The sequence below is a fragment of the Bos indicus x Bos taurus genome, chromosome 3, assembly GCF_003369695.1.
Source record: "Bos indicus x Bos taurus breed Angus x Brahman F1 hybrid chromosome 3, Bos_hybrid_MaternalHap_v2.0, whole genome shotgun sequence".
NCBI classification, from domain to species: domain Eukaryota; kingdom Metazoa; phylum Chordata; class Mammalia; order Artiodactyla; family Bovidae; genus Bos; species Bos indicus x Bos taurus.
This window is the reverse complement of record NC_040078.1, coordinates 51,658,878-51,947,235: the sequence shown is the minus strand read 5'-3', so window position 1 is coordinate 51,947,235 and position 288,358 is coordinate 51,658,878. Positions and strand designations below refer to the sequence as shown.

Below are 288,358 nucleotides of genomic sequence, written 5' to 3'. Positions count from 1 at the left end.
GCTGCAGCACCACACTGGGCCAAAGCTCAACTTTGGTAGTGTGTTTACATTTATAAGGAAACTCACTGAGAAACAACAAGGAGAGAATGGTGAGGCAGAAGGAAACTGAGGCAGTGATCTGCAAATGTCTAACTTGGGACTGGGACTCAGAGGCAAGTTTCCAAAACCAGGGTGTGTTCTTTCTAAAGTGACTTTTTAGGAGAAAGTGTGAGTGTGGGTGTGCGGGGGGGTGACAAGGGGATCTCATTAGGGCACAATGCTGAGACTTCAGACTGTGAAATCCTTCCTGGTTGTGCCAAAACCCACGAGTGAGACTGGTAACTCAGCTGTATTTCTGTCACACAGAGAAGTTAAGTATATGTGTCCGTCCTCCCCACACCTGATTCACAGGGTGGTGAGAGGACAAATTAGGGCATCACCAAAGGCTTATGATAATAGAAGTTTTCCTTAACCTTTTAAAGAGAGTTAATCAAAAATATACAATTAGAGAAGAGCAAAGTTCTTCTTATTTAGAAGTGTTCTGATTTAGGCTTTCCTCAGAAAGGTCTTCTGATTTAGGCTTTCCTTGGAAAAAGCCAACTCATTGGAAAAGACCCAATGTTGGGAAAGATTGCAGGCAGGAGGAGGAGGGGACAACAGAGGACGAGATGGTTGGATGGCATCATCAACTCAATGGATAAAAATTTGAGCAAGCTCTGGGAGACAGGGAAGGACAGGGAAGCCTGGCATGCTATAGTCCACAGGATTGCAAAGAAAAAACATTATCCAATGTTTCCTCTATCTTTTCAAGAAGCATATCTTTTACACAGCTGAAAGAAGTTTCTAAAACAGCCATCAAATCATTCTGCTTCTTTGCCTTTAGTTCATTCCTGGCTACCTACAGATCACAGGTCAGGTTACTGGGCTCTGCAGCCAGGATCCTCCATCACCTTGCGCTGCCCATTTACATCTCTGGAGTCAGCTCCCATCCCCTCGTCTATGCATTCCCTCTCCAGGGGCTCTTGAAGGCTGTACCCAAAGGGGTCAATCAAGCCCCCCTGTGGTGGTCACAGTGGAGATGCTTCGGAAGACCAAGGTGATAAAAGGCCTCATGAGACCAGCCACCCAAGGTCAGCTGCATAGAAACCTGGAAGACTGTGTTCCTTGGCCACCCTGCGCCATACTGATCTACAGCAGACATTTGCCTCTGATCTCTCCTCACTCTTGTTCTTGACCCCAGTTGGCTGGAAGCATGCTGATTGTGCTTGTTGTCTGTCGGGTTTGCTGAGTGCTTGAGTGCCAGCGGTACCAAAGGGGATGGATTTGTCTGAACAGAGCCTGAAATGCACAGAAACAGATAGTGAGCCACTGCTATGTGGCAGAGACCAGGACACCAGCAGATTGCCAAAAGCAGAGATACACAGAGGTTCTAACCCAGCATCCATCAGGCCCTCTCCAGCCCTCCCCAGGGTCTTGCAGCTGCCACATTGTCTGCTGTTTGCTTTCTTCCTTCCACCAGTTGAGTCTTGCTAGTTCTGCCCTAGAACTAGCAGGTGGTCTCTGGACAGCCCAGCTGCCTAGTTGCCCACAATCCTTTATTGCTTCACAATTCTACCTTGGTTGGGCTGAGGGCACCTTACTAGGTTGACCAGACAGTAGTCACATCTCCCTCACCCTTAGATCAGGTAGGCAAGTAAATCAAGGAATGAAATGATTGTAGCCACCTTATTCTGGGCAGACATTGCACCATCCCTTTACCTATGTCACTTCTTTTAATCTGTCCCCTCATCCTCTGATGAAGGTGTTATCGTCCCTTTTTTTCAGATGTGGAAGCTGAAACTCAGGCTCAGTACTTCACTTGAGGCTATATTGCCTGCAATGCAGGAGACCTGAGTTCGACCCCTGGGTAGGGAAGACCCCTTGGAGAAGGAAATGGATGGCAACCCATTCCAGTATTGTTGCCTGGAGAATATCATGGACAGAGGAAACTGGCAGGCTACAGTCCATGGGGTTGCAAAGAACCCGACACAACTGAGCGACTAACATTTTCTTTTTCTTCACTCATCCGCTGATGAAGATGTTATTGTTCCTATTTTCCAGATGTGGAAGCAGAAACTCAGGCTCACTACTTTGCTTGAGGTTATTGCTAGAAGGTAATGAAGTTGAGATTTCAGCCCAGGTAGAATTTCAAAGACTGCTTTCTTCCATTATGATGCTAATTATACCATGTTTACTACAGGTTTGATACTCAGCACTTTGTTGTAACAACTCATTTATACCTCACAACATCTCTAGGAGGAATGGACTATTATCTCCATCTTACAGAGGGAAAAACTAAGGCTCCGAGAGGTTAAGTAACTTGCCTAATGTCACACACCCAGTAGGTGGCAGAGATAGGATTCAGCCTGGCTCCAGAGTCTGCACCCCCTCACCCCAGTTAGCCACAGTCTCTCTGAGCTCCAGCCTCCTAGGTTGTCAGCACAACCAACTCTCCTTGAGAGCCTGTATTGGGCCAGCATGGCATTACGGCACTGGGAGAGGAATGTAAAGGGATATGTGTCCTTGAACCCAAGGAGCTTGCTAGGTCCAACTGAGGTCAAGAGAGCATGAGGCTTTCACAAAGATAAACTGAGGGTTGTGTCTACCCTGCACCTCAAGGTTTACTTCTGAAAACTATAACAGAGCCCCTTTTGGGAAATCTTTACAATGCACAGGCCTCGATGCTGTCAGGGGAGGCTGAGAAAGAGCAAAAGCCTGCCTTTGGCTTTATCTCCTTAGATAGAGGAGAAATCCACAGTTATGTGAGATCTAAGCAGAGCCAGGCTTTTGATACTCTCCAGTTCTGCCTGCTGAGAAAGGCAGCGGCCAGAGCTGAAGATGAGCATGCAAGTCTGACCAAGTGCAACTCAGCAGCAAATGAGAAAGCCAGGTGCCTGCCGCCTGTGCCCTCATCTTCTGAGGGTAGCTAGAAGGCTTGGTCTAGACATCTGCTCAGTGTTTTTGGTCTCTCTGGGCAGAGTTGGGACTGGGGTAGGGGCTGGGAGTCACTGGGACAGGGACTGGTTTCAGTATCGCTTCTCCCTGGGCTCTGTCAGCCATTCCTTGGCTCAGAGTGCATGGTCAGTTAAGGATGCAAACTTTGGAGCCAGCCAGAGTAGGAATCAAGCTGTGAGACCTGGGGCAATTTCCTGAATCCCCTATGCCCATGGTTACTTTATTCATAAAATGGGGCTAATAGTAGTCCCTCCTCATAAGGTTCTTGTGAGGGTTAAATACAATAATCTTACAAAATACAGGCTCTGGCACATGGCCAGGGGGCCGTAAATGTTAGCTATTAATAATAAAATTCTAAATCCCAAGTCAACTGTTAACTCCTTTCTGAATCCTCCTGCCCTTCTCTACATCCTCTACCCCAATTAGTCTCTCCCCTCCCTGGGCTTGTGCAGTACTTCATATATGTCTCTGCTATGACGCTTATCATACTGAATGCAGCGATATCTGTCTGGCTCCTCACCTAGACCATGAGCTTTCATCTGAGGGCTGAGCTTTACCTATGTGCTCACATAGAGGAGAAGTCCTGTCAGTGCTGGCTGGAGAAACTGATTAAACTGACTCCTATCCTGTTCTGCCTTACTGACCCAGCAGGCCTCTTCCCTACACTTAGGCCCCCCAGGCCATGACTGGAGGTCTGAATGGATGTGTCTGCTGGTCCAGGGAATGGTTTCCTCTGAAAACTCTCTTTGCTACCTCATGGGCCTTCATCCAGCAGGGGAACCCAGGTAAGGAAACAGAAAAGAACTGGAGCCCTGAGCCAGGTTTCTAGACCAGGTCAGCAGGAGAGGTGTAGATGGTTATCTCCTTAGCCTTCTGACTGCTCAGCCTCCCTGAGTCCTCAGTATTGCAACTTTTCTAAGTTAGCCCCTCCGTTCTTTTTCTCCCCCCAATGTTTTTTCAGTGTTTAACATGCACACAAACCACCTGGAGATCCTGCTGGGATGAGGCCAAGGTTCTGCATTTCTAATAAGCTCCCAGGAGATGCAGGTGCTGCTGGCCCTTATTCAACACTTGAGTAACAAGACGCTGCTCTGCTGCCAGGATAATCTTCCTAATGCATACCTCTGATCATGTCCCTTGAATGGATTTGAACAGATCTCTCACCCAGAGAAAGAACACATGGAAAGATGCTCAACAGCACTCGTCATTAGGGAAATGCAGGTTAAAACCACAGTGAGATTACACTACACACCTATTACAACGGCTAAAAATAAAAATTACAATACCAAGTGCTGGTGAGAATGCAGAATAACTAGAACTTCCATACTGCTGGGGAGAAGGCAGAATCTTACAGCTGCTTTGGAAAATAGTTTGGCAGCTTTTTTTTTATTAAATAAAGTTAAACATACACTTATAAACATTTATTTGAACTAGCAGTCTTACTCCCATATGCTTAGAAATTTGCCCAAGTGAATGGAAAACTTATGTTAATACAAAAAACCTGTATGTAAATGTTGTTAGTGGGTTTCTTCCTAACTGCCTGAAACTGGAAATAGCCCAAATGTCCTTTAAGTGATGAAAGAAGGAACAAACCGCGAGGTAGTCCAACAGCGGAATACTACTGAGCAAAAGAAAGAACAAACTGTGGACTCAAAAACATGGGACATTTTGGAAAAGGCAAAACTGTAGAGACAGACAAGAGACCAGTGGTTATGAGGGGCTGGCGTAGGGGAAGGATTGACTGCAAAGAGACATAAGGAATTTTGTGGATGATGGAATGCTCTACAGCTTGTTTGTGGCTGTGTTTATATCACGACACACATTTCCAAAACTCAGAATGCTAAATAGATGAAATTTACTGCATGTCAATTGTACTTCAAAAAAAAAAAAAAAATGATGACAGCAAAAAAAAAAAAAAGTTTAATAGCTCCCATTTGTCCAAGGAATTAAAATCCAAATACCAGCCCCCCTACCATTTTTAATCGTTTCTACTATTCATTTTATTTAAATGCCAGCTACACTTTGCTGTCATGGAAATATACCTTGGGTTTTCCTCTTTTCTCAGTCTGTCTCCTCTCCTGGAATATACTCTTCTTTTACAAAATAGGTATGTAATAAACACTGAGTGAATGAATGAATGAATTTTCCCAGTAATATTCCTTGATTTGCCAATGATCCAAAATGGTGCCAAGGAAAGATAAACCTACAACTCTGCCCTTCTACAGATAAACTCTACAACTTCTGTCATCTGTAAGGATTTTGTTCTACTCTGGTGGATTCTTTGAGAAAGTCAAAGTGTTTGTTGCTAAATCCTATCCGGTTCTTTGCAACCTTAAGGACTGTAGCCCGCCAGGCTCCTCTATCCGTGGGATTTTCCAAGGAAGAATACTGGAGTGAGTTGCCATGCCCTCCTCCAGGGGATCTTCCCAACCCAGGGATGGAACCCAGGTCTCCTGCAGTGCAGGCAGATTCTGTACTGTCTGAGCCACCAGGGAAGCCCCGGTTGATTCTTTGGATATAGGCAAATCAACTTAAAAAGCCCCAAGTGCGCTCAAGAGGCCTTGGCAGCGAGCAGTTTGCAGCCTTGGCAAGGCCCCACCCCAAAACAGACATGCATTCCACCCACTCAGGACACCGCTAGCCTCCCCGCTCCCGACATAGGTGAGGAGATGAGAAGCGGGGCCAGTACCGCTGACAAGACGAGCTGCGGTGGTGTTACCCACCGGCTGGCGGTGATTGATTGCCCTGTCCTCACTCGCTGTGCAGCAGAAGGTTCCTCGCGTCCCCACATCCGCTGCCTTCCTCTGGGGGAGGCGCCCTCCCTGGCGAGTTCGGCTTCCCAGCGCCTTCTCTCCTAGGACCTCTCACCAGTTCATCAGTCTCACGGCTCCTTCTCCACAGTCCTGGAGCATTGACAGACAGAGGAAAATGCGTGGGATGGATTCTCGGAGCTGACTCCATGGTTGTTAACACTGAGATGATCAGTTTGGGGTCCTAACCAAGACCCCACCTCTTTGACCAAGTCCCTACAGTGAAGATAAGCCTTGAAGGAGCTACATAAACAACTGTGTATCCTAGGCCCGGGGGCGGGGCTGGTGGGGGGTGGGGGGGCGGATTTTATATTCCTCCTGGTGAGCTAGGAGGAGCCAAGCTTCTTACAGTCTGTACTGCAGGTCTGGAACTTTAATGAAAATCCGGCTGAGTGTAGCCAGCACCTTCATCCAAGCCCTCTAGACTTTAGTATTCTTGAGAAAAAGAAAGAAAAGTCAAGAATCAAAGGGCGAGGCTGTTTGGCCCATTCAGGCTCCCTCTGACAACACAGCTTTGCTGCATCTTTCCTTCATCCATGGTCCAGTCATCTCTTTCTCATGGAGGGAGGCGGGGAGGAGTCTTTAGGCTCCCCTGGGGTTCAGTGATGGTGACAAGGAAAAGAAATTTAAACCTGTAACATGTAAACTTCTTGCCAGGGCCATTACATAAATTGTGGGGCCCAATGTAAAATAAAAATATGGAGTACCTTGTTAAAAAAGCAGGAAAAGAAGTACCTCTAAAGGTATTAAATATAAAAAATTTCATTTCATCCATTGTCTCTGTTTGCATTGGTGTTTTTAAAATATATTTTATATAATGTTGTTCTTAGTACAGAAAAATTAACATTTTAAGTTATTATCACAAACTTTACCATTCCTCCCTATATTGTATGATACCTGTTTTGAGTGCAAATATAAGAACACTTAATTCATATGTAGAATCGCTGAAATTATAGTTTTAGTTCATAGTTCATATGTCCCTATATATTTCATTCTTATCAGAACAATGAAAATACTGAACAAAACTAATGCAATTGTTTTGATTTCACATCTTACTATGCACATGTTCTACCAACACTCTCTACCTTCAGCTTTCTGATGAGTAAGAAGAACTGAAAAGAAAAGGAGCTATGGTTTAGCCCCTCTTTCTTTTTCTTTCTACATCTTCCTCTTGCTCTTCTTTCTGGTAAGGTGACCGTCCCCAACCAACTGCCCTCCTGGGTTCTTAGCATGGCTCTCCTGTAAGAACGCTGATGTCTGCACAGAGGGTACAGGCCTTCCATTTGCCCCAGAGCCTCAGCAATAAGTCAGGTCTGAAAATGAAATGTCCCCCTTCCTAACTCTGTCTCAGATTTTGTCATTAAAATAGTTAGCATGATTGAGCATTTAGTATACCAGACACAAACACATATAACCATACACAGTCAGGACTGCTTATGGCTCTGTCCAGCTCAGAGTCCTTGGTGATAGAAGTCTTTCTTGCCTTAGTCTGCAGCCCATCTCTCCGGAAAGCTCAAACATGAGTTCATCAGGCTGGACATTTTAAAAATTATCAAATACAAATTATTATATAACCAGTGTAGAAAAAAAATAAGTAAGAAAGATAACATAAATCCTGTATTTAAGAGTTTAATATTTTTCAATATATACATATATTTATATAAAGCATTGCTTTTTATTGGGTTCATAAGAGAGGGGTTCAAAATTTACTTCATATAGAATTTTAGTCTGTTTTTCTTACTTAGCAAAATACCATAAGTATCTCTCTATGTTATCAGTCTGATTAGCCTGCCAGGCTCCTCTGTCCATGAAATTCTCCAGGCAAGAATACTGGAGTGAGTTGCCATTCCCTGCTCTAGGGGATCTTCCTGACCCAGGGATTAAACCCGGGTCTCCTCCATTGCAGGCAGACTCTTTACAATCTGAACCACCAGAGAAATCCCTTAGTGGCTACAGATTGTCTCATTGTATGGGTGTACCATAGTTTACCTTATCATTTTGGAACCAAGGGGTGGCATTTTGTGGGGCTCTGAAGAGCTCCCAATCCTCCTTTATGTCTCAGAGCAAAAAGAATTCAGTGAGAGGTGAAGTGATAGATAAGAAACTGATTTATTAGAAAAGGATGTTTATGAGGTTTACAAGTGGGCAGGTGAGAGGATGCCATGCTCCAAGAACTTACTGGGCTCCAGTTTTATAATCAAAGGACAAGTGGGGAAGAAGGGAGATCTTCTTCGCCTTTCTTGAGTAGACGTCATGTTTCCATCATCAGTTCCTCCTCTAGGTTGGGCAGGGGAGTTTTCTTGTCCCTACAAGATCAAGCTAGGTCCACAAATTACTGTTTTTTATGTGTGCAGAGAGCATATCCTAACTTACTGAGCTCACTGGGCAGGATGTTGGGTCTCATGCCACCGTTGTTTTATTGTCTGGGGGCATGTCCCATGCTTCTATAGGATGGCTTTGGTGCTAAGCAGGCCTGCTTGGTTTTGTGGTTAAACAAATGGGAAATAGATGGGGAAACAGTGGAAACAGTGTCAGACTTTATTTTTGGGGGCTCCAAAATCACTGCAGATGGTGATTGCAGCCATGAAATTAAAAGACGCTTACTCTTTGGAAGGAAAGTTATGACCAACCTAGATAGCATGTTCAAAAGCAGAGACATTACTTTGCCAACAAAGGCCCGTCTAGTCAAGGCTATGGTTTTTCCAGTGGTCATGTATGGATGTGAGAGTTGGACTGTGAAGAAAGCTAAGCGCCAAAGAATTGATGCTTTTGAACTGTGGTGTTGGAGAAGACTCTTGAGAGTCCCTTGGACTGCAAGGAGATCCAACCAGTCTATCCTAAAGGAGATCAACCCTGGGTGTTCATTGGAAGGACTGGTGCTGAAGCTGAAACTCCAATTCTTTGGCCACCTCATGCGAAGAGTTGACTCATTGGAAAAGACTCTGATGCTGGAAGGGGTTGGGGGCAGGAGGAGAAGGGGACAACAGAGGATAAGATGGCTGGATGGCATCACCAACTCTATGGACACGAGTTTGGGTGTATTCTGGGAGTTGGTGATGTACAGGGAGGCCTAGTGTGCTGCGATTCATGGGGTCACAAAGAGTCGGACACAACTGAGGGACTGAACTGAACTGAACTGAACTGAAGCCTTCTTTCTTGAGTAATCATTAAGTTACAGGGGGTCTTCCATATTTTTCTTTTTACAATCCCCTAGTAGGATTAACTATTTAATCACCTACTCTGTCCCTTTACTCTGTCCCTATCATTTTCCCTAGAGATTGATATTTCCATTAACTCATGATCTAATAATATAATAAAAATACAGCAGTAAACTTATACTGTGAGTCAAAGATAGGCAAATATGTATGAAAGATGAGAAGCTACTTAAAAGTCATGTGCTTGTTTGCCAAATTTGTGCCCTGCAGTACCCACCTCAGAACCTGCAGAATTTATGGGTAACTATCTATCATTTTATATGTAAATATATAAATAATGAGGGCTTCCCTGGTGGCTCAGCAATAAAGAATCCTCCTGCAATGCAGGAGACTCAGGAGATGTGGGTTCGATCCCTGGGTTGGGAAGATGCCCTGGAGGAGGGCGTGGCAACCCACTCCAGTATTCTTTCCTGGAGAATCCCTTGGACAGAGGAGCCTGGTAGGCTACAGTCCATGTGGTCACAAAGAGTTGGACATGACTGAAGTGACTTAGCATGCCTGCATATAAATAATGATAGTTTTGGAGAGCATGGTACTGCTGGGGTCCGGCTGGCAGTCAGCCTTTGTTCCTCCACTTAAGAAGTTCCTACAGGGAATGTCTGTGAACATCAGCATGTGCTCTGAACAGATGGTCCACACTCTTGTTCTCATTTACACTCAGCCTGATCTCAGCTGAATCTAAAAGCACATCTTCTGAGATCCCCATGGCTGAGGCTTGGAGTAGAATTTTGACTCAGGGCTTCAGAAGATACCCTGGTGCTAAATCACCCCTTAAGAAAGGCAGTTTCTCATTCAGGGGCTGTGTCACATGTGGTTAAGGTTCCAGAGCTCACCTGTATCAGAGCACAAGGGACGGAGATCAGGAAAGGCCCCTGGACTGAGGATCAGCCAAGTGCACACACCTACAGTATGTGACCAAGACCCGTGTCCACCATCTCCCACTGGCACACCTCTGGGCTGTGTAAACATCCCTTTTACCCCAGATTCCACATGCTACCCTTCTCTCTTCTTTGGTTAATAAGTCAAAACTTGGCTGAGAGTAGAGGGTGGTCAAGGATACCATGACTCCTCCACAAAGGAGTCTTCACGAATGTGGTAACTCACTAATTTCTGGTTGGAAACAGGGTAGCAGAATGCCAGTTCCTATTGCAAGACCCAGGATGAAAGTGAAAGCTTGTTTCCAGCTCACAGGTGACAGAGTCCTTCTTGTGAAACACCCTTTCTTTGGTGGAGGGGTGGAATGGGGCAGGGGTGAGTTAGCCCTGAGGTATCTTCTGACACCCTGAGTCACTCGACTCCGGGAATTACGGGTGTGGACCTGACTGGGAACTCGCTGGCTCCTTTTCAGTGTTCCTTGGACCCACCCTAAGCATCTGAGGGACCTGGCAGAGGCCCATGTCATCTGGGCCAGGCCCCAGTTGTAGGCGCTTGGTAGACAAGCTTTTGACCTAGTGGATTGCTCTGTTTCTGAGCCCATATGGGAATCCCACAGGCTCAAGAAACTCCAGCACCACCTTGGACTGGCCTCACTTTCTGGGCCCACCAAGCAGCCAAAAGATAAGGATGAATGAAGGAGTTCATGAACAAGGAAATCGTTGCCTCCCTTCCTCTGCAAAAGCAGAACTTGGCAGTATCCCTCTGCCAGGGCAAGTGATGGCCTGCGGGACTTAGGGGGAAGGTACGGATGTGAGAGTTGGACCATAAAGAAGTCTGTGCATCAAGGAATTGATGCTTTCAAATTGTGGTGCTTGAGAAGACTCTTGCGAGTCCCTTGGACAGCAAGAAGGTCAAACCAGTCAATCCTAAAGGAAATCAACCCTGAATATTCATTGAAAGGACTGATACTGAAGCTAAAACTCCAATGCTTTGGCCATCTGATGCCAAGAACTGACTCATTGGAAAAGACCCTGATGCTGGGATAGATTGAAGGCAAAAGGAGAAGAGGGCAGCAGAGGATGAGATGGTTAGATGGCATCACCGACTCAAAAGATGTGAATTTGAGCAAACTCCGGAAGATAGCAAAGGAGCCTGGCAGGCTGCAGTTCACGGGGTCACAAAGAGCTAGACATGACCTAGCGACTGAACAGCAGCAACAAGATGTCCAGGAAGTCCTGAGGACATCCACAGCAGGGAGACAATGGCTTGCAGTCAGCATCCTGAACCCCCAGGAGACCCCTAGGCTCAGCCCATAGCAGCCACACCAGTGTTCCTCAGTTTCCCTACCTCAGCAATGGGAAGAAGAGCCACAACTCCCACACATTGTTTATAAGACAATAAAGATCTAAAACATTTTCACTGAAAAACTGTCACATGTAACCCACAACTTGAGTCCTCTCTTCTGACTTGGGAGCTGGTGAGTAGCCTTTCCCAGTGTAATTGTGGTTGGTGTGATCTATGTGATCAGCAAAATCATATAAAATTAAGTTGAAATCCAATTTTTGTGCAGGAGCTCAGAAAGAAATTAAGATGGAAAGTGTAGGCAGTATGTCTATGAGAGGAAAGGAGAGAACTGAAGTCTTGAATGAGTCACTGGCCTTGGGCTATTGCAGTAAGAAGGGCAAATATCTTAGATATAACATCAAAGGGGTTCTTAGAAAAAGCTTGCCTCTGCTGGTAAGTCTTTCATTACTTTATTGACTCACTCATAGGTATATTTTATATGCAGATCCTGCTACTCTTGCTTGAGTGATGGGAGAAGAGAAACAGAAAGCAGGGTTTTGGAGTACTTGGCCAAGGCCTCGAAGGCCTTTTTTAAGAGATGCAGTGTGGCTGGGAGATGAGACAGTGCACGGAGGTGACAACTGCCTGGATTCAAATCTGTTGTTTACTAGCTCCGTGACACTGGGCAAGTTACTTAATCTCTCTGAACTTCAGTTTTCTCATTGATAAGACAAAAATAATGGTAATAATTCTTTCACTAGGCTATTGTGGGGAATAAGTGATCTAATGCTTGAAAAGTACTTAGAACAGACCCTGAGACACAGTAGTTCTCAGAAACAATTATTACTTCCTAGAAAGGGAGTATAAGGATGGGTGGTGTTGGCATCCAAAATTAGCAGATTATTCCATGCATTACAAAGTCATATTTAACATTTGCTTTTTCCTAATAAATGTAATGACATTACTTGCTCCACTTCTAACTTTTGTCATTTTTAGGCCTCATCATTTCCATTGTTACCTGCAAACACGGATCCTGGCTTTGAACTCTCTGGCCTTAAGATCTTTGCCAGCAAACAAAATCCTCCTGAAAAAAAAGATAAAAAGGCAAGACTCTAAAATTCTGACCCCATAGCAACCTCCTCTCAGGCTCTGAATTTAAATGGAGTAGGGAAGGCGGTTTTGCATGCCTGTCATGTTTGCTGAAGGTATTTGGTGGGAAGCGGCTGCATGTGTTGTGGGATTCCAGAGCCTCAGAGGTCCCTGTGCTCTGACTCCCAGGGAATCTGCAAGTAAGCGGGAGTGGTCCCCTACCTCGTGGTCGTGGCACATCCCAAGCCACCTCCCCGCTCAGGACTCACAGTCTCTTCAAAGCACTGTGTTACTGCCAGATTGTTGGATTGTCTGTTTTTGGATCTTGAGAGACAAAGCAGATGGACTTGGTCCAGAGTCCCCTCACTTCTCCTCAGTGTGCTGTTGTTAGTGACCACATATGTGGGGCCACCATTCCCTGAGGGCTGCCTGGAGGGGCTCGTAGACACAGCAGAAACACAGTAGAAAGGAAACAAAGGAAGGATCTGGATTCCTAAGGTCTTGGCTCCAGGGACTCTGGTTTCCTTATGGAAAGTTAAGGTAGGGATGCTCAAATACCGTGAGCCATCAGTCTGGTGCAGATAAGCCTGGGGCCCACCTCAGACAGAGCTACAGCATGGACTCTAATCCTTTCACACAATTCGGAGCCACCTGCTGCTCTGTGCCTTCAGGACCAACCTTCCAAGGTGGGCACCCACTGCTTACAATGTGCCATCCCTCTGGGGGTAGCTTTTTGTTGTTGTTCAGTTGCTAAGTCATGTCTTCCTCTTTGCGACCCCATGGACGGCAGCATGCCAGGCTCCTCTGTCCTCCACTGTCTCCTGGAGTTTGCTCAACTTCATGTCCATTAAGTCGGTAATGCTATCTAACCATCTTATCCTCTGCTTCCCCCTTCTCCTCCTGACTTCAATCTTTCCCAGTTACGGGTGTCTCTTTCCCCTATATCACAGCACAGACAATGGCCACTGAAGGAAAACGTGCCAATTAAGTCCACAGTGATTTCAACTCTTACTCTCATATGTTGGCTTGTCTGCCTTGGAGGATTTGACTAAGTTGAGTGGAAAGAATAACAAATATTTTTAGAGTACTTGATTCAGTTTACATGGAAAATTGCTGTTTTTTTGTAGGTCAAAAGGAGCCCAATATCAGCAACTTAATATTGTTCAACTTTATGCAAATCTTACTGATTGAATCAACCTATTAATCATCAATTAATCCAACCAGCTGGATAGTTAGCCAGGGAAACAAAACTAACTCGTGAAGCAATTATATTAATAGGACTGAGGTATGTAGTGAGGGCATTGTACAAAGCAAACTTTACATGTGTTATTGAGGTCACTAAACTCTCAAGTGGCAGAGCCAGGTGGGTGACCAAGTCCTTCTAAATGCCTCTGTTCCTCCAGTTGGTAGCCCAGTTGGCTTCTGGTGGAGCCTGGAGAATGGGTGGGACTTGGATGGGCAGAGGGGAAGGGAAGGAGATCCTGGATAGGGCAGCATGGCACACACACACTGAGTCCAGCTCCACTCAGCACACCTGGGACAGTGAGAGAAAACAAGCCGATGGAGCAGAGGAAGCATCTAGGCAGTGTGAGTTGGAGAGAGAAAGTGGGGTCAAATTTTGGAGAGTCTTAAAAAATAGGCGGGAAAATTTGCATTTTTAAAATCATCAGTCCTAGTGTAATCCTAATGCTGGAAGGAACCGAAAGAGATCATCTATCCTCCCACAGATTTTAGACAAGAAAGATGATCCTTGTTTTTTTATTGGAGGATAATTGCTTTACAATGTTGTGTTAGTTTCTGTTGTACAACAAAGTGAATCAGCTGTATACATGCATATATCCCCAGTCTCTGGACCTCCCTCCCATCCACCCCCATCCACCCCTCTAGATCATCCCAGAGCATCAAGCTGAGCTTCCTGTGCTTTATAGCAGGTTCCCACCAGCTATCTATTTTACACATGGTAGTGTATATATGTCAATTCTAATCTTCCTGGGCAGGAATAGAAATGCAGATGTAAGAGAATGGACATGTGCATGGGGGATGGGGAGAAGGAGAAAGGGGGACAAATTGGGAGATGCTATAATACTTTCTTAATTTTATAAAACAAATAACTGAAGCTCAGAGATTTGGTTAGAGATGGAGGTGAGCTAGAATCACGATTGCTTTCCTCCTTGTCTGTTACTTGTTATACCTCATCACATTGAACTTGCCCTTCAGATTAAGAAATAACTGTTTTGCCTAACAAGCTGTCTTATTTATAGTCTGTTTCTATTTAAAACTCTTCCACATTTCTAAAGTGGCAGCAAGGAATCATAGGTTCTTAAGGAGAATTTCTTGGCAGTGATATAATAAAAGTGTTTTAGAAAGATTAGCCTATTTAGCATTCTAAATAGATCAGAAAAGAGGGAGAGACTGGAGTTAGGAAAAAGGACAAATCAGTGACACTTCAGAGGTGCACTAGATATGGGGTCTGGAGAAAAGGCAAGAATTACAGGTGATGCCAGAAGAGTGGTGATCCATGGACAGAACTAAGGAGGACCAGAATGAAGCCAGCTCTGGATGGGGAAAGATGTTAAGTTTAGGGAAGGGAGGCTGAAGTTTAGGAGGAAGTTGGAGATATAAGACTAGACTTCTAGGTGTGATTGATACTGGAAACAAAGATTTAGAAGTCAATAATGCTGAGATAAAGATGGAAACCCTGAAAATGAATGAGTTCATCAAAGAGAAAACAAAAGTCTTTTGGTAGACATGGCAATATTCCTCCCCAGTCCATTTCTCCTTCATAGCATAGAGCTGTTGCTGGGGAAGGGGCTTCCCAGCCATGAACTATATTTTTCAACTCCCCTTGCATCTAGAACTGGCCATATGATTAGTTCTTTCCTACAGAGAATGAGCAGAAGTCACTTCCAGGCCAAAGTCTTAAAACAGATATGCATTCTCCATTCTCTTTTTCCCCTTTGGCTGGTGGGATGCAGGTAACATTGAGGGCGATGGTAAGGTCATCAAAGGGAAGGATCCTGGGTCCCTGGGTAGGGGAAATCCACCTGCCAATATGAAAAGCCATCGTGGACTAAAATGTGAATAAGAGATAGGCTTCTTTTGTGATTGGGCCATTATAGTTTTGGGAACTATTTTGTTACTGAAAGTTGGCCAACAACACGGGCTCTTAGGGAATGTCAGGGCAAAGGGGATAGAGAAGTAGAATATTCAGCTAAGAAAAAAAGACAGGTGATTAGAGAAATAGAAGGCAGACTCCTAAAGCACAGTGTTAGAGAAACCAAGGGAGGAGAAACCTTGGGCAGAAAAGAAGTGTAGGGGTGTTAAATGTCAAATGACAGGAGAGGAGGACTGATAAGGAGGACAAAAAACATCAGACCTAGCATTAAGAAGACTGTCCACAACCTTCCAGAAACAAATTACAGACACAGGCAGGCATTTCAGAGAAGACCCAAGATCGCGTGGCCAGTATTCTCTTTCTTTCCACTTGTTTTGCTGTTGGGCTTCTCTCTCCTGGCTCTGAAGGAGCATGAACTTCAGAACATCCCCAAAGGACTACGCAGCACAGTCCAAAGCCAATGGAAAAGTGACGTGAGCCCTGCCATTATGTAATGCAGTAGAAGAGCCCCTCGACTGGGCTGCTTTACAGGAACCAACTCCTGGGACGCATCTGGGACTGCAAGCCCAACAGGACAAACGGGAGGAATTTTTGTTTGTAAGAGGAAAGGAAAGAAAGAATTCCAGCCTTGACCCAGACTGACTGCAGTGTCCCGCCTGGGAAGCAGCAGGTGGGGGTCCTCCTGCGTGTGTTGCAACGGGGCGGGGGTGGGGGGCGCGCAGCACCTGCAGGTCAGAGAAAGGGGCCAGTGGGGGCAGGGGCCAGTGCTGAGCAGGAGTGAAGACAGGCCAGCCTCCAGCCGGCTTTCTGTATTTGGGGAGTCTTCAGGAAAACAGGCCAAACTGTGCGGTCTGCTTTCGCCTGCCTTATTTAGTTATATTAGTTTAAATGAAATACAAAAACAAAAAAAAACAAATCCTCAGGAACATTTAAAGAGGTTTTCTGCTCACCATGAGGTCAGCCTGAGCTTTGGAATCAGACCAGGGTTCCGGTCTTGACTCGCTCCACATGATGCCAAGGAGTGCCCAAGGGTGGGACGTGGGGGCTCTGTTCTCATTTCCACCTGCCCCCCACAAGCCACCCCAGAGACAAAATGAAAATAGTGACGCACGTATCCACCCTGCAAAAGGTGACTAAATGCATCATTAGAAAATGCCAAAGAGGCAAATGCAGCTTTAGGGTCAATCTCCACGTGTTCATTCAACATGGTTGTTACCCCTGAGCCCCTCTTATGTCAAAACTCTGAGGCCTCCATTGACTCCATGAATGAATGTCTTCTTGTTCTTGGTGAGTTGTCTAGACTGCTTGGTCTCCAGTCCTTGGTCCAGGAGGCGACCTCCCAGGGCGCTGGTGAGGACTGCGTGAGATGACAGAGGAACCACCTGTTTGCTTCCACTCCCCACTTTTCCTGACAGAAGCTTGGTCCCAGGCTGCTTTCTAAAGTAGCCTCTGCTACTGTGTGTGCTGGGAGCTGCAGAGCACAGGAGAAAGCGGACCTTGCCTCTCCTGGGTGCTTGACTTGCCTGGATGGAGACCAATATTTGGAGCAGCTGAGTTCTCACAGTTCAACGTTTTCCTTGTGGGAGAAGCACAGTCACTCAACCAACCAAAAAACCAGAAACCTCAAGGGCAAAACTCCAAAACCAAGATCATTAAAATATGGATCACCGGTTTACCCAACTACCCAATATCCCACCCGATATCAGAGTTTCTCCCACAGCCTCCTCTACTGGGTGATCAGCCAGGATCTTGGCTGTGAAATCAGCTGTGAAGCCGCCAGGTGTCTCACGGCTTAACTTAGGCGGTGTCCACTTCACTGCCAATCAACCTTATGCTGAGCCAAATCCACTGTTTTGTAGCTTCTTCCAGCTGACCCTTGTTCTGCATTTTTGGAGCAAACCACAATAAATATAATCCCTTGTCCACATTACCACTGTTGAAATATCTTATTGCAGTTATCAGGTCTTCGCCATTCCCCATCGATATCACCTCTTTTTCAAAGTCAACTGAGTGACTAAGCACAGACACTCCCTCAACATGATACATAGACTTTTAGCATCCTATTCATTTACTTTTGAACTTGCTCTTATTCATCAAGGTGTAATGGGGAAGAACCTTTTGTATTCTATTACAAGTTAATCACTAAAGAGATGTTGCCTATAAGCTTACATTATACATAATGGCCCATCTCTGAGAACCCTGCCTGCCAGGTAACAAGCATTAAGCTAAAATACCTTTGTTTAGCTCACAGGAAACATCCTGACCAGGCCGGCCTATGAATGACTCTAGAGGCTGACCAGAACCAGGAAATGTTTGACTTTGCTCCCTCCCCTTTTAGTATGAAAGAAGCCTGAATTCTAACTGAAGCAAGACGCTTCTTGGGGTGTGAGTCTACCATCTTCTTGGTTTGCTTGCTTTCCAAATAAAGTCACTATTCCTTGCCCCAAACTCATCTCTCGGTTTATTGACTGTCATGCGGCAAGCAGTATGTGATTGGATTCAGTAACAAAAGAACCTTTTGAGATTTTATCAACATTAGGGGCCATAAGTGAACCCAATGCCCCCAGCTCATATAAGGCAGAGTGTAATAAGAGTACTGCCAACATTGATCTGCATATTAATGTAGCCTTTTTTTTTTTTAGCAGCAAGCACATTGTTGGCTCATATCCAGTTTGGGTCAACTAAAACTTTTGGCTTTTACTTCTGATGTTAAACAGTTCCAGACTAACTGCCCTGGTAGAAACTTGCCTCAGTTTCTTCTAAAGTACTTGTGAAGCCACAGAAAGATAAAAATCACATTTACCACCAAAGGCTAAGACCAACAGAAAACCAGTTACCAAAGTCTAGAAGGAATTTGCACTTAATTTTAAATGATCAGGGGAAATAACTGGCTATCAGTCTGACCTTTTTGCTTAAGAAACAGAGGGGCTCTGACCATTTAAAAGAAGCCAGGATGAGGTTTTGTTCCTCTTGGCTGCTCCATCTCCCTAATTAGAGACCTGGAGTCCACATCACAAGAAACCTGGCAGCTATTCCTTTACCACATGGATGTGACATTTTGAACTGATATAAACATTTTTTGCCTCCTCCATCTTTCAACATTCATTCAGAGACTATTTCTAAGTATATGAGACTGGGGGTGTTGGACTCATTGAGTTCTCAAAGGAATAATCCTGAGAAATAAAATGCTGTGCCTGGTGATACATACAAGTGTCCCAGTAGCAACACACAATGAGGAAGGTATCAAAGACCCAGACTTAAAGGTAGAAACTCGGCTCAGCAGAACCTGACTATAGGAATGCTAATTAAATTATCAGAACTGAGCAGACACCCGATTCTCATCAACTCACAGGTCTGGAAGATTCCATCATTACACCAGTGTCCAATCAGTAGAACCAAATAAAGCCTACACATCATGTCTGTGGGTGAATCTGAAACTAACTCTTTCTCTTTTCATTCAAAAATGAGTAATCAGAAAAAGAAAAAAACTGTCATTGGAAACATGAAGAACCGTTACACAGAAGATCAGATGAAGAATATTCCTCCTAAAATGGCCTCCTGCAGGGGAACCAGAAAACATTTTTCAGAAAACTGTATAATATCCTCCAAAAGATTCAAGAAGACATGGCTTCTAGGAAAGAGGGGCAGATAGTCACAAAGAGACAAAAGATGGGATGCAAAGACAGGAGTGAGGTGAATAGCAATGAGAGCTAGGATGGGTAAACAAGAAAATTAACAGTACCAAAAATATACTGTTTCATGTTAAAATATATAGATATAGATATATATATATATAGTATATACACTGGAATGAGTAAAGAGCAGCACTAGCCCTGTGGAAAAGTAAGTTAGTATTCTGGAAATCACACCTGAGATATTCTTCTATAATATAAAGAAAAATGAGGAAATAAAATGATGCACGAGAAGATGGTAGACTCAGAGGGCAGGAAACATGATTCAACCTAAAAAGTATGATAAGAACAAGAACAAGAGGAACTGAGACAAATCAAAGACATAATTGAAAATTGCTTTCTTGTTATGAGAAATATTTGAGTATGCAGACTGACAAGATGCATGATGTTCTTCTAGGTAAAATTTTAAAAATTGATCTAGATACATCCTGAGCACATTTGTGAATTAAGAGAATAAAGACAAGAATCTTCCAGGCACTCAGGTTAAAAAAATAATAATTTACTTACAAAGGTGCAGAAATTAGTCTAATCTCTGACTTCTTTGCAATGCTAACTGCCTGAAAACAGTGCAGCTCTATGAACAAACTTTTGACGGAAAAGGATTATGATCTATGAAATTTGTATCTAACCATGTTATTGATTACTGTTGCCTATATTAGTCAAAGACATGGTCAGATAGTCAAGGATTCAGAAAATAGATCAGCCGGTGATCTTTTCTTAGGCATTATTTGAAGACAGATACTGACCAACTGATGAAATAATCCAAATTAACAACACATGTACAAAGGAGTAGGGCTTCCCTTTCACAGTTTGGAACCACACTTTGGGAATTCAGAAGATTGCATGTGTTGTCTGGGACATTGTGTAGTTCTGAGACGACTTGGCCTTTGTGAGAGATATTGTTGGCTGCTACCCAACATCTTCCTTCCTTCTCCCTTTCCAGCATCACCCTGATTTTGTTTGTATCCATCCCTTTACATAACCAGTATCTTCAAAGAAAGCTAGCCTCTCCCAGACACAGGGTATAAACTGTGATTGGGCTACTTCGAGTCTGTGATTGATTTAAATATGGACATACAACATACTCCTGGTCAATAAGACATAGTGGAAGTCTGTAGGTAGAAACTTCTAGAAACCTTTCCATACTTTTAAAAGAGACACGTCATAGAAGACAGGCTCATCTTCCTTGGTCATTGCCATGTCTGGATGTGCCATGTCTGGAAATTGCTGCAATCACATAGCACTGAGAGGAACTGGCCGGAGGACCAGGCCAAAATATGGAAAATGGCAAAGTTGGAAGAGGGAAAGAACCTAGGTCTTTGCTGACATCATGGATTAGCTGAGTTAACCACACCTGGGCCTGCAATGTAATACTAGATGTATTTATTATTTAATACAAATAAGCCAGATTTTTTGGTCACTTCAAGTGAAAAACATCCCAAGTGACACAACCCTGAAGTGTTAGCTCAGCGATTCCTCTACTGCTCCCACTCTTCTCTCAATACCAAGAAGCATATTTCTTGAGCCGTATCCTTTAACCTATGGTTCCTATGGAATTTCTTACTTTATTTGATGATCACTTATAACAATAACTGGTGCTGTTCTTGTCCAGATTTTTCTAACAATGGCTAAGTTTATTACATAATGAAGACCCTGTGCCAAGAAAATTACTAAACAAAAGGTCTTTTCTCTCCCTCTTCACAAAAGCAGCATTGCATAGAATGACATAATGAACTTCTTCATTGCTAAAGAACTTGAGAAATGATTTTAATGCATCTTTAAGCCTCATGTTAAATGACCTAACTCATTGGAACTTTTTTAATGAAGAAAAGAAATAAATCATCCAAGGACAGACATTATATATCATCTCATGTCTCTTCTTAAATTATGTGATTTGTGAATATTCCTGTATTAAATGACACTTAAAATCAACATATATTATCTCAACTTAGTAAATGCATAGAAACAAAGAAAATAAATTCTTTAGGATGACCCTTTCTGCATGTTGGGGCATAGTTGATAGTTATTTTCTCCTTTAAACTTACAGGTACTTGTTTTCACTTTTGTCATATCTCTTCCTTCCTTTGTGAGTACATGATCTTCCTTCACCAAAGAAGTACATGGAAGCCCCTCACTTTCCTGGAGCAAATGGGGCATTCTCCCTCCTCTCAGCTCCAAAGAACAATTATGTATTCTTTCCCAATTCAGATTTCCCTGGATTAGGTTTCCGTCTTCAAGCTCAAGCAAGATCTCCTACCTCGAGGCTGTGGAATTGGCCTCTCTCCCTTGGTGCCCTTGATGCACCCACAACACTGAGGATTGTCCTACCATGAACAGTAAGTCCTACATTTCACCTCTGCTCTAACTTCCTCCAATAACTGGTTTCTTGCCATTCCCATTTTGCATTATTTTTCTGGCTCCTTTCCTGGTTTGCAACCTGACTAGAAATGCTGGGTCAGGAAGATCCCCTGGAGGAGGGCATGACAACCCACTCCAGGATTCTTGCCTGCAGAATCCCATGAACGGAGGAGCTTGGTGGGATACAGTCCATGGGGTCACAAAGAGTCGGACATGACTAAAGTGACTTAGCAGCAGAAACTCTTTATTGTTTGTGGTAAAAATTGAAGAGCAAAGAAACGGAGGTGTTCTCCAAGCCTTTCATCTTTATCCAAATGGGATATTATCTTGCATTGGTAGCACTCAGAGTTCTGGACAGTTCTGACAAAACATGGTCCACTGGAGAAGGGAATGGCAAACCACTTCAGTATTCCTGCCTTCACAACCCCATGAACAATATGAAAAGACAAAAATAAATGACAGTGAAAGATGAACTCTCCAGGTTGGTAGGTGCCCAATATGCTACTGGAGAAGAGAGGAGAAATAACTCCAGAAAGAATGAAGAGACAGAGCCAAAGGGAAAATAATGCCCACTTGTGGATGTGACTGGTAATAGAAATAAAGTCAGATGCTGTAGAGAACAATATTGTGTAGGAACCCGGAATGTTAGGTCCATGAATAAGATAATTCCAAGGTAAATTGGAAGTGGTTAAAAAGGAGATAGCAAGAGTGAACATCGACATTTTAGGAATCAGCCAACTAAAATGGACCGGAATGGGAAAATTTAATTCAGATGGCCATTATATACCTACTAGTGTAGGCAAGAATCCCTTAGAAGAAATGGAGTAGCCCTTATAGTCAAGAAAAGAGTCCCAAATGCAGTACTTGGATGCAATCTCAAAAACAACAGAATGATCTCTGTTTGTTTCCAAGGCAAACCATTCAATATCACAGTAATCCAAATCTATGCCCTGACCAGTAATGCTGAATAAGCTCAAGTTGAATGGTTCTATGAAGACCTAAAGACCTTCTAGAACTAACACCCCCAAAAGATGTCCTTTTCATTATAGGGGACTGGAATGCAAAAGTAGGAAGTCAAGAGATACCTGGAGTAACAGGCAAGTTTGGTCTTAGAGTACAAGATGAAGCAGGGCAAAGGTTAACAGAGTTATACCAAGAGAATGCACTGGTCATAGCAAACACCCTCTTTCAACAACACATGAAACAACTCTACACAAGGACATTACCAGATGGTTGATACCGATACCAGACTGATTATGTTCTTTGCAGCCAAAGATAGAGAAGCTCTACAGAGTGGGCAAAAACAAGACTGAGAGCTGACGTGGCTCAGATAATGAACTCCTTATTGCCAAATTCAGACTTAAATTAAAGAAAGTAGGGAAAACCGCTAGACCATTCAGATATGACCTAAATCAAATCCCTTACGATTATATAGTGGAAGTGACAAATGGATTCAAGGGATTAGATTTGATAGGCACAGTACCTGAAGAACTATGGACAGAGGTTCATGATATTGTACAGGAGGCGTGATCAGAAAAAGATCAAGAAAAAGAAATGCAAAAAGGCAAAATGGTTGTCTGACGAGGCCTTACAAATAGCTTTGAAAAGAAGAGAAGCTAAAGGCAAAGGAGAAAAGGAGAGATATACCCATCTGAATGCAGAGTTCCAAAGAATACCAAGGAGAGATAAGAAAGGCTTCCTCGGTGATCAGTGCAAAGAAATAGAGGAAAACAATAGAATGCGAACGACTAGAGATCTCTTCAAGAAAATTAGAGGTACCAAGGGAACATTTCATGGAAAAATGGGCACATTAAAGGACAGAAACAGTATGGACCTAACAGAACCAGAAGATCTTAAGAAGAGGTGGCAAGAATACACAGAAGAACTATACAAAAAAGATCTTAATGACCCAAATAACCACGATGGTGTGGTCACTCACCTATAGCCAGACATCCTGATATGTGAAGTCAAGTGGGCCTTAGGAAGCATCACTACAAACAAAGTTAGTGGAGGTGATGGAATTCCAGTTGAGCAATTTCAAATCCTAAAAGATGATGCTGTGAAAGTGTTGCACTCAACATGCCAGCAAATTTGGAAAACTCAGTAGTGGTCACAGGAATGGAAAATGTCAGTTTTCATTCCAACCCAAAAGAAAGGCAATGCCAAAGAATGCTCAAACTACCGCATAATTGCACTCATCTCACACGTTAGCCAAGTAATGCTCAAAATTCTCCAAGCCAGGCTTCAATAGTACCTGAACCAAGAACTTCCAGATGTTCAAGCTGGATTTAGAAAAGCCAGAGGAACCAGAGATCAAACTGCCAACATCCAGGGGATCATAGAAAAAGCAAGAAAGTTCCAGAAAAACATCTACTTCTCCTTTGTTGAATACTGCAAAGCCTTTGACTGTGTGGATCACAAAAATCTGTGGAAAATTCTTCAAGAGATGAGACTATCAGATCACCTTACCTGCCTCCTGAGAAATCTGTATGCAGGTCAAGAAGTAACAGTTAGAACCAGACATGGAACAATAGACTGGTTCCAAATTGGGAAAGGAGTAAGTCAAGGCTGTAAAATGTTACCCTGATTATTTAATTTATAGACAGACTACATTATGAGAAATGCCAGGCTGGATGAAGCACAAGCTGGAATCAAGATTGCTGGGAGAAATATCAATAACTTCTGATGTGCAGGTGACACCACCCTTATGGCAGAAAGTGAAGAAAAACTAAAGAGCCTCTTGATGAAAGTGAAAGAGGAGAGTGACAAAGTAAGCTTAAAACTCAACATTCAGAAAACGAGGATCATGGCATCTGGTCCCATCACTTCATGGCAAATAGATGGGGAAACAATGGAAACAGTGAGAGACTTTCTTTTCTTGGGCTCCAAAATCACTGCAAATGGTGACTGCAGCCATGAAATTAAGAGACATTTGCTCCTTGGAAGAAGAGCTATGACAATCCTAACCAGCATATTAAAAAGCAGAGATATTACTTGCCAAAAAATGTCCATCTAATCAAAGCTACGATTTTTCCAGTAGTCATGTATGGATGTGAGAGTTGGACCATAAAGAAAGTTTAGCACCAAAGAATTGATGCTTTTGAACTGTGGTGTTGGGAAAGACTCTTAAGAGTCCCTTGTACTGCAAGGAGATCAAACCAGTCAATCCTAAAGGTAAGCAGTACTGAAGATTCATTGGAAGGACTAATGCTGAATTTGAAGCTCCAATACTTTGGCCACCTGATGTGAAGAACTGACTCACTGGAAAAGACCCTGATGCTGGGAAAGATTGAAAGTGGGAGGAGAAGGGAACGACAGAGGATGATATGATTCGATGGCATCACCAACTCGATGGACGTAAGTTTGAGCAAGCTTCAGAAATTGGTGATGGACTGGGAAGCCTGGCATGGTGCAGTCCCTGGGGTTGCAAAGAGTCAGACACAACTGAGTGACTGAACTAAACTGAGCACTCAGAATGTAAAACACTTCAGGCAAGAACATCTGTCCAGCACACAACCTGGAGGTCAACTTGACTCTTCAGTGACTTCTTTGATCAACATGGTCCCTAGGAAACCACCACAGTGAATTATCTGTTAGCTTTCTCTATTTACTGTCTAGACCTCTTAAGATCTCTTAAGAAAATGCATTTAATTCTCTCCTGGTGCACTTGTACCTCGGGGGGAGATAGAATTGGCTTTGATTGGCTGATATTTAGTTCCTACAAGGGTCTCTCCTAACCCTCCATGAGATGCTGAACACAATTTGATCCCAAGATTGGCAGGGCCACTCCACTGGGGCAGATTCTGACTATAACAGGTATAAACAATCATTTGTTTTGAGGATGCCTATTTTGATGTGAAGGAACAGAAGTTTGACTCAAGCCAGTTCAAAAAAAAGGGGAATCAACTTTTAAAGATAAACATGAAGCAAAAAGGAATCAGTAATGGCACAGGGATTCAAGGGCAGAAGCTATTGTATAGCTGGGCCCATGGGCAAAGGAACCAGGAACTGAAAATCTACAAGGAAAAGAGGCCACTCTCCTTGGGCAAGGCATCTGCCTCTTTCTGAATGACTATTCCATTCTCCTACCTAAGCTGGTCAGCTTCTTCTTCTTACCCGTACTTTCAAATCACTCATAACTTTGAAATACCTTTAGTTTATCATGGCCACCTAGGACCCTACCTAACGGCAACTCTTGATATAACTATTTGGCTTTTGTCTTCACTATTCATTAGCTTAGTTTTATAATAGCTATAATATAAATGGATAATAATAGAAAGAGAATAATGAAACCCCCAAAGCCCATCATCCAGTTTGCAGTTGTCACCATTTTGCTAAGTATCTTATTAAAACTCTTTACCTTGAATTATATTTTCAGTCTCTTTTTAATAAAAAGCATTTATTGGTTAAATTAAATGTAAGGCAACAGAAACTCAGTCAAGCCATATACAAAATAGTGAATATAGTTTGTGTTTTTAAAATGTCTTCTTTAATCTTCCCTTTCCCCGGTTTGCCCAGTTCAATGACCCAACTTGCTTAGAAAAATAACAAGCCCTTTCCAAAAGAAACAACATTTAAATCAAAGAAAATCCTTACAACAACAGTGTTTTAAACGTGATTGTTTTAAGGCTCTGATATTTCCGACAGGCTGAGTTTTTGGAACATTGAATTGGGGTGCTTCATCACTCAGGGGGCTAATCCTTCAGGGGATTTGGATAGCTGCTGGGAGAGGTTATTTTGCCTTTGAACTATGATACCTCTTCAACAAAAAGGAGGTTTCCATTATTATTATTTACATTGGAACTCTAGTGACAGACAGCTACTATTAATCATTTACTTATTCTACAACTCTTCACTGGATGCTGGTATGGCCCAAAGAATTATGGTTGAGACACAACTATGAAATGAGACAACCAGAACTCCTGCTGTTTTGGGGTAAACATTTGATTTTTAGTATTATGGCAGAGCTCAGAGTGGTATCTGATTTAGGATCTGATTTTACCATATTTAAAAGAAGTAGACAATTTTCATTTGTAAAATTGTATGAAAAATAGGGGATACCTCAACTGGTTATAGTTTGAATGCACTAGAATATCCCATAGTCAATAAAAGTCCTTAAACCTATATTATCATTCTCCTAAATATTCTAGCTCATTTCCAAATAACGGCTTATTAAACCTATAGCTAAACATTCAATGATTAGCATATCTGCATGTAGCAGATGCTACATGATTTGTGTGAATTGGGAAGTCATGATTTTCCCTTTCTTCTTCTTAACTGCCTTTCTGAAAACAACTCAAAAGAGCAATGAAGAGTTAGTGAATTCTGCCCTTCGTGATTTCATCAGGTTAGTGAACAATGGTGGTTAAATATTATGACAGTTTTAATCTTATTTTCAAATTGTTTCTGCCCATAAAATATTCCCGTACATTATCAGATAACTCTTAGCTGCTCTATAAGCAGAGACATGACTTTTTTGGTAATGCCACGAGACTCCAGTGGTAGCAATTCCAACACACAGAGATGTTCCTTCTAATTTTCCCAGTCGATAAGACAATTCCTAAGCACCTGACTATTGGTTTTTTAGTTTACATTATTCTTTTTGAAATCTTACAAAGACAGTTGTTTTCTTGAATAAAAATATCTCAAGTTTCCATAGTTATACACTATCTTTCATTGAAATGCAATTATAGCTACAATCAGGAATGAAAGAGGGGACATCTTAGACAAACAAGAGGATTATAAGGGAATACTATGAACAACTGTATGTCAACAAAAGTAGACAACTTAGATGAAATGTACAAATTCCTACAAAGACACAGACTATAAAAAATGACTCAAGAATAAATACAAAATCTGAATAGACTTATACCAAGTAAAGAGATAAAATTGGTAATTTTAAAACTTCTCTTAAAGAAATGCTCAGGCTTCAAAAAAGAGGAGAAAGGAATCAAAGCTTACCACTATGAAAAAATTCATCAGATCACAAAGGAAGACAGCAAGCAAGAAAGAAAAGAACAAGGAAAACTATAAAACAGCCAAAAAACAATTTTTAAAATGACAATTGTAAATCCTTACCTATCAATAATACTTTAAATGGATTAAACTCTCCAGTCAAAAGATATAGAGTAGCCGAATGGATGAAAAAAAAAAGATTGAATAATATGTTGCCCACAAAAGACTCACTTTAGCTTTAAGGACATACATAAACTGAAAGTGTAGCACTGATAAAAGATATTCCATGCAAATGGTAACTGAAAGAGAGCAGGGGTGGCTATACCTACATCAGACAAATAGATTATAAGTCAGAAACTGTCATGAGTCAAATAAAGTCACTGTGTAAAGATACAGGGGTCAATTTATCAAGAGGATATAATAATTGTAAATGTATACATACACTCAACATCAGAATACTTAAATACATAAAGCAAATATTAATGGAACTGAAGGCAGAAATAGATAGCAACACAGTAATAGTTGAGGACTTCAATACCCTATGTTCAACCATGGATAGAACATCCAGACAGAAAATCAACAAGGAAATGTTGTACATGAACTATACTTTAGACCAAATGGACCTAAAAGACATAATAGAACATTTCATCAAACAAATTCTTTTTAAGCACACATGAAATATTCTTCAGAATAAATCATATGTTAGGCCACCAAACAAGTCTTAGCCAATTTAAGAATATTGAAATCATCCTAAGTATCTTTTCTGACCACAATGGAATGAAATTAGAAATCAACTATAGGAGGAAATAGAAAAGTCATAACCATGTGGAAATTAAACAATATACTCCTGAACAACCAGTGGTCAAAGACGAAACCAAGAGAGAAATTTTTTAAATACCTTGAGACAAATGAGAATGGAAACACAACATACTAAAATTTATGGAATGCAGCACAGTTCTAAGTGGGAAGTTTATAGCAATCAGTGCCTACATTAAGAGGGGGGAAAGATCTCAAAGAAGTAGCCTAACTTCACACCTCAAGGAATTAGAAAAAGAACAAACTAACCTAAAGTTAGTGTATGGAAGGAAATAATAAAGACCAGAAAAGAAATAAATGAAATAGGAAAAAACAGTAGAAAAGATCAATGAAACTGAGAGTTTTTTCGTTTTTTGGCTTTGCCGGGCCTTTGTTTCTAGGCGGGCTTTTCTCTAGTGGCAGCAAGTGGGGGCTACCGTCTAGTTGTGGTGCGGGCTTCTCGTTGCAGTGGCTTCTCTAGTTGTAGAACACAGACTCTAGGATGCGTGGGGTTTCTGTCATTGTGGCACATGGACTCAGCAGTTGGGGATCCCTGGCTCTAGAACATAGACAGGCTCAGCAGTTGTGGCATACAGGTTCAGTTGCTCTTCGGCATGGGGGATCTTCCCAGACCAGGGATCAAACTCATTTCTGCATTGGCAGGCAGATTCTTTACCACTGAGCTACTGGGGAAGCCCAAGAGTTGGTTTTTTAAAAAAACTAAAATAGATAAACTTTTAGCCACATTAAGAAAAAAAAAAAGAAGGCTCAAATGAATAAAATTATAAATGAAAGAAAAAAGAAAGTGAAGTTGCTCAGTCATCCCCGACTCTTTGGGACCCCTTGGACTGTAGTCTACCAGGGTCCTCTGTCCATGGGAGTTTCCAGGCAAGACTACTGGAGTGGGTTGCCATTTCCTTCTCCAGGGGATCTTCCCAACCCAGGGATTGAACCCAGGTCTCCTGCATTGTGGGCAGACGCTTTACCCTGAGCCACCAGGGAAGCCCAAATAAATGAAAGAGGAGATATTATAACCAATACCACAGAAATACAAAGTTCATAAGAGACTACAATGAACATTTACACATCAACAAATCGAACAACTGAAAAGAAATGGATGAGTTCCTAGAAACTTATAACCTATCACTGAGGTTATGAAGAAACTGAATAATGAAGAAAGAAAAAATCTGAACAAGTCAATAATGAGTAAGAAGATTGAATCAGTAAAAACAAACAAACAAAAGAAACCTCCCAGCAAATAAAAGCCCAGGACCTGATGGCTTCACTGGTGATTTCTGCCTAACTGTTGACAAAGAATTGATACCAATGTTTCTCAAACATTTTCAAAAAACTGAAGAGGAAAAAACACTTCCAAACTAGTTTTTAGTTGGAATGTATCCAAGTAAAAACCTTCTGCACAGCAAAGGAAACATAAAACAGTGTGAAGCAACAACCTACAGAATGGGAGAAAATATTTGGGAATCATACATCTGATAAGGGGTTAATATCCAAAATATATAAGGAACTCAAAAACCTCAGAGCAAGGAAACAACCCAGTTTTAAAATAAAGAACCAAAATAGATATTTTTCCAAAGCAAACATACAAATGGCCAAAGGTATATGAACAAATGCTCAATATCATTATTCATCAGGCAAATGCAAATCAAAACCACCATGAGAGATCATCTCACACCTGTTAGGGATAGCTGTTATCAAGCAGACAACAAATAGCAAGTATTGGAGAGGATGTTCCACACCCTCACCAGTTCTGGTAAGAATATAAATTTGTATGACCATTATGGAAAACAGTATGTAGGTTTCTTTAAAAAAAAAAAGAAGAAGAAGAAGAAGAACTAGCTGTGATCCAGCAATCCCACTTTAAGTGTATAGCCAAAGAAAATGAAACCAGGGTCTTAAAGAGCTATCTGCACTCCCATGTTCATTGCACCACTATTCGCAAAGGAAAGGCTTGGCAGCAACCCAAGTATCCACTGACAAATAAATGGAAAAACAAGATGTTATATATGTATATTTTTATACATAAGTAAAATTTAACTCAGAGAAAGGAGGAAATGCTGCCATTTGCTACAATATAGATGAACCTGGAGGACATTATGCTAAGTGAAATAAGTAAGACAGATAAAGACAAATGCTGTATGATCTAACTTACATGTGGAATCTTAAAAAAAAAAAAAAGTGTGGAACTTACAGAAGCAGAGGGTACAAAAGGACTGGAAGGGTGGGGTTGGGAATTGGGAGATGCTAGTCAAGGATACAAAGTTGCAATCAGGTAGGATGAATTGAATTAAGTCTAGAGCCCTACTGTACAGGCATAGGACTATACTAATAATATCGTTATCAACCTGTAAATAGGCTGAGAGTAGATTTCAGGTGCACACATCACATCTACAAAAAAACAGCGGCTGTAAGGAGATGCTACGTTAATTCCTTGTCTGTAGTAATCATTTCACTAGGAATACAAGATATCAAATCACCATGGTATATACCTTAAATGTATACATTTTTTATTTTAAAATACATTAATATAAATTGGATAAAAAAGAAAGCCAGTTCAGCAAAACTTAGTGATGGAGCTGTAGGGTAAAGGATGACATGATCAGAGGGTAAGGTGTTTTGAAAGTGAAAGTGAAAGTCACTCAGTCATTCGCGACTCTTTGCAACCCCCTGAATTCTCCAGGCCGGAATACTGGAGTGGGTAACCTTTCCCTTCTCCAGGGGCTCTTCCCAACCCAGGGATGGAACCCAGGTCTCTCACATGGCAGGCAGGTTCTTTAAGGTGTTGTAGGGGAGTCCAAAGGAAGAGTAGCGCGTGTAGAGGCGTGTGGGGTCTTACAGATTGTTGCAAGGATTATGGCTTTGCTTCTGAGCCGGAAGGGGAGCTATGAGTGAGCTGATTAATTAAATTATCTGATTTACATTTTAACAGACAGCAGGCAGACAGCAGCAAGAAGACCAGTTGGGAGGCTTTGCAGTGACCCAGGCTCAAGAGAGTAAAGTGGCTTAGAGTGGCCATGGAGGAGGTGGTGAGGAATGATTAGCATCTACATATGTTGTAAGTAGGAACTGACAGAATTTGCTAGCAGATCCCGTGGGACATAGACAGAAAGAAGGAAGTCAATAAAGGAGAAATTAAAATGTGTTTGTATGTGTAAAATGTTTACTTACCATGTGTGTGTGTTAGCCACTCAGTCGGGTCTGACTCTTTGTGACTCCATGGACTTCAGCCTGCCAGGCTCCTCTGTCCACAGAATTCTCTAGGCAAGAATACTGGAGTGGGTTGCCATTCCCTTCTCTAGGGGATCTTCCCAACCCAGGGATCAAATCCCAGTCGCCTGCATTGCAGGCAGATTCTTTACTATCTGAGCCATGGAGCCTGGTTAATAGAAATTAATGACTCAGTTTCAGCTATTATTATTATTACTACTTCCTGTTATGAGAGTTATGGAAAGTAAAGTATGGATCCTGTAAATAGTATCGAGAATACGGTATTTATAAAACTATTAAACTTTGAGAGATTCGTCCCAGCAGTAATTGTGTCTCTCCCCAAGCCTGGGTGATGGACAGGTGAGAAAGCTTCAAACCTCAGAGATTAATTAAATGACTTATCCAGGTCCTTGCTAAGGCTAATAGACAAGATCTACAAGTAGCCACACTCTTTGTTTCCCAGTACTTAGAATCTTACTTTTTTTTTTGGTTACACTGTACAGCTTGTGGGATCTTAGCTCCCCAACCAGTGACTGAACCCAGGCCTTCCGCTGTGAAAGTGCCGAGTGCTAACCACCTGGACCACCAGGGAATTCCCCTTAGTTACTTTCTTGAGTACTCTTTTTGTAACATTTATTGTACGTGTATTTTTACTTAAAAACAAATGCATATTCAATGCAGAGAATTTAGAAACATAACAAAATTTAAACTACCCATAAATAATATCACTAATAATTTTCTGAGACATATACATATTTTTAGATTAAAACTGGGGTAATACTACACCTACTGTCTTGAAGCCTGCCTATTCTTTTAACAATACATTGTTTCTTTGACAGTACTCTTCTTATCACTTTCAACAGTACATAATGAATAATGAATATATTACAATCATGTATTCCCTATTGTTCGATATTTAGGCCATTTCTAGTTTTTTTAGGCCTAGTTTTTTTATATTATAGACAACCCTGTGATGAACATAACTAACTATTTCCTTGCATGTGTGCTATGTCACTTCAGTTGTGTCCAAGTCTTTGCAACCCCAGGGACTGTAGCCCGCCAGGCTCCTCTTTCCATGGGATTCTCCAGGCAAGAATACTGGAATGGATTGCCATGCCTTCCTCCAGGGGATCTTACAAACCCAGGGTTTGAACCCAACTATTTTTTTGCATAGCTCTAATTTCACAGAAGAGCTTCCTGGAAGTGGAGCTGCTGAGTACAAGTGCATTCTTAAAGCTTTTGTTACATGGTGCTACCAACTTAATATTGATGACACAGATTTTTACAACTGAAGACCCCTTGGGTCTCCAGGCCTCCTCCTTGAGGAACATGGTAGAACAGAATTTAAAACTTGAAAGAATTTCAAGTCCAGTCTTTATTTCCTATTCAAAGCTGTGAAATGACTGTACCTCTTTATTTTCCCATGCCCCTGTTTCCCAAATGGAGCTACAGCACTTTCTTCAAAGCAGTGGAAAAGCCCCTTGAAAAGATTATGACTTCCCCAAGCACATATTACCTAAACCAAAGAATCCTTAGAGACCAGGCTCTGTCCTTAGAATCATCCTTCATCTGAAGAAGAGGGAAAAAATCTCCTTTGTCTTCCAAACCATTTTCTCCTGTTTCATTTTTAAGCACAGCTGGAATCTACTGTATTGAGAACTGGATATAAAGAACCAAAGACCTCAAAATCTAATTGTGGGAAAGAGCAACTTTCATCCATTGTCTGCTGTGAGTAGGTGTTTGAGTCAGGAGGTCATGGGGGCAGGCAGAGGGCTCTGTCCTCTCAGCCACAAGAACTGGGCCTGGTGTTGAATAAAGCATATGTTGAACTTAGAGATGGTAGGCTGGGCTGATCCAGCTGACCCAGGGAGAATGCCCTTACTGTCACCCCAGGCAGGGGAAGATGGTGTTGGGTTGCCTCTGAGAGGGTGCTACGAGACAGGAGTGGTCAGAGCAAAGGGAGAAAGCTGGGGCAGTGGTGCTCCTGGTAAATGGGGACAGCCCTTCTTCAGATCTCACCCTCCACCCCTCACCTTGGGCCTTAGGCGTGCATGAGTTGGTATCATTGGTCATCCAACTTTTCTGTATCTGGCTAATGGGAGCCGTCCCCACAGAGAAAGCTGAATTTCCTCATCGTGGTTGAACTGCGGCCATTTACTTGAATGAAGCAGCACTTGAGTCTAGCACTAGACTTTTCCTTATCCAGGTCACAAGGCCTCCAAGGACTTGCTGGATAGCAGTGATTTCCCAATACACGGAGTCACCCCAGAGCTTCTAGACCACGAATTTCACAAAACCCTGGGCAGACTATCTGAGACCTGGGAAGAAGGCTACCTGACCAAAACTCAGAACTCTCCAGGAAATCTTAGGGCCCTTGGTCAATAAATTTTGATTTCCCTGAAAAATCTCCAAGCTCCCCCAAGGCACATGACTTTCACAGCACCCCTCAAAGGACCCACAGTTGCTTTTTTCTGCGGAGGCCACAGAGGCACCCTCTTGCATGAGGTCACTTAACCCGGGGGGTGCAGCAGGATGGCTCCTCTGACACACAGCATTTCCTCCCTCCCGGGTTCTCACGGGCCACATTCCGGGACAGTGCTCCTCTAAGCGCACCAGTGGCCTTGCATGTGACTCAAGGTCCCGTGGAAACCACAGTGACTACGGAGCCCAAGGAGCTGCAGGCACATGTGTCATGATGATCTCAGAGATCCACCCCTCAGGCGGCTGGCTGGATATCACAAAAATTAATTAAGTACATTAAATTGACTGTTGGGGTGTTAACCCAGAGCAGGCACTGACATCCATCCCTCAGGCTTCACGGGACAGTGAGCACTGATCTGAGTCATTGTACAATGGGTCCCAGTGGAATCCAAGTGCAAACAGGGAGGCGCGGGTCTGGCCCATCCCCTCTGAGTCAGAGCAGGCCTCCCACCAGGGGTCCCCCAGACCTCCCTTGGTGTGGGGCTCACTGCCCACAGCGGCTCACCCTCTTGCAGGAGAGGACAGAGGGACAGCTGCTGAGGAGCCCAGGGTTGAAAGGAAGGGACAATGTGCTGTCCTTGGGCAGTCTTAACCCTGCACCTCTGTTTCTAAGCAGCACTTTCTTCCTTCTTCTCCTTGCCTCCTCCTTTCTTTTCCTTTGCTTTGCTTTCTCTTTTCCCACATCCAACTCAGGAAGTAGGAATTGGCAACACTCAATGACCTTATAGCTAGATGAGGATAGAAAAGTCTGGAAAGATAGGAACATCCTAAGTATTATTTGGAAAGTATCTGCTATTATATACATATACATTATCACATATACAGATACAACACATCGGAAAAATCATACCTCTGTTTAACTTGTTGACACTTTCTTTGTGGGTTGGTTTATTTTATCTTTTGAAATACAGGGAGTCTGTGGGAACAAATGCCATCATCTTTTCTTCTTTTCTGAGCTTAGAGATGCTGAAGTCCTGCGGGCGAGGTAAGTTTTAAGAAGCTGACTGGGGTTAGTATGCAGAGGGTATGGCAGGGGAGATAAGTTTTGAGACCTAAAGCCACTTCCAATACAACAATAATATTTGAGATCACTGGTGGATATGAGTGGTCTCAGCTACTTTGGAGGCAGCAGTAGAGTGTAGGGTTAAAAGCACCAACCTTGTGGTCACACAGTTTGAGTTAAAAACTCAGCTCTGACATTTACACCCTAAGTGATCTCAGTGAGTTATTCAGCCTCTCTGAGGAGTGGTTTTGTCATTCATAAAACAGGTGGTCCTGGGGACTGAACAAGCTAACTGAGCAAACCACTTGATACATAACTTAAGAATGCAGTAAATGAGAGTTTTTATTTTGCAACATAAATTTTTAAAGCAAACCTGCTGTTTGTACCATTAAGACTTGCAACATAGTAAATTGTTTCCTCTAAAATGTTTTCTTGTAAGTAAACTATTGAGCTTAGAAAAAAAAAAAATTCTTTGTTTTTAATATAAAAAGACCCTCTTAGGAATACTGTTAAACAAGCCAAATAATCTCTTAGATTAAGAATGTAAACCTCAATACAGGTATAATTTATTAATTTTTTCAGTTGATGGATGATACTATTATCATCATGGAAGACAATTAATACATTAATCTCACCTATAATTTTAAAAAGAAAAAAAGATCTAGAAAGGATGGAAACACTTTCCTTATCCAGACTCTGCTCATTACCATCTTCAGTTGACTTAGATCCAAAGGAGGACCTGAAGGATGAGAACTGAAAGGCAGCTGACCCAAAGCGACAGAGGGTGGGAAGCTGGGGGAAGGGCTTCCATCTTGAAAAAGATCAAAACAAGAGCTTCCACGGAAGTAAAGATTCACACAGGAAAGGCCTGGAAAACCCGTAGCTAAGTGAAGGGCTCCCACCATGGTCCTGATCCCCCGATGGTTACTGATAACTCCCATTGTGTCCAGGCCTGGTGCTTCCGGGCAGGAAATCCCAGCCTGCACACCAGGATAAGGCCAGCCTGGGAGCAGGTCCTCTGGGGGCATCTCACTGCCACTTCCCACTCTCCTGACAGGGTCATGTTCAGGCTCCCTTTCCCAGGACCTCAGAAGTTGGAGAGGTCAGAGGCTATTGCAGGCTGGCGTGGAATTCAGCCTCTTCCCGGACCAGGGAGTGGGAGTGGGGTGCTGGCTGAGGCGAGGGGTATGTGGAGGGTGAAGGATGAGGAGTGAGACAGAAGACACGAATTTGAAGGTTCACAATATAAGGTGGCTTATATTTGGGGAACATAGGGAGGTCAAGTGGAGAAGGAAATGGCAACCCACTCCAGTGTTCTTGCCTGGAGAATCCCAGGGATGGGGGAGCCTGGTGGGCTGCCGTCTATGGGGTCGCACAGAGTTGGACACGACTGAAGCAACTTAGCAGCAGCAGGGAGGTCAAGAATCATGGTAGAAGGTGATTTGAGGGTTGAGATGGGAAGATTTATCTCTCCCTTGTATTTTAATTTTCCCCCGGTTTCAACTATTAATATATTTTGGCTAATTCAGCTAATAAGTGAGGGCATAATAAATCTGAATTTTTGCAAAATCTACTTATTTTCATGGTGATCATGAGCCCTGGGAGGTTCAGTTGGACCTCTTCCTGGGGTCCTCTTTGGTATATCCTAGTCATACATTTGAACTAGAATCAAATACATCAGCTTTAAAATTCCTGACCTAGGTGTACCTCTGCCTGTGCATTTTAAAAAATATTTATTATTTATTTGGCTGAACCGGGTCTTAATTGCAGCACGTTGGATCTTCAGTCTTTTGTTGTGGCATGTGGGAACTAGTTCCCTGACCAGCGATCCAACCTGGGCCCCTGCATTTGTCGCGCAGAGTCATAACTACTGGACCACCAGCAAAGTCCTCTGCTTGTGCATTTTTGAAGGTGGGATAAGAGAATTTGGGAGAATTTTTAATGATAAACTAATAATGAACTCATACTGACTGTTCCAAATACTCTAGCTATATTCGTTCATTCAATCCTCATAACAATTCTCTGAGGTAGGAAGTAATACCTTCTCCATTTTACACATATAGAAACTGAATCACGGAGAAGTTAACTAATTTCACCAAAGTCACACAGTTTATAAACGGTATAGCTGGGATTTGAACACTGCAGTCTGGCTCCACTGACCAAGTTCTTACCAGCTACGCTGTGTTGTCTTTCATTAAATTGTAACTTCATATCTTAAATACGAAACAAGAATCAAAATCTGATTACAACTGCTTTTTAAAGAAAAACATGCTGTTGCTTTTTTCTGAATATAAAATTCATAGTTATTGTAGAAAATTTGAAAAAATATTTAAACATCACAAAGAAGAAAATTAAAACCATCTATACTCTCGTCACACAGAAATTACTACTACCAATACTTGATTTTATTTTCTTTCAGTATTGAGCTAATGGTCTACATAGTATTTTGTAACCTGGTTTTTCCCTTGAACAATGTATCAAGAATGCATTTTATGTCATGTGGTATTCTACAACTTGATTTTTAACAGCTGTTAAGTATTTCATCATTGCATTCCATGGTTTATTTAACCAACCCTCTGCCATTGAACATTCAGTCATTACGTTTTTCTACTTTAATTGTGATAATCATAATAACCACTATTTTTAAATATGTATTTTCATTCTGCTGAAACAAAAAGGGCTTCTGACTGTGACAACTGTCCAAGTTCTAAATTTGAACAGAAACCTCTGAGAAGTTTGAAAGGTCACCTGAATGCAGTTTTCAGTTCTCCCTGGCTCGAGAGAACACTGATCCTGACCCAGGCCAAGGCAGCATGGAGTAATCATACATTCAGCTGGTTAATATTTGAGGGGCACCTCCTATTTGCCATGCACTACTTCAGGAGCAGGGGATACAACCTTTAGGGCAATCATGGAGCTTTAAAGAGAAAGACTAAGAGCCCAGGGTGCTGGAATCAGACTGCCTGCTCTGGCCCCAAGAAGTCTAGTTGTGTTACTTCGGGCAAGTAACTTTACTACTGTGAACTTCCGCTTATTCATCTGTGAAGTAAAGATAGCAGTACCTACCTCATGGATTGTTACTAACATTAAATGGGATAATACTTGCGAAGGTTTCCTGCAGACTGATACCTACTAAGTGCTCTAGCCATTATTATTAGTTCTCACCCTGCCCTCCTGCTTTTACCATTGAAGATTTGTCCACCTGAAGCTCCAATCCCATCTCTCAGTAATTCTAAACCTCTCTATTATCTACTGAAGAGAATTCATCTACTCTCCCAACAGCAGTCTAACTGAGGCAGCTGTCTAACCTATTATCACTTGAGTGGTCCACACTGTCAGGGAAAAAGGAAACACGAAGTTCACAGATAAAAATAGAGTTCAGCAGTTGGCCTTCCAAACTGCAGTAGACACTTGATTAGTCTTGAAACTTAGAGTCAACAAAACACAATTGCTTCAAGTTTACTCTGGACAAAGAGATTTCCTCATCCAGAGAAAATCCTGCCCAGTGCCTCCTGTTCTTTAGAGTTCAGTTTACATTTTGAAACGCTAAACCTTCCAGTCGCTCTTCTACAAATTACATCTGCTCTGGCCCACACAGCAACCATATCACTAAGGCTAAGCGAGGGCAGCAGGAGGAGCACCGAATGCTTCATTCCAACCAGGGTATATTTTCAGTCTCTTTTGTGGTCCCAAGCTTCATGAGTGGGCTTCCCTGGTGGTTCAGCTGGTAAAGAATCCGGCTGCAATGCAGGAGACTCCAGGAGTGCAAAGCAAAAAGGCACGGAGGCCAGATGGTTGCTCTATCCTTTGCATTCCCTCCCCCGCAAGAAAATCAACATTTCATTCTCATTCTTTGACAGAGTTACAAGATTAATTCCCCCCCCCGCCCCCCGTAACTTGTATTACTTAAATGGAAAAATACAGTCCAATGCTAGCTGGAGTGGAAATTTGCAAGGTGAGGAGAGGGGATTGCTCTCATGCATAAAATCACAAGAGGCCTCAAGTTAGCTTACAAATCTTCTCAGCTATTTATCCCCAGTCTTTTAAAAATGCTGCAAACCATGGGAAAATAAAGATGGCTCTCTGTAAACCCTGAAAAACGGTGACTGGGCAGAAAAAGTGATTTTGAGGGGAACCAAATTCAGGAGTTATTGAAGGGGCTGCATAATCTAACAGGTAGAGAATCAAATGGGGTTTTTTTTCCTTCATCCATTACTAACAGGGTTCTCAAGCTGGCTTCACACTTCACTCCTCCATCCTTTATTTTCCTTTGTTGTAAAACGAGAGTAAGCTACTAGGTAATTTCTAAAGTCTTGTATAAAGTTCTGTGAGCTATATTTTTAAACATATTTTTACACATTTATTAGAATTGGGAAGCCTGATAAATGTATTTATTAATACCATGGATGGGCAAAGAGCATGAACAGACAATTCATAAAGAAAAAAACAAAATAATTAATGAATATTTCCAAAGAAGGTTAAAGTTACTAATAATCAGAATTTCTACTTATCTGAATAATAACTCTTAAAAGAAAACATTTATACTAAAGAGATTTTTTAAAGTCTGTTGGAGAGTTGAGATAAACTTGCTTGCTTGATAGATCATGGAGATAAGAGTAAGTTCTAAATCGGGTGGGCGGGGTTATAAAGGGGGTGTATGGGGTGGGAGGGTGTGGGGGAGGGGTGGGGCAGGAGGGCTGGGGGGGCGGGGTGGGGGATGGGAGGGTTGGTGCGGACTGCTCTCTCACATCCTGGCCCTCCCTCTGTTCACTGTGGGACTCTGCTGGTTTTGTTTGCCTGGAGTATAGGCCCCTTCTGCTGTCAGCACTTCTTGGGCAACCACTCATCCTTGACTCTCAGGCCATTTGTTTGGGGGATGCTGGCCAATCCCTGGTCACTCTAGTGGAACAATCCTGGGACTTTTGTCAGATTTATCAGGAAAGTGAGGTTTCCTTCTGCTGCCATTAATAGCTATAATAAAATAGCAGAAAGTAGAAGAGTGGTTACCAGGAACTGGGGATGGGAGAAGGAAGACTTGTGTCATGGAGATCTGCTGCACAGCAATGTAAATATGCCTAACACTACTAAACTGTACACTTAAAAATGCTTAAGATGGAAGCCTCATGGGTTTTGTAGCCACAATTAAATCTTTTTTAATAAGAAAGAGAGAAAAAGAGAGAAGAGGGAGGAGGAAAGAAAAACACAGCCAGGAGGTCCTATGCGCATGAAAAGGGCCTAACTAAAAATGAATTCAAAACAGAGAGCAGAGCTGAGAAATCAAGCCCTGATAACTTCCTATGAGTTCCTGGATCCAGTCACCCCTGAAGCAGGTCCTATCATGGACTTTTTATGTCATTATTTTTTTTTTATTGAAGTATAGTTGATTTACATGTATCACTATTATTTTGAAGTGATACATAGACAAGGTTTCAAGAGTCAAAACATATAAGGTTTACAAACAATAACCACAAAATTCCCACTAACTCCTCCCCATCTCCTTTATCTTCCTTTTAAGTGTTTTCTGCTATTTTGTATGGTATTTATGTCTGTATTTCTAACCAACAGGGTTATACAGCTACTTTTTAGGTCAATACTTTTATATATTATCCATTGACTTTCTATACAGAGAATGAGAATGTAGCACTATTGCTTCTCATTATCCCTCACCCTACATCACACTTCCAAAACAGATCAGATCAGATCAGTCAGATCAGTCGTTCAGTCATGTCCGACTCTTTGCAACCCCATAAATTGCAGCACGCCAGGCCTCCCTGTCCATCACCAACTCCCGGAGTTCACTCAGACTCATGTCCATCGAGTCAGTGATGCCATCCAGCCATCTCATCCTCTGTCGTCCCCTTCTCCTCCTGCCCCCAATCCCTCCCAGCATCAGAGTCTTTTCCAATGAGTCAACTCTCCACATGAGGTGGCCAAAGTACTGGGGTTTCAGCTTTAGCATCATTCCTTCCAAAGAAATCCCAGGGCTGATCTCCTTCACAACGGACTGGTTGGATCTCCTTGCAGTCCAAGGGACTCTCAAGAGTCTTCTCCAACACCACAGTTCAAAAGCATCAATTCTTCGGCACTCAGCCTTCTTCACAGTCCAACTCTCACATCCATACATGACCAAAGGAAAAACCATAGCCTTGACTAGACGGACCTTTGTTGGCAAAGTAATGTCTCTGCTTTTCAATATGCTATCTAGGTTGGTCATAACTTTCCTTCCAAGGAGTAAGCGTCTTTTAATTTCATGGCTGCAGTCACCATCTGCAGTGATTTTGGAGCCCCCAAAAATAAAGTCTGACACTGTTTCCACTGTTTCCCCATCTATTTCCCATGAAGTGATGGGACCAGATGCCATGATCTTCATTTTCTGAATGTTGAGCTTTAAGCCAACTTCTTCATTCTCTACTTTCACTTTCATCAAGAGGCTTTTGAGTTCCTCTTCACTTTCTGCCATAAGGGTGGTATATCACCTGCACATCAGAAGTTATTGATATTTCTCCCAGCAATCTTGATTCCAGCTTGTGTTTCTTCCAGTCTAGCGTTTCTCATGATGTACTCTGCATATAAGTTAAATAAACAGGGTGACAATATACAGCCTTGACGAACTCCTTTTCCTATTTGGAACCAGTCTGTTGTTCCATGTCCAGTTCTAACTGTTGCTTCCTGACCTGCATACAAATTTCTCAAGAGGCAGATCAGGTGGTCTGGTATTCCCATCTCTTTCAGAATTTTCCAGTTTCTTGTGAGCCACATAGTCAAAGGCTTTGGCATAGTCAATAAAGCAGAAATAGATGTTTTTCTGGAACTCTCTTGCTTTTTCCATGATCCAGTGGATGTTGGCAATTTGATCTCTGGTGAGATCTGACAGAATGTGGTCCACTAGAGAAGGGAATGGCAAACCACTTCAGTATTCTTGCCTTGAGAACCCCATGAACAGTATGAAAAGGCAAAATGATAGGATACTGAAAGAGAAACTCCCCAGGTCAGTAGGTGCCCAATATGCTACTGGAGATCAGTGAAGAAATAACTCCAGAAAGAATGAAGGGATGGAGCCAAAGCAAAAACAATACCCAGCTGTGGATGTGACTGGTGATAGAAGCAAGGTCCAATGCTGTAAAGAGCCATATTGTACAGGAACCTGGAATGTCAGGTCCATGAATCAAGGCAAATTGGAAGTGGTCAAACAAGAGATGGCAAGAGTGAATGTCGACATGCTAGGAATCAGCGAACTGAAATGGACTGGAATGGGTGAATTTAACTCAGATGACCATTATATCTACTACTGCGGGCAGGAATCCCTCAGAAGGAATGGAGTGGCCATCATGGTCAACAAAAGAGTCCGAAATGCAGTACTTGGATGCAATCTCAAAAACGACAGAATGATTTCTGTTCATTTCCAAGGCAAACCATTCAATATCACAGTAATCCAAGTCTATGCCCTAACCAATAACGCTGAAGAAGCTGAAGTTGAACGGTTCTATGAAGACCTCCAAGACCTTTTAGAACTAACACCCCCAAAAGATGTCCTTTTCATTATAGGGGACTGGAATGCAAAAGTAGGAAGTCAAGAAACACCTGGAGTAACAGGCAAATTTGGCCTTGGAATACAGAATGAAGCAGGGCAAAGACTAAAAGAGTTTTGCCAAGAAAGTGCACTGGTCATAACAAACACCCTCTTCCAACAACACGAGAGAAGACTCTGTACATGGACATCACCAGATGGTCAACACCGAAATCAGATTGATTATATTCTTTGCAGCCAAAGATGGAGAAGCTCTATACAGTCAGCAAAAACAAGACCAGGAGCTGACTGTGGCTCAGACCATGAACTCCTTATTGCCAAATTCAGACTTAAATTGAAGAAAGTAGGGAAAACCACTGGACCATTCAGGTATGACCTAAGTCAAATCCCTTATGATTATACAGTGGAAGTGAGAAATAGATTTGAGGGCCTAGATCTGATAGAGTGCCTGATGAACTATGGAATGAGGTTCATGACATTGTACAGGAGACAGGGATCAAGACCATTCCCATGGAAAAGCAAAGTAAAAAAGCAAAATGGCTGTCTGGGGAGGCCTTACAAATAGCTGTGAAAAGAAGAGAAGCGAAAAGCAAAGGAGAAAAGGAAAGATATAAACATCTGAATGCAGAGTTCCAAAGAATAGCAAGAAGAGATAAGAAAGCCTTCTTCAGCGATCCATGCAAAGAAATAGAGGAAAACAACAGAATGGAAAAGTCTAGGGATCTCTTCAAGAAAATCAGAGATACCAAAGGAACATTTCATGCAAAGATGGGCTCAGTAAAGGACAGAAATGGTATGGACCTAACAGAAGCAGAAGATATTAAGACGAGATGGCAAGAATACACAGAAGAACTGTACAAAAAAGATCTTCATGACCCAGATAATCACGATGGTGTGATCACTGACCTAGAGCCAGACATCCTGGAATGTGAAGTCAAGTGGGCCTCGGAAAGCATCACTACCAACAAAGCTAGTGGAGGTGATGAAATTCTAGTTGAGCTATTCCAAATCCTGAAAGATGATGCTGTGAAAGTGCTGCAGTCACTATGCCAGCAAATTTGGAAAACTCAGCAGTGGCCACAGAACTGGAAAAGGTCAGTTTTCATTCCAATCCCAAAGAAAGGCAATGCAAAAGAATGCTCAAACTACCGCACAATTGCACTCATCTCACACGCTAGTAAAGTAATACTCAAAATTCTCCAAAACAGATACGTTACAATTTTTGGTTAAATCACTACTTAATGATTACCTTTCTTTCCTTCACTGTTTTTTCTATAGGGAATAATTTCCTTCCTTTTATCATCTGCCATTTTTCACTATCATAATTTCTTCTTACACTGACAAGAACATTGTAAAAAACCCTGAACTCAACTTTTGTTTTCAGTTAAGCATCTGATACGAGAGAAGGCAATAGCACCCACTCCAGTACTCTTGCCTGGAAAATCCCATGGATGGAGGAGCCTGGTAGGCTGCAGTCCATGGGGTCGCTAAGAGTCAGACATGAGTGAGCGACTTCACTTTGACTTTTCACTTTCATGCACTGGAGAAGGAAATGGCAACCCACTCCAGTGTTCTTGCCTGGAGAATCCCAGGGATGGGGGAGCCTGGTGGGCTGCCGTCTGTGGGGTCGCACAGAGTCTGACACGACTGAAGTGACTTAGCAGCAGCAGCAGCAGCAAGCATCTGACACAGTTTCAGTTCTGTTTTTTCCTAAAGACATTCCCTCCAGGAGCCTTCCATCACCTGCTCTAATCTGGACCAGTAACTTCCAGGCCTGCTGTGATAATTCCCTGACTTCCAACACTTCTTGTGGCAAACATTACAATGTATTCACCCAAACAAATCCTTCTCCCTGAGCACAAAGCTAGGCTGTGTCCCTTTTAGCTGATGAAATGTGATGCTCGCCACTTACAGACTTGATCCATAAAACCCTCTAAGAGATCCTCTTTCTCTTCCCCAGGGTGACATCGGAAGCTCCATAGCAAGGATGGCACAGACTTTGTCAGCTGAGCTCTAAATAACTTTGTGAAGTTGGAATCTCACTGCATTCTGCCTTCTTTTTATCACTTGTTGGAGTCATGATTGACAAATAATTTTCTTATGCTGTAGTTGTTCCCTTGTATAGCATCAGTTCTTATTTTGATAATGTAACATCATCTGATTTACTTTGAAGACTCTGAAGGGATTTTGTTGTTTTGCTTTTAGTTTTCCTTTGCTTCCTGCATTGTCTCTCTTTCTTCTGAGTTCTCTTTGCCATCAGTTTTGTAACTGTTTTTATGTTGAGTTTTCCCCTGAATATAATCATTGACTCTTTTACCATATTTGAAACTGAAGCATTAAAAACTGATTAAAAGCTATGTGACCATGGGTGAAGTTTATTGCTTGGTAATCTTCATTAGGGTGATAAGGTGACTGACTGGTTTTTTTATTCAAGAACCCCCAAATCTCAGTATGGTACATCTTTTCTTGTGGGCTGGCCAATCTCCCAAGAGATGAATTTCCTGTCTAGACTCCTGCCTTGTCTCTATGAAGCTGATTGTTCAAGTTCCATAAGTTAAGTGGGGGAAGGGGTTGGAGGTCTCACCAATTAGAATGTGCAATTCCCTGTTTTTCAGAGACTGTCTCACACTCTTCCATTTTCAGGTCCCTCCCTTGTCTCGAGGTCTGCAACCACTCTGGTAAAAGCCCTTCCCACATTAAATCTTCAGCCCTCTGCCTGGTTGCGGAAAGAAAGGGTTCTCCTCTTACACCCTTTCAGAGGATATCTCTGTTTTCAGCCCCATGCCTCCTCCTTGCCCTCAGAGGCTCCCGCATTGCTAGTTGCTGATCCTTTCCAGGGCTCTACGGCCTGAATGGGTTTGCTTCCTCTTTGAATCTCTTGGTAATAAGTGTTGGGATGCTCCCCGCTTCTTTCTTTTTTTAATAAATAAATGTTTTTATTTATTTGGTGTTCTGGGTCTTTGTTGCTTTATTCAGTGTGCTTGGGTGGTGAATGGGGGGCTGCTCTCTAGTTTCCGTGTACAGGCTTCTAGTTTCACAGGTTTCTCTTATTGCAGAGTATGGGCTCTAAGAGCTTTGGGACTTCAGTCGTTACAGCACCCGGGCTCTAGAGCACAAGCTAACAGTTTTTGTGGCTCACGGGCTTAGTTGTCCCAAGGCAAGTGGGATCTTCCTGGACCAGGGATGGAACCCATGTCTCCTGCCTTGGCAGGCAGATTCTTTGCCACTAAGCCACCAGGGAAGCCCAGATATTCTCTTTTTGATGGAGCCTCATTTCCCAGTAGCTGGAAGTATTTTCTCTTGAAGGCTCACAGCTGAGTTCCTTCCCAAGAATTGGCCCTGGATGAAGGAAACTGCCTCTCCCAAGATTATCTCCCTTCCAGGGGCAACCACATCCAGTGACTGGCCCATGGAGGCACACAAGGGCCTGAACCTCTTGCTTCAATTTGGGAGCCCTCTGAAGAGCTTCCTGTGAGATCAGACTGGCATGACTGTATCCCAGTTCCGTTTCTCTCTGCCCAGCCCTGCATCTTTCACCCCCCAGGAGGTGTGGTTCCCAAGAGCTTTGCCCAATAAACCTCCTGCATCAGATCTCTGTCTCAGGGTCTATTTCACAAGGAGCTCAGTGTAAGGCCCTTCATAGCTCTCTAGCTCTTTTTTATCTGATTTCCATTTTCCAAATATTTATTGGCTTTTCTTATCTGCTGTTGTCTCTTCTCTCTGGCTTTATGAATTTATACCTATTTTTGTCTCCTCTCATTTCAGTGGTATTTTTGCAAGGTATCTGAAATTAATACATGTGTGTTTAACCAGAAATGTGAAAACATACACATACTATCACAGAACATATATATAATGAATCCCCCAATTTCATATAGGTCAAGTGAAAATTATTAAAATTCATATCATTGTTTGAGCACCATTTGAAATAGAATATAAAGAAATAGGAAAGCAGCAACTAAGACCCTGAGCAGCCAAATAAATTAACTAATTATAAAAATAAGAAAACAAATTAAATATGACAGATCCTGATCATCAGTGGAAAAACTGAGAGGAACCCCCACCCTCTCCTGGCACACGCCTCCCAGAAAATCCACACCGAACTCTGAGCCAGCTCTCTTTTCTCTCTCTAGGCATTTGTATCAGCTGCTTTCTTGCCAGGAATGTCATCCCCTTCATTTCACTTGGCCAAATCCTCCTTGTTTCCCAGAACCCAGCACAGAACACCATCAACCCCCCACACTCAGATCAGGTCAGGTACCTCACACTTACCTTTATAATGGCACTTAATACACCAGGATTATATTTGTCAGTGACTTTGACCTCTTGAGCACAGAAACTATTTTTCATCTTTTTAGACCTAGTATCTCTCACATTACCTAACAGATAGTTGATACCCAATAGTGTGTGTGGAATAAACGAGTAAATAAATGCCTTGATAGATGGATGATTCAAATAGGCTCTCCTGAGGGTCAGCTACGGATGAGGGGGGACTTCAGGCTTGGGGAGAAAAGAACTGTTCAGTGAGGAATGGGTTTCCCCTGCTCAGACCTCACCCAAACCTTAAGTGAGACAGATCCTAGAGATACTGGAGCAAAGGAAACATTCCAGCCAAGTGCTATTGATCTGAGTTGACGGAAAATGGAAGAAAACATACCAGACTGGCTATTTTGTAGTATTAATCCAGAAAAGACAGAAAGGGGGTGGCAGTACACAGAAATCATTATTACCAGCCTGAAGTTGCAAAAATCTACAAAAGTGAACCTCCCTAAGTGCCTGTAATATCAACAAAAGCACTATTACTAACACATATTTTAGCGATTTTTTAAAAAAGATCTGTATATGTTTTAACTAATTTCATCTCCACAACAGTCTTATGAATTGGGTGCTTATTTATATTTTATTGATGATAAAACTGAAACAGAAAATTTGCCCAAAGCCATTCAGCTAGGAAGTGACAGTGCCAAGCTTTGAATCCTGGCAGGCTCTTAACCAAAAGACAATACCTCCCTTTCCTCCCATTTCCCCATCTCACCAATTCACCTCTTCCCCCAAACTGCTAAAAAGGAAATTCATCCTTTTGGACGGAACAGCAATATTTCTGCTTTGGCAGCATTCCCAACTGTGTTCAGTCTCATAGCCCAGGTGTAAAAAAATTTTAACAAACGTTAAGTAATAAAAGGGAGCTGGGAGGGAAAAAGACCCAGTGGGATGGTGCTTTTATCCCCATCCCTTGAGAAAGGAAATCTGAGAAACAATCAGTGTGGAAGAAAAAGGAGAATAAAAGAATCCTTGGAAGGCAGGGCCAACTGGCTGTGTCTCAGTGCAGAGTTGTCCCATCCGGGCCTTGCCGCAGGGACCTGGGGTCTGCTTTCAGATGATGGACTTTGGTTTATGGACCCAGGAAGAAGGGGCCCACATGCGGCAGGGATCAAGTCATAGCCAGTGACTCACCCCACACAGGGGCCCAGAGATCCAGGAACACATCACAAGATGCTGAGACACGTCTCAAACACTTGCCAGCTGAGTCCATCTGGAACATGAGTTCTGAGCATGAAAGAGCAGGAGCAGGGAGCTGAGGGGAGGCGGCCTGAATATGCTGGTCAGTGAGAGCTGACTCAGAGATGACTTCCAAGGCCAGCCGGGACGATCTTGCCACGTCTCAGGACAAGTCCCAAAGCGCTGAGAGTGCTCATGAGAGTCGTGAGGCTGGACTTCGAGAGGAGTTTCCCAAGCAGGGAAAGAAAAAACAGCTCCAGGGTTGCCCAGCTTCTGCCCATGCCCTCCTCTAGGTCTTTTACTCACGTCAGGGATGTCTGTTTTCCCAGAACAGCCCAGCCCTACATGTGGGAGGCAGAAGGAAAGGACTGCCGTCACAAGCCCCTGGGGCAGTCTCCTTACTGCTCCCTTGAATCCTTCCAAAGAATTCAGAAAGGAGGCCATGAAATCATTCCCACTTGACTAAGCAGAATTTCACACTTGTAATTATTGACTTTGTGGAATTATTTATTCCATGTCTGTCTTTGCCCCTGAGCAGCAAATTTCACCAGAGTCCACTTAGTCTTGTTCACTAGTACCTAGAAGAGTGCCTCCTACACAGTTGGTGCTCAATACATGTTTAATGATTGACAATATATTAATAGGGCTTCCCTGGTGGCTCAGATAGTAAAGAATCTGCCTGCAATGTAGGAGACCTGGGTTTGATCCCTGGGTTGGGAAGATCCCCTGGAGAAGGAAATGGCTACCCACTGTAATATTAATAATAATGACGATGATGAATGTAAATAAGTACATGGATTTATTCCAGTCCTTGAGGATTAGTATGAGCAAAACCCTCCCCACACCTCTATTCAGGGACCAGCTTTCAGAAGCTTCAGATGCTCTTGGGCCCCTCCTGTGCTGACTAGGGCCTTATTTCGCATTTGCATAGCTGGTGGTTAAAGCTCCCCAGAGTTAGAGCCCGGGTCACTTGGCTTCGGCTCCAGGTACAGCTCAGGTATCGGGGTTGGGCTGTGGCTGGACTGGGAAAGCTGGATCTCTGGGAATCGGTTGGGGTCTGAACGATGAAGAATTTGAGAAGTAGAAGAATCAGCTTTTGAAAGGAAATGTCAGTAACTTCTGGGGAAAAACAAGGAGAAGGGTGAGTTCCTTGGCTACGAGGAAGTATACTGGCTCCGAGTCAAACTGGCTCCCTTCCAGGTTTTTATTTCTGGTGTTTGGTGGTTAAATAAAAAAAGCTTATAAACTTAACTCCAGTTAGAAAAAAAATACAACTATTTCAAATATTGATCCCGGATAATCCCTTCAATCTTGGCGGGGGGAGACCACCCAGTGTGAAGTGGGGGGCAGTTGGGAGGCTGGAGAGGAGGAGGGGTGGGAAGCAGGGAGTCTGGGGCCAACCTAGGCTGGCGACTGCTGAATTGGAATTGCACATTTCTTACTGAACTGGGGTTTGTTGGTCACCTCCCCACCCTCCCACTGGAGTTTAAGGACTAAGGGAACAAAAAGTCAATTTGCAGACATGTAGCCTCCAGCAGTGATCCTCAACCTTTCCAGTGGGCTCACATCCTAATACTGACATGTGACATTTGGTGACTCTTTCTCTCTTGGCAGAAGTAATGTAAAAATATTTACTTTTGAAGTGGAATGAATTTAAAATACTTTTAATGGATCAATAAAAATATGATAAATCCCAAATATATTGGCAAGGGAGATGAACTGGCAGTTCATGAAAGGAAAACAAACACCCAATAAACACCTGAAAAGATGTTTACCACCGGCCCCAATATTGTCAAAGAAATGCAATTAAAACAGTGAAGGACCATGTTGTGTCCTTCAGATTGGAAAGGATTGAAAGCAATACTGTCATTCATAAATGTTAACTATTGGAAAGCCAGAGAGACAACTGGAAGATGCAGAACTGAATCACCAGTCCAGTGACTGGTCACAACTTTCTCATTAAAAAGTATAAATATACAGGCATACCCACAGGAGATAGTGTGGGTTCAATTCCAGACCACTGCAATGAAGTGAATATCACAATAAAGTGAGTCATAGGAATTTTTCAGTTTCCCAGTGCGTATAAAGTTATGTTTACATTCAGTGTACGACAGCATTATGTCTAAAAAAGTGATGTATACATTTTAATTAAAAAAAACTTTATTGCTCAAACCGCTAACCATCATCTGAGCCTTCAGTGAGTCATAATATTTTTGCTGGTGGAGGTCTTGCCTTGATGTTGATGGCTGCTAACTGATCGGAGTGGTGGTTACTGAAGGTTGGGGTGGCTCTGGCAATTTCTTAAAACAAGACAACAATGATTGCCACACAGATTGACTCTTCCTTTCACGAATGGTTTCTCTGTAGCACGCAATCCTATTGATGGGATTTTCCCCACAGTAAAACTCTTTTTCAAAGTTGGAGTCAGTCCTCTCAAACCCCGCCACTGCTTTCTCAACTCAGAGTATGTAATATTCTAAATCTTTGGTTCTCATTTCAACAGTCTTTATAGCATCTTCACCAGGAGTAGATTCCATTTCAAAAAACCACTTTCTTTGCTCCTCCATAAGAAATACTCCTCATCTGTTAAAGTTTTACCATGAGATTGCAGCAATTCATTTCCATCTTCAGGCTCCAGTTTTAATTCTAATTCTCTTGCTCTTTCCACCACACCTGCAGTCACTTCCTCCACTGAAGCCGAAGCCCTCCAAGTCATCCATGAGGGTTGAAATCAACTTCTTTCAAATCCTTATGAATGTTGATATTTTGACCTCTTTCTGTGAATCACTAATTCTTAATAGCATCTAGAATGGTGAATCCTTTCCAGAAGGCTTTCAATTTCCTTGGCCCAGCCCCATCACAGGAATCACTCTCTATGGCAGCTATAGCTTTATGAAACATATTTCTTAAATAAGACTAGAACGTCAAAATTATTCCATGATTCATGGGCTGCAGAATGGACATTGTGTTGGCAGGCAGGAAAACAACCTTAATCTCATTGTACATCTCCATCAGAGCTCTTGGGTGACCAGGTGTGTTGTCAAAGAGCAGTAATATTTTGAAAGGAATCTTTTCTTTCAAATCAACAGTGGGATTTGAATATTCAGTAAATCATGTTGTAAACAGATGTGCTTTCTTTCAGGCTTTTTTATTTCCTTTAGAGAGAGCACAGGCAGAATAGATTAGCTTAATTCAAAGGCCCTATGGTAAATGAGCCTTAGCTTCAACTTCAATTCACCAGCTACTTTACCCCTAGCAAAAGAGTTGGGCTGAACTTTGAAGCCAGGCATTGACTTCTTCTCTCTAGTTATCAATGACCTGGATGGCATCTTCTTCTAATAAAGGCTGTTTCATTTACATTGAAAATCTAGGAATTCTCTGGCAGTCCAGTGGTTAGGACTCTGTCCTCTCACTCCCAAGGGCCCAGGGTTCAATCCCTGGTCAAGGAACTAAGATCCCACAAGCCACACAGTTTAGCCAAAAAAAAAAGGAAAATCTGTTGTTAAACATAGCCATGTTCATTAACTATCTTAGCTAAAGATAACCTGCAGCAGCTCTATATCAACACTTGCTGCTTCGCTTTGCAATTTCATGTTACAGAAATGGCTTCTTAAATCACATGAACCAACTTCTGTTAGCTTCACACTTTTCTTCGGCAGATTCCTCGCCTCTCTGTCTTCATGGGATTGAAGAGAGTGAGGCCCTGGCTCTAGATTAGGTTTTGACTTAAGGAAATGTTGTGACTGGTTAATCTTCTAACCAGACCACTAAAACTTTTCCCCATTATCAGCAAAAACACTGTTTCACTTAATTATCATTTGAGTGTTCACTGGAGTAGCACTTTTAATTTCCTCCAAGAACCTTTTCTTCACATTCACAACTTGACTGACTGACTGGCACAAGAGGTCTAACTTTCAGCCTGTCTCAGCTTTTGACGTGCCTTCCTCACTAAGCTTAATCATTTCTAGCTTTTGGTTTAAAGTGAGTGACGTGCAACTTTTACTTTCACTAGAACACTTAGAGGCCATTGTAGGGGCATTAATTAGCCTAGTTTCAACATTGTTGTATCTCAAGGAATAGGGAGGCACAAGAGGGGAGAAAAATGGGGGGAAGGGCCGGATGGTGGAACACTTAGAACACAAACATTCAGTCATGTCTGACTCTTTACGACCCTATAGACTATAGCCCACCAGGTTCCTCTATCCGTGGAATTCTCCAGGCAAGAATTCTGGAGTGGGTTGCCACGCTGTCCTCCAAGGAATCTTCCCAACCCAGGAATTGAACCCTGGGCCCACATCTCTTATGTCTCCTGCATTAGCAGATGAGTTCTTGACCACTAGTGCCGCATGGGAAGCCCTAGAACACACACCACATTCATCAATTAAGTTCTCCATCTTAAAGGGACATGATTTGTTGCACTTAAAAACAATTATAATAGTAACAGCACAGATCTGTTACATAATAAAACAAATATTATATAATATTTGTTATATTTATTATATAATAAAACAAATATTATATAATATTTGTTATATTTATTATATAATAAAACAAATATTATCAAAATGAAAAAGCAAGGAATGTTTCAAGAGTTACCAAAATGTGACATAGACACAAAGTGAACACATGCTGTTGGAAAAGTAACACTGATAGTGCAATAAAATGATTTGCCCATCCTTTCAGTCCTTACATACTTCACACTTGCTGTTGTCTTTAGAAAATAACCATTCCTTCTCCTACCACCAGGGATGGCCACATCTCCTTCAGGCTTGAGCTGAGAGGCCTATTTTAACCACTCTAATTCAAGGCACTCATTGCTCTTTAGCCCATCAGCATGTGCATTTCCTTTATAGCATTTAACAAAACCACATCTTATAATTACAAATGTATTTGTTCATTTGTGATACCAGTAGAGAGTTAGAACATAAGGGCAGCACAGGAAGATGCCTACCTTGTACACCAGCATAAAGCAGTACTTGACGCAGAGGATAGCATAGCCAGGAGGCAACGCACATTTGTAGGATGAATAAGCACTCCTCCAGGTGCTGGAGACATAAGAGAAAATGAGATAAAAATCCCAGAGCCCTGGAGCTGACATTATAGGGATTGTTTGGTTGGTTGATTGATGTATGGATTGATGAATGAATGAGTAAGCTTGGGTAAGTCTTTCATGATAATGTTCTATAGGAATTACCTTACCTGATTTTTGCCTCTTTCAGGGACCAGACCTTGGCTTGTGGTGGGGTCCAATGATCTTTGTCCATTTTAAATCGTACCCTAGTCAGTACCCACAAGCTCCACCCCAAGCACTGCTGCATTCAAGAAAGTAATGAAGAAATTATTGAAAAGGACTTTCATTTGTTCCTCATGTCTTGACCTTCAAGGGAGTCCAATTCATAAACCCTGCAGGACTTTTCATACTCTCTTTTCTCTCCCCCAACTCTATCCAGCTCCACAAGAATCTAGATCAATCTAGACATTTCTTTACCACCTTCCTCACTTTCCTTCTTTCCCAAGCCCACCCCTACCACATTCTCATGTTCTCCCCCAACCCAGCTATTGTTAGAATCTAATCTCTTTCAAAATCTTTTCCTTCCTTCAGTCCCCTGGTCTTCAGAACTTCTGAGTACAACAGTCTCTACCAAAGTCTGAGTCATTCTCTTGGGAAGATGGGGGCAGGGATAGGAAAGCAATAATCTGGAAATTAACTGAAAGCTCTCTGGTGGCCTGGGGAGGGAGCAAGGGGAGAGAGGAGGAATCTCTCTATCCATCATCATAGAATCCCTACATGCCCAGCCTCTTTGGTCTGTCCCTTCATGACTTGCTACTTCTGAACCCTGGCGGCACCCTGAGCACTCTGCTTCTCCTGGGTAGTTGGTCCTGCCACAGCCTGTTCCACAGAGCTTCAGCACTCAGCTGTGTTTAAAGCCCTCCACTCTGAAGCTCTTGACACTAGATGATACTCCCAACCAGCATTCCTTCTTGCAGCCTAGTTCCTCCCTCTCCTTTCTTGCAGCTCTCTCCTTCCCCACATTAGTCCTATGATAGACCCTGGCTTTCTCATCTCCTCAGTCCTCAGTCTCCAAATGTTGGAATGCTCTGGGGCTCAGTTTCTCTAACCCCTTCTTTATCTACACTTCCTCTCCAGGTGATGTCATCCAATCCCGAATGGATGGTCTGTACATCCATAAACTGATAACTCCCAAGTTTCTATCTATTGCTTTGACCTCTCCTGAACTCCATACTCATATATCCAACTGCCTATTCACGTCTCTATATGAATGTCTAACAGACGTCTCCATTGATTTCTCCATGTTAAAAACAAGACAACAGACCCAAACTGGGGTTACTTATGCTAAGCCACACATCACCAAACTGAGACTTAATTGCAATTTCAGCTCTCCCAGAAGTGGAATTTTAAAACCAGTCAATCAAGAATCCCCTGATCAACACTAGTTAGGTAATCTGCCTGCTAGACCCCTGCCATCCCCTAAAGGAAACTAACCCTGTGATAACTAATTTGCTGTCTTGCCTAGAAAAACTTGTTCCTGCTCCCTTCTGCTTGTAAAAGTCTCTCCTTTTATACAGCTTCTCAGAGTTATTCTATTAATATCAGCTGGATCGGATGCTTTTTGACTCATGAATCATTGAATAAGCCAACATGATCCTTAAAATTTACCCAGCTAAATTTGTTTTTTTAACACCCACAAAGCTGTTTTTCTTACAGTTTTCTTCAGCTCAGTAAATGTACCCTTATTCTTCTGTTGCTCGGCCCCAAAACCTTAGAGTCAGCCCTTACTCCTCTCCTTTTTTCACACCCCACGTTCAGCCTGTCAACAAATCTTGTCCAGAATCCAGCTACTTCTCACCACTTCTGCCCCTCTCTCCCTTGTCAGGCCACAGCTTCTGTAGCACACACCCAGCATCTTTCTCCTTCATGCATTATCACCTTGGTAAACACAGAGTCCTCCACGCCCCCTTGAAGAACAGAGCCGTTGGCTTTTCCCATTTCATATGAAGCAGCCCCTCCTGCATGCTTTGCAGTCTTCTTCCACCATCTGCCACAGCAGTGTGACATTTAACCTCCGCCTAAGGTGGAACGTTGCTTTCTCTGAGCAGCGTGTTAGCACTGCTTCCCAGGGTCCTTGCCAGGGTGCTCCATCCTGTATCATGGGAGAAGGCTATCAATAAACTCTCTGTGGCAAAAGACTTGCAGTGACCTCCACGATCCTGATTTCTGGTGCTCACACACTTGTGTAATCCCTCCCCTGGGTGTGATCTGCATGCTGAGATACGTGTGATTACTTTACACAGTATTGTGACATCTGTCTTGCTAGGAGTCTCTCTCCCTTGGTGACTTTGAAGAAGCAAGCTGCCATGTCATGAGCTGTCCCCAGGAAGGAGCCACAGCAAAGAACTGAGGCAGACATCCAGGAGCAACTGGAGCCCTCAGTCAGTCAGAAAGGACCTGAATCCTGCTGACAACCATGTGGATCCTTTCCCAGTCAAGTTTTCGGATAAAATCCCACTCCTGGCTGACACCTTGACTGCAGCCTTGCAGAGGACCCGGTTAAGCTGTGCTAGAACTCCTGAGCTACAGAAACTGTAAGAAAAAGAAATGTATATTGTTTTAATCCACTAAGCCCATGGGAGTATTATCATGCAACAATAGATAAGTAATATACTTTCTTTTATCCAACATTCTGTTCTGCCCAGCCCCCTGCTTCTCACCCCCCTGATCTAGGAGGTTCAGAATTCAGCCCCATCCACACTTTCTCAGTTTTTATCAGCACAGACTGGCCAAGTCCTGAAGCTCCTTTCTTCTCTTAGCAGGCCCAGCACTTCCCCAGGTGGGATTTATTACAACTTGACCCTGATTTTAACAATTGAGTGCTACGTATTGCCAGAGGCTATGAGTAGTTCATCTGCGACTAGTGATGGGGGCTATATATTGCCAAAGGCTATGAGTACTTAATCTACCACCATTGCTGGAGCTTCATAGCCAACCTGCCAATGAATGAGTCCGTTCAAAATCCCACTTTAGAGCCTGCTTCCTAAGACTACTTTCTATTCCAACTCTCATAGCCCAGGTACGCTGAGAAACAGATGACAAGACGCTGAGATTTGCAGGCAGGAGGTTAATTAAGGAGCACTCTCAGGCCAAAGAGCTGGGAGGAGTGCGGGAGGCAGGACTGAACGAGGGAGTTGAACTGCCATGTACAGTAAGCCCCCTACATACGAGTGAGTTCCATTCTGAGAGTGTGTTCATCAGTCTGACAAAGTTAGCCTAGGTACTCAACTCACCATGGCTTTCCTGGTGGCTCAGATGGTAAAGCATCTGCCTGCAATTTGGGAGACACAGGTTCAACCCCTGGGTTAGGAAGATCCCCTGGAGAAGGAAGTGGCAACCCACTCCAGTATTCTTGCCTGGAAAATTCCACGGATGGAGGAGCCTGGTAGGCTACAGTCTATGGGGTAGCAAAGAGTTGGACACAACTGAGTAACTTCACTTTCTATCACTCAACTAACACAACTGGCTATACAGTACTGTGCTGTAAATAGGTAGTTGTTGTTTAGAAGCTAAGTCGTGACTGACTCTTTTTGCAGCCCCACGGACTGTAGCCTGCCAAATCCCTCTATCCATGGGATTTCTCACGCAAGAATACTGGAGTGGGTTGCCATTTCCTTTTCCAGGGGATCTTTCCCACCCAGGGATCGAACACACACCTCCTGCATTGGCAGATGGATTCTTGACCACTGAGCCACCAGGGAGTAGTACACTGTAATAGGTTTATAATACTTTTCACACAAATAATACATAAACAAACAACACAAGAAATACAGAAATCATTTTAAATTTTACAGTACAGTGCCTTGAAAGGTGCAGTACAGTACCATAGCTGGCATACGGGGACTGGCATTGAGTGAGCAGCAAGAAGAGTTACTGCCTGGAGGATAGAGAGGATGTGGAAGATGGCAGAGTTGAACGATCGTCAGCAATAGGAGACGGAGGGCAAACTGCAATTTTACTTATGCCTTTACATTGATGGCACAGGTTCTGTTTCCTTGCTGGATTCAATTCTAGCTACCCTCTAGGGAAAAAAAAAAAGATCCAGTGATATCTGGGTAGCAGCTCTTTTTCTCTCGTCATTGGTGACAGTAGCGCTCTGAGCAGCTGCTGCAATTTTCATGTACTGTTCTACATTCAGGTCTGGCCTCAAAGACTAACAGTGCCTCCTGAAATAAAGAAAAGCCCCTTGCCGTTTCCTGCATCGTGAACCTCTTCAGTTCTTTAGTTACTTCTTCCTCTTTTTGCTGTACTCTCTCAATTATTTTCACTTTTGTTTCCATGGTTATCACTTGGCGCTTCTTAGCAGTACCAGCTATAGCACTTTTACTTTGTGGACATTCTGGGCTTGAAATAAAGGTACTGCACTACTGTATACAGTAAAGTACACAAAAGCGCAAAAGTAGAGGATGCAATGCATGTGACAATGTACACCAGACACATGAGCTAACTTACGTGAGTGGACATGCAAACACGTTTGCATCTTTGAAAGCTCGCAGCTTGAAGGTTCACATGTAGGGGACTGCTGTAGCTATAACAAATCTTTCAGCTGTTCCTATAGAGAAGCACACCCAGATGGCCCTTCAGAGCTGTACTGTCTGGAGGCCAGGGCCCAGGACATTATACTGTACCTCTTCCAATCTTTGCAGACTGCTCCCAGGAATGGGGCATGACCTTGGCAGGGCGTGAGGGAAATTCCCTAGAGGCAGTCAGTTAAGGGCACAGTCACGGGCAGGCAAAGTGGCTGGGAGATGGGTGCCTGGGTGGAGACGCATTCCTGTACCCCTACATTCTCCCTAGTGGTCCTCCTTAGCCTATTTCTCTCCTGCCTCACACTTCTTCAGCCATCCCACACAGATACCAGCCTCTCATATCTTCAGGACAATTCTGTTGTCAGCTCTGTGAAATCAGGCTTTGAGTGTCCCTATGAGCTAGCAAGACAACCAGCTCTCATGGCCACAGACTGATACTCACCATCTCAGAGCAGATTGAGAAATGATTCCATCTGGATCCATGATGTTAAGGGATGAAACCATGGGAGAAGTAGCCGTTGGGAAAAGAGAAAATTTCTCTCTCAGTGGGCTGCACAGCCAGACCAAACTTTAACTCATTTAACCATCACAGCTGAGAGTTATCTCTTCTCTACAGAAGAAGAGCCTGGGGATCAGAGACAATCAGTAACATGAGTGTTAGTTTCTCTGGAGTTACTGCTCCATCTTGGTCTACTTGCTGCATCCCCCTTTTGTTGTTGCTGTTCATTCGCTAAGTTGTCCCCAACTCTTCGTGACCCCATGGACTGCAGCATGCCAAGCTCCTCTGTCCTCCGCTATCTCCTGGAGTTTGCTCAAATTCATGTCCACTGAGTCAGTGATGCTATCTAATCCTCTCATCCTCTGCTGCCCTCTTCCCCTTTTGCCTTCAATCTTTTCCAGCATCAAGGTCTTTTCCAGTGAGTTGGCTTTTCATGTCACATGGCCAAAGTATTAGAGTTTTGCTTCAGCAACAGTCCTTCCAGTGAATACTCAGAGTTGATTTCCTTGAGGATTGACTGGTTTAATCTCCTTGCAGTCCAAGGGACTCTCAAGAGTCTTATCCAGCACAATTCAAAAGCATCAATTCTTTAATGCTCAGCCTTCTTTATGGTCCAACTCTCACATGCATACATGACTACTGGGAAAACCATAGCTTTGACTATCTGGACCTTTGTTGGTAAAGTAATGTCTTTATGTCTTTTAATAGGCTGTGTAGGTTTGTCACAGTTTTCCTTCTAAGGAGCAAATGTCTTTTAATTTCATGGCTGCACTCCCTGTAACATCCTCTTTATCCTGACCCTAAATACTGGACTAACTCACTTACTAGGGAGCCTTGTCCCATTCTATGGCTTTCCATACCATCTTTATGCTGATGGTTCTAAATTTGCATCTCCAGTTCAAAATGCTTCCCAGAACACCAACCCTGGATATATATTTGCCTTCTCAGCATCTCTGCTTGGATATGTAGAAATGAACCTGATATTCAAAATAGAATTCTTGACCTTCTCTTCCACCTCTCACTACCCCTATTCCATCCATTCCTAACGAGAAATGGCCCTGCCATTCTTCCAATTGCTCAGATGTCAGCTTTGATTTTGCATTTTCTCTCTTACCCACATCCAATCCATTAACACACATTGTCAGATTCTCCTTTGAAATGTCTGCAGAGTCTGACCCTTTCTTCCAGCTTTGCTGCTCTCATCCTGGTCTAAACCACTGCCAGCTCTCATCAGTACTACTGCAAGAGCGACGTCACTGGCCTTCTCACCTGTTTCTTCTCTACAGCCAGAGTGATCCTTTAAAAATGTGAGATCCTCTCCTTCTGCAGTTCACTCTCCAATGCATCCTGTCTCATCCAGAATAGAATCCAAAGCCCTTGCCCTGGCCTATAAGACACCCAATCTAGTGCTCTCCAACCTCAGTCCTCATCTCTTACCTTCCTCTCCTTACATCTCACCGTTTTTCAACTTCACTCTCAACATTGCGTCCTCCTTGCTCATCCTCCACACCTGTGTGATGCTGCTCCCACCTCAGGCCTTTGCAGTCCTTGTTTCCTCATAGATGTTTCATAGGCTCCCCTCCTTCTTTCTCTTGGTCTCTGCTCAAGTGTATCTTTCTGGGTGCCCCCTCCCATATCAAAAAGGCATTTCTTACCAGCCTCACCTGTTCCCTAACATCTTACCTTGCTCTCTCTCTCAGTACATCATTTGTTTATTTGATAGCTTCCCCTTAGAACATAAGTTCTCTGAAAGCAGGTATGCTGTCCACTTCTGTGTCGCCAGCACATAGAACAGTACCCAACATACAATATGTACTAGCTGCGTGAATAAATGAATAGGTGAGTGAACTGCCATCGACAAGACTTGACCTGGCAAGATTCTTTCCAGGTTCTTGGAAAAATGATCTGTGAAAATCCAAGCCACAGAAACTGGTATATCAGCTCCACTTTTGTGCAGTCTAGGGATTTCCCATCCTGCATTTGTTATTGTCTAATCATCTCATTCAAAACACAGTTCTAAAACCTCATGGCTTCTACCCAAACCAACAAGGTTTGTGACACGGTACAACAAAATCCCTTCTTTCTTAACCATTTCCCAAACATACATCCATATCCACACCCACACTGAGCCTTAGCAAACAAATTCCTCACAGAACACGTTAAGCCAACCAAATATATAAAAATCTATATTTACAGAAAGATTAGGAGGAGTTCACACATTTCACAAAAGGATCTTTTGCTTTGGAAAAAGACTCACCACAGGAATTCTTTAAATAACTAGTTCAAGGAATGATTTTAAAATAGGACTTGACTTTAAGCACTCCAATAAGACAGAGAAGAACACAGTTATCAAATGCTCATTTATGTTCCAGTCACTGGGCCTGTACCGTTGGTCATTATTTTACTTAATCCTGATACCCTGTGACTTAGTGACTTACACCAGGTATATATCCAGTTATTATATCAGTTTGTATCTTTTGAATTTCTTTGAACTTTATAAGCCATCATATTTTTCAAAAAAAAATATTTTAAAAGATATAGCACATTGGGGTCATTTTGTTTGGTGATGGAGACATTTTACATATCTTGAATACACTAAAGGAGGCAACTTCCATTTCTAGCCATTGTCATACCATACTAGTCTCCCACTGTAAACAACTCTTAAACTGGCAAAAATGTATAAAATAATTGTTCTCAGGTACAAAACAGGGCTGTGATCCTCAAGAGAAGGAAAACAAATGAGATAAATCCCTCAGTTGCCCTACCTTTCTGCCTGAAGGTTCTTTACCCAGTGAGGTACAGGGAGGGGCACTCGGAGCACAGTCCTCTTGGTGAGCTGACAAGACAGTGACCAGCATTCAGGGCTTCTGAAGTGAAGAGCATTCACGGGGCAAAGCACTGGACAGGAAGGAACCCTGCAGACAAAGAACTCTAGACACGTGCTTAGGGGGCTTCATGAATCTCTGGCTGATTATTAAGCTATTTTTTTGTGTGGGGCAAGACTCCACAAGGCTGGGCAAAGAACAACTATTAGAGCAAGAGCAACCACTGGGGTGCTATGAACTAAATAACTACTGAAACTCAAATGGGACTATGAGACGTTAAAGTTGTGACCAGCCAGGTGGAGCAATCTCACAAATCACTCCAGACAGTCAGTCGGTAGAGACCCAGGAAGGTCACATCTTAGGAGAAGATTGAGTCTAACCTTGAGTAAAGGCTACTCTAGACCCATCCTAACAAGGATAAAAATCATCTCTTGAAAAGACCACGTTGATCTACAAATAAATTAACGGCCTGTTAGAACAAAATTCAACCCTCTATCAAAGAAGACAACAAAATCCAGAATTCAACAACATAACATTCATAATGTACAACATCTGATCAAAGATTGTCAGTATGTGAAGAAGCAGGAAAATGTGAACCATAATAAGGAGAACTATCAATTAATAGAAACTAACATTCCCAATGTTTTCCTTGCAACATGGTACAATATTCACTTTTATGAATGAGAACTTTGGTTCAATAAGAAGGCAAATGGTGGTCTGTTTATTTTGCTTAAAAGTTAAAAAGGGTATTGTACTTTTTAGAATTTATGCCCATTCCAAGTGGGAAAAAAAAAAAAAAAAACAGGGAAAGAGTTTGCACTGAGGTAAACTTCATCTCTTGGAAAGTCACTCTTGAATTATATGAATAATTTATAACTTCATAGAATTATCATATTGTAAGATGCCACAAAATACCCCTTTCCTTACTTGAAAGGTGAGAAAACCAAAGCCCAGTGACTTGCTATGATGTAGCAGCTGGGTAATCACTGAGCCAGATTAGTTTCCCAGGCCTACATTTTTTCCATGCTGCCTCTAGAGCCATCTTGTTAATTTTTAAATCTCACAGTGTTTCTTGTAGTTCTGCTATTCTAGACACTGGACATACAGCCATGAACACACTAGATAAGGCTCCTTTCTCATGGAGCTCACATTCTAGTGTGAAAGGCATGCAACAAGCAAGAAAACTAAGAATTTCAGATTGGGAGACGTACTCAAAAGAAAATAAAAGCAGAAAAACACAATAGAGAGTTGTTGGGGTAAGAGAGGTGCCTAATTTGGTTTGTGTGGTCAGAAAAGTCTTCTCTAAGGAGGTCATGTGCCCTGAGGTCTGAGTGATGACAAAGAGCTGGTTGTGTAAAAATCTAGAAGGAAATAATTCCAGACAGAAGGAATAGCAAGTGCAAAGGCCCTGTGGTGAGATTGAGCTTGACATTATCAAGATAACAGGGAGTAGGAAGGAAACTAGCAATAAAGACTCAGAGATTATAGATGTGCATCCTGGACCTACTGCTGATTTACTGTATCACTTAGTTAAGTGTAGGTGACCATTAAGACCCTTTCAGCCTCGGACATATTTTAATTCTTTGACTTATTGAACATGGACAATGTGCCAGTAACAAGTAGATACCATGCAGAAATTTAAGAAGTAATGTCCTAGGTATAGTGTAATTAGAAGATAATGGACACTGAAACCAACTGGCCTCATTTGGACTAGCATATATAATTCACAGGTTCTTGGAGGCTTCTTTGGGGCTTATTAGAGTCTCAGCTTAATAAATAAACATAATAAAAGGGAACATAATGCTGACTAGCTCAGAGTGACCAGAAGGATGAATTGACATGTATAATAAAACCAAGTCCAGTGTTCGGCACATATTGCTATCAATCTTCTTTCTAGGGAATAAGACAGGTGACGCACATTGTAAAAACATGTGAAGATGCCTGGAGAGAGGATGAAAGGATTCATTATTCACACAATCTGTCTGAAACATGCCTGCTATGTTTTAAGCTCTAGGGATAGTGTGATGAGCAAGACAGACCTATTTCTCTTGGAGCTTCCATTCTGGATTGGGAGACACTGATGATAAACCAAAGCAAATAAGAAAAAATACTCATGACAAGTAAGAGCTATGTAAAGAAGTCAACCTAAATGGTGCGATGGGGCAGAACTGGTTGTCTATCATAGACTATGGTCCAGGAAAGCCTTGCCAATCAATATTTCAGCAGAGCTCCGAGTAATAAGGAGGAGACAGCTGTGCAGTGACCTGGAAAACAGCATGCCAGGCAGAGGGACAGCAAATTTAAAGGCCTTCAGGCAAGAAAGAGATCACAGAATATTGAGGTTGGAGCGTAACAGGTGGGAAAGAGATTTACATTAGCTGAGGTCAGAGATGAGGTCAGATTCCTAGGGCTTTAAATGCCAAGATAATCACAGACAAAGGATTAATCTCCCTGATGTATAAAGAATTCTTAAAAGTTGAGAAAGTAAAGGAAAACAACCCAATAGAAAAACAAGCAAAAAACAGAACAGACAGTTCACAGAAAGAAAACAATAAATAATCCATATATATATATATATATAGCACAATTTCATTCATCATAAGAAAAATGCAAATCAAATTAATATCAAGATACCATTTTTAATCCACCAGATTAGAAAAAAATACCAGAAGTGTAAAATGGTACAATATCAATAGAATACAACTTGGTAATATTTGTTAGAAATATAAGTGCATTTATTCTTTGGCCTGGTATTCCTACTTCTGGGACTTTATCCTTGAGATCTGCCTGTACACAAACTAAAAAACCTACATATGAGCCTACACAATGCAGTTTGCTTGAACAATAAGAGAGAGAAACAAATCAATTGTGCACTGAAAGGGGCAGGTTAACTAGATCATGATACATTCCCTTAGTAGAACCCTACTGTTGTTTAGTCACTAAGTTGTATCCAACTCTTTTGCAACCCCATGGACTGTAGCTCGCCAGGCTCCTCTGTCCATGGGATTCTCCAGGCAAGAATACTGGAGGGTTGCCCTTCCCTGTTCCAGGGGATCTTCCTGACCCAGGGACTGAATCCTCATCTCCTGTGCCTTCTGCATTGGCAGGAAGATTCTTTACTGCTGAGCCGCCACTGGGGAAGCCCTTTAGAAACTTATAGAGCCATTTTTTAAAAAAAGAAAAAAGGAATGAGAAACTGCCTTACATTCTGATATGGAAACAAAATACATTAGATGAGAAAAGCAAAATTCAGAGCACACATAGTCTGCTACCATTGTGTAATAAAGAAGAAAATAAGAAGCAATTCTTACTCATTAGCATTTACTTTAAGAAACAAGACAAATTTGTAAAAGTGGTTACCTGTGAGGAGAATAGAATGGATAGAAACAGGAGTAGAAGCAAGACTTGCTAACAAATACTTTCTTTCTTATATCATTTGGATTTTCAAATAATGTAAACTATATTTTTATTCAAAATTGTAAAAATAAAAAGTTAAAGACAAAGATGAATAAGTAATAAAACCTATTGATTGAGCTAAGAAAAAATAAAGGAATTTGGAACTTTTTCTAAATGCAGTAGGAAAAATTTGGAATTTTTCTAAGTGTGATTGGAAGTCGTAGAGCTTTAAACAGGCTTGACAAGACCTAGCATATTTTGAAGAGAGTTGCTCCAGCAGCCAAGTAAGGAACAAACTTTTGTGTGTGAGACAAGAAGAATAGATGTGATAGTTTATGTCAGAGACCAGGATGACTTAGACTAGGATGAGGTGGTGCGGATGGGGAGAAACAGAATGTGTTTTGAAAGTAAAGTCAACAGGACCTGCTGCTGATGGGGGTGGGAGAAAATAAGAGTTTTATGTCTTGACCAATAGGTAACGAGATGGTGCTACTAGAGCTCCAAAAGAGATAAGGTAACCCACAGATGGGGCGGCTCCTAATGTTCCAGAGAGAAGTAACAGCAGAACTGTGAAGGATGTTAGGATCAGAGGAGATGGTGAGGAGGCAACGCAAATGAATAGGAGGAAATCAAGCAGGCCAGGGCACAGGACCGGGGGTGGGGTTAGATCGCTCTCCTAACTGTTCCTCTGGTTTTCTCCATTGTGGCTCAGCTCAGACCCTCAGGTGTGAAAGGACTTGAACCCAAATCCTCCATTTTCATTACATGCTTCTTTCAACCGCTTTCTACACTTCCTGTGACTGTTTCCTTGCAGTAACTGAGGAGTTTCTATCACACACATTGGCATTCTGAGAAATATACTAAAAGAGGAAAATCAGCCAGTCAAAATGGGGACTGTCTGCCTGGGTTAAAAATTTGTTGGTTTCCCCTTTGCTGGCTTAATAACTGAATTACCTTCTCTTGGAATGTAATTGTAAACTGTAGTGAAATGGTGAAGTATGGTGCATTTCTCTAGAGTTCCGCTTAGACACTCCAACAGATGCTTCTACTTTTAAGGTTAATCGATAGGTTAAGAAACTTTTTGTTTTCACCTCTCCACTCCATTTAAGGAAAGGATTTGATCTAGACTTTTCAATGGAGAGATTCGTCTGCAGATTCTGTACTTATCTTGAAAGCCTAGTGGCCTCAGAAATTTGTGTTTCTAAAGGAGAAGATACCTGAAGCTCTGGTTTCTAATTTTGGGGGCCGATTGTTAATATCTGGGTTGGGTTTTAACATCAACAATCCGGTTTTCTCTCTTTCTACTCTTCATCTCCACCAAACAGAATCCATGTGTTTTTCCCCTTTTAAAATTCAGTGTTATTTCAACATTCTCATGAAGTGCACTGTGTTCTTTGCAGGAACTATGTCATACGCAGTTTATGAACTGGGACAAGTAACAGACCAGCAAAAACTGCTCCACCCAAGTTACTTATGAAGACTTTCAGCTCTGGATCTTGGGTTGGTCAAATGGAAGGAACTCCGTTGGTTTTTCAAACTGAGAAATTCTTGTTCTCCTTGCTCATCCTTCTTATACAGATGGTGTGCTGCGGTCTATGAAAGGATCATCAGTTCTGAGGCGTTTGAGCTGAAGAAAAGTATTGAGAACATGTTAACTGTTTTTTAAAAAATAGGAAAATGGTTAAGATGTAAGCCTGTGTGGGTGTGTGTCTGCATGTATGTGCATGCTCACGACCCTCGTTTCTCTTTAAGTCAAGGTAGAGTTAACTTCAGTCATGTAGTTCTACTTTGAAAGTTTTTCTTTTCCTTTTTTATGAAATCTTAGAGGCAATAAACAGAAAAGGTCATTAAAAATCAATTCAAGCTGTGACCTTCTGCAGAAGGAGAGATGATGTCATATGACCTTTATTTTAAGAGTGAAATAAAATCTACATAAAGTGCAGTACTCAGATCCTCTGACAGAGCTGAGATTGAAATTTAGACATGAAGGCAAAAAATATGCAAAAACTCAAACTGTAGATTATCAATGACATCTGTAAATCTTAAAACAGCCACTTGCCCATTTTCAAACATATTGTGTTAGGGAAGAGCAATACTATAGGTTTGGCTTGCTTTGAAATAATAGTGTCTAATTTTCCTTGAAATTAGCATCTGGTAAGGAAAGATATAAGCATCTGAATGCAGAGTTCCAAAGAATAGCAAGAAGAGATAAGAAAGCCTTCTTCAGCAATCAATGCAAAGAAATAGAGGAAAACAACAGAATGGGAAAGACTAGAGATCTCTTCAAGAAAATTAGAGATACCAAGGGAACATTTCATGCAAATATGGGCTCGATAAAGGACAGAAATGGTATGGACCTAACAGAAGCAGAAGATATTAAGAAGAGGTGGCAAGAATACACAGAAGAACTGTACAAAAAAGATCTTCACGACCCAGATAATCACGATGGTGTGATCACTGATCTGGAGCCAGACATCCTGGAATGTGAAGTCAAGTGGGCCTTAGAAAGCATCACTACAAACAAAGCTGGTAGAGGTGATAGAATTCCAGTGGAGCTATTTCAAATCCTGAACGATGATGCTATGAAAGTGCTGCAGTCAATATGCCAGCAAATTTGGAAAACTCAGCAGTGGCCACAGAACTGGAAAAGGTCAGTTTTCATTCCAATCCCAAAGAAAGGCAATGCCAAAGAATGCTCAAACTACACACAATTGCACTCATCTCACACACTAGTAAAGTAATGCTCAAAATTCTCCAAGCCAGGCTTCAGCAATATGTGAGCCATGAACTTCCTGATGTTCAAGCTGGTTTTAGAAAAGGCAGAGGAACCAGAGATCAAATTGCCAACATCCACTGGATCATGGAAAAAGCAAGAGAGTCCCAGAAAAACATCTATTTGTGCTTTATTGACTATGCCAAAGCCTTTGACTGTGTGGATCACAATAAACTGTGGAAAATTCTGAAAGAGATGGGAATACCAGACCATCAGATCTGCCTTTTGAGAAGCCTATATGCAGGACAGAAAGCAACAGTTAGAACTGGACATGGAACAACAGACTGGTTCCAAATAGGAAAAGGAGTATGTCAAGGCTGTATATTGTCACCCTGCTTATTTAACTTACATGCAGAGTACATCATGAGAAACGCTGGACTGGAAGAAACACAAGCTGGAATCAAGATTGCCAGGAGAAATGTCAATAACCTCAGATATGCAGATGACACCACCCTTATGGCAGAAAGTGAAGAGGAACTAAAAAGCCTCTTGATGAAAGTGAAAGTGGAGAGTAAGAAAGTTGGCTTAAAGCTCAACATTCAGAAAACAAAGATTATGGCATCCGGTCCCATCACTTCATGAGAAATAGATGGGGAAACAGTGTCAGACTTTATTTTTCTGGGCTCCAAAATCACTACAGATGGTAACTGCAGCCATGAAATTAAAAGACGATTACTCCTTGGAAGGAAAGTTATGACCAACCTAGATAGCATATTGAAAAGCAGAGACATTACTTTGCCAACAAAGGTTCGTCTAGTCAAGGCTATGGTTTTTCCTGTGGTCATGTATGGATGTGAGAATTGGACTGTGAAGAAGGCTGAGTGCCGAAGAATTGATGCTTTTGAACTGTGGTGTTGGAGAAGACTCTTGAGAGTCCCTTGGACTGCAAGGAGATCCAACCAGTCCATTCTGAAGGAGATCAGCCCTGGGATTTCTTTGGAAGGAATGATGCTAAAGCTGAAACCCCAGTACTTTGGCCACCTCATGTGGAGAGTTGACTCATTGGAAAAGACTCTGATGCTGGGAGGGATTGGGGGCAGGAGGAGAAGGGGACGACAGAGGATGAGATGGCTGGATGGCATCACTGACTCGATGGATGTGACTCTGAGTGAACTCCGGGAGTTGGTGATGGACAGGAAGGCCTGGCGTGCTGCAATTTATGGGGTCGCAAAGAGTTGGACACGACTGAGTGACTGAACTGAACTGAACTGAATATTTCTTCACTTTACAAACTTGTTATAACATTCAAAAATGGCTGGAAGAAACCATTTTATCAATATTTTATAAATGATGTTTGATTAGCTAATGTTAATTTTTCTATAAACATTTATGTGTAAGGAGGAAGAGGAGGAGTAGCAGCAAATCATCATGCAAATCATTGATTTCTCTCTTAGCTTGGGCTGCTACAACTACCATAGAATAAATGGCTTAAACAGCACACATTTATTTCTCACAGTTCTGGGAGGCTGGAAGTCCAAGAACAGGTACTAGAAGATCTGGTGTTTGGTGAGAGCCTACTTCCTGGTTGGTAGATGGCTGTCTTCACATGGTATCCTCACAGGACTGAGAGAAAAGGCAAGTTCTCTCTTGTCTCTTCTTCTATGAGCACTAATTCCATCATGAGGGCTCCACCCTCATGACCTAATTATGTCCTAAAGGCCCCCTTTCCAAATAGTATCACCCTAGGAATTAGGGCTTCAACATATGGATTGTGGGAGGACTCAAACATTCAGGCCATAGCATTTCACTCAGCCCCCAGCCACCCCAATCACGTCTTTCTCGCATGCCAGATACATTCTACCATTCCAACAGTCCTCAAAGTCTTAACTCATTCCCACATCACCCTTAAAGTCCAAAGTCTTATCTAATTATTATCTGATCGTCAGTGAGGTAGGTACACTTCATCCTGAAGTAACTTCCTCTTCAACTGTGAACCTGTGAAGCCAAACAAGTTAAGTGCTTCCAAAATGCAACAGTGGGACAGGGATAGGAGAGACCTTCTGAAGGGCAGCAGAACATGCCACCCCAAGACACGTCTGTTGAAGTTCAGGAGTCATACTACTCCAAGTTATGCAATTTTGGTATACTGACTGTTTTGATCTATAAGCACTTTGAAAAATAGCAAAAAAAGTTTAAAATAGAGAAAAAGTTTACTCTGCTCTCCCTCTTATCTGCCTGAAAACAGACTCTCTGAAAAGGAACTCAGTTGTTGTAAATCTTCTCCCTGGGAGTTTTATCAACCAGGGGAGATGACTCATCACAGGGAAGGAGAATAGAGGTCAACATCAATCTCAACCGTTATCATCACAGACTCTCATATATTCTTCTAAGGGCCCGTTTATCTTTCTTAAAAATTATTTAATTATTTTGCTTCTCTAAAAATTATTTAATTATTTTGCTTCCCCTCCTTTCCCTAAGATGGTATCTAACCCTGAATTCAGGCCGCCTCCTTGCATTACTCATTTTTCCCTGGGAGTCTCCCATGTACATATGAGGCATACATGTTAATAAACTTCTGTTTGTTTTTCTTTTGTTAATATGTCTTTTATTAGAGGTCTCAGCTAAGAACTTAGAAGGGTAGAGGGAAAACCTTTTCCCTCCCCCACAATTCTCATTCCAAAAAGGAAAAATAAGAAAACAGAAAGCATGACAGGACCCAAGCAAGTCCAAAGCCTAAAAAAAAACCAAACTCCATGTGATCTTAAGGATCCAAAACAATCCCTTTTGGCTTGATGTTCTGCCCTCCAGACCCAGCGAGGTGGCAACCTCACTCCCACAAAAGCTTGCTGCTGCTGCTGCTGCTGCTGCTGCTGCTGCTAAGTCGCTTCAGTCATGTACGACTCTGTGCGACCCCATAGTCAGCCTCCTACCAGGGTCCTCTGTCCCTGGGATTCTCCAGGCAAGAACACTGGAGTGGGTTGCCATTTCCTTCTCCAATGCATGAAAGTGAAAAGTGAAAGCGAAGTCACTCAGTCGTGTCCGACTCTTAGCGACCTCATGGACTGCAACCACCAGGCTCCTCCCTCCATGGGATTTTCCAAGGCAAGAGTACTGGAGTGGGGTGCCATTGCCTTCTCCGCACAGAAAGCTTAGGGTAGACCTAACATTAATTACATTTTTCTTTTTCAGATAAATTTTTCTCTAGATTTTTTAAATAACAGGGGAATAAAATCAGATTTGGTTACATACAATGAAAATGGGACAACCTATATCTCATACTTTGGGTCTTGACTTTGTAACCATTTTGGGGTCGTGGAATCCTTTAAGAATCAAATGGGACTTCTCTAGTGGTCCAGTGGCTAAGACTCCACACTCCCAGTGGTGAAGGCCGGGGTTCAATCCCTGGTCAGGGAACTAGATCTCACATGCTGCAACTAAAGATCCCATGTGCCACAACTAAGACTCCATGCAGCCAAATAAATAAATATTTTAAAAATCCAAAGAATCAAATGACAACTGCAACTAGTTGTCATATGTTAATGAATTAGATCTCTTTCTGAATGCTCTGCCTGTTTGAGAAATCTATTTAACTATCCCTATGCTAATGTCATACTATTTTTATTATAAAATTTCATGCTAAATTCTAATATCTGCTAAGGGAAAATCATAGCCATCATTCTTTTTCAAAAATCTTAATTTAGTGGGGAATGGATGAACTTTTAAATAAATGCTCTGGTAAAATTGAGTAATCCTCTGGAAGAGAACAAAATAGACCCCCTACCCTCATACCATCAAAAAATAATAAAGATCTAAATTTGAAAAGCAAATTAATAAAAGTAATAGAGTTTGTGTATGTCTAGAGTTAGAGAAACCCTAAGAGAGGAAGCCCAGAACCCAAGAGGAAAAGGTAGACATATTCAATTACACAAAAATTAAACAGTTTATCTTGGTGATATCCATTATAAACAGAATGAAAGAAAAGATCATCATGGATTAGAAAAAAAATATTGGTCATACACAACATACAACATATAATGTCCCTAATATGGAAATTATTAAGAAACAAATAACTGAGTAGAAAAGTGGCAAAGGAAATGAAAATATACAGAAGAATCTGGAAAAGGTCAATAATTTATAACAACTTAAAACTCACTGGTTACCATGATAATACAAATTCAAATAAAGAGATACAATTTATCAACCATCAGACTGGCAAAATTTAAAACATTGTAACCTAATGCTGGTAACAATAATAGTAGATGATATTAAGTGATTAGTATATGCTAAACACTTTATGTGGATTATCTTATTTAATATTCATGATAATGCTAAGAAGTAGATTTATTTAAATTAAGGATATAGCTCAGCTAGCAAATGGCAGAGTCTAGATTCAAACTTGTGCAGTCTGGGAGGCCAAGCTCTGTTTCAGAATGCCCCATGCTGATAGGGAGATCTATAGCAATGTGATTTGTTACAAACTTTAGAAAAAGAAATGTGGTAATAGACACTAATAGTTTAAAAACTTTTTCTCTTTGACGTGCCATCCCCAAAATAACCATTATGATCCTGGCATTATCCATGATCAATTGACTACTTGGTATAACCTACATAAAAACACCTGGGCTTAGCAGTATTAAAAAAATTTTTTTTTAATTCTGTTTTGTTGTGAGTAGATTTTAATCCCCTGATTTTCTTAATGGTTGAAGATGCAGTTTCAATTTTCTGTTGCTGCTTGAAGTAGTTTTAGAAAATTGTATTTTTCCAGGAAATCATCTGTGCCATTTACTAAGTTTTTGTTTCCCAGATTCCCATCTTTCCTCTCTACCTTCCTGGGTACTAGGACTCTGCAAATCACCCCTAATTTCACCTTCTGACAATCCCCAGTCCCAGGGATGCAACTATTTCTACATTTACTAACTCTGTGTTATCTGAGTGTCTTCTCTTCACCTTTCAGCCATCCAACACCCGCTTAACCAATTCCTGTTATTGACATCTCTCTATTGAAATACCCAGTGTGGTTTCTGCTCACCCACAGGACCCTAACTGATATATTACCCAAGTTACCTAAGTTTTCAAATTTATTAGAAGAAAATTATGGTGAACCCTTATTTATTACAGTCTCTGTAGTTTCTGCTGATTTGTCCTTTTCCACTCCTAATTCATGCTTTTATTTTTACTTAATTTTGTCTATTTCTGGTAGTCTTTTAAAATAATTCATTTTTTGACATTTTTCCTAATTGCAATATTGAATACTCTTTCACTTTCAACCTTTCATTACTCACCAATAAATTTCTCATAAAATACTACTTCAGTTGCATGTATGAATTTAGTAATTTAATTCTTCAACTCTATATATTTTCTGATTTCTAGGTACTCCTTTGAAGCAGGAATACATTTTTTCAATTTCCAAATATATTTAATATTTAAAAATTACTCTTTGCTTATTGATTTCCAAATTATTTGCATTATGGAAAAAGGACTTGACCAGTATGACTAAGTACTTTGATATTTGCCGAGAATTCCATTATGGCCTATTAGTGGTCAATTTTTATAAATATTCCATATGTACAAAGTTCTCAAATTTGGGGTCACATATTCTATGTATGCCCAGTATGTCAAGCTTAATTGAACTGTTCAAATCTTCTATATCCAAATCTTTTTTACTTATCTGCTTCTGAGAATGATATGGGCTTCTCTGGTGGCTCAGCGGTAAAGAATCTGCCTGCAATGCAGGAGATGCAGGAGACTCACGTTTGATCCCCAGGTTGGGAAGATCCCCTGGAGAAGGGCATGACAACCCACTCCAGTATTCTTGCCTGGAGAATCCCATGGACAGAGGAGCCTGGCGGGCTAAAGGACTGCCAAGAGTTAGACATGATTGAAGTTACTGAGCATGCACAATTGAGAATGATATAGTAAAGTTGTCTACTGTGATGATGAATTTGTCAGTTTCTCTTTGCAGTTCTGTCACTTTTTTTCCTTTAAAGTGCTAGAATGCCAGCACACACATATACAAGGATATTAACTGCAGCAGAGTATCTCAGCAAAACTCTGAAAACAATATTTCTAAAATGTTGATCACACTGAATTGGCTGAATTCATTGTATGAAATATTCTATAACCATTAAAAAGCATGAATTTGTTCTATATCTACTAACTAGAAGGAGGTTCACATTAAATGAAAAAGGAAAGTTTCAGTGTATGTATATACACAGTGTAAACGAAAAAATGTCCTCTATTTGTGAACACGTAAGGCAATGGCACCCCACTCCAGTACTCTTGCCTGGAAAATCCCATGGACAGAGGAGCCTGGTGGGCTACAGTCCATGGAATCGCTAAGAGTCGGACATGACTGAGCGACTTCACTTTCACTTTTCACTTTCATGCATTGGAGAAGGAAATGGCAACCCACTCCAGTGTTCTTGCCTGGAGAATCCCAGGGACGGGGGAGCCTGGTGGGCTGCCGTCTATGGGGTCGCACAGAGTCGGACACGACTGAAGTGACTTAGCATAGCATAGCATCAATGTTTGAGCTAAAATAAAGGCTGTCAACATCAGTTCTTCCCGGGAAGTGACTAGAGGGGGTGGGAAAGAGCATTAACAAATAACTTTGTTCTATTTCATTTCCTCTAATGGCCACCTTTTACTTTGGCAATTTAAGGAAAGTTTAGTGCAAAAGTGATAACCATCACTCATCTCATGAAGCCTGATAGGAAGACATGCCATGTGGAAAAAGCAAGTTACAAATGTTATAATGAGATCTTATTTATTGTAGTAACATTTACATGTTGATACAAATATAAGGAAATGTCTGGGAACACATTCACTAAATCAGTACTGTCTCTAAATTTGAGGATCATGGTACTTTTTCTCTGTTACATATGTCTATTGTTTGTGTTTATTTATACATACTATATCTTATAGACAGAGTGCCTTATGAACTATGGACAGAGGTTCGTGACATTGTACAGGAGACAGGGATCAAGACCATCCCCATGGAAAACAAACGCAAAAAAGCAAAATGGCTGTCTGAGGAGGCCTTACAAATAGCTGTGAAAAGAAGAGAAGCGAAAAGCAAAGGAGAAAAGGAAAGATATAAGCATCTGAATGCAGAATTCCAAAGAATAGCAAGGAGAGATAAGAAAGCCTTCCTCAGCGATCAATGCAAAGAAATAAAGGGAAACAACAGAATGGGAAAGACTAGAGATCTCTTCAAGAAAATTAGAGATACCAAGGGAACATTTCATGCAAAGATGGGCTGATAAAGGACAGAAATGGTATGGACCTAACAGAAGCAGAAGATATTAAGAAGAGGTGGCAAGAATACACAGGAGAACTGTGTATCAATGCAGAAAAGAGCTTCACAACCCAGATAATCACAATGGTGTGATCACTGACCAAGAGCCAGACATCCTGGAATGTGAAGTCAAGTGGGCCTTAGAAAGCATCACTAAGAACAACGATAATAAGGAGGTGATAGAATTCCAGTTGAGCTATTTCAAATCCTGAAAGATGATGCTGTGAAAGTGTTGCACTCAATATGCCAGCAAATTTGGAAAACTCAGCAGTGGCCACAGGATTGGAAAAGGTCAGTTTTCATTCCAATTCCAAAGAAAGGCAATGCAAAAGAATGCTCAAACTACCGCACAATTGCACTCATCTCACAAGCTAGTAAAGTAATGCTCAATATTCTCCAAGCCAGGCTTTAGCAATACATGAACCATGAACTTCCAGATGTTCAAGCTGGTTTTAGAAAAGGCAGAGGAACCAGAGATCAAATTGCCAACATCCGCTGGATCGTCGAAAAAGCAAGAGAGTTCCAGAAAAAACATCTATTTCTGCTTTATTGACTATGCCAAAGCCTTTGACTGTGTGGATTATAATAAACTGTGGAAAATTCTGAAAGAGATGGGCATACCAGACCACATGACCTGCCTCTTGAGAAACCTATATGCAGGTCAGGAAGCAACAGTTAGAACTGGACACGGAACAACAGACTGGTTCCAAATAGGAAAAGGAGTACGTCAAGGCTGTATATTGTCACCCTGCTTATTTAACTTATACGCAGAGTACATCATGAGAAACGCTGGGCTGGAAGAAACACAAGCTGGAATCAAGATTGCCGGGAGAAATATCAATATGCAGATATGCCGAAAGTGAAGAGGAACTAAAAAGCCTCCTGATGAAAGTGAAAGAGGAGAGTGAAAAATTTGGCTTAAAGCTCAACATTCAGAAAACAAAGATTATGGCATCCGTTCCCATCACTTCATGGGAAATAGATGGGGAAACAGTGGAAACAGTGTCAGACTTTATTGTTTTGGGCTCCAAAATCACTGCAGATGGTGACTGCAGCCATGAAATTAAAAGATGCTCACTCCTTGGAAGGAAAGTTATGACCAACCTAGATAGCATATTCAAAAGCAGAGATATTACTTTGCCAACAAAGGTTCATCTAGTCAAGGCTATGGTTTTTCCAGTGGTCATGTATGGATGTGAGAGTTAGACTGTGAAGAAAGCTGAGCACCGAAGAATTGATGCTCTTGGACTGTGGTGTTGGAGAAGACTCTTGAGAGTCCCTTGGACTACAAGGAGATCCAACCAGACCATCCTAAAGGAGATCACTCCTGGGTGTTTATTGGAAAGACTGATGCTAAAGCTGAAACTCCAATATTTTGGCCACCTCATGCGAAGAGTTGACTCACTGGAAAAGACCCTGATGCTGGGAGGGATTGGGGGCAGGAGGAGAAGGGGACGACAGAGGATGAGATGGCTGGATGGCATCACCAACTCGATGGACATGAGTTTGGGTGAACTCTAGGAGTTGGTGATGGACAGGGAGGCCTGGCGTGTTGCGATTCATGGGATCGCAGAGTCAGACACGACTGAGGGACTGAACTGAGTGCAAAAAAAAAAAAAAAAATTTCAGTGGGCTATGGACACTTTCAACAAAGAAACTCAAAACCAGAAAAACACTCCAGACACATCAATGCAAAGCTTTACACGTAATTTCAGGTGATTAATAGACACTCTGAAGCTCATTTATGGATCACCTAGTTTTCTGCTCTAGCAAATACAGAGTTTAACAGCAGAAAAATTGGTAAGCTATCAATTTCTCCCTTTATCCCCTGAGGGCTGGCTCCAGGGCACACTCTGGGTACTGGACATTGGCTGGACTCTCTTCAATGGGGACTCCAACCTCGCTGGAGTGAGATGTGGCTTAAGCCCATCTCATGGCTCCTGCTGTGTGGACAACCTACCTGTGTGAGATGCGAGGCCTGGCCCTCTGTTCTTGATACCTTTTTGGGTCTGTTTCTAACCATGCATGCATGCTACGTTGCTTCAGCCGTGTCTGATTCTTTGAGACTCCATGGACTATAGCCTGCCGGTCTCCTCTGTCCGTGGAATTCTCCAGGCAAGAATACTGGAATGGGTTGGCATTCCCTCTCTCAGCGGATTTTCCCTACCCAGGGATTGAACCCATGTCTCCTGTGGCTCCTGCATTGCTGGTGGATTCTTTACTGCTGAGTCAGCCAGGAAGCCCATTTCTAACCATCCAGATCACTAATTCTTAAAAGGAGAGAAGGCAGGGATATGGGAGTGCAGTTTGTAAACATATATTCAGTGTTATCATTTCATCTCTGATAGTAAAAGAAAGCTATTCTTTTCATAATATAAATGCATCTGGTTGGGGATATGCCACATTGGACTTGAGTTTTAGAGAGCTGAGAGAAGTAGGTGGGAAAGTAAGCAGATTATTCTCTTTCAACTATGCTAAGGAGGTTGAAATTTGTTCCGAAGGCAAATAGAGGAATTACTTAAAGGCTCCAGGCTGGAAAGTGACATGACTTGAGACAGCTCAAGACTCCTTTGGCTGCGTGGTGGAGAGAGAGGGTTAGAGGGGAGCAGGCCAGGGAGTGGGCTTGTGCAGTGATTCAGTTTAAGAGATAATGGGTCTTGGATGCTGGGTAACAGCAGAAGGAGCAAAAATAAGTCAGTGGTTTGGAGAAAGAGACATTCCAAAGGTAGAATAAGCTTGGATTTATTAATTTGGGGGTGTGGTAGCCAAAAAGAGTCTAGAGAGATTCCTAGGTTTCTGGCATGGGCAGCTGGTAGATGGTGATGGCATATTGATAGAGGATGCTGGAAGCAGCACTGGGGAATTTGGAGGGGATGGAAATACTAGATCCGAAATACATATTATTTCTCTTTCCATGCCTCCAGGAGATTGACAGAAAGCCGTTGGACGGATGCCAGGGCTGACACCCACGTCCAGGTCTCCTGCCACGTTTTCCTGAAAAGAGTGGAAGCTCCACCATGCCCCACTTCAGTCTGTCACCCCTCCCCTCTGCTATGTGAGCCTTAGCCCTTCCCCTCCCTCCTCCTCAACAACTTGCCACCCCGTGGACTGTAGCCTCCAGCCTCTTCTGTCCATGGGATTTCCCAGGCAAGAGTACTGGAGTGGGTAGACATTTCTTCCTTCAGGGGATCTTCCTGATCCAGGGATCAAACCCACATCTCTTGCATCTCCTGCATTGGCAAGTGGGTTCTTTACCACTGAGCCACCTGGGAAGCCCCAACACAGTTGTAGCAGATGATAAATTTAGGAGAAAGGCCATGAACAAGGGTTATATCAGCCCGAAGGGAGGATTTAATGATAACCAAGCAAGACACATATTAATAATTGATATATATCTTTTTATTATGCACAGATAAAGGATTTAAAACTGTGGTTATCAAAACTATACATCTAAGCATGTTCACAAAATTGTTGACACGTTGAACAGAGAAAAAGAGTACAACAGGGGTGCTCAAACTGGCCACAGGGATTTTCAGGGTACTCTTTTTACCCTCATAGATGAAAAACAGCAACAAAATCAGGCTCATTCAGGAAAAACCAGAAGAGAGAAGTATTGTATTTGGAAACTGATAATAGTCCTTTTTAGAAAAACATCTGTTGGTTTCATGAACAACCCCCAGCTAGAACAAACAGGAAAAAATCACACGCACGAGTCACCCAACAAAATGTGCTCTGTTAACACAATCAGCAGTACAACCATCACTCAAACCATGAGGTAGTTACAGTACAAAAGACCGGCACGCAGGTGCGCACCCCCACACACACTCACAACCACGCCCGCTACAGAACACACACAGGAAACGGGTTTACAATCTCATTACAGACAAGGAAAAGATCTTTTGTTTTGTTTAGAAAATGCTATAGAAACAGCTTTGACAGAAGGAATCCGACTTTTCAAATACAGAGTACTGGCTGGTACACACCACATGGTAAAAGCTGTAGGGTATTACACAGACAATCTGCCTTGGAATTTAGAGCATTTCAACAACAGCTTTAGCATAAAACAAACAAAACAAAATGGCCTCTAAGAATGAAGGGTGTAACCTGCAGCAGTAACAAAAGAGTTTTCAGATAGAGAAATGTAACTGGAATATAAAAACAGTTTTAAAGAAACCTACAGGATGTGTTATAAAGTAGAGCTTATACTTTGTATTCATTAAAACTGTGAAGTATGAAGCAATTGGAAATGCTATAACAGGAAGCTAGGGAGAAAACACAGTATTTTTTAAATGTTCACTTTTTAGAAACATTTCAGAAATACTTAATGACATTCACTCTCCAATAACACAGGATCAGGTTTCATCAACATGAATTTCTTGATCTGAATAATACTTCTGGATAGTAAGACCCAAACACATAAAGGTTGACTTCTTCTCTTTTAAAATCTCTTGGCTTACATCCATAAATTTGTAAATTAATTTTAAATTATTTATAAAATCATTGGCAATGCAGCATCTCTCTCAAAAATATACATTTGAATATATTACAAAAGGTTTTAAACCCTGTCCATCTAAGAATTGAATCTTTTAATACCTCTTAATAGTTAATTTTCTTTTTAACAGGATGGATAGGGATTTTTAAAAAGCAAAGAACTGATCAAAAGAATTCACAGTAACTGAAATTAAACATTTCATATGGAGTAACTTAAATTTATCTAAAACACTTAAATATATCTTTATACACCGATTTTTGTAGTAAAATATAGCTATAAGTGACTTAAAGACTCTAGTCTTCTTTGAAGACATCTTTAAACTTTTTTATACATAGAATATGCTAAAACAATACATTCTGCTGAAGGTTAGGCAAAGCGCATTATTTTCAAACACAGGTAGCGTAATCTAAGTCCTCCATGCTGATACCTTTATGTTAAAAATATAGTTAACTGAAGGCAAATTTTTTTTTTTCTAATCTATCTTTATTTGTAGAAATCTGCAAAATTATCAATGTAGATAGCCTGGAAATCTTAGCCCTCAATCTGTTTTGGTTAAAATCATCTTGATTGAGTGTTTATAACTATCAAATCAATCGGAACAGGACTCTATGGTGGGGCAACAGTGACTGTCAATCTCCACCTCTTTGCCTTGTAGACACTGCCCTCCAGTCTCGGGCAACACCAACATTTCCTACTTAAGGCTCCATTCACAGAGAACCAGGCACAGCTTCCTTATTTTTAGAGCATTTAGATTTGCTTGTGAGTATTTTAGATGTAGAATCTAGCCTGTTCTATTTGTAGAGTTCTGAGTTGTTTGGGAGAATTCTGGTAAAAGAATAATACTTACTGGCAATCAAGTTATCTTCAGTAGTAAGTGATTTGGCATGGACGCTTTCCTCTGGCATTGTTTTTGTGTGTGTGTTTGTTTTTTTTAACATAGAGGTATCAGTTGAGCTTATTTTAGCTGCAAAGTGGCATATTATTGATACTCGATTTTAATAAAATTTACCTCAAATTCTTTTTGAGTTTGGTGATATATTTAAGGCAAGAAAACGAAAGCATCCAACTGAGTGCCTTTTTCCATATCTCATCACTTTCTTGGCAGAATTGGTGACACTGTTCAGATAACCAACAGAAAACCAAAAGAATCTGCCATACATTTGCAACTTATAAGAGCCTGGTGCTTACAAAAGAGTCTTTTCAAAAGGCTGACATGTTTTGCATGGAAACACTAATTCTCCCAAAAATGTTTAAGAATAAACAACTCTGAAGGTGTAGGACATTGTCCAAATGGGAATGAATTTTCTCTTCTTCAACTGAAAGAACCAAAGTGCCAAATGACATATAATATACATGTACTGGTGTATATATCACTGTGCAAATGCCTCCTGAGCTTTACAAGAGAATTTTGCCCCTGTTTATACATTAATTTAGTAAAGCACAGTGTCATAAATGAGCAGGAATCTGCAGTCCCAGATTTGGGCCATTTTCAATTTCTATATGCTTATAAAGAAATACGAACTTTGCATTAAGACATTTTTGCAGTTGGTGTGTGAGCCTGGGGGGAAGGAGGAAGCTGATAAGGAACTCAGCACTGGTTTTGGCCCAGGGCACAAGAAGGAATGTTGCCTTGATGTGTGTCAGGATGCAGTCCACGAGGGGAGCACCCATCAAGCTGACACAGCGGTCCCACAAGTGTGGCAGCAAGGTGAGAAGTGTGCATCCTGAAGGTGCAAATTAGACATGGAGGAACACACTTAGAAAGTCCTGAAGCATTTCTTTTGTTTTACATCTTGGTTCGGTTAGAAAATAATCTTTGGCCACATCTCCTCACTGGCTCTGCTATCTGGTTATTCCTTTTACCAACTCCTTGTATCTGGGTAAAAGGCAGGGCTTCAAATTATGGATGTTCTTACCTGGACAAAGCAGCATTTTAAAAACTGGCATGTGTTTCACATTGAAAACCCCTAAGCCTGTGAGGGGCTGGTGGAGAAGGCCACCACCTTAGCTTTTCTCACATGAATCTAGTGTGTTACAGAAGTCCAGGGGGCCCGAGTATGTCAGCCCTGGGTGGGGGTGAACACGACAGGTGACGGTTACACTGAAATTCACTCTCTTTACAAGGGAACCGCAGTTGAGCCTTCTGGGCCTGGAATCTGGACACAGGTGTGGCCCCAGGCCTGCCCTGATGGCGGGCGGGGCAGGCTAGGCTGTGCTGCTGCTGGAGCAGGGTGTGCTCTGCGTGCTGCCAATGCTGTGGGCTGCGCTGCTGTTCTCTGAAGCTGGCGGGGACGTGGGCACTTGCTGCCTTCCTGCTGTCTCTCCTGCAGTCAGTACAGAAAAGGATAGACGCATGTTACATGTATGCATTTCTGAAAAGACCATTTCATCTGGGGCTCTTTTCAACCATGGGCAGAGCAGCTAGATCAGAAGGCCTCCCATCATGATGCTGTTTCTGCTTGTTGCCATTTTGTTTTGTTTTTAAAGCCCCTTGCACAGGGAAAAAAGAATGTTTTCAAGGTGATTGACAGACAGTTAATAGGGGCAAAGACCCCCTAATAGTTGAGGATGAATGCCCAGGATTTCAGCGCCCACAACCTTTGAAGAAACTACCGTCACCTGTACTGTGTGATCCAACTGACCAGCACCTGTATTCAGAGAACATCTCCTCTCATAAAAGTATCAGAGGGTTTGGAGAACGAGACCTTTAAACTGTAATGAGATCACCTTGGCAATCTGGAGGCCTTTTTCTGAATACACCTGGTCAAAATAGGGGTGGTGATGCCGAGGTTTCGCCCTAGCTGTAGCAGAGAGTGCTGTGTGACGAGCACAGGACCCACACCTGAGAAATGGAGGTGGGAAGACCTGGTGCTCCGAAAAACCTTTTGAAGAAGGGGTTTAGCTGTTGCACAAGGGACGGCAGCTGCCAGGAACACCCCCTCCATCCTGAGGTTTGCAGCCGGAGTATCCCCTCACACATCAAGTGCCCTACTTTTCATCACACACCCCACTGCATTTTAGCTAAGCCCATTCCTTGCGCCAAGTGACAGGACTGTGGGGAGGGAGGAGACCTTGGGTCACACACATGGTTTGCATTTAGCACAGCAAAGAGCTCTAGAGCTATCTTTTCTTCAACAAAACTGGCCTCAGAGCAGCCCTCAAAAAAATGGCTCTAGGTAGGGAAAAGCAATCAAGGCTCTCCGATGACAAACACAGCATTTTCTTTGAAAAGTCAAAGCATAAACTTCATAAACTTCTGGTCAGTGGTCTCCCCGCTCCAATGTGGGAAGCCCCAGAGGGCCAGGTCTGTTTATGAGTGAGCCTCCTCTTTCCTGTCGGCCTGAAATACACAGCTCTCTGCCGGAGATAAGCAACCCTCTGGCCTCTTCGTTAAAACAAAACACACCAGCAAAGGCTCTGCCCTCCAAGCACAGGAACTCGGCCCTTTACTCCTCAAAAACCTCTGCCAAAACAGCAGTTGCACAAAACAGAGAAGCAGCTTGTGTGGTACAGCTTTCCCTGTCACCCATTTAGGAACCACCCAGTGACACACATTGAGGCTTCAACCTCTGGGTCTTCACATGCTTGTTGCATATTTGGCCCATGCTATATTTTCTCTGATTATCTATTCTTCTGGGATTGGAGGGATGGAGAGGGAATTCTGGGTCAATATTTCTCAGAGGCAGAGAAACACTGTATTTTCATTCTTCTTTTTTTTTGGCAATCTATATTTTGGACCCTTTCCAGCACTGCCCTCTATCCTTCTTGTGTGCATTTAATTAAAGGCGGGGACGTTTGCCTCAATGACAGTGACTTTCTGCCAGAAATCCACTTTCCCCAGAGTGGGAACTTTCTTTCTAAAAGGAAATTAAATCTGTTAGCTATTCTGAATTCTTATGTCTATCAAAAAAAAAAAAAAGCCCCAAACCTCTAGAGACTGGAACAACTCGTGATCAACTTGAAAAATTCAGCCCCCTGCCAACCCACATGTGGATCCACACCCAGTCTCATTGTTATCAATTAGCAGGACTAATGTGACTGTTGTGAAGGACATTTTAAAAATACCTCTTCCCCATTTAAATAAAGGATACATCAGAAAAGCAGGAGGTAAGTCAACACACCACCCTCCCCACTTTGGCTCACCTGGGCTTCGTTTGTTTGGCCTGATAGCGGCTAAATCAGCAAGAAGGCCTTGGCTTGTCCTACTGACAGTGAACAAGTCTGTCTCATCCCACATGCAACATGTGCATGATTAGTCACATTCAGGAAAAGTGCCAGTACTACGCCCTGCCCAGGAAGTCTGAATATTTGCTTTCCGATGTCTATTTGCCAAATACAATTTGTTGCCATGTCAGTTTATTTTAATCATTACCCATTAAAAGGTCTTTCAACTTCCAGAGTTTTGGAAACTCTTGTGCTGCTGATACAAAATACTGTCCAAAATGAAACCCCAAGCAAAACAAAACAAAGAAGTCCCCTATACTCAAGATTGCAGGATCCATTTCACCAGGGTGGACAAGTCAACTTAACCCAATAATCCCCTGGCTTTGAGCCAACAGTGTGCCAAGGAGAATCTTTGTCTGACAATCTGCTTGGAAATGTTGAAAACATCCTCTTTAGACTATCCCTTCTAGCCCTGGGTCTATTTTCACATGTAAGATGAGAGATTTCTCATTATATCCAAGTTGTTAAAAAACTTACCTTTTGAGAAATCAAGAGAAGTTTTCTCACTGTCAGATGCAAGTGGCACTACAGAAAAATTCACCACGAGAAACAAAAGTTTAACGTGCAGATGTTTCTGCTTAAAAAGCCAACAGAGTCCCTTAGGTTTTCCGAGATGTGTCCTTTGGTTTTCTGCTCTCTAGCACACTGACCTCTGATGTCTTGGAGCATTGACTTTCTTCAGAATATCCCTTGGGTGACAAATACAACCAGCTTCCTTCTGGAGAAGACGGGCAGTGAGGACTGCAGGGCTATGCAGAGCAGGCCCGCTTAGCGAATGCAAGTTCAAGGAAGGCCCCCTGACCATGGATTTCAAACTTGGCCATCAGAAGAAATGTGTTTAGTCTTCATGCTTTGCCCCTAAAATCTCAAACCACGGAGGAAGAGACCCTTGGGAAGGAGAGTGAGTAGGGAAAAGACACATCTGGCACATGTTGTCCTCAGGAAAAGGGTGTGTTACAACAAGGATTCATCCCACTCAGCTCACGTATTAGGCTGCGGCTAAGCCTCGATATTGCCAGAGATGTCCTTAGAAACAGAAAAAAACATATTTTAAGGGATAACCTGTTTCCTTTCTTCAGTTTAACATGGAGCTGTTCAGATCTGATTTCCTGCCACTTTTTGGCAGTTTACAACTGGATTCTTATCCCTGTGTTTTTAGTATGGCAGGTCCTAGGGGAGAAACTTTAAGATGTGAATAACACAGAGAAGCCCTATGGGGAAACAAGAATAGAAGAATTTTAAAGAAAAGTGAGAGGAATCTCGATTATTTAGCCCAAGGCAGATAGTTTGCAAACACTGGCCACAGAGAATTATTACCGAGAGGAGCAGACAGGTGTTCTTTATCTCCCTGGAGGGCAGAACATGAGGAAATGAGTTTAAATGGCAGTGATAGAGATTTAGGTCACACAGAAGGGAACTTGCTCATTCTGAGGACTGGCTAGTTATAGTGGGAATTTGTGGAATTTCTTTCTTAGGAGATATTTAAGCACTGGATTGAAGACCATGTGCCTGGGGGTGACTCATACTCAACATTACTTGACAGTGCAGAGAAAACAAAGATATTTCCCTCTTAGGCCTATGTGTTCGTTGCAGTTTTGTACCAATTGTCTCAATCTCTTGATATCCTAATTGTAACTATTTCACAAATTCACTCTAGTAAGGATACTGAACTAGACCAACCTTTAGAGAAGCTTTCCATCACTATTCACCATTTTCAAAAATTGCCCCTCCTTTTTCAAGCTAAAAGACTTTCCTTTTGCAGGCAAAACTTTGCAGGAGGGGTGAATTAGATGTTGTTATAAGTTATGGAGAAAGGGAGAAATGTTCCAAGGAAGGAAGCAAAATCTTTCAAAATATTCTGCTTCCCACTTTCTTTCAATATTACTGCAAAGTGACCAGCCTGTTTCACACTTGCACTTTGGTTTTCCATGGGCATCTTATTTGAACTCAACCCGAGCACTTGGGTGAAAAGAGTGGATCCTGCCTTCTTTCCAGTCATACAGAGTTTCCATCTATTCCACCTGCATCTTTCTGATCCCTGTAACTTAGCCTCTTGCCTCCAACTTTAGTCACACTTTTGCTGATCTTCTTGCTGTTTCTGAATTACATTTGGAAGCATGGAGAAACTTCAGACTTCTAGAAGTATCTGAAGCCTCCAGAAACACTCCTAAGTAAAAGACATGATTCAGGTGGACCTGGGTATGTGTTTGACTTCTGCTTTAAGAATACACACAGTGTATTCAACTAAGGATTGTTGAACAGAAGCCTGTTAAACAGAAGTTTACTCTCTGAAGAGAATGAAACTAGGGTTCTGGGAACGACCAACACCAGCACAATTGAGGGTAGAGAAACACAATGACAGAGGAGAACAAAATTAACGCCTACATGCTGAATGTTGTGACCCCCAGAATGTTGACAGCCTGATCTATAACCTCCAAGAAGGAAATAGGAAAACCTGTTTCACAGAAAACATGACTAACTCAAGAGGAAAGATCCAAAGATGTGATATCAGGAGTTCCTCAATAAAAGGCCCAGCTAGATCACCCTAAGTAAAGTTCAAAATCAATATGTTCCACCCACAAGCTCAGAACTTCCCTATTCTTAAATAATTCTATATTAATATTCTCAGAGAGATAAGATATTGTACCCATAAGACAAGAATAGGACATGTTTCTTTAATTCATGGGAAAAACTTCTTGGAATTAACAAACTTGAAGGCAATATTAAAAATGCAATAAGACTTCGACCACAAGAGACGGAGTAACCCCAACTTCAAGAACAGGCTGCGAGAATGAAGAAAGAAACAGAAGCTTGCCAAGGAGAGAGCTGGGCTTTCCAAGTAACCTGACCTTAAATATGCTGAAGCCGTTCAGAAATTCTTTCTAGAAGAAATACAGCTTGGTGAAGAATTACTAGCTCAAGGTGAATATGAGAAGGGTGTGGACCATCTGACAAACGCGATTGCTGCGTGTGGACAGCCACAGCAGTTACTGCAAGTATTGCAACAAACTCTTCCACCACCAGTGTTCCAGATGCTTCTGACTAAGCTCCCAACAATTAGTCAGAGAATTGTAAGTGCTCAGAGCTTGGCTGAAGATGATGTGGAATGAGAAACAAATGTCAACATAATGATCTCAATTAAAACATTTTTAAAATCTTAACTCAGAAGATGATCGGCTCTGGGGGAGTAATGGCAGATAAGCTTGTTATGGACTGTCCTCCACAGTGAAGTCTACCAAAGTTAATTTTTACTTTGTGTAGATCCATTTGTCTGTTTTATTTATTTTTCCCAGTGAAAAGTATATTTTGATAGAGAGCTTTTCATTTTATAAATACACTATGAATTACTGAAATATGCATTTTGTTTATTCTTAAAAATGTGTGATTAGAATGTACATATAACATCCCATTACTTACATTAAAAATACCCGGTGCTCAGTTTTGAAAGATAGGCCCCCAAAAATGTAGAAGAAAACTGAAGAATATACTTGTTTTGCTCTACATCAGAAAGTTGGCTGGAAACTTGTATTGATCAAAACTGAGCATTAAGAGATTATTTCTTTCCATTTAATCTCTTAAATATGTGTAATGTGCTGCTATGCTATAATAACAACTTCACCCCCTCCCTTGAAATGTTTTCTTTAAATCAGTGGGTTTGATGTGTTCTGGATATTTACCTCCTTGTATTTTAGATACATGTAGTTGCAGATGGCACCAGGAACTGGATGTCTATACATTCTTAATCTGGCTGAGTAAGCTTTACCAGTTAATGTCTGCCCACTTGCCTCATATATAAACTGAGGAAATGGGTGTGCTAATTCAGCTTCTAATTCCTTTGGTTCTGTGCAGCATTTTCAAATCCCTCTTTCTGAGAGAAATACCTGTTTGGGCAGCCAGCCCTTGCGTTTTTTTATACTCTGAATTTCGCATGCTTGCCTGACGTAGTATTTCTGGTTTTTTAAAAGGTATAACGTGTTGATTTTCACTGAAATCATGGTTCTGTCACTACTTTTGTAAATTAACCTGAAACGTAACCTTCACGGTAACTGGGACGATATGCTTGTAAAAGTGTTTGTTCCCTTTTACTTTTATCCTCAGTGTACCTCCTTAATCCCCTACCAACCCTTATCTTGTATGAGAATAAGGTGTAACTTTGTGGCTGAAGACTTGAATGAAGATAATGGGACCTTTTATTCTCTAAATAGTGACATATTATCTACAGCCACAGATTAAATATCAGACCTAAGAATAAAGATCCTTGGTACTTAAAAAAAATAAAAATAAAAATGCAATAAGAAACTAAAAGATAAAAATGAAGAAATCTCCTAGAAAAGAAACGAAAAATATGGAAAACAGAAAAGGAGAATTACAGCACAATTCAAGAAGTTCAACTCTGAAGTAAGAAGATTTCTAGAATAAGAGAACCAAAAAAAAAAACATGGGCAAGAAAAAATAAATAATTCTAAAAAATCTCAACAATAAAGGACATAGTTTCTAGACTGAAAGGCCTCAATTAATGCCCAGCATAATGAATGAAAATACACCTACATCAAGCACTATCATTGTAAAGTTTCTTCCAGAAAGAAAAAAAATAAAAGATTAGAAATCTGAATGACTTTGAATTTCCCAAAAGCAATCTTCAGAGCTAAAAGTCAGTGAGGTGTGCTTTCAAAATTCTGAAGAAAAAACACTTGAAGTCTAAAATTCTATACCGTGGCAAACTATCTATTAGTGTTTATATAAAATGAGGATATTTTCAGACATGCAAATGCTATTTTCACACATGTGAAAAACATTTCTCTCTTATGTTCCCATTAAACAAAGAAGGAGGAAGACACAGGAGCCAGAACACAGGACATCTACAACTCAAAAGTATTGAGGAAAATGAGTCAGTAGAATACCTGATGTTTGACCGTGTATGTGTAAAAGGAGATTGAGACAACTGGAAGAGTCAACAGACAAATTCATGGTGATGGTTTAGTTGCTAAGTCGTATACCAGTATAATTCTATTTGGAGGATGATTTTGGCCTTTAAACTATGTACATGTTGTGATAAAGCTAAAAAGTTTACTGAAAAATAGAAATAAATGCTTTTGCTCCTCTCCTTAAAAAAAAACAAAAACAAAAACAGATATAATATTGCACACAACTTTTGGGACCTTCATGAGTCAGTTTTGGGACTCTGACCCTGTTAGGTCCCCAGGAGCACGAAGATTCTGTGACTCCATTCCAGCACCATTTCCACCCTCACTGCCCCTCCTCTCTGCACTATCTTAGTGGAGAATGTAAGTTTTAGGAATGGGGTTTTCCAAACAGTGAATATAGCTTTCAGAAGTATCCATTATTATACCGAAAGCTGTCATATGATAAAAGCAGGGATACAGATTTTTTGGACTCACATGCATTCCATGTATGTAAGTAGATCACAGTTCAAACCTAAGGCTTGGTTCTGTGCTCTGTGCTGCAGAGTGGAAAGCACAAAGGGAAATATCTAAGCTGAGCACTATTTTAGCCACAGAGGCAGATGTTGCCTGAACCCCCAAATATACCATATAAGGCCTGAGTTCCACAGCTTAGATTATTGTGGAAATTGAATGGACTGAGTCAGTGTTTGTATAGACACACCTTTCCATTGGCCACCGCATTATGATCTTTTCATCTAAATTTGCTGCTGGCTGATCCAGGTAATAAACAGAGTTCTCAATAGGAAACTACCACTTGGTCCTGCAGTAAGTCTTTCTTTTTTGTGTGATGCTGGTATTCCTTAGGAGTGGTCTTTAAAGTGAACCAGAGGCTACAGCTTTTAATAAAAAGCCATTTCAAGCTGTGATGCTAACAGGTTTAGAATCCAAATGACTAGAGTTTAGAGTCTAAGTGTCTATAAAGCCTTTCAGCTTCCAAATGAGCCTAATTTATTTTGCTGGAAACCATCACAGGAAGGGCTTTGGATTTTTGTTTTTAAATCTACTTATAAATCTATTTCTATATTAACAAAACTTTAAAACTCCTTAAGTCTCTGTTTTTGGGGAGAAGGGAACATTAACAACACATCTCAGAATTCAATGAGCAGCAGCAATGCATGTCATAAAGCCAGGTTTTGCTCTTTCCCAGGTCAGTATATCTGTGGACAAGAATCTGGGATTATCAGAGTGAATTCAGTGGGGTTTGTTCCCACAGTGACACCATTTGGTTGCCCTTTTTTGCTTCTAGCTGGCTTCCTGGCCCTCCTGGCCTGAGATCAGACTTCAGAATTTGGGAGTGTAGCTCTATTACCAAGGCCAGTCATGATCAGCAGGTATGTGGTAAGCATCTGTGGGTGACTACCTTGTAGAAATCTTCAGGGCTACAGAGTCTTCTTGGAGTACTTTCAAGTTCATTCCTAATATATATAGCATAAGCTGCCAAGAACTCTAGAACTTACAGCCATGCAGGAGAACGGGGAAAGTTGCAAAGAACTGTGAGTCTGAGATTTGGATGTGTTAGTACTCCTGTAACAGAATTATTCACTCAAAGATGCTCCTCTGCTAAACATTGTCCTTCCACTGCTTGTGTAAGCTATTCATGAAGAACGACATTCCTAAATGGATTCACAGATGTCCATATATTCTCAGTCTAACACTTAACAGATTTATTTCCTTTTGCTCACATGAAACAGACAGTCGACCCTTGGACAACGTGGGGCTTAATCTGCATATAACTGATAGTCTGCCTTCTGCATCCCAAATTCTTCTGCATCCGCAGATTCTACCAATCATGGATCACGACAGCAGTATTTACTCTTTATAAAAATAATCGCATATAACCCACACTGTTTAAGAGTAACTGGCTTCACTCAAAGGTTGTTGATTAGGAACAATAATCTAAGGACTTAAAGCCCTACTGTTAAGCTCCTAAAATTTGCTTTGGACTGTGTGACTTTCCTATGCTTGGCACCATAGGGTTCATTCTGCTTCTTCTGCCATAATTTAAAATAACTCAGAGAATGCAGTATTTGAAGGGAAGATTCTGATGAGGATTAAGATATGACTTCTCAAAACACCCTTCCATACTTCTCTTTCCTTGAAAGCAGTCATTGCTTCAGCTTGGCCAGTTAGACAGCCCAAGGTAAGGCCAAAGATGGTGGCATGCACGGGTTCAATGGAAAATAAATGAAACTCTAAACAGAAAGTCTGTGCCTGCCACTATCTGACTGATCAATTCAGCACCTTATCCAGGTTCACAGCGTAAATAAGCATACAAAAACAGACAATACCAACTAGGTTGCTAGACATGTCTCAAAATGCATGTCTTTCCTTCCCATATTTACAAGGAACCTAAGATGTTATGAATCAGCAATCCATTTGTTCCTTCCTCTTGCACTACAGACACCCCAAGCCTGGCTTGCATTCTGTCCTGGGGTCAGAACAAGTTTTCTTTCTGTTCAGGCCAGAATGTTTCTACCTTGGGACTCCGGGGTAAGGGTCAGGAAAAAAGGCACATGATAATTTTTAGGGGTGGAAGAACATAACTTGAAAACAAACTGCTTTGTTTTACTATTTCTATTTACAATTCATGAAAAAATACTTTAAATTTTTAAATAACTTTCAAGAGAAGAGAAGAGAATTCAGTGTTTATCAAAGAAGAGATGGTATGGGTTTAAAAAAGGTTGAGAAATTCTGGTTTAAGCCATTGATTAGGGCCTCTGGTGGACAGTGCTCAGCATCTTAGCAGATGTGGTAATAAAATCTTGGCTTCCTCGCTTACTTCCTGTCCATTTATATGTCTATTCTGAAGTCCTCAGCTTTGGGTGAATGGTTTATGTTTCCGGTTTGTCTACATTAACTTTAATTAAGTCCTAACCACAAAATAGTTTTATTAGAAGCTAAACTTCAGCAACATCTCAAATACAATTAACGTAGTTTAAACACTCCTTTTCCACAACTGCTTAAAACAAATTATAGTTTTACAAAACCCAGTTCATGCCAAATACATACATGTGAAAATGGTGGGAATGAACTCTCTCTCTCTTTTGTTCATTATTTCATCCACTCATCCATGCAGAGAAACACCAAAGGTCTGCAGTGTGCCAGGCACACAGGATGTGCACCATCTGACAGGCAGCAGCCACACTCACCTGTGTGAGAATAGATGTACCACAAGGCCCCCGTCAGCAGCGCTCCAATCACAAAGGCTGCGAACGCGATGCCCATCACGGTTAGGGTGTCCAGACCATGGAAAATCTCTATAATGATAAGAAACCAATGCAGACTTTGAGTGAATCAGCATCACACGCTACAATTTTATATTTGTTTCGCAAGTATTATCAGAAAGGCTGAGAACCAACTAACAAACTCTGAGGATAAAAAGTGGATTCCAACAAAATACACTATATTTGTAACTTGCAAATATTTTCTCAAAAGAAAAATGAAATTCTCAGATTTCCAAGATACCTTCAGTTTGCAATTTACTTTGAGCATCAAATTTACTAAAAAGTCAGATTTGTCAACTCTGTAAAACTTAGGCTTGTGGTTCATTGCCTCAGTCTGAGGACATACTATTTGAACAGTAAAGGGGCTTGAAAGTCAAAGCTCAAGATGCTTGGGAAAATAAGGTAAACTTCCATTATCAAAATCTGGCTTCTTATTCATTGAACATTGAGACCCTACACAAAATACAATGAGACACTACACAAAAACCACAAGCCAAATACTTTACAAATATACTTCCATGAACATTTAAAACATGAAAGATAACAGGAAGGAAAGTGGTGAGAAGGAGAAAAAGTAGAATATAACTTTCACTGATCTCACATTTAAACCTTCCATCTCAATAATTACCTATTGTGTCATTTAACACAACCTACTTTTTAACACTTTTCCAACCATGACCTTTCTATGAGGGGAACAGAAATACTCCTCAGCGGGGAGTGGGTTAACAATTTTATGGTTAGCAAAACATATAAATAGAATCAATTTGGCAAAGATTTTTACATTTGAAATTAATTCCAGGCCACAGATATAGAACATTTCCTTTCGTTTAAGAGAATTACTTTGAATCACTTATAAAAAGTAAAGATCAGTTTCTAAGAGAGACAGGTTTTCAGTGGAATAAAATTTCTAAAGTTTCTCTTTAAAAAAAAAATTAAAGTACAGGATCCCTCTGTTACTTCAACACTGTTTCTGTGCTCCTCTCCAGTCAGAAGTGACTCCAGCTGATCTCTATGTAAATTCATTCACTTTGCCTTTCAACTCACTTCAGTGTAAGATACATGTGTAGATAAATGTGACCCTGGAGCAGCCCCAGCACTCAAAAGGGCTCAGGAAAAGTATGACATTGTGGAGAAGATTCTGAAAGATCCAAATTCCCAAGTTCTGGTTCCTACTCCTCTAGCCATGTGCCCCTTAGTGTTCATTTAACTTCTAAAAAATGGGACAGCATTATCTTATCTTCTGAAGGCAGGGGGTAAACAAAAGGAGTTTGCAAAGGGGCTGAGGATCCCCTAGGAGGAGTAAGAACTAGGAAAAATTAAATTAGCCATCAACCTAATTTAATTTAGTCTGTAGGACAGATATTAAAAGATGTCTTTTCATGCCTAAGGTGAAAAGTAGGGCGTGATTAAAAGTTTTGAGTGAAAATACACTAAAGTGCTAAAGATGGAGGTGTCATTTAAGAGAATCAGAGTAGGGGAGTATAGGAGAATGTGTCCATCTGCGTCTCTTCCTGGGTTCATAATACTGTTCCATGATATTGTTAAAATAAATACTCTTAATAGAACGGTTTATAAAGTATTTAGCATAAAGAAACTCTCCAGGCTAATTCTTATGTATACGTGATGGAATTAGCCATGGAGACTAAATCTGGAAAGTCTTAAGGAGGAAAAAAAGTAAAGCTTCTCCCCACAGGCAACATTATCTAGATGAGTTCTGGGTGCACAGCCAGAAAGCCCAGGCTCTAGTTCTGCCTCAGTGCCAATTATAACCGTGGGGAAGTCACTGAAACACTTCTGGGTCAGAGTTTTCTTCTGTATAAGCAATGAAATCGCCCCAGATAATTTTCAACGTATCATTTTGTAGCAGTTGGTCTCTCTCTCTCTTTGTCTTCCAAGTGTTCTCAACACCCCTTGTCTAGTGATTGCCTTAATGGTATAGCAACTAGTTCCTTCAGCACTGCTTCTCTGAGCAGGAAGATACCCTTGATGATACAAAAAGCAAACCACTCCCATAGCTCTATGTTAAGTCTTTCAGATTACAACCACTAAAGGTAGGTAAATGATGAACTTCTCCAAAATTAAGAAGCTACTACATTGCATTAAGGTGATACATACCAATGGGTCAACAAATTCATATTTTAAAATGGCAACAGTAGAGAGGAAAAAAGAAAGGAGAATGCAGGGAGGGAAAAGAAAATATGAGAAAAAAGGGGTGAGGGAGAATGAGAGCAGAAGTCTCCTTATCAAAACGCAGGGTCTGGCAAATGTTCTATAACCAACTCATTCTTATAAAAGCCCAGGAGGCTTTATTTCAAAACAGTTGCATAAAGACTTACGTGGAGTAATTGGAATCGGTTCCTTAATACTTGGACCTGTTTCTGAAACAAAAACATAAATCACGATGTATTCTACAGAGAAACCAAGTTCTAAGTAAGAGGTTATCAAAATCTCAGTAGAGGCTGACATTCTTCTATTTGTGAATACTTATTTTGTGAAAAGTCTGTCAATTATTCTATTTAGGTATCAAGACTGTAACGTGGATTACTCAGAAATTTTAAGCACTGTACTTCATTAATGATCAATTGTATACTTTCTCTAACCTGAAGAAAAACTGAAAGCAAAAACCTAAACTTAAGAAATTTGAGTCTGATAATTCATGCATGTGTATATGCGTGTGCACACGCACACATGTGTATACACTTTTCTCTTTATTTACAAAAGGATGCAGTATGTTTAAGTATCATGTTTCTCCAGTGTATTTAATATCATTCCACTTTCAAAAAGTCTTTTAACATACAGTTTGTAAAAGCGTCTTTATTCCTCCTCCTAACATTGCTGTCCTACAGTTCATCTCCTGTTCATGCATCTGCATTATTACAAAGCTTCTCTAACTGGTCTCCTGGTCTCCACTACTGCACCCAACCCAAATGTTTCCTCCCCGATATGTGCCCCCAGAATGACTTTTGCAGAGTCCAGGGCTGATTATATTATTGCCCTGATTAAACCATTCAATGGTTTCCCTTCATTTATGGGAAAAAAGTCCAAACTCTCGAGCATGGCACGGAGTGATCTGCCTTCCTCTCCCCACCTCTCTCCAGCCTCCTTTCCTAATGGTTCCTCACCCATGCTGGGCTCCTCGAAGTTAAGTTCCCCCACTTCTCCAGGCAGTTCCATGTCATCACAAGTTGCAAGCCATTCCCTCAAGTACCCTCCCTGCACGACCTGCTCTGCTTGCATTTTCAGGGGAGGCGTTCTCTGACTCTCTCACAGCCCCATACCCACCCCAGCAGGGAGAATCTCTCCCACTTTTACTCATCCTCTCCCTCTTTTGTTATAAAGGTGCTACATCACATCTAATTCTCTTAATTTTTTCCATCTCCAGGGCAGAGCCTAGATCTTATTCCTCTGCAGACCCTCAGGGCGCGGCCGGGAATAGAAGAGCCTTTACCAGAAAGCTTAGTGAAGGACAGTTAGAACGCTGCTGTACTTTTCGATTCATCAGGCTTCCCTGAGGGCTCAGACGGTAAAGAATCCGCCTGCAAATGCAGAAGACTTGTTTTTGATCCCTAGGTCAGGAAGATCCTCTGGAGAAGGGAATGGCAACCCACTCCAGTATTCTTGCCTGGAGAATTCCATGGACAGATGAGCCTGGCAGGCTGCAGTCCATGGAGTCGCAAAGAGTTGGACACGACTGAAGCGACTTAGCATGAACACACTGTTTTGTAAACCGAGGCAATAGCGGAATTTTGGAATAAGACTGAAATACGCTTTGACATTTCTATAATGCCTTCATGTTCAGAGAGTGCTATAGAGCCTGATCTCATTTGAGGTTACAACCAGCCCCATTAGGGAGGCAGAAACAGAATTCTTATCACTATCTTACAAAAAAGCAGCCTGAAATTCTTTATCATGTGACCAGCCCAAGGTCACAGCTGGAAAGCATCAGGGTAGGGGCTGACCCAGGATTCCACATTCTGCCTAGCAGGCTAAATGACTGGTGAGTGTGGCTCTGTCCTTAGCTAGAGAAGCACTGATTAAGCAGCTGCTTGTGCACAGCTATGTGCTCTTCTCAACAGTGAGAGTATCACTGGCCACAGGGCAGCCTATCACAGTCCACCATTTATTTTTGTACAAGTGAACTAAAGATGAATTTTATATTTGTAAATCATTGAACAAAAATCAAAATGTTTCATGACGTGAAAATTATACACAATACAAATCTATTCGTAAAGTTTTATTTGAACATAACAAGGCTCACTCATTTATATACTGTCCACGGTCACTCTTAGGCTGCAACAGCAGTTAAGTAGTGAGGCAGGGACTCCATAAGCCACAAACTGGACATATTCACCATCTGGCTCTTTATAGAAAAAGTGTGTTAAGTCCTGGCACACAGACTCTACCCCTGTTCTCCAGAGTTTAAAAGTAACATGTTTAGTGCCTCTCCTCATCTCCACTTTTATTCAATAAAAAAGGAACACACACCTTGTTCTGGAATCCAAAGTAAAGCAAAAAAAAAAAAAATTGTGAAAAATTGACCAAAACAAGCAGCATTTGAGTTGATGTTTATAAAAATAAGAGAAGCTAGACAGGATTGTTAAATCTCAGGATTAAATCGTGAAGCATGGGGTATCACAGTCTAGCTCTAGGGGGAGGGATGCTATGGGATGAAACAAAGCCACTACAGTTGAAGGGTACCCCCTGGAGGTGTGCAGCATAGTGCCCCTGGGCTTAGGATATATGAGAAAGTTATACTTAAAATCACTAAGAAAACTAAAATAATTGTGTGTTTTTAAGAAAATGTATTTCAGTGTGCAGAACACATACCAACTACACAAGGCACATAAGAGACTGTCTCCTGGGAGGTTGGCCCCACCAGCCTTATTGGCAGCAATGAAGCAACAATGATGCCTTAACATCTGTACATTGTATAGTGTTTTACAGTCAACAAAAAAGCCTTCACTTATATTTTCTCATTTTAAATTCCCAAGGGTCCTATGAAGTAGGGGCATCTAACCACAAAATTCTCCTATTTGTAAAAAGTAGTGGTTTGATACGCTGAACTAAGTCCAAAGGCATTTAAAGGTCTCTATAGGGTTCATCATGCGAGAAATATACACACTTCTGGGAAGAGTTCCATCCAATCAACCACCCATGGTTAAACTTTGTCACTCAGAATCCCCAAAAGGTTTCAAATAATGATTCTCCCTTAAGGAGACCTTGTATGTGAGAATGTAGGTTTTACAGTGAAGCCTGTGTGATAGATGACACTGTTTGAAAATTCTTAATGGATTTACATTATTACCTAACCCTCTTACCCCACCCCAAATAGGGGCCTTCTCACTCAGCTAAGCACAAACAGTTGTTGCTCATTTCCCCAGAGGTGAAGTTCCTCCACGCTTTCTGCGCATAAACAATAACAAGCACAGGCTGCAGAACCAAGGTTCAAGGATTTTATCTTCTTACTTTTGTGTTCCAAAATTCCCAATAAACCCCGACTATAACTAAAATAGTTTGATCTCCACTGGAACCCTATAATTGAGTTGGCATGCTGAAAGGAAAAGAGTGGACCCAACAATATTTACTTTTGGTTTAAGGGTACGATTGCAAGAAAGGAATCCTAGCCATTGCTGTAAAGAGAAATGTTAACAATAAAGATTTCTGTACAGAAGAACAAACTATAATCAACATTCTGAATTAAATCTTTTCATGTACTCTGAGCAAACTTTGGTCTGCCTCTAGAACCAAAACTTCCCTCCTCAGTTGTTTAGTCGTGGTTTTCATAAAAAAGTTATTTCTCGGGTTATGCATGAGTAACTGACCACAACTTCTGTCCTCCCACTTTCAATTCAGTTCTCCTAAACATGGCAGGACTGGGCAGGCCCATAGGGAAATGAGGTGTCTAACTGGTACCCACATCTATTAGTATTTGGCACAGACGGCAGATAAAGAAGCTTGTGCAGGCCACCAAAGATACAGTTTTTACTAACTTAACCATACTGTAAATTAATCCCTTCTCTGGCTTCTTTCAATATTTATGGCATTCACTGTAATTGCCTTCTCACTTCTCTGTATCCTTCTACTAGATCAGTGGTTCTCACCCGGGAGTGATTTTTGCCCACTAGGCTCTCCAGGGGACATTTGGAAACATTCAGACACATTTTGGGTTGTCACAACTGGTGGTGAAAGGGTTTGCTAAGGACATTCAGTAGGCAGAGGCCAGGGGTGCTGCTTAACATCCCACAATTCACAGGTCAACACCCCACAGCAAATAGTTATCCAGCCCAAAACATCAGTAGTGCATTAGATTATATCTTCATATTTATTTTAAGCTATAATGAAAGTAGGGAAAGTGTTAGTCGCTCAGTCGGGTCTGGCTCTTTTTGACCCCTCACCTGCCAGGCTTCTCTTTCCATGAAATTCTCCAGGCAAGAATACTGGAATGGGTAGCCATTCCTTTCTCCATGCATTAGATTGTAAAGGCATCAAACATAGGAAAATTTGTATACTATATGCCAAGCATATAGTAGATCCTCAATAAATGTTTTTGGAATAAATAACCATAAATATGTGGCTCAGCTGGTAAAGAATCCACCTGCAATGCAGGAGACCTAGGTTCGATCCTGGGTTGGGAAGATCCCCTGGAGAAGGGAAAGGCTATTATTAATAACACTCCAGTATTATGGCCTGGAGAATTCCATGGACTGTATAGTCCATGAGATTGCAAAGAGTCAAACACGACTGAGCGACCTTCACAAAAAAATCATATATTTTTTATTATTGCATACAAGCCCTAGCAACTTAACCTCCATGCAGCTTTCAGAGTACTCTTCCTAAATGATCTGATGCTCGGTTCTCTACTCAAGATCTTTTGATGGATCTCAGACTTTAGAGGTGCATATTGGAATATTTGTGAATCAAATGAAATGTCTGGGTTTCCTTCTAAACAATCCAGAGACAGGAAGTAATAAAACAAAATTGGCTATGAATTGGTAATTGTGGAAACCAGATGAGTGGTTTGTAGGAGTTCATTCTACTATTTCTTGTTTTTGTTTAGATTTGAAATTTTTGAAACTATAAGGTTTTCAAAATGTGAAGCACACTGAATAAAATTAAAAAAAAAAAAAAAAAAAGAACCTATGATACCTCTCCCTTACTGAATAGACTGAATGTCTTGATCTGCTAACTAAGCATTTCTACCATCTTTCTCCTTGGCTTCCCCTCATCTTTACCTCTGCCTGAGGACAAAACCTGGCTGGTGCTTTAAAGTATATTTTTGTTCTGGAAAAATAAAATGTGTTCCAAAAAGCAACGCCTCTCTTGGATTAATTTCCAACTGACATTCACAACTTGCCCTTTCACTCCCCTCTAATCCCCTCAGAAAGCCTAGTATGGCTGAGATGTTAAGAGGAAGGAAAGGAAATTAACATTTACTGAGTGCCCATGATATGCCAGGTGCTGTCCTGAGCATAGTTTAATATTTAAAAAGTTATGTGGTGGAAATATGGAGAAAATTCAGTATTTTAAACACTTAACTTGCTAAGAATTATAGATTGTACATAAAGCATGGCAAATTTGGGAATGTCCTTTTGTGCTCATTTTCCCCCTATATATATATATATGCCCTAAACTTCAGAGAAATGATTACTTTTCCCTTTCACCATTTAAAAAAAAAATCATTGCTGACGTGGTGTAATCATTTTCATTATGTAAGCCCAAGTGTTCTCAAATGCTGTAAAAAGCAGTCACAGCATCCAAAGAAAATGGCACTAACATGCCTATATTTCAAGATACTTCAGAAAATATGGTAGGATGGCACCACCTCAACTATTTTAATTGTTTTGCCATAAACCATAATATGCATAAACTATTCACGTTTCCTGGGCTTTTCTTTGAGTTACAATTCAAAGTCACAAAACTTGTCCTAAACTTTAAGACTCTTAAATAGTTTATGTGTTTCCTAATATCTTAACCCTTTGGTGGAACAGATGTTTTTCCCTAAAACTCTTCACCTTCTTTTCATAATTATTAGAGCATTTGGGTACTAACCTGCATACCAATGTGATATGGCATGAACTGGGGAAGAGGCCAGGAAGAGGCGTATGAAAGGACAGATGACTGTGTTGCTTGTAGATTTTATTAAAAACTAGAATCAACATAAAGGAAATCAGTCCTGAATATTTATTAGAAGGACTGATGCTGAAGCTGAAACTTCAATATTTGTGAATCAATTGGGCCATCTGATGCAAAGAACAGACTCATTGGAAAAGATCCTGATGCTGGGAATGATTAAAGGCGGGAGGAGAAGGGGATGACAAAGGATGAGATGGTTGGATGGTATCACCAACTCAATGGACATGAGTTTGAGTAGGCTCCAGGAGTTGGTGATGGACAGGGAGACCTGGTGTGCTGCAGTCCATGGGGTTGCAAAGAGTTGGACACGACTGAGCAACTGAACTGAACTGAACTGAGAATCAACCTCCACCTAGGATAAGGCATAAAGATTTAAGAGCATAGGCTCAAAGTTCCTTGATTTGAATCCCAGACCCACCATTTATTTATGTGGTGTGACCTTGGCCAAGTTACTTACCCTTACTCTATAATAGACTTACCCACAAACAACATTTAGGACAAAGCCTTGCACTAAGTAAATGCTCAATAAATGTCAGATCAACATTATCATCATCTCCATCTTCATCATTACCACTAGCATCATCATTATTGAAAATTTAAGCAAAACAATTCTAGTCCCAGAGTTGGTTCCCAAGGGACTGAGAGATCAAAGGTGGCAAAGATGTGCTGTGAAACTCAGGAAAGTTCCATTAATAACAGTGCTTCCCCCCACCAAAAAACACAACAGTGGCCCAGAGGAAGGACTCAGAATTACTTACTTAGTTTTGATGGCCTATTCTGCTTGCCCAGAGATGAAAGAAACATCACCTGAAATGAGCCCTTGCTACTGGCAGTGGTAGCCACAAAGCAGCTCTCTGGCTGACTGTGAAGTAGACAACCTCTATCTGCTGCCCCAGAAAAACCAAGTGTTGAGAAATAAGATGGACCAAATGGCCAGGGAGAGCTGGAACTTCAGCCAGGTCTCCAAAGAGTATCCATGTAGTCAAAGGACAGTAAACTGTCCCATTGGGAAATTTTTAGTCCCAAAGTTATTCCCAACAAGAGATCTGCCCACTTCCAGAGATACTGTGTGTGCTAAGTTGCTTTAGTTGTGTCCAACGCTCTGCAACCCCATGGGCTGTAGCCCACCAGGTTCCTCTGTCCATTGGATTCTCCAGGCAAGAATACTGGAGTGCTTTTGCCATGCCCTCATCCAGGGGATCTTCCTGACCTAGGGATCAAACCTATGTCTCCCGTCTTGGCAGGCAGGTTCTTTACCACTAGCACCACCGGGGAAGCCCACGGATACTGGGGTATTTGTTATCTTAATACAGTAACACATAAGGCTGTCTGGCAGGAAGAACACTCATGATCCTGTTATTTTTCAAAGAAACCAATACTATCAGGCAAATAGTCACATTCCTCTTATAAATGATTACTCCAATTCCCTGACAGGTAGAAGGAGAGCACAGATTCTAATGGTCTGCACTGAGGAGAAGTGCTTCTACAGTCAAAGGGAAATAAACATCAAAGATGAGTGGAGTCACTCAAACAGGCTAAAAACTGCCAGGAAACCTACCCCATTCAGTGTAAAGTTAGAAAGAGCATTTGCATACAGCCCCTGGGAAGCCAGCCTACAGCCTAACCTTCTCAATTTGTTTAACAAACCTAGGCAATGAACTTTCTTCACCGCATGCTTCTCCACCAAAACCTAGTCTCAATTAGCAAATCTCATGAAATCGCTTTGATATTTGGTAAAACTTTCCTCTTGAACTTTTATGTAAAGAAAACATTGAACTTTCAGGATAATTATACACCAAGTTTAAATAAAGGTAATTACCTAATTTACAAGAGGAATTACTTAAAAAAATACCACCAGACTTAAAGAATGAATGAATGAATTACTGGAAGTTATACTGCTGCAATATTAATGCCTAATTATTGTCTGGCACAAGAAAAAGCAAGCTGCTGCCTTCAATTACGTGCAGAATTACCTCTCTCAAAATAGGTAAGAGTAACAGATGGAGTATGGGGTGGCTGTTGCTGCTGTTACACCACTTTCACAGTACAAAACAGAGCCAGCTGTTGCCCGATTATGATATGCTTTGCAACACAATTAATTTATTCTTATTTCTTTTCCCTTGGACCCAATAAACAAGGAACTACTTGGGCAATCCATTTATAGAAAGACTGCAGCTATTATAACTGCTTCAAATGGCTAAAAATTAATGAATAAAGTTAAACAAACAACAACAAAAACATTGATGAGGAACCAATAAACATCTAATACGTATATCTCCCACCAACTTGAGGACGGCTGGGAAATGAATGAAAAATTGTTTTGCCTCTTCAAACAGTACAGCTGAGTGGTATGGCTGAGAAGGCCTTTGGGAGTCATATGGTCCAACCCCCTCTTTCTCCAGATAAAGAAAATGAAACCCAAGGACCTGAGAGGAGAGCTCCAGAGTCCCACAGCCAGCTAGCAGGGAAAGCCTAGAGCTGTGCATAAAATTCTAAAATTGAAATGATAAAAACACATTTGAACAGTGGTTTTCAATGTCTTTCTGCTGTGACACCTAAGACAGATGGTGTTCACGTACATGGTACCCTCCCAAAGGCATCTGTGATCCCTGACAAAGCACTCTAATAGCTTGTAGCCAGCACAGCCTTTACCAGCAGGTCAAAGAAAGATGGGCTGTGGACTGCATGCAATTCCAGAAGGAACTCTAACCCTCTCCAACATGCTCGAGGAAGCATATCTGCATGCAGGGCGAGTGACAGCATCGTCATAACAGACTAACCAAGACTTTGCTCTAATATTTAAAGAGGAAGTCATTGGCAAAGGTATCATTAATGCACAGCAGCAGGAGAACCAACTAAACAAAAGACTCTGTGGGCAAAGAATTCTTTTCTAAAGCCACTAAATGGTCGTTAATTTATCTTTCAAATAAAACTGGGCTTTGATTTACAGTATTCCAGTCTGTGGGGTCGCACAGAGTCGGACACGACTGAAGCGACTTAGCAGCAGCAGCAGCAGCAGCTTCTTTATGAGTAGCACACAGGTCGCTGTTCTCTGACCGAGCCTCCGCAGAACGCACCTTTAAATGGTACTTCGTGGTGGATAACAGCGAGGGGCCTGGTGAACGTCTTCTTATTCTGCATCATGGCCCAGATCATTGAGGCATCCAGCGAGGTGCAGGCTTCATCAGGAAGCACACACTGCAGAGAGAACAGTCAGGGGGTCACTCAAAAGGGCCAGCATGGTTGTCCTGTGGCCCCTTATCAGACAGCTCACAGCTATTTACCCCAGAAAAACAGGATACCAGGATGGTTTTCAAAGAACCACCAATAATCTGAGAGTTATGAGAGCAGCCTCAGTGTATTCTCAGCTGCACTTGAAGATGCAAACATTGCTGGATGGATTCCCACAAAACAACTGGAGGTTTTAGTGTTATTTAGTCTGAAAAATAAAATAACTATATGACGAACATTGGCCCTTCATCAAGCTGGCTTACACACAAACGGTTCATGTTTGTGATTTGTGATGGTAGGAAACTTCATGTATTGCATTATGAGGGTGACAGATTTTACATCTGCTGTCCAAAAAGATAATCATGTTGTCGAGTGCATTTGATTTTTTTAATTACAGTATAGGCTTATGCAAAATGAAGCTTTCCAGGGTCATCTGCTTTTAATGTTCCAAAATGAAGTCCTAGGGAGTTGTGCCTAGGGGTGGAGGCCATGAGATCAGCTGTTTCCAGCTATTTTCAGTCTCCAAACTTAGAACCAGCATGCCCAAGCCTGGTGTATCTGTTTCCATTACCTTTTCCTTTAAAATAACTTTGGCTCCTTGTCTATGCCCATCAATAGGTGAAATGCTAATGTCAGTGACATCCAATCACTTTTGTTGGAAGGGGAAACATATCAATTATTTTTTAAAAATCTATATATAGCAAGGGATCCAGAAAAGTTAACTAGCTTCCAGATCTTCTAGTCACAAAAGAGCAGAGACTTGTGGCTTTATTGTCATTGCTGCTCTGAGCAACATCAAAGTCAGATACATGTTATACGACAGTTCCCCTCTCTTACAACCCCTGCCCCAAACAAACAAGAAAAGTCTTTACAACAGCCCTCCGGTAAAGGGAAACAATGGGTTTATCATGGAGAGAACTCGTTGAGAAGATTTGCAGTTTAGGAAGAGCTTTCTTACTTTCCTTCTAGTTTCCTTGGTTAAGCAAGAGTCTACAACAAATTTCACTGCAAGATCCCGGGCAAGTCACTGAACACTCTGCTCTCAATTTCATCAGCAATAGGCAGGGCTGGACTCAACAGTCTTTGAGAATTCTTCCTAGAAGAATCTTTGGCTCAGTCTATTGTCATAGAAAGCAGTCATAGGAGTGTGAAAATATTAACCATAGGCCGTAAACAGAGGAACAGCGGTAACAGCTCTATAAATGGTCCACTGTCCTCATCTCCACTGTCTCACCTGCTCTTCTACCTAGGAAGGAAGGCTATGCTATTACTCCAACGGTACAGACAAGGACACGGAGGTTCTGAGAGGTCAGGAACTTGCTAATGTCCTGTTAGGAAGAATCAGGCCTGCCTTCTCGGCCCCCATGCTCTTTCCACTCTACCTTGCCTTGGATATAACCTTAGGCTTAGGGCCACATCCCATGTCAACCCCAGGTACTTAGAACTTTCCTTTAAATGTTATAGAAGGAAATATTAGGACTAATTTTCACAGACTGACACACTATGAAGCTGGGTTGCTACAGGCCAGGCTCACTGAAAGGTGAGCGCTACAGCTATCAGTAAAGACAGGGGTAACTGCCAGGCCTCCCCTCCTAGATCCCCAACTCCTAAAGTTATTCTCTGGGTCCCACAGCCACTCAAGAAGCTCTGCATGGCTCTCGACCACTGTCCACTATGGCCCAAGCTTGATGGCCACTGGAAGGTGGAGGCCCACAAGGCTAGGGCACCAATGTTCCCTAAGGCAACCTAAAGAACACAGCCTAAATCACTTTATATATACACACACACACACACACACACACACACACACACATGCGCTCCCTGAGGACTAAGAGATCAGATTCACTATATTTTCAAATGTATTATAAAATTTCCTGTGGTCTAATGGAGAAATTGATGCCCAGGAGAATATAATAGTGCAAAGGATACAGATAAATGACAATCCGTCTCATAACAATAATTTTTCCTTCTCCTTTTACACCCATCTCTCACAACCTATGTACCAGGTGAGAAAATTCTGTCCCTATGAGACAGTGTTAATGACACAGCTCAATTATTGGACTTTTAGAAGCTGACTGATATGCAAGTGTAAAAGGATGAGAAGTCAGCTTACACTGTGTGAGATATCTAACCAAAATAAACACACATATGAAGTTATACATAATTACGGCAGATCACAGAAACAAAACCAGACAGAAGATACCCTTCATGCAAAAAGCCAAAACAATGAGGTCATTACCCTTGCGGATGCCCCCTACCATAGCCACACCAGCAAGGTCAAAGGGTTCTGATTTCTGTTGTGGCAACAGCATGTACTAGTTCTATGTGGGGAGCAACATGAGGCAAACATGACGAACCACAATATGAAACCAAGAAAAATTAAAATATTTGTTAGTTTCCCTTAGAAGTCCTCATGAGACAAGTCAACCTTATAACTCACACAGAGAAGGTCAAAAAACAACTGCAATACAAATCTCAGCGGGACCTGGAAAAATTAATCCTCACGTTGAACTTGTCCTTCGGCTCTCTGTACTCTTGGCACTGTGTACTATTAGAATAGCAAAGATAAAGCCAGACCTCTCCTTCAATGGAAAACAGTCTTGATTTATCGTTCATAAGATACTACTGAATAGCATGCATGGAAAAAAAAAAAGCATACGGTCAGGACTCATTCTCCAAGACTCCATAAAACTCACAGTTCCCTGCTAACATGAACTTTATGACTTTGACTGGGCAGTCCCCAAACCAAAAACCTCAACCTGCAGCAAGCTGTGATTAAACCTTTCTGGTAGGTCACTGCCTCACCTAAAGATGTCAAAATAACAGGAGAAAATAGATGAAGGCCCACTAACCTTGGGTAGCTTCTGGGGGTCCTTTTCCTTTTTGGTACACAGCGTGAGCTCACACTGGAGAAAGAGCAGGGAGGTATTGAAGACAGGCTTAAAAACAAAGCTGAACCGTTTCTTATCTATCTCGGCTTGTGGGATAGGAAAGTGCACTCTCTTGGGATTGTAGAATTTCACAGATTCATCTTTAGGACAAATGTTCTCAATGATAGTATAATCAGACATCCTATCAGGGTTTGAATACGGAGAGATAAAGCACGTTTGGATGGCAAATCCCAGTTCTTGGTCAGCCTTGGTAACAGACACCTAGAACAGAACAGAAAGCTCAATTCAGAAGTGAGTTAACATTTCACGCTCACTGTAGGTACAAGGACAACATACCAACGTGGCCCTTCTGATGAGAGACATTGCGTGATTTGTGTAACACACCTATATAGTCTTCTTTCTAATCACAAAAGTGACACACTCATTGAAGAAAGAGATATTTTCCATTTAAATCTGGTATGGATGATGACAGTGAATTATTTAGTTTAAGTGCCAGCCTGGATTCTAATATTCTAAGATTCTAATACAAGATAAATAAGTCTCTTTGACTTCCTATGAGTCCTCTGGGAAATAAAAATAAAAGTATATCATGCACCTAGAGTAGACTTTCCAAAATAAATAAAACACCAACAGGTAAAAACCCTAATGTCATAATAGGGTTATCACTTGTGAGGCAACCTCTCTTAAAAATTACTCAAAAAATAAAGGACAGAGCTAGATGTACTTAAACCAGGCAGGGAAGACCAGACTTCTAAACTGCAGCAAGTCAGAAGGAGCCTATACACTGCAGTGAAGTTACTGATTCATCTAAGTCCTGCTTCACGGTGAGTAGCCAGAGCTGGCTTCTGGGGCTGGATGTTGGGCATGGTGCAATCTGGTGGCGATCACGAGCCTGGCAAAGTGTCCCAGCTCTTCAGAGGTCCAAACCAGACCTTGCCAAGGACTCTCCCCTCAGTCTTTAAGCCCAAGGGTATTTTAAGGGAAATCTAATCTGGAAACGTTTCCGACTCATTTACACTTCCCTCTTACAAAACATTTGTATGGGCTATGTCCAAACCTTGTTGAGGTTCTTTTCTTTAGAAACAGGAAGTAGTGTGTGGCCAAGTGTAAACAGAATTCAAATCTCAACCATCCTGAACTCAGCTAAAATCTCCAAACCAGACTGGATTCTCCATCTGGTGACACATGGATCACTGTGTGAACTGCCTCTCCCCACTATTGCCTCATTCCTTGACTAAACTAAGAATCAAAATAAACTTAAACACTTTAGAAATAAAGTTGGTCCTTAACCATAAGCCAATAGCCCCAGAATCCTTTCAAAGGCATGAAGCTATAAACACACTTTGCATTCTGAGATACCCACGGGAAATCCCTGACATCACATGGGGCTTTTAGCCCACAGCACTATTTTGAAAGATCCCTATGTGGTTAACTGCAAGACACTCAACAGTGAAGATGATGAAGATGATAATGACATTTCGCTGTGCCTTAAAGCTTAATCCCTGAGAACAATCTTATAAGTATTTTCATCTTCATTTTATAAATGGAGGGCAAATGGAACACACAGGATAGATAACTTGTTCAAAATCATAGCTAGCAAATACTGGGGAAAACCAAGGCTTGAGCCCAGGTCTTCTGAACCCAAGTCCATTTTCTCTTCACTATTTCACTACAGCTACAGGGTCAGTTCAAGCTGCCCATGATGTGGTCAGGGAGGGTGCTTAGTAAGACATCTTTCCAGGAAGTAGTATTTAGTAGTCTGAAAATATTCACAATTCATTACTTTTACAGTATTTCTGAAAAATGAGATATTTAATCTTGGAAAAATGGCAAACTACATATACTCTATTTACTCATAAGTGCCCTTTAATATGAACTCAGAACCCACAATGCAAAAACGTGTGATAGAAGAAATGCAAACCTTTTCTCTAATCTCAATGATCAATGATCTGCAATGGCAGAATAGCTAAGGTACTCCAAAAAATTGTTTGAGAGGAAAAAAAGACTATTGTCAATAAGTCTTTTACTCTGAAATGGACTGGAAATGAACAGTGGCAGGACTCTGCTGCTCACTCGCCATGAGCACTGACCCTTGGTTTCTGCCCCCACAGAATGAGGGCACTGACTAGATACAGCAACTGTGACAATCTGTAAAGTCAAAATTATATGCATACCACACAGCTCTCTGATAGTTAGGAAATGCCAGCTAATACTAGCAGTACTAATCTACATTTACATTTGGGGGGTTATATTAGACATCAACCCTGAATATTCATTGGCAGGACTGATGCTGAAGCTGAAGCTCCAATACTTTGGCCACCTGATGAGAAGAGCTGACTCAGTGGAAAAGCCCCTGATGCTGAGAAGGATTGAGGGTAAGAGGAGAAGGGGGCAACAGAGGATGAGATGGTTGGCTGGCATCACTGACTCAATGAACGTAAGTTTGAGGAAACTCAGGGAGATAGTGATGGACAGAGAAGCCTGGCGTGCCGCAGTTCATGAGGTTGCAAAGAGTGGGACATGACTTATTGACTGAACAACAAAAACAACATATAGACTTATATTTTTAACTTCCCAAGACAAATGAACTAAAAGAAAATGTGCCAACTGTGTGACCAACTATCACCCAAAGATGACCAAAGACCAAGTGGCAAAACTGGTAACGTCTTGGATTAAAGGAAGAGATCATGATCTAGAGGAAATAGGAGATTCTGGGAGGCGATGTGATAAGAATGGCCACAAGAGGAAACATGGAAATAGCTCTTTAGACCAAGTCAATGATTAAGTTTTACTTACTTTCCCCAAATAAAACATTTTCTTATCAGCGGTGGAGTCCAAAATGAGACAAAAAAGACTAGGCATGGCTACTATCCTATTTAGCAAAATATATACCAATTCTCTCTCATATTTTAGGTGGTTTAAAACAATTTTAAAATAAAGTAGTTTATAACAGTTCCCCTTTCCCCAAATTCTCTTCAGTGTATTATTATGTATTTGCCCTGGTGGCTCAGCTGGTGAAGAATCTGCCTGCAATGTGGGAGACCTGGGAAGATCTCCTGGGGAAGGAAACAGCTACCCACTCCAGTATTCTGGCCTGGAGAATTCCATGGACTGTATAGTCCATGGGGTCGCAAAGAGTTGGACACAACTGAGCGACTTTTACATATCATTTTAATGATGTTTAAAATGGCATAGCAAAAAGACTTGGTTTGTTTTTTTCCATCACTTTCACAATGTCTTTGATTCAATTCAATTATGAACAATATAATCTACAAATGGGAGAATAAGAATGAAAAAGAAAATATATTTCAAATAAGCCAGCACTGGGGGTTGGGGGAGGCAGTTGGGGAGGAGGGAGAAAACCCAAAACATTCAGAGTTGGATGTATGAGGAAGATTTAAGGCAGCAAAGCCACAAATTGGCAAAGCCAGGCACACATCTGGAAAAGAACAAACTGCAGTTAAGCAGCGCCCCTAAAACCTATAGTACAATAGTGCATCACTGACCAACCACACATGTGGATGGAGCAGCCGGAATAGCAAGAAGAAAACACCAGTGTTGGATTAGGAGAGAGCTCTGATCAGGGACAGCACATAGAAAGCAGTATATCTTCCCTAACAGAGAAAGGAGTACCCAATGAAAGAGAAGATCTCTCAGAAGAGGGAAATCAGAAAGCAGGAGATGATCCAAGAAAATGTCTAGAGCCTGTGGGCTCCGTCCCAGAATCAGTATAAATGTGAGTTATTTGTCTTTCTTAAATAGAAATATGTGTACTGAAGTCATTTTTAATATATGGAAGTATCCCATTTTGGCCCCTTAAGCTTCTCCCTCCTCCCATAGTGGAGAACACCAGCCTGCATCTTAGCACCAAAACCAGCTCGATAGAGGACGACTTTCCTGTAAGACCAGCAGACATTCTGGGGTCATGAGCATAATTATCTTCTCTAGAATCCACTCTGTGAACTTGGGTATTGGCACTGCAAAGAGGTTACATTTTCTCCCTCTTGAAAATGGCACTTTGAGGATAAATGATGGCATCCTGTGGACAGCAGTGTGGTCTCTGGAGCCAGATGGACTGAGTATGAACCCTGACTCTGAACTCAACTAGGTACTAATTGTGCGACCTTAGACAAATTTGGGCCTCAATTTCCTCATCCACAAAATGGGGATATGTTGGGGGCCAGAGTGAGGTACTCCGCCCATGGCAAAGGTCATGAGGAAGGAGGCTCGACATACGCAAAGGCGGGATCGAGCCTCAGGAGTCCCCCTGGAAATCCTCAAGCATCTACCCCCATAACCAGAGCCTGCCTACTTTACTACTTTGTGCTCTTACCTACACCTCTGACTTTACGGGGGGCTGTCCCCCACCACCTCTTTCGGAGAAGGAGTTAACCTAGAGCTCTAGTCAATAAAAACTCTTGGGTGTGACAAGAGTGTTTTAACCTACAAACTCCTCTGAAGGTTCTCTAGCCTGCCTGACAGGCTCGTCCGGCCACATGTGATTGCTCACAGCCTCCCAACCGTGAGAGGCACGAGATGCTTTAAACCCTCTAAAAACAGGTTCTTTAGAGAAGTTAGAAAACTATAAGTATAGTGGGCTAATTAGAAATTGTGTTGGTGAAGGGTTTTTCATTTGTTGAGCCAATGTTTGTTGCTACGTCTCCACATCCCCTGCCCTTACACACATTAATGAATATATAGAAGGAATAAGTATTAACCTTTGATATTAATCACGTTAGACCTTAGGCTAAGTAAATTCTTTCCTTAACTAAAACCCACTACACCCTCACCCTGTAGGAATGTAACTTTATTTGGGTGGCGTCTGTTTTGAGAATAATCAGCCCTGGAGAAATAAGTGTCCTGATTGACTGACCGCTGTCACAAGGAGAGGGTCGTAAATTGTCAGCAGGCCCCCCGGCCAGAAGATGATGTAACACCCCTAAGACCTCTGTATACATTTGTGTGAAGCACCTGACTTTAATAAAAGTCAGGACTGCTGTCCCCACGTGACTTTTGTATAACATCTCAGTGTATAAAAACAGACTCTGGAAAATAAAGAATTGGGATCAGTTTCTCGAAATACTGGTCTCCCCATGTCGCTCTCTCTCTCACTCTGGTTGAGTCTCCATCTGGAGCGCGGAACCCACCATGCTTACTAATTATGCCTGGGCTTCTAAGATCCGACCGAGGAGGCCTCAGTGTCGCCTCTCCTTCGGGAGAACGGAAGGATGCCTGCGGCCTACGTAAGTGGTGCAAACTTCTTGTCTTGAAGTTTTATTGGTCTCCCGTGTAAACCAAGCTGCTCAGCCTCTTTTCTCCACTGAATTTTCCTACTGAGCTATCCTCATTCTATTACTCTTTATATCCTTAATTAACGTTTAATTAAGCTATTGTATCCTGATCCTCGCCTACGCCGTCTCTCCTTCGAATACCCTGGATCAGCCGGGGCTGGTCCCCGGCAGGGATATTAACAGTCCTGTGTAATAGAACTGCTCAGAAGAATACGAGTCCTTATAACTGAGAACTTATAACTGAGCTTGGCACAAAATAAATCTACAATAAACTTTAGCTGTTGTTATTTCATTATTACCACCACTACCTAAGAGTTCTGTAGTCACTCCACAGATTTACATTATGTCTGGTTATTACTGTTATACACAGGAAATAATTTTAATAAATTTATAGATACATTGGGGCTTCCCTCATAGCTCAGTTGGTAAAGAATCTGCCTGCAATGAAAGAGATCTGGGTTCGATCCCTTGGTCGGGAAGATCCCCTGGAGAAGGAAATGGCAATCCATTCCAGTATTCTTGCCTGGAGAATCCCATGGACAGAGGAGCCTAGCAGGCTACAGTCCACGGGGTCGCAAGAGTCAGACTGGACTTAGCAACGAAACCACCAAACCACCGCCATAGATACATTTAGATAATGATCTAGGAAAAAAACCAATTTTCATGAGCTATGGTAACATACAGTATTTCACTCAAAAGTATGCACAGTTTAAAAGATAGTCTCTGAGGGGGTTTGAAATATTCCCTTGTTAACTCTGATACTGCAACTACTGAACGAATGCCCTTGGCAAAAATACAAAGGACAAAGTAAGGACAAGGCTTTATAAGAATTTATGCCCCTGATTAAAAAAAAACAAAACATTTCATCCATTCATCTATAAAATGCTCTCTCCATTTAGCATAATGCAATGAATCCTGAAATTTCCTGCTTTGGTCAGAAACCAATGTGGAAGCGTCTTTTGAGTGAAGCCTTCATCCAGAGCTGGTCAAGGCTGAGGAAGGCAGGAAAACGTCTGCCCCCAGGGGCTTTCACTCATGCTCAGGAGCCACTAAGAATCTCCGCTAACCTAACAGCTCAAGGCTAACATACGGGTCTCACCTCAACATAAACGTGTCCATTCTCTGCCACGGAGAAGACCCCCTGGGAGGGCACGAGAAAGAGGTCAGTGTTGTACAGCTCCATGTTGAAGGTGACGTTCCTGTTGGGTTCGTCCTGGAAGGTACGGGGATTCCCTACCTGTCGCAGGCTACAATTAAACTGGAGAAAAGAAGAAAACAGATGGAAACAAATCACAGTCAAATGAAGCATGTAGCTTTAGAAGCTTTAGCCTTTAACATCTGATTTTATTTTCCAATGGTCCCCGACTAAAGCCAACCAAAAAGACAACAATCTCTACAAACTACCTCCTACAAACAAATACATACCACCACAATTTCAAGTCGGCTGAAGAAGGAAGTGTCCCCTTCATCCATGTCTCCTGGAAATCCATTATCACCAGACTCTAAATCTTCATAACCATCTGGCCAACCACTACTATCCCCAGAGGGTGGAATCTGAATCACAATCTAAAAGGCAAGGAAAGCACAGTGTTATGAAAACACCCAATCACATACTTTGGTTCCACCTCACATAAACACCCATGTAATAAATTCTGAGGTGAACTGAAAATCTGACTTAATTAAAAAAAAAAAACTCCAAGTTTTTTTTTAGGATTTTATCCTCAAAGAAATGAAAAAGAAGAAGCCCAATGCATAATAAATTAAGATTTAAAATAAAATATGTATTTCAAATAGTGTGAAAACACTAGACACTGAAATGGGGTTGGGTGGGGTTTTCAACAGGCCCACCTGTACTGTAGTGGGTGGGGGAGTTTCTCCTTAGGGGCCTTTATACTGAAAACTCTAAGAAACACTGATTTGGCTAATCCAAGGAGTTCTTGTAAGTTGTGTCTGTCGAGATTTGACAGGGACTTCCCTGGTGATCCAGTGGCTTAAGACTGAGCTCCCAATGCAAGGGGCCTGTGTTTCATCCCTGGTCAGGGAACCATATTCCACATGCTGCCACTAAGAATTTGCATGCCAAGGTCCCACACAGCCAAAAAAAAAAAAAAAAAGATTTGGTAAAGTTTGGTTTGAATCAGAAGCAAAGAACCTGATGTTCACTATTGAACCATTCTTTCCTTACCCTTCTCCTCTATGTGTCCATCTCCCCCACTATCTCCTGTATGAGGTATAGATGCAGGAAAGAACAACAAGTTCTATGCCATGAAAACCTATCTTAACACTGGTAGAAGGTTAGTTCTATGTAAGATGAAAAAATTCACCCAGGAATTAGGACTCCTTAACTCCTAATTTATTTGCATACATGGGATAGTTATAATTTTTGTTTGATTTTATGCTCCACCTCCTTAGATTTTGAATATGTTGTAAAATGAAAATAGATATTAAGTCTGAAAACTACTACAAACAATTATAACTAGAAGAAATGGTTAAAATAGCCACTGAGAGGAGAGCAGAACGGGAAAGAAATGAAGGAAAATTGCCTCTCTATTCTTTCCCAGGTCCTCAAAGAAATTAGTGATGCAACTGAAGCAAGTTAGGTTATTACTTACCCTATAATAATTTTTTTTAAAAAGAAGAAGAAGCAATATACTTTTCTCTCCTGAGGTAGATGGCACTTTTTTTTTTTTTTTTTAACTTAACCAGTTATCATGGCCTCTTATTGGCATTAATTCAAATCAAAGTTTAAAATTCCAGGGCTTTCCTGGTGTCTCAGTGGTAAAGAATCCACCTGCCAATGTAGGAGACATAGGTTTGATCCCTGATCTGGGAAGATCCTGCTTGCCTCAGAGCAACCAAGCCCGTGAGCCATAACTACTGAGCCTGTGCTCTAGAGCTGGGAGCTGCAACTACCGAGCCCACATGCTGCAACTGCTGAAGCCCATGTGCCCCAGAGCCCGTGTTCCACAGCAAGAGACGCCCTGCAATGAGGAGCCTGTACACTGCAGCTAGAGAAAGCCCGCACCGCAACATAGACCCAGCACAGCCAAAAATATATAGAAATATTTTTAAAAGAGTTTAAAATTCCAAAATCACGTATACCAGTAATATATGACACTCATTACATCTGGAAAAACTGGATAATTGCAAGAAAATGAGTGTTGGAATTGGCAGAAGAGTGTTCATCACAGAAGTCAAAGGTTAATAAATAATTTCAGTAACAAAGCGGAGTAGCTGCTCCAGCCTAGGGCTGGGGGAAGATCAGTGGATGAGAGGTTGGGAAGCTGGATTCAGTCCTGGCTCTACCACTAACTCGTCTCTCAAATCCAAACAAGTCTCGTAACTCCCTGGAGTTCAATTTCCTCACCTGTGAAATGAGGACGCTGAATGAGATCATCTTAGGGTTCTTTCCAGCTCAAACATTCTAAAATTGTCTGAGGAACAATAAACTTGGCTCACAGGAGAGTCAGTCCCTACATGAGCCATGCTGACCAGAAAGCCAGTCTCCTCCTTGGCTGGGTCCTATCTGTGGACCAGGAGTGGAATAAACAGAGTAGTCGGGGCCTCCCCAGCCCATGCCGAAGCTGGGTAGGCCCTGAGCACAGACACACACACACGCGTCAAAGCTGGACGCGGGGATCTTGGAGCCCTGTTTCTATCATCAAAAGTACAACTCAAATTGCAAAATTATCACTTTAAAATCCTTTTGAAATTTCATGTTCAAATTCTTTTAACGTTCACTGTGTAGTATCCGCCTCTACACAAACAGATTTAATCTGAAAAGATTAAGGTGAACTTCCAAGAATGATGTCTGGAAAGTGAAGGGTAGCTACTGCAATGACTATCATTGGGGAATCTGGGTAACTTCGAAAGTAGGAGATGTTCTTCAATTTAGGGTCTTTCCTAAGGATGGAGAGAGATTTAATAATTTCTCAAAGGACCTTTTCAGACTTCTCTCTTTTGGTTCTTTTGTTCATTAGGGAAGGAAAAGTTCTCCTACTTCTAGACATGCCTCAGATGAGGCCATGGATCTCAGATGAACCATGGATCTGGTTAGCTCAGTTGTACAGAGGTGCTCATTCATAGCCTTGGAGTTTGTCCTCATGTGAACCAGGCCATCTGAGCCTGCAGCTTAGCCAGAAAAAGCCATAAGCACCTTGCCAGTGAACGCTTTGCCACCAGGAGATGGAAGGAAGGGTGGGAAAGATCATCACAAATGTTCCAGCCGAGAAAACAGGGCCTCCCAACTCCCACACACTCACCAACAAAACAAAAGTGTTCAGGGTCAGAGTACATCCCATTTTGTTGAGAACCAACACTGGGCTTCATTCAAGTCTGGGGTACATGGCCCTCCTCACTTTCATAGAAATCTTAAGACTAATTTTAAGGTAACACCCAGCAAGGCTCAGGCAAAGGGAAAGCTTTGTCCTGGAGAACACTCACGGAGTTGTAGTAAACCACACCATCAGGGGCTGCTCGCCGGAGCCGAGTCCCACAGCCATTCAGGGGAGACTCCAAAATGAAGTGGGTGTCATTTGTCTTGGCCTTGCAGGTTGGATCCAACAAGGTGAGCTCCATCCCAGAGTAGCCGCTGGCCTGAAACAACCACCACCAAAGACATAAAGAGGGGTCCACAGACCATTCTACAGCACGCAGTTCACACATTTTGCCTGGTCTTCCAAATAAAGGTCACTGGAAGCCTGCACTCCCTCTCCCCCCTTACCTCCTTTCAGCCTACCATCTCTCAACAGCCCCAGATTTGTGTTTGTTGGCCTTGGAAATTCAATAGCAAAATATTGACACACAAGGATCTGGAACCCCCCCTCACTGAGAACAACAGGAACCGGGTGAGACTCACAGCCAAGGGGAAGTGAGCCCATCCAACTGAGAAAACAGTATCAAATCTCCAGAGTTCAAAAGTGAAAGAGCTGGAAATAACTCACACAGACTGAGGTGAGATGGACAGCGAGGTAACCTCCCATTCTCTCCTTTAAGAAACTGCACCAACCTGAAAAGAATCTTTGTCTACAGCCACAGTCATCTTCTCATTGTCACACTTGACGGACAGGGCAACATCTGTGCTGCCCTGCACCTCCTCTGGCTCTCTGGGATCAGGGAACAGGATGCCAGGGATGACAGGGTCCTTTGGCCGAAGGATCCCATCTTCTCCCCCTTCCTTCCGGCCTCTCCTGGAGATGTCGGGGAAGGGAAAAGGGAAACCTCCATTTCGGCTTCCCCCTCCCCGAATGGGTGGGTTGTCCAGGGCAGGCAGAGTACCAGGGCCCAGCAGGATCCGTAGCTCAGGAGGGACGGTATGGACCTCCTCATCTCTCATCTCCTCTGATGTTAAGAGAAGAAGGCAGAACATCATCAGTGTTTGATGCCAGGTCACAATCATTATCATGAAAGGTGAGAATAAGAGGAATGAGCACAGAATGGGCATATGTAAAATTATCCCTCATGAGCAATGTATAAAGGAGATGTGAAGTCTGTCTCGAAGCCCGAATTCTAGTCCTGATGTTCTTTCTAACTGGTCTGGCAGCTTTGGGTAAGTAGCTTACTTCTCTGTGCTTTGGTTTCCCAATTTTTTTTAAATAAGAGGTTGAATTAGATCAGTGGTTCTCAACTTTGGCTACACACTGAAATCACTCTGGGAGCTTAAAAAAAAGCATCCCTATGCTCAGGCTGTACCCCAGCCCAATTAAGAACTGAACTCTCTTTAAATCATTATGTTTTAAAGCTCCCCATGTGACTCCAATGTGCAGCCAAGATTAAAAACTGCTGGATTAGATGATTTCTAAGGCCCTTCAAGCTATAAAAAAATCTACTCTTTGAATAAGTTATGTGGGATGATATTATTCCATTCAAATGCCAATGAAATACTTTCCTTGAATCTAGAGATTCTTTAGGACAGTATCTAAAGATTTCTTGAAACAATACTGCTATTTTGAAATTATTTTGCTACCTCCTATTTCACTGCTAAATTCTAACAGATATCTAGGTACCTTTTAGAACCTAGTCCCCCAACAAAAAGAAAAAGCTGCTTAGCTTCAATTATCCCTTCAAAGTCAACTGATATATACTTGAGGTTAATCTATCCTGCAATGGGAGTTGGAAAAGATGATGACAGTAGACCTTAGCTCTCCTTCAATACCATTTTTTTTAAAGGATGGCACAGTTAGTTGTATGGGTCCAAAAGAAGGAAGAGGTTTGGAGGTTTTTAATTTGTTAACAAAAAACCTTCACAACCACCCTGTGAGATGGGTCCTACTGTTTCCCCCATATGGCTGAGGAGGAATCAGAGGCTCAGAAGTTAAGCAACTTCCAAAAACAGTGATCAAATATCAGGGCTGGGACTTGAACCTGGACTCCCAACCTTCATTCTACCAACCCTGCACTCAGTTGTAGTACCATGCAATGAGCAAGAGATCTAGGGATCAGAAAACCTGGGGTTCGAGTCTTAGTAGCTATAAGACTCTGGAGAACCTCAAAGAGCTTATTAAGCCTCTGCTTTCTCCTCCATCTAAGTGGGGTAATAACGCCTATATTCCCTCTGGGTGAGGATGAGAAAGCACAAGTATGAGTCCTCGTGACTTCCTATGAGATCTGGCCTGACCTAAGACTTCTCTCCTGCTGTCCCAACCCCTCTGTATCTCAGCCCAAAGTGATCACTAAGCTCCTCTGAGAAAAGAACCCAGACTAATTTATCCTTAATATATGCAGAGAGAAAGTGATCTATAACAAAGTTTTCTGATATGCAATTGACTCTATGTTAGTAAAAAGTCTGTATTCAAGATAGTTTCACCAAAATAATCTAGCACAATTCTACGTAACTTTAAGCTTTACAGTAAAAAGTAGTCAAATGAATTGTTAAAATTTGCAACAGAAAAACAGCACCATATGAGTTGAAATGAAAGTTCTTCATTGGAAAGCACATTTGGGGGGGGGTATTTTTTATACAAACAATAACAAAAAAATCATACTTACCATTGCTTTCAAGCCGAAGATGGAATCTATTAGCCATAGGAGCCACTGTGTATGATGTTACTGGACTATAGCCATTGTCCAAAGCCCACTTGACCAGACTCTCCTGGGTTGAAGGAATGTCATCTCTTTTTGATTTGGTCATTATCATAGATCTTTCACTTTCTTTCCCAAAGCCAATACTATTAGGAGCCTGAAGATAATAATAAAATTTCACTCATGAGTCTATAAAATTAAACAGTACCTTAATACCTGAAACAAATAGATTCTCTATTGTGTATGAGCAAACTATTTATTCTTTTGATCCCTACTTTCCTTGGGCTGAGAATACTGATGTGAAAACTTGTAACAGAAGATTAAAGAAATATCTATTCATGCTGACTGGTCACATCATTTGGGTTGCTTATGTTGATACAAATAACAATCATTTTTGTCATTAGTGGATAATCTAATTATCATAAGCATGATTAGCACATCACTAGAGTTAATGTTTAAATTAACACACATCAAATATGATACAAAACTTTTATTATTTTTATTTAAAATTATATATACAGTATTCAGAAATGTGTATTCTATATTATCCGAACATGCCTGTGTTCTGCTTTCTATGTTGTTGTTGTTATTTCTATGTTGATGCTATGTCGCATCCAACCCTTTTGCAATACCCACCAGGCTCCTCTGTCCAGGGGATTTTCCTAGCAAGAATACTGAAGTGGGTTGCTATTTCCTTCTCCAGGGGATCTCCCCCACCCAGGGATCGAACCTGCATCTCCTGCATTGGCAGGTAGGTTCTTTACTGCTGAGCCACCAACGAACCCCCTAATTCCTATATCCTAGATTTAAATGAAAGAAGGCACAGCCTAGTTACTTCACTGTGGAGACTATCCTCTTTGCAAACTATGAATGACACAAGGTGAAACAACCAATGTCGATATTTCACTTATAACTTATGATCAATTTAGCAATCCTGTAACTATAGACACTTGCCAGTTCTATTAATGGAATATGGTTAGATTTTATGGTCTAAAATATTAAATTAAGCCACCATGCCTCTAAGTACCAATACTTTTATCCCACAATACAAATAACTCTTAAAATTAACTTTCATTTGGTAGTCAGTTAAAAATTAAAACTGAGTGATAAGAATCTTTCCAGGAAAGAATATTGAAGGACTCTGAGTACTAAGAACATGGAAGGTAAATTTCACATTACACTTTGATCCTACTGCAGTGCTCTCCTCAGATGGGGAGGGAAGCTGAATGCTGCAGGGAGCACCCAAAGGGAAGTCACCACATTTTCAACATCTGTTCCTACAGGGCTGGAAGGCCCTTCTAGCAAGTGGATTATGCCATTTCATGTCGTATAAAAATCACTTTAATTTCCATGCCCAATTATTTTCTTCTGCATAGATGCAGCATTTTTCCTAAATTCCCCATTTGTTTCCCATTCTCTTTGCCCTTAACATGACTAAATATTAATCCTTTCCCATTATAAAACCATAGAAGATTCACAGTCTCTGCGTTCTCTTGGCCTCTCTGGTTGTGGGATACTGGCTGAGGACACGCATTTTCAATTCAAAGCTGAAAGAACCTCACCCAGTATATTTTCCTACTACCCGAAGTGCTCATCAGAGTAGCAAGTCACAATAATGCACGCAAAGGGACCAGAAAGAGCTGTAACCAAGTTCTGTAGCCATTAGCAAAAAAAAAAACAAAACACCTCAGTTCCACAGATTTGGATTATTCTGCTCTTACTGGGATTCAGAAAACATTCCTTAAGGAAAGGGAAAGAAGAAAGAGGAGAGGGAGAGGAGGAGGACTGAAGGAAACCAAAATGAAGTAAAGAAGGATCCAATTAGTTCTTAGAGCTTTTTACTCATTGAGTCAACAGCAGTTTTTTCAGCACAGCTCCTTCCGGGCTTTCAAGGCAGCCTGTCGTTTTGATTGGCTGGAGTTGCAACACTGGCCTAAACAATACTGTTTGGCCTCATCTGCCCTAGTCTTTCATGTTGTTGGACAGCTGAGAAAATACTGTATTTCCAGAATACTGTCATCGTAACTGCCACCTGTTCTTTTTGTAGCAATATGGAATGAGTTGTTTACACCTTTCCACATGAACACTAGGAGCTGTCAGCACAACTCATATTGATTACACCTCAGGATTTACAAGGCTAGAAATCTATCTATGCATTTGTAAAGCAGCAAGGTTTGGGACAATGGCAGGCAAGTTGGTTCCCAGCAATGAATGGGTTTCTTATCCTGTATTTCTGGGAGTTCCCAGGCTCCCAAGGCCTCGGTATAGCTACTCCATTAGGGAGTATTCAAGGAGGTCTCAAATACCACCGCCATCTTTCCCAGCCATATCTTCACGAAGGACAATGAGTTAAGTAGAGTCTGAGTACCTTTCCCTCTCCCCACCATCCACACACCTGCATCAAAACTGCTGGTATCTGGGAGGGCAGGGGCTGGAGGAAAAGTTAGGCAGAGGGTGCAGTCCATACTCCCAATGGGATTAAAAAATATCTCTTCTAAGAATAAACTCACTATTTGCAAACTTGAAGCCCTGAGGCCCTATGAAATCATACAACAGAAAATTTCTAACAAGTTATCTCCATCTATTTTATGTTTTGGAGTCTTTTCCAAAATGTGATTATGCATGGTCCATAAGGGCCCCGAATTAAAAGCCAGAGCTGGGCATGATGATGTAATGTGGACACTTGTAGTAATCCCATCTGGCCCAGCACAACCCTCTGTGCCTCTTTGGACCATCCTGTCTTTTAGAGGGTTCATTCTGCCCACGTCGTATCACACACACACATACATACCCGACCTATGTTCAATGGTGCTTTTCTTTAAATTTCCCCATCAAGTTCCACACAATTCCTTTAGTAAACATTTGTCATTATCTTCACTTTGTTAATTGTCCCTACAAACTCTTAAAGAATTGCTAATAGAAGGAAGATAGAAACCTACTCCCTACCACCATCTTTTATGGCAGGCACTGTGCTAAGTGCTTAATATATGTTTTCTTATTTAATTCTTCTCCAAAATATAAGGAGTAGGCATTACTATTCTTTTCTAGAGAAGAGGAACCCGAGGCTCACAGAAGTTTACTAGTACATGTAGCTGAGAACTCATCATGTGCAGGCGTATGCTGACTGCTTTAGATGAAATACCCAGGGCACACTTAACAAATATTTGTTGAATGAATGAATGGACTCTGCTAAACCTCATAAGAACTCTCAAGGTGAGTATTATCATTGTATCCATTTCACAGGTAAGGAAACAGACTCAAAGTTCAATGAAATTGCCCAGGATCAACTGGGATAATAGCAATTGGAAATAGGATTTGAATCCAGACCTGGCTGGCCTCAAAGCCAGCATTCTCTCCACTCCACCTTTTTATTAGCAGGTAACTTTCCCTCCCAGCACAGTCAGAACTCACATCTGAGACAGGAGTTAAGAAATCACAAAGCATGAAACTGATTGGGAGAATAGAAAGGAACATCATGAAACATTACCTAATTGTTTAGTAATGTTGTCATGCATTGTCCAAAATTGGCCTGGAACAGGAGTACAGCCAAGGAGAGCAATATAAACAGATCTTGCACTGAGATGAACAATCTCTTTTTCTAGCCTCTCTGATTCATAGGAGAAGTGGGGACCTTCAGAGTGAACTCCAGGACTGCCCTGGACCAGGCACACATGCTCAGGGAGAGAAAGAGCCATCAAAGGGTCAGGGCCAAGAGAACATTTACACAAGAACTCCAGCAGGGAATTAAAATGTACCGTATGTTTCTGCCTTTCAAAGCATGATTCCCTTTCCTGTTTTTGTTATTCTGAAATTAAAAACATTTGGCTGGTGTGCCAGGCAGCAAAGGCTGCAAACAGCCCAGGTCACCAACACTGCTCATGCCATGCCAGGGAAAGCATTCACAACAGCTCTGACTTCAGAAAATCACTGCTGGGCTTTGTGCTCAATGCCAAATTGATGTATCACCACTACACATGATGGTTTATTGGGATCCCCTAAAAGTTAAAAAAAAAAAAAAAAAAAAACCCACAGGAACCAGAGATGATTACTTTAAAATTAAGATGTGTGTGCTCATGGCTGTACCCACTGCCTCTGGCAAATGCTCATACAGGATGTTGCCTAGGGGACTACTGGCTCTGTTCACTGTGTTGTCACACAGAAGGTGCCATGAATGAATAATACTAATGCCAAAGGCATCCCTCTCCCAAAACATGAACCCACTGAAAACATAAATCCCACTCCAACTGATTCAGTGCAGGCACTGAAAGAGGAACTGGCCACAGTTTTTAAAAAAGACAACACACAGGACAGATGCAGATGCACAGGATGGAGATGCAGATGTACAGAAGAGACTTGTGGGTACAGCAGGGGAAGGAGGAGGTGGGGTGAACTGAGAAAGTAGCACTGACACATATACACTACCAACGTGTAAGACAGACAGCTAGTGAGAGTTTCTGTATAACACAGGGAGCTCAGCCTGGTGGTCTGTGATGACCTAGAGGGGTTGGATAGTGGAGTGGAAGGAGGCTCAAGGGGGAGGGGATATAGATATACTGATGGCTGATTCACACTGTTGTATGGCAGAAACCAATACAACACGGTAAAGCAATTATCTTCCAGTTTAAAATTTTTAATTTAAATTTATTAAAAAAAAATTTTTTTTAAAGACAATGCACTAACATTTAAGCCCGCAAAAAGAGATGCTGAAGATGTAATTGGCTTCCCAGGTGGCGTTAGTGGTAAAGAACCCGCCTGCCAATGCAGGAGACGTAAGACACAAGGGTTTGATCCCTGGGTCAGGAAGATCCCCTGGAGGAGGGCATGGTAACCCAATCCAGTATTCTTGCCTGGAGAATACCATGGGCAGAGGGGCCTGGTGGTCTACAGTCCATAGGGTCACAAAGAGTTGGACACAGCTGAAGCAACTTAGCACGCACGCATGCATCCAAAGAGATAATTATCTTTTTAAAAATGAGGAAAGGGAACTCTTTAACTTTCAATATAATTTGCTGCAATATTCTGTCAAATAGCTATCTCCCTAAACATACTTGGAAAAAATGGATTCCACCAAATTTCAACATTTAACTTTTCGTGAAATGAGCTATTGTCTGCCCATCATGCCACCCAGTTAAACGTCTTACATATATTTCCTTCATGAAACAGAATGCTTAGGAAACAGGCTGGGGATACTTTTCCAGCATCATCTCACTAACCTGTGCACAGCTGTAATTCTTTTATCAGGGTTTTATCCTTAGGAGTAAGCAAAAACACATGCCAATACCAAGTATTTGTCTCGAAAAGAAAAATCAGCTGGAATTAGCTCATTTCCCACATCTTTCGTAAAGACCCAACCCTAGAGTAAGAGCTGATATTCACAGCCATGACACTGAGGCCCCCACAGGATTCTCAGCCATGAAATGCTTGTGTTCATTGTTTTATATTTACTAAGACTGGAAGTCCCAGGGACAGAGGAACCTGGCAGGCTACAGTCCAAGGGGTCGCAGAGTAGGATACGACTTAGCAACTAAACAACAACACTGGGATGACCCAGAGGGATGGTACAGGGAGGGAGGTGAGAGGGGGGTCAGGATGGGGAGCACGTGAACACCCGTGGCGGATTCATGTTGATGTATGGCAAAACCAATACAATATTATAAAGTAAAAAATAAATAAACTGATACAAAAAAAAAAAAACACAAATAGACATTAACTGAAAAACAACAACAACAAGACTGGAAAGCACACTAATAGATTTCAGGAATTTCACAAATGAAGCTCGTGGGATCCAGAGAGGTGAAGGGACTTGCCCAAGGTCACAGTTCATAAGTGGCAGAGTCTGAACTTGAACCCAGGTCTGTATTGACCACAAAGACCTTTTTTAACTACCACACTGCCTGTCCTTGACAGGAGAAGCCAAGGAACAGCCTGTTTTATAAAGTGAAAAATAATGGAGAAAAACTTCACAAAAATAACACATACAAACACAGCTTAAATTACTGCCATTCATCAAAACAAAGAAATGCTTAACCAACTTACAATAGCTTTCAGGTTTCCCTTAATATCGAAAGATTTGATCACCCAGTTGACAGACTTTTTGCATTTCAAGATCAGGATCAGATTTTTGACAACCTCAGGATCCTTCCGAGAAGGTCTTATGTCAATTATGATATCCACCTGGAAAGCACTGTGAGTGGAAAACAAAGGCAGAGTTAGGACCCAAATGCCAGAAAGTTGCAACTCCCCTCTTCCAAGTCTTCATGTTTCCAGTGTCTGGCCAGTTGATTAAAAAGCTGGAGTGGATCCCAGGCAAATGACATGTGCAAAACAGATTGTTTAGTGCACACATAACAAAATGATTTTACATAACAATAGAAAAACACGCCTGTGGTTAATTAGCCACTAAACTTTTTCTCTTCATTGGGAAAAAAAAAAGGTGGTTATTTCATGTGGCCACTGTTTGAAATGGACTTGAACAAACCACAAGAGTTTACTTTTGAAGCAGAATTGTTGCTTCTTCAGGCTCAACACCTTCGATATGTAACATTCTAATTTGTTATAGGCTCAAAATCCTTCAAACCAGGAGTGGGTGGCAGTTTGGTGAGTGGAGGGTGGCAGGGTGGACGCAAGAGGGAGGCAGTAAAAAGTTAGAAAACTTCAGAATAAAATAAGAAGCAAAAGGCTAGAGCATTTCTTGACTTATATAAGGTTTGCTTAAGCCATTAACATTTGTTACAAAATCATATCTGCATAAACTTCCCCAAACTTCTGGAGATAGCTATTAAAATAAAAAAAACAGATGGTCAACCAAGTGATTATTGGAAAATTCATGAACACAATCCAAACTTCTAAGAATCCAGTACGAAAGAGAATTCTTACCAAATAATAACATCTCTGGCATTCTGGATTTAGAGGAAAGTCTTTATTTCCATCTTGGTTTTACACACTTGGAAAGCATAAAATGAGTGATATATAGTACTCAAACGAAGCCTTAGGGCTAATACCTAAGTATACATGCTTCCATTACTTCTATCCCCATTCCCTTTTAATTTTCCACAATTCTTCACATGGGACAAAATTTCCATTTTCAAAAACCAATCTGTAGTTTATTCACTTTTGAAATCAAAGTTTGATTAGAATTTTAACTGTAAAATCCTTCTATAATATAAATTAACAGTTTTACTCACTAGTCCCTATGAAATGCAAGTGAAAGTGGGAGAAAGGCCTACTTTCTCCCTTTTCTTTCTTACGTAAATTCCCTAATCATTCTTGATAAAGAGAGTTAAATTTTCAGTCCTGGACAGGATGCTGAGGGTTGGAGAGAAAGGCAAGTATCTAATAGTTCTCTGATGTGTCACCATGAAGGGCCATTCCTCTGACACACATACACACACTCACTCACACATACACAGTCACACATCTTCAAACAGTTATGAGTGCCTAAAGTGCTCTGAGGACACTATAAACAGAGATTTGTTTAAAAAAAAATTTGTTAAAATGATAACTATGCTAATAAGGCACACTTTGTAATTTTCTTATCAGGGATAACCTCAGTCATAGGTGATAATAATGGAGTAAGACTGTCTGTTCTATAACTAGTACAGTCCATCTTCTGTGTCTCCAGGTTCCACATTTGCAGATTTAACCAACCACAGATGGAAAACATTGGGGGAAAAAATTCCAGGAAATTTCAAAAAGTAAAGTTTGAATTTGCTCCTTGCAGGCAACTATTTACATAGCATTTATATTGTATTTAATATAAGCACAAGCTGGATGAAGCACAAGCTGGAATCAAGATTGCTGGGAGAAATATCAATAACCTCAGATATGCAGATGACACCACACTTATGGCAGAAAGTGAAGAGGAACTAAACAGCCTCTTGATGAAGGTGAAAGAGGAGAGTGAAAAACCTGGCTTAAAACTCAACATTCAAAAAACTAAGATCATGGCATATATGGTCCCATCACTCCATGGCAAATCGATGGGAAAACAAGGGAAACAGTAACAGACTTTATTTTCTTGGGTTCCAAAATCACTGTAGATGGTGACTGCAGCCATGAAATTAAAAGACCTTTGCTCCTTGGAAGAATAGCTATGACCAACCTAGATAGCATATTAAAAAACAGAGACATTGCTTTGCCAACAAAGGTTGGTATAGTGCAAGTGGTGATCTTTCCAGGAGTCTTGTATGGATGTGAGAGTTGTACCATAAAGAAGGCTGAGTGCCGAAGAATTGATGCTTTTGAACTGTGGTGTTGGAGAAGACTTTCGAGAGTCCCTTAGACTCCAAGGAGATCAAACCAGTCAATCCTAAAGGTAAGCAGTACTGAATATTCATTGGAAGGACTGATGCTGAAGTTGAAACTCCAATACTTTGGCCACCTGATGTGAAGAGTCGACACACTAGAAAAGACCTGATATTGGGAAAGATTGAAGGCAGGAGGAGAAGGGGATGACAGAGGATGAGATGGTCAGATGGCATCACTGACTCAATGGACATGAGAATATGAGTTTGAGCAAGCTCTGGGAAATGGTGAAGGACAGGGAAGCCTGGTTTGCTTCAATCCATGATCATAAAGAGTCGGTGACGACTGAGTGACTGCACAACAACAAATACTGTATTTTCAACTAATTAGATAGCATTTACATTATAATAGGTATGATAAGTTGGAGAAGGCAATGGCACGCCACTCCAGTACCCTTGCCTGGAAAATCCCATGGACAGAGGAGCCTGGTAGGCTGCAGTCCATGGGGTCGCTAGGAGTCGGACACGACTGAGTGACTTCACTTTCACTTTCCACTTTCATGCACTGGAGAAGGAAATGGCAACCCACTCCAATGTTCTTGCCTGGAGAATCCCAGGGATGGCGGAGCCTGGTGGGCTGCCGTCTATGGGGTCACACAGAGTCGGACACGACTGAAGCGACTTAGTAGTAGTAGTAGGTATGATAAGTAATCTAGAGGCAATTTCAAGTATACAGGAGAATTCGTGTAGTTTATATGCAAATACTATGCCATTTTTATAAAAGACTTGAGCATCTATGGATTTTGGTATCCAAGGGGTATCTGAAAACAGTCCCCTGCAGATAACAATGAATGACTGTACCAAGAAGTTCAGATTATGCTTCAGAACTCATCTGGGATATATGAAATCTAGAGAGAGATCAGAAAATAAAATACGACACTGGTATCTTTACTGTTTTCTTCAAAGATTCTGTGAATAGAAGCTGTTCCCTCCTTCTCACACGAGGGAGGGCTGAGCCTCTCCCTGCCTCAAGTCAGAATTTTGTCAAGTCACATCATGTCTTTGTTTTCATCTCTTGGTTCAGAAAACACACACACACTCACACTCACTCACCTGTAGGGGTTAGAGTTGGGGGTGATCAACTCAATGATATGTACTTCCTTATCCTGGGGCTGGCTGGACATCACACACCCTTCTGCAGCTTTGGGCTGAAGGTACTCAGCAAGATAATTGAGGGAGAGAAAATTCTTCCCTATGTTGCACGTGGGAGGGAACACTTGATCTGAAAGTAAAAAAAGAAAGAAAGAAAGAAACACACACAATGAGCTATGTGGTAACCAGACTCAAAGGAGAGAAGGTAAGAGGGACCCTGGGCAAGTGCAGGACACAGGGAACCTCAAGCTTCTGCCCTCAAGTGCTTCCTCTGTGGTCATCAGTGGGCTCCTTCTGACCAACTCCAGTGGCCTCTTCTAGTCTAAATCCTCTCCCTTCCTGTTTTCTTTGATTCTGCTTTGTCCTCACCCATTTCCTCTGATCTGTCTTTCAGTCTTTCACGGGCTCTTCCTCTGCTCATCCTTTAAACATCTGTGGTCCTCAATCTTCAGTGCACATCAGAAGCCACCTGTTTGGACTCCACCCCGGAGAGTCTGACTCAGAAGATCTAGGTGGGACCTAGAAGGCTTTCGTTTTGAAAAGCTCCACAGTTAACCCTGATATAAACCAAGGCTAAGAATATCAGTTGCTTCCTCAACTCTTTTTATTTCGTCTTCTTCCTAGATGATCTCAATCACTCCCACAGCTTCAACTTGTACCTAGACCATGGCTCCCGAGCTGCACACCTGCACGGCCATCTGCCTACCAAGCACCCCCCACCTAAAAACCCAACAGCTATGTCACTCAGCATACTCAACACTGAATCCAATGACCTATCCATCCTAGCCCCAAGGATGCTCCTCTTTGGATATTTGCTATTTCAATGAATAGAAGAACCAGAAACCTAATTAATTCTCTGGCCCATGCTGTAGAATTAATCATTCCTTCATATTTCTTCCTCAGAGTCATTTATACTCTAAAGACTGTTAGAGTGAGGGCAGACTTCCACTCTTTCTTATAATCTTGACACAGACAGCGAACGTTTATATGGCACTTAACAGTTTGCAAGGTGCTTTCACAAACATTATCTCATTGTGCTGAGGGCTGTTCATCACCTCTACCAGGGAAAATGATGCACTTACGAAGAGTTCTAAGATACTCCCCCAAGAGCACATGCTGCTTACACAGCACCATGGCTGATGGGATTTCCATCGAGTGGTTTAAATGTTTAAACAGAACTTGAAACTGCTGGCAGTGTGACAGCTGGGACCGGTGTCAAGGAAGTTCTAGGTGCAGCAAGCTTTTTTCAGAAGGGGTAATTAATCAGAGACCTGGCACTTTAATGAAACAGACTTCTGCCTTTTTCATTTAATGGACAGGATGCCAGGGTTCAAATTCATATGCAAGTCTCACTTAGGAGTGAGGCCTCAGCCCAGGAGTTCCCCAGATTGGGTTGATACTGCCCACCCAACTGTGCAACTTCAGCACCCCTGTGCTGAAGTCTACAACACACACTGTAGCTTTCTGGCTCCAGGCACCAGGGCATCCCCCAGTGTCACCCCTAGAACAGGGGGACCCAGGGAGTTCACGGGGCCCCTGCTTAAAGGTTCACTTCAAGAAAGTGTTGGCTGTGCATTCTGTATTCTTCCCTAAAGACCCCCTTAAAGAGGCCCAGGCTCTGCTGACTCTGGCTGCTGGAGCAGCACCCCCTCCACATCTGCTAAGGGTTTTGCCAGATGAGCAGATGAGGAATGCACACCCTGCAGCTGTAGCCCTGCCAGCGCCTCCCCCAGATCACAGGACAGAAAGTGATGTCGGGGTGGCAAGGCTGAAACTCCATCAAGCGTCAGAGGATGGAGACATGGGCCAGGGACAGCCCCGTCTGGAACTCAAGAGACAAGGACCCCCTCCTGGGACTCTGGCCTGTATTCCTAGTTCACAGATGAGCCTGGGGTGCATCTGGCACATACACAGTAGGCACGTGGCATAGGTTTTCGGAATTAACAAATACTGGTGTGAGATTTGAGACAAGCAACAAAAAGCTCACCCACACTGTGACCCTCCAAAGCCACCAGGAAAGGTTTAATTGTTTAAAAGTTGCTGCTATTAAGGGCTTAAGTCCCAGATGCCATTGTCACTAAGTTGAGTAAGCTGATCACTTTTTGTTGTGTGTGCATGCATGTATGTGTTTTTTTTTTTTTTTTTTTTGCCCCCAAATGACCTTCCGCATGCCTGGCATCAAAACTTATACCAACTGCCAAGCAGAGAGGAAACCACAAAGGGGAATCCCCGGGTAGAAACCTGGCAAGTGTGGGGGAGGGGGGAAGTCACATGCTTATTTGTATTTTAGGAAAGGATTGACAAACCACTGTGAGAGCTAGAATAACATACTCGAAGAACCTGAGGGGTAACGTAAAGACCTCATTTTCCTGCTATGGAAACTGAGGCTCTGGTGGTAGGTAAATCAGAATGTTGCTTGAAGCCTTGCAGATAATAAGCCCAGCTGGGATAAGAACTGAAAGCCCTCAGTTCTTCCACTCTAAGCATATAGGTCAGAGCAGTAGTTCTCAAACTTTACCAAGTAATAGAAGCACCAAGGGCTTCCCAAGTAGTACAGTGGTAAAGAATCTACCTGCAGTGCTGGAGACACAGGAGACGGAGGTTCGATCCCTGGGTCAGGAAGATCCCTTGGAGGAGGAAATGGCAACACTCCAGTGTTTCTCCTGGGAAAATCCCATGGACAGAGGAGCCTGGCAGGCTTCAATCCATAGGGTCGTAAAGAGTCAGACACAACTGAGTGACTGAGCACGCAGAATCACTCTAGAGTGCCTGCTAAAACACAGATGGCTGGACCCTACCATCAGAGTTTTTAAGTCAGTTGGTCTGGGATGGGCCCGAGAACCAGCATTTCTAAAAGCTCCCAGGTGATGAGGATGCTGCTGGGGTGGGGACCACACTTTGTATAGAATAAGAAGAGGCCCATGGCCTAGGATCCCTAACTCAGCTGGGTAGAGACAGGTCAGGTTCTGGGAAACCAGTGGATGAGGTCTGCTCAGCAGAGTCTAATCCATGGTGACAGACAACAGCGCCTCGTGGTCCACCAACCTAGCCAAGGACCCTCACTTCCCCAGCTGCTCCTCTCCATGGTGTGGGCCAGTGATTTACACCTGACTGGTATCTGGAGTCAAGTTTTAGGATCTCTAAAGGTGTTTACAAGAAATTAAAGTTTTTATTGGGCAGGACACAAGGTCCTTAAAGTTCTTCCCTGATCCAGTGTGCAGCCTTGGGGAAATCATGGGACCCTTCACTCTTGTGCACTGAAGCTCATGCCCTCTTAAGAGAACAGAATAGAGCCCAACCTTCTACATGTTACCATAACACATGTTCTTATTCTAACAAATTCCAGGGAGGTAATCAATATCCAGTCAATATGCACTAAAATTCTGCTTCAAAAAGAGACCATGGTCAGGGCCTAGAACCTTTATTAAAAGAGATTTTTTGTTTGTTTTGTCCCAATGGGGCTTGACCTCTATGATTAGCGACCTGAATACCATGAGAGTTTAATAACAAACTTCAAGTTTTTGAAACTTGCTCTCCTTTAAACTCCTCCTCCCTCTGTTCAACTAAACAAGCCTTTTCATCTAGGTAACCTACTTTTATGTTTGTTGTTGTTCAGTTGCTAAGCCATGTCTGACTCCTTGTGACTTCATGGACTGCAGCATGCCAGGCTCCTCCTATCTCCTAGAGTTTGCTCAGATTCATGTCTACTGAGTCAGTGATACTATCTAACCATTGTATCCTCTGCTTCTGTATTCTCTTTTTGCCTTCAATCTTCAATCTCACTGGGCTAAGACTTAAAATGCAACATCAGGCAATAAGCATTAGACTCAAAGGTCAGAAAACCTGAGTGTGAGTTCTAGTTTTGTCACTTGCTAATAATAATGTGGATTTGAGCAAGTTAGCTTAACCCTCCATTGACCCCTATGCAAAATGGTCAAAATAATGGTTTCCTCCTAGGATTACTGGCAGGGTTAAATGAGGGTGCATGTAGAAATCCCCTGATACGGCCTCTGCACACAGCACACACTTAACATCAGTGTCCTGAATCTATCAAACATCCCAGATCCGGAAAAGGGCTGGGAACGAGCATTCAATAACTCACTCATGCTTCCACAGAGTCTATGATAGAGGATACAACTGCTATAGAATTCAGAAGAAAGCAGATGGACCCAGAGGACCTGAAACGCCATTTTCACACAATCACCTGACTGTAACAAGGGCCGGTTCACAAGAGTTGTTATTCTAGTAACTTATTTGGGAGTTCCAAATATACTCAACTAAAAATAATGATAAAGAAGTTATTTGAGAAATAATATGCTTTCAAAATTGAATCACCAGATATTTATATCCCTCTGCAAGGCAAGGAAATTAAAATAGGCCATTTCTTATCAAGGCTAAACAGCTCCTTTCTCCAATAATTTGTCCTTGTAACAAGCATTCGTATTAAAAATACATTCAAACACTTCCTCTGCTATTGTTCAAAAGTAAACTGATGTCTCGAGGCCATAACACTGACACTGGCTTTAAATGTTTGCAGAATAACAGGTGGGAGGAAGCTCTAACTGCTGACTCACCACGCTAACTCTCCTTGCACTCCATCAGTTAGCCCTTCCTTTCCCACACCTCAGCTTGTCAGCTTCCACTCACCTCTGACTTCTGTGCCTGGGTGTCTTCTAAATTCTACACAACAACTTCCTCCTCTCTCAACCAGGCTACTCCCCACTTCTCCCCCATTACCAGGCCTATCTCCTCAGAAGGAAAAAGGGAAGGAGAGGATGTGGTGGGGAGCGGGCCCCAGCGATCTCTCAGGTCCTGCCAGCTCCAGCAATCTGTAATTCTCTGATTCCTTGCCCTAGCCACCTGGTCTCCGAAAAGAAAACAACTGACTGTCATAAATCAGTCATTAATTGAGACCACATAGAATTTACCTTCCCCCACTTTAATATAAATGTTTCTTGCTATCTTGAGTTCAGTGAATGAAGTGACCGCTCCATATTCCTTTCGGGCCCAATTTAACAGATGTTCGTTTCCATGGGGGAAGCTCCTTTCTTCTGTTTCTGCTGACAAGGAGAAGTTTCTTGATGAAAAATGGACCAGAGAACCTTCAGACACCTAGAAGAAACAGAGTTGCATATTTAATGTGGTGCAGTCCCCTGGAGCTAAATCATTATCAGAAAACGCTCTTGTCAGACAATTAATAAATATCTGTCAATCTAACCCCTTCCTTTTCTTACACAATGGCAACAGCTTTCTTCAGCAGCTCATTCAAGAAATAATCCCAAGCCTACCTTCTTCCAGGTAAGACATAACTGCAAACAACGCAGGACGGCCCTTTGAATTGTTAAAGAACTTTGTGACGAGACCACAGAGTGCTTTGTGAGGAATCATAAGACTTCTCAGCCTATTTTCCAGGTATCTAAATTGAAGGCCACCCTTTCAAATAATGTGTTTCAAGTCAAATAGGAAGCCTTGGTGAGTGTTTTCATGGACTTGTAATGGATCGGTAAAAGTGATCCCAAAGGCTTGACCTCGATGTCCACGTCTTCCACAGCTGCAGCCTCTGCCAACAGTCACCACTACGGGAACACAGCAAGAGTCCCTTTGGTTTACTGGGTTTTGAGCACTGAGATAAAACACGACCAGAGCTGGCTAGTCTTCTACCACTTTACACTGCTTTCCTCGCAGTGAGATGAATGTGTATTACAGTTTATTTTGTAAGACCCCCAAATTCCCATAGATAATGAAGTCAAGAGGCCATTAGACTGATCCTCATAAAATGTCCGGGATGATTTATGCAAGACCCAATATTTGCTTGGATGTATTTAGACCACTGCTGACCTAGCATACCACGGTATATATAATTAACACAGACAAAGGGGGGAAATTATCATCTAGCTGCTACACTATAATTAAATTCATTTGTTGGTGAAAGTACGCATGTCATCTTTATTGTCCAGCAACTGATTTTATCAGTGTCAGGGTGGAACCTCAAAATGTGAGCAGAAAGGCTCAAAACCTCCCAAGCCACAGGACTATAAACGTTTTGTACTGAATTTCACATTAACAACAGAACTACCATGTGATCCAGCAATTCCACTTCTGGGTATTTATCCGAAGACAATGAAAACACTAACTTGAAAAGATATATGAACCCTGCAGCATTATTTACAATAGCCAAGATATGGAAACGGCCTAAATGTTCACCGATGAATGAATAAAGATGTGGTATAGATACACGATGGAATATTTTCAGCCATGAAAAAGAATAAAATCTTGCCATTTGCAACAACATGAATGGACCTCAAGGACATTATGCTAAGTGAAATAAGTCAGATGGAGAAAGACAAATGCCAAATGATCTCACTTATATGTGGAATCTAAAAACAAAACAAAAATCCAGATTCACAGATACTAAGAACAGACTGGTGGTTGCCAGAGGTGGGAGATAGGGAATGAGTGAGATGGGTGAAAGGGGTCGAAAGGTACAAACTTTGGGATTTCCCTGGTGGTTCAGTGGTTAAGAGTCTGCCTTGCAGTGCAGGGAACACGGATTCCATCCCTGACTGGGGAACTAAGATCCTACAGGCAGTGGAACAACTAAGCCCGAGTGCCACAACTAAACAGCCCACGCACTGCAACAAAAGATTCCAATTCCCACAACTAACACCCAATGCAGCCAAATAAATAAAATAATTAAAAAATACATATGTATATAAAAGGCACAAACTTCATGTTATTAAAAAATGTTATGGGGATTTAATGTATAGCATAGTGACTATGGTTAGTAATATTTATTGCATATATGAAAGTAGCTAAAGACCATAGATATTAAAAGTTTTCACTATAAGATAAAAACTTCTCTACATATGGTGACAGATGTTAACTAGACTTATTGTGATGATCATTTTACAATATATACAAATATTGAAGATTATGTTGAATACCTAAAACTAGTATAATGTTATATGTCAATTATACTTCAATAAAAAATGTTTTCATGTTAACTATCATTAACAACAAGAAGCAAGCAGTTTCTGAAGTGGTTACAGCCAGACTAAAAGCAAGTTGAGGGCAGGGATTATGTTTATGGCTCTACCCTTTCCAGCAGTGTTTTCAACCTCAACACACATACAAAATAGTTGTTGTTGTTGTTGTGTTTAGTCATTCAGTCGTGTCTGGCTGAACATGACTTTGCCACCCCATGGACTATATAGCCTTCCAGGCTCCTCTGTCCATGGGATTTCCCAGGCAAGAATACTGGAGTGGGTTGCCATGTCTTCCTCCAGGGGATCTTCCTGACCCAGGGATAGAACCCTTGTCTCCTGCTTGGCAGGCAGATTCTTTACCACTGAGCCACCTGGGAAGCCCCATATAAAATACTTCTTACCCTTAAATACTGTGCTAGGCATTAATATTTTCTCTTCAACTATATATACTTATTGGAGAAGGAAATGGCAACTCACTCCAGTGTTCTTGCCTGGAGAATCCTAGGGACGGGGGAGCCTGGTGGGCTGCCGTCTATGGGGTCGCACAGAGTCGGACATGACTGAAGTGACTTAGCAGCAGCATATATACTTATACTTTTTAAATGCTAGCAAAGCAGTACTTCACCCCATTGACTCCATCACCGACTCATGCTGTGGTCTCCCTCTTGGCTGAAAACCAGAAGCATCTGAGGAGTTTCTAAATATCCTGAGACCCAGGCCACCACCCCCCAATCAACTAGAATTTGGGAGTGCAAGCCAGGCATCAGCATTTTTTAAAGCTTCCTCGACAATTTCAATGTTCAACCACAGTTGAGAAGCCTGGCCTTAATGGGTACTGAGTGATCCACAGTTTGAAAAGCCCATCATGGGCACCTCACAGCTTCCTCTACACCAGTGGTTCTTACCAGGGGTTATTCTGTCCACCAGGGAACATGCGGCAACATCTGAAAACAGTTTTGATTGTCACAAACAGGAGGGAAGAGCTACTGGAATCTAGTGAATAGAGGCCAGGGACGCTGCTAAACATCCTAAAATGCACAGGATGGCCCCCATGACAAAGAATTATCCTAATTGTCAACAGCACCACAACTGAGAAATCCTGGCCTATGCTTTGGACTGACTGAATGTTACTGCTACTTGAAGAGCTACTGGATTCTCAAATCGGATCTCCAAATTGACAGCTCTTTCTATCCTAAAAACTGGGCCGCTATGTACTTTACAAAGAATAATAAAAACTTTCTGGTTTGTATTGGCTCAGGAAACCCAGAACTAATCACTAAGAAGCTGGGTGTAAACTATGACCACCTATAACAGTGACCACTCATTACACCTACTATGTATCAGGCACTATAGAGCGCTACCAAATGTGGCAATGACACTTGCTACACGTCCCAATGCCAGTTATAAACAAAACCAGTGGGGGAGCATTTAGCTCTGACCTTGTTTTGACATCGCCTGCGTAAGGAAAAGCTCCTGAGCCATCTACCTGCCAACAATAACCATGCCAACGTATTCATAAATCCTCTGAAGCTTAGCTACTCATCAACACTGAACTTCAGACAATGCTTATCTGATTTTCTGACTTAAGCACTGTAGTAAAATCACCTTTTCACTGAAAAGCACTTGCACTAAAAAGTCGCTTTTCTCAAGCCTGTCACCGCAAAAACCCACAGCAGCGCAGAGGCCTTTGTCCCACTGCCAGCACAGTTCTGAATGTTTAGGCAAGCCTCCCTGGATGTTCCGTTCTTTCCTTTTTTCTCATTCATGTTACAACCGTAAAATAAAACACTAGGGCTTTAAATATGTTATGCAGAGAATACATTTCTCCAGAGTGGAAGATGGGATAGATCACCCTGGTGCATTCCAGAGGCAAGAATGTGAGCAGTGTAAATAAGAGAAGAAATGGGGAGCAACCTGGGAATGTATCCTGAAGTCATTAAAAGCAATGCCATCGTGGAGCTGACTCCTCAAGAAGGGGGAGCGCCCTTCACTCACCATCTGCCCCACTCGTCTGGCTTCTCCAGGGCCAGCAGCAGCACAGATCACACACTCAGGGCTGAGGAATTTGGAAAAGGAGTCAACTGCCACTCCTCAGGCGAATTCCAACGAGAAGAAAGCAAAGCTGCCAGGGGCAGTGAAGCGTCCCTGACTGCAGGTCAGTGGAAATTTTCTGCCGCAGCAAGGGGTTAGTCAGCGCTCCTCCTGACCACCCATTCTCTGACTTGACACAGCAGCTCACACACAAAGGCCTCCCCTGAGCCCCACCAAGTTTTACAAGGTATGGTTATTTCCACCTGATCTTCAGGATGACCTCTGATGCAGGCTACTCTGATTTCCACAGAGAGAAACTCAGAGAAGCTAAAGGCCTACCCAAGGTCAGAGAATCAGCACCCAGGCCGGATCAGAACAGGCGACTTCTGACTCCTGGTCACAGCTGGCCCTGCCTGCACCCTTCCAGAAAGGAGACTTCACTGGCTCTCAGAGCAGGAGATGTCCCTTCTTACTTTAGTTGCCTGTAAAATTTGCCTTCCACCCACTTGTCTGAGCTGGGCTTTCCAAACCAAAGAATCCCTTCCTCTTTCTTCCATGAGACAAACCTTCAAATGTTTGTAGATGTCACTCAACCCTGACCACCACTTCACTTCTTGAGGGCAACAGTCCAACTCCCTGGACTCCTCCCCAGACACCACGGTTGTCATATCTTCATCAGCATAGTCTCTGGAATGTGGTGCCTGGGACGAGACCCAGGGTTTGGGGTGTGGTCTGATGAGAGTACTGTGAAGGTTAGCTTCAGGTGTCAGTGTGATTGGGGTACAGGGTACCAGTTATTTGGTCAAACGTTATTATGGGCATTTCTGTGAGGGTGTTTGGATGAGACTAACATTTCTTTTTAATTAATTTACTTTTGGCTGTGCCGGGTCTTCGTTGCTGCGCGTGGACTTCAGCTGCAGCAATCAGGGCTGTTATTTGTTGCGGTGCACAGGCCTCTTGCTACGGTGGCTTCTCCTGTTGCAGAGCATATTTGTTGCGGTGCACAGGCCTCTTGCTACGGTGGCTTCTCCTGTTGCAGAGCACAGGCTCTCGTAGCTGTGGTTCTCAGGCTCAGCAACTGCAGCTCACAGGGCAGGCTCAGTATTCGTGGCACATGGGCTTAGTTGCCCCAGGGCATATGGAATCTTCCCAAACCAGGGAATCGAATCCATGTTCCCTGCACTGGTAGGAGAATTCCCAACCACCTGACTACCAGGGAAGTCCAGAATTAACACTTAGATCAGTAGACCAACTAAAACAAATTGCCCTTCCCAATGGGTGTGGACCTCACCCAATCAGTTGAAGGCCTAAATGGAGCAAAAGGCTGACCCTTCCCCTGAGTAACAGAGAATTCTCCAGCTGACAGCCTTGGAATTGGGACATCAGCTCTTCTGGGCCTACAGCAGTCTGCTGTCCTTCAGTATCAAACTGAGATGCTGAGTCTGCAGAATTTGTAGCCTCCATAATCACGTGAGCCGATTCTTTACGAAATATCTTTCTATGGACACTGCATGAGGCCCAAGATCACATCAGCTTTTATATCAGCTGAACCCTACTATAATCTCATATCCATTCATTTATGCTTTAAACAAACATCCAACAAATATTTATTGAAAGCCAAGCATTGTTCGAAGTGCTGGGAATATAGTGGAGAAGGCAACAGACAAAATTCCCTGCTTTGTGAAGCTTACAGTCTAGCAAGGAAGTCAGAGGAACAAAATAAACAATTAAAATACATGTAAACAAGTGTGAAGGAATGATATAAATTAGAGAAGAGAAGAGGGGCACTCTACTTTTAAGTGTAAAATCTGACTGAGAAAGTCACTGGGCAGGTCAAGAACTGAAGGAGATGACAGGCAGCCATGGACATCAGGGGAAGGGTGCTGGGGAGGAGACAGCAGCAAGTGCGTACGTCTGGCACAGAAAAGAGACAGCAAGGAGGCTGGCGTGGCTGGAGCACAGGGCTGAGATGGAGATGAGCAGGAGTAAAGTCAGAGAGGCCACAGAGGAGACCAGTAGGTCCGACAGGACCTTACAGACCATTGCAAAGGACTGTGGTGTTTAGTCTGGGTGAGATGGGCCGCCACTGAGGATTCATGAAAACATCTAACAAATCACTCTGGCTGCTGTGGCCAGTCTAGACTGAAGACAGACAAGGAGCAGGAGACTAGTAGTAGACTTCTGGAATAACCCAGGGGAGAAAGTACTGCAATTCACACCAGGGAGGTGGAGATAGGGATAATAGTACCTCAAGTCTCAGGTCTTGATTTTATCAGCTCAAGGCTCTTCTCCTCCTTCCCCTACACCCGTGTATCTTTAATATAAATCAAGGTCTTTAGACTCATTTCAATTCTGTAGAGACCATATAAAAATCTATTCTGTTGATTGTCAAAAATCTCTAAACTTCATGTGTGTGCCATCTCCACACTCGTCTAAATCCCTGAGATGCTGACCCAGACAAGGCTGAGGTCTGTTGACTTGCAGGCACATTCCCACGCTGACCTGAGCACATGGAACAGAACTTGCAGGAGCCCACGCTATTTTCCAGGGCTTCCCCAGTGGTGCAGTGGTAAAGAATCCACCTGTAATACAGAAGCTGAAGGAGATGTGGGTTTGATCCCTGCGTTGGGAACATCCCCTGGAGGATGGCATGGCAACCCACTCCAGTGTTCTTGCCTGGAGAATCCCATGGACAGAGGAGCCTGGTAGGCTACAGTCCATAGGGTCGCAAAGAGTCAAGACACCACTGAAGTGACATAGCGTGCCTGCAGGCTGTTCACCAACTACAAAGTGATCTCATGGAATAGTCCACATCTCGTTTGCAAGGGCGTCATCCTAGGACCCCTTAACAGCTCTCCTGAAATAAAGACATGACCGGCCAGTGCCACTCCTCTGCCAGTCAGCACTCCAGTCCCTGCCTGATCTCCCTAGAGTGCAGTCCTTGCTAGAGTCTGGTTTGGACTAAAGTTTGTGGAAGAAAAGAGATGTAAAGAGAATAGCAAAAAAAAAAAAAAAGATAGAGGGGAAAATAGTATGTTTCTACCATGACGAGGGGTTACAATCACTATTACAAGGATAATTATTACATGACTGAATATGGAATTGTTTTTAAAAATGTTAAGAGCAAGCGTTTTACATTTGGATAAAATGGCAGAAACTTTTCAAGGCAATTCATTCCATCCTCCACCTTATTTGCGGGTCCTTGCCCTGCTACCCACCCCACTGCTGGCTCTTACATCTCAACCAACCTCACATCTCAACCATTACAGTAACCTCCTGCTGTGTAAGCTGCCAATCCTATCTCGCTCCACTCCTCATCCACACCATCACCAAGGAGATCTTTCTAAAAAGTAAAACACATGATGATGGAGGATAGCACCTAAGCATCTTAACTGGCACATGATCAGAGAGGGCTTCTGCTCGCCCCACTTCCCGGAACTCCCCCAAGCACCTGCCCTGTGAAATCACTCACAGTGGCACAACACATCATGCTGCTTAAGATCTCCTGGGTCTTTTTACATCCTGCTCCCTACCTGGCTTGCTCATCCCCTACCCCGTGCTCACCTTGTAACTGCTCCTTGTCCTCCACAGGTATCCCTTCTCTGTAAAACCTCTCAGACTCCCTTTCTCTCCTGGAGATGGAGCTGCCCACGGCAGATGGAGCTGCCGTTGGCACACCACGAGCCCAGTCCCTCTCTCACATGAACTGCTACCACTGACCAGCAAACCTGCTGCCATCCTACCTGACAAGCACCACAAGGGCCAAGAAAGCACCTAGCTCATTCTGAATCATCTCCTGGGCCTGGCAAGGTGCTTGGCACAAAGTAGAGACTCAGTAACCACTTGCTGAATGAAAGCTCAATGGTGTTACTTACAGGAAAGGCTAAGCCATAATATCTTTATTCTTATAAACCTTGCTTCCCTCACTGCCCAGGAAATGATCTTTTGCCAGGCTTTAAAACTAGTATTTGATTTTTCACCTACTAACTCCCCTAAAAACCAATTATTAAATCATTTAGTAGTTCCGTGCCTTCCTGCAGAAACCACTGAACTTTTCTCCTGCTTACTAATTAAAACCCAGTCCTCTGACATTCCAACATGACAAACGTTTTCCTGTGGGAACGAACAGAGCCCCAAGCTCTGAGAATCCTGAACCTTAGCAAGTGTCCACTGAAGGGACAAACATGAAGCACCGGACTGTCCAGCAGGCCCCAGGCTTTGAAATGCACTTAACCACCCCCTCTCCTGACTGCTCCTCCCTACTGAAACCATGCGCACCATTTGTATCTTAAATTCTGATTATGCTACCAGACTTTTTTTTGTAAAGAACATTACTCTCTCTGCCAGTGCTGGGAGTTTTATTACAAGAACTTACGGCTAGGCAACAAGAGCCAAGTTTGTTATTTTTTCTGGATCAGATTCAACAACCTTGTCCAAAGAGCAAGAAAAAAAGCAAAAGAGGCAACCAGCCCTTTTGTTTCCACACCTGTGTTTAAGCTTTAACTCTTAAAGTCCTAAGCAGACCCACTGAAGCCTCAAGATGGATCTCTCCAGGCCCAGTGAAGGGAAGCAATGCTGGTTAATGGGTGTGTAGACGTTATTTTCCTGGAACTGGGGCTCCTCATCTTAGCACTTATCTCAGCACATCAGCTGACTCAGAGGCCTGGCGGTTGCCTCACAGTCTCTCTCTGGCCTCCCCCAAGCTGGTGTGATCTCTTCAGTGTGGAGGGAGACAGAATCGTTGCTGAAGATAACGCCATATTTTAAGTCCCCACTTAGTCCTACCTGCCTTCTCCCACCTCATCCATGCTCCCAGATGAAAACGCAGGCTGCGCTTAACTGCCTGGGTGGCAGTTAAGTTTTCTCTGAAGCTTCCACCTTCATGTCTACTCACGTTACCATCTCAATGCGGCTTATATAAAATTACAATCCAACCACCCCGCAGCCCCAACTCTAGCACCCAAACCTGAGTTACATATTCTTATTTCTAGAGTATAATACAGTAAGCTTCTAAACTACCATGTAAATTACTTATATATTATGCCTATAGCCCATCTCCTCCCATTAGTATGTAAGCTCCTTCAGAGGCTGAGATTTTAGACTGCTTTGCTTATAGGAATATCAAAAGCACAGTGTTGGATATAAAAAAGACACTCAATAACTATTTGATGAATGCATGAATCCTGAGGTCCCATTAACTGGCAGCGGCTGCCTAAAGCTCTGTGCTGGTAAGTATTCCGAGGTCATATTTAGGAGCAAGGGAGAGAGGGGAAAGAGTGCCATGGTCAATTTTGTGTCTGCCAGAGGGTCAAGCCCTCCTTGCTCTACGGCTGTTCAGTACAGTAGCCACTAGCCATTGAGAGCCTGAAATGTACGTAATTAATTGATCACTGTCGTAAATGTAAAATACACACCAGATTTTGAAGATATAGTAAAACCAGTGATAAGAAGATGTCTCAGAATTCCCTGGTGGTACAGTGGATAAGAATCTGCCTGCCACAGGTTCCTTTCCTGGTCAGGGAAGATTACACATGCCGAGGAGCAGCTAAGCCTGTAAGCCACTACTACTGACCCCGACTGTCACCAACTACTGAAGCCTGCGTGCCCTAGAGCCTCTGTTCTGCAACTAGAGAGGTCACCACAGTGAGAAGCCCACGCTCCATAATGAAGAGGTGCCCTGGCTCGCCACAACTAGAGAAAACTGCAGCAATGAAGACCCAATGCAACACAGCCTAATTAATTAATTTTTTAAAAAAGGAAGACATCCACCTCTTTCAGAAGTGTGATCCTCAAACCAACGTATCACCACAGAAGTATGTTAACATGCAGATTCTGGGGTGGGGTGGGAATGTAGGGTCCAGGAGACTGCTTTATAATCATCTGCCTGCCACCCCATGGTGGCCAGGCATACTTGAGGATCACTGCTTTGGGCCATAGACAAAAACATTATGTAATCTTTGTAAAACATGAATAGGATTGCTTGGAGAACAAGCAAGAATTTTCTCCTGCACACTAGTTTTAAAAAAGCCAAGAGAGATACAGTAAAGCAAGTCGTTTTGGGAGTCATCTTCTTATATGTCAAAAAAGATAGAAATGTGCCCTGTGAAATGAGGAACCATAGCTCCCCAATGATAAAGAAATGCCTGCTGAAATGTCAGAGGAAAATCTGTTTCAAGAATCAATCAATCAATCTTTCTCTGTGTGTCTCACACACACACACACACACACACACACACACACACACACACACACACCCAATAGCTGGGCTGTGGTCCATTTGGAGCTTGAGTTATCACTTGGGTGAGTGCCTGCTATGCTATTCAGGTTACAGCTCCATGAGGCTGCTCTAACGCACATACCCAACTTCATACATTTACATGACTTTGGCATTGCTGAAAGTTCAGCACTTGCACAATCAGGGTCAGCTCCTCTCCCTCTTCTGACCTGCCTTACACGCAACCTTTACTACTCCTATTCCTTTTGCCAGACACTTGCACCAGCACATCTCTTTCTGGAGATGCCTGCTTAAGAGAACAGAAGAAGTAAAATAAGGAAAACAAATAAAGCAAAGAAAAATACACGGTCATTTCAGAAACACCTACCATGCCAAGAATTTGTTAGTTCAATTCTAGGGGGGAGAAAAAGACTTATGATAAAGTAGGAGAGGCATTTCTCTAGAATTTAGGTTTTTGCATAAGATCTATGCAGATCTGATCTGCCCTAGAACTCATAAGAGTGCCCACACAGAAATGCACTGAGGAGATGATGCTTTGATGTATTTCATGCACTGAGTCCAGCAAAAACAAACTTACATAAAGTGCTGGAACAGTATTGAAACATTTACCTCCCAAATGAGGACAGAACCCTACATTCTGAAAGAGGAAAATCACACATTCTCCCTACTCCAATTCCTGGTAGGACTGTGTTTGCCTATTTCCTCCTGTCATGTGATTTGAAACCTGTTTTCTATTAACCATATATCATAACTTTGTGTTTTTTTCAAAGTTTTTTAAAAAGAAATAATAACTTCCATGTCCACTGAACCTACAGGCATAATTTGCAAAGCTAAATATTCATGAGCCATGTGATTGTGATCTCTGCCAACAGTGCACTCAAGAAACATGAATCCATGTGACCACTTAAAAATTTTTGGATGCTTTAATTTTGTATCCACAACCAGATTACTCTGTCCAACAAAATGACTTAAAACATATTCAACAATTTTTCTCAAAACATTCATGGTGATCATCCTCTGCTTTTAATTTTTATTTCTGTTGAAATATAAAGAACTAAAGGATTGAAAGTGCCCTCTGTTCTTAATGCCCTACATATTTACACATGTCCAAGAGGAAAGCTCTGAGATGCTACCCACAGAATAGAAACATGCACAAACTTGAACATGAGCCAGTACAAAAGCAATACTCTAATCTCCCATGGAAATGTTACAAAAATGAGAGTAAATATGAATACGCACATATACAAAGATAAGCAAAATAACTCACTGATTCTGAAAGACGAACTCAGTCCCCACAGGTTACCAAATTAATGAAGTGCAAGCTGCTTTATAATATAGAGTTTTCCAAAGTAAAGCCCCAGGCCACACAGGGATCCTCGATGACCTTATGAAATCATCTCTGAAGACTCTTATATTTACCCTTTCCCATCTTCCAATATAGCATGATGTTAGAAGGAATGTGACCCAAAATTTAAAGTGTATTTATCATCTAGAGTGTTTTCCAGGAAGTAAACAAAATGCTGGCATCATTACCAGTCCTTGCCGTGATCCATAATATTCTGTGGCCCACCAAACGTGCTTCTGGGAAATTCCTCACTAAGAAGGATTCTTTCTTCTATTTTTCTTTTAAGGTGTATCCAATCTGCCAATGCAGGTTCAAGGGAACAAACTGAACTTTTCAAACACTTGACTCCGAACAGGCACCTGTAATTCCCTCTACAGAGTTTTTCTTTATCAAGACTGGACAATCTAAGTTCGAAACAAGGAAACTAGGGTTCAAAGAAGTTAAAGAGTATGCCTGGGGCACAAAGTTGGTAGAAAGCAGGGTTGACAAAAAACCAAATACCTCTCTTCTCACTCTAGAGCTCTTTCTACTCCACCTCCCTGGAGTAGTAGCTACTAAGCTCAAGAAATCAGTAAAGTAAGGTAGATAGGAGCCCCCTGGGCTCGCATCAATAGAACACTGGGAGAGAAAATCATAAAAGCAATTACAGGTCACTCAGTGCACATTTCATAGATTCTGAATCCTCACATCTGACAACTCTGTTGTCAGAGTTCCTACTGAGAGGTTAGGTAAAGCCCCAGCTTACAGAAATTTAGCAAGGGACAAGTGCATGCTCAAACTGCACCTGCAGAACTCCAAAAACTACTCAACACAAACCCAGGTTTGTACAAGAGTGACAAAGGAAAGCAGTGGGGCAGAGCTGGGGATCACGCCTTCTCTGCCTCTTCCACAGTCTCCCTGTCTGGTTATTTCCTTCTCTCTCTGTCCATCTCTCTGTCTCTCTCTCCCATTTCCCAGAAGCTGGAGGAGTCATACTGGCAGCAGTGGAGGAGAAACAGAATGGAAGGGGCAGATGGAAAATAATGACGACTGATATGGAAGCAAAAAACAGCTTGGCTGAAAGAAGAGAGATCTGTTATGGTAAAAGACAGTGATAAAAAGTGACACAGGATCTGAAAATGACTGAATAGAGACTCTAGTGGATCTAGGATGACAAGAACATCAGGCTGTAAAAATGTTAAATACAAAAGCCTCTGTGACATTCACTTTTATATGTCAGTTTGGCTTGGCTATAGTCTCCAATTATTCAATCAAACAATAATCTAGATGTGCTGTGAAGGTATTCTGTAGATGTAATTAAAGTCCATAACCAGGTGACTCTAAGTAAGTAAGGGACTATTTTAGCTAATCTGTGTGGGTCTGATTCAATCAGTTGAAAGGCCTTAACAGCAGAGCTGAGGCTTCCCTAAGGAAGAAGGAATTCCATCTGTGGACAGCAGCTCCACTCCTGCTGGAGAGTTCCAGCCACCCTACCTGACTGCCGGCCCTGTGGATGTCTGCCTTGCTTTGCCTGTGCCCACAGTGGTGCAAGCCAGTTTCTTACAATAAATCTCTCCCCGTATATACCTCCTACTGGTTTCCTTTCTGGATAACCCCTGACTGATACAGCTTCTGTTAAGGGCTGATGCAAGCTCCAAGAGAATGGAGCTGCATATTCTGACCCAGAAACCACAGACCTCAGAACACTTTGGGGAAAGGGGTTCTAAAGGGACATGTCCTTGGGTGCCAGGATGGAGTGGGGCCTTCAATCCAAACCACTGGCTGGAGCCCTCTTGAACTTCCTTCAGCTTAGCTTCTAACCAAAGGCAGGCTGCATAGTTTTCCAGTGTACAGTTCACAGTCTCTGGAGAAGACTAAGGTGATCTCCTATGCCAAAGCTGGGAAGGCTGAACTGAACACATTTAACATCAATGAAGAAATGATCCCCAGAGGGCTAAGGACAGATGCAGATATTAGAGCCGGGCATCCTGGTGGGGTTGATCGAGAGAGAACAAGTGGAGGAACCCACGGACTTAATGTTGCTGGAAAAGCGGTCAAGAAGCAGTTTTTAAGTCGTTACCTGAATGATGCCCCTTAGGAGAGTCACCTTCCTTGTACTGTCTAGGACTGAGGGACAATGGCAAAGGCGCCAAACTAAAGGGGAAAAGATCACAGAAAGAAGGGCTCAAAACACCAGTAGCGGGGGCTTCCCTGGTGGTCTAGCAGTTAAGACTTCCCCTTCCAATGTAGGTTGTGTGGGTTCTGTCCCTGGTTGAGGAGCTAAGATCCCACATGCTTCTGGGCCAAAACACCAAACAATATTGTAACAAATTCAATAAAGACTTAAAAAAAAATGGGGGTGTTTCAATCCCTTTTAGAAGGCTTTGCTACTTTTAAGGTATCAGCCACTATAGCTCACTTCCAGCCATGGGTAGAGCACCGGTAACACTATTTCAGAAGCTTCACACAGCATCTGAGAATACTGTTGTTATGTACAGTCAGACACAGTCAGGACAACCTCTTGCAACTACGTCTTGGGGAAAACTATTTATCCTACGTTTGGCTGCCTCAAATAACTCCAACGACTCTGCCTAAGAAGGAGTCAGAGTGTCCTGTGGTCCTTTTGAGAAACAGTGAATATCAGCTCCCTGTGGGGAACGCTTACCAAGGACCTCAATGTCTGCAGTTCATGAGAGGACCAATGCACGCCAATGAGCTTTCAAGTCAGCCTCACGAGTACTTCCCAGGAGACAGAGTTCCCCCAACTCATGACATGGAAAAAATACTCTTCAATCTCCCTTAACAAAATATTTGCTTTTTCTACCAAACAGCTCTCTGGAGGCTGCCTACCGCATTCACCAAGGGCACTGGAGATGTAACATTTGATACAATTGCCCAATGCTTAGGAAGGGCAGATTCCTCACATTACCAGATCAGCCTGAAACAGTAAAGCCTTAAAGGACACCATGGGATTTTACACAAAGAAACACCAGCCCTCTCCCACGCAGACATGGCACAGCAAGTCCAGCAGAGGCAGGAAAAGTCTATGTTTGCGTGAAGGCTTCAGGACAGGATGTCTTGATCAGGAAGAGTACACCCAGGCAAACCTCAGAAGGCCAAGGGGCCACTCACTGGCAGCATTCACCAGCTTTCATACAACGAGTTAGGGTAAATTCTAGGAAGTCTTTCAAGAACTCTTTCTGGACCAAGATTACTAGCTGAAACTGGACTCCTTCCAATGCTCTTAATTACCTCCGTGACATTTAGGAAGAGCTCTCTCACCGCAAAAGGGCGAGAAACTCACTCCTAGGAAATATGGTAGTTGACCGACTCCAGTGCATGAAAGGACCAAGCCCCTTATAATTAAGGCTCTTATGGACAAGCCACAAAACCAGGAGATAAGCAGCCTCTGGAACAAAAGTGCCTGGTACACAACCACTTGGAATATCCCACAGGACACAGTGAGTCATTCCACAAGAGATATTTTTAAAAAAGAAAAAGGAAGAACCAATCTTGAAACATTTAGCTATTTAATCTGCCTTTAAGAGAGAATTTATTTGGGGAAAGACCTCACTGGAAAATCCAAAATGGCATATCTGGACCCCTAGTATATAGGGGTGACACTTCTGGTTTAAGCACTTCTGGTGCTTAGGTAGGCACCCCTAAGCCCTCAACCACACGCTACTCTGGGGTCAGCCTCACAGAGGGGGCTGCCTTAATTGCACTTGAAACAAGAGGATTCGCACATTCTCCAGTTTTCAGGATCCGACAGTGGTACTTCCCAGTCTCATAACCATCTTTCCCATCTTACTTGAGGGCAGGCAATCCACCCCATTTCTCTCTGGAGCCTCCACACTTAGCACAGTTCCCAGTGTCCTGCAGGCACTGAAAACTGGGTGTTGGATGAATGAACAAGTAGCTACAGAAACCGTCACACCAAGTATGCTAACACCATGTTTTTCTAAAGGTGGGGAGAACTGCCAAACAAGAGAAAGGAGGAAATTCAAAAAGAAAAAAGAAATCATGTCCAGGTTTTTTAACTGCAACACAGTAGAGAATATAGAAATTTTTTAAAAGTTCCCTCCTCCACAAGCAAACTTGAATGTCTGAGCTACTCAGAGGGTATTTTTGGATGCTCAGGACTCAGTTACACATCACTTGGATTCAGAAGAGGAATTTCTGGACATGCGCTGTGCTACAGGCTGTGCGTGTCCCTTCCTAGAGCAACGCTAAGCACACATCTGGGGCTATTTAACAACCGATTGGAAATTTCGCCTTCTGATTTCCAGTTAAATACTGGGCACAGGAAAACAAATAGCACTTGTTTTTCACTGAGCCTTGTCAGTCATCCAAACTGCCGCGCAGACCAGAGAACTGCCTGTGGTTTGGTGGCAGAGCCCCAACATATTTGGACCTCTTCCCCAACCCCCCCCCCCCCCACCAAGTTTAAGTGACAGGGATAAACCAATTTTGGCAACCTTAGCCTCTTTACCCAACCCCCGACCCCCGTCAGAAACACAAAACTAGGTTTTAAATATTAAGCATGGTCCTGGTATTAATTTACATTTTTCATTAGGGTTAAATTTTTATTTGTTTTTAATCCGAGCATAGAATTTGGTTTCTCTCATTTATTTCAATTGCCCTGCCCTGATATTTACTTGGATTTGCTGAAGGGGCAATGTTCAGATTACCATTTTCTGTTTCCAGTTAAACTGGGATGCAATATTAGTATGTAGCAGTTGTACTATCATTCTTGGAGAGTTTGAAAACTGGGAGGAACTTCAGAGATTGACTAGTACCACCTCCTAACTTTAGAGGTGAGGAAACTGAGACCTGCGTAGTGAAGTGATTTTGTGTAGTGCTTGATGTATAATTAATTAGTGATGGAAGCAAAGATTAGTATTTGGGCCTCCTGACATCCAGGCCAGAGAGTGAACTAGAAACAAAAATCTGAGTTACTTCTGGATAGAACTGACAGATAAAATCAGGACACTTAGTTAAATCTGAATTTCAGACAAACAATGAATAATATTTTGGTGTTAAGTATGCCCCAAGTACTGGAAACTCTACCTTTAAGGGGGCCCCTTTGACTCACCACCTTCGTTCAAACACACATATTTACAGGCATTTCTTTCCTGATTTTACTGATAAATGGCTGGAAAAAACAAATCACAGCACTGTTATCCCAAGAGTGAATGAGGTTGGAAGAAGTTGCTGCTTATCTCTCTCAAGTACCCCAACAAAGAGGAGCCCCCACTCGCCACAACTAGAGAAAGCCTGTGCAGCAATGAAGACCCAGTGCAGCCAAAAATAAATAAATAAAAAACAAAACAAAACAAAGGCTGCAAAGACCCCTGGATTAGACATTTCATGTTACTAGAAACCAGGCATTTGAGAACGTCTGCTTGTTCTAGAGTTCTAAGTCTACAGACCTTGCAGGAGAGAATGCTCAGGTTTGTAATACAAACAAAGCAAGGTTTTTTATTTTTCTTTTTAAATAAAACTCACAGAATAAAGTAAAATGATTTTACAGCATCATTTTGAAAAGAATTCTGTAGCAATTTTTTTTTCTAACAGCTTTATTAAGATGCAATTCAACCTTATTGTAATTCTATTATGTAAATTACATAAACAAAATTATACAATTTACCTTTATAATTCATTTTATTGAGATATCATAATATTCCTCCTTTTAAACTGTATAAGTCAGTGTTTTAAGTATATTCACAACTGTGGTAATAATCACCATTATCTAATTTCAGAACATTTTTCACCCCAAAGAAACTTCATACCGTTAGTAGCCATTTCCTATCCTCCTCTCCCACTAGCCTCTGGCAACTACTGATTGTCTTTCCATCTCTATGGATTTGCCCATTTTGGACATTTCATATAAATGGAATCATGCACTGTAGATTTTTGTGTCTGACTTCTTTTATGGAGAAGTAAATGGCACCCCACTCCAGTACTCTTGCCTGGAAAATCCCATGAACAGAGAGGCCTGGTAGGCTACAGTCCATGGGGTCGCAGAGTTGGACACAACTAAACGACTTCACTTTCTCTTCTTTTATTTATGTTTTCAAGGTTCATCCATATTGTTGTATGTATCAGTACTTCATTACTTTGGTCAAATAATATCTCAGGGTATAGATATACCACTTTTTAACCCCTCACCAGCTGATGGACATTTGGGTTGTTTTCACTTTTTTATTACTACGAATTATGCTGTTATGAACAACTGTGGACAAGTTTTTCCATGCACATATATTTTGCCCAATTGTCTTCCAAAGCACTATTTTACCTTCCCACCAATGTATGGGAATTCCAATTCCCCTAAATCTTCAGCACCAGTTGTTATTATCTGCCATTTTTATTAAAGCCATTCTAGTGAATGTGAGGTGGATTCTTATTGTGGTTTTATTTATTTGGTTTTGTTTTTCTTGGTTTTCTTTTTTTTTTCTGTTTATTTATTTTACTTTACAATATTGTATTGGTTTTGCCATACATTGACTTGAATCCGCCGTGGGTGTACATGTGCTCCCCATCCTGAACTCCCCTCCCACCTCCCTCTCCATCCCATCCCTCTGGGTCACCCCAGCACACCAGCCCCGAGCACCCTGTATCATGCATCTTTGCATTTTCCTAATGACTAATGATATTGAGCATCTTTTCACATGTTCATTGGCCATTTGTGTTTTTTCTTTGGAGAAATGCCTATTCAAATTATAGCATGTTTTTAAAGATAATCCAGTATTGTGGCTCTGCTCAATCATTTTTAGCAAACTTAGATTAAAAGTTCAGACATTTATTGCACTATTTTGTCTTTGATGCAGAAATAATTGCATAAATAAAAATGTGTAGATGATCCTTCTAAGAGAGTTTGTACTTGTAGTTTCAACGTGACAGGTTGAGAAAGTAGGATTATTTTTAATTCAGGTTGCACTTAAGGATAACTCTAACCGACCCAATCTTCTCTGGGATATCCCTACACCTTGCAAAAGAAAACCTATAAGGCTGTGACAACTCGATCGTGTGTGTGTGTGTGTGTGTGTGTGTGTGTGTGTGTGAGAGAGAGAGAGAGAGAGTGACATACTCAAAGATGTACTACTTGACACTCAGCCTGAAATAATCACTCTCATCCACTCCCATTTCCGAGGTAACCAGAACAACCAGATAAAAGAACTGCAGTTGCAGAGGAAACTCAATCCCATTTTCTCCCTACCTGACACACTCCCTCTTGCCTGCACAGTGTAATCAAGAGGAGGACTGAAAAGATTTGACAGTAGAAAACAGATAAACAGATACCTTTTTAAGATGGCATTAAAATATAATGTTTTCAGTCACCCTCGTAGGTGTCTGAGACAGTCTGTGTAACACAAGATCCTGCTAACTAATTATGAAAAGTTTCCTTTTGTAAATTGGGCAGTTATAATAATGCAGACTTGACAACTTAAAAGGTCACCATGGTTGTAGATGAGTAAATATTACTTGAACTTATCTCACAATCCTGGGCTTCCCCTGAAGCTCAACTGGAAAAGAATCTGCCTGCAATGCAGGAAACCCCAGTTCAATTCCTGGGTCAGGAAGATCCCTTGGAGAAGGGATAAGCTACCCACTCCAGTATTCTTGGGCTTCCCTGGTGGCTCAGATGGTAAAGAAACTGCCTGCAATGTGGGAGACTGGGGTTTGATCCCTGGGTTGGAAGATCCCCTGGAGGACGGCATGGCAACCCACTACAGTATTCTTGCTTGGAGAATCTTACCTGGCAGGCTATAGTCCATGGGGTCACAGAGAGTCGGACACGACTGAGCAGCTAAGCACAGCACAATCCTACTTAAAAATAATAACTGTTGGGAATTCTCTAGCAGTCCAGTGGTTAGGACTTCGTGCTTTCACTGCTGAGGGTGCCCCAATCCCTGATCAGGGAACTAAGATCTTGCAAGTCACACAATGCAGACAAAACACACACACACAAAACTTTTAAAGTATTGTAACTCTAAAGTAAAGAAAGCTTTAGGACAGTAATACAAATCCATCAGCAAAGGACATGCACATCTTAGACTGAGAATCATGGGACCTACCCTCTCTCCTCAGCTCCCTTGAGCTCTCCAGGTAACCTGGGAAAAGAGACTGAAGGAGATGGCTAAGCCTCAGTTTCCAAAGATTCCAGGGACCTTCTGAAGTGTTTGGATGAAACACTTTACTTAAAATAATTTAGTTATCTTATCCCTTACTTCTAACTACAATGAATGAATAAAGGAAACACACCTGCAATTATCTATCCAGATCCCTCTGCCCCAGTAGCTGTCAAGTCATTCATTTCAAGTTACAGAGAACAAGAGAAGAGCTCGCCCTTGCCTCCTTTCCTTCAGCACCATCTCTGTTAGGGAGAGTTGCCCAGCTTGTGAGAGAACTTGTACCCTTTCGTTGTCTAATGATCTAAGAACAGGAATGAACAACAGATGCTCCACCATCTCTTCCAGGTCACGAGGAAATGCACAGATAGAGAAAACCATTTTCCCTAAAGAAAGCCTGTTGGATAGCAAGGCAGAGTTAAAGTGCCCCAGAATTTGAATCCTTGACTTCTCCCAATGCTGCCTCCCATGTGTTGGTAATTTGAGTTTCATCACTTTTCTACAATCTCCTTACATGGGATAAACTCCAGATAGGGCTGATGTTCAATTGTTTACTAAAACCATCTCCTGTGGTTTATTGTTAGCGTGTCATAAGCTGATGGCCAAAAAGCAGTTCTTACTGATGTTAAACAGAATTAAAGCAAATAAATAATAACTAGGAGTAAGATACTTTCCCTTAAAAGTCACAGAGAGGCAGTTTGAAGAAAGAATCCAGAAAGCGATGGGTGCAACTACAATATATGTGACCCCCACTTTTCATCTGGCCCTACAGCCCAAAGAAATGGGAACTCCTTTCAGTCTGGGGCCAGCCAAGCTAGTTGTTGTTGCTATTCAGCCACTCAGTTGTTTCGACTCTTTGCGACCCCAAGGACTGCAGCACGCCGGGTATCCCTGGCCAAGCTAGACATTTCATAATTAGAAATGTAAATTCAACATCCTTCCCAAGTGGTCTTTACTAATGACTAATAATAAATAGCAACAAAAATGGTAGTAATGTTTATGAAATTATCCATGCCAGGTCCCACACTAAACATTTTACATGTAGTCGCATTTAATCAAGAGAACAACCTCATGATGTAGTGACTATTATCACTCCCATATTACAACTGAGGAAAGTCAAGCTTAGAGAAATTAAATACTTTTCCCTTGTTACTGCTTAGATTCAAACCAGTGTAGGCAGAAGTCCTTGCTCATAACCTGCCCAATGTAGTAGCTCCTGAAATTGAGCTCCTGAAATGGTTAGGGTGCTTAAGGAATTGTATTTCTGACTTTACTTCATTTAAATAGACATACACAGCTAGTACCTACAGAATTGGACAGCACAACTCTGCACAATAAGGGCAAAATGCGTATAGATTTTATAATAATGACTATTAATCTTACTATCACAAATGCCTTTATAGGAGACTGACAGTGTTTTTGAGTATGAAGGGAGCCAATTTAGTACAAGTGCTTGTAGAGTTAAGTCCTTTCTGGATTTGAATCTCAACTCTGCCAGTAACTAGCCAAGTGATTTGGGTCACTACTTAACCTCTCTAAATCTTATCTGATTCCTCATCTGGAAATGCATCTGTAAATATCCCCATCATCATGGGGTTATTGTGAGAATTAAATAAGAGAAAACATTAGAGCACTTATGCAATACCTGGAACATACTAAGTGCTAAATAAATGTGCTGATAACAACAAGGTGTGTATGCATGTGTGTGTGCTCATTTGTGTCTGATTCTTTGCGACACCATGGACTTCTCTGTCCAAGAAATTCTCCAGGCAAGAATACTGGCGTGGGTTGCCATTTCCTGCTCCAGGGGATCTTTCCAACCCAGGGCCTGAACCTGCGTCTCTTGTGTCTCTTGCACTAGCAGGTGGACGTTTTACCGCTGAGCCACCCGGGAAGCCCAGTAACGACTAATTTTGACTTTTGGCCTTTTAAATTTAGAAGTAATGAGAGTTTAAATTCTCAGAAAAGGCTATAATTTAACTTACTAATAACTCCTATCTTGTAAATGTACTTTGGGGTTTAAAATGTTCACATTTACAAAGTTGCAAATACAGTACAAAGAACTCATGTATATCTTTAACTAGATTTGCCAGTTTTCAATATCTTGCCATATTTGCTTTATATTCTATCTATATATGAATTTTTCTCTGAACTATTTGCCCCTTTAACCCTTAATGCTTAAGTGTATTATGTTTACTAAGAAGGATATTCTCTTGAATAAGTACTATTATTAAATTCATGAAATGTAACACTGATACTTTAATCTATAGGCTCAATTTCCATTCCTCCCGTTGTCATCATAATCTTCCTCATAGTGATGGTGCCACTCGTTACACAGGGATCACAGATGTCTTTTTAGCCTCCTTCAATCTGGAATGGCTCTTAAACCTTTCTTCGATGACCAACATTTTTGCAGAGTACAGGCCGGTTACTCTATAGAACGTGACCCAATTTAGTTGTCTTCAGCATTTGCTCATGATTAGACTCAGGTTATATGGATTTGGGGCTAGAATAATAACTAATTTAAGACTATGTAAATATACTGTTCCTCAAATACCCTCCACCACCGCTAGATTCAGCATCTATTGATGACTCCTGCCTAATCAGCTTTTACTATGACAGTCACAAATTGATGATTTTCTAATTCCATCATTTCTTCTATAGCTATTCATTGGTATTCTTCTATAAAAAGCTTTCCCTTCCTCCTTTTTAACTCATTTAATTATCTACTTTTTAATTGTATTGTCTATGGAGTCTTATTTTATTCAGTAGGTACCTCTGAGTTTTTAAAAGTACAGTTCCTATACAAGTGATAAGAAACTACAGATCTGAATTAAGAATCATTAATTAGGCAAAATGTATTCATTGTGCAAGATGAACACCATTAACTGTGGACTCTTCTCGTTTTGATTGCTTGTAGGCAAGAGAGGTTTGGGAGTCTGAGGCTCTGCAGTTGAGGACATTAGCATGTATCCCCAGCAATAGACAATGTGAGTTATCACTGTGCAGTGTTGCTCATCATCAGACATGATATCATACCCCAAAAATTCTATCCAAACAACCCGTCAATTTCTCCACAACTAGAGAGCTTGGATGTTTCTGGCAAACTCAAAAGGACATGATTTACAAATAGTAGGTAATATTTGGATCCTTCCACAAGAGCTGGGTTCCAGCTTTTTTATAAAATACAAATGTTTTCATTTTGGAGCTCACTGTGTCACTTTCTCAACAAACAGATCCTACAAGCACTTACGCTAAACTGGCTCCCTTCATACTCAAAAGCACTATCAGCCTCCTATAGTTAGGCCCGTATTATATATGAATAAAATGGGTCTGTACGTATTTATTTTGTGGTCAGAGACCACACATCTAATGGCTACTTACAATATTTACAATCTCCTGGTACTATGGGGAGGAAGGAGGGGAAGACTGAGACCAAAGCTCAGGCCACACAGAGTATGACTACAGATCCTGCTCAAACATGCAAGTATGACCAGACTCTTCATGCATAGAAGAGGACATGTGAGTGTTTTCTGTGAATGCTTATCAATGCCACCCAAATACCACTAAGAGCAAAATCCAACTTTAATACACTGTGGACTCTGCTATTATTAACATTTCAATGAAATAAGCCTTTTTAAAAGCCTTGAAAAATTTAGGGTCATTATACCCTTATGCTCAAGGATCACACTGGGAGGGTTTTAAGCACTTACCAAGAAAAGTCTGGAGACCCCAGCTGCCAGTCTCTCTGTCTTCAGATGCCAAACCAGGGGCTGTGGGGAATTGAGCAGGAACACGACAGGCTTGTGGTGAATGTGGACTGAGGAGATGGGATTCAGGTGCAGAGTGACCTAGGAAGAAACAGAAAGAGAAGTCTTAGTACTAGCTTTCCATTAAAACCACTCAGCACAGCACATGGCATATTGTTTCACAGCTCACCACTAACAGAAACAAGCTAAGAGCTAGTTCAGATGCTATAGATAAGATATATTAGGTTGAACTAGATGATTCTGCCAATATTTGACCTTTTTTAACTACAAAAAACAGCTGTATCATGTGGTTCAATCCATACTAATCTCAACCAAAACATGAACCAGCTCCCAGTAAAAGCAGAATACAAGTAAACAAAACACTTTTTTAAATTTTTCCAGAGTTGGCAAAGGCAAAATAAAAGTTACCTTCCCTCAGGGCTGCCTTATCCTTCAAATCAAATGACTAAATTTAAAAGTGGAGAATAGAATCACCTGGGGGCAGGTTATTCCTCTGAATCGTCAAAGAAATGACTTTGTTCTCTTCCAGGTAAGTTCCAATCTCTCTCTATAAAGTCAAGTGAGTTCTGCCAAAGAAAAGCGCCGAAAGCTAAGGGAGAGGGGCTGCCAAAGGAAGCTGCCAATGCTTTCATCATCCCAGCTATTAGCTCGAAGGGGTTTTCCAAAGAAATGAGGCATAGAGAACACACAGAATAAAAATTGACTGTATACAGTTCCAATCCCAAAAAAGAAAAAACAGAGAAGAAAACCACGAGTTTGGATAGGAAAACTGTGGCCAGTTTTGATAGCAGATCAAGGACTACTGTAGGGTTACACTGTCATCATTAGCATCACCCAAAAGCACCTGTGAGGAGATGTGGACACAGAGGGTTCAACAACACCCTCCCAGAGCACATCAGTCAAGGTCAGTCAACACGAACATGGAAAAGAAAAGGATGGATAAATACTGAACAGACACTTTCATATAAGTATGTCTCCACTGGCTTTCTGTCCTGAGGGGCGAGGCAAGACCCAAGAATTACTTGTATTTAAATAAATTGAGGTGGTGCTAGTGGTAAAGAACCCGCCTGCCAACGCAGGAGACGTAAGAGATGCAGGTTCAAGCCCTGGGTCAGGGAGATCCCCTAGAGGAGGGCAAGGCAACTGACTCCAGTATTCTTGCCTGGAGAATCCCATGGACAGAGAAGCCTGGTGGGCTATAGTCCATAGGATCTCAAAGAGTCAGACGCGGCTAAAACGACTTAGCATGGGTGCGTGCATGCGTGTTAAGTCACTTTAGTTGTGTCTCTTTGTAACCCCGTGGACTGTAGCCCACCAGGCTCCTCTGCCTGTGAAATTCTCCAGGCAAGAATACTGGAGTGAGTACACACACACGCAAACAAGTTGAACTCACCAAAAAGCACCCTAAAGTGATTAGGCAAAAAACAAAAATGAACTGTAACTTGAAAGACACAGACTGAGAGATACACTGGAAATAATTTTACATCTCAGCCATAATCCTTATGAGGATTAAATGGGCTAGATCTATGATCTGAATCTATACCGTCATTAGGCATAGAGCTCTCAAAGCTGGATTACTTTACTCGATGTCTTCCCAATGGCTGCTGGACCACTCTATCTCAGTGTATCTCTGCCTTTCATTGCAGAACTGCCTAGGACACCAGTGTCACTTATTATAGTGTATCCTCAGGTCACTGATAATAAGACACTGAACTATCAATCTCCATGCCTTAGCACAGGGTAGGCACTTGGTAAATATCAACTGGATGTTTAATTCTCTGCTTTTCAAGGCCACAAAAGTATCTTATTCTATGAATAATTTGCATTGTGGTATATAATACCATTTGGTTCATTTACTACTGAGAATATGTGTCTTGATTTTCAAAAAGACTATAAATACCCAGTAGGCAAAGATATGTCTTACATTTAATACTGTGCTTAATATAGAGTAGATAATTTTTAATGACTGATTTATCACAACAAAGTCATTAATTTATGTTACCTAAAAAGTTTTTTTAATCTGAATAGACTCAAAGGTATTTAGCTAACTAACTTACAGAAAAGTGAAAAAACACAGAAGCAAGACTCCATCATGAGCTATTGCAGCAACACTGCTACGGTCAGTTTAGTATCGGCATAAGCATAGTATTAAAAGCAGAGTACTAATGAACAGCGATGTTGGGTACAGCTACAGCAAAATAACATGTTTTCTGATTCTACAGAATCAACTTCACAGAATTTTGGAGATGTGTCCACGTCTAGAAACAGTCAGATTGATCACCCCTATAAACAGGAGAGGCAGCAGAGACAGAGCAGGGGCAGAGATTCATATTGCTACACTAACTAGAGAGAGAGATACCCACTACAGAAAGCACACACTATAGAGAGTGGGGAAAGGAGAGGTGAAATCATTCCTTGTCTAAGAGTACCTGACAACGGCAAAGAAACACTCTGTCACTACTAATGTGTGCAAGTTTCCAGATTTATTCATTACAAAGCTGTTTATTGAGCACAAAGAATAGTTGCAGTCCTCAGGCAGACGATTCTTCTTGGAGTTCACAGATAAAACAGTAATAAATATATATCTCCAATGAACAAGAATTTAGGGGAAAAAAAAAAAAAAAAACCTTAGGAAATGAAAAGAAAAATATGTATGAGACAGATACTGGTGCTCAAGTCCAAAATTTTCCAGATGGTCCAAAGTGTCAAGGCCTGGCTCACACCATCAAGGAGAGATTTCTAGGAGCCATGGCCCTCTGAGCTTTCCTGGAATCGGTTCCCTCTTCAATATGTGGCAGTGTCTGGCCAAGATGAATCCCCGACTCTGGCACATGGGGCCCAGGCAAAGCCCCAAAAACCATTTGGCAAAGAAGAATTGACACTACAATTGGGAAATTAAAAGAAAAATACTCAATACTTTTTAAAAAGATCAGTTGGCAGCAACAGAGAGTCCCCCCCAAGCACCTGCTCACCTAACCCTGCAGCAACCTTCCTCCACTTGAATAAATCATGCTGAAGGGAAGATAGAGGACAATCAAAAACAACCAACAAAGAATGAAGGTAAAAAAGCTCCCAGAAATGTGGGGAGAACATACCGAGAATAGCTCTTAAAGAATTCCTGGCTAAGGTGCCTAATTTCTCTCAGGCTGAAAAAAAAGAAGGGGAAAAAAGGAGAAGAAAAAGAACGAGAAAAAGAAAATCCCTTTAGAATCAACTATAGATCAGGACAGACTATAGTTACAAAGATAAGAGCATTGTGCTAAAGCTTTTTTCCCCTGTGTAAACTGTCCAGGGATTACAGTCGGAAGATCAGAGGTGAGACAGGCTTCAGCAAAGAAACAGCAGTATATCCAATAATTTCCAACTTGGACGTCCAAACAGAAGTTTAGAGAGTTGACTCTCAAGCCTATATCAAATTTACACATAAAAATAAGGGTCATCTCTTAGTCCACAGGTTTCATGTGTGTGTGTGTGTGTGTGTGTGTGTAAGGAATAACAAACTGAACGCAGAGGCCATGTGGTGGTGAAGGCAAATAGAGGTAAACTTAAAGGGGCTGCATCTCAAATAAGGGAACAGTGACAAATCTCTGTATTAGTGGCTTCTTTCTTAACCTCTTGAGAGCTTAATGTAAGTTATGCACCACCCCCCCACATACACCCTCCACACATACACACACCAAAATACCCCACAGACACATAAAACTTTGTGACCGTGTAAGGGAAATACATCCATGCAGGACCCATGAACTCCAGGTTAAGTAACCATTAACCAAGGAAATGGCAACCCACTCCAGTGTTCTTGCCTGGAGAATCCCAGGGACGGGGGAGCCTGGTGGGCTGCCGTCTATGGGGTCGGACAGAGTCAGACACGACTGAAGTGACTTAGCAGCAGCAACCCATGTTAAAGAATATACTATAGAAGAGCAGGAAAATTCTAATCACAGAAACAGAAACAAAATTAGTCTCTCTAATCAAACTAGAAATTACACCTCTATTTTAAAAATATTATCCCCTCAGGGAAAGAACATAATAGTTTACAACTCAGAACTAAAAGAGGCTTCCCAGGTGGTGCTAGCAGTAAAGAACTCGCCTGCCAATGCAGGAGACATAAGAGACAGGGGTTCAATCCTGGGTCAGGAAGATCCCCTGGAGAAGGTCATGGCAACCCACTCCAGTATTCTTGCCTGGAGAATCCCACGGACAAAGGAGCCTGGAGGGCTATAGTCCATAGGGTCACACAGAGTCAGAGATGACTGAAACGACTTAGTACACATGCAGAACTAAAAAATTTTCACATGTAGCTTCTGTAATTTCAGTGACCTCTTGAAACCATACTTGATCACACAGCAGTCCAAAAAGCCCTGTCCAAGAGTTCCAGCGCCAATCAGGTTTGTCTCAAACAGTGCTGAATATTCAGTCTTCTGAATGTCATGAGAAAATACCAGTAAATCTGATCTGTCACATCTCTGATGTAGACGTTGTTCCTCATACACTACTGAAACTACAGGAAAACCATTTAGTCTAATCTGCTCCATGACATCTGTTGATATTAGGTCTTATGAGGCTACCTGTGCACTTCAACAAACTATTAGATGTAAGTAATGTAGTTCTATTTTACAAAGAAATTCAAAGTAAATCTTTTTTGAATACTCTTCTGGGGAATCTGAACACAGTTTTGACCAAAGTCAAGGCCAACTCTCAGGAGCATAAAGCCTCCGAGTGGGAAGACAAACTTCCTGTCTCCCATTTAGGAAGCGTGTCCTTGCCACGTTATCACCAGAAAACAACAGGAAGGGCTTTTGGACCTTGTTTGGGTGAAGACTCAGTTCTCCACAGATTATCTGTGATAAGCAAAAACCATACATTGCAGCAAACCCTGTAAATCACTTTATCTAAATGAATTATATACTTTCTTACAGAAAAGAACACCACTCTCTTGATGGAAAGATGCCATATGAAAACTTGTTTTGAATTTTCCAGGATTCATGGCAGAGATGCAAGATTATTTCTACCACAGTGATTTCAAAAATTTCTTATTAGTTATATCCCCTCCTCTTGGGGTTTGTTAAAACAAACAAAAGCAAAGCAAGCGAAGAAACTGATACAAAAGTCTAACAGTTGTCTAATTTTGCTAACGTGTCAGTGAAGTTCCATTTCAACATTTCTGATTCTTGTAAGAGCCCCTATGGACCCATGAAACAGTGAAGTCATCCAAAACACAACCAGAGGGACTTCTGTTCTCTAAAATCAGACCAAATACTGGTCTGAAATGGATGATCCAACAATCAGTTTACACGAAGACAGATAAGAGAAGCACTCCAGCACTGTGTCTATAAACAAGACCCATAAACTCCCACCCTGGTGTGTGTATAGCCATATCTATGCCCTCTTTAGAAGTAAGCAGACAACCACTTAGCAACGGCGTTGGCAGTAACTGAAAACATCCTACATCTGATTCCCATCATCATTTACACAGCCGGACTCAACCTACTTCAGGACACCAGGGTAACTACAGCTGAACTCGAATTTCCCTTACATTTGGGCAATGGGACTTTCAGGAACTCAAATCTGACTCAGATGCACTTGAAATATGCAACCAGTTGCCGGGAGTGGGGAACGGTAGTTAGTTGCTCTGCTGTGTTTTAAAGGGTATTCCAATCTGAGGAACCCCTACAGCTGCCATTTTATTTACCATTGCTTGTCTTTTGCCATCTGGGAATTGGTATAAAAAGATTCCCTTAAAATATTCTTGAAGGATTGGATCTGGAACTTTAAAAAATTTCCTTATGATTTTATTTTTACATTTCTCTGAATTTCTAGAACATCAATCAGTTAAATGTTAAATTCAAGGAATTCTGACCCCTAGTGTCTCCACCCTACCCTAAGAAGTCAATTGACCATTCACCTTAGCCTCATTGGCATTAAGGTTTTGAGTTCTTTTGACTTCACCTCTATGACAAATGACATCATGCTCCTTCCCAATGGTTTTGTCTTGAGACATTTAACATGATGAGAGGGACACAGCCAGTCAATTCCAAAACTAAGTCTTCCTCCCCTCAGCAAGGACAGGATTCAGGATTCCCCAGGAGACTGTGAAAATAATCTAATAAAACCACAAAATAGGGAAGAAAGGCCCTCAAATGAAAGTCTGAAATATAATGCAGAAGTCAGTCTGCCTGTCTATATTTTGAATGCCCTGGAAAAATATTCGGAACTAAATTTGCATTGGGGGTTGAGAGACAAGAGCTCGTATAAACAGAGGAATATTTCTGAAGCTACAGGTCATGACCCTCTAAAGGAGTCTTGGCTGGGAGAGTTGCAAGGGGATTCTAGGGACCCTGGCCCTGCCTCCCAGAGCGGCCCACTGCTTAGTCACTATAGGAAAAAGAGGCTGAGAAAGGGGAGACTCCAGGTGTCCCGAGGTATGGATGGGGCTGACAGCAAGGCTGGGAACACGGAGAGTCACTTTCCCATTGTCCTTGAGCACTAAGCATCTGCCATCTGAAAATGGAACTGTCTCTGTTACTAACACACCACAGTCTTTCAGATTCTCGCCTGCAGCACCCTCCAGCCAGCCCCTGGACCAACAAGTGCACCCAGCTCAAAATGCAGCCTGCAGTGAAATCCTCCCTGCCCCACAGACAGAGCCGGGTCCAGGGCCATGCCCACAGACCACGCTCCAGTTTCTACTCTGCAAGACACTGACTCCCCGCCTCACACTGTGAAACCCTCGGGGCACTCTTCAAGGGCAGAAACTAAGTCACACTCATTTCTGCATCACTGGGGCTAGCACAGGGCTAGATATCTAGTGAGCAGGCAACACGGTTTCTGAAAGATGAGTAAAAGGAAGCACCAATGACAGCTATTCATGAAATGTGACTCAAGTAATGGTTACAGAGTCAAATGGTTGCATTTTCCTGGCCAGAAAGTGATGGAGGGAGGGGCGATGCATCGATAAGGAGGACATTAATTTCACTATCAAGTTCTATTTGAACTTTAAAACACAGTCAAGAAAAGCAAACAGACACCAACTCATGCTCCCAAAACAAATGGTGGGGGCTGCCTGGAACGTGTGCTGGACAGAATTTCGAGGCCATGCCTAGGCTTTGTGAGAATAAACACCCTGATTATCCTCCTCTGTTGTGTGTACAGGACAGGGCAGAGCACCACCTATGCCATAGAGGGGAATCACACTAGGCAAACAGTGAGTGTCTGCCAAGAAAACAGAATGATTTTACTTATTATTTTTTACAGTTATGTGAATACAAATACATGAAACATGAAGAAAACCCTGGAGCATGTTCTCTTTCTCAGGGATAGATAACAAAGACAAAAATTTGACCAAAAGTTCTACTATCTTTTACAGGCATAGAATTTTAAGTGATTTTCATTCAGGCAAGTCAAGTGTATTAGAACAGTTAGGAATTAAACTTCTAGAAAAACTGAAGGAACTTAATAGTGGCAAAGTGACTAACATGAAAAAATGTTTGCTTAGATCAATAGATAGATTCCAAACACTCAAAGCTGCATATTGTCACCCTGTTTATTTAACTTATATGCAGAGTACATCATGAGAAACGCTGGGCTGGAAGAAGCACAAGCTGAAATCACGATTGCTGGGAGAAATATCAATAACCTCAGATATGCAGATGACACCACCCTTATGGCAGAAAGTGAAGAGGAACTCAAAAGCCTCTTGATGAAAGTGAAAGTGGAGAGTGAAAAAGTTGGCTTAAAGCTCAACATTCAGAAAACAAAGATCATGGCATCTGGTCCCATCACTTCATGGGAAATAGATGGGGAAACTGTCAGACTTTATTTGGGGGGGCTCCAAAATCACTGCAGGTGGTGACTGCAGCCATGAAATTAAAAGACGCTTACTCCTTGGAAGGAAAGTTATGACCAATCTAGATAGCATATTCAAAAGCAGAGACATTACTTTGCCAACAAAGGTCCATCTAGTCAAGGCTATGGTTTTTCCAGTGGTCATGTATGGATGTGAGAGTTGGACTGTGAAGAAAGCTGAGCGCTGAAGAATTGATGCTTTTGAACTGTGGTGTTGGAGAAGACTCTTGAGAGTCCCTTGGACTGCAAGCAGATCCAACCAGTCCATTCTGAAGGAGATCAGCCCTGGGATTTCTTTGGAAGGAATGATGCTAAAGCTGAAACTCCAGTACCTTGGCTACCTCATGCGAAGAGCTGACTCATTGGAAAAGACCCTGATGCTGGGAGGGATTGGGGGCAGGAGGAGAAGGGGATGACAGAGGATGAGATGGCTGGATGGCATCACTGACTTGAAGGACATGAGTTTGAGTGAACTCCGGGAGTTGGTGGTGGACAGGGAGGCCTGGCGTGCTGTGATTGACGGGGTTGCAAAGAGTCGGACACGACTGAGTGACTGAACTGAAGTGAACTGAACACTAATATACAACCAAAGCTTCCTATAATATGTACTATGTTCATTTGTTTCCTCTCAATGTCTGCTTTTTACAATGGGCTCAAAATTGTTTCTGCTACCTGTTTAGTAAGCCACTCCTTTGACATGTATATGTCTATAATTACAGGATGTCAGGATAGCTTGTTTGTCATTACTATGATAAATAGACTTGTACAATAAAGAGAATCATGGAGTGACCAGTAGAAGCCAACTTAAAAGGTAGGCATAGCAAGAACCCAGTGTCGACGTGATGTGAGTACTGGATCAATCATTTCCATCTTCAACCTGCAGTTATGAATCTCAATAAAAATTGCTGCTTACACACCCTCTTCAAGTTAGCACATGTACCACTCAGTGTGCAGGGAGTGATTAAATTTAATTTGATGCTCTAAATGTTAAAGAATGGGATTTGGATTTCCCTGGACTAGTACATTAACCTGAAGCTGGTAAGGAATTCTGAATGGGCATACAGTGTTTCCTTTCTAACACAAAAGAGAAATCTAGAGAGGAGTAATTACTAAGATACAGATGTTCAAAATCACTATACTCGGTTGCCGTGTTAATAGGAACAGTAGTGAGAGGCATTAGTATCATCTATCAGAGACAGTAAGCAGATTCATCGGTTCATCTACTGGGTTAAGATTTGCTATTCTTATCAAGAGTTACTTTGCATAATTATAGAGTTATCCCCATTTTAAACATGAAGAAACTTGTGCTTAGAGATAATTTTGGCTAGATAATTTCTAGCCAAAGACATATGGCTAGAGAGTGGCAGTGCTAAGAATAGAATGAACTTGTTTTATTCTTAAAAATATTCATAGTCTATTCATAAGAACAGAATGGAATGTTTGTCTCTTTCCTTCTCCCTACCTTCCCATCTCATTCTTTTTTTTCACAATAGTAAAAGGTGTTTATCAGTCTTCATAATCAATAGCCAAACAAAAATAGAAGGTAATTATAGTTTCAAGCCATAATGGAAGCATGATTAACCTAAGAATATAAAATAATTATATACAATTTGGAGGGTTAAGTAATGTTGTAAGTGGAACTGCATACATGAACATGTTTCTCATCCACCCAGCCAATCTATGTCTTGATTCCCACCTCATTCTTAATCTTGGGTTTGGCCATAGCGCAGAGGGGGTGATGGGGAATTGCTCTAAAGGAGTAAGAGGCAGGAATTATTTTGCTTCTGTAAAAGAGAGAAAGATAGAGAAGAAAGGAAGAGGATTAAGTTGTGAGCAAGACAACAGAAGGCCAGTACAAGCTGAGAGGTCAGTGAAATCCACAGGGATGGGTCAACAAGTATTTTTATGAATACTATCTCCTTCTATCTCCTCTACAAAAGCTTTAATAATGCTCACCATTCTCATGAACGAATGCATTATGGCAGTCAAGATGGTGTTGGTTGCCTTTCAAATCCAAGTGAATCAAGTGTATCTCAGACATGCCACATGTAAAGTTATATACCCAGAAAGTGGAGAGGGCCACGAGAATGCTAAGGCTCTGGACATCTGCAAAAATATACCCTCCTCTGGGTTTCTACAATCAGAATTAGCAGACAGAGGTGTGAGCCAATCATTCCTTGAGCTCCAGGGCCTCCCAGTTGATATATGGATTAGACCAAAGCATTCTCTATGGAAACTAAATTCTGGTCACTGTAGGAAAATCTTGGGAATTTTGTAAAGTCTGGTTTCCTTTGAAAGCCCTAGCAAACAACTCCTGAAAGTCACAGTACCTGCCCCCTAAGGTTATTCTGGTTTCATCCAGCCAGGTCATAATTTTAAATGGAAATGTTTTAGAGGAATTTTAGCTTCAACATTACATGATCCATCCTTGAGAAAGGGAGAACAAATAACTCAGACGTCAAAGTGAGAAAACATGTTATCTCTGCCTTGGGAGTATTTTTCCTGAAAAAGCATTATTTTTTGACCATATGTTCTACTGTCTCTTAGAGGCACAGAATTTTAAATGCTTTTAATTCAGGCAATGAACTATGTCACAACAGGCTAATGCACAATAGAGTAAATGTGGTTTAAAGTGTTTACACTAGAGTTCAGTACTGTTTTCCTTCTCAGAGTTAAGTTTTCCCTAAGCCTTGCAATGAGTTTTCAGGGTAAGATCTATGATCACAGAAAGCAGAGGGAAGGTTGCCAAAATATGCATACAGAATTTGGCATGCTGTAGTTGATAAGTGTCTAAGATGGGATCACATCTTCCTAAAGCCAATATTAAAGGGGCTGAATTTCCTATTTTCTTCAGGAACCATTAAAAGTAGTTTATTACATTTGCTCTAACTGGAAAGGGACAAGCTACAGTAACAAGCTGGACCTGGTAACAAATTTATTATAGTTATGTTATACTCTTAGAAATCATTTCAGCACATATTAATAACCTGAAGGAAAAAGGAAAATAAAAAGTAAAATAAAGAAGCAGAAGACTAAGTTGTAAGAAACCTGAACAACATTCCTTATTTAGATCAAGAATGATCCTCTTGACATTTATTTACAGGTAAATCAGAATTGAGTGTCACGGAAGGGATTTTATCTCAAAATGAAACGAGTGCAAATTCTAACACAAACCATTTGATTTTCAAATCATAACTTACACACAGTCATTCATTTCCCAATAATGAAGATTCAATAATTCTGTCAATATCATACATATAGTCAACCAATTGAAACCCTGATAAGTCAAGTCACTCACTGGGAATCAGTGAGTTACAGAGCAACAGAGAAAAGGACATTCTTTTCCAAGTGAATAATTAAAACTGTCTCCCGTATTTGACATTAGGAAATATGAGGTTTTACCTTAATATATGGAAATATTAATTATCTTAACTATTTATGCATAGTCTCATTTTTATACATAAAATGACTTCTTAAAAAGCTTATAATCTCTGAATTTTACTGAGTACTTTAGAAACACAGAAGGCACAGCAGTATTACACTTAGTTTCCCATGCAAATAAAGCAGATAAAAGCAACTCTTCCATAATACATCTATGAAGAAAATTTCAAATCCTGACCAAAGTCTGGAAGGTTCTAAAAAAAATATCAGAATCAGACAGCTTAAGCTCTGGTTCATAATTCAGTGAAGATCCAAATGCACCTATTAAGTCAACAGCCACTAGTCTTCCACTTCTCATTTTCAGCAAAACCTACCATTCTGTCTTTGACTCATCCTTTGAAAATACCAGCACTAAGCAGTAAATAGAGCCAAAATGGGAAAAGGATGGGGTGCTTGCATTACAAAATATTCAGGCTTAGATTATAAATTTAAATATTCCAAAATAACCAGGATCTTGAAGAAATAATTAAGATTCTCTACCATTCATGATATTTGGCCAGAAATAAGAAATCTGACTCAGTGACAAATCTCTCCATAAAAACATGAAATGAAATAAACAAAATTTGGTATATCCATACAATGGAATCTTATTCACCAATAAAAAGAATCAAGTTCTGACATACACTACAACACAGATGAACCTTGAAAACATGCAAAGTGAAAAAAGTCAGCACAAAAGGCCATATGTTGTATGATTCCATTTATTTGAAATGTTCAGAGCAGGTGAATCCATAGAGATAGGAAGTCATTGCCAGGGCTGGGACTGACTGCTAGCTGGCACAGAGCTTCTTTTTGAAGTGACAAAAATGTTCTGGAACAAAATAGTGGCGATATTTGCACTACATCATGAATGTACAAATTTCACTCAACTGCCTACTTTAAAATGGTTAAAATGGTACATATTATATTATGTGGCTCTTTTTTACCACACAATTTAAAAAAAATGTGATTTAAGCTTTCATGCAGGATAAACCTGACCAATTCTTGAGTTTCAAGTCTCTTCTAGAAAAAGCTTTACATGACAGTACAAGGAACTCAGTGTATCCTCGTAGCCTGGGTGCTCGCACCAGCCCTCATGACTCCAGATCTAAGGCAGTCAAAGCTCAGGAATACACAAAGCTGGCTTCAGATGGTACCTGTGTTTCCTGTGCACGTTTTTCATTTATTCAAACAGCATTAATTAAGTACCTATGATGTGCCAGGCACCATACCCATTCCTGAGCACAAAAATGGAATAAGATGCAGCCTATCTTTCCCCAAGGTGGTCACCACAATCCAGAGAAAATCAGCTACATGAAGAGGTGATGATCAGTAAGTCCAGTTCAGTTGCTTAGTCGTGTCTGACTGACTCTTTGCGACCCCATGGCCTGCAGCATGCCAGGCTTCCCTATCCATCACCAACTTCTGGAAGTGATGATAATATTCAATATAAAACCAACCAAGAACTGCAATATGTCCAGGGTGTGTGGGGAGAGAAGATGTCAAGTGTTGGGGGAAGCGACACCAGCTTGGCTGAGCAGGGTTCCCAAGCAGGACAGATTAGACCTAAAGGTGTCTGAAAGAAACAGGCAGAATCTGTCAATGTGATACATTTTCTTGTTTCTTCTACTCCTTCCCAATTTTCTGAACAACTTGTATTGGCTGGGTGAGTGTCTGTCAGAGACATTTTAGAAACAAAAGACACACACAAGGATAAACTGGATTGAATGACCATTAAGACCCCCTTCTGATCCTAGAAGCTAGGGCTTCCATAACTTCATTACTGAATACTTTTCTTAAGACTTTCAGAATCACTTCACTCACTTATTTCATTTACTCTCTAAAGAAGTCTGCTAGATATTTTTTTAAAGTCTATATATTTAGCAAGCAATACAGTAAAATACTTGAGAATCCTTCTCAACAGTAATTATTTCTAAAGAAAATGATACTAGGATAAAGCAAATCTAATAGGGAAGTGATGACAGTTCATTAGTATCTCATAAAGAGCTCAGAATACTATCCTGGTAGGTTCAGGTCCCATCTGTCTATGTCTTAGTATATTTGAGTCTGTGGGAGCTTGTTGTCTCTTGCTTATAAGCCCAGATTCTAAAATTAGAACTAGCTTTGAACAAGCCATTATTCTTCCTAAGATATATTAAATTAAATCTCCTTTTACCTCAAAAGAAATCAGAGTAGTCACATAGGAGAGTTGAGAAGGTTAAATAATTTATATTATGACAAACATAATTCTTTGTAAACTCCAATATGTGAGGGAAATGTTATTATTCTCTGGAAGAAAGATGATGAAAAGTTAAAATTTTCAGACCTATTTTCGGGGGATAAAATTTTAAAATAACTTTGTTTTTAAAACAAGGAAACCTACTGAAATCAAAGTCACCATCAGATTCCACATCCTTAAGCAAACAAACTTTTCAAACCAGAGTTTAACAAGTAGCTAAACTCTATGATTTTTGTTTCTTTTTTCTATTAATTATCCACTTACCATGAAAGGTTCCCAGTCAGCACTGAGACATAAAGCATGATGTACAATGTGAATATAGTCCCTTTTAGAACAGTGAATGACCAGACGTTTCATGGGAAGGAGGGGGTCTGACATCAGCCTCAAGCTAAACTTAGGAATGCCTTAGCATCTAACAGACTGTTTTGATGAATACTTTATGACTTAAAATGAAACCCATTAAGTGAAATACGACTAATCAGAATCACATAATGATTGAGAGCATGGACACTTGCAGCCTACTTCTTGTGTTCAATTCCAGCTCCACTATCCTTAGCTGTGTGACCAGGCAAACTGCTTCACTTCTCTGTGCTGCTATTTCTTCATCTAAAAAACAGAATAGTGACTACTTTTTATGAGGAATAAATAAATACTTGTAAGCACTAGAAACACACTTGTCACATAGTTTAAAATTACATATTAGTTATAGACAGGCCCTCAATATATCTTGGGAACTTTGCACAGTCATTACCTGAGGCATCATAGGAACTTATTCCATACAAAGATGGATCTCCCAGGCCTTCTCAACCTTTTCCTTCTTATAAAGTGCTCTCCATCATTACCCTACAACTCATGCCTACCAGCACTGTTCACAAATGAGACATCCTGATATACTATGGTTTGGAAATTCTCAAGGACAAACCATATACAATCTCACCAGATTAGACCTGTCAATTCTGTTCAGAAAGAGGTTGTTGTTTAGTCACTAAGTCATGTCCGACTCTTTTGAGACCCCTATGGACTGTAGACCATCAGGCTCCTCTGTACATGGGATTTCCCAGGCAAAGAATACCACAGTGGGTTGCCATTTCCTTCTCTAGGGCATCTTCCCAACCCAGGAATCAAACCTGTGTCTCCTGCATGGGCAGAAGGATTCTTTACCACTCAGCCACCATGGAAGCCCTTAGAAAGAGGCAGAGGTATGTATTAACACACTGAATTTAACTACAGCTTCGTATTTTCACCTGGGATCAATTTTGTTCGCCTCACAGAAAAAATACCACACTCTTGACGAAGCCTTCATGTCATTGGTGCCCCAAGAAGGAAGAAGGCAGCTCTTCCCTGTGGGTGCTCCTGACCTCTGTCCAGTTAACCCTTCTTACAGTATCTAGCACCTGCTGCCTTGTATTAAGTTAATATACAAATTATCTGAGAAGAGGGAATGGGACTTTTTTCTTATCACCCTGGAGTCTAGTCAAGTACCCTGCACTTGGAAAGCACTACATAATACTTAACAATGAATGAATGGACAAGCGAATGAATCAATAAACATATTCTAGAACATAATTTAATTTCTTCCAAGATCTACATTTTCTTCCAAGCAAGTTGGCCAGTGTCTCCTGTAATCCAATCCTTCAGGTCATTCTGCCTTCCTTCCTAAATTACAGGCAGTTTGACCCAGTGGTTAAGAGCAGTGACTCAGAGCCAGCTGGACTCTGAGCTTTCCACTTACCAGCCTTAGGGCCTTGAGCCTGTTAAGACTCTATGGGCATCAGTTTCACCAACTATATAACATGGGGATAATACGTGTGCTTATTCCATCAGATGGCAAAGGATTAAACATGTCTTGCGTATAAAACACTTAGAACAGTGACTGGCACTGGCACATAGTAAGTGCTGCTTGAGTACTCACTATCATTACTTCCACCCTCTAAAGCCATAGTTTATTAAAAATTTTTCTCCATTCCCTTGGTTCCTATGGAAGGAAGGTTTTGTCTTTATTGTCCTCCATTGAAGTTTAAAGTCAAAACAGTTTTTCTTACAGTTCCCTAAACATCAAACTGCTGGCCTCCCTAGACTCAGCCCGCTTCTCTTCCTAAACCAGCTTCTGTCTGGGCACACATAAGCCCCATTAAGCTTCTCCACTGCCACCACCTTCTCTTCATCTGGCAACTCTATAGACTTCATCAGTCATTTTCCCAAAGCTCTTGCTCATGTCATAATCATGACCAACAGCATCTCCATGGCTCACTAAACTCTGGGCTTCAGCTGGACTTGGAGATACTTCAAAGTCCCCATATGATTTGGGAGAAGGATAGGGAAGCTGTTTGCTTTGTCCAGAATGAGATGCCTTGTTTCCATGTATTTGTTTACCCTGACACAAATCAACCACTCTCAGGCTTGCTACAAGCTTGATGAAGACCTCCACCAGATATACCACCAAAAAGGTTGAGACAGCTGCAAAGGTTTCTGTTTCCCTGGAGAAGGAGTTTCATGGAAGGCTAAGAATCACCACAGCAACCAGACTACAAAAACAGTCCGTGGGCTGCAGCCCCATAACTCTGGTAAAGCAATTTGTACTCCGTGAAAAGGCTAGGGCACAGAAGTTGAAAAATGATCAAAGTAAACACTGCTCTTCAAGCACCATTCTGTTGTGCTGATTTCAAGGCATCAAGTCACAGCATCAAAGTTCTGTTATGAAAGATGCACGTCAAGTGCCAAGGATTTGCTCGGCTGAACTAACTGCTCTGGTGCGAAGGTCTAGAGATAAGTTCGTAGCACATTTTCCAAAACAACCATTTCAAATTTGCTCTAAGAGCAGACCAGGATAAAAATGTACACCATTATATCAAGTTACCCTGCCCAAGCTAGAACAGCTGTTGATCCCAACCCTGGATTTAAAAAAAGAGAGAAGGTGATTTTTCTTATTTTGGCCACACTGCACTGCATATGGGATCTTAATTCCCTCACCAAGGATTGAACCCTTGCCCCATGCATTGGAAGCACAGAGTTTTAACCACTGGACCATGAGGGAAGTCCCAGAAGGTGATTTTCTGATAAAATTTTAAATAGACTTTATTTCATACTGACCTTTCCTGGACTAATTCTGATAAATTTAAGGGAAATTTTTCTAAACTTCATTTAACACTAATGAAGAAAATGACCTGTTCCAGGGTCTCTGATCCACTACCATCAATTTATGCTATACTTTAAACAGCAAATAAGAAACTATATAAGAATAAAAATATAGTATATATTATATCTATACTACATAGAAGCAGAAACTATAAAGTATAGGAACTTAGGGACAAATTTCTTCATAAACTTATAAGAGTCTTTGATTTTTATTAACATGATCAAAGTTAATTATTAACTATGTTTACTACAGCTTTAATACACAGAACATTTTTATTTTAAGGAACTCAAAGTGATGTACCTGAGTAGCCCTACAGCATCCTCAAAAGTTAGGTAAGAAAAATATACAATTCCCATGAGCAATAATTTATGGAAGAAATTATCAGAATCTCAATTACATTGGTGGTACATAATGAATTAATGAAACAAAATACTTATTAGTAGAGAGAAATCTTAATTCAAATTACCCTGAACAGAACGTTTAGAAATTTGATTAGAACAATGGGATGTGTACACACACATCACATTCCTCTTCTCCAGATGCATCCCAAGCATAGTGCAGCTCCCTGGATCTATTGTGAAGAACGGGTCCACTTGCACAAGTTCTGGGGTTTGAGCAAGATGCTCAGATGTAAATGGGTCTGTGGGGAACAGAAAGGGAGCTCTGGTGGAAGGCCCTGAGAGTGAACAGAGCAGAACAGGGAACTAAGGGGACAGGGCAGGAGGGCAGGGAGAACCTTGAGAGAAATGTCAAGACAGAGAAGGTAGTGTGGGTAGGCTTGGAGGGCATTTAATTCAGATAGAGCTGAGGAAATATATAAAAGAACATAGAAAAATAAAGTTGGAAAGGTAGACTGGGGCCAGATCTCAATGAGCCGTGAAAGCCAAGCTTAACTAATCGGTGAAGGCAATTGAAAGAAGAGCGTGTAATGTAATTCACTGAGATGTGACCATGGCTTGCCTCTTGACAAATAGTGGGTACGTCAACTTCTGGCATATCAAGTGTGACTTAGTTAATCACATTAATACATTAATTTACTAAACTCCCTTCAATCACCTCAGTTATTTGCCCAACAGAATATGTATCAGTAATAGAAATGTTTTTAAAACCCACTTTGTACAGGATCCCATTCCAAATCTTATCCAGTATCATTATTAAGGAATTATCAAGGAGTATCTTGCAATGGGAGAAAAATAAATCTTAATCCTCAACCCCAAGTATCCTAGACCTGAGGGGTTTGTTCCCTTGCTTTATCCCCAGCTTATAGGCCCTCAATAAACACTTGTAGAGTTTGGGATATATTTTAACCATAAACAATGAAGAAACTAGGCAACTACTATGAGTTACAAGCCTTAAGCATTTTTACAAGGAATAAGTCATGAGCCTGATAATGCAGTCCTATTTATAATATTCTATGCAAGAATCTTTAAATCCCACCCTTAGTTCTCTACTCTGTAAGAAATGAACCAGACCATTTACTCCTAAAGTGAAAACAAGTCTTCATTCTCTATCCATTGTCTTCCTGAGATGAACTCCTAAATCTTCACAAGACCTAACAATAAGTTTCCAGTAAACACCTGAAACAAATTTGGGTCATAATGTCTCATATCGTATTCTTTTCAAAAGAGAAAGCAAGTAAACAGTTGGTCAGCAATTTTGGAATGAAGATAAGATTGTCTGATTTACAGAAAATGACTTATTGCCTGCCCTTGTGGAGAAGTTAATTATCCTTGCCTGAGAAACAGGGAAAAGGTACTTTCACTATAAACCACAAACACAGTTGCTTCTCAAACTTGTCTTCTTCCTGGGATAAGATTCTGGACATATCACTCATTTAAAGAAAAAAAGTTCTGCTTTAGTTATCTTTCTCTGGGATTCAATTTCCCCATAAGTGAAGGGACTAAGCCAAAGCCTACAGTTCTTTGAGCAACCAGTAGAATCAGTAAGTCTTCAAGACAGAGCCCTAGGAATAGACGTGGCTAATGAAAAAGAATGGGCTGATGTGACTGAGTCATCAACTCACAAATTCCAGGTCACGCTAAGCGATTTGTGCACTCAATTAAAAGGAAAGAGTGACAAAAGTTTAAACTTGCCAAAGTGAATACAGAGAGTAAAACAGAAGATTTTTATTTAAGAACTGAAAATATTCCAAAATGAATTTATTGGACTTTTCAGACCAATGAGAGCATTTTAGAGAATCTTATTCTTTTCTTTTTAACTCTAGGTCAGTGTGTGCCTTATAGTCTTTTATGCTTGACCGAAACAAAATAAATCATAAAATACTCAAGGCTAATCCTAAAGGTAAATCAAGATTTACAGTGTCTTTTAAAATACAGAGTGTTGACAAGATAATAGTTCTAGGACAAGTTAATTTATTTGGTTTTGCTAATTTCTTTTAGATATACTTTTGAATAAGAGAGTTGCGTGGTTTATACTGAATTTCAGGAAGACTGGAAGATTTTTCTATTTTCTATCTTTCTAGTAAATCAAAATACAATTTAAAAACAAGAGTAAACAATAACTTTATTATGCTGCCAGGTTCTAAAACCACTATTTTGATGGGATAATATCCCTTAATAAACACAATGGTTGCTCTTGGTTAAACCATAAATCAATAGGCTGAGAACAAGTCTTAGTCACTACAATTGACTCATTCAGTGTCTATGACCAGCTCTAGATCCAAGGTGTGAAGTTATGAAGTTCTCTCATTCCCCCCAACTCTTCCTTTTTACTGCCACCTTTTTGTTCCCCTAGTACTTCACTGGCTGTTCAAGAAGCAAAAGAAAAGGGAAAAGGGTAAAATTAGAACCAGTGGGCTTGGTTACTGTAAGCAGTGATAAAAACCTGAAAGAAGAGGATAAAACACAAAATGAAATTTGTGCACAATAAAATTGCTGACCTTTAGTGATACAGGAGATTTTAGACACAGTCTATTTTTTGTAGAGGAAATATTTATTGCAGAGGAAATTGAAGCCCAAAGAGGTGATGGCATGCCCCAATTCCACAGCTGGTTATGGCATCATTGGGGCTAGAACCCAAATATCCATACCAGTGATCCAGCTTTTACTTATCCTGCTAGTGGAACTTTCCATGCCTCTCCTTACAGAACCAATTCTCTGATACTGAAAAAGATCTCCCTGAATCTTTAGAGTTCAGGGTCAACCTCTTTAACCACTGGATAAGAACACAGAAATATAAAGAATGCCAAGAAGCAACGTCTCTCCCTGCAAAGCATCATATGATCTGACCCTTGACTAGCTAATCCCATCTCTTATGCTTTCCTCCTTGCTCAGTAGATTCCAACCATGCTGGCCTTCTCATCCACCTCCACAAGTCACTTCCAAGCTCTGGGCCTTGACATAAGCAGATCTTGTATCTGGCATATTCTTCCCACGGATCCATGCATGGTTCACTCCTTTTCATCATTAGTATGTCTGTTGAAGTGTACCTCCTCAAGGAAGCTTTTCCTATCCACCCTAATGACCACTCCTTCAAGTACTTGAATACCTCATGTTCAAAACAACACAAGCATTACAAAGGCTGAAACTCTGCCTTCTTCACCACTATATCCCCAATCCGAGGGAAATGCCCGTACATGGTGAACACTCACATATTTTTAGAACGAATAAATGAATGAATGTATGAAAGACAAAGGAAAGATGAACCAACATATGGGGTGACTTCACAACATGGTGCTGGGAAATCTTTGCATTTATGTTTTTGTAAAATTGAAGGGAAAAAAGGTAGCTGTGGATATAGAAAAGTTACCAGAAAGCCTTTTGGCATCTATCTAAACCATATCTGATAGGCATTTCTGATAAAAGGCCATGGCCAAGAAAACAAAAATAACCAACTTTCAGCCTACTTCAGATAAGCAAGAATTCAAGATCAAGTCATAATATATCTCAAAGTTCACCTGATTCTGCCAGCAGGAGCCCTGCAGTACTAAATTTTTGAGCATGTGAATGATACATTGTTTTACTGAAATATTTTCCAAGATTCCCTTCCAAATTCAACTCCATGGTCTTTTTTCTCCCCTAAAGGGCAAAATTCTAACCTGTTTCCAAGCTATTTGGTAATATTTTGGCACAGATTATCCAGCAAAGAAAGTTGTTTGTATAGAACAGAGCTATTGGGAGTAATAGGATGCCCCAACCTGCCCCTCTTTCTGAGTGCTTAACCTATATATGACACTCCACCTAGTCACATGTAATTCTTACCAGGTGGCTATTTTATTGAAGCTCAAAGACTTATCTCCAATATGATTAAAGTTAACAAACAATATCGGGAGCCATACTTAAGCCCACAGTTAAGCAGAGCAAGGAGGTGAGATCATCTAAATGGGAGCAGGAAGAGAGGGAGAATTTGCCATCCACTCTATCTTTGCTCGGAGATGGCAATGGCACCCCACTCCAGTACTTTTGCCTAGAAAATTCCATGGACGGAGGAGCCTGGTAGGCTGCAGTCCATGGGGTCGCTAAGAGTCGGACACGACTGAGTGACTTCACTTTCACTTTTCACTTTCATGCACTGGAGAAGGAAATGGCAACCCACTCCACTGTTCTTGCCTGGAGAATCCCAGGGACGGGAAGCCTGGTTGGCTGCCCTCTATGGGGTCGCACAGAGTTGGACACGACTGAAGCGACGCAGCAGCTATCTTTGCTACCTTTGGTAGTTTCAAGCGGTGTCAAAGACTGCCTAGTAACAGGTGCATATAAATAGTGATGTAATGATCAAACAAGTGTCAAAACCTTGGGAAAGTCCACCTTGCCCACACCCACTCAACTGTACATCAACCCCATCTACAGGAGATGTATGCTGCAGATTCAAGCTTGGGCTCTACCAATTACTTCCCAGTTCATGATTTGGGGGAGAATATTTAACCTCTCTCAGCCTCAGTTTCGATGTCTGTAAACTAGTGTTTATGCCCCTTGCAGGGGCATTGATGAGGCTGACCAGAATGCTGCCTTTCTTCATCCTCCGAGAAAGCAGTTTACCTGCTTGTTTAACTGTGGCTCCAATCAATGTGGTACCATTACCTCCTGCCGATAGGTCCCTGGATTTTGAAGCAGGATGACAAACTGATTACAGCTGCAAACACAATCCTTGATGATGTGAAAGTCACTCAGTCGTGTCTGACTCTTTGCAACCTCATGGACTGTAGCCTGCCAGGCTCCTCTGTCCATGGAATTCTCCAGGCTTTCCAATAAATAATTAGTGGCTTTTCTACTATTTTCCAGCTTTCCCCTCAACTTCTGGGACTCGGGTCTCATCAGAAACCAGGTGGGAAAGATACAGCACAAGCAGCACATGTGATTGGTCATCTTCACCAGTTACTCCTGTTCAGAAAAGGGTCGAGGGGGCAGGCTCAAGTCTTGCTCTCCAAACTTCATTGCAATTTGGGGGAATTTTGCTCAGAATCCAACAAAAAACAGTCCTGAGAATGCCATATTCATTCCATGCCTGACCCCAACACCACATCTGCTCTAAGGAGACCCCAAATTTCTGAACCATGGGAAATTTCTGAAACTCCATCACCTGCCTTTCCATCCTGGAGTATGCTTTCCAGAGAAACAGGAATACAGGAAGTGCTAAAGCCATGAACTTCTTCCAAGGCAGCTGAAGTCACTGGATGAAGTAAAGCCATGGTTTCTCCCAATCTGTGGCTGCGAAGTTTGGGGACAAACATTTATCTTTAGAGGTCTACCTAAATTGCCCCTTCCTGCGTTGAAGATAGCCTCAATCCATCTGGCTCTGAAGACCTGCATCAAGACAGATAGATGAGCACTCATTCTCCCATGGTAAACACCAACAGGCAGCGCCATCAGACGCAAGCTCTAACAGTTGCCAGGGTACTTGCTGTCCTAACGTATTTCATACTCCTCAATTCGGCTGTGTTTTATTTACCAGCCTCCGCCCCCAGTCTTGGAAAATTTTGCCTCCAGCCCTCAGCCAAACCACATCCCTATTTCAGACCTCTCCAAATTCTCACCTCCAAGTAGCATTGCCAGGCTAGCACACCTGGCTCCAATTACTCCGGCAAGGCGCCTCCCCCGGCCCAGTCCCTTCCAACACGCCTGATTCCTTAGCACTTCTGTGTTTACCTCGGCCCAGCTGCAGTTGATTAAATCTATCTGGTTATGTTTCGATCATGGGTGTTTGGGGCAATAGTTTCGACGTCTCTGTCCCTTCAGTTCACAGGTGTTGTTCTTTCACAGGGTCTGCGCAGCGGTGCGGGGACTGCTGCCTTCGTCACTCCCACAATGCTCTGCGCTGGGGGCACAGTCCAGAAGGCTTGCAGCCGAAGCTGTCCGGTTGCTGGTTCTAATTACGTGGGGAGGGAGGGGCCTTCGCTCGAGTAAACTGAAATGATTAGTTCCTCTAATCTTCTGTTTTTCAATAAATAAAGAGGGAGGCAGAAAGATGCTTTGTGTGTACTCTGTCCTGATGAAACAGTGAACTGTTAGGAAAACCAAGAAATTTCTACAGTGCGAGGCAGTAAGACCTAAGCAGTGAAACTGAAAAGCATTATCCCAAGCATTTGGAGGCCAGATTTGCCTCCCGGATCTGGAAATCCTTCTTAATCCAGGTTTAAAACACACACACATAAGAAGACATCAAATATTATTCGTTTACATTTCAGTTATTAGTTGGTTCCTAACCCACTGCACACTGAGGGTTTCTTTAAGGATATTTTCTAGTTTTAACAATTCCAGAAACCCACTTTCTGTTTTACTTTTCAATTGGTATTTTTCACTAAATACAAATTAAGCTTTTTTTCTTTTAATTTGGAGGCCTGGACTAAGGTATTTTAAAAAACAAAACAAAAAAAGCACTTAACTCTCAATGTACACTCAAAAAAAAAAAAAAACTGAAAGAAAATATTATATCTCAATCTTCCCAACCTCTTCATATCGACAAATGAAGAAACTGATTCCCATGGGCTTACAGATTTGCTCAAGTTTAAATAAAAGCTTGATAAATGAAGAAATGATCATTAAGATGCACAATCCAGTGATCTATTTTTTACACCTTGAAACCTGGATTAAGAAACATCACTTGAAGGAGTTTCCTGACAGTCCAGTGGTTATGACTTGGTGCTTTCACTGTGGTGGCCTGAGTTCAATCCCTAGTCTGGGAACTAAGATTCCACAAGCTGTGGTGCAGCCCCCCAAACACACACACACACACACACACACACACACACACACACACACACACACACACACACAAATTACTTTATGATTGAACCATATATACCAATAACCAGACTTTAGAGAAAACATAAAAAATTTCTAACTCAGTCCATTTAATAAAGCTAAGCAGTTACAATCATCATATGCACTTGTTCATTCAAGCATTTATCTCACGTATATTTATTGAATGCTTACTATGTGCTAGATATATTCTAATTACTGAAGATAGTGCAAAAAGTAAAACACCTCGTGGATATTCTAATGGAAGTTAGTAAGTTCAGTCGCTCAGTCGTGTGCAACTCTGCGACCCCGTGAACCACAGCACGCTAGAACTCCCTGTCCCTTACCAACTCCCAGAGTTCACCCAAACCCATATACATTGAGTCGGTGATGCCAGCCAACCATCTCATCCTCTGTCATCCCCTTCTCCTCCTGCCCTCAATCTTTCCCAGCATCAGGGTCTTTTCAAATGAGACAGCTCTTCGCATCAGGTGGCCAAAGTATTGGAGTTTCAGCTTCAACATCAGTCCTTTCAATGAACACCCAGGACCAATCTCCTTTAGGACGGACTGGTTGGATCTCCTTGTAGTCCAAGGGACTCTGAAGAATCTTCTCCAACAGCACTATTCAAAAGCATCAATTCTTCAGCACTCAGCTTTCTTTATAGTCCTACTCTCACATCTATAAATGACTACTAGAAAAACCATAGCCTTGACTAGACAGACCTTTGTTGACAAATGTCTCTGCTTTTTAATATGCTGTCTAGGTTGGTCATAACTTGCCTTCCAAGGAGTAAGTGTCTTTTAATTTCATGGCTGCAATCACCATCTGCAGTGATTTTGGAGCCCAAAAAAATAAAGTCAGCCACTGTTTCCACTGTTTCCCCATCTATTTGCCATGAAGTGATGGGACTGGATGCCATGATCTTAGTTTTCTGAATATTGAGCTTTAAGCCAACTTTTTGACTCTCCTCTTTCACTTTCATCTAGAGGCTCTTTAATTCTTCTTCACTTTCTGCCATAAGGGTGGTGACAGACAATAAACATGTTTAAATATAAATAGGTGGTGATATGAGTTATTTTTAAAAAGTAAAAACGGGTTTGGAGATAGTAGGGGTAAGGGGTATGGATATTTTAAATGGGGTGGTCTATGAAGTTCCAGTGGATGTGACTGGTGATGCAAGTAAAGTCCGATGCTGTAAAGAGCAATACTGCATAGGAACCTGGAATGTTATGTCCATGAATCAAGGCAAATTGGAAGTGGTCAAACAGGAAATGGCAAGAGTAAACATCGACATTATAGAAATCGAGCTAAAATGTACTGGAATGGGTGAATTTAACTCAGATGACCATTATACCTACTACTGTGGGCAAGAATCCCCTAGAAGAAATGGAGTAGACATCATACACAACAAAAGAGTCTGAAATGCAGTACTTGGATGCAATCTCAGAAACAACAGAATGATCTCTGTTCATTTCCAAGGCAAATCATTCAATATAACGGTAATCCAAGTCTATGCCCCAACCAGTAATGCTAAAGAAATTGAAGTTGAACGGTTCTAAGAATACCTACAAGACCATCTAGAACTAACACCCAAAAAAGATGTCCTTTTCATTACAGGGGACTGGAATGCAAAAGTAGGAAGTTAAGAAATACCTGGAGTAACAAGCAAATTTGGCCTTGGAGTACAAAATGAAGCAGGGCAAAGGCTAGTAGAGTTTCGCCAAGAGAACACACTGGTCATAGCAAACACCTTCTTCCAGCAACATAAGAGAAGACTCTACACATGGACATCACCAGATGATCAATACCAAAATCAGACTGATTATGTTCTTTGCAGCCAAAGATGAAGAAGCTCTATACAGTCAGAAAAAACAAGACCAGGAGCTGACTGTGACTCAGATCATGGACTCCTTATTCCCAAATTTAGACTTAAATTGAAGAAAGTAAGGAAAACCACTAGACCATTCAGCTATGACCTAAACCAAATCCCTAATGATTATACAGTGGAAGTGAGAAATAGATTTAAGGGACTAGATCTGATAGACAGAGTGCCTGATGAACTATGGATGGAGGTTCGTGACACTGTACAGGAGACAGGGATCAAGACCATCCCTAAGAAAAAGAAGTGCAAAAAGGCAAAATGGTTGTCTGAGGAGGCCTTACAAAATAGCTGTGAAACAAACAGAAGTGAAAGGCAAAGGAGAAAAGGAAAGATATACCCATCTGAATGTAGAGTTCCAAAGACTAGCAAGGAGTGATAAGAAAGCCCTCCTCAGTGATCAGTGCAAAGAAATAGAGGAAAACATAGAATGGGAGAGACTAGAGATATCTTCAAGAAAATTAGAGATACCAACGGAACATTTCATGCAAAGATGGGCACAATAAAGCACAGAAATGGTATGGGCCTAACAGAAGCAGAAGATGGGATGGCAAGAATACACAGAACTATACAAAAAAGATCTTCATGACCCAGATAATCATGATGGTGTGATCATTCACCTAGAACCAGACATCCTGGAATTCAAAGTCAAGTGGGTCCTATTAGGAAGCATCACTATGAACAAAGCTAGTGGAGGTGATGGAATTCCAGTTGAGCTCTTTCAAATCCTGAAAGATGATGCTGTGAAAGTGCTGCACTCAATATGCCAGCAAATTTGGAAAACTCAGCAGTGGCCACAGGACTGGAAAAGGTCAGTTTTCATTCCAATCCCAAAGAAAGGCAACGCCAAAGAATGCTCAAACTACCACACAATTGCACTCATCTCACATGCTAGCAAAGTAATGCTCAAAATTCTCCAAGCCAGGCTTCAAAAGTACCTGAACCAAGAACTTCCAGATGTTCAAGCTGGATTTAGAAAAGGCAAAGGAACCAGAGATCAAATTGCCAACATCCACTGGATCATCAAAAGCAAGAGAGTTCCAGAAAAACATCTATTTCTGCTTTATTGATTATGCCAAAGCTTTTGACTGTTAGATCACAAAAACTTGTGGAAAATTCTTCAAGATACGGGCATACCAGATCACCTGAGTTGCCTCCTGAGAAATCTGTATGTAGGTCAAGAAGTAACAATTAGAACTGGACATGGAACAACAGACTGGTTCCAAATCAGGAAAAGAATACATCAAGGCTATATATTGTCACCCTGTTTATTTAACTCATATGCTGAGTACATAATGCAAAATGCTGGACTGGATGAAGCACAAGCTGGAATCAAGACTGCTGGGAGAAATATCAATAACCTCAGATATGCAAGACACCACCCTTATGGGAGAAAGTGAAGAAGAACTAAAGCGCCTCTTGACGAAAGTGAAAGAGCTGAGTGAAAAAGTTGGCTTAAAACTCAACATTCAGAAAACTAAGATCATGGCATCTGGTCCCATCACTTCATGGCAAATAGATGGGGAAACAATGGAAACAGTGACAGACTTTATTTTGGGGGGCTCCAAAATCACTGCAGATGGTGATTGCAGCCATGACATTAAAAGATGCTTGCTCCTTGGAAAAAAAGTTATGACCAACCTAGATAGCATATTAAAAAGCAGAGATATTACTTTGCCAACAAAGGTCTGTCTAGTCAAAGCTTTGGTTTTTCCAACAGTCATCTATGGATGTGAGAGTTGGACTATAAAGAAAGGTGAGTGCACAAGTATTGATGCTTTTGAACTGTGGTGTTGGAAGAAGTCTCTTGAGAGTCCCTTGGACTGTAAGGAGATCCAACCAGTCCATCCTAAAGGAAATCAGTCCTGAATATTCATTGGAAGGACTGATGCTAAAGCTGAAACTCTAATACTTTGGCCACCAGATGAAAGAGCTGATTCATTGGAAAAGACCCTGATGCTGGGGGTGACTGAACGCAGGAGGAGAAGGGGATGACAGAGGATGAGATGGTTGGATGGCATCACTGACTTAATGGACATGAGTTTGAGTAAGCTCCGGGAGTTGGTGATGGACAGGGAAGCCTGGCATGCTGCAGTCCATGGGGTTGCAGAGCTAGACATGACTGAGTGACTGAAGTGAACTGAACTGATGAAGATCTCTCTGTAGAGGTCATGGCTGGGCAGAGACTGGAGGAAAGAAAGGAACAAGTCCAGTGAGTAAACAGGAGAAGTGCTCCAAGCAAAGGATAAGAGGAAGGAACATGCTCTGCACTTTTGAAAGACATCTGGATCAACAACTACAGTATTGTGAAAATGGTGAGAGCAGAGGGGAGAGCATGAGAGTTATGCTGGGGATTGGGGATTTTACTCTAAATATAATGGGAAGCCACTGTGGCAAGCTGAGCTGGTGAATTTTGTGACTGGACTTAAGTTTTTAAAAGATCATTCAAGCTGCTATGTATTAGCTAATAATGACAGTAGCTAACATTTTCTAAGTGCTTATTATATTCCAAGTACTATTCTAAGCACTTGTCACATTTTAACTATTTAACTGTCAGAGCAACTTATAAAGTATGTGCATGCTAAGTCACTTCAGTCCTGTCCCATTCTGTGTGACCCTATGGACTACAACCCACCAAGCTCCTCTGTCCATGGGATTCTCCAGACAAGAATACTGGAGTGGGTTGCCATTCCCTTCTCCAGGGGATCTTCCCAACCCAGGGACTGGACCCATATCTCTTAAATCTCTTGCATTGGTAAGCAGTTCTTTACCACTAGTGCCATCTGGGAAGGCCAACTTATAAAGTAGATACTATTATTATCCCCATAAGAAGAAAATGAGGCATGGAGAAGTTAGATAACTTGCCCAAAGTCAGTTCATAAACAATGGAATCAGGATTCTAACACAGGCACTTGGGACTTGGGTTAGGGGTCCACTGAGCCTCAGGGGGTTCGAACCAAATGTGGTGGTGGGGGCAGAGTGGTGAGAGAAGTTGGGGGGGGTCAAAGGTGTGCAGACTCAAAGTATATTTTTATGGTAGAATGAATAGGATTGCATGTGACATCTGATAAACATAGAAAGTCAGTGGATAACAACAAGGATTTTGGCCTTGGTAACTAGGTAGTAGTGCCCCTTATGGAGATGGAGAACACAAGCAGTGAACAAAATGGGGATAGGAGGGCTGCATAGAACTGAAGATAACCTCCCAAATTAAGGCGAGATAGGGAGTGTATTGGAGAAGGCAATGGCACCCCACTCCAGTAGTCTTGCCTGGAAAATCCCATGGACAGAGGAACCTGGTGGGCTGCAGTCCATGGGGTCATTAGGAGTCAGACACAACTGAGCAACTTCACTTTCACTTTTCACTTTCATGCATTGGAAAAGGAAATGGCAACCCACTCCAGTGTTCTTGCCTGGAGAATCCCAGGGACGGGGGAGCCTTGTGGGCTGCTGTCTATGGGGTCGCACAGAGTCGGACACGACTGAAGCGACTTAGCAGCAGCAGCAGCAGCAGCAGCAGCAGCAGCAGGGAGTGTATTGCCTGGAGAATCCCACGGATGGAGGAGCCTGGTAGGCTGCAGTCCATGGGGTCGCTAAGAGTCGGACACGACTGAGCGACTTCGCTTTGACTTTTCACTTTCATGCATTGGAAAAGGCAATGGCAACCCACTCCAGTACTCTTGCCTGGAGAATCCCATGGACGCAGGAGCCTGGTGGGCTGCCATCTATGGGGTGGCACAGAGTCGGACACAACTGAAGTGACTTAGCAGCAGCAGCAGCAGGGAGTGTATTAGCTTCCTGTGGCTGCTGTAACTAAAAACTTGATGGCTTAAAACAACAAAAAATTTATTCTCTTATCATTCTCAAAGTGTCAGCAGATACACCAGAGTCTCCCCAAGCTCTAGGGGAGAAACCATTGCTTGCCTCTTCTAGCTTCTCACAGCTGTTGATATTCCTTGGCTTGTGGTCCCATCACTCCAACCTCTGCCTCCATGAATACATCACCTTCTCCTCCTCTGTCTACATCATATCTCTGTCTTATAAGGACACATGTGATTGCATTCAGAGGCCACCCAGATGATTCAGGACAATGTTCTCACCTTAAAATTCTTCAGTTAATCATATTTGTAAAGACTTTTTCCATACAATATTAATATAGTAACATTCACAGGTTTGGGGGATTAGGATATGGGCATATCTATGGGAGCCATTATTTAACCTACAATAATCAGGAATATGTATAAGAAAAATAATAAAAATCAACAGGTGTGGACAAAGAGTTGGCAAAGTTTATTCCTTTTTCACATGAGAATTGGATCTTCTGCTAATTCTCTTATCTCTATAATCCTGGTACTCTAAAACAGTATGTCAACTATAATAAAAGGTAACTTGCTTATAATAAAAATTATCCCTGGGATTGATAAATTGTATGGAGATTGGAAAAATTTTAAATCTCTGATGAGAAGAGATATTTGGAGGCTTCTTCCCTGAGAACAGAGACCCTAGCAAACCAGGTATGTTTTTCATGGGCATCATGGAAACTATTCCTATAGAGCATAGTTGCCTATTAGTTCCTGGGGGGTATGAGGCTTCCAAACCAGAGCAACACACACACATACACACACACACACACACCCATGTAGGTCTAGCATTGGAGCCAGCAACTGGAGAGCTCCAGATGGCTGTATGAACTCATGCATCCAAAGCCCCAGGCATCCAAATGAAGAGGAAGGCCATGCTGCCCTGCTCTATGCTGCAGCCTCTTCCCTGTATCCTTTAGCAGATTGAAGCCACCTGTGGCCTGTGATAATTTCTTGGGTCTGAATGTTTGTTTGAACCCAAGAAGACCCCCTGGATGTTTGCTGCCATATGTAATACAGATATCATTTCAATTTAATTATTTCCATTCCTTCCTCCACCAGACTCTTTAACATAGTTGCCAGCAGGGAAAAGGAGCTGCACATTTGTTCCATCCAGTCACCCTCTGGTGGTCTCACTCATAAGCTGTAAAATGACTAAAAGGGGCAAGGAAAAGCAAAACCTGGAAAACACAAATTAATAAACGCACAGAAACTAACTTGACTGCTTCCTCAGGGAGGAGAAGTAAGTAGAACCTTAGATGAGTATGTCATGCTTCCTGCACTATGCCTTCAAGAGGCCTGTCCTCCAGGATTAGACACAGAAGTCCCAACCCACATCTCTGCTGGAAATGTGCAAGTGGGCTCATTACTCAGAGCCAAGATAAAGGATAAATCTTTATGAGTACCGTAAGTATGAGTCATAAAAAATAGGAAACACATGTAGGACATATACACAGTAATAGTACCAAGCCAGGGAAAGTGTTTAGGAAATGTGTGTAAGAACACATGGCAAAAAGAGAACTAAAAATTACCTCTGTACACTACTCCAAAAACGTTAAAAAAAAAAACCTCACAGCAAATCAGGGGTCCATATCACTCTGGTCTCTAATAAACACAGGTCATTTCCCTCCTTGGAAATAAGCTTTTTTTTTTTTTTTCAATGAAAAAAGAGGAGAACTGAATCAAGAAAAAGAACCTCACAGCAAATCAGGGGTCCATATCACTCTGGTCTCTAATAAACACAGGTCATTTCCCTCCTTGGAAATAAGCTTTTTTTTTTTTTTTTCAATGAAAAAAGAGGAGAACTGAATCAAGAAAAAGTAACTTGGAGTAGGCTTTGAAAGATTTTATGATTTGGGAAGTTTGAACAGCTTCCAACGAAAACACTGGGAATTAGATATTAACAGCATTAAAACTGAACAAAAAGAAATCTTTTCAGAGGAATACTTATTTTCAATGGTGATATTACCATTTCATTTAGATTCTTACTATCTTAACAACCAGTGATGATAAGGGGGAAAAGAGTGGAATCTTCATTCCCTATGAAAGCAGGAAATACATGCATTAAGAACACAGCAAAAGCAACAAAAGGCTAGCAGAAAACCCTCTAATGGCCTCTCGGCTTGGCAGAGAGAGCTCACACTAGGGAACAGGCAGAACCCTCTGGCCAGCTGCACCAGATGACAGTCTGGGGGGTGTTCAGAGATCAAGGCAGGGTAATTGGCCCCCCAAATTCCTCTGGGACAGATGGTGGCGGCAAAATGCCCACACATGACTCCACTGGAAATTAAGTTCTTCAGTCGCCTTGGATTTTGGAAGACCCCCAAATTTGAGACTCAGCATGGCAAGCAAAGGAGACATATGTCTCACAGCAAAGCACACATGTCCATGTCCACGTGGACCTTGGGCTTCACTGGACTTCAGCCTTCTCCTTTATCTTCAGAAACTACTCTCTCCCAAGGAAAGCCTTGCCTTCATATCTATCCCCTTGAGGTGGAGAGGAATAGGCAAGAAATGTGTATTTTTTTTAACTTCATTAAGTTTTAAATTTACTGAAGACTAAGAAAAGTCAGTATTCTTTAGGAGCTATCCTGAGGTAGGAATCTCATATAATTCCCACCTCAGAAAAAAATCCAGCTGCAGACGACCAGAAAAGGCAACGGGAGCATGACTAGAGGTGGAAAATGTAGTGCCTCACTTTCCTCTGCCTCTCTATTCTCAGCCCTCTCAGCACCTGCCACATCTCTTTAGTCCTCTCTCCCAAGGCACCTGCATATGCACCCATGTCCCTAGGAGTGAGGCCTTGTGAGGGGCTCACCTTTTAAAATATGAAGGCAGCTTCCCTTTAAATCAGTGCATGGGTGCTAGGCACAGGAAACCTACAGCCAAATCACCAACCTGCTATAGCAAATCAAAAAGAATCAGATGAGGGACTTTCCTGGAGATCCAGAGCTTAAAGAATCCTCCTTGCAATGGAGGGAGTGTGGATTCGAACCCTGGATTCGAACAGGGAACTAAGATCCCACACACTGCAGAGCAAGTAAACCCGTCCGCCTGCCTAAACCCATCCTGGATCCTACAGCTGGCTCTCCTTGGCTTATATTAAACCCAGTGACATCTAATTTAGTCTTTGTATCTTCAAAAGAAGCCAAATCTTAGCTAAAATTTACCTCTCTTTTACCAAAGGATGTAAAAATTCTAGATGCAGTCAAAGGACTCTGTAGTTCAGGTAGAAAATGCCATAAATACCAAGCACTTATTGTAGGGTGTCTTGGACTAGAACCCAGATAATGCCAGATGATTGCAGGCAAAGAACCATACCAAGGAGTTAAAAGTACAGCCATTTTACCTTAGTTTCAGCATACTAAATCAGGAGTGCATTAGGAGCAAAATGCCATCAGGATACTAGAAAATAATGCTAAACTCATAAAAGACAATTTTTAAAATTAATCTTTTCCCTGTGAGTTTAAAAGGCTATCAAGTATCTGGACATTGATGTTTTAGCATGTCAGACAAGGCCAAGGAGTTTCAGGCAAAGAACTATTTCAATTAACCACCCGTCTAGCCGAGGTATCCAAGCAGCCTGGAAAGGAGAGCACAGAGCACAGAAGTGCAGTGGAAGCCAAAGCAGCAGGTTTTTCAAACAGATTCAGATTCCTGTGTCTTTAAGACCAGACCCTCATAAATGGATTGCTTCTGCTGGACACCATGCTCTAAATAAACAGACTCTTCTGGCCGACACACAACTTCCTGTAGGGCTCTGGTGGGTAAAGCTGGAAAAGGCTGCCAAATCCAATGACCAGCAACTTTTGAGCTGACTTAGAAAACAAGCTACAAAGACTTGAGTCCAGAGTAAACAAAGGAAAAAGCCACATTAAACAGGGAACAAATTACTATACAGGCAGGGATATTTTAAGTGCTCACTGAGCAAAAAAAAACAAAATAAAAAAAATCAAGTTACTAAGTATTTAATGATATAGGGTAAAGTAAAAATGCCTTCTTTCGATTGGAGGAATCAAGGTTAATTAATTCCAGCAACATGAAGAATTGGCTGGGAATCATCCCCCTGCATCAGGACAGATCGTTCTCAATGGCCCAACTTCAAACCCGACTCAGATCAAATAAACTACCCAAGGGAGCAGCATGGAGTCGAAAACCATTTATAGCTTTTACCCAGCTGAGGGAAAAGACTAGCTGGTGTACTAATAGAGGACTAAAATCTATAAGACTAAAGAAAAAAAAAAAAAAAAAAAAAACCTCAGAAACCAGCTGGAAAAGTCTAAAACAGAGAGCTGGAGAATATATAGTAAATTGCAGTAGTCCAGGTGGTGCAGTGGTAAAGAATCTGCCTGCCAATGCAGGAATCACAAGAGATGTGTGTTCGATCCCTGGGTCGACAAGATCCCATGGAGAAGGAAATGGCAATCCGCTCCGGTATTCTTGCCTGGAAAATCCCATGGACAGACAGGCCTGGCAGGCTACAGTCCATGAGATTGCAAAGAATCAGACACAACTGAGCATCCAGCATGTATGCACAAGATTTAATTAGGAAAAATAAATCAATGCAGTAATACAAAGCAGAGGATACCTGCTCTGCTGTAGCAGTTAAGGACTGGGAACAAAACACCAAGTCCACTGATATAATGAAATCAAATCAAAGTACACAGTGGGAAAAGGGAAGAATTTAAGCAGACTTATGATGATATTTTAAATAATATCCTCAGCACCATGCAAAAACCCAGAGTCCCTGCAAGGCGTGGATGGGAGGGGAGTTTGGGGGAGAATGGATACATATATATGCATGGCTGAGTCCCTTTGTTGTCCACCTGAAACTATCACAACATTGTTAATCAGCTGTACCCCAATGCAAAATAAAAAGTTTAAAAAAAACAATCCATGCAAAAGAGTCCAGTTTGGTTCCTGCCCTTAAGAAGTCCCCTCCCCAGACTACACAAGATTAACACACATGATTCAGCAGCAAATAATACAAGAAAACATATAATTCCATACTCTGGGGAGGTGCAGATTGTGGGGGGTGAGGGAGTCAGAGCTACTTTAGAAAAGAGGGAGTTGGAGGAAGATAAAGGAACCAGGAAAAGACTTGCTGATGAGTTAAGACTCAGCACATGGTCTTCAAACATGACCCATGTTATGTTTGAAGGGTTAAGAAAGCAGTTCAGGTGGAATTAAGAAAAAGCTATAAGGCAATGGATTCAGCAGAAAGGTCAGGGGTGAGGCTCAGGAACATGCACTTAAATATTTCCAAGGGATTCAGATACAGGGGCTCCACATACCATGTACACTGATCCATAGGATTAAGTCCAAATCCTTACTTGTGTGGCTTTTCCAGTTTCATCTTCCACTTCCAGGACCCAGCCCACCCCCACCGCTGCTCCCATCATTACCGCATCCTCTATTCCAGGGGTTGGCAAGCTTTATCTGAAAATGACCAGACTGTAGACATTTGGGGCTTTGTTATTCTTGTTACCCTAACTCAAGTCTTCCACTGTGGCGAGGAAGAGGCCACAGACAACAAGTAAACAAATGGGCATGGCTACGTGCCAATAAAACTTTATTTATCCCCCCCCAAAAAAAACTTTATTTACAAAAATAGGCATCCAATTGATGAATGGATAAGTAAGGTGTGGTATAGCCATGTAACAGAATGCTGTTCAGAAATAAAAAGGAATGAAATAACCAATACATGCACAGCATGGATGAACCTCAAATGCATTACATTAAGTGAGAAAGCTAGTCATAAATGTCACCCATATTATGTGATTTGATTTATTTGAAAAATGCCCAGAATTTCAAATCTATGAAGTAGATTAGTGGGTGGGAGCATGGGGAATGAGGAATGATTGCTAATGGGCACCAAGTTTTCTTTCGGGGATACTAAAAATGTTCTAAACTTCAGTTGTCACGATAGTTGCACTATAAATATATAAATATACTGAAAGTCATTGACTTGCATGCTTTAAACAGGTGAATTTTACAGTGTGTAAATTACATACATACAAAAATAGGCAAGGGTAAGGATTGGGCCCAAAGCCCAGAGTTTGCCACTGCCTGATCTGTATGTACATCAGCCACACCATGCACACGGAAGAACTTTCCTCCACACGTGGTTTCGCTCTTCCCTCGGCACATGTTGAAGCCTTCCTTCCCCTCAGCCCAGTAACTTCTACTTGACTTTGAAGTCTTTCATCAAATGCTCTCTTCTGAGAATCGCTCCCTCTCCTGCATATAGAATTACCACTCCCGCTGCTAGGGACAAATAATGGTCATATTATTTGTCACACTGTATTAAACTGATTTTCCCTCAACCCGCAGCAATGCTCAAGACACAACGATGAGGAGGAATTCAGCAGACAGTCTATCTAGTACACAGTAGGTTCTCAATGAATAACTCATTGAATAAGTCTATAAATTAATGAACAAATGAATCAGTTATAAGAACATTCTTTAGAGAAAAATCATTTTAATGAAGAGGCCCACAAGCTGGACTGAAATAATCAGGGCCTAATGCTGATTAGGCCAGTCCCAACAGACTGGTTAAGGAGCTGCAAGGCAGTGGAGAGGAGCATAGAAACTCAGGAAATTTCAGTGGAAGGTCAATAAAACTTGGTGACTGAACAAATATAGGGTTTCAGTGAATAGGTAAGTCCAAGATGGTTCAAAAGTCCCAAGACAGAGGACTTCCCTGGCGGTCCAGTGATTAAGACTCCATGTTTCCATTGCAGGGGTCCTGGGTTCAATCCCTGTTTGGGGAACTAAGATCCCACATGCTGTGCAGAGTGGCCAAGGGGAGAAAAAAAAAAAAAAAAAATGAAACAAAAATACACTGAAAACACACACAGATGATTTGAAGGAAAAAAGAAAAAGAAGGTGGAAAAAACTGTCCCAAGACAGATGGTAGTGGTACCGTTGATGGGACAAAGAAGTTAGACTGATAAACCAGCATGGGGGTAAGGAGAAGACCAGCTTCGGAAGGTACTTACAGTCCATTTTAAAGATAAATAGCTAGCATTTGATTATTTCTTGTGTGCTAAGCATTCGTGCCAGTCCTAAGGGGGCCATAGAGATGTCTGTCCATCCTCAGTGAATCTTCTAAAGAATTGCCACTATCATCTCTATTTTACCAAAGAGGAAACTGGGGCTCAGAGAATTAAGTAACTCACCCAGAGTCACATGCTTGGGAAGAGACAGAGCTGAGGTCAGCCCTCTATCTGACACCAGGTAGAACCACAGTGATAGCCACTGCTCCACAGCACACCTCAGGCGCCTGAGAGTCTGAGGTAAGACGTGAGAGGTACAGTGCTTTGGAGAGGAGACTGGAGCTCCACTTAAAAGCCCTGAGAGAGTCTGGGGAGTCGTTGGCATGGAGGTGACAATCCAAATCCTGAGAACAGACAAGCCACAACAGGGAGAGTAGACAGGGGAAAACCAGGGCCAAGGACTACAGTTCAGTCAAAACCACTGAGAGGAAAGGAAGAGAAGCTGGGAACGAAACAGAAAAACAGATGGAAAGCTAGAAGGAGAACCAAGCTAAGGCAATATCCTGAAACCGAGAGAGAGATGCTAGAAGAGGGGGCACAGAAAAAGGAGCTGACGTGGGGTGAAGAGTGGGGAAAGGGGTGGTGGTAGAAAGAACTCTGCAACAGGAGCTGGGGTCCCTGGGGTCCAGTTCAGCCCTGACACCAAATTCTTGTTTGACAGTGAATAAGCAATGGCTTCACTCCCTGGCCCTGGAAGGTGGTTAAAACTGGGTTGTCTTGAGGGCATCTCTCCAGTCCCACCGTCCCATGAGTTGGTCAAAAGGGAATCACCAGAGACAAATTCAGAAGAGCAGAAGTCAGGCTACAAAGAGGAAAGAAGGGGAAGGCAGGAAACACAGACTCACTCATTCAAGGTGTGGGGTATACAAGGAGAAGAAATAAGATGGTGCAGAGAAGCTATCAGCAGAGCCAGGTTCATGCACAGCCTCTTCACTGAGAGAGAAAGGAACGGAGAGTAACTAAACACGTGTCTCATTTTCACAGAGATTAAAAAAAAAACACAGTGGAGAGTGGAACTCTTGAAAGTAATGAATACTTCTGCAGAATTTGGGTATTTAAGTCAGAGGTATTAGCCAGTAAATTGACATTTTCAAACAAAATGTCAAAAGAGCAAATCAGAAATGGAAAGAAAAAAAATACAAGTTGGATATCTGGACACTCGGCAACACACACAAACTGGGCATTTGCCCAACCGGCACATCTGGGTCTCAGATTTGCAAACCTGCTCTTTACTTTGGTCTATTGCTTTTTTAAAATACTCCCCAAAGAGTTCTAAAAGCAAAAAGTCACATTTTCAAATGTGGAGGGTACTCCCAGAAAACGTTAGAAATATTTCCTAACAATATTTTGGGGAAATTACACAATTTTTTAAAAGTCAAGAGCAGTTACCATGGCCACAAGGGTATGGGTTGAGGTCGTAACCCTAACCTCCATAAAGACCAAGACTGCACCGGTTGGAAAATGCTGCTGCTGGACAAATTTCAGAAGGAGTCAAGGCAGCCTCCCCTCCAGACTAGGGAAGAGGCAATAACAAGAGAGGATTTTTCAATCTGTCAGCTCCCAGCCAGCAAAAAACATAACCAGCATTACCTCATGCTAAAATGGCAGAGTCCAACCAGGCTTGGTCCCTCTGTGGGGCAGGGAGTGTGCTTTCTGAGGGCTACGTTAACGGCGGTTAATGGCAGGGTTTAAGCCATGTAGCTAGCCAGTGTGTCTTATAACTTCTTCACTTTTTGTGTCCTAATTGGTTTGCTAAATCCTGATATTTATTAACACCATTATCGCTCTGAATCTGCTTTCCCTTTTTCTAAAATTCCAAGATTGGGTTTCTGGAGAGTTCTCATTTGAGAGTTAGCTGTAGCTTGAGATTGAACATCTTGCCCCAGTGTGTTAGAAACCATCGTTGACTAGCGAGGCCAGTCCTACCTGGCCTGCATTGTCTTCTGTTGAAATAGCAGCCGGGCGTCTGGCTGCCTGGCTGGCCCCACCCCTGTTCCTCTGTCCAGTCCTGGCCTGGCACCTTCTTACTGCCCAGCAGAGTGTCATCATGTAACCTGCAATGGGTATCTTCAAGCGAAGGGGCAACTCATTTTAAATAATATGGCTGTCCTATTTATTTAGGGCCTCCAATTTTACGTGAAAGCCAGGTTCAGTTGTCTTTCAAGTTAATGAAATCATTTTCACAGCAAGGCTCAAATGAATGGGGGAAGAAAGGAGGAGGGAAAAGAGGGAAAGAAGAAGGGACAGAGGAGAGAAGAAAGGGAGAGGGAAAGAGATTGAAAAAAAAAAAAGAAAGAGGAAAAGGAATGTCTTTTGAGAAATGAGACCATTGTGGTCAGGGTAACTTTCTGATAAATCTGCTGTCGGTCTGTGACGAAATGGCCAGTTCAGAGATGACTTTACCTGTCAGGCTGGGGTGACTTCCAAAACAACTTCCATTTAAACAAACACCCGGCAGTGTTTACACATGGAAAGTGTTTGTTTAGTAACTGAATTTCACCAATATACAGTGTCTATGTGTGAGGGTTTACTTTGATGCCTGCTTATTTTAGCACATGCTACATATAAGATCTCTGAAACATAAATAGCCTTGAGTTCGTTTGAGGTTTTTTCCCCCAGCATATACACAGGAGTAGCATTGGGAAGTCATTCACAAATAACAGCAGAGGGGAAAATGCCCTGCATGAGAGTAGGAATGTACCTAGTGTGCTAGTGTTCATTTGCTATTTCTGCTCCCACATGTGTACTCTCCAAAAAACAGTCCTGAAATTTTCTATCAGTTCTTTCAGTGGTGATATGTAAAGGTAAGAAACCCACACACTCCCCCAACCCCTGCACTGTTCTGTCCATATTTTAATAACTGGAGGTGGGGGCCAAAAAGAAAGAAGTTGTCCACCTAATATTGCAGAAACAGGGGAAAGATGACAGACAGACAGATCGGTAAGTAGGTTGCTGCAAGGATCTCCAATTTAATTCCTAAACTGCCAGATTCCTCAAAGGAAGCAAAAAAGATGTCAAATCAGATGGCAAAGTCCACATACTGAAGCTCCTGTACTTCACTCAGAGCAGAAAGAGTGCCTGAATGTTTTGTTTTCTCTCCACAGAATTCCAGCAAGTTTGGTTACAAGTCATGGACTACTAGCAGAAGACAGGTGAGTTACTGTGTGGAGGCAGTTAAAAGCTTTGTTTGGGGGGAGGAAAATGATCACCTGTGAAAAACAGATGGGAGGTTGGCATTTAGTGCAGGATTAACAGCCACATAGAGAGCAAGGGCTCCTACACTCAGTCCTGCATTTTCTAATTACTGACACTTGACATGATAATCTTTTAAGCCAGAAAGGAAAAGGGAGACAATGCTACACACAAAACCACCCTCCAAACTGCCCCAAAGACACAAGGAAGGGGAAGAAAAGGAGCTCTGAATATTGGAAAGAGCTTTCAGAAGCCTATGCAGGAAACGCAAACTTTCAGTGGGAGATCTGCTGGCTCATGGAGCAGGTTTAAGTGTGACACGATGGCCGGTTTCATAGCCAGAGCCAGGTGAGAGCTAAAGATGAAAGGGAAGTGGACTGCGGGGAAAGCCTGGACTGTAGAATCCAACAGAGTGGGGCTGCATATCCAGGGTCTGCTGTGTAACCTCCCTTCCGGTCGACAGTGAGAACGGGCAGAGACAACACAGGTGCCGGGCAGGTGGCTGGCCCACAGCAGGCACTTCACCATCACCACGATCACCGCTGTTACTGTTATCTGGGGCCTCAGGAAGCTAAGGGTAATGAATTAGAAGGGCTTCCCAGGTGACACAGTGGTAAAGAAATCAGCTGCCAATGCAGGAGATGCAAGAGACTCAAGTTCAATCCCTGGGTCGGGAAGAATCCCCCAGAGAAAGAAATGGCAACCCACTCCAGTATTCTTGCCTGGAAAATGCCACGGACAGAGGAGCCTGGCAGGCTACAGTCCACAGGGTCACAAAGAATCGAACGCAACTAAGCATAGACACACACAAGGGAGCTGTTAAGAGGCAAGCAGAACAGTTCGCATTTTAGACAGGTTCACTTCCTTCTCTTTCTCCCAACTGTGGTCTTTTCCTGCCCTCAAAAAAAAAAAAAAAAAAAAAAAACAGGAAAGGAACAACTATATGCCACAGTCCTTAGAGAAGTTCCAAAATAAAAGTGACCTGGAGCCACATGTGTGATTAACTACACATCCCATTTGGCACTGCCTGCCTAGAAGCCTGGAGCCAAATTTCAAACTCAATCATGCCAATCACATTAACCCTCATGGCTATCAAACTATATCTTTCTAACAAACTACACTTCTTTGTCCTCATTTTGCATTTCTTCTTACACTGTTGGTATGTCTGTTGTTGTAAGCCCATCTCAAATCCCTTTTGGAATGAAACAGAATAATACATAAAAGAATGGAGGGTTCTGAGCTTTCTGACAGGTGTGTGTGTGCTTAGTCGCTCAGTCTGACTCAGTGTCTGACTCTTTGCAACCCCATGCACTGTAGCCCACCAGGCTCCTCTGTCTATGGGATTCTCCAGGCAAGAATAGTGGAGTGGGTTGCCATGCCTTCATCCAGGGAAACTTCCCAACCCAAGAATCAAACCCAGTCTACTGCATTGCAGGTGGATTCTTTACTGTCTGAACCATCAGGGAAGCCCTCTAACGGGTGAGGATAAATTTATTAAACTTGGCCCCTTTCCCATGACAATGGATCCTCCCAGATCCTCACTCCACCCTACAGCCATCTCACTGGCATGGCACGCCCATTAACAGTTGCTTCTTTGATGTCAAAACACATACATAAATTTAAACACCCATAATTACTCCCAGAATCTGTTATACACATACATATTGCTAACTAAGGGCTTTTCATAATAAGCAAGCAGTTAGACAAATGGGAAATAGAAAAGAAGCACTGCCACACAAAAAAACAGGTCACAATAAAAATTAGATGATAGGGAGCAAAACTGTTGCCATTCCAGCAACTAATGAAAGTATATCACTGTCAACAAGCAGCCTCTTAGTAGTGCCACAACCCTTCTTGGGAATCAGGAAACACCCAGAGGGACCAAACTCAGGGGCAGGCGCATGGGGTCATTAGGAAAGAGTTGGGGGAGAGGGGCAGTGGGCATGCCCGGGGCAGATTTTACTTTGAAGTTAAAGGGCACAGGGAGGATGAAACCTATGATTTGTTGTTGTTTAGTTGCTAAGTCACGTCCAACTCTTTTGCAACCCCGTGGACAGCAGCCTACCACGCTCTTCTGTCCATGGGATTTCCCAAGCAAGAATACTGGAGGAGGTTGCCATCTCCTCCTCCAGCAAATCTTCCTGACCCAGGGATCCAACCCATGTCTCCTGCACTGGCAGGCGGATTCTTCACCACTGAGTCACCAAGGAAGGCCAAAACCTATGATACATCCCACTTTTTCTAAAAGACAAAACTGATCTCTCAGGCCTGTTTACCTTCTTCTGTCCGCTTCTGTCGCCAAAGAGTCTTTTTCCAATTTACTGTTCACTTCCAGGACTGCTATTTCCAAAGTCGATGATTACAAATGAGAGGTGTGGTCTCAGATGGAAAATACAACTACAGGTCTGTGTTGTCCTGATGAGAATCCAGCAGGGAAGTCAATAGCAAAACCATGCTTCACCACAGATAGCTTTGTATTAATCATTGTAGCAAGCATGCTTCTGATACAAATTCTCTGCTGGCCTATAAAATTGTTTATCTAACTTAAGTATAACTGTTTCCCCAAATCTTGTCAACCTGCTGCGGTTATTATTTTCAGGTGTAGGCTGTTATATCCTCCACAGAGGAAAAGCAGAAGCCTCTCCTCAGTTGCGGAGAAGGCGATGGCAACCGACTCCAGTACTCTTGCCTGGAAAATCCCATGGATGGAGGAGCCTGGAAGGCTGCAGTCCATGGGGTCGCACAGATTTGGACACGACTGAGCGACTTCCCTTTCACTTTTCATTTTCATGCATTGGAGAAGGAAATGGCAACCCACTCCAGTGTTCTTGCATGGAGAATCCCGGGGCCGGGGGAGCCTGGTGGGCTGCTGTCTATGGGGTCGCACAGAGTCAGACACGACTGAAGCGACTTAGCAGCAGCAGCAGCAGCAGCTCCTCAGTTGAGGAAACTTAAGGTGCCTGGGAGATAGGAATTTAGAAAAATGTTAGAGAAGGGATGATTTATAATAGATCTTAATGCTTATCTTCCACCAATAACAAGCCAGGAGGAGGGGGTGGGGATGGGGTTGATTTAGTAATTCCCTTGCATTTAAGGAGGACAGCATGAAAAACAACTACCTCGGTCATAGGAGTCAAAGTAATGATGGCTTGGAGCCAGTAGGGCATTCTTTTCTAATTTACAAGCAACAACATTTATCATTTCATCTTGAAAAATATTTGCCCTTAATATTTGGTAGAAACATGCACAAAGGCTGTCTCTGATCCTCCCTCCCATTATTACCACCAGAATCAACTGGCTGTTATTTTTAGCACAGACCATATAAAATAGCATATGTATAAAAATCAAGTTATCTTTAAAAACATCAGAAAGAGTTGGAAGGGCTTAGGTTGGAGGAGGAAGCAATCTTGGTGTTAAAAAAAAATAGATACAGTTAAGGTAACTTTTATTTAAGTTTACAGACATAGAAAGTAAGTTGGTGGTTGTTTAGGGCTGATTAACAGCTTTCCTGAAATAAAATCCACATGCCATAAAATTCACCCATTTAAAGTACAACTCCATGGCTTTTAGTATGCTCACAATTTATTGACATTTATCAATGGTATTTAGTAATATTCATATACAACGGTGGAACCATCTGCTGCTGCTGCTGCTGCTAAGTTGCTTCAGTCATGTCCGACTCTGTGCGACCCCACAGATGGCAGCCCACCAGGCTCCCTCATCCCTGGGATTCTCCAGGCAAGAACACTGGATTGGGTTGCCATTTCCTTCTCCAATGCATAAAACTACAATTCAATTTTGGAACATTTTGTCCCCCTCAAAGAAACTCTGTACTCATACTCAGTCAGTACCCGAGTTCTCTCTTTTGCCCTTCAGCCCTAAACCACCACCGATTTACTTTCTATCTCTGTAAATTTGTCTGCCATGGACATTTCACATGTATGGAATCAGACAGTATATGTTTTTTGTGTCTTTCACTTAGCATAATGTTTTTAAGGTTCATCCACATTTTGGCATGTATCAGTATTTCATTCATTTTTATTGCTAAATAACTTTCCATCATATGGATATATATATCACATTTCATTTATCCATTTATCCATTGACAGGCATTCAGGTTGTTAACACTTTTGACAGGCATTCAGGCATGCAGGTTGTTCCCATTTTTTGGCTATTATGAATAATGTTGCTATGACATTCATGGACAAGTTTTCATGTGAACATATGTTTTCTTTTCTCTAGTATATACTCTTAGGAATGGAATTACTGGGTCACATAGTCTAAATGATTTTTAAAAGCTATTGGCATGGCTGCAGTAATGAATTTCCAGTGTCACACATGAAGAAGGTAAGAGATACTTATTTTTCCTCCTCCATCTTATCGTCCATAAACAAACTCTCCTTCGTTGTCTCTTTGTCAGGGCCTTACTGCTCTGGATCATCCTCGACACTCACTCTGTAGACATAAAATACTCCAGGTCTACCCTATGAGAGCAGTTCAGAGCCAGAGAGAATTTCCAAAGATCACATATCCCAACATTTTGTCTTCTAACAAAATAGAATACAACCATCTATTCCTTAAAGTCCCCCAAAGACGGGAAGAATGCAATTTCCCTCAGCTGCCTACTCTCAGTAATACCTTCAAATCACTAATCCCAAATCATACATACAGTCAACATTTTTTAACCAAGTTTTAGAGACTATCCCCACAGGCCCTCTTTCTTTCCTTCCTCACTGAGCATATGATGTCCCTTGATGCCAGCTCATTTTACGTATCTTCAGGACAACCATGTCGATTTTTATCTAACACAGTAAATACAAGTGTGGGAGAGCTCTGCTGTCATTCCTTGAGGTATTTTTCTTTTGCTTCAATAGTCTTATGTGAATCTATTTTCAGAATCAACAACAGTACCGCACAATTTAACATGCAGAATTTCTGCTGTTGCTGCTCTTGTAATAGCTCGGACTTGTTTTTTCTGTCTTGGTTCTTCTGAGACAGCATATATAACATGAGTAATTATTGCTGCTAAAGAACTGCTGGAGTCAGCAGTACCTCATATGAGCTGCACTTCCTCCTCCCCTTCTTCCCCTCCCACCACAAATTCTCCCCCATAAGTTAAAAATTAAAGACGCATTACTGGGATAAAGAAATCTGACCTGAAATATGTGCCGCAGCAACAATGGCAAGCAACCAAGAGTATTAACAATAATTTCCAATGTAGCTGGGAAGGTTAGATGATTTGTCTTTGAAATGAGCCAACTCCACACACTTTCACATGATTAAAATCAGTTTGCTTTCCCTTCTGACACCTCGCCTCCCCTAGTCCTACTCCCCCCGCCCCCCTGGAATGAAGAGTGGCTGAGGCACATAAACAAATGGTTCTGGAAATTAACTTTCTTGATCAGAAACAAGCTCAAAGATAAATTCTGCTCTGCATGAGTTTTTCTACACTTCACTGGGATCAGGGTTTATTGTGGTTTCTCTCTTCCCAGAGAAATAATACCCTAATGATAACATTTCTGACACAGAAGCTTAAAAACAGAAAGAATGACAACTGTGTGTTATCTTCAAAGAACTAGCAGGACCATTTTCCACAATGTGGGTCATTTCGGAGCCACAAGACAGAGGAGGCTATTTCGCTCGTACGATAATGACCTTGGGCAAGTGAGTTATCACTGCACCTGTCTATAACCTATAAATTGAGGGCAGTAATAGGACTTCTTGGAATAAGTGTTTGAGTGGTTCAAACAGTGCTGAGGACAGAGGAAATACTGAGTCACTACGAGCTTGGGTCATCATCACCACCACCAAGACCATCTTCATCTTCGAGAAGGTGCTTGGCTAACATAAGGAGCTACCCACCCCAGGGCTTTCATGTGAATATTAATACAATGGAATTAATATAATTCCATTTCCCCTGACACATCCTGCAGGAGCAGTAGACTCACAAGACAAAAAGAAAGAAGACAGACAGCACAGAAGGAGATGAGAGACATTCTACAACAACAGAAAAGTGGCAACATTGTTTTTTCACAACCATGTTTTAAAAGTAAAATTCTCAAAACATTCTTTCCAATATGAGGGCAGGAGTTGGGCAGGAAAGATGAAAAGCGGAGAAAGCTCTCTAGAGAGAAGAAGTTGCCCAGTGCAGAGAGCAATCCTTCTGGATTAATTGAAATCTTTCTCTCTCTCTCCTGTACTTTGTGCCCTCCTCCCCACTTATGTTCATACATGAATACATGAGCATCCTCATTAAACCCAGAATGGAAGAAGAGGACTCCACATCCAGAGAAGTGTCTTTACAAATTCCAAGGGGCAGTGGGTAGAAAGCTGGCACAGCACCTACCTCTTTCTGCGGCTGGCCGGGCCCCTGGTCGGCGGCACGGAGGTTCAGGACATGCACCTCCTGGGGCAGCCCCACCGTGCCCCTACTGGCACATCCCGACAAGGCGGTAAAGCTCTCCATCAAGGCCTGGACCGGATGGGAGGCATTGACAGGCGACAGTTCACACTGGGCACGGGGCTCTGGACCTGCAGAGGGAATCACAAACACGAACCCTTCAGAGACAGCAGTTAACTGTGGTACGATTAAATTAACTGTTCTGGATGTACAAGCCATGGCCAACCCACCAGGGGTGCCTTTCCAGGTAAGTTGTTTCTAGAAGTGAAAAGTGAAACTGTTAGTCACTAGTCATGTCCAACTCTTTTGCAACACCATGAACTGTAGCCCTCCAGGCTCCTCTGTCCATGGGATCTCCAGATAAGAATACTGGAGTGGGTTGCCATTTCCTTCTCCACGGGATCTTCCTGACCCAGGGATAGAACCTGGGTCTCCTGCATTGTAGGCAGATTCTTTACCATCTGAGTCACCTGGGAAGCCCAAGTTGTTTCTAGAACTAAATGGCTAAAAAAGCTAGTCTACTCTTCTAAAACCCCAACCTTAAACTCCTTTTGGATGATTTTGACGTGTATTTGATTAAATTCCCTTTTGGACACACAAGTCACAAATGTTTTCTTCTGGATGGAGGAAACCTCCCATCTGACATCTGTGTTCAATTCTTACTTCCCCTCTTAGAAGAAAACCAGAGATAAATGAATTGTGTAAAGTCCAATATTTAATAGGTGTTTAATAGGTATTAAACACCTAAAATTGCACCCAAAAAAGTATAAGAGGCAGATTCTACCTTTTAAGTGCTTCCTCTTCTTAGAGAAAGCGAAACAAACTTAAGAACATACAAAACCAAGAAGGAATGAGCAGAGGCAGTTGAAGCCAGAGTTACACAGCAAAGTTTGGGAGAGGCCAGAAAGACTCTCCCAAGAGAAGCGGGATACAAGCAGAGCCTCTGAAAGAAAAAGTAAAGGTCTGATCATCCGTGACTCCTGCTTCCTCATTCTCCCTTCCTCTAATCAATCAGAACTTAAATCTGAAATCCATCTATTCCTTCCTACCTCTACTTCCTGTAGCCGTCACTGTCTCTGTCCCTAGACAATGGATATTCCTAGAAGGAGCCTCTGGTCTCAAGCTCTCCAACCTACCTTCCACACAAGCATGGTTCACCTAACCGAGCGTGGTCCTCATTGCATTGCACTGTGTGTGCAATCAATTGTGTTCGATTCTCTGCGACCGCATGGACTGTAGCCCACCAGACTCCTCTGTCCATGGAATTTTCCAGGCAAGAATACTGGAATGGGTTGCCATTTCCTTCTCCAGGAGATCTTCCTGACCCAGTGACTGAACTTGCCTGTCTTATGTCTCCTGCATTGGCAGGCAGTCCTCAACCAAATGGTCGTTCCAAATGCAAAGACCTGCCTCTCTCATCCCTGTAGGCATGTCCCATCCCTTAGAGAACTGCTGGCCTATGAATAAAGCCTGTGCTCTTTAAACTGGCATGCAAGGCCTTTCTGGATCTAGCCCCTTCCTATTTCTCCAGTCTTACCCCTCCCCCATCCAAGAACCCCAAATGGCTTAAAGGTCTCCAAACATGATGTTTCTCAACTCCAAGTCTTCATTCGAGCTTGTTTCCTTTTCCCAAACTCGTCTTCCATGCTATCTCCACCCCTATAAGAAACATCCCAAACTGAGGAAGATCCTCAGTCACTTCCTCTGTCCTCCCATAATTTTTCTGCCTTTCTTCTGCTGTTTCTTTTCTATGCTGTAACCACCAGTGTATAAGGCTGTCTTTGCCAGTCCAGTGGGACCTCCCTGACAGCTGTGGATTATCATCCTTGTATCCTCAGCACCCATCACAGTGCCTCACATGTGTAAGATACAAAAATATTTCTTAGATGAATCATTAAGCTTAAAGAAAAAAAGCTGTCTGCTCCCTGATCAGTGATTAGGGGACTTTATGCAGCTAACATGGGAAAGAGACTGCTACACTGATGGGACATGCATTAACTGAATTGCTAGGGAGGGACATCCAGAAATAAGGAGGAGTCAGTGACACTTAAACCTCACATACCTCCATAAGATTGGCGCTGTCCTCAACGAGCTGAGGAGCCTGGGACTTGAACATATAGCATTCTAAATCACCACCTTCCAAATGGAACCAGATAAAAGACCTGCATGCACTTCATGAGTTCTTCCTGACTTCCATACAGTAAAAATACTCTCCAGGATTACAGCCCCAGTCTAAAATGCAAAACCAGGCAATCCTTCATCCCTCCTGCTATACTATAAGCAGACACCCTGCCTGGTGTGCCAAGTCTATTTCAGAACTCACAGAAATTATCTAGGCTGATAACAGTTATCTGGTCTGAAGTCAAGTATGTACCTTCTCAAATAATCACTGCCACCCTCTGTATTGCTCTCCTGAGCCCAGTCGTTTTCTGAGAAAGAGAGGTGGTGAAGGAAGACGTCATAGCAGCACAGTCAGGAGGTATTGGATGTGCAACTCCCTGAAGTCCCTGAGCAAGGCAAAGGGTATGAGCGGGTGCCCCCACCCCTCCTCCAGCCCTCACCAGCCACAGTGAGATGTCAGGTGCCTTTCACACCCCAGAGCTCCAGAAAGTCTCCTACTCCTACTGAACCCTGGGGACTTGCAGCAGCTATTGCTACCCATACTTGCTACCCTTCCGAACTGATTTCACGGCATCCTGCCATGAATGTGCCATTATCACAAATTAAGTACAAATGAAAATACTTCTCGGTTCCATTTTTGTATGTATGTGCAAAGCTCTGACTGAGCTGCAATTCCACCCAGAACACATCCGCAAAAGGCTTGCAGTCTGCTTGATTCGCCCTTCTCCTTACCACCCTCCTCCTTACACACCACCATTAAGATCTTCCTTCAGTCACCACACTGCTCATCTCCACAAAAAAAACTCACTGGCAACAAAAGAAAGAATAAGGTCTCGCCCAGAGAGGAAGGGAATCAGAAGAGGAATGCCCCCCGCACCAGGCTTCCCCGGTGGCTCAAATGGTAAAGAATCTGCCTGAAATGGGGGAGACCCAGGTTTGAACCCTGGGTTGCGAAGATCCCCTGGAGAAGGGAATAGTTACCCACTCCAGTATTCTTGCCTGGAGAATCCCATAGACAGAGGAGCCTAGCGGGCTACAGTTCATGGGGTCAGCAAAGAGTCAGACACGACTGAACAACTAACTTTCTGCACTGAAGACGATGCCTCACCTTAACAGTGTCTGTTCCCTGTCCTAACAGAGTCCAAAACAAGGCACACCCCCACTATATAGGCTGCAGCTCCAGTCATGAGTTATCCAAGTCAGTCCAAGGTCAAAGCAGAGAGAAAGCAATGCACAGGGCACACTCTGATCAACTGACAGGATAGCTGCACTTTACAGAGACCCACTGGGGTCAACATTTAAATACACTCAGTATACAGTATCCCTGACCATCAGACATACTAAAGTTGTGTTGGTTACTGACATGCTTTAATGAATTTTTTTCCTCCAAGTTTAAAAAGGAAAAATAGCTACAACATATGATTAATATATTTTTCATTGGAAAAGACTCTAATGCTGGGAAAGATTGAGTGCAAGAGAAAGGGACGACAGAGGATGAGATAGTTGGATGGTATCACCAACTCAACGGACATGAGTTTGAGCAAACTCCAGGAGACTGAAGGACAGGGAAGCCTGGCGTGCTGCAGTCCATGGGATTGCAAAGAGTTGGCATGACTTAGCAACTGAACAACAACAATTAATATGGATATATTAATCCATATATATGGATATATTAATCCAAAATATGGATATATTAATCCTTCCTTCCTTAAGGAAGGAAGAGAGGGATGGAGGGAGACAGAGATTGTGAAAAAGAGAGATAAAAGAAAAGAAAAATCAGAAACTATCTATCCCATCCTCCAAGGGTATGTAAGAAATGGTGTCTTCAGCAGTTCAACACACAATGTCAGTCTGGTCTAATTAGTAAGTAAGTAATAAGTAAATAAATAAGTAGCTCCCAGTAATTGCTCACTATAGGCTGGACAGTGCTAGGTGCTGTATATCATTCCAATACCACCCTAAGCAAGTGGTATTATCACCATTTTAAAGAACAGGAATGTAAGTTCAATGAACTTAAGTAACTCTTCTAAGCCTGCCCCAGTCACTCAAGGCCTCAAATTCACACCTGCCTCCCAAGTTAGTATCTCTGTAAAGTGAAAGTTTTCATTAAAACACATTGGGCCCACATGGGCTCATTGGTGAATTCTACCAAACATTTAAGAAATTACACCAATTCTCTATAATCTCTTTCAGAAGACAGCAGAAGAGGGAATACTTTCTAACTCATTACCTTAATACCAAAGCCAGACAAAGACCTTGCAAGAAAAGAAAACTACAGACCTGTATCTCTCGTGAACACAGGTACAAAAATTCTCAACAAAATACTAGCAAATCAAATCCAGCAATGGATACAAGGGATTATACACCACAATCAAGTGGGATTTATCCCAGGTACGCAACATTTGAAAATCAATTAATATATCCATCTCACCAACTAGCTAAAAAAGAAAAATGAGGAGAAAAATCACATGATCGTATCAATAAAAGCAGAAAAAGCATTTTACAAAATCTAACAATCACACATGATAAGGACTCTCAGCAAAGTAGGAATACATGGGAACTTCCTTAACTGGATAAAAAACCTGTACCAAAAGATCTCACAGTTACCACTGTACTTTCTTGTACCACTTTCTCACTAAGATCAACAAGAATATCCCCTCTCATCACTCATTTTCAACATTATACTGGAAGTGCTAGCTAATGCTAATGTATGGCCATGTGATGAAATTCTGGCTAGATATAGCCTGAGGTGATATATACAATTTCTCAGAAGTTTCTTAAGAAAGGAAGGAGTTGTGTTCTTCTGACCTCTCCTCCTTCCTGCTAGCTGGAATACAGACTGTGATGGACAGAGCTAAAACAGCCATCTTGGGCCATAAGATGGTAGCAACGTGGTGAGTCTAACAAAGAATTAAGACAGATGCTGCCTGGGTCACTGATGAACGTGGCGCTGTTGCTTCAGCTCTGGACTGCTTTTTTTTTTTTTTTTTTATGAAATACATGTAGCTTTTCTCTTATTCAAACCAACATTATTTTGAGTTTTCTGCCATTTATAGCTCTATCTACCTTAATTAATATACTGGCTTTATTTTACTTCATCAAAAATACCAACCTTCTTCCCACCAGAGCCCGCATGTACAAAGTTTCTTTCAGCAACACTTTCCTCACCATTCCTATCACTTACCCCTGCCCTGGTGTGATGAACCCCTATTCATTCTTCAGATCTCTCAAGGAAGCTTCTCTTAGCTCTTTTACATTAGATACACATTTTTTGGTACTCTCATGGTACTATTTCTCTTCACTGCATTGCATGTGGTTCAGTTCAGTTCAGTTGTTCAGTCATGTCCAAGTCTTTGCGACCTGCAGCACACCAGGCTTCCCTGTCCATCACCAAATCCTAGAGCTTGCTCAAATTCATGTCCATCAAGTCAGTGATGCCATCCGACCATCCTGTCCTCTGTCGTCACCTTCTCCTCCTGTCCTCAATCTTTCCCAGCATCAGGGTCTTCTCCAATGAGACAGTTCTTCGCATCAGGTGGCCAAAATATTGGAGTTTCAGCTTCAGCATCAGTCTTTCCAATGAATATTCAGGACTGATTTCCTTTAGGATGGACTGGTTGGATATCCTTGCTGTCCAAGGGACTCTCAAGAGTCTTCTTCCAACACCACAGTTCAAAAGCATCAATTCTTTGGCACTCAGCTTTCTTTATAGTCCAACTCTCACATCCATACATGACTACTGGAAAAACCAAAGTTTTGACCAGATGGACCTTCATCAGCAAAGTAATGTCTCTGCTTTTTAATATGCTGTCTAGGTTAGTCATAGCGTTTCTTCCAAGAAGCATGCAACGTTTTTTTGTGCAATTATCTGTTCAACATCTGCATACATTCTAGGACTACAAATACCACTAAAATGTGGAATACAATCATTCTGTTTCTGCTGTATCCCTTATACCACCATAATGTCCATCACATAGTATGCATTCAAATATTAATGAGGAAGGGGGCAGGAGAGGAAAAGGGAAAGGACAATGAGGTGATCCACGCACAAAGGATCATATCAAATAGGAGACTCAATCTTAGAGTCTTTCTTTGACTCTTTACCTAGTAGCCACAGCTCCAGTCCTTTTTGTTTGTTTTGCATTGGGGTATAGCTGATTAACAATGTTGTGATAGTTTCAGGTAAACAGTGAAGGGACTCAGTCACACATATACATGTATCCATTCTCCCCCAACTCCCCTCCCATCCAGGCTGCCACATAACATTGAGCAGAGTTCCACGTGCTGCCCAGGAGGTCCTTGTTGGTTATCCATTTTAAATACAGCAGTGCGGATGGACATGTCCATCCCAAACCCCCTAATCATCCCTTCCCCCGCAAAGCTTCAATCTTATGCTAAAGGGGGGAAAAATCAAGCAGGACACTTTTGGTTGCTAAGAATCAAGTCCCCATCAGGGCTTCCCCACCCTCAAATGTCACAGAAGGCAGGAAACCCAAACCTGTTTTTGTCCTCTCTTCCCCAACACGCTCTGGTAAGACACTTCTCTCCAAGGAGGCATAACAATCCCCGCTTCCCATCAGCAAGGCACACCCCCAGCCTCATCCTGCCACCTCCTGCGTCAGCCTCCAGGCCTTCCTGCCCCTCTCCTGCAGCCACAGCCTGCCTCCAGCAACTGGTTTTCCATCCTTCCCCATCAGGCTGCCCACATGATGGCAGACTCATCTCCAGTTAGAAGAGTTTCCACCTGGGAAGCGCTAATCCCCTCCCCAGACTCTACCACTCGAGCCTGGAGTAGGAAGGTGGCCATGATTCTCACATGACCACCACGGGGCCCAAGCACAGCACCTCACAGTCACAAAGGCTCAGAAACCAGGAAAACATGCTCCAAAACCCTGTCTGACTCACATGCTCACTTTTGTGGTGACCCGTGAGCTCTGCTACTGTTGGCTCTCAGTGACTGCCTCAGAGAGCTGGCAGTTTCTCTTGCGGCCACTGCTGGAAACCCACAGCCCTTCCCTCCCTGAGCCATCTCTTCCCCAAAGCCCAAGTGAGCAAGTGAGCACATGCCCTAGTGGTGCTGCTGAGCGGCTCACCAAAAGCTACCTTACTGCAGTGAGAACCAACAGGGCACAGATCACAGCAGAAAGAAGTGCTTTTCACAAACAACAATCCTGTTAAGCTTGCACTGTACTTTATAGTTAAAAGACATTTTATGGAAATTCTATAAAGTGGGTAGAACAGATATCATTCCCACTGTAAGTATATTGCTGTAAGCCACAGAGCTGGGTGCAGATTTCGGTGAATTGCTTCCTGAGAGTCACACACCCCCAGAGATGCTTCTGCCTGTTGCCTCCCAATCTGGGTATTTCTGTTTCTTCCAGACATCTAGTGCATGACCCGTCCACAAGTCTTTGGGGATAATTTCCAAAAGAATCTAATTAAGCCAGACTCTGTTTTTCCTGCTCAGTACCCTCCTGGGCAACCAGGACAGACACACAGCCCCTATTCACCCACAAAATGCTACTTGAACTGAGTAAAAACATTTACGGACCTGAAGGCAACACAGATTCAAGTAAACCCTGTGGTAAGAAACTCCCCAGGTGGCCCAGACCAAGCGGCCTCCTTCAGCAGGCAGGGCCCTCTGTGCAGCAGCTGGGCCACCTGGAGCAGTGCTGTGAAGCATATGGTGAGACCCCTCAGCCTCCAGCTCCTGCGATAAGCCAGGGTTTAATTCTTCATGTGTAGAGTTATTATGCACCTTCTCTGAGCTGCATGCTGTATACATATAGTTTCTAATCCTCATAGCACAACTGCAAAGATTCTGCTAAAACCCCCACTTAAAACCCCCAGTAGAAACTGGGACTCAGAAAGGTTAAGCGACTTGCCAAAGGTCACACACCACCAGTAAGCAGCAGGGTAGGATTCAAACCCAGTACTCTCAGACTCCAGATCCAAGTTCTTCCCATGACAAGCCACTGCCTGCATCCTCCAGTCCTGCACCTCTGGACGTGATGAACAGGACAATGCCATGGCCAAAGAGAAACATAATTCATGTCTGATAAAATAAAATGCAATAAAAGAATTGCTTGGATCACACTTGCAACCTTTCGGTTGACTTAAAAGGCCATATATTTAATGAGAAAGCACAAGCTCATTTCTCATTTTACCAAATGTCTTCCTCTTTCTCACTAATGCCTGCTTATCTGCACACATGGGAAATGTTCCTAGGTCTGGCTATAACATGAATATCTAAATTCCCAGTTCCACTTAAAGAAAAAAATGCAAACGGACTCACCCTTTCATTATATCCTTAGCTACAACACAGCATTCCAATCTTGGTTACAGAACCCCCACATCCCCACTGGCTGCAAGCCAGCCCTCAGATTTGACAAAACGCAGACAAAGCATTTGGGAACAGACCCATTTGCTGCACACACTTTAAATTTAATCTGTCCCCAAAGAAATTAATATCACACCTCATGCAACACAGAGTAAAATATTGGGGGTTGGGGAGGGGGAGAGTGATTGTTTGGGGGAAGGGACAGTAAGTAATTTTCACATTTAATAAATGTGATCCTTAAGCATTCTAAATACCAATACATACCAAGTTGACACAAACATCTGGTACCTATTCCACATAATTTCCAACACACTGATTCCCCATATCACCCAGAGTACTAATGAGGAGCGTGTGTTCAGCTGTAATAAAAGTGGTAAAGATGCAGAGGGAATCAGCGGGTAACATTATAGCCTGGGACCAAGACACTGCAGTGGGGAGATTTTATTCCAACAACACCATTGGCTAATAAGGGTTTCTGTTATGGTCCCACAGGGAATTCCACAATGCTGTCAGCTGCGAAGAGGGACAAACTCCCACAGATTGTGGGACTGGGCACTGCAGGATCTATTCTGCCCCTGAGTTAAAAATCCCTTCTACCCCCACAGGATGCAAGACTCTGTAAGAAAGGGCACGCAAGGTGATTTTGGTCAAAGGCACAGTCTGGCTCGAATGGAACTTTATGAGAGGGTACGTGACAAGCATCAGGATATGATGCAAAAACAAAGCTCCAAGAAAAAACACCTGGAAGGCTCCAAGCTCATGCAGTGTACACAACATATGTTCGTGTTTATACCTTCTCAAATTACAACTCATTGGAGCTACAGCCCCTTGGGGATGGAGCTGTGGAATGCACCACCATTAAAATTCAAAGAGGGACCTTTCTACCACAGGCCCCACCTGGGTTTTTTCAACAGCAAAACTTGGCTTACAACTAAAGCTTACCCTTGATAGAAAAAAGATAGGCAGAAGAGCATATAATTTTCTAAATCCTGTACTATGGATTTCTCAGGAAAAAACAGCCAGTTTTTTTTGTTTTTTTTTTTTAAGAGAACAACTCCTCAGGCATATCTTATCATAGTTTCATTCATTCTCCAAGTGAATATCTAAACCCAAACCTTTCTCTTGACAAACCAGCACTCTTCCAAGAAGTCAACCCGCCAACTTCTTGGGCCAAAAGCCAGTGCATAGTTATTCGCACATTGTTGTGTTGAAATCATGGTGCATCTGTGTTGAAGAACTTCCTGTGTTCAAGTTGTGTTTTTAAATATTCAAAAGGAAACTATGGGCAGAGCTTCTTTAAGAATCTAAAGTCTCAAAGTGTTGCCAAGTGCCAAGCCATCCATCTAAGCAAAACACCACTATACAACCTAGAAGTATCAGGGGATTTACCCAGCTCTGGGGGGTTGTTTCATTTTGTGTGTGTGTGTGTGTGTTTTAAACCTGAAGAGAAAAGGTAGCAGAAGAAGCATGTCCCAGAAGTCACCACTGAGCACTGCAAAGAGTCCTTGCATTAGAGACCAGGAGATCTGAGAGCTGCATTCTAAATCCAGGTCTGCCACTTATAGTTGTTTGATCTTGTCTTTAAGTTTCCCATAATCTCCCTTTCTTTTACATTATGACAGGCTCAATTCATAGATCAAATGAGACCCTATACATGCAGACACTTTACAGATTTCAATTACTGTTAGAAACATAAAGTCCTCTAGGGAGAGGAGAAATAATATGAATGCAAACATTTTCTTCAACTGAAAAAAAAAAAGTTTTCTTTATGAACTTTTAGAATGATATTAATAAAATATCCAAGATAAGATGTTCTTATACTACTCCCTAGCCATTACTCCCCCAAAATTATTTATAAGAACTGCACTAAGAAGATTTAAAATAAAACTAGATTCAGTATTAGAGTAAAAATTCCAGTTCTCTGAGCACAATCTGGAAGTACAACTCCCAAAGGTGAGAACAGGTCAAGTTTCTGCCTCCAGGAATTCCCACAGTCCAGAATGAGAATAATCAGGCACCATCTTGGCCAACTTTCTTACTGTTTACTTTTCATCGATAAGATGGTACACTTGTTCCTGTTTTTCTGACAAGATCTAAAGGAACCTGGGAATGAAGGGAACATTGGCTACAGAATTCATTTATGAGGAGATTAGAATTTATGGAATGTTATTGCCTAAATGGTTCAGCACAGGGACCAAGACAAATTGAAGATTTGGAAGATGGAAGAAAACGGAATCTGTTTCCTCCTACTGTGTTTTTGAGATACACAAAATAATTTAAGTATACTTCTTTATTTAAAGGAAAATAATTGATCTGGAATCAAGATATTAAATTCAATTTAGGCATGCAACCAATAAAAATTATAATTTAATTCCTACTAATGCAATATTTTACAGTAAAGTGAAATTTGCAGGGCTGGAAAGCCACTCCTCATTAACCCTGAGGGATAACATCACCAAATTTGTCTCTCAGATTTCGACTTCCACTTAAGATAATTGCTAAACTAATTTTTTTTTCATCTCTAGCAAATTGGTGTCTGATGAGAAAGGAAAAATGGGAGAAATAGAGGTAAAGACGTGCATACAAACACAGAATTATAACCTGCTGCAACAGAATTATAACATGCTTCTCAGGGACGGCTGAGCCCTCTGTTAGGGCTGGGGTGCAGGGTCTGGGTTGGTGGCAAGACAAGAAGCTGTAAGTGGGGGGATGGTCAGAAAGGATGGAAGGCGGAAACCACAACGGCTGGGGAGGTGAATCACAGGCTGTAACCACCGGTCCTGATTATAAATAGGAGGTAAGAGATTAGAAAAGGAAAATCTACCAACTATTGGTTTGGCCATGAAAAATATTACTAATTACAGCCACATGTACAAACTGGGCCATGAACTAAAATACGTTGACTTTAAGGATTTTATATATAGATGGGGCACTCAACAATTGGTAGTTAAAGGAATGCAGGAAATGCTTAACAGGAATGCCAAAATTACCAAGCATCAATGATACATCAAATCCAATTACAATACTAAATCATAGTCCTTCCTCTTCAAACAAGGTAGGTCGCTGCTCAGGTGCTTCTGTTAAGAAACAGCTGATAGTTTGCAAAGAAATCTATAAAAACTAATGTGCTCTTGCTCCTTCCACAGTGAAGCTAAAAGGCTCAGGAGTAGAGATGGAGCTGGAATTTCCAGGGTTCAGTCAAACAAAGCCATTGACAGGACTTCTCAGTGTAGATGGAGGGACAACAGACCTTCGAAAGACAGATAGATATTTGTGCTAAGCAGCCCTGGACTGGAACCACATTTTCATACCTTACTAAATTCAGAGACTCCATAAGCCTCTTATTACATTTCTTTCCCTTATGGCTAGTAATAGCTTTTAGTTATAAACCTATTGTTTCATTTATCCTAGCTTGTGTCTGGGTGTCTTCTACTTAGTTGGAAACACCATGAAGGCAGGGACCATGTTTCTTCTGCTTACCTTATATCTACCCAAGTGCTTGGCACAGTGCTTAGCATGAGGCAAGTGTTCACAAGCACTTTTTGGCTAATGAACTCTTCAGTCAAACAACCAGTTCTTAGGATTAACTCACTTTTATTATCATTTAACTATAATTATTATTACCAACTCTCCAACTATAGTATATGTCCTAAAAAGGTACTTTTTAACCTGTCTCAACCTCCTTTTGCATTAGGAATCAGAAATATAGGAACTGTGGGCTGTGTAGTTCAATCACCTCACTGTCACCCACAGTGGTTGGTAAAAAGACCTTCGCCTCCAGTTCTTTCTGAATTTCAGACAAGTTTTTCCATGCTTCTGGTCTTAAATATGCAAAATTAAGGTACCAAGATAGGTCTGATCCAGAATCCCCCAGTTTTAATAAGTTCTATTCCTAGAAAATTCCTGATCCAACCAAAATGCCATGCAAAATATTCCTTTATTATTCATATACTCATCCACTTCTAGAAATGAAACTGAGGGGCTTGTAATAAAAAAAAAAAAAAGGAAATATAACAACAACCACAACAAAAAAAAACGGGCCCAGAAAACTTAAACTGCCAATCAATTAAAAGTGGCTATTTAAAAAAAAAAACAAAACCTTATTGAAGAACTTCAGAAACAACTTTATTTGCACACCAAACCTAATTCTGAGCTTCTCACCAGTCAAGGTTTAAAAAAAAGAAAATGTGATGTTTACAAGATCTCAAAAGAGGAAACAAATCAGTTCTTTGGATAAGAAAATATTCTTCCTAAGTCTGAATTTAAGAGGCTTATAAAGCAAAGATCAGTGATTGCAAGAGTTACTTTACAAACAGCATAGGCACATAATTTTTCTTATATAGAAACTAGTGAAAGTTGCTCAGTCATGTCTGACTCTGCAACTCCATGCGCTATACAGTCCATTGAATTCCCCAGGCCAGAATACTGGAGTGGGTAGCTTTTCCCTTCTCCACAGGGGATCTTCCCAACCCAGGGGTCGAACCCAGGTCTCCCGCATAGCAGGTGGATTCTTTACCAGCTGAGCCACAAAGGAAACCCTTTCTTATATAGCTTCATTACAAATAGAGGAAATACACTCTATAGTGAATTTCATTCAGGGATCCGGGAGTTCTTAATGCACACAAAAACTCCTTTTCTGGAATTGGAAATTTGCTTGGTTCTTTTACTTTTAAATCAATAATTCATATTAATGTAGGTATGAAGGCAAAAAACAAGTGGCATTGGTTTGCTAAAGGTATTTAGGGAATTTTGTAATCTCAGTTTTTAAGACCATGTCTTTCTGCGTTAGTTGCTGAGTCATGTTTGACTCTTTGCAACCCCATGGACTGTAGCCTTCCTCTCTCTATGGGATATTCCAGGCAAGAATACTGGAGTGGGTTTCCATTTCCTTCTCCAGGGGATCTTCCTGATCCAGGGATCGAACCCAGATCTCCCACATTGGAGGGCAGATTCTTCACCATCTGAGCCACCAGGGAAGCCCCTACCATGCCATGCAATAAATCAGAAGTTTTGGGTTTTCCTGTGATAAGCAACTTCTGAAAAGATAAAATCTAAACAGAATTATCAATTTAATAAAAGACCAAAAGAGAGGGATTTGATTCAACCATAGTGCATTTAACCTAAAGATAAATATAAAATAATGTTCTGTTGCTTAATAAACTCTCCACACCCTCCCCCAATTTTAAAACTAGGATAAATGAGATACCTGTTCAGAAAAACAGCTACTGAGCATGCTCATGACAAAACTTCACACACAGTAAAGTACTGTAAAAGACACAGCTGTATCTGACAAAGCAACCTTTCAAAACAGATGTGTCATATGATGTTTCAAAGTTCAGCTTTTTTTTTTTTTAGTTTGTCACATTCAATCAAAGCAATTTTTGTTTTCCTGAAATCTGTGTGTTATTTCGGGGAAAACTTTTCTTCGGTGTTTTTCCACTCTGGATCAACTTGCTCCCCTCTTTCTCTCAAGTGAACCTAAGGGAAACTACTCTACCAGAAGGAATTCACCTTTTCTCACGTGGAGACAAATTCTAATACTTTCAAATGGTCAATCTGAAAATAAAATCCTTTGCATGCCAATTCCTAAGACAAAAACAGCTTTGTTTCAAAATCTGCACAGAAAAGTGTACCAAAACTACACTAATCCATTATTTACAGTAGTAATTAATTCCTTCTCTCAGTATTTTATATCATTCCCCCTCCCTTCTTCCCACCTATTGCATCTGGCCCAAAGAACAACCGCACCACCACATCATCAATGCCTCATTTATTCAGCACTGACTAGTAATGAGATAGCCCACATAAGCAAATCTTCCAAATAACTAGGCTTTACTTCTTTCAAGAAAGAAAGTAACTTTACTCATTTCTAAGATAAATCTACCTAAAACATACTGCATACATAATTACTTCTTGGCCATCTTATACATCCTGCTGCTGCTGAGTTGCTTCAGTCGTGTCCGACTCTGTGCAACCCCATAGACGGCAGCCCACCAGGCTCCCCTGTCCCTGGGATTCTCCAGGCAAGAACACTGGAGTGGGTTGCCATTTCCTTCTCAATGTATGAAAGTAAAAGTGAAGTCTCTCAGTCATATCTGACTCTGTGCGACCCCATGGACTGCAGCCTACCAGGCTCCTCTGTCCATGGGATTTTCCAGGCAAGAGTACTGGAGTGGGTTGCCATTGCATTCTCCTTTATACTTCCTAAATATCACTAATTCTTTTTTTATTTCTTGAGGACATAGGGTCATCAGTATAAATACTAATGACAATTTATTAAACTTGGTATGGTGTTTTAGTTTTACCTCTACACCAAATGGTCCCATATTTCTCTGTTTTATAATTCTGCTTATACTTTTCGCACTTCTGTTTCTCTCAGCTCTAGCTGAAAGCCTGTGTCTCTGCCTCAAGCCCATGACTACCATCTTTTACACTCGATTCTAAATCAGCAAGCTCTGGATGAAGGCCATCCCACTTCAGAGTAATTTCCATGGCTTTTGACAGCTATTTTCCTGATAACTCACGAAACATATTGGCTTTCTTCATGTGCTCCAGATACACAAGCCTGCTGTAAAACTAACATTGTATAATAATATGAATGACAATATTAACAATATTATAGACAGTGATCACACAGATCTAATTTGAATGGCAAGCATCATAAAAAGCAAAGCTTACGCACTAAGAGTGAACCATTGGGAATTTAGCTCTCACCAAAACTGTGCTAAAAGCCCTACTCTCCCATTGCTCTAGGGCTTCAAATTTTATCTTTTCAAGAAGAAGAGAAAGCAAATATACGGTTGGGTCTCATGTGTATTACATAAACATCTCATGATAGCTCCTCTTCTGTTCAGTTTTCATGATGAAGAGATATAAAAGCGGCTGCTGCTGCTGCCAAGTCGCTTTAGTCATGTCCGACTCTGTGCAACCCCATAGACAGCATCCCACCAGGCTCCACCATCCCTGGGATTCTCCAAGCAAGAATACTGGAGTGGGTTGCCATTTCCTTCTCCATTGATATAAAACCACACGTCCCCAATTAACCACAATTTTAGCATCATTTGCACATACGTCACTGACATTCCTCAATGGAACATGTCATCACCATTCCTTCAGGCACCATTAGGGAGATCAGACACTGCTACCAGTGGTCCCTATTACCAGTCAGTACAAACGATCCATGGTATAAATACAGTGCAGGGCAGGCTATGTGCTGGACAGTGCCATTTCGCAAAGAAAATGCACAACAAAGCCCCTCAAATAGCCTCTCTACAGTACATGGTATCATCCTGCAGCTTTCTAAAATCAAGTCATGGCATGACTCTTCCCTACCTTCCCATGTTAGTTGGATTACAGGTCAGACTGAATTCCTTTCAAGACATGCTTACATAAGCAAAGGCATATACTGAGGACTACTGAAGTTTCAGACTCAGAGAGGCTCACTTTTTAAAGCTTTTTCTGAAATGAAATAGTTTCTTTGCTCCTAGAGATAACTCATAATTTATCCTCAATTTCAACCTTTTTTACTGTAAAAAAGTATAGGAAGTTCCGTGGAAACAATGAATGGAAGTGACCTTTTCATCAAATAAGAACAGGAAACTTTCAGTAGTTTATGGTAAAACCACATATTTGAGCCAAAGTGAAAAATTAAACTAAGCTCTTTTAGCATAACTTTTTATCTTCTCCCATCCAAAACATATACAAACATACAAAACTGACACCCATGACACCAATCTCAACACCAAAATTAGTATTTATAGACTTTAAAAACATATTTCCCCCAAATTACTTAATGAGCCTCTTCAAACAGGCCGACACCAACTTCTTCTATTATTGGGTGGCCAAAATGAGTCATAATAAAACTTTGGAATATTAAAGACAATAAGTGAGGAAATTCCAGAAAATATAAAAACTATTTCAGGGAGCCAAAACAGAACTATATTTATTTTTCTGTCCTAATGCATAGGAATGAATAAACCAGCAAATAAAACAGAAATTCACAAAAGTAAATCTATATCTGGCTGCAGTTCTATAACATAATATCTTCCAAATTTACACCCTCCTCCATACTAGAGAAATGATTTGCTTAAACAAAATTAACTCCCAGCACCACCCCACAAACTCTAAGAATCTCTGACATACTAAGACAATTTTTGAAACAGGTATTTTTTCTTTTTTTTCAATCTTTTTAAAATTGAAGTATAGCTGGTTTACAGTGTTGTGTTACTTTTAGGTGTACCGCAAACTGATTCAGTTAGATAAATATTCATTCTCTTTCATATTCTTTTCCTATATAGGTTATTACAAAATACTGAGTTGAGTTCCCTGTGCTATACAATAGGCCCTTGCTGTTTATCTATTTAATATACAGTAGTGTGTACATTGTTACTCTCAAACTCCTAAAAACAGGTATTTTTGAATCCATGACATCTAACATGGCAACTGACACATGATAGAGGCTCCATGTATGTTACAGAAAGAAAAGGCTCACATTTAATTCTCCTTCACTTTAGTCTTAGTCCAACCCTGTCTGGTCTATGGCTTTAATTCAACTAATAACTATCACTTCGTTGAGCTTCAGGTGTTCTCACCTTTAAAGTAAGGATAATACTTGTCCTAGCTAATCTCCAGAACTGTTAGCAAAATAAATGAAAGGGCTTTTTTTTTTTTTTTTTCCTAATTAAATCAGGAAGCTCTATACAAAAACAAAGAGATGACTAACAAAGGTAAGAAAAATCAATGGAATTGAATCTCCTTTCTCCTTACCATCTTATCTTTTCCTTTCAAAAAAGAAGCTCACAACATACAATATGGATGTAGAAACATAGAAAACAGAAGGTTGGACTTGGATTTAGAGGACTTGGGTTCTACTCTAAGATCTGTGACTAACAGGCTGCTTGACTTGGGCCATCTTACTTAGTTTCCTTCCCTGTAAACTGCGGCTAATACTGCCTATCTTGCCAAAATGAACGAACATAACGGGTAGCACAGAATTCCATAAGCTTATAATTCTGTAAGAATTCTATAAAGTGAGATATCTATATCATAAATAATGACTTAGATTTGCCTATCAAAGAGTTTGGACTTTAATAGCTCTGTTATAAAGTTAACTGGCAAGCAAAGAAGCTGACGGTGATCAGACTTCTCTTAAACACCTGGCACCGGAAGGCTAAGCAAAGACAGAAGAGTGTAGAAGCCTTCACAGTGGAAACTCATGTATTTATTACATCAAGAAATGGTGGTGGTGGCTGGACCACCTTTCCTGGTGGTCCAGTGGCTAAGACTGTCCTCCCAATGCAGGGTACCAAGGTTCGATCCCTGGTCAGGGAAACTAGATCCCACATGCTGCAACTAAGAGTTCATTTGCCACAACTAAAAGATCCTACATGCCGTAACTAAGACCTGACACAGCCAAATAAATAAATATTAAAAAAGAAAGAAAGAAAGAAATGAGGGCTTTAGAAATTGGAACTTAGAGCAAAGAACTGGATTTGAACCCCCCTGAGTCCACTTAAACTTGCAAACTGAGATATCAGGTCAGAATGTCTCCATTCTTAGTTAAGACAGAGGCAGGCAAACCTTAATTCTACATGTGGACGCCAAGTGTTTCAGAATAAACAGCAGCTCATGCAGAAAGCAACAGAAAGAGAGTAAGAGGAGAAAATAGATCAACAAACTACAACAGATTGGTCTCTTGGTAATTAAAAAAAAAAAGAACCTATCTCTAAGTTCAACTCAAAGCTGAATTCCTATTGAAGAACTACTGGAAGCTAAAGCCTCCATGCATATAATTTAAATTTGAGGCTGGTCTTCGAGAACACATTTGACAAAGATTATCAAAAGATCAATTTTTCTTCTCTACTCATTTTTCTCAATTATTTTTCATACTTAACCCTTTGAGCTTCACTTATCACTCCTGCTTTCTCAACTGCCAAAAGCAAATAGGTATCAGTTTGGACTTACAGTGTCTAACATATTCTTTTATATCTTTTTAAAAAATATTTTGCTTATGTCATTGAGTGAACAGCAAACATCCATACAGTCAACAACATGGGCTGGTGCACAGCAGTGATGTTGCAATTACTTCTGACAGTGATGAGATAATGCTGGATACTGTCTGAACTCCCAAATGTTCACTTAAATTGAACACACCACCTATTTCAGTTGTGGGGTCTCTTCATCTTTATGGGACTGTATTTTGGAAACCACTAGAGATCATGGTTCCCATCTATGGGCCACAATTGAAACTTTAGACTCAAGCTATAAGTGTTAACATTCAAGTATAACTCTACTTAGTATGCGCACATCACAAGCAAAATGAAGCATTAAGAAATTTAGTTACATACATTCTTTCCTATCTCTTTATATAAGCAGAATAAAAAGACTTATTTTACTTTTCCCCCCCAAATTAATACAGGATTTCAACTAGATTAGGATATGATTATTTTCGATCATTGTTTAGTCGCTAAGTCACTTCCAATTCTTCTACGACCCCATGGACTGTAACCCACCAGGCTCCTTTGTCCATGGGATTTCCCAGGCAAGAATACTGGAGTGGGCTGTCATTTTCTCCTCTGGAGGATCTTCCCGACCCAGGGATCAAACCCAGGTCTCCTGCATTGCAGGCGGCTTCTCTACCACCAAGCACCAGTAATTACACTCATATAATGTGTATCCCTATTAAAGAAAACATCTTCATGTTCCCACATATGAAGCCATCTAATCCCTGATTACCTTATCATTTATATCTTTGCAACTACACATCTGACAAAATCAAACTGGCCCTAAATAATGAGAATCACTGACCTCACTAAGTACTCAAAAACCCAGTATATGAAATAACTCTAGTTATGTACTTTCTGTGAGAATAATAAGAGGGGTGGTAGGAGAGGAAATTGGATGAAGACAAAAGGTACAAACTTCTAGTTACAAGATACATAAGAACTATGATGTTATTTATATCATTAATACAGTTTACACTGTTGTATATGTGAAGGTTGAGAGTAAATTCATCACAAGAAAAAATTTTTTTTCTTTTTCTTTTATTTTATATCTTTATAAAATGATGGATGTTCACTAAACATTGTGGTAATCGCTTCCTGATATATTTAAGTCAAATCATTATGCCATATACCTTAAACTTACACAGCACTGTATGTCAGCTTATATCTCAATAAAATTGGAAGAGGAAAAAAAAGTGCCATCTATTAAAGTGAAAAAATAAAAAGAACAATAACTTTTAACTCTGTCTTAGGTTTTGGACTCTGGCCTAATCAAAAAAAGGTACCATGAGGCCTAACTCCAGCTAATATTAGTAATGCTAACACAAGTCCTAACCATCTGACAATATTTTTACACACAAAGCATCATAAAGAACATACTGTCCAAAAAGCATGGAACTTGTGCTCTTTCCAAGGTCTGTATTTGACAGTCAGAAGAGGATTGCAGATTTTAACACAGTGTAATAAATGAGATGCAATCTCCTCTTCATGACAAGGTCATTTGCAAAAGAACAGTCTGACCTTGGCAGAGTTCTCAGAGGTTTAGACAAATAGGAACTGCAAGAAGTTTTTTGTTTGTTTGTTTTCAAATACCACCTGTTTTAAATCACCCCCTTGATTTTTAAGCCGGAAAGGACGCAAATGTCTGAGTTTCTATAGTCACCTTCCTCCCATTGCTTTTAACAACCTATACAGCAGTCCCTGAGGACACCAAACTTACGCTGCCCTGGCCTTGCCAGGACAAATGCTGGCCCATATATTGCAGCAAGGCTATGAGTATTCTGAAGGTCAAACAAAATATGGGATTATGTCCAACCAGAAAGCAAGTCTGTGCTTTCTGGAAGCACCAGTTTAGCCTTGACTTGGTGTGCTATGAGGCAAGTAAACCAAGAGCTGGAAACAGCCTTCAGTTTTAATCAGTATTTTCTGAAGGATGCTACTGATAACAGGGGAAGAAAATCTGAATGTACTTGATGTTTACATCTTCCTCTACCTTGGCTTCTCTCCTTTTACAGATGTATATATGAATGTTCAAAATAATACTTTACTAATAAGTCTTTCAACTTAAACTATTATTAAACTATTAATAAATTTGGATATCTGCACCATTCATGAAAAAGACTTGAAACATCACTTAGGCTTTTTCCCCCTATTTACCAAGTACTAAGTTTCTACAAGTCTATCCTACAGTAAAGAGTGATAAAGATGCTAAAATGAGAAAATAAGAAAGGGGATGGGGAGGAGAAAGCCTTTTGCTGTCTACTTTTTATAAAGGACTGCTGCTAAGTCACTTCAGTCATGTCTGACTCTGTGCAACCCCATAGACAGCAGCCCACCAGGCTTCCCCGTCCCTAGGATTCTCCAGGCAAGAACACTGGAGTGGGTTGCCATTTCCTTCTCCAATGCATGAAAGTGAAAAGTGAAAGTGAAGTTGCTCAGTCGTGTCCGACTCTGCGACCCCATGGACTGCCGCCTACCAGGCTCCTCCGTCCATGGGATTTTCCAGGCAAGAGTACTGGAGTGGGGTACCATTGCCTTCTCCGTTTATAAAGGACAAATCCTATTTGTTTTCAAGCACTAACACCTAAGAGCAGTGGCAACTGGCATACCTGGCCACAAACATAATCCTATCTTTCTTTGGCACACTGAAACAGAAAGAAATTTCAGGGGCTTCCCTGGTGGTTCAGTGGCTAAGACTTCGTCTTGCAGTGCAGGGGACACTGGATCAATTCCTGGTCTGGGAAGATCCCACATGCCTCGTAGTAACTAAGCCCGTGAGCCACAACCATTGAGCCAGTGCTCTAGAGTCCAAGAGCTGCAACTACTGAGCCCATGAGCTACAGCTACTGAAGCCCGTGTGCCTAGAGCCCATGCTCTGCAACAAGAGAAGCCACCACAATGAGAAGCCTGTGTATTGCAACAAAGAGTAGCCACCTTTTGCTGCAACGAGAGAAAGCCTGCGTGCAACAACAAAGATCCACCACAGCCAGAAAATAAATAAATAAATCCTTCTTTAAAAAAAAAAAAAGGAATTTCAATTGTCTTTTTTTTTCAGAGGAGGAAACTGAGACCCAGAGAAATTAAAAGAGTTTCACTTGGCAGTCATCTTCTATCAAAACAGAGCCCCACTTTCTCCTAGAGTCTGATCATCCAAAAGGCTATATGTTTCCCCAGCTCTGGGACCTAATTTTTACTCCCCACCGTTTAAAAGCCATCTGGCCTTTCTCGACCACCTCAGTGGTCTTCACGGCCTCTAAGAAGCCTCTTTCACTAGACATTTCCTCTGGATTCCTACAGCAAGCTGCTGCTGGTGCTGCTGCTGCTGCTAAGTCACTTCAGTCATGTCCAACTCTGGACGGCAGCCCACCAGGCTCCCCCGTCCCTGGGATTCTCCAGGCAAGAACACCGGAGTGGGTTGCCATTTCCTTCTCCAATGCATGAAAGTGAAAAGTGAAAGTGAAGCCACTCAGTCGTGTCCAACCCTCAGCGACCCCATGGACTGCAGCTCCTCTGTCCATGGGATTTTCCAGGCAAGAGTACTGGAGTAGGGTGCCATTGCCTTCTCCGACAGCAAGCTGCTTCTTCCCAGATGGGCACACATCATCGCAGAAAGCTGCAACACTGAGCATTTCTTTGTGATTGCCCCAGTATCTAACTATATTAAAGTCAGAAAATTGATCTAACTTATCTAATCCTCCACAGCACACAGACACGGCCTCAAACATAATCAGCATACAATAAATACTTGTTAAGTGGAACTACTTGATTAATGAATAAAAGTGACATTTCCAAGATTCCACAGCAAGTGGGCAGCAGAAGCAAAAATAAAACTAGTGCTTCATGATGACCAAATACAGCTTGTACCACCCCGCCGTGAAAACCCATGACTGCGTTTGTATTTACATGTGTGGTGAGGTGTGTACCATGTCGCGCACACACATGCAAGTCTTCACAACCCAGCAAAGAACAGTGAGATTTTTCACCATTGATTCAGTTTTGATTTTTTTTAAAATAAATGTCCCCACAGTCTGAGCTGCTATCTGATATTTTCACTTTTCACTATTAAGATTATTTTTAAACCAGATCATTTCCTCTTTTTTCCCTTTTTTTTAAAGGAAAGTTTAGGACAGCGGGAAAACTGCTGAGCTGAGACACAAAGTAAAGCTGACTCTGCACATGCCTCATTGTTTTCTATTTTCATTCCAGCACAGTTGTGGCTGGAAACCAGTGTTTCAGATTCCTGGTGGACCCGAGTCCCTGGTATTTCAAACCATTATATTTTCACACTATGCAGAGAGGTGTGAGACTATGTTTCTTCGTATATAACATGTATCTTTAGGGAAGTAAACCAAAACATGTGTTTGAGGAAAGGAGGGGAAAAAGTGGACCAAGGGATTGTTCAGAGACGTAATTCCACATCCACAAGCGGGACCTTTCGTGGCTGTGTTTTGGAGGTGGGAGGCTGAATGTAAACACTGACTATATTTGGGCTTTTGACTTTTATACACATACTGCATCACCACCTACTTGACTATGTGTCTGTTAAAAATGCTGACACATCCATTCTAAGAATGTCATTTACTCTTATGGGTTTGTGTTCTGTTAAATTGTGCTTCATTTTCAGACTTCTGAGTTTTCTTCCTCAAATAACTCTGATGACATATTTTTGATTTTTTTTCATTGCCAACAGGCTTGATGGACACAAGTCACTTTGCCAGAGAACAGAACTGATTCCCCTAACCCAAACTGCTCAAATTCTACCTCTGTACTTCAGGGTCTAGGAAGAGCTTGAAACAACCCTTCAACCCTGACCATCACCTCACTCTAGTCCCTATAAAAGGGGCCACTTCTCAAGGAGCAAGCCATCCCACAGGCTGAAAATAACCCTTTGATCTATATAGAAATTAAAACTCAAAGGAAGTTGAGACAATTCATCCACTGAAGGCCGGTCTCCAGTTGGGAGAGGGCCTCCAGGAGTCGGCTGCATTTAAGCACACAGCTTTTCCTGGTGGTGATTTATTTTTCTCAGCATGATAGTAAATCCACAGCTCACAATAGCAGGACATTGCTGTCAGAGCACCAAGGCCTCTTAGGAGTACCCCCCTGAAGTCATGAATATCACCTCCAAGCCTGATGACAGGGCCAGAGGTTTCCCCACCAACTCCAACCCCTAATCTAGAGATGCTTGTTCTTCCTTGTTCTCTTCATGCTATAACTACATTATTTCAGAGACATTTTACCTTCTATAATCTTTCTCCTTTTAAGTCTCTTAGGAGGGAATGGACTAGCCTCAGAACAATGGGGAAACAGACATGGAATTGGTAATCAGAAGATGAAGGTGCAAATTTGAACTGGTTTCTTTTAAAGCCATGTCACTTTTTTGCAAGTCACAATCTTTCTAAGTTTTAGTTTCAGAAAATAGTAAATAGTAGCACATTTTTCATGGGGTTAATAAAAGATTTTAGTGAGATAACACATAAGAACGTACCAAGCACTTGTGGAAAAGGAAATGGCAACCCAATCCAGTATTCTTGCCTGGAGAATCCTGTGGACAGAAGAGCCTGGTGGGCTGCTGTCCATAGGGTCACATAGAGTCGGACACGATTGAAGCGACTTAGCATGCATGCATGCATTGGAGAAGGAAATGGCAACCCACTCCAGTATTCTTGCCTGGAGAATCCCAGGGACGGAGGAGCCTGCAGGGCTGCCATCTATGGGGTCACACAGAGTCGGACACGACTGAAGTGACTTAGCAGCAGCAGCAGCAGCAGCAAGCACTTGTTAAAAGTTTACTAAATTTGCCTATAAAATGATGATAATGCTCAATTAATACTTTCAAAGAGTTGATCATTCAATTTAAAAAAGGCCAATAGGAACATTTTGAACCTGTTACAACCTTCTCAGATAGGGTTGGGGAACAACTGAAGTACCCAACACCCCTGTAAAGGCATTATACCATAACTGTAATGAGATCACACCAATAACAATTGGTATAATTGTAAATACACCAGAGACATACTAGAAATAATGTAAACATTCATGAGGGTACATCTGTACCATGAGATACATATGCTGCAGTTAAAATAGTCTATTAGTACTGATAAAATATCTTAATGTCATATTGTTAAATTTCTATAAAAACCAGAAAAAAATATGTAAAGAATGAGAGAATTTATTAACTCCCTAGAGATTTCCCTGGAGGTCCAGCAGCTAATACTCTGTGAAGCCCGGGTTCCATTCCCAGTCAGGGAAAGAAATCCCACATGCACAACTAAAGATCCTGCACGCCACAATGAAGATGGAACATCCTGCCCACCTCAACTAAGACCTGGCATAGCCAAATAAATAAATACATAATATTTTTAATTAATTAATTTAATTAAAAAGAACACAGATTTGGGGCCAGACTGCTAGCTCTATGACTTACTGGCTGTGTAAGAACCATGCAGTATCATTATTAGTACTAGCATTGTTTGAAAGTGTTAGTCGCTCAGTTGTGTCTCTTTGCGACTCCATGGACTGTAGCCCTCCAGGCTCCTCTGTCCATGGGATTCTCCAGGCAAGAATACTCGAGTGGGGAGTCATTCCCTTCGCCAGGGGATCTTCCCAACCCAGGGATTGAACCTGGGTCTCCTGCACTGCAGGCAGATTCTTTACCATCTGAGCCACCAGGGAGGCCCTATTAGCATTAGCATTAGTATCCACATTCCAGCCACAAGGAAGAGCACCAGCAAATACCTACAGGTAAGAAACAATGCGGTAGTGTGGACACTATAAAACAATTTAGTGTCTTTGGAATATGAATTAAGAGGAAAATACATGAAAGAGATGAGGCCAGAAAGGTGGAAAGGGTCAAAGGTTACTCAGTCTTCTTACCTAATAGAGAGTTTCTGAAAATGCAATTTTTTTTTTTCAATTGATGAACAAATACTGAGATACCACCTGACATCCACTTGGATGGTTATAATGAAAAACCAAATAATAACAAGCGTTGGCCAGGATGTGGAGAAACTGGAACCCTCAAATATTGCTGTGAGGAATGAAAAATAGCACATTTTGGAAAACAGTTTGACAGTTCCTCAAAAGGTTCAACATAGAGTTACCATATGATCCAGCTATTCCTAAGTATATACATACCAAAGGGAAATAAAAACACATGTTCACACAAAAACTTGTACACAAAGGTGCACAGCAGCATTATTCATAATAGCCAGAAACTAGAAACAACACAAATGTTCATTATCTGATGATAGATTAATGAAATGTTGTATATACATACAACAGAATATGATTTGGCCATAAAAAAGGGATAAAATACTGATACATGATAAATCTTGAAAACATGCTAAGTAAAAGAAGCCAAACACAAAAAGTCACATACTGTATGGTTCCACTTATGTGGGACGTCCAAAATAGAAACAGAAAGCAGATTAGTGGTTGCCAGGTCTGGGGGAAGGTGAGAGTAGGGAGTGATAGTTAATGAGTATGGAGTTACTTCTGGGGGTAATGAAAATGTTCTAAAATTGATTTTTTTGGTGGTTTGACAACTCTGTGAATATACTAAAAACCATTGAATTATACACTTTAAACAAGTGAATCATATGGTATGTGAATTACATCTTAATAAAGCTGTTATAAAATAAAGAACAGTAAAATATCAGTGGTCCACTTATTTCAAGGAATGTTTAATAAAAGTTAAATACAATATTCATTGGACGGACTGATGCTGAAGCTTCAATACTTTGGCCATCTGATGTAAAGAGACAACTCATTGGAAAAGCCCCTGATGCTGGGAAAGATTGAGCAAAAGAAGAAGCGAGCAGCAGAGGATGAGATGGTTCGTTAGTATCACCCACTCAATGGACATGAACTTGAGCAAATTCTGGGAGATAGCGAAGGACAGAGGAGCCGGGCGTGATGGAGTCCATGGGGTCGCCAAGAGACTTAGCAACTGAATGACAACAATAAACACAAAGGAATTTGACGCATGCCTTTTCATTCAATGTGTTCAAACCCCATACTAAGTCCCTACGATGTGCCAGGTATGGTGACCACAATTATCAAGATAGACTTAGTCTTAAGAAGCTGTACTCTAAGAGAGGGAAGATAGGCAGGTCCACATTGTAGCACCACATTAGAGGGCCCCACAGAAGCATGTCTAGGGAACTGAGGGAGCACAGATTAGGGCCAGGACCTTCTCTCCATTACTTTGTCCTTGACCTCTTATTTCTCTGTCAGAGTCCCACTGAATTCACATTTCCTCTATTGCAAGATACCACCATATTTATTTTGGTAGGCCACTGTGGCCAGCAGTGTGATTGACTCTTCAATTTACCGATCTAAGTCAATCACAGCAACTCCATTACTCTTTGCCAGTGACTGGTTCACAGATGGGTGGGGCTAAGTCAATTCAGCCACAGAATGCAAAAAGAGGCATGCTGGGAGTTTAGGGGAAAAGGCTTTCACATTATTAAGAAAGCTGAAGGCAGCATCACTCTTCCTTGAACTATAAACAGCCCACAACCCTAAATACCTACTGTCAGCGATCCCTACAATCACCAGCAGATCCATCTTGAGTTACAATAACCCTTTGGCCAGGATATTGGAGATAAAACAATGAAATTAGTCAGGTTTCCATTTTCTCCTGTCCACTTTAAGATGCTCCTGAAAACACCACCTGATGTTTTTTCTTCCCTTGCTGGTCAGGAAGCACCTACAGAGCAGAGACTAGAAGCGACATCTCTTGTTTCATTTCCTCCCTCAGAATCTAGCGTGGTCAAGCACTGCAAGTCACATCTTCTGAAAGAACAGAAACAATGAACAGAATTGTAATTCTGTTCTTGTTACACTCAAGCCTAGACATTTTAAAAGGCAGAATTTAATAGAAAAATATTTTACCTAAATAAAAGCCTTCCCTATTAAAATAGATGAACACAATTCCCTTTATTGATTCAAGCAAGGACCACATTTCACAAAGGGAAGATTCCTGTCCCGTCCCCTCGACCACCTCCTGTGTGCCAATGTGGGAAAGTCCTGGGCTTCTGGGGAAGGTAAGCTGCTTGGAATAGGGACCCTGTAGATGTGTTATAAAGTGGCGGACTAATGGCTGGCATTTGGTGTGAGGCATCATAGCAACAATCACAACAACAGAACCCGTGGGGCATGTATGGACTGGCGATTACAGCATGGAATGGCACTAGTTTCTATTCTCAGCACGTGTTACTGACTTACTGACAAGATGGTTAAACATAAAAAAGGTCCATTATCAGTGGTAACTGGGACAGAGTTCCTGGGCTAGAAGGAATAAGAAAGAAAACTCCAGCAGTAATCCCCAAACCTCCTATGTCTCAATAGTTTCAATCTCCTTCTCCAAACTCTTCTAAAACTGTCATTACCAAAGTAAACTAATTTAAGTTGACTTCCGCTTCCTTTCCCTGGTGTGAAGGCACCAAAGGACAGCAGGAAGAGACACACAAGATCCCAATTATCCTCCTCTTCTTAAGGCTTCTTTGTTTGCTTGCTGCATGAGGTCATTCATTAACTAAGAATAAGTTACTGGTTGTGATAACACAGCCCCTGGCACACAGTAGGTACTTGGTAAATGTTTACTGAATAACTACAGGAAACAAGGAGAAAACATCTGAGTGTGGGACAGGAAGAAACAAAGCCTTGACTCTTCCAGGTTCACTTTTTTAGCCAACCTGTTAACAACAATAATGGTACGTGTCATCAAGAAGCTGAAAAGAGCTGGTTCTGTAGCTAAGGCTGCTGTTACTCACTGCTTGCTGAATGAATAAATCTATTCAGTTTCTCTGACCCCCATCCAGAATACAAGTGGGTTATGACCAGTGCAGGCACTGACTTCCAACTAACTTGCTATTAACCTCTCTGGCTAACTGTGAATAGACACTAGAGAAACCTGTTCAACTTCAGACTGTCCAGAACATCATTTTGGTTAATGAAGACTTTGTCTGGTCCAGGGTGCTGGCTTTTCAGCTCAGCCTGAGGTCTGCTGGTGCTGACAGCACGAGTGCAGGACAGCCTCTAACAATCCCCTTCATTATCCTTTCCTCAAGGAACCTGAATGTCGTGATAATTACAGAACAAACATAGAAGAGTTTCCTTCTTCCCCTGATTACAATTACTTAGAGTGAAACACAGGATTCACCTGTACCAGTCTTCATGCCCATGATGATCTCTCAAACATAACCAATCAACCTATTTTAGCTTCATTGACCAGCCAGAGGAGAAAAGAGTTTGCCAACTGCAAACTCACAATTCACATATGTATCTCAGCCAAGACAGCTCAGAAACATCAAATCCACAGCTCTGTGTACAAATGTTCAGTGCTGACATGAATGAAAACCAACAGGATACTTGTAGTTATACGTTAACTTAAATCCTCAGTTAAAGGAAAACGACCACTGATTTGGTTTGGTTTATCAACAGCAGAGTTCATGAGGGATTATCATTGGCAAACAGCAGCAGCCACCCAGTAACTGCACAGGCCTGAGAACTCAAGGACTTCACTCCCTTCCCAGGTGGCAAGGGTCTCTTTGGATGGGTCACCTTCACCAGGGACAGAACGGTTCAAACCCCAAGACATGCAGCCAAAGTTAGGGGTAAAGGGCTGCTGGGGCAGAGGCAGACCTGAATTCTAGGACAGAGCTCTGGTTTATGTCCACGTTCTTCTCACTGCCATCGAAATCTGTAGTACCCCCTCCCGGGTCCCTCTTCCTCTTTATCCCCAACTCCTTGTCATCAAGAAGAGCAGGTGAGGATCTCAAGGCCTCCTCGATGCAGCAAATGGGTATTTCAAAGTTTAGAGCTAAAGCTGCCTTGCATGGATGTGGAGGAGTCCCTGTTTCTCTGACCATGTTTCTAAGCATCTCTGCTCTGTTGGAAAACAATCAATGCCAGCCCTCTCAAACTTCCCCACTCTTTTTCCTCCACCAGGACACCTCAGCTATTGTCATGCACACCCTCACCATGACAAAGCACAGAGTAGGGAAGGGGGCTCTGGAACAGCATCAGAAGACCCACGCACTGGCTCTGGCTCTGCCTAACTAACCACGTGAACTATATCCTTGGTTTAATACTTTTAAAATGAGGGAGTGTGGTTTGACGATTTCTACAGCTCCTCCCAGCTCCATATCTATCTACCCTTCAGCGAAGTAACCCAGTGAGCATCTAAGTGAGGCCAAAGGACACATATGCTGGACGGGTCCAGCCATGGAATCATAAAATCTAAGAATGCTAGCAGCACCCAGAACATAACAGTCCCCTCAAAGGAAGCTCCGATTTCAAAGTGTTCTCAAAGACGTCCACAGTGAACTCTCCATTTCCCATGGAGAGTTATAACCACAAAGGGTGCTTTGGACTCTGTAAAAGCAAGGACTCAAAGAGGACAGACTCCAACCTCAGTTGTTCCAGATAAGGGTCCATTCCAAAGGTGCAGACCCCAAAAATAGCTTTACAGCTTACATAAAGGCAGGACCTAAAATAAGTTTTTCAAAAAGTCAGATCCTTGGTTCTAAACACTGATTCCTTCTAAATCCACAGCTAGAGGCCAGGCCAGTGCAATGCAAGGATAAGCTCAGAAAACTGCCCAGACCAGTTCCAGGGTCTTAGCCTTAGTCTTCCTCTAGCATAACCAAGATAAGCTCACTCTGGCATGGTTCTGCTTGGTAAGGGAGGATAATTAGGCAATTAAGCCATGGAGCATGTCCCCCGAGGGCTGAACACTTCCCTGGCTACTTTTGTTTGGTTCATCTTTGTTTTGGTTTAGCCCTGGCAATCTGGCAGGCAATGTATTTCCAGGGGGAGCTCTGTCCATGGTGTGGATGCCCCAGGCTTGAGGCCTTCATTCATTTTCATAAACAGAGCCCAGTTGCCACAGTGACTGGTGCTAGGAGCAGCTGCTAAATAGCAGAGGTCACCCAGAGCTTTCTTTGGGTTCTCCAGTCTGGGGCTATCTGTTCCTAGGCCTCTGTGAACAGAGGGTCAACAGGAGCTGCAGTCACGCCAGCCAGTATTTCAGACAGGAGTCCAGGTCCTGGGAGCGAACTGCCAAACAGGCTGCAAAATACAAATATGATTTGGGGTGGGGTCCTAACATTTGTCAGCCTTGAGGGGGGCACAAAAAGAATAAAGAAAATCAAGAATGGCAACTTCCTCCCGGCAGCTCCCACGGTCCCCTGAGCCAAGAAAGGAGGCAGGGCCAGAGCTCAGGGTAAAGGAAAGGATCTTGGAAAAGTACACGCGGACTTCAGAAGTGAGGCTTCTGAATCACATGTGCCAATCAGAGCTTTGCCCCTTCCCGATGAGGGTGGGACACCGTTCTCCCCACCCCTACAGCAGGACACACATCCTACTTCCCACCTGACACACACAGATCAAAGAACTTCTAGACTGGAGTCCCAGAGGTCTAAGTTAGAAACCAATACTGTTGTGTTTCCACCTTCCCAAGGCAACCCTGTCCAAAGGCCACAAGATCTGCTTGGCCAGTAACACAAGTAGAGCAAGAATGAGGCACCACCTGTGTCCAGAAACACGTGTGCCCTGCCCACCTCCCTGGTGGCTGTCCATTGGCTAAGATCAGTAACAGCTATTTTTTACTCTCCAAAGTAGAGCTCTGTCTTCAAGGTAGATATTTTCAGATTGAAAACAGCTATAGAAAAAGAGTCTACTCTTTAAACAGGGCCTCCTTGGCCCATACAAACACAAGTCACCTTGGCCAGGGCCCAAGGAAGCTATAGAACAGAATTGGACATAAACCTCACTTAACGTCTTTCAGATCCACTCCCATGTTAACAACATGGAAGTAATAAACATTCTTTGGTCCCCGTGCCAGTTCCAGAGGCAAGTGATCATTTAAAACTTAAACAAATGACGGCTTACCTTTCCCAGAAACACATGCTTCTGTCTTTATCAACCAGGAGCCAATTAGACTGCTACAAGGAGAGGGAAATGGGATGAAAGTCCCCTAATTCATCAGCATAACGCAAAGAGAAACCTGAAAATTTGGATCAAACGTGCTTTGCAAACAGAACCCAAATGTTTTACACATAGAATGTTTTTGTGTATTCTCACCCCTAGAGTTTATTACAGGCCAGAGGAAACCTAAACAGTTAAGAAGCTTGTCCTTAGGCAAATAGTTCAATAATTTAGACTTCAAAGACTCCATATTAACCTCTGTTTACACAAAGTAATGTGTTTCCTTTGCCTGCTGAACATCAAAATACTTCACAATTAATTACCTCTATTTTAAAAAATATATAAATCCTGTTAAATATAATGCTGATATATTTTAAGGGGAAAAAAAAAGGCATGTTCAAAATTTGCTCCATTCTCTGCACAGACAAAGTGATAATTAAGATTCAAAATGCATGGAATTTGATTAATGTAGACAGTTATTTTTTAAAATTTTGCTTAATAATTTTTGTCCTTTGGGACTTCCCTGGTGGTCCAGTTTTTAGGAACTCCACGCTTTCATTGCTGAGAGTGTGGGTTCAAGCCCTGGTCACTGAACTAAGATCCTAGAAGCCATGTGGCATGGCCAAAAAAAAATTTCTCCTTGAGTTGTCTTTTTTTTTCCCATTTTGGCTATCAACACTGTGATTCCAATAGTCTTTTTTATCCCCTTACTTAGAAATTCTACAAAGTTAAAATTCCAAGTAAAGATATAGCTTAGAAAATTCAGTCCCTTCATTTTCTAACTAGTCAATACTTAAACTTCTTTTCCTCAGAGCACTCCTGGCTACTAAGGAAGCACCCTAGGAATTAATTCCACACCCTGAAGAGAGACGTGTGAATGGAACCACAATGAGTGGCCCTAAGTGCAAAATAACTTTGTGAAGACTAATCAATATTCCTTTGTATTTGTATAGATATTTCAAATTTCCAAAGCTCTTTTATCTACTTTCCACTGTGGCTCAGACGGTAAAGTGTCTGCCCGCAATGCGGGAGACCTGGGTTCAATCCCTGGGTCAGGAAGATCCCATGGAGAAGGAAATGGCAACTCACTCCAGTACTCTTGCCTGGAAAATTCCATGAACTGAGGAGCCTGATAGGCTACAGTCCATGGGGTTGCAAAGAGTCAGACAGGACTAAGCGACTTCATTTTCACTTTCACCTTCAAAATATCCACACTTGACAACAATGATATTACATTACAATATCCCACATTCTCTTCTAAAGACTTTACATGTGTTTATGTATTTATTCCTTATAACAACCTTGAGATATAGTAGTATTACCTCCATTTTACAGATGAAAAATTTGAGGTAGAATCATGTCAAGTAACTCACTCAATGTCACAAAGTTATTGACTTCATAAATTACAGATTTAGTCAAATGAGTAAACCAAGACCAGCATGAGGGTAGGGAACCTGGATTAGAATGCAGGAAGTAGCCTTCTGGTTCCAAAATCAAAGAGTGTTTCTTCCCAGAGAGGATGCAGAATCAAGATATACCAAGGAACATGGCAATGAGTTTTGACCTAAATATGCATCCTCAAGCTACAGAAAATCCAGCTGCTCCTTGGTGGTTCAACTGGTAAAGAATGCGCCTGCAATGCAGGAGACCCCGGTTTGATTCCTGGGTCTGGAAGATCCCCTGGAGAAGGGACAGGCTTCGCACTCTAGTATACTTGGGCTTCCCTACTGGCTCAGCTGGTAAAGAATCTGCCTGCAATGAAGGAGACCTGGGTTTGATCCCTAGGTTGGGAAAATCCCCTGGAAAAGGGAAAGGCTACCCACTCCAGTATTCTGGCCTGGAGAATTCCATGGACTGTGTAGTCCATGGGGTCACAAAGAGTTGGACACAACTGAGCGACTTCACTTTCACTTCTCTTTAATGTGCTGAAGTGAAGTGAAAGTCACTCAGTCGTGTTCAACTTTTCACAACTGCATGGACTGTACCCACCAGGCTTCTCCATCCATGGGATTTTCCAGGCAAGAGTACTGGAGTGAGTTGCCATTTCCTTCTCCAGGGGTATCTTCCCGACCCAAGGATCAAACCCAGGTCTCCTGCATTGTAGGCAGATGCTTTACCCTCTGAGCCACCATTACACCCAAAATCCAAGGAGGGCACTCAGATTTCCTTAAATTATCTGTTTAAAGTTTTCAACTAATATTATTTTAATTTTACATATATTTTCTACAACTTCAGATAGGCTTTGCAAATTACCTAAGAAAAAACTTAAAAGCCTTCAGAAAAAGGAACTACTTAGACATTATATGTTGGAATTTTCACTACATTTTTCTTCTACATTGTAATGTTTTGATGGCTTTTTACAATTCATGTGTCTGGCAAACTTGTTTCATTAGCACTCAGAGTAGAGCTAAGTTCATATAACATTGCCCAGGCTACACTATGAAGTTGCTATCCAGCTGGGCTGATTTAAAAACCCAATTCTCATAGCGCGGTATACCTCTGGCTTTGATAACATTATAAACCTCTATTTTGTTTCTAGAAAATCCTCACATATCAAAACAGAAAAGATTTTTTTTTTCTGAAAATATTTAAAAGTTGCAAATAATAATAACAGATATCTTCCCCTCATGAGATCTCAATACTATCCTCTGTCAGTTTCTCCTTCAGCTCAGGCCCAAAGAATGGCCCATGACAGTAAAGAGAATATGACATTTAGTTTACTGTGCTAAGTTGAAAATAAATTCACATTTGTGTGTTCAATCTTTGCTTCCATCATTTGAATACTGAGCACCCACTATATTCCCAGTTATTGGAACTGCTAGAGATAGAGCAGTGAACAAAGTAAGCAGTTTCTCTTCTGCTTTCATGGAGCTTCCATTCTACATTAGAGGAGGAACAGACAAAAATTTTTAAATATGGAAGATCAGGTTTTTAAAACACAAAGAAGTTCCACCTCCAGGAAAGGTCATGTACAACAATTCATGGGGGTATTTTGTACTGGGGTGGCCAGAGAACCTGGCACTGCTTTCCCCCTCTCTGGTTCAGAGCCCCACCACAGGATCAATGGAACAAACTTCTATGCCAAATATGTTCCCAACTAGCTCAGGGAAACTCCACCTACAAATAAATCCATTGAGCCCCCTCAACTTTGAATTACACTATCTGATCAGTTCAGTTCAGTCGCTCAGTCATGTCCGACCCTTTGCGACCCCATGAATCGCAGCACGCCAGGCCTCCCTGTCCATCACAAACTCCCGGAGTTCACCCAGACTCAAGTCCATCAAGTCAGTGATGCCATCCAGCCATCTCATCCTCTGGCGTCCCCTTCTCCTCCTGCCCCCAATCCCTCCCAGCATCAGAGTCTTTTCCAATGAGTCAGCTTTTCACATGAGGTGGCCTAAGTACTGGAGTTTCAGCTTCAGCATCATTCCCTCCAAAGAAATCCCAGGGCTGATCTCCTTCAGAATGGACTGGCTGGATCTCCTTGCAGTCCAAGGAACTCGCAAGAGTCTTCTCCAACACCACAGTTCAAAAGCATCAATTCTTCGGCACTCAGCCTTCTTCACAGTCCAACTCTCACATCCATACATGACCACAGGAAAAACCATAGCCTTGACTAGATGGACCTCTATCTGGTCACTTCTCGACAATCCTAAATCATCCAGACCCATTTGTTTCACAGTCACTATTTGGGTGGGTTATTTGTTAGCCAAATTCTATGCAACTCTACTGTGCAGAACTTGGGCTGAAAGTGGAGGTTATAGCCAGGTGGACTGCATAACACAAGGAAGAACTTCCCAAGAGTCAGAGATATTTTAAACTCAAGCAAAGGCTGGGGGCTCAGTCAACAGGATATTAGAAAGGTGATTTATACATCAAGCTGAATTAGACCAGGTATTCCCTAAGGATCCTTAAAATACCAGCAATGCACCACAAATCTAGAACTCTGGTGTGCTCTATAAATGTAAAACTTTTCCAGGTGTAACTTATCCTAAAACATTTCTTGAGGATAATGTCACTAATGAAATAAAAATTCAGACGTCATGAAGAAATAAGGGACCAAAAATATACCATGTATTAACTAAGCAATAATTTTAAAAGCAGACAAACACTAATAGCTACAGCCTTCTTATTGGCACTTAGTAAATGCGAGGCAGTGTTTTGAGCACTTGAAGCATATTATCTCATTAAATATTCAAAACAATCCATTGAGATGGGTACTATTATTAGCTCCATTTGACAGGTGAACATTGAAGCAAACAAGCCTACACAGCTACTTAATGGCAGACCTGAGATTTGTACCCAGGCAGCTGGCTCTCAGGTCTGTGATGTGAAGGACTGTGCTCTCCTTCACTGTCTTATTGGGAGCTGGGGAGCGTTTTCCTCTTAGAGAGACATGAATATTCTAAAATAGTTAATTACTTAAAGGAATCTTTGAAAATTGATGAATGAAACTTTTCTGATATAAGATAATTATAAATTTCTGTTCCAGATATAATACATACGAAATTCACCTTACTATGATTTACTAAATTGTAAAAGTGCTCAGAAAGTTAGCTCAGCTTCCAAATCTTATTTCCAAGTAGTAGCTTAAACACTAGAAGATTCTGGCTCAAAATCAGTCACAAAGTTTTCCTATGACTGTGTAACAAACACATTGAATTGGATATTTATATTTCTGCTAAACATCAGAGATGCCCAAATTGGTGATTATGACAGAGCTGGCCCTCAAATGTGGCAGTTTCCATTACAAAATCCACTTCACAGGAATGCAGGATCCTGTTTAAAAACTGACTTACACTGATTGTTAATATGACAATTTACTATTGGTTTCTCCTTCCCTTTTGTTTCCTCATCTTGAAAAACTAAGCCATCAAGTCGCCTTCCATTTAAACTAAAAAAGGAAAGTGTTAGTTCCAAAGTTTAGGATTCTTAGTATATTCCACTTGGCATTTTTCTAAGTCTGTATTTATAAATATCATGATGTCTGAAGAGTCCGAATAATTATATTTTTTAAAACCAAAGTATTAAAGTAACCAACTTCATGAAGACTATCAGTAAGTATATCATGGATATACAACTTGAGCCTGCTTCTACATAGATACCAGTGGTACATCAAGAACACAAAACAATTAAAAATGATTTATGCATACTTATAAATATTTACACAAAATAAGTTTACACATATACAGAGACAGAAAGAACATTATAGCAGAAAAATTCTAGAAAATCATGCACTTCTTAATTGGTGAGATACATAAACCAACAAAAATATTCATCAATAACTTAAATCTCTCCTTTATTCATTCTAGGAAAATTCACTAATAACTACAACTAAAACTTTTTGCAGGGGATGATGAAAGAATTTTATGGGCCAAAAAAGTCAGAACAAGGTCCTCACAAATATTTATAGATCACATCCTACAAATGAGATCTTTATCTTTAGCTTTGTGAATATTTAAAAATTACCTGTGTTGTTCCATAATGCATACGCTGTCAGCATGGCTTCTTTAACAGCAACAGTGATTTAGAATCATAGTTTGGGAACTGAAAGAAACCTGGAGATCCTCAGGTCAATCTCCCTCATCTGACAAGTGAGGAAACTGGTTATACAGACACTACATAAGTGACTTTCCTCAGGTCTCCTTTGAATCTTCATTTGGGCCAGAAGATACGATCTGCCAGGCACTACTCACCTTCACCCCAAGACAGCACCTCTTTAGTATTCAGTCAACAGCAATTCTGAATTTTTTTGGTCATAGGATTCATTTATGCTTTACAATTACTGAGGGCTCCAAAGAGATTTTGCTGATATGAACTCTACCTATCAACAGTGACCACAGCAGAAGTGGGGAGGGAGGTGGGAGGGGGGTTTAGGATGAGGAACACATGTACACCCATGGCTGATTCATGTCAATGTATGGCAAAAACCACTACAATATTGTAAAGTAATTAGCCTCCAATTAAAATAAATAAATTTTTTAAAAAATAAAAAATTTAAATATCTATTAATTCATTTAAAACCAATAATAATAAACCCACTGCATGTGAACATAAGTGGTATCATTTATGAAAAATAACTATTTTCCAAAATAAAACATAATTTAGTGAGAATAGTGGCATTGTTTTACATTTTTGCAAATCTCTTTAATGTCTGGCTTAACAGAAGACAGCTGGGTTTTCAGATCTACTTTTGCATTCAATTTATTGTGATACATTGCTCTGGTTGAAGGAGATGAAGAAATCTGGCCTCACACTGATATGTAGTTGGAAAGGAGAAACAAATCTTATTAGTCTCTTCACATACTTGTGGCTACCTCTTCTTGTACTTTATACCTAAAGTACATAAAGTACATAGTAACACATAAACAGTTATTTCTTAGAGATTAATTTCAGAGTGTAATCTGAATCATATAATGAACTTTTCATATCTTGTTACAATAAAGTCCATGTTTTTCCCCAAAATACTGAGTAATTATAAAGGGAAAAACAGTAACTTTACAGTAGAGAATTCTAGTAGACACCACTTTAGTCAAGTGATCAAGACTAACATCACCAGTAATAAGACACACCAATATAATGTAACACTGACTTGAGGCCTTGAGAGGGGACTTTACCTCTGTTGCAAACTTCCCAAGAGCACACAACCTCAATGCAATCATAATCATATTAACCCAAATCAGGGGACATTTTCCAAAACTGACCAGTACTTTTGCAAAACTGTCAAGGTTACTTGAAAGACAGAGAACCATAATAGATTAGAGGAGACTAAGGAGACACGACGATTAAATGAAATGTGAGTTTTTGACTTGGGTCCTGAAACATAAAAAGTACATTAGTGGGAAAACTGGTGAAATTCAAATAAATTCTATACTTCAGTTAACAATATGATATCAAGGTTAACTTCTTCGTTTTGGTAATTGCTCCATGGGTATAGAAGATGTTATAAGATGAAGGTGGGTGAAGGGCTTATGGGAACTCTCAGTAGTATATACACAACTTTTCTGTAAGTTTAAAATTATCTCAAGATATAAAGTTTTTTTTAAAAAATCAATCACTCTATCTTATACTATCAAAATGTGGGATCTTTTACTCACACATGATTTTATAACATCTTGTATTTGTCATTTGGAAAATAATGGTTCACTGAGTTATGCAAAAATGCCAAATGTTGAGGTATGTCTTATATGATATCAAAATATCACATTTGTTAATTTCTCCATTGACCTCATAAGAAAAGCATTTAATTATTGAGAAACTGCCATGGTCACAGTGATAGATCCAAATTACCAAAACTTTAGTTTTTGCTTGAAAAATAAAATTGTATCATTGGTAACAAATACTGTCAGTTGTTCTCCTTGAAACAATATGCTCCCTCTGTTTATTTTTGAATAATGTCTGCCAAATACCTAAGGTTAGATAACCACCATTTGTCTGTCACTCGTTCTTTCAAGCAAAATGGTATTCGATGAAAAACAGACTAGTTCAGCTCACAATTGAAGCAACTGCACAACTGCTTTTCCTCAAGACAACCACTATAGTTTGGGGTGTTGAAGTGCTACTTACTTACTTCCCCTTTCATCATACAGAATATGAAAAAGGTATTTGAAGTGTTTTAATGCTTCATCAAGAATATTCTTAAACAAAGCAGGTGTGTGGTAGTGAAGCACTGCCTCAATTCCTGATAAGGCGCCAGCAGTTTTATCCAATATCGCTTTTATACCGCTCAGTCGGTAAAAGCATCTGCCTGCAATGTGGGAGGCCTGGGTTCAAGTCCTGGGTTGGGAAGATCCCCTGGAGAAGGAAATGGCAACCCACTCCAGTATTCTTGCCTGGAGAATCCCATGGACAGAGGAGCCTGGTAGGCTACAGTTTGTAAGATCCTAAGAGTCAGACACAACTTAGCACTATCTTTCTTTTTCTTTTCTACAACATTAACCCAGGGAAAGAGACATCTTAGAATCATTATAAAAACAGTCCTGACTTCACAGACATCCTGAAAAGATCCCAGATCCATAGTTCACACGTTGAGTACCACTGATTTCAAGAGTTAACTTTCAGCTCCTGAATGAAATATACCACTACTACTTTAGCCAACACGGGGGATCCTGGTGGGCTGCCGTCTGTGGGGTCGCACAGAGTCGGACATGACTGAAGCGACTTAGCAGCAGCAGCAACGTGCTAAAAAGAATTATATGCTAAGATTTACAGAAGTTTTACCAGGAAACAATAGCTTCTTGATGTCAAAGACTCATAACAATCTAGTGACAGATCCAGCATCTGTTTTTAAATCAGTGTCCACACATCACTCAGACACTGTTTAATCTGAAAAGACAGTGACCCTTGCCCAGTCTTCATGGAGTAGCCTTCATTCCACCACTGCCTCTTTCCCCAAAAGCAGAATATGTACATTAAGATTCCAATTTATTATTTTAGCAAACTTGTTTCTCTTTATTGTACTTTATGAACATGAGTTCTAAGTATTAATTTATTCAATAAACATTAAGCACCCACCAGGTGCTAGGAACCAAGGATTTATCACTGAACTGTCCTCATCTTCTCACTCAATGATCACATTCAAGCAGAGTCAGACAAAGACATAGAAACTCCTCCACTTGAGAATTTTCATATAGATGGAAAAGTTGTACCGGAGCAAAGGCAAACTAACCTGAGTACTTTCATGGAGCTTACACTTCCATGGAGGAAGATAAGTAATAAACAAAAATAAATCATAAACATGTTTTAAGATGATACATGCTATGAGGGAAAAAGTGAAGCAAGGTTAGAAGAATGGGAATACCAGGAACTGGGATTATAATTTTAAATAAGGTGCTTAGGGTGGGACTGAGCCCACCCTACATGGATGGAGAAAATTACTGATACGTAGAACATCATTTTCAATAGTTTCATTTAAATAAACATGACCCTCTGATTTGCATGAATTATATCATCTATAATGAGGACACAGTACAATGAGTATAATCAATATCTATTTTGTATACAGGGACACCGAGTATATCGTCGTACAGCCTACAAATAGAAAAGCCTGGGCCTGAATCTGTGTCTGAATCCAAAGTCCAATGTCACAACTAAGATTCTGACTCTGACTTTAATACATCTCTGTCAAGATTAGACATTGTGGTAGAAAATTACTTTTCCTACATAAAAGTATAACAGGAATCCTCAGGCATTGCTCAAGTATTCCTGGTAGTTCAGCTAGTAAACAATCCACCTGCAATGCAGGAAACCTTGGTTCAATTCCTGGGTCGGAAAGATCCACTGGAGAAGGGATAGGCTACCCACTCTAGTATTCCTGGGTGTCCCTAGTGGCTCAGCTAGTAAAGAATCTGCCTGCAATGCAGGAGACTTGGGTTCGATCCCTGGGTTGGGAAGATCCCCAGGAGAAGGGAAAGGCTACCCACTCCAGTATTCTGGCCTAGAGAATTCCATGGACTGTATAATCTATGGGGTCACAAAGAGTCAGACATGACTGAGTGACTTTCACTTTCACTTCTACAAAATCCTACTTACAAGCAAAGCTTCATTGGTAACTGTGCTTAGTCCCTCAATTGTGTCTGACTCTTTGCAACCCCATGGACTTAGTGCCAGGCTCCTCTGTCCATGGGATTTTCCATGGCTAGAATACTGGAGTGAGTAGCATTTCCTTCTCCAGAGGATCTTCCCAACCCAGGGACTGAACCTGGGTCTCCTCCATTGTAGTTGGATTCTTTACCATCTGAGCCCCCAGAGAAGCCTTCATTGGTGATTATGCTTCAGCAAAAATCTGCTGGAAAACCCAAAGGCTTGGAAATAGGGCACAACTTTCAATCTTTGGGTTCTGAGACTGTCTAAAGGAACAAGTATGCTCACTTTACCATAGTGAAGAGATGCAGTGGCTTTTCCTCTGCTCAGCAACACCAGTTTGAGTCTCAGCTAAAGAACGTATTTCTTATAGTATGCACTGAGCTCTGAATTCCTACAACAAAGAGCAAAGCTAGCAAGCCAATAATTCTTTATCAGATGGCCTTAGTTATTTGTGACTGAGTTCACTCTCCAGATGGCCAGGAGTATTAGTTCTTATCACTGTTAATCAAGAGTAGCTTAAAGAAGACAGAATTATATCTCTAAAACAGAGGTTCTCAAACTTAATCCTAATGAGACAGACATGCTTAATAAATACTGTTCACATTTGAATATACTACACAGTCTTCAAAATAAACTCCTGAAAACTCTGTACTGAAAGGAGTACTGAAAGAAATTAAACAAATTGAGGGGCATACCATGTTCATGGATGGCAAAACAGATATGTCATGCTACAGATTCTGTGTTCTTTTCATTCTATCAATGGCAATCCTAACCCCTCTCTCACACACTCAAATATATTTAAATGCAAATAACCATGGTTAGGGTAAACATGAATTCTGTCTTTGTAAAGTAAAATCACCCTTTAAAGTCATCAATTTAACTCTTAGTTGTAACATTATTCATGATCTCTTACAACTTAACTGGGATATACAGTAAGTCTTGACACTGTAGCATGACATTACTTTCTAAAATAAAAATGTAGTGAGATTGAGAAAAATAGAGCAGCAAAGAAAAATCAGTCATTTATTGGTTCAAAGGCTTTATTCTCAACTTTTTAAAATATCTTTCATGATTCCTCACAGCTCTGAGACCAGAATTCTTATCAACTCCATCAAGTTGCCTGGGGACCATCTATAGAAAGTGTTAAGAGTCAAAGTAGCTACTTCAAGCTTGCTGGCTGTGGAGGAGGCAGGTTGCCCAGAACCTCAGGACAGCCAGCCTCACACAGAGTAAACACAGGCCGCTGTGCACTCAGTAATAAATTCCTCAACCAGCACATACTCTCCTGAGGTTTTCATGTAAGTTTTTTTCCAATAGATTCCAAGTCGAGTAATAAACAAGCATAATAGATTTTCTTGGGCCCTCCTTGAATTCAGGAAGATCTGACAATATCATGAAATAGCTCAGCACAGTTCTCTGAAATTTTTCATTAGAATTCTTTTCTCCTGAATCATATTAATAAAGTACAATTTGGCCTCAGATTCATGCGTAACTACTTACTCACAAGCAGCTCGAGCCCAGAAGGACGGGGAAAAGATGCTAAAGCCTATGAGTAAGAGGCAGGGCCAGCCCCAGGCCCAGGAATTGCAAGGTTTCTAGATAGATGTTTTCCAATGAAGCTATATATTGCTTAGAAAAGTGCTCCTTTACACTTGACTGGCTCTGAGATAAGTCTGAAACACTCTTCTCTGCTTTCATCTTCAACTGCCTACACTGTTCTCAGAGTCAGAACTAGCACTTGATGCAGTAAGCCTCAAATCTCTCTCATCTTTAAGGGGCAGGGACTTCCATTATTTTTCTATAATTCTTCAGGCTGAGCTAATTCTAGATATTCTTATTCTATAACATATGTCAAATTAACTAAATAATGGAAGTCTATCTTCCCCCTTCATACATACAGTATACTCTGAACTTATACTGTGTGCACTTGATTTCAAATTGAGATTTTTGAACACTATTTTCCAAACGCAGTGGCTATTTGCTACTCTGAGCCAGCCCAACAGAGGAAATGAGGAATCTGATTTGTTTTATTTTAAAAGAAAGAAAAAAACTACTTAAGGCCTGATCCTGGTGCCTTTGAACATTTAACACTCAGAACCTGAATTGTTTCATAACAAACTAGAGCTCCCTTTCCTCCCTCCAAGAAGAGGCCCTTGGGAAGTATTTATTTAGTTAATGAGAGTTAAGTAATTGTGTTTTTCTCACAAGACAAAAAACAAACAAAAACTTCTAGAAGATGCTCTTTGAGCTCCCTAGCTCTGTAAGGTCCATATGATCTCCATCAGCCACGAGCCTGGAGCAGTAAACTAGGAATTTAGGGAACAATGTGGCCACAAACACTTCTCCAAAAAGAAAAACAACTCCTCTCTTGGCCCAACTCCAAAAGGCAATTGAGCCGGGTAAGGTCCAGGCTAATCTCTAAACAGCCTCTCTGCCAACTTTCTCCTACAGTCATTAGGTTTTTCAGCACGGGCTTTGCAAATAATCTAAAACAATTAATTATGCTTTTGAATTCACCCTGTACCATTAATGAAACACTGCCAGACAGCCTTTGATAACATATTTCCAGAGCTAATTAAATGTGACAAACCAGAGGACACAGACTCCCCAACACTCGAGAGGGCCAGGCAGAGACCTGGCTGGTGGCAGTGAAGCCACCCATGCAAACGATCCTGGGGTGACAAAGTGGGGGGCTGCTGGAGTCAGGCCCTTAGGGTCTTCACAATATGTCAGACCCTGTCCTCAAATTATATCATTATCAGGTTCTTAAAGTTCAAATTATTTTTCCACCCTAAAGATATTTTTTCCTTGTAATGACTGGAAATTCTTAATTTGATACTTAGAAGGTTTTTATTGCTTCTAGTCTATACCCCCACACTTCTGTTAGTTGCTCAGTTGTGTCTGACTCTTTGTGACCCTATGGACTGTAGCCCTCCAGGTTCCTCTGTCCATGGAATTTTCCAGGCAAGAATACTGGAGTGGGTTGCTGTTTTCTTCTCCAGGGGATCTTTCCAACCCAGGGATCGAACCTGGGTCTCCCACATCTTGGGCAGATCCTTCACTGACTGAGCCACCAGGGAAGACCATACCTCTACCCCCAAAAATATGGGTTTTAATTTTTTTAAAGAGAGGGATGAATAATAGTTTTTAAAAGTATATATTAAAATAAATTTCATCCCCCAATTATTTTCTTTCAATCAAAGAGTTCTGCATAATTCAAGATTTCCCACTCCCATAACCTTAGTCATGTGGGAAATCTTTCTGTTTTTTTCTCTAATGCCCCACAGAATTCCAGGCTGCTCTACATGCATGGCCAGCAAGATAAACACACTTTGGGGAGGCCTAGAAAAAACCCTGCAGGGGGCAAGAAGTAAAACTGTAGTTGCATTCCTCTGGACTTTCCTGTTCCAGTTTCAAAAACAGAAAGACCACCACCTGGGGCTTGGTGAGCACAGGGCCGGATTCAAGCTGCCCAACGGCCCTCCCCCACCCCCCAGTGACAGTGATGAGATCTGAGAAAGCAAATCAGAAAACTTTATAAAAGTGGTATAATAAATAAATAGAAATTATTCTAAAAGACAACTTTTCAAGCACAGAGGTTAAACCTTCTCAGTGTCTTATCTCAATTTTTAATAAATATGATGTTGGGTACTTAATAAATATCAACAACAACTTTGGGGAATTTTTTTTCCCCTTCTAAAAAATGTTAATTTTTTAAAAGTTCTAGCCTGGAATCTGATTACAGGAATAAAATAGGAATCAGTGAGGAAGCCAGAGCTAAAAACTAGAACAGAAGAAAGTATGCTATAATTATCCAGCTCCTTGCTGACATCTAGCATGCAACTTAAATTTATAAAATGTATTAAAATGAATTTATGCACTTATTTACTATTCTATTTCTCTGAAACACTAGTTTTGCTATGAGAGGCAAGTTTGCAAAAGGTGATAAGACCCTCAAAAATTCATATTTCTGAAAAACAGACCACATAGGGAATGAAAAGGATGAGGTTTAGAAGTAAGTTGGGAAGGGAGGGTTGAGGCTTTTCAGACATTGATTTTTCAAGGAAAGTCATTCACAGTGCAAAGAAATTTTCTTTAGACAGTTTGGAAGGTTGTTCTGTTTTTTCATATTCAGTTTTCACTGTTACATAAAAGTAACTATCTTTACTATTAGGTTATGGCTTAGTATTCCACTGATAATGAGATATCAGTCTTTATCCTTTTTCCCCCTCAGTGGGAACAAATTGAAAGAAAACCACAAAGTCATTCTTAATTTCACAAGCATTTCACTTCCAAGGATCTTTCCTTCTACAATCTGATCCTGACTACCATCATCTCTTGCCTCAATTATTACTATGGCCACCGACCAGTATCCCCAAATTCACCCTTGCCCAACAGTCTATTCTCAACACTGCAGCCAGAGTGATCTTGCTAAAATATCCTTCAGATCACATCATTCTGCTGCTTAATGGCTCTTTCTCACTAGAGTAAAAACTCTGCAATGGTTGACAAGGCTATATGCAACCCTACACCTGTCCCCAAGAAGTCTCTGACTTTCCACTCCAGCAGCCATCTGGCCTGTTTACTAAGGCTCAAGCACTTCAGACAAGCTCCCACCTCAGGACCTTTGCACATGCTCTTCCTCCTGCCTAGAATGCTCATTTCCCCAGATATCCACTTAGCTCACCTCCTTCCAATCTCTGCTCAAATGTCATCTTCCCAGTGAGGCCCTCCCTGGATCACCTTATTTTAAACTGTACTTCCCCACTAATAATCCCTAGCCCTGTTGCCTTTTCTCCACTAACCCTGCTAAAATGTGCATAGTTTTTGTTTGTTTCTGGTCTCTGTCTCTCTTCATTAAAATGTAAACTTCAGGTGCACAAGGATTTTTGACTGTTTTACTCACTGCTATATGTCTAACAGCTAGAATGGTATCTAGAATGCTCAGGAGATGCTTGCTGAATAAATCAATCAACATTTTAGGAAACTTAACCATGTAAGAAGGTGGTAAAAACTCACTGTTCACACTACAAAGTCTCCCCTTTCTGTGCCACAGAAGCTAGCAAAGTACCTGCGCCCTAGTATACACTCAAAACTAATTCACCAGACTACAAGCACCCATCTAAACACAGCAGGATTTAAACACTGAAAGAAAAGGTGAAATGATAAATGGGATGAAGGGGCAAGTGGGAGCACTGTGGCATTTTGCTTCACCATGCAACAACACGATGCCAAAGTGGGCCGCACAGATGTGTCCCGCTGGAAACGCTCGTTGCAACGAAGTGCCCAGCAGCTCAGCAGCACCCCTGATGAAAGCAACAGAGAAGGAACTGACTCCAGAAGCAGGTGCTCTGCTCTCTCCTGAGGCCTTTGCTACCTGAGCATCCTTGCGGATGGGGCCAGAGGGCAGGAGGACAGGAGGTGTTACTCCTGGTGGCTAGTCTATCATCTAAGCCAGAAAGAAGTTATTCAGGCATGCGAGGACAAAGGGAAGAAGCAACACAAAGAACTCAGGGCAGTCTTACTGGAAACTTTTCCTTCTGCCATAACTATACCACTTATAACTATATGATTCCTTTCACTGCCAACAGAGAATATCTTTTTTTTTTTAATCAACATTTTCCTTTAAAGGCAGTAAGCTTTTCCACATTCTACTCTAGTTTAAACTAGTTTGGTTTCTTTTTTTTCCTTAAGATTTCTAAGAGTTGGCAGGACAGGGCTGGAGAAGAGCTAGGCCTCCGTCCCCAGAGCACCTGCTGCCTGGTCTTTGGAAGGAATGTTCTGAGAGCAAGCACATTGGTAAGCCCTCTAGAATGCCACCTGATTTACAGTGTCCTCTCAGAAAACAAAAATAAGACCACATTAGACTTCAGGGTAAATCTTTTTTTAGGCCACTCTGGCAGAGAACGTTTCAAAGAAAATGAAAGTCAGCAGTTCACATGGATGCAGTACAAGGTGGGCCAATCTCCTGAGACAGGCAAGCACCTCCATGCCCTGATGCCCACACATGCAGAGCCGGTCCTGGGGAAAGGCTTCACAGTGACACTGCTCAGAATACTCCGTGTTCTAAAACACTTCCAAAACCAGCACTTGGAGCTCTAGCAATGATTCAAGGTGGCCCCAGAATAGGAGGATTTAGTTATCAAAGCAAACAAGCTGAGAATACCTAATTTCCCATATCCACAATGTGTGAAAACATAAGCCTTGTGCAATTAAACAGCTATGTAGTCACACATAGATAGCTCTGTCCTGATGGGAAAGTGGATCAGCATTTACAGAAATGCACCATGACTGGTATCCTAAAATAACCCAGATCAAGAATCCAGAAAACTGGGTGGCAATTATACAGTCTAAGATAAGGAGGCAAAGGAGAGAAATCTGGGTTCTGTGAACTTGTGACATCAAAGTGAAAATGTTAGTCGCTCAGTCATGTCCAACTCTTTGCAACCCCATGGACTATAGCCCACCAGGCTCCTCTGTCCATGGGATTCTTCCAGCAAGAATACTGGAGTGGGTAGCCATGACCTTCTCCAGGGGATCTTCCTGAACCAAGAATCAAATCCAGGTCTCTTACACTGCAGGTAGATTCGTACCCTCTTGGTAAGTATCTTTCTTAATCTATATGTACATCTGGTTACCCAACCATCTATTCTCCTTGCACATATGGTAAGTATCTTGGTAAGTATCTTTCTTAATCTATATGTACATCTGGTTACCCAACTATCTATTCTCCTTGCACAAAGGCTTTTTATTTGCTATCATATCATATCCCACCCCTATTGGTAGATTATGCAAGGCAAGGTAATCTTTGAGAAATAAACTCATCTTTCTTGACTAGCTAACTGCCCCAACTCTGTGTGTGTGTGTGTGTGTGTGTGTATGTGTGTGTGTTGTTTCTGTGCAAAAACCTAAAGAAAGGGAAACAGGGACCTCATTACACTGGGGTGTGCGTGATCTCTCCAGAGGGATCACTATCTAAAATGCAGGCCATTCTGTTCACTCTGTGTCTTTTAACAATAGTTCTTTGCTTCTTAAAATAAATAGAAAACTGGCACCCTGGTGATAGTTGGCATCACAACTGACAGTATCTTTTCCCTATGTGTCCACAAGTAGAATTAAACACAAAAGTGGTTATAACAACCACCTGAAAACTATAAAATCACTGACCAAATCAACTAGCTGTGTCCAAAGACTTGGGGGTTAGCAAGAGATCTTTTTGCATTTGTTTTGAACCTTCAAGTCTATTCCTCCTACGTTTACTTTCCCTGGTGGCAGCCCCCATTGGCACCCTCCCTACCCTCCTGCCATTATGAGTTACAGCTGCTGAGCCCTCATTTGGCAGAGAAGGGAAAACTGTGGCAGAACCACCTCTGCGGTCCTCAGGCCATTGATCTCAAGCCCAAGAGAAAGAGTGCCAGTTCCCTTTGGGCAGCACAATGGAAAGAACATGAACTCTGGGTCTGCTGCCATGCTGCCACACTAAATTGTCATATGACTACTATTACACAAAGGACCATTTCAACTTTTTAAAAATTAACTCTCATTATACATGACATTTTTCTTCCTTAAACCTCAGTTTTATCATTTGTAAAATTAGTATCATAATAATAGTGGTAGGAGTGGTGGCAGTAGTAGTAATTATAAAAACAGTGATAATGACGAACACCTACTTCACTGGGTTTCTGTAAAGATTAAATGAACTTACTGGTGTAGAGTACCCAGCAGAATGCCTGGCAGCATGGTTTCAAGAGGTGTTGAGGGGCGTGCTGCAGGAAAATCACCCTGACTCATCGGTGCAGTCTGTCTGCAGAAGTGTGCTGGGTTCAGGTTCAATCAGGAGGCAGACCAGCTTTCTAAACTAATTACTTGCTCTCAAGCCCCTTATTCTCATTCCATAAATGAAAAAAACAACCCTGCCCACCCAGGGACTGCTATGAGAATCAAATGAAACACCAGGCAGGAAAGCATTTGAAAACAATAAAAATAAAGTGGTATTATTATGTTTAGCCTCCACCCAAGGCTGTCTGCTTGTCCATTCCAAACCAAGTATTAACCAGCTAGTATTAATACCTCTGCTTGCTGTCCTATGAACCCCAAAAATTCAAAGCTTTCTTAGCAGGAAAATAGCTCCAACTAAAAACATCTCTATTCTCCTGTGGACTATACCTGGAATTCCAGGTACATCCAATAAAGATGAAAAGAAATGCGTTTGCTCAATAGAAATATGTGTTTGGGTCACGGGCAAGCCTCCAAAAGGATACATCTAGGCACCAAATGGCAACTGCGAAATGAGGAACATAGCCAACCCCTCCACACTCTGCTGGCACAGAGGCCAGCAGCATCTCTGCAGAGCTCCCCTCAACAGCACCCCTCTGTCCTGACACAAGGGCCCAGTAAAACACAGACAAGTCCATCTCTTCCTCCCAAACTGATTTCCCTGAGTTCTCCCTGCGTTACCGAGGCTCCTGGGAACACAGCCCTACCTAACGCTGGCCAGCCACGGAGGCAGCAGTTAATATTTTTTAAAGATGTGTAGTGGAACAGTTTTTAAAGTGAAAACTTAGTGAAGCTTAAGCCCACAGGAGCAAGTATTTACATTTTTTAACTTTCCGTTTTCTTCAGATACATTCTAGGATTGAAGATAAGATAAAATTGATGATAAAAGCCTAAGGTAATTTCTAATCAGGTGGCATTAGGGTCCCTACACAGCTCTTGTTCAGGACCATGGGCCTCCCTCTGCACAGTGCTGTACAATAACAAAGGAAAACGGGAGGGAAGGAAAAGTGCGAGTTTTGTCAAAGCAACCGCTAACACCGGGATGTGGCTTGCTTCCTTCACCCTCAGCCACAAGCAGAGAAGGAAGGCTTTCAATGAAGGCCCACACGCAGGCATCTACTATTCCAACTCAGGCTCATTTTATGTGCTGTGCTGTGCTTGTCTCCTCCCTGGCTACATATCTAAAGGAAGCCTTCACCACTTCTGCTGGCAAGAACTCTATAATAGAGCTTCACAGCCGTGTCTGCGGAATAAGAATACAAACAAAGAAGGCTCGTTAATTGAGGGTCCTTTCACTCTGATGAATTACATACGTCTCCCCTAAGAACAAAGGGGTTTAACCTGGTTCCAGGATGCCTCATTGGTGGCTACTCATCTGGTGTTGAATCAATCAAGTGAAGAGGTTCATTCATTCCACACTGAGGGTCTCCTACATAGAGTTCTAGTGGACTGGTGGATGGGCTGGATTTTACAGCCAAACCGCCTCACTCTGCCACTTACTAGTTACTGAGTCTCAGTTTTCTTGTGAGGAAAAATGCAGATGACGATAATAATACTAATGCCACCTCACAGTGTTCTTTCATAAAGACAAAATTAACTGGCAGAGAGCAAGCCTGAGCTAAATGTCAGCCTACGTGCCAGGCACCGTGGCCTTTGTGGCCAAGGAGGCCACATTCTTAGCCTTACTTTCTGAGGCTGCAGTTTGAATTCTAAGATTTAACAATGCATGCTTTTGACTACAGGGGGATGGAAGAAGAGAGAATCCAAACCTCAGAATGAAATCCACAGCTTTGTTCTGACATTTAAGGTCCTCTATAATCCACCCCCATCCTTCCTTCTAAACAGATATCCTCTACATACCCAAGCAGCTGTCTGGGTCATCTGTTCCTTAAAACAACATCAAGAGCCTTCCTGACAGTCTAATGGTTAAGACTCCACACGTTTATTGCAAAGGGAGCAGGTTTGATCCCTGATCAGAGAACTAAGATCCCATATGCTGCATAGAACAGTCAAAAAAGGCAAAAACAGACAAACAGAAAAAAACAATATCAGACACCTAAGTGCCACTGTTCTCCCCCTCTGCTCACCCTCAATGCCTTCCTCTTGCTTAAGTCATCCTGGTCTTCAAAACATAGCTTAAGACATAGACTTCTACAGAGCCTTCCCCAGCTCCTCTAACCCACCCTTCTGACCTCTCTGGGGTCATCTAGCTTTTACTCACCATGCACTGATTATTTTGTTACATGGTTATATTCTATATGCCTAACTAAAGTTCAAGCAACTCGAAGGATGAATCTTACATCTCTGTGTATATCCCTAAGTGCTCTGTCTCTGCAAACCTTTCAATATCACAGTAACCCAAGTCTATGCCATGACTAGTAATGCTGAAGAAGCTGAATGGTTCTATGAAGACCTACAAGACCGTCTAAAACTAACACCCAAAAAAGATATCCTTTTCATTATAGGGGACTGGAATGCAAAAGTAGAAAGTCAAGAAATATCTGGAGTAACAGGCAAATTCGGCCTTGGAGTACAGAATGAAGCAGGGCAAAGGCTAATAAGAGTTTTGCCAAGAGAACACACTGGTCATAGCTAACACCCTCTTCCAACAACACAAGAGAAGATGCTACAGACGGACATCACCAGATGGTCAACACTGAAATCAGAGTGATTATATTCTTTGCAGCCACAGATGGAGAAGCTCTATACAGTCAGCAAAAACAAGACTGGGAGCTGACTGTGACTCAGATCATGAACACCTTATTGCCAAATTTAGGTTTAAACTGAAGAAAGTAGGGAAAACCACTAGACCATTCAGCTATGACCTAAACCAAATCCCTTATGATTATACAGTGGAAGTGACAAATAGATTCAAAGAATTAGATCTGATAGAGTGCCTGAAGAGCTATGGACGGAGGTTCGTGACACTGTACGGGAGGAAGTGATCAAGACCATCCCCAAGAAAAAGAAATGCAAAAAGGCAAAATGGTTGTCTAAGGAGGCCTTACAAATAGCTGTGAAAAGAAGAGAAGCCAAAGGCAAAGGAGAAAAGGAAAGATATACCCATCTGAATGCAGAGTTCCAAGGAATAGCAAGGAGAGATAAGAAAGCCTTCCTCAGTGATCAGTGCAAAGAAATAGAGGAAAACAATAGAATGGGAAAGACTAGAGATCTCTTCAAGAAAATGAGAGATACCAAGGGAATATTTCATGCAAAGATGGGCACAATAAAGAACAGAAATGGTATGGGCCTAACAGAAGCAGAAGATATTTCTCTTTTTTTTTCCTACTACTTTTTAATGAGATTTTAATTAAGATCACTTTTAATGTACCAGCTAAAAGGCAAATAATTTTTCAATCATGAGACAAAGTGAAACTGCTGGTAGAGAGAATGGGCAGTTCAAATTCACACACCAGCATTCAAAAAAGCTTTCCCTCGAGATATTTGCAACAAGGGGGTCATTCTTTCTGCTTTCCAATCTGATAAACCAAGTTTTACAAAGTGACTTCCACTCAGTCTGCCTACATGTGACTCCTGGTCTGAGTCAATTGAAGCCTTAATGGTGGTCCAGCTTCTTCAGTATACCACAGAGGTGAATACCAGAGTTGTTACTAAGTGAGCTCATAAAATAAGAATATCCTTATTCATTGTTAATCTACAATTGTAGCACACTCAATGCATGCTTATTATTATCACTCTCATGCCGTCTCCGGGGTCGCACAGAGTCGGACACGACTGAAGTGACTTAGCAGCAGCAGCATGTCATCTGTACGTGCAATTCAACAGTCAAAACCAAGAAGCTAATCATTTTTTAAGTCAATGTGTGTCTTCTTAAGGCCAGCCAGTTTTCAGAACTGGCCCAACAAATTAGCTCTAATATAGCTCATTACAAAGGAGACTCAAAGCAAATTATAACAAAATAGAGCAAATTAAGTTTCTAAATTTGTTAAGTAACCCTGACTGCCTACACTAAGATGTTGATGTGAGGGATCTGATACTCTTATTTAAGGAACAGTGTTCCAACCAAACCATTTGCTTCTTCTCATCTACAATCTCACATTCTGATGGCTTCTAGAAAGCACAGTATATTTCTGTACTTTTTAATTTTTATATTTTGTTTTGTTTCTGACCACACCACATAACTTATGGGATCCCAGGTCTCCAATCCAGGCCCTCAGCAATCACTGGACTGCTAGGGAATCCCCTCGGTAGTTTTTAAAAAGTTACATCCTAAAAATACCTGAAATAGGCAAAATTAAACATTTCCTAAGTAGTCTGTGCTAGCAGTGTCACCTCTATATAAAAGATCTATTTACTTTACAATAAAGAACCAAAGGGTTTTCTTGAAATTCTTACTTAGGACAAGAAAGTAAATGTAATCTCTGCATGTAACAAACTTAAGTGGGTTTAAACAACATGTGTCTTCTCTAGCCACCTCCACACTGAAGGTTAGTTAGGTATGTGCGTCACCAACGCTCGAATATCTAGCACTAGTGTAGTAAGACATCATATAGACAAACACACGATGTATCTGTACAGGAGTCAAGTATTTTATTCCTTGAAGAATGTAAATACTCAAGCTCTGCATAAATATCACATATTCTAAATTTTTCTAGACTGAGGAAAAATATACCCAAAAGAACATAATGAACATGCAATTTGTATTATGCAACTTACCTGCGGCTGCTAAGCAGGAACTCATTAAGGCAAACATGACAATCACACAATGAGAAGTCATTTTTATTTCTCCAAAAGTGTGTCCCATTCAGTCACCTCAGCCTGTAGTTCTTCAGATTATAGACAATCTTTGCAAATCAGAAGTGGCTTTAAAATCCTTCTTTCCAATTTTCAAATTGCCTGTAAAAATACACATTTGAAGAAGAAAACTTAATGCAGGAATTTCTGTTCATGAGTACATATTGAAGTAAAATGAAGAATTCCTAAAAAGTATAAGAAATTTACCTTAAAAGATGACTAGACAGCCCTCAAGCAAACTGGTGGGGAGGGGGAGCAGTAATTACCAAATAAAGATTTTTACAGCAAATACTTTTGCAAATACATGTTTGCTTTGATGTTTTAAATCTTTGGTTTTATAGTAAAGTTTCAAGAGTATAGAATAAAATCAAGGTACACCTAAACATAACATCATCAGTTATGTTGGAACACTAATCAATGACACTTAATAAGTGAACTTCAGCAAAAAAAAAAAAGACCAACTCTGGTTAGAACTCAATCTAAGATGCAAACCATTATATATAGCATAGATAAACAACAACATCCTACATAAAGCATATATAAAAATATATAATTTATATTTTTTAATTTTTATTTTATAAATTTTTTTTATATTTTTTATCAACATCCTATGATAAAGCATACTGGAAAAGAATGTGAAAAAGAATATATATGTGTATAACCAAATCACTTTGCTATATAGCAGAATTTAACAAAAAATTGTAAATCAATTATATTTCAATAAAATTTTTAAAAAGAACTCAATGTAATGTTATAGTGACAGACCTATCATAAGGATCAAATTAAAACATTAATTTAGAATCAACCTGAAAACATAAGGAACCATTAAAAAGCAAAATTCTTATTTCAACTGTTCGCCAACATTTTAGCATGTGAAAACTTGTCTCTCAACTCCATCTGAGACTATCTGGTTACTTGACTAGAGGATCCAAGAGACTTTTTTAAAACTTTTCCTATCTAGAGCCTTGAAATGACAAGTTTTATGAAGGTGGGATTAACTGGAATATCCTCTGATGACCCTAAAAATTACCTCATTTAGATACTGCAACATACTGATAAATTTTCCAACCTTATCTCCCTGAGTCTGGAACAACCCATAGAAGCTGCAATTCAACAAACATTTATTGAGCACCTACTATGTTCCAGGTGTGGCGTAAGGACATGATTCCTGGTGTCAGGAATAAAAACTATCTGACAACTGGATAAAACTATGAAAGACCCTGCCTGATCTAAGCTTTGGACACGGCAGTATCCCAAGTTTCTAGGATCCACCTCAAACAGCTAGAGACTGCAGCCCTGTTACCCAGAGCCAGAAAAATGCATCCCCAGAAAGAGCATGCTACCTTCAGACACAAAGCTAGTTTGGGCACTTGCAGACACAGTACAAATATATTAAAAAAATGGCAAAACAAGTTCGAATTAAATGGTTTTAATTCACTGCATCAAGTGTGAAGAGAAAGATATTTTAAATGCATCTTAGCCTTGGAGAAGGAAAAAAATAGGGTGATTGGGGTACAGTGGTAGGAGAGGGCGGAAACCTTTTCAGTGAACTCCCTTTGGGGTTTTACAAGTATTACCTACCCAGCAATAACAATAATGTTCGAATTTCAAAGATAATTTTTATATATGCTTTAAAACTGAACTATTACATATGCAGGAGGCACTGTGGTCCAATCTTCGTAGGAAAATGGTTTTAAAAACCTAGTATGAGTAAAATACAGATTAGAGTAGCAGTAAAAGGTCTGCATAGGTGTGAATCCACTCTGCCACCTCCCAAATGAGTGATGTCGACCTGGACACTCTGCATGGATGAAAATTCCTACAAACTATTGTGAGGATTAAATGAGTTAACATAGATACATTGTTTAGAACAGTGCCTAGCTCATAATAAGCAATGAATAAATGTTAGCTATTATTATCATTACTGGTCCATTCCCTTTGAGGTATATTTGAACCAAAAAAGCAGAAAAATTAGGGTATAGCTATTTGCATAATTTTTAGCTACTGAAAAATCAGTTTAACTTTTTGTTTACTGCAAAATAAACATTACAATGGACACCAAAAGGAATAAGCTAAAGAGCAGATCACTAAGAAAACAAAGTTATCAAGCAAAATGAGGCACAGTTCATTGGTGGCACAATGGTCTTATTTCAAAAACTGACTAAATTATAGACATAACTCTGGACACCATAAAATTGTTTCCAATCATTGCTTAAAGTGATTGCTACCATAACTCCACATCACCTCAGGTGTAATGGAAGTCTCCTTGGTTACCTTAAAAATCTTTGACAAAAAAAAAAAAAAAAAAAAATCAATGACAGCAAAGAGAATTTGTCCCTATTTTTTGCCCTTCAAAATATTAGATTTCCTGAATGGATGGATAAGGAAAACTCTAGAAGAACATGTTATTTCAACAAATACTAAAAGGGCAACTTTTATAAAGCAAAACCCTATAAGGAGATCTCAGAAGATGACTTCCCAGAGGATTTTTATGGTGCACACAAACTACATAACCAGCACGAGGCTTGTAGGAATATTTAATAAACTTGTGTCACCCCCTGCCTTCAGCTGCAGAGGGTCTGTGGGGCTGTGCACATTAATCCAGGGCTTAAACCAAGTCTGAATGAACCTGGGAAAGAAAGGCAAACAGTTCTATTAAAAATATAGACTGCAAATTGCTGACAAGAATATTGGGTAATTATTAAAATACAGCAATTACAGATATAATAGAGCCAAGCTAAACAGTTTGATGCCCAAAGGCAAACCACAGCAAGTTTGCACCGGATCTTAAAACATCTCCGAGGAAGTCCAAGACAAGTTGAAACTTACACACTGCTGCTTCGAACAAAGAAGGAGCTTTTCTTCTTTTAGCTTAAAAGTACCTCCACAATGTAACTTGTTCAAAAGAGAAAATAAACTGCAGAGAGTTTTTGTCTAATCTCCCCAATGTGGTGACAGGATCCTAAGGCAAAGGAGAATAAAAAGGGAAGTGTGTCATTCCATTCATTGTAACTCCAGTTTTGGCCAAGACTTGCACATATCAGTGGCTGAACACACAACCTGGGGATCAGTTTCCTAACAGAAGAACACAGGATGATCAAAAGCTTCGAAAAAGTCACAGATCTGAAACAAAACTAGGGAATTACCAATTCTTTTCCTTTTCTGAGGTTATATACTCACACTCAATCTGAGGTCTCACACTCAATCTGCACAGATCAGAGACTCAACCACCCTGGTTTTCTGACCTCTCTGTATCTCTTTGGACTTTAAGAACATATAGCTTTCTTTAGAAATATAAATAGGGTGCTCAAAATCTTAAAAGAACAATTTGAAAGATACTGTGAAACAGTCATTTTGCCCACATTTCAAAGTAATGTATTCCATTCAAAGGGTACCAAAACTTATAGTATCCACAAATGAACAAAAAATAATTCTGAGTGAGACCTTAATGGAGTTTTTTTTAAATGAATGTGATACTAATTCTAATTTCCCGTGAGTCTATTTCTAAGGTCATTAAACTTATTGCATTGCCCCACATTCTCTAGTGATACAAGGAGTTCACAGGGAAAGACCAGGATAAGCTGAAAACCCCTACCCAAATGAGTCCTGAAATACATCATGGTTTTTTGAACCAATATTCAAAAGGAATTGGTTGGGAACGATTAGTATTCCCTGGGTTGATGAGGAATTTTTTTAAGTGCAAACCTTGCTCTATCTTAGAGGGAAAACGTGGTGAAACAATGCCTGGCAATAAGCTAACAGCCAGCAAAAAAGATTACTAACTTCCCCTTAGATAGCTAACAGAGTGGCTAAGAACATGAGATTATTCAAAATTGGAACCTACAATTAGCTTCCACCCAATCAATTTCTCAATTAAAAGAATTAGCCTGCTAAAGATAACATGAACAGCTTTTAAACTTAGACGAGCTCAACAGAATTCATGGATGAAGAGAAGCCCAATCTCCAAGACCAGCACTTGACCAAAATATTAACAATAAGGCAGAGTCAAGACTAGAAACAGGGTCTTCCCATGACAGCACTCTAACTGACCTGAAGTTCCAGGTCAGTTGCCACAAACTAGGAACCGTTTTCTCTCCCTCAGTGCTCAATCTCTGGAAACAGAATGTTTTCTCCAAGAGAGAGAAGCTTGCCATAGCTGCCATCAGACATCAGTACTTCCATGTTGACATGTGCACCTTGCACAAATCATTACTGATCACAAACTAAGACTTGACTTCAGGACTATGGGTGGTGGTCATAATAAGTAAACAGTCCTTGGTGATGCTGTATGACTCAAGTTCTTTGAAGATAAAGCACAAATCTTTGCATTGTCATATCTTAACACTGTGACTGTTCAGCCCCCAATATGGAAAATATTCAACAAATGTGAAGATCTTAAAGATGTGTATATTGAGTGGAATAAAAAATGACCCACTCCCTAAACCCAAATAGAAAATAACACCGGATTTTCTGGTCCTTCAGCATGAAAATGTTTTCTAGCAGATCATTAAAATGTTTCTAGTTTGCCATTTAAGTGAATTTTTTGGAGAAAGGTATACTGTTAAGTCTGCAAATGGTTAAACAAAAGCTGGTAGAAGAACTGCTCTGATGGATATTCAACATGTTATTCAGGGGATTTAGAAAAAAGGCAGGATGGATGACATCAATATATAGCTTGGCAGCCTGAAAAAAGGGGTGTACAGGATACAGAACAGATACTACTGTTTGATGATATTTGGATGCCCTTTAAGACCTGTACAGCATCGGACCTTGCTTCTATCACCAGTCACATCCACAGCTGGGTATTCTTTTTGCTTTGGCTCCATCCCTTCATTCTTTCTGGAGTTATTTCTCCACTGATCTCCAGTAGCATATTGGGCACCTACTGACCTGGGGAGTTTCTCTTTCAGTATCCTATCATTTTGCCTTTTCATACTGTTCATGGGGTTCTCAAGGCAAGAATACTGAAGTGGTTTGCCATTCCCTTCTCCAGTGGACCACATTCTGTCAAATCTCTCCACCATGACCCGCCCATCTTGGGTTGCCCCACAGGCATGGCTTAGTTTCATTGAGTTAGACAAGGCTGTGGTCCTAGTGTGATTAGATTGACTAGTTTTCTGTGAGTATGGTTTCAGTGTGTCTGCCCTCTGGGGAGGCCTTACTAATAGTTGTGAAAAGAAGAGAAACGAAAACCAAAGGAGAAAAGGAAAGATAGAAGCATCTGAATGCAGAGTTCCAAAGAATAGCAAAAAGAAGATGAGAAAGCCTTCCTCAGCAATCAATGAAAAGAAATAGAGGAAAACAACAGAATGGGAAAGACTAGAGATCTCTTCAAGAAAATTAGAGATACCAAGGGAACATTTCATGCAAAGATGGGCTCAATAAAGGACCAAAATGGTATGGACCTAACAGAAGCAGAAGATATTAAGAAGAGGTGGCAAGAATACACAGAAGAACTGTACAAAAAAGATCTTAACAACCCAGATGATGGTGTGATCACTCACCTAGAGCCAGATATCCTGGAATGTGAAGTCAAGTGGGCCTTAGAAAGCATCACTATGAACAAAGCTAGTGGAGGTGACGGAGTTCCAATTGAGCTCTTTCATATCCTGAAAGATGATGCTGTGAAAGTGCCGCACTCAATATGCCAGCAAATGTGGAAGACTCAGCAGTGGCCACAGGACTGGAAAAAGTCAGCTTTCATTCCAATCCCAAAGAAAGGCAATGCCAAAGAATGCTCAAACTACCGCACTATTGCACTCATCTCACATGCTAGTAAAGTAATGCTCAAAATTCTCCAAGCCAGGCTTTAGCAATACGTGAACTGTGAACTTCCTGATGTTCAAGCTGGTTTTAGAAAAAGCAGAGGAACCAGAGATCAAATTGCAAACATCCGCTGGATCATGGAAAAAGCAAGAGAGTTCCAGAAAAACATCTATTTCTGCTTTATAGACTATGCCAAAGCCTTTGACTGTGTGGATCACAATAAACGGTGGAAAATTCTGAAAGAGATGGACATACCAGACCACCTGACCTGCCTCTTGAGAAATCTGTATGCAGGTCAGGAAGCAACAGTTAGAACTGGACATGGAACAACAGACTGGTTCCAAATAGGAAAATGAGTACGTCAAGGCTGTATATTGTCACCCTGCTTATTTAACTTCTATGCAGAGTACATTATGAGAAATGCTGGACTGGAAGAAACACAAGCTGGAATCAAGATTGCCGGGAGAAATAACAATAACCTCAGATATGCAGATGACACCACCCTTATGGCAGAAAGTGAAGAGGAACTCAAAAGCCTCTTGATGAAAGTGAAAGTGGAGAGTGAAAAAGTTGGCTTAAAGCTCAACATTCAGAAAACGAAGATCATGGCATCCGGTCCCATCACTTCATGGGAAATAGATGGGGAAACAGTGGAAACAGTGTCAGACTTTATTTTTCTGGGCTCCAAAATCACTGCAGATAGTGACTGCAGCCATGAAATTAAAAGACACTTACTCCTTGGAAGAAAAGTTATGACCAACCGAGATAGCATATTCAAAAGCAGAGACACTACTTTGCCAACAAAGGTTCGTCTAGTCAAGGCTATGGTTTTTCCTGTGGTCATGTATGGATGTGAGAGTTGGACTGTGAAGAAGGCTGAGTGCCGAAGAATTGATGCTTTTGAACTGTGGTGTTGGAGAAGACTCTTGAGAGTCCCTTGGACTGCAAGGAGATCCAGCCAGTCCATTCTGAAGGAGATCAGCCCTGGGATTTCTTTGGAAGGAAGGATGCTAAAGCTGAAACTCCAGTACTTTGGCCACCTCATGCGAAGAGTTGACTCATTGGAAAAGACTCTGATGCTGGGAGGGATTGGGGGCAGGAGGAGAAGGGGATGACAGAGGATGAGATGGCTGAATGGCATCACTGACTCGATGGACGTGAGTCTCAGTGAACTCCGGGAGTTGGTGAGGGACAGGGAGGCCTGGCGTGCTGTGATTCATGGGGTCGCAAAGAGTTGGACACGACTGATCGACTGAACTGAACTAAGACCTTTACACAGAGACAGCAAAACCACCTTACTGAGTCACAGCAGCAACTCTCCCATATCTCTATAACACAGAGAAACTGGCTAATCCCAAATCCCCATTTTTAGACAGACTTGGTACAAAGAGGGCAAAAGTCCTGGATGTGGATAAGAAATCTTTGGAATTGCATCAAAGTATAATCAATATTCAATAAATATTTACTATGAGGAGCTGGGCACTGTTAAAGATATCAAAGATATTGCAGGGAAAAAAGGAGCCAAAAATCCTGCCTTCATGGTGCTTATATTCTAGTAAAAGTAACACCATCTACTACATTAGGCAAGAATTCAATTTCCTGAGCCTCATTTCTCCCTTCAATAAATCTTTATTGCTTATTGCATGCCAGGCAATGGGAATATAATGGCCACAAAAAGAGACATATTTTTTGCCCTCGTAGGCTTAAAGTGTGGTGGGATAACCAGCAAATAATCACCAAAAAATGTAATTATAGGCTATGATAAGAGCTCTTTAAAAAAGTATCACCACTTGAAGGATAAGTAAAGATTTAAAAGCTCTGGTGAAGGATAACATTACAGATAAAGGAACCATTACAAGTCACTGATGCTGAAGGGAGCATGGCTGCAGAGTCAACAGGAAGGAAAAGGAACAGGTTCAAGAAAGAGTTTAAGCAGGAAAGTGCCATGATCCCAGTAGGTTTTTAAAGTTTCCATGGTACGGGCAATGTGGAAAACACTATGGGGGTTGTTTAGTTGCTCAGTTGTGTCCAACTCTTTGCAAGCCCATGAATTATAGCCTGCCAGGCTCCTCTGGCCATGGAATTTTCCAGGCAAGAATACTGGAGTGGGCCGCCATTTCCTCTCCAGGGGATCTTCCTGACCCAGGGATTCAACCTGCATCTCCTGCATTGCAGGTGGTCTCCTCCATCTCCTGCATTGCTAGTAGATTCTTTACCACTGAGCCACCAGGGAAGCCCATGTGGAAAACAGCTGGAGGCTTCTCAAAAAACTAAAAATAGAACTACCATATGATCCAGCAATTCCACTTCTGGGTATATATCTGCTGCTGCTGCTGCCAAGTCGCTTCAGTCATATCCGACTCTGTGCGACCCCATAGACGGCAGCCCACCAGGCTCCCCCGTCCCTGGGATTCTCCAGGCAAGAACACTGGAGTGGGTTGCCATTTCCTTCTCCAATGCATGAAAGTGAAAAGTGAAAGTGAAGTCGCTCAGTCGTGTCCAACTCTTAGTGACCCCATGGACTACAGCCTACCAGACTCCTCCATCCATGGGATTCTCCAGGCAAGAGGACTGGAGTGGGGTGCCATTGCCTTCTCCGGGGTATATATCTAAAGGAAGTTAAATCACTGCAAAAGAGATATTTGCAACCCCACGTTCACTGCAGCATTATTTACAGTAGCCAAGACATGGAAACAAACTACATGTCCACTGATGGATGACTGGATAAAGAAAATGTGGTGTGTCTGTAATGGAATATTACTCAGCCACAAAAGAAGGAAATCCTGCCATTTGCAATAAAACTGATAGATCTCGTAGTCAAGATGCTAAGTGAAGTAAGTCAGAGAAAGACAAATACTATATGAGCTCACTTATCTGTGAAATCTAAAAAACTGAACTCTTGGGAACAGAGACCAGATTGGTATTGCCAAAAGCGGGAGTGAACGGTAGAGGAAATGGGTGAATGTAGACAAAAGGTACAAACTTCCAGTTATCTAAATAAGTCCTGGGGATAGCATGTACAACATGACGACTGTAGTTAACAATACTGTATTGTACATTTGAAAGTCAGTAAGAATCAATCTTAAAAAGTTAACACAAGTTATAAAAAAGCTGTTAACTATGTGAGGTAATGGATGTTAACTAAACTTACTATGGTAATCATTTTGTAATATACAAATCATTATGTTGTATTTTATGCAATGTTATGTGTGAATTATATCTCAATAAAACGGAAAAAAATTAATTAAAAATAAATAAAGACTTTTCTGGGTACCATGTGGGGAACACACCAAGGGAGCCCAGAGTGCTAAGATGATCAGTTAAAACTCTGATAACAGTCAGACAAGAAAGGTGGTTTAGATTAGAATGGAACCTCAGTTTCTTCATTTGTAAGAAAATAAACTAAAGAAAGCTGAGCACTGAAGAAATGATGCTTTTGAACTGTGGCATTGGAGAAGACTCTTAAGAGTCCCTTGGACTGCAAGGAGATCAAACCAATCAATCCTAAAGGAAATCAGTCCTGAATATTCATTGGAAGGACTGATGCTGAAGCTGAAACTGCAATACTTTGGCCACCTGATGTGAAGAACTGACGTATTGGAAAAGACCCTGATGCTGGGATAGATTGAAGGCAGGAAGAGAAGAGGATGACAGAGGATGAGATGGTTGGATGGCATCACTGACTCAATGGATATGAGTTTGAGCAAGTTCCAGGAGTTGGTGATGGACAGGGAAGTCTGGCATGCTACAGTCCATGGGGTCACAAAGAGTCGGACATGACTGAGCGACTGAACCGAACTGAAACTAACCTTACCTACATCAAAGTGTGGTAACAAGGAATCAAATGAAATTGTACATGCAACAGCACAAAAGCTGTATTACTTATCATTAGCAGCTTGTTTCTACCAAAGGGAATTATTATCCTGGAGCCTAAGATTACGTAAAGTCTCAATATTCTGTGCCTGCCAGTGGAAAGGAAAAAAGAAGGATCACTCTTGAGTTACCTGGGCTTCCCTGGTGGTTCAGACAGTACAGAACCTGCCTGCTAATGCAGGAGATGTAGGTTCGACCCCTGGGTCAGGAAGATCTCCTGGAGAAGGAATGGCTATCCAACCCAGTATTCTTGCCTGGAGAATTCCATGGACAGAGGAGGGTGGTAGGCTACAGTCCATAGGGTCCTAAAGAGTTGGACCCAACTGAGCAACTAGCACTTTTACTTTTCACTTCACTCTTGAGCTACCTATACTTGTAGGTAGGAATTCTACATCAGATCAGATCAGATCAGTCACTCATCATGTCCGACTCTTTGCGACCCCATGAATCACAGCACGCTAGGCCTCCCTGTCCATCACCAACTCCTGGAGTTCACTGAGACTCACGTCCATCGAGTCAGTGATGCCATCCAGCCATCTCATCCTCTGTCGTCCCCTTCTCCTCCTGCCCCCAATCCCTCCCAGCATCAGAGTCTTTTCCAATGAGTCAACTCTTCGCATGAGGTGGCCAAAGTACTGGAGTTTCAGCTTTAGCATCATTCCTTCCAAAGAAATCCCAGGGCTGATCTCCTTCAGAATGGACTGGCTGGATCTCCTTGCAGTCCAAGGGACTCTCAAGAGTCTTCTCCAACACCACAGTTCAAAAGCATCAATTCTTCGGCACTCAGCCTTCTTCACAGTCCAACTCTCACATCCATACATGACCACAGGAAAAACCATGGCCTTGACTAGACGAACCTTTGTTGGCAAAGTAGTGTCTCTGCTTTTGAATATGCTATCTAGGTTGGTCATAACTTTTCTTCCAAGGAGTAATCGTCTTTTAATTTCATGGCTGAAGTCACTATCTGCAGTGATTTTGGAGCCCAGAAAAATAAAGCCTGACACTGTTTCCACTGTTTCCCCATCTATTTCCCATGAAGTGATGGGACCGGATGCCATGATCTTTGTTTTCTGAATGTTGAGCTTTAAGCCAACTTTTTCACTCTCCACTTTCACTTTCATCAAGAGGCTTTTGAGTTCCTCTTCACTTTCTGCCATAAGGGTGGTGTCATCTGCATATCTGAGGTTATTGATATTTCTCCCGGCAATCTTGATTCCAGCTTGTGTTTCTTCCAGTCCAGCGTTTCTCATGATGTACTGTGCATAGAAGTTAAATAAGCAGGGTGACAATATACAGCCTTGACGTACTCATTTTCCTATTTGGAACCAGTCTGTTGTTCCATGTCCAGTTCTAACTGTTGCTTCCTGACCTGCATACAGATTTCTCAAGAGGCAGGTCAGGTGGTCTGGTATTCCCATCTCTTTCAGAATTTTCCACCGTTTATTGTGATCCACACAGTCAAAGGCTTTGGCATAGTCTATAAAGCAGAAATAGATGTTTTTCTGGAACTCTCTTGGTTTTTCCATGATCCAGCAGATGTTTGCAATTTGATCTCTGGTTCCTCTGCTTTTTCTAAAACCAGCTTGAACATCAGGAAGTTCATGGCTCACATATTGCTGAAGCCTGGCTTGGAGAATTTTGAGCATTACTTTACTAGCGTGTGAGATGAGTGCACTGTGCGGTAGTTTGAGCATTCTTTGGCATTGCCTTTCGTTGGGATTGGAATGAAAACTGACCTTTTCCAGTCCTGTGGCCACTGCTGAGTTTTCCACATTTGCTGGCATATTGAATGCAACACTTTCATAGCATCATCTCTCAGGATTTGGAATAGCTCAACTGGAATTCCATCACCTCCACTAGCTTTGTTTGTAGTGATGCTTTCCAAGGCCCACTTGACTTCACATTCCAGGATGTCTGGCTCTAGGTCAGTGATCACACCATCATGATTATCTGGGACGTGAAGATCTTTTTTGTACAGTTCTTCTGTGTATTCTTGCCATCTCTTCTTAATATCTTCTGCTTCTGTTAGGTCCATACCATTTCTGTCCTTTATCGAGCCCATCTTTGCATGAAATGTTCCCTTGGTATCTCTAATTTTCTTGAAGAGATCTCTAGTCTTTCCCATTTTGTTGTTTTCCTCTATTTCTTTGCATTGATCGCTGAGGAAGACTTTCTTATCTCTTCTTGCTATTCTTTGGAACTCTGCATTCAGATGTTTATATCTTTCCTTGCCTTCTTTGGTTTTCGCTTCTCTTCTTTTCACAGCTATTTGTAAGGCCTCCCCAGACAGCCATTTTGCTTTTTTGCATTTCTTTTCCATGGGGATGGTCTTGATCCCTGTCTCCTGTACAATGTTACAAACCTCGTTCCATAGTTCATCAGGCACTCTATCTATCAGATCTAGGCCCTTAAATCTATTTCTCACTTCCACTGTATAATCATAAGGGATTTGATTTAGGTCATACCTGAATGGTCTAGTGGTTTTCCCTACTTTCTTCAATTTAAGTCTGAATTTGGCAATAAGGAGTTCATGCTCTGAGCCACAGTCAGCTCCTGGTCTTTTTTCTGCTGACTGTATAGAGCTTCTCCATCTTTGGCTGCAAAGAATATAATCAATTTGATTTCGGTGTTGACCATCTGGTAATGTCCATGAATAGAGTCTTCTCTTGTGATGTTGGAAGAGGGTGTTTATTATGACCAGTGCATTTTCTTGGCAAAACTCTATTAGTCTTTGCCCTGCTTCATTCCATATTCCAAGGCCAAATTTGCCTGTTACTCCAGGTGTTTCTTGACTTCCTACTTTTGCATTCCAGTCCCCTATAATGAAAAGGACATCTTTTTTGGGTGTTAGTTCTAAAAGGTCTTATAGGTCTTCATAGAACCGTTCAACTTCAGCTTCTTCAGCGTTACTGGTTGGGGCATAGACTTGGATTACTGTGATATTGAATGGTTTGCCTTGGAAACGAACAGAGATCATTCTGTCGTTTTTGAGATTGCATCCGAGTACTGCATTCGGACTCTTTTGTTGACTGTGATGGCCACTCCATTTCTTCTGAGGGATTCCTGCCTGCAGTAGTAGATATAATGGTCATCTGAGTTAAATTCACCCATTCCAGTCCATTTCAGTTCGCTGATTCCTAGAATGTCGACATTCACTCTTGCCATCTCTTGTTTGACCACTTCCAATTTGCCTTGATTCATGGACCTGACATTCCAGGTTCCTATGCAATATTGCTCTTTACAGCATCGGACCTTGCTTCTATCACCAGTCACATCCACAGCTGGGTATTCTTTTTGCTTTGGCTCCATCCCTTCATTCTTTCTGGAGTTATTTCTCCACTGATCTCCAGTAGCATATTGGGCACCTACTGACCTGGGGAGTTCCTCTTTCAGTATCCTATCATTTTGCCTTTTCATACTGTTCATGGGGTTCTCAAGGCAAGAATACTGAAGTGGTTTGCCATTCCCTCCTCCAGTGGACCACATTCTGTCAGATGTCTCCACCATGATCCGCCCATCTTGGGTTGCCCCACGGGCATGGCTTAGTTTCATTGAGTTAGACAAGGCTGTGGTCCTAGTGTGATTAGATTGACTAGTTTTCTGTGAGTATGGTTTCAGTGTGTTTGCCCTCTGATGCCCTCTTGCAACACCTACCATCTTACTTGGGTTTCTCTTGGGCGTGGGGTATCTCTTCAGGGCTGCTCCAGCAAAGCGCAGCCATTGCTCCTTACCTTGGACGAGGGGTATCTCGTCACCGCCACCCTTCCTGACCTTCAACGTGGGATAGCTCCTCTAGGCCCTCCTGCACCCGTGCAGCCAGACCCATTAAAAGAAGGCAGGCTGCACAGAGGGCACAAGAAGTACAGAGAAGCTGGGCTCTGTTCTCCTCTACCCCTCCAGGGCCTGGTCTACCCTCACTCCTGGCTAAGAGTGTAACCAACACATCTCTCGCCCCAGCAACCTTAATTTCCTAGGGACTGACCTTCAGTCAGTCCTTAAGAGCCCTCTGTCTATCCCAAGCACAAGAGATCTCACTGCCCAAGCAAAATACAGCATAAAGAGGAGGGTGGGCCTGGATACATCTCACGAGGTTGTAAAAGACCAGGTTTTGTTCAAGTTCAAATAAACTAGGACTGATATTTTTAATTCACCCTTGCAGTATTCCAAGAACTACCTTTCACATTTAATATTTCTGCATCTAAAGATTTCAGTTGCTTATAATTTTAAGCTAGAATTCACAGAGAACTATTCTTGGGGGTTCCAAATCTGGCTTACCCAGATGTATTACGTTGGACCAGTCATTTAGCCTCCATCACCCCCTCATCTGCAAAATAGGAATGATATTTTGATTGTAACATATGAGACAGAATATGGGCATGGTACCTAAAACAATATCTGGCCCACATAATACATTTTTTTTCCATCCAGTACTTTTTTAAAAAAGTAATAGTCATTGAAGTTTTTATAGTTAAAATACATCGTCTTTTAAAAAAAGGCAAACTACCAGTCACAGTATAATATAAACAGCAGTTTACATCAAAGTTTATATTAATTTTGGGATTAGACTTTGTCACCTAGAATTTCAGAAATTCCCTCCATCACCAAAAAGTAATGATTCTAAACCTAATACAAATGTCCTAAAGACAGTTATCATATTGCAATGCTGTTCCAAAAAGGCAGTAAAGCTACTGCCTCAACAGCTCTTGTATGAGTTACAAAGATCTGGCTGCATGGCCCTCCTCAGTTCTACCACAGGATTCCCAAATTAGCTTCAGGGGTTTAGCCAGGGGGCTTTGGAGCTCAGCCTGGCACTGCCACCAAACTAACCCAGATGCCTAGAGGGAAGAAACAGCTATCACCAAAGATCAGATCAGATCAGTCGCTCAGTCGTGTCCGACTCTTTGCGACCCCATGAATCACAGCACACCAGGCCTCCCTGTCCATCACAAACTCCCAGAGTTCACTGAGACTCGTGTCCATCGAATCAGTGATGCCATCCAGCCATCTCATTCTCTGTCATCCCCTTCTCCTCCTGCCCCCAATCCCTCCCAGCATTAGAGTCTTTTCCAATGAGTCAACTCTTCGCATGAGGTGGCCAAAGTACTGGAGTTTCAGCTTTAGCATCATTCCTTCCAAAGAAATCCCAGGGCTGATCTCCTTCAGGATGGACTGGTTGGATCTCCCTGCAGTCCAAGGGACTCTCAAGAGTCTTCCCCAACACCACAGTTCACCAAAAGGCTTTATTAAATCACAAAGTGGCAATCATTCCAGTCAAAGCACCACAGCTGAATATTCTCAGGTCCTAGCTTGCACCAAATCATTTAAAAAAGCTTTGGGATGGGACTTCTCTGGCAGTTGAAGGGCCAAGACCCCACACTTCCACTGCAGGCAGCATGGGTTTGATCCCTAGTCAGGGAACTAACATTTCACATGCTGTGTGGCATGGCCAAAAAATAAATAAAAAGCGCTACATCTCCTAGACCTCCAACAGACTATTTTGTACAACATATATTAATTTACCAAAACATTTGATTCACATCTTTATATGCAGGGATTCTGCAAATATATGAATTCAGGATAAACACTCCAGCAATAAGGCTATTTTGCTAATCACAATTAAGCACATTTTTTTATTTCTCTCACTGGCTTCCAAGATAAAATTCTTTCTCTTGGGTGGGGATAATCCCTCAACAGATACATTTCTATTACTTAACTGATATTATTTGGTAAAAGGGTTCAGCAACCCAGGCTTGTGAAACATTAAGAATTAAAACCCTTTGATGGTTGCCCACTGCTGTCAGGATAAAGACCAAAACACTTTGCGTGGTTGCTGGATGTTGCCAACTTAGTCCCACCTCATCCTCTGCATGCTCCATCCACACTCGCCTTAATTTAGTTCTACAAAAGGGTCAAGTCCTTGCTTCCAGAAGTGACCTTCACTGTATTGGAATTCAATGACCCGCCATGGTTCCCCTAATTTCTAACATCTGCTGCTAAGTCGCTTCAGTCGTGTCCGACTCTGTGTGACCCCATAGATGGCAGCCCATCAGGCTCCCCCGTCCCTGGGATCCTCCAGGCAAGAATATTGGAGTGGGTTGCCATTTTCTTCTCCAATGCATGAAAGTGAAAGTGAAGTCGGTCAGTCGTGTCCGACTCCTAGTGACCCCATGGACTGCAGCCCACCAGGCTCCTCCATCCATGGGATTTTCCAGGCAAGCGTACTGGAGTGGGTTGCCATTGCCTTCTCCAAATTTCTAACATCTAACATGGCCAATTTCTAACATCTTCAAGGCTTCAGGTCTCTGTATAAGCATTACTTCTTTAAGGAAGCCTCCTCTGATTCTCTTGAAATTAAACTTGGACACCTAGAATATAGTGCAGTCCACCCCCAAAGTAAATCTCCATGTAATTACTTCCTTCCAGGTGTGGCTTTCCTACTCATCTGTTCATTTCAGAAAGAGGGATGACAGTTGCCCTGGCTCACTTAGCATATAGAAGGCAAGCAGTGAAGGTACCATATGGATCTCAAGTATAAAATACTATCTTGTACATTACAATTAAAAGTAGTATGAAAAGAAAGTGAGTTATCAGAACATCTCTCAATAATAAATGAATGGTTTCCCTGGTGGCTCAGACAATAAAGAACCTGTCTGCAGTGGAGGAGCCTTGAGTTGGATCCCTGGGTTGGGAAGATCCCCTGGAGAAGGGAATGGCTACGCATCCAGTATTCTTGCCTGGAGTATTACATGGACAGAGGAGTCTAGCGGGCTACAGTCCAGGGGGTCGTAAAGAGTCGGACATGAGTGAGCAACTAACACTTTCACACTTTCTTTCACTTTCTATTAAGAATTGTATTTTAAGAAAGACCCTATACCTCAGGCAGCCTCAAAGGAACAGCAGAGGCAAGAATTTGGATATCTACACATTTTACAAGCTCAGACAAGTCACTTCATTCTGGGCTTTAACTTTTCATCTTTAATATGAAGAGATTAAACAAGAAAATATTTTATTCTCTACCTTACTTATAATTGTCATTATAAGAGCTAAAAACTAATCCTGAATCTCTCCTATAAAATGAGACTTCAAATACACTTGTGCAAATGTGAAACACACGATCATGGAGTAGCTAGCAGGAATGACAACAAAACTGCGAAGTATTATCCTAGAAAAACATTCAACTTGACAATGTAAGTGTAAATAAAGTATTGATACTACATTTTTTAACACACAACTTATATAAACAAAAAATATTTAAATTATCTTCTAAGCAAGGCAAGAAATCACAAAACCTGAATTTTGTCAGATCTGCCTATTTCATCAAAATTGCCATTTTTATTCTACTCCTCAAACTCCATGAATTCTACTTGTTCTCCTCACCTCATTTCAAAAGTCACTTCTGATTACTCCCATCCCTCTGTAAACACTGTTTCCTTAACATTTTGTGTATAATTTGTTCCATGTTATCCTCTACTTAGAACCAACTCAGAATGTTAGAAATAGATAACATTTACTCCAACCCTTTAATTTTGCAGATTAGCAAACCAAGAATTAAAAAGGCTCAATGACTGGTCCACTGATACACAGCTAGTTAGTAGCACAGCCAAGACTTGTCCACAGGCTGCTTTGTAATTATTCTGTGGTCATTCGTGTGATTCTACAACATTCGCCTTCCTATTAGAGGCTAACACCCTGCCACCTTCTTTGGACCCTGCAAAATGTCTCAGTTACCATCTATGGGGCACCTACTCTGTTTTTCATAATTTCTCATTTCAACCTCTCAAAAACCCAAGGAGACAGATTTCTTTAACTTCATTTTATAGCGATACAAGTGAGGCTTAAGATGCTAAACTACCCCCAAGCTAGTAAATCCTGACACCAGGATTTGAGCCCAGGTCTGTCTGATTCCACAGCCTATGATCTTCACCACCAAACAGGAGCTTGTCTATTGTGGACACCAACCAAGTCCCACACAATCACTTTCTGATAGTGGCAGCCTGATTAGATCTGACATAAGGGAGAAGTTATTTTGTTTTGTAACCATGGAGGCGAGGCTCAATCAGCAGTTTATTTCATTCATTCATTATTTATTACCACCTACCAAGTACCAGAATTGCCAACATTCGCTGGATCATCAAAAAAGCAAGAGAGTTCCAGAAAAACATATATTTCTGTTTTATTGACTATGTCAAAGCCTTTGACTGTGTGGATCACAATAAACTGTGGAAATTCTGAAAGAGATGGGAATACCAGAGCATCTGACCTCCAACAGTTAGAACTAGACATGGAACAACAGACTGGTTCCAAATAGGAAAAGGAGTACGTCAAGGCTGTATATTGTCACCCTGCTTATTTAACTTATATGCAGAGTACATTATGAGAAACGCTGGGCTGGAAGAAGCACAAGCTGGAATCAAGATTGCCGGGAGAAATATCAATAACCTCAGATAAGCAGATGACACCACCCTTATGGCAGAAAGTGAAGAGGAACTAAAAAGCCTCTTGATGAAGGTGAAAGAGGAGAGTGAAAAAGTTGGCTTAAAACTCAACATTCAGAAAACGAAGATCATGGCATCTGGTCCCATCACTTCATGGGAAATAGAAGGGGAAACAGTGGAAACAGTGTCAGACTGTATTTTTCTGGGCTCCAAAATCACTGCAGATGGTGAGTGCAGCCATGAAATTAAAAGACACTTACTCCTTGGAAGGAAAGTTATGACCAACCGAGATAGCATATTCAAAAGCAGAGACATTACTTTGCCAACAAAGGCCCGTTTAGTCAAGGCCATGGTTTTTCCTGTGGTCATGTATGGATGTGAGAGTTGGACTGTGAAGAAGGCTGAGTGCTGAAGAATTGATGCTTTTGAACTATGGTGTTGGAGAAGACTCTTGAGAGTCCCTTGGACTGCAAGGAGATCCAACCAGTCCATTCTGAAGGAGATCAGCCCTGGGATTTCTTTGGAAGGAAGGATGCTGAAGCTGAAACTCCAGTACTTTGGCCACCTCATGCGAAGAGTTGACTCATTGGAAAAGACTCTGATGCTGAGAGGGATTGAGGGCAAGAGGAGAAGGGGATGACAGAGGATGAGATGGCTGGATGGCATCACTGACTCGATGGACGTGAGTCTGAGCGAACTCCAGGAGTTGGTGATGGACAGGGAGGCCTGGCATGCTGCAATTCACGGGGTCACAAAGAGTCGGACACAACTGAGCGACTGAACTGAACTGAACTGAACCAATTATCAGATGTCACTAATGGTAAAGAACCCGTCTACCAATGCAAGAGACCTAAGAAATGCAGGTTCAATCCTTGGATTGGGAAGATCCACTGGAAGAGGGCATGGAAACCTATTCCAGTATTCTTGCCAGGAGAATCCCATGGACAGAGAAATGTGGTGGGCTACAGTCCATGAGCTCGCACAGAGGTGGACACGACTGAAGCAACTTAGCAGCACCAGCACCATGTACCAGAGTTTCCCTGGTGGCTTAGCGGTAAAGAATTCACCTGCCAATGCAGGAGACACAGGAAACACAAGTTCAATCCCTGGGTCAGAAAGATCCCCTGGAGAAAGAAATGGCAACCCACTCCAGTATTTTTGCCTGGGAAATGCCATGGACAGACAAGCCTGGTGGACTACAGTCCATGGGTCACAAAAAGTTGAATGTACCTTAGCAAGTAAACAACAACCATGTACTAGGCACTATTCAGAGAGCTCATATGCTCTTAGTGTTCAGGAAACGGTAGCTTTGATTTTTAACTAGGTCACTGACAACAGCTCCATTCAAGACAATTTACTTTCAATTTTGATGGTTTTGAATCCCAGGGTTAAATTATGCTACAGCTTTGTATAGGGCCAATAACACCCTTCTAAGCCTTTGACTTCCTTGGCTGAGCTTCCTGTCCTGATGAGGCGGGCTCTGTAGAAACCATACTGATGTTATCACAAAAAGAGAGAGAGGTAAGTAACTCTAAAATGACTGTTACATTAATATAAATTAGCTCTATACTCAACCCAACCCCCTACCCCAAGAATTGGATGCTTCTTCAGAAACAGAATTTACTACCCCTTGGGTTTATGTCATCGGTTTCAAAGGACCATACCCGCAACCAGCACTACTGACAAAAGCAAGTAGTAATTTCTTTTTTGTTTTTTTTCTTTTTGGCCACACTGCACAGCATGCAGAATGTCCCTAATGAGGGATAGAACTGGTGCCTTCTGCAGTAGAAGCGCAGTCTTAACCACTGGACCACTAGGGAAGCGTGCAAATGGTAATTTCAACTGCTGTCCTGAAAAGGGTTAAAACCTTTCTTCAAAATTAAGACAGTAATTTAATTTTTTCAAGGAGATCCAACCAGTCCATTCTGAAGGAGATCAGCCCTGGGATTTCTTTGGAAGGAATGATGCTAAAGCTGAAACTCCAGTACTTTGGCCACCTCATGCGAAGAGTTGACTCATTGGAAAAGACTCTGACGCTGGGAGGGATTGGGTGCAGGAGGAGAAGGGGACAACAGAGGATGAGATGGCTGGATGGCATCACTGACTCGATGGACGTGAGTCTCAGTGAACTCCGGGAGTTGGTGATGGACAGGGAGGCCTGGCGTGCTGCGATTCATGGGGTCGCAGAGAGTTGGACACGACTGAGCGACTGATCTGATCTGATACTCCAATGTCTTTTTTGTCTAAACTAAACAATTCTTTTCAAAGAAATTAGAACATCAAAGCAAAACTCAGGAGTTTGGCCTGGCAGTCTCAAGACCATTCCTTAGGGCATAGACCTGAAGCAACTCTAGAAGGTTCAGTGAGAGGCCCTGTGCATGGGCCCAGAGCCAAGGAAGATGTCAGGGCCACAAGGAAATTCTGCTCCTCTGCCCCCATACCCTCTCCCCCAGCTCTTCTGTTTAATGCCGTGTTTACTTTTCATCTTCGTAGTCCCATGGGTTAAAGGGCAAGCCACAGGCAGAGAGAAACCACAGCAAGCCCTAGCCTGTTAGAGGTAAAATGGGAGTCTTCCCAAACCACTTTAAGGCTGAGCAGAGCCCACTGTCACTGCTTCAAGTCAGACAATTAAAGAGGTCAGTGTTCTAGTCTGACAGGTCTTGAATGTGGATTTTTGAAAAATCAGATTCTCCCTCCAGACATACCTGATAGTGTTCCCTTTTCAATGCCATAAGTGTACATTTAACTGGATCTACAAGAAACCACAAATCTTGCTTCCTCTCATTTACATATTCATCCAACAAATATTTATCTATTTGCCTGCTCAGTCAGTGCCAGGTCTGTGTGGGGATTCAAAAGGGAATAAAATATACAAAAATCCCTGACATTGTGGAGCTTACATTCTAGTCAGGGGAGACCAAAACTATAAACAAGATATATAATTATACATGAGGCAGAGATAAATGCTGAGAAAATCAATAAAACAGAGAAGCAAGACAGGAAGGTTTGTTTGTGTGCATGTTTGTTTCAAGTAAGGACCTAACCCTAACCCTAAGAAGTGAACAGTGTAGATATCTGGGAGAAAAACATTACAAGCAACGAAAACAGCACATGCAAAGGCCCTGAGACAGAGTGTGTCTGGTATGGGAAAGGGAAGGCAGGTCAAGTAGCTAGAGTAGAGTAAGCAGGCCAGAAAATAGAGGGTGAAGTCAAAGAGGTAACAGGCAAGGGAGTCATGGGCTGGTTAAGGCTTTATGGATCATTATAAGGATTGGGGGTTTTACGCTGAGAAAGACAGGAACAAGAGTGTTTTAATTAGAGAAATGACAGCATCTGACTTAGGTTTTATCAGGGCCATTCTGGCTACTGGGTGGAGACTCCTGGAGAGGGGCAGAGGGGAGCACTGCTCCCCGCCCTGCAATCTTGGGCAGACCACCCAAGCTCTCTGTACCTGGCTGTCCTCATCTTTAGAGGGGCTTGGAAAGGATTATTTCTAAGCCCCAATCTAATCCTAAACTACATGATTCTGAGTTGATTTCCTTTGTCTTTTCTACAGTTACAATTCATATCAACTGCAAACTTGATCTTTCCCTCAAGCTTTAACAGAAGTGGAACCAAGTTGAAGAATTCCATTTGACAACATATACGGCCATGCCCATGCCACACACCCAGGTTACAAAGATGGGAAGACTCAATCCTGCTCTAGGGAAGTCTGGAGAGGAAGAAAGTAAATTCTCAGGAGGCAGCAGGAGAAAGACTCTAAGAGAAATAAAGGGAGGAAGCAATCAACCACCTGCCAGGAAGAGCCACGTGAAACTTCAGCAGAGAAGGTGATGATGGAGTTAAACAGGGGGCCACTGGAAAGAAGGAAAAGGAGGGGATGCTAGAGAAAAGACCAGTACTAAAGGAACAGGGCATGAGAGCACAGGGTGTGCTCTGGAAAACATAAGGAGTCTTGTAGGAGCACAGTGAGGTTCATGGGAGAAGTGAAGGAAAATAGCTAAAAAGTAGGCTGGGCTACGTTGTGAGTAACCAGACATCCCCTGCCAAGGATAATGGAACAGCAGATATTTTAAATAAAAGAAAGGAAAACACAGATCTGTATTTTAGAAGGTACCAATCATAATGGACGAACAATTTGAGAGAAAGATACTGAAACCAGGAAAACCAACTGGAATACATCTGTAATAATCCAGGTGAGATGATGATTTGGAAATAGAGAAGAACATGCCAATTGCAGGGCTTGACCTATAGACCTAGTTAGCCAATCTCTATTGTAGAGCTAAGATTGGTGTTTACATGTTAAAATGATGGAGAAAAGTCAAAGGAATGATAAAACATCATGATACATTGGAAATTATATGAAATTCCAATGTCTGTGTCCATAAATAAAGTTTCCTGGAACTCAGGGAAAATAAAGAAAATACCAATTGCTGCTGCTCCTGCTAAGTCGTTTTAGTCATGTCCGACTCTGTGCGACCCCATAGATGGAAGCCCACCAGGCTCCCCCATCCCTGGGATTCTTCAGGCAAGAACACCGGAGTGGGTTGCCGTTTCCTTCTCCAATGCAGGAGAGTGAAAAGTGAAAGGGAAGTCGCTCAGTCGGGTCCGACTCTTAACGACCCCATGGACTGCAGCCTACCAGGCTCCTCCATCCGTGGCATTTTCCAGGCAAGAGTACTGGAGTGGGGTGCCATTGCCTTCTCTGAAATACCAATTGAGATCTGCTAAAAGTAAGACACCATGAGATTGGTGTGAGTCGGCTGGAGGAGGTAAGCAAAAGGAAGTTGAGTATGCCTGAGGATCCTAACTTGGCAACTGGTGCCACTTACTGACATGTGAAATACAGGAGTTAGGGGCTGGGGACCACAGAGAAATTGTATGCTGGGATTGGGACTTAGTTTTTTGGTTTTATTGTTGTTGTTTTCTTCTGTTTTTCAGCCCTCTCCAGGGGCATGTCACGTCTTCCCAGATGGCACAGTGGTAAATAATCTGCCTGCCAAAACAGGAAATGCAAAGAGACACAGGCTCAATCCCTGGGTTGGGAAGATGCCCTGGAGTAGGAAATGGCAACCCACTCCAGTATTCTTGCCTGGAAAATTCCATGGACAGAGGAGCCTGGCGGGCTACAGTCCATGAAACTGCAAAGGGTCTGACACGACTGAGCGACTGCACGCATACCAGGGGCATCTGGTATCTTAGTTCTCCAAACAGGGATGGAACCCACACCCTTTGCAATGGAAGCAGGAAGTCTCAACCACTGGACCGCCATGGGGCTTAGCTTTAACAGAAAAACTGACAGAATAGCCAGGTAATTGCTGGAAATAAGGAGACAGACGCATGAAACTGGGAGTTAGGTGACCACTGTGACCGAAAAATATGAGCCATTGAATGATGGAGGAGTGGAGGGAAACATGGAAGCTGGAAAACGACCTACACAGAAAAGCACTGAGAAGGAAACCTGAAGAGATCGGGCAGGAAGTGGGGGAAACCAGGACAAAGTAGTTCCAGGAAACCAAGGTAATAAAACGTGGGAGAGAGTAAGGCACCAGAGAGAGGACACTTAAGATGCTGACTGAAAACAAGCTCGGAATTTTGCACTTCGCACCTTCTCTGGCACCCGCCCATCTGGGGTGACGGTGCAGTGGGCGTGGGAGCCCGCCCGCTGCAGGCCGAGGAGTTTGCCAGAGGTGAGAAGAAAAGAGCCAATCGCTGAACACCACTAGCCCCGAAGGACGACGTTGTTATGAAAGATTCTGTACCATCGGGAAAGTTTTATTCAACACTCTGGAGGCTTAAGGTGTGAGAAATAGGAACCAAGATCTGTTGGTGATCTTCTGGCAGTAGAAAGGAGATTTCTTAGTTAACACCTGGGTCTCATGGGACCACTAATCCTGAAACTAGCAGCAGGCTGTATTTAAGAAAGGCTAGTTGCTTCCGACAAGTGCTGAGGACAATAGATTCACTCACACGTCACCCAACTCCCAGTTAGGCTTCTCACCTCCGACTGTTCTCACACTAGCAAACCTAGTCTTTCTCCCAGAGCAGCTTTATACTAATCCGTAGGGACTACATCTTCATTCAAAGCATAGTATGGGGAAAAGAAAGAAGTGAAAGTGTTAGTGGCTCAGTCCTGTTAAACTCTTTGCGACCTCTTGCACTGTAGCCCGGCCAGGCTTCTCTGTCCAGGGAATACTCCAGGCAAGAATACTGGAATACTGGAGTGGGTTGCCACTCCCCACTCCAGGGGATCTTCCCCATCCAGGGGTCGAACTTGGATCTCCTCCATTGCAGGCAGATTCTTTACAGTTTGAGACAGGAGAGAAGCCCACAAAGCATAGTATAAAGTGTAATAAATAAACCATAGCCCCAACCAGCTGGGATGATGCTGGAAAGCCATAATCTGGCACCATTCAGACAGGAAAAGGCTTTACCAGTAATACCAGCTGGGTCCCAAAACACGGGGACCAAGCCCCTCAGTGTCAGCAGAAGCTGCCTAACTGCTCCTCTATTTGCACTCTGAGAAACAAAAAGGAGCTGAAGGAGGAAATGTCTTTAAACCTAAAATTATTCTTAATTTCCAATACAGACTGCTTGAAAAAAAAAAAATTGAAAGCCAACAGAATAGCAGATTTTTTTTTTTTTACTGTGCGCCTATGGTCCTTTCTCCTTTACCCTCTGAAAAAAATCAACCCAACCCCCAAAATGATCATTTTTCTTGGCCTAATTTCCCTATTTTTGTGATTTATAATTGGAAACAGACTGCTTTTTCCTGGCTTCAGGGAACAGGATCTTCAGGGTCATAAGAGTTGCCAACTACAGAATCTCAACCTTAGCAAAATTTCTTTTGCAAACCTCTTACCTATGTAACTACTAGAAATATATATTAATCCCCCCCAAAAAATTTAAATTTAAATGCCTTATATTATGCAAAAGTGAATTTTCCCCTGACAAATTAGACACTCCCCCCTCTCTCCTAGCCCCCCTATTCAATGAAGCTAAGTGGAAGCCTGCTTTGTGTTCAGTTATTTCCCATCTGAACATCATCAAAGCCTTATCTAACAAGGTATCTATATAGGATACTTTCTGGAAGTGTTTTTTTTTTTTAATTTGGTAGAACTGCTTCTACGGGAAATCTCCCTGTTTGCCCACACACTGAATAAAATTAAAACCTTCAATATCTTAGACAGCAGCCATTCTAGAAATGAAATAAAGAGGCCACAAACTGAAAAAAGCATATGTACCCCCCAAAATATGAAATGTATCAAGTAGGTCATCATTCTCCTGGCTCTTGTGTCAAAAACATGATGCATCCAATGGCTGCACAGCTTTGTACTGGATGATTATGATGGATTCAAAACAAAGCAGCTGCTATGGATTTTTTCATGATTCAGAGGGCACATTATAAACATACAGCAAGTAGCTGTGTTGTTGTTGTTTAGTCATTAAGTCTTTTCTGACTCTTTGTGACGCCATGGACTATAGCTTGCAGGCTCCTCTGTCTGTGGGATTCACTAGGCAAGACTACTGGAATGGGTTGCCATTTCCTTTTCCAGGGGATCTCTCCGACCCAGGGAGAGATCTCTGTGCATCTCCTGCACTGGCTCTTTACCACTGAGCCACCCAGGAAGCCCTAACTATCTCTATAAAGACACAAAAATAAGAAACTAAGAGGACTGTCTGCTCAGAAAGGATTTGACAAATAGAGACCAACAATAGTAAACATACCCATTTGGAAGATCAGAAACTTCTCCCACACATATAGGGAAGACCTTACATGCAGTGATGCAAAATGTATGTAATGAGTCAATGGTGCTTTCCCTCAAAGTTGAATTTCATTTGCCAGTCAATTGCACAAAATGTAATATAGTAAAATGAGATATTTATTCTTTATGGACACTCAGAAGGAGAGTTTTGTGTTTGAGTACATTTTGTTTTAAAGAAAAATACCAGAAAAGAGATAACTCAAAACAACACAGGGGAGTATCACACAAAAGTATTTAGGGTACCACATGAACACAAGGTCTTGAGATTGGAATCTAAATATTTCACCTCAAATAACCTTCCAAATATTAAAAAAAAAAAAAAAGCAACATTCTATTCCAGCAATCCTCATGCAGTTAATTATAAAATGAAATTTGCAAATAGCCACCAGTGTATTTTTGCATCCAATGAACAATTTCATATGTCAAAACACATAAATCACTAAAAATGCTAATGGAATTATACTCCCAAAAGGGAATCTTTTCACACACCAAATGGAATTAAGTATTCATCAAGTTTCCATTAATAAAATAGTATAATCAGAATTAAAAAACAGAAACCCTAAGTTCTGCTAGGCCGTCCACCTGGTCCACTTGGTGTTCTTACCCATCACTGGTGCTTAGTCATCACATCTGTAAACTCCAGACCTTTTCCCAGGGCAATCTGATCACAGGAGAGCTCAAGGACTAGTATCTGTAAAGATTGTTTTCTAAAGATCATTTTTTTTCAGGGACTAATCAACTTAAATGTGTTTTTACAAATGGTCCATCGGCAAATTCAAACAAAAAGCTGACCTTCAGCCTGTACCAGGGAAATGAATTATGAGCTTGGAAGCACAAACAAGCAGGTGCTTCTTCCTTCTTCTGCAAAAAGTACCCAACCCTGAAGTCCCCTTTCTCCCAGAGCCCAGTGTCCAAGAATTAAGGGAAAGTATATGCCTCTGGATCACCATCCTTTTTCTTAAAGTGAAGACAGAGCTGACACTTCAGACTAGATTCTAAATTATTACTGTGGCAACAATTTAAAATTAAATCTTAAAAATGAACTTTGTCAGGCTAAAGGAATCACCAGCACTAGCAACAGACTTAACCTTTTTTTTTCTATAATTAATTATCTTAAGCAGGAACTAACAAAATAGCCTAAGGATGTGCTTCTGGAGACCATGTTTCAGACCTTGGGGGATAATCTCAATTTTAAATATGGTCTCCATCCCTTATACCTTTAGTTGTCAGCCTACTAAGTCTTGTTGTTTGACCTAGAAAACTGAAGAATAAAACATGCAGAAGAAGGTCCAAATGAGAGGGGCCCCATGCAGAAAATTTAAGAATGGTGCTTCAAACATTAAATACTGCACGTCTTGGTGGAGAAATAAAAACAATTTCCTCCTAAAAGAAAGCAAGAGGCTCGAAAATCTGTGCTAAATCTTAAAACTTTGCAAACAGAGAAAATAAATCTCAATGTCAGTTAACAAACAAATGTGCTATTTCAAAAGAAATAAAACAAGAAATCTAGAAATGGACAGAGCCCAGGAAATGGACCTAAATCCTTTTTTGTAAGGCACTTCGAAGCTGTGATTTATTTCAGCTTGACTAAAAACCGAAAAATCAGCAATAGCTTGTGCTTTATGAAACGCTACAAAAAGACAACGCTGTCATTCCAAGTGTTACTCTGAAGATGTGGAAGCCTCAAATGCCCTAGATTCACTCTTTTATATTCCAAACTATCCATGTTCCTAAAGACAATACAAGATTGCTCTTAAGTTAAAGACCCCCAAATCACTATCTAACTTGAATCATGCAAAGTTCAAAATGTAGTTAACATTTTAAGTTTCAAAATTTCAAAAGAAGTTTAAAAATATAAGCAAAACGCTCCAGTGGAGAGACTGAAACAGAGATAAAATCATTTATAAAATAACTGTTGAATTAAAAGAAAAAAAAGGAGAAAAGCCAGAGTGTCCTCATTAACTAATGAACCTGACAATTATAATTAGTTTTTGTCCAACAGCAATGAGGGAAGAAAAAAATACAGTTTCAAAATGGATTATCAAGAACAGGGGTAATTTAAAATGACCACGGATCAAATTCATCCAGGAAAAATATTACAGCAATGTTGATACTTACCAGTGATCCTCTAAATGTTAACGGTTCTACCTGTTATGCTTAAAATGTAAAGTCAGAAATTTCCACAAATTTATGATCCTGGGAAGTTGGTCAACAGTTAGGTATTAAAGAGTCTGCAGAGATCACCTTCTTAGTACTCAAAGGACATTTGAGTTCTCTGTGTGCTTAGGCCCAGAGCAGGCCCTCAGAAAAGCAAGAATCACTTGACTTTTACAAGATATAATCAAGTTTGCATGCAAAAAGAAAGATTAATTCCTTTGAATCTTCAAAAGAATGGGACAATACTTCTCTTTAAGCAAACCAATTTTGTTAATAATGGTGGTTAAAAAAAAACAAACAAACAGGCTTTCCTAAACCTTAGGAAGCATTAAGGCATCCTGCTATCAGAGGACTGGCTAACTCCAACACCAGTAACCTTAAGCCTATTAGGGACTTGGGAGTTGCTACAAGTTTGCTGAATAAGTAAACTAAAAGACCATGGAAAACTAGACTAAATAAAATGCTACTCTGAAGTGTAACTGCAGTACTGAGATTTAGAAAGAAAGGACTAAGTTTGAAAGTTACTTTAAAATAAAATCCACTTGACCCTAACTTGGTAAATGAAATAAAGTACCTGATACTCAAGAAGCAAGAAAGGAAACTGACCTACAAAATTGCAGAGATGAAAAACTTTTTTAAAAAGTTAGTGTAACTGCTTTTCCAAGCATGTTAATTCCTAAATATTGCTTATATATTTATCTGTAGACACACTGCATCTATACTAAACAAACATGTTATTTCTGAACTATTATCATACTAAAATATAAGCCTCTGAAGAATGTTCTGGAATAGAAACTCAATTTAACAATTCCTTATTGTCTTGCACTCAGATGTTAATGAAGAATGATAATGACAGGATTGTGAGAACACCAGCCTTCCTGAGAACAAATTCACTATATCCACTCTTCTACAAAAGACAAATGAGCTTCATTACAAAAGAACTCACAATGTATCTCTCTGGACTCCCAGTTCCCCTAGATAGTTTAAAATATTATTCAAAGTACACAAAATTATTTTACATATGCCTCTTAATGAAAACAAATGGAAATAAACTGTGTGTGTATTTAATATCTGTCCATACACCACAGAGTTCTAGACATATATCCAATACATAGGCCCTGTCCTCAAAGTTATTCTTACACTCATCAGTTGAAATTAAACCCAGTTCTCCAAAGTCAAGTCAGAAAGCAAGTTGGTTATTTTGCTAGATAAAGCCACAACATTTTCCATTCCTGAAATGTATGCTGAATACTCTAAAAAAAACTGGTTTAGGTGCCTAACAGACATCAATACATAGTGTGCTATGCTCCCCCTATTGGCTAATACTCAAAATAACAATGAATTCCCCAGGGGTTGCCTTTGAAGTGCTGGGGTTCAAAAGTAAGTTGGTGATTTTTATGTTTAAAAACATGAGCTGGGTCAACAGTTGTTAAGCAAAGGTGCCATGTAATGGTCAGATTCCATCAAAACAGGAAAAATTAAAGTTGACAAATGACAAAGAGAAACTGAAGGGCTGAAAACATGCTGAAGCCTTGAAAACACTAAACAATGCAGAATTGAAGCCAAAAGCAGAGAACATCAAGAAACAGAGCAACATCCTTTAACTGACACAATGGCATGAAATCAATTTCATTTTAATAGCCCTTAAGGGGGTAAGAATTATTTCCCTGCCTCCTGTGCCAACCCCAAGCTGTTTCCTAAGGAAGCCAAGTAACCCTGACCAACAATGTCTAGAGAATTAATATGAGAAGTGAAGTTTAAAGATCTAAATTAATTAATATAAATCAGAGTTCTATTTATAATTACTTGGAGCCAGTTTCAGAGAAGCTGAAATTTGGCACCCCCATGGGTAGATCACCTAAATTAATCACGGATACCTGATTTGTGTTTCAAGAGATGTGTGTTCAACTCAGTGGGAAGTTGAAGGATGGGAAAAGCTGCCCAGACTCACCGCACACAAATCTGACTGCACTTGCTGCTCTCTGCTGAGTGGCTAAGCTTGCTCTGGAATCAGACAGAACTAACAGTTGTGTAATAGCCTGGGCAAGTAACTAACTTCTAGTGTCTTATCTGCAAATTAGGGCTATTAATAGTGTTTTTTCCAGAGAGTTGGTGTAACGATTAAGTGTCCATAAGGCATTTAGGAGAGTGTCTGGCACAGAGTTTGGGCCCAATAAACGTTAGCTTTTATTATTTCCGGAAAGAAAGTAGCTAATTTCACACTGGAGTACCTGTTTGCAACCTAAAGTACTATTCCAGGAAAATTAAAAGGTCTTGACATGTGCTTTGCTACTTGTGGGAGACTTATCTCCTCCCAAACCGATTGCTTATTTCTCTTGGAAGGGATGCAGAGTTCAGAAAAAGTCTGGTTCCCCATCTTAGTCTGTCATTCCTACCATCCCTTACCCTCCACGCTCCGGTCCAGTCTCCACTGGGCTCAGGACAAGCACAGCTAATAGCGGTGCACAGGCACTGTTCTAGTACTTTACATATTTTAAATCATTCAATCCTCACAGTAACATTGAGGCCAATACTATTATTATTCCCATTTCACAGCTAAGGAAATAGAGTGATTTTCTTCTCTCAGCTCTTTTTGGTAGACACTAAATCCATTAAGTTCTATTCGGTCAAGGTGGGAGCCAGTATTGGTGGCTCAGATGGTAAAGAAACTGCCTGCCAAGCAGGAAATCCAGGTCGGGAAGATCCCCTGGAGAAGGGAATGGCAACCCACTCCAGTATTCTTGCCTGGAGAATCCCATGGACAGAGGAGCCTGGAGAGCTAGCCACAGTCCATTACAGTCCATGGGGTCGCAGAGTCGGTCATGAATGAGCAACTAACACACACACACTGTCAAGGTAATTCAAGTTTGACAAGCTGGTTCCCTACACTAAATGATTCTGGGAAGTGAAGCAAATGCCCTAATAAGAACAAGACTGCAAGAAGATTCTCCTAGCAACAGTCCAAGAGTTTCCAGATTATTCTAACCAAATGAACATGCTAAGGGAAGCCTTCAAAATAAACCGGGAAAGGTGGCTAGCAAGTTAAAGCTGGAGGGAGGATTCTCTGCGGGACTCTGGGCTGCAGCGCTCGGCGCCGCCCGCAGTGCACCCTGAGGGCGCGGCCCGCGGGGAGTGAAACTCCTGTTGGTGCGCCAGTGCCGGGGCCGCAGCCTCTGCAATGGCAATTGAGTATAAACCCACAACAAATCTTTCCCACCGACGGTGTCACGCGCCTGGTGGGAAGTGGCCAGCGCGCCCCGCGGAGGTCAGAAGAAACCGCGGAAAGGAAGAGTGAGGGCAGGCGCGGAGCAGATGTCCTCCCCAGCACACCGCATCGCCCGGAGCGCTGCCCACCCGGGACGGCCGCTCCCCTGTGCACCTCACAGCGTAAACACCAACCGACCAACGCCGCCCCCAAGAAGCCCAGGGGTCCGGGCGGCCGGAGCGATCCCGGCCGGGAAACAGGCGCGGAACCTAGCGCAACGCCTACAGCCCCCGCGCAGCCTGGAGAGCCCTCGGCCGGCACGGGTGCTGGGCTAGCCTGGCGGCCAAAGGCGTCCCGGCGCGGGCTGCAGCGCCGCTAGGCTGAGCCCGCACGTACCTCGGAGGCAGTGTGTCAAACGGAGATCCACCCGCCACAAGTTGCAGGAAAGCAGAGCAAAGTTTCCCCGCCCAGCGCCCGGCGGCCGCGAGCTCCGGCAGCTGCTGCGCCGCGGCGCAACTACGCCATCCCGACCCGCCGGGGACTTTCTCCTCCTGCAGGGAGCTCAGGGAATAGCGCAGGGAAAGTGGCCGGGCACGAGAGCCGCCGACTTCCCTCCCTCACTCACTAGGAAGAGGAAAGCGCCACTCGGCGTCCCCGAAACCCTCGATTACCCCCATCGGGCCGACCCAGCGCACTCGCTCCCCCTCACACACGCGGGCGGGGATGGGCAGGACGCCACAGCAATCAGCGCGCGGGGGGAAGGGCGCTCCTCCTCCGCGGTCCCCACCGGAGCTCCGGGCCGCCGAGAAACTCCTCCTCCCGCCGCCCGCCTCCCCTCTCTCCTCCCCCTTTTCCTCTCGTGCTGATGGATGAACCCCGAGCGCGGCCGGAGCCTGAGTTTCCCTTCGGACCGAGGAGGGAGGGAGAGGAAAGGAGTACCGGGAACGGCTGGGGTGCTGCGCGCCCAGGTTGGGGCGATCGGCCGTGAGGGAGGGGGTCCCAGTCCTCAGAGAAGAGCCACATTGAGGCAGGGAGCAGGGAGCAGGGGTGGAACGTGGACGGGAGCTGCAGGGATTCCCATGCTCCAACTAGGTGTTTCCAACTTTTCAGAGCTCTCTGGAAGAGTTGGGTTATTTGGTTCCCTCCGTCTTGATATAAAAATTCTAAAACCTCCGGTAAACCTCTTGCCTACACCCTAGCAAAGGCCCCCACGCGCACATTCTGTCCTTGCTTGTTTTTCCCACCTGCAGTCCTGCTTGCTATATATCAAGATGCTTTCTAATGGTGGGTCTTGCCTCCTCCTAACAGCTGAAAGTGCATAACGCAGCCAATACCCCCTGCTCACTAGATAAATTAATACAAAGGAGCTTGGTCAGCATTACTGGCATTATCCCTAGATTGACACGATGTAAGTGAAGGTGTTGACGCCGTGCAACTTCCTGCGTGCAAGTCCGGTTGAACTGACTGCTACAAGAGTTGATGAACGCTGTCATCAGAATACCACTTTGATACTCCTTCTTTACACCTGGTTTTTCTGTTGAAAGATATTCTTAAACCAAAGGACACTGTTTTACCAAGAGGCTGGTGAAATGACTCTAGGCAGACAGGTTTCAGAGACCAGACGTCCTGTCTTGACTCTGCGCTTTGACTAGATGTGGAACTTTGGACTATGGGCTTAAACTCTCCAAGTCTGTTTTCTCCTCTGTTAAATGAAGAGCTTGGCCTAGGAGACCTCTTCAAATTCTAAAAGGTTATGGTCCTAGGCTTTTAATCGCTAGAGAGTAGAATGGGAAAGTTTCTTATATTATTACTTCTGCAATATTATTATTTGGAAAGTTATTGG

The 288,358-nt window shown here is 41.7% G+C and overlaps 1 protein-coding gene across 4 annotated transcripts; it reads right to left on the bottom strand.

Annotated features, from left to right (window-relative positions):
* Positions 1–77,605: 77,605 nt before the first annotated feature.
* On the bottom strand, positions 77,606–287,274 carry TGFBR3 (transforming growth factor beta receptor 3). 4 transcript variants are annotated; one of them, XM_027536533.1, is made up of 18 exons: positions 286,912–287,207; positions 258,143–258,275; positions 255,236–255,415; positions 201,746–201,930; positions 155,515–155,652; positions 132,022–132,205; positions 127,055–127,223; positions 123,735–123,882; positions 117,666–117,855; positions 115,687–116,018; positions 115,122–115,274; positions 112,104–112,244; positions 111,778–111,936; positions 105,349–105,648; positions 102,343–102,463; positions 93,469–93,510; positions 91,058–91,165; positions 77,606–81,044 (listed from the first exon to the last, which is right to left on the bottom strand). In XM_027536533.1, exons 3-18 carry the CDS (start codon positions 255,321–255,323, stop codon positions 80,926–80,928), a joined length of 2,577 nt encoding a protein of 858 aa, XP_027392334.1. In that variant the 5' UTR covers positions 255,324–255,415; positions 258,143–258,275; positions 286,912–287,207; the 3' UTR covers positions 77,606–80,925. The 4 variants fall into 4 exon arrangements, with proteins under 4 accessions (XP_027392334.1, XP_027392335.1, XP_027392337.1 ...); XM_027536534.1 differs by lacking the exon at positions 286,912–287,207 and adding an exon at positions 260,818–261,142; XM_027536536.1 differs by lacking the exon at positions 258,143–258,275 and having other exon boundaries at positions 286,912–287,274.
* Between the last annotated feature and the right edge of the window lie 1,084 nt (positions 287,275–288,358).

What these genes read in the sequence shown, in the direction of transcription:
- TGFBR3 (XM_027536536.1), bottom strand. Translation starts at nt 255,323, where the DNA reads ATGGGACACACTTTTGGAGAAATAAAAATGACTTCTCATTGTGTGATT. An exon ending in GCCGACTTGAAATTGTGGTG is followed by an intron (nt 111,937 to 112,103) that starts GTATGTATTTGT and finishes TCTTTTCTCCAG; the next exon opens with TTTAATTGTAGCCTGCGACA. An exon ending in CCACGAAGTACCATTTAAAG is followed by an intron (nt 93,511 to 102,342) that starts GTGCGTTCTGCG and finishes TTTTTGTTTCAG; the next exon opens with AAACAGGTCCAAGTATTAAG.